The sequence below is a fragment of the Drosophila biarmipes genome, chromosome X (assembly GCF_025231255.1).
Source record: "Drosophila biarmipes strain raj3 chromosome X, RU_DBia_V1.1, whole genome shotgun sequence".
NCBI classification, from domain to species: domain Eukaryota; kingdom Metazoa; phylum Arthropoda; class Insecta; order Diptera; family Drosophilidae; genus Drosophila; species Drosophila biarmipes.
The window spans coordinates 7369480-7657837 of NC_066611.1; the positions used below are offsets into that span (position 1 = coordinate 7369480).

At 37.6% G+C, this 288358-nt stretch overlaps 22 protein-coding genes across 32 annotated transcripts in view; 10 read left to right on the plus strand and 12 right to left on the minus strand.

Moving 5' to 3' along the window:
• Positions 1-660: 660 nt before the first annotated feature.
• LOC108033607 (high affinity cGMP-specific 3',5'-cyclic phosphodiesterase 9A) lies at positions 661-155983 on the minus strand. 2 transcript variants are annotated; one of them, XM_017108008.3, is made up of 11 exons: positions 155162-155983; positions 139813-139881; positions 122141-122171; positions 47452-50041; positions 23772-24097; positions 17165-17316; positions 16992-17099; positions 4491-4617; positions 4133-4428; positions 3042-3480; positions 661-2172 (listed from the first exon to the last, which is right to left on the minus strand). In XM_017108008.3, exons 4-11 carry the CDS (start codon positions 49370-49372, stop codon positions 964-966), a joined length of 4578 nt encoding a protein of 1525 aa, XP_016963497.1. In that variant the 5' UTR covers positions 49373-50041; positions 122141-122171; positions 139813-139881; positions 155162-155983; the 3' UTR covers positions 661-963. The 2 variants fall into 2 exon arrangements, with proteins under 2 accessions (XP_016963497.1, XP_016963589.1); XM_017108100.3 differs by lacking the exons at positions 47452-50041; positions 122141-122171; positions 139813-139881; positions 155162-155983 and adding an exon at positions 24214-24285.
• Positions 10557-12668, plus strand: LOC108033753 (neprilysin-3). Its single transcript, XM_017108370.3, has one exon. It carries the CDS (start codon positions 10596-10598, stop codon positions 12549-12551), a length of 1956 nt encoding a protein of 651 aa, XP_016963859.1. The 5' UTR covers positions 10557-10595; the 3' UTR covers positions 12552-12668.
• LOC127011086 (circumsporozoite protein-like) lies at positions 60414-62242 on the minus strand. Its single transcript, XM_050888319.1, has 2 exons — positions 61806-62242; positions 60414-60789 (listed from the first exon to the last, which is right to left on the minus strand). Exons 1-2 carry the CDS (start codon positions 62240-62242, stop codon positions 60414-60416), a joined length of 813 nt encoding a protein of 270 aa, XP_050744276.1.
• On the plus strand, positions 66800-70915 carry LOC127012513 (circumsporozoite protein-like). Of its 2 annotated transcripts, XM_050890557.1 has the most exons (3): positions 66800-67068; positions 67507-69483; positions 70500-70915. In XM_050890557.1, exons 2-3 carry the CDS (start codon positions 69047-69049, stop codon positions 70873-70875), a joined length of 813 nt encoding a protein of 270 aa, XP_050746514.1. In that variant the 5' UTR covers positions 66800-67068; positions 67507-69046; the 3' UTR covers positions 70876-70915. The 2 variants fall into 2 exon arrangements, with proteins under 2 accessions (XP_050746514.1, XP_050746513.1); XM_050890556.1 differs by having other exon boundaries at positions 66800-69483.
• On the minus strand, positions 98971-101271 carry LOC108033694 (uncharacterized). Its single transcript, XM_017108239.3, has one exon. The coding sequence runs from the start codon at positions 101184-101186 to the stop codon at positions 99033-99035; it is 2154 nt and encodes a 717-aa protein (XP_016963728.1). The 5' UTR covers positions 101187-101271; the 3' UTR covers positions 98971-99032.
• A 1792-nt stretch (positions 155984-157775) lies between the features above and the next one.
• On the minus strand, positions 157776-159036 carry LOC108030065 (uncharacterized). Its single transcript, XM_017102705.3, has one exon. The coding sequence runs from the start codon at positions 158942-158944 to the stop codon at positions 157901-157903; it is 1044 nt and encodes a 347-aa protein (XP_016958194.1). The 5' UTR covers positions 158945-159036; the 3' UTR covers positions 157776-157900.
• Positions 159037-160285: 1249 nt separating this feature from the next.
• LOC108036339 (atypical kinase COQ8B, mitochondrial) lies at positions 160286-162715 on the minus strand. The gene is made up of 2 exons (XM_017112386.3): positions 161109-162715; positions 160286-161057 (listed from the first exon to the last, which is right to left on the minus strand). Exons 1-2 carry the CDS (start codon positions 162545-162547, stop codon positions 160505-160507), a joined length of 1992 nt encoding a protein of 663 aa, XP_016967875.1. The 5' UTR covers positions 162548-162715; the 3' UTR covers positions 160286-160504.
• Positions 162716-163912: 1197 nt separating this feature from the next.
• On the minus strand, positions 163913-167667 carry LOC108036375 (FAD synthase). 3 transcript variants are annotated; one of them, XM_050890555.1, is made up of 3 exons: positions 167499-167667; positions 166528-167157; positions 163913-164710 (listed from the first exon to the last, which is right to left on the minus strand). In XM_050890555.1, the coding sequence occupies exons 2-3, from the start codon at positions 167080-167082 to the stop codon at positions 164405-164407; spliced, it is 861 nt and encodes a 286-aa protein (XP_050746512.1). In that variant the 5' UTR covers positions 167083-167157; positions 167499-167667; the 3' UTR covers positions 163913-164404. The 3 variants fall into 3 exon arrangements, with proteins under 3 accessions (XP_050746512.1, XP_016967975.1, XP_016967966.1); XM_017112486.3 differs by having other exon boundaries at positions 167442-167667; XM_017112477.3 differs by having other exon boundaries at positions 166528-167160; positions 167442-167667.
• Positions 167668-169228: 1561 nt separating this feature from the next.
• LOC108036509 (uncharacterized) lies at positions 169229-172696 on the minus strand. The gene is made up of 2 exons (XM_017112715.3): positions 172318-172696; positions 169229-170729 (listed from the first exon to the last, which is right to left on the minus strand). Exons 1-2 carry the CDS (start codon positions 172484-172486, stop codon positions 169894-169896), a joined length of 1005 nt encoding a protein of 334 aa, XP_016968204.1. The 5' UTR covers positions 172487-172696; the 3' UTR covers positions 169229-169893.
• A 1549-nt stretch (positions 172697-174245) lies between these two features.
• Positions 174246-174989, plus strand: LOC108036447 (probable 39S ribosomal protein L49, mitochondrial). Its single transcript, XM_017112595.3, has 2 exons — positions 174246-174389; positions 174452-174989. The coding sequence occupies exons 1-2, from the start codon at positions 174333-174335 to the stop codon at positions 174932-174934; spliced, it is 540 nt and encodes a 179-aa protein (XP_016968084.1). The 5' UTR covers positions 174246-174332; the 3' UTR covers positions 174935-174989.
• A 453-nt stretch (positions 174990-175442) lies between these two features.
• Positions 175443-177424, minus strand: LOC108036439 (breast cancer metastasis-suppressor 1-like protein-A). The gene is made up of 3 exons (XM_017112581.3): positions 177041-177424; positions 176728-176972; positions 175443-176130 (listed from the first exon to the last, which is right to left on the minus strand). The coding sequence occupies exons 1-3, from the start codon at positions 177228-177230 to the stop codon at positions 175783-175785; spliced, it is 783 nt and encodes a 260-aa protein (XP_016968070.1). The 5' UTR covers positions 177231-177424; the 3' UTR covers positions 175443-175782.
• A 673-nt stretch (positions 177425-178097) lies between these two features.
• LOC108036532 (protein YIPF1) lies at positions 178098-181248 on the plus strand. The gene is made up of 4 exons (XM_017112754.3): positions 178098-178696; positions 179727-179933; positions 179992-180084; positions 180571-181248. The coding sequence occupies exons 1-4, from the start codon at positions 178223-178225 to the stop codon at positions 180865-180867; spliced, it is 1071 nt and encodes a 356-aa protein (XP_016968243.1). The 5' UTR covers positions 178098-178222; the 3' UTR covers positions 180868-181248.
• Positions 181249-189433: 8185 nt separating this feature from the next.
• On the plus strand, positions 189434-220738 carry LOC108033331 (ELAV-like protein 2). 4 transcript variants are annotated; one of them, XM_017107737.3, is made up of 7 exons: positions 189434-189593; positions 190478-191516; positions 211151-212169; positions 212786-212830; positions 212904-213161; positions 213639-213882; positions 215351-220738. In XM_017107737.3, exons 3-7 carry the CDS (start codon positions 211971-211973, stop codon positions 215673-215675), a joined length of 1071 nt encoding a protein of 356 aa, XP_016963226.1. In that variant the 5' UTR covers positions 189434-189593; positions 190478-191516; positions 211151-211970; the 3' UTR covers positions 215676-220738. The 4 variants fall into 4 exon arrangements, with proteins under 4 accessions (XP_016963226.1, XP_050746511.1, XP_043948786.1 ...); XM_050890554.1 differs by having other exon boundaries at positions 211151-212160; XM_044092851.2 differs by having other exon boundaries at positions 189443-189812.
• Positions 220739-221319: 581 nt separating this feature from the next.
• Positions 221320-230038, minus strand: LOC108028792 (calcitonin gene-related peptide type 1 receptor). Its single transcript, XM_017100885.2, has 10 exons — positions 229891-230038; positions 226200-226418; positions 225084-225387; positions 224166-224256; positions 224011-224102; positions 223806-223932; positions 223267-223368; positions 222875-222993; positions 222351-222424; positions 221320-222288 (listed from the first exon to the last, which is right to left on the minus strand). The coding sequence occupies exons 2-10, from the start codon at positions 226405-226407 to the stop codon at positions 221909-221911; spliced, it is 1497 nt and encodes a 498-aa protein (XP_016956374.1). The 5' UTR covers positions 226408-226418; positions 229891-230038; the 3' UTR covers positions 221320-221908.
• A 2570-nt stretch (positions 230039-232608) lies between these two features.
• LOC108029000 (prophage side tail fiber protein homolog StfR) lies at positions 232609-234214 on the plus strand. Its single transcript, XM_017101083.3, has 3 exons — positions 232609-232893; positions 233101-233975; positions 234035-234214. The coding sequence occupies exons 1-3, from the start codon at positions 232611-232613 to the stop codon at positions 234041-234043; spliced, it is 1167 nt and encodes a 388-aa protein (XP_016956572.2). The 5' UTR covers positions 232609-232610; the 3' UTR covers positions 234044-234214.
• A 9431-nt stretch (positions 234215-243645) lies between these two features.
• LOC108027798 (mucin-5AC) lies at positions 243646-245756 on the plus strand. The gene is made up of 3 exons (XM_017099411.3): positions 243646-243882; positions 244019-245322; positions 245389-245756. The coding sequence occupies exons 1-3, from the start codon at positions 243657-243659 to the stop codon at positions 245713-245715; spliced, it is 1857 nt and encodes a 618-aa protein (XP_016954900.1). The 5' UTR covers positions 243646-243656; the 3' UTR covers positions 245716-245756.
• A 697-nt stretch (positions 245757-246453) lies between these two features.
• LOC108027880 (mucin-5AC) lies at positions 246454-249808 on the plus strand. The gene is made up of 3 exons (XM_017099536.3): positions 246454-246688; positions 246759-246917; positions 247226-249808. The coding sequence occupies exons 1-3, from the start codon at positions 246454-246456 to the stop codon at positions 249757-249759; spliced, it is 2928 nt and encodes a 975-aa protein (XP_016955025.2). The 3' UTR covers positions 249760-249808.
• On the minus strand, positions 249751-250395 carry LOC108029915 (uncharacterized). The gene is made up of 2 exons (XM_017102447.3): positions 250296-250395; positions 249751-250236 (listed from the first exon to the last, which is right to left on the minus strand). Exons 1-2 carry the CDS (start codon positions 250314-250316, stop codon positions 249940-249942), a joined length of 318 nt encoding a protein of 105 aa, XP_016957936.1. The 5' UTR covers positions 250317-250395; the 3' UTR covers positions 249751-249939.
• A 763-nt stretch (positions 250396-251158) lies between these two features.
• Positions 251159-251983, minus strand: LOC108030412 (uncharacterized). The gene is made up of 2 exons (XM_017103336.3): positions 251873-251983; positions 251159-251813 (listed from the first exon to the last, which is right to left on the minus strand). The coding sequence occupies exons 1-2, from the start codon at positions 251891-251893 to the stop codon at positions 251274-251276; spliced, it is 561 nt and encodes a 186-aa protein (XP_016958825.1). The 5' UTR covers positions 251894-251983; the 3' UTR covers positions 251159-251273.
• A 462-nt stretch (positions 251984-252445) lies between these two features.
• Positions 252446-254529, minus strand: LOC108027983 (mucin-5AC). The gene is made up of 3 exons (XM_017099647.2): positions 254148-254529; positions 253306-253470; positions 252446-253235 (listed from the first exon to the last, which is right to left on the minus strand). The coding sequence occupies exons 1-3, from the start codon at positions 254527-254529 to the stop codon at positions 252529-252531; spliced, it is 1254 nt and encodes a 417-aa protein (XP_016955136.1). The 3' UTR covers positions 252446-252528.
• An 11971-nt stretch (positions 254530-266500) lies between these two features.
• LOC108030323 (uncharacterized) lies at positions 266501-267092 on the plus strand. Its single transcript, XM_017103217.3, has one exon. It carries the CDS (start codon positions 266616-266618, stop codon positions 266964-266966), a length of 351 nt encoding a protein of 116 aa, XP_016958706.1. The 5' UTR covers positions 266501-266615; the 3' UTR covers positions 266967-267092.
• Positions 267093-274048: 6956 nt separating this feature from the next.
• Positions 274049-288358, plus strand: part of LOC108035169 (uncharacterized) — a 115070-nt gene continuing 100760 nt past the window's right edge. For all 4 annotated transcript variants that reach the window (XM_017110677.3, XM_050885779.1, XM_017110764.3 and 1 more), the window contains exon 1: positions 274049-274610. Coding sequence is in view for 1 of the 4 variants with exons in the window: in XM_017110848.3 (XP_016966337.1) it covers positions 274609-274610 (2 nt within the window). In the remaining 3 variants the exon portion in view is untranslated. The remainder of the gene's footprint in view (positions 274611-288358) is intronic.

Genomic DNA, 288358 nt, shown 5'->3' on the forward strand with positions numbered 1-288358 from the left:
ACATAGACTATGTATTACTGAAAATACTCTTGCCGCAAATAACGTACTACATCATATGCAGTCACTGTTTGGGCGCCATATATAAAAGTGGTTTTTAAAGGGATCTACTAAGATCCCTTTGAAATATAAAAAAAATGAATTTGAATTGAATATTTGTACACAATATGTAGTTATTTCTTGCGTTAGTTCCCTAAATTTCTTCATTTTTAAATATTCCTTTTCTAGCCAAATGTAGATAAGACATCACTTAAATACTTTTGTACACACTCTAGTCCTGAATGCGGCCATGCAATTTTCACATAAATAATTAAACAAGATTTGATTGCATCGGCAGAACAAATAACCAAATATCCACTTGCTTGCCACTTATTTTTGGACCACAAACATAAATGCAATCAATAATAATAATATGTATATATTTGTGTGTGTATGCGCGTGTACATAAATAAAAATACTTAAAAGGTAAACAAGAGACATATATCAAGTAATAAAAAAAAAGAAAAAAACAAGAGAGTAAAATCTGTGGAAACTTAAAGTAGATGGTTAAGAGCTAGGCTTAAATGTAGGCTACCAGGAAAAGGCAAAGAAAAAGTCTGTGAGAGCCAGCTGCTAAAGGAGATGGGGGCGCGGGTCCTTCATAGCAAACCCCTCCCCCTAGAAATACCATCCAGCCCCACCCATTTAGACATTTTCCGGTTCTGGTAATTTGCGCTCGCAGCAATGACAGACGAGGGCGTTCAAGCGCTGGCCAATGGCCGACCACACGGTCATCGACATGGAGGACACCTCGCAGCTGGAGGAGGCGTCTGGCTGTTGCTGCTGCTGCTGATGGTGGTGCAGCTGACGATGCTCCTCGTCGCCCACATCGTCATCCTCCTCCTCCGGCTCCTCCTCCTCGACGTCCCCATAGCTGCCCTTGGCCACTACTGCTGCTGCTGCATCCTCCCTGGTGCTCCCCTGTTGTCAAATCTTTGGGCCCGCCTCTGACGACGATCCGCTGGCCAGGCCGAGCTCCACACTCAAGCTGGGCGGCACTCGCTGGGCGGTGACCTCTAATCCGCCAGCTAATCCTGCGGTGCCAGTGCCTCCTCCTCCTCCTCCTCCTGCTCCCGCACTCTGCAGCGTATTGCTGCTGGGATGGCGACTGCTGTCGTTGGAGGAGTATCGCATCATGCCGGGCACATCCAGGCTGTAGGCGCGATGCCGCTGATGGGCATCATTACCAGTGGTCAGGGTTCCTCCGCCTCCGCCGCCTGCGGTTCCTCCAATCTCACCCTTGCCCTGGCCGATGGTGCAGCACATGCCCGGCTTTGTAGCTGCTCCTCCTCCTCCGGACCCATCCTGATTTTCACCCAGGCCATTGGCATTATTGTTGGCCCTGCCCGAACTGGAATTGGAGCCGGGACACGGGCTGCTCCGTGTGCTGCCAAAGCGCTTGTTGCTCTTATCGAAGCTGAAGCTAAAGTAATCGGAGAACTGGCGCAGTCTCGATTTCCAGGAGCTGCCGCCACCGGTGGAGGGTCCTGCGCCACTGCCGCCACCACCGCCGCCGCCGGCCGAGCCGCCAGGCACTCCAGAGCCACTGGCACTGCTCCGTGTACTGCCATTGCTGGGCAGGATCTGCTCGGTGACCACCAGGGGCGGCGATATATTGCCATTCGATGAGGTGACCAACGGCACCGACGGAATGGCGGCCAGCGGCTTCTTCTCCTGGCCCTCGCCCTCTGAGTCTGCCTCGGTCCTGGCCAGCAGCTCCTTGAGCTGACATCCGCCCGGATGATTGGTATTGGCATTGGTGTCCTGCGGAGCCGCAACCACTGCACCGCCAGCGCCGCTGCTTTCCATGCTGCTTCGGTTGTGCCGGCCGTAGAAAACATTGCTGTCCGAGATCACCTGCGGCAGTCCGTCCGACAGGCGGCGGTTGTTCCCGGCACTGCTGTACTGATCCAGGCTGACCGCCCGGTTGTTGCCGAAGTGACAGCGATTGCTGTGGTAGCCATGGATGTTGCCGTACGAGTTCCGGATCCGCTGGCCGCCGCCGCTGCTGCACAGCTCGCCGATCATCGAGGGGCGCTTCTCGCGCGACGACTTGCGGGAGGTCGAGTGCGAGGACTTGCTCCGGTTGCTGCTGCCCTCCGTGTCCACCTTGAACTTGGACGTCTTCTCGGCCACCTGGTGGGAAAGAAGAAAAAACCAACAGAAAATTAGGATAAAATCAGACTGTTTTCTATAGTTTCTGCCGGGCTCCGCCGCCACGCACAGTATACAAAGTGCGTAAGTAATGAACTTTTAATAAATATCTACTTATAGAGTGTAGTAAAGACTACAAATATGGAATACAATTGAGTAAAATAGTACTTTTAAAATAAAAGTCATTGTATTCTCTAATTAAACAAAGGTCATATTAAAGTTAAAAATAATAAATAATATTATAAATAAAAAAAATATATATACAAAAATTCAATTTGAGAAAAATGGACTACAAGAATAATAATAAAAAAAATTGTGCCTTAAACAAATTAATTCCATTTCCTAATTTAGATGAAGGCCATGTTGAACATTCCAAAAAATAAATAAAATATATAAAATAATAATAATAACAAATTAAACTTGGAGAAAAATGGAACACAATATTAATTCAACAAAATAGTGCCTTAAAATAAAGCTCATTTCATTCCCTAAAGACGGTATTGAAACTTCTAAAAAATAAAAATAAATACAAAATATAGAAATTTAAAAAAAAAACTATAGAAAACTCGATTTTTTTTTATAAAATGTTTTTGCAAATATTAAATATATAAACATGGGCGTTATTTTACCCCACAAAGTACAAAAGTTGTTAACTATATATTTATATATAAATATAAATTAGCTATTTAAGCATGTATTTAGCAATTTAAATATATAATTTTAAAAAGGGAGTTGTACTTTAAGAATATTAAAAATATTTAAAAAATATTTAATATTATACATAGCAAAAAAGTCTATCTGAATAAATTTCTCCCTGAATATACAAAAATGCAAATGGTGCTCCCACTTACATCCACTTCGGTGGCCGTTTCCGAGTCGCCGCTCTCGCTGCCCTCCGGCAGATCGTGCAGCTCCGCCGCCATGCCGCCGGGCTCATCCACGGACGTCCTCGAGGCGGACTTCTGCGAGGGAATGCTGCGACGCGACTTCACACTGATCCCGGAACCGGAACGGGGCATTTGTGGCGAGACGCTTCCGGCGGCATTATTGCCACCACCACCGCCGCCGGATCCGGTGCCGCCTGCTCCGCCGCCACCGCCTCCTCCTCCGCCGCCGGAGCCCTGCGAGTTGCCCTGGGCCTTGTCCAGGCTCAGCTTATCGCTGGCCGCGCCCGGGGTGCTCACCATCGCCGCATTGGAGTCGATGGTGCCGCTGTTGCTGTCCGAGGTCGCCGACGTGTTGCTGTCCGCCACCGATTTGCGCGTTTTTGTCTGGGCATCGTTTAGGCGCCTGAAAGACGGAGAGGAAAATGAATTACTCCATAGGAATCAAAAAAACCCATACTACATTTGAGGAATTTTTATAAAAGTTGTAATAAAAAATACTACATTTCGTACTATTTCGTTGGCTTAACAATAAAAATCCTTTTATACAAAAAATACTGTGTTTTTTACTAATTCATAGTCTTAACAAAAAAAATCCTAAACATGAAGGAGTAAACTTGATATTAATAAAAAAAATTTTAAAGTGGGATACACAAGAAATTTAATACATCACTGGATAAACGATATACAATTCTGGGCGGCTTCAAAAGGGTATTATTTTTTCAGATAAAATAGCTTGATTGTTTTTTTTAAGTGACGGTTAAAGTGTCAGTTTGCTCAGTTCTTATTTTAATGATTAGCCAAATGCCTAGAAGGTAGCTTGAGTTCCTATAAGATCTAGCAATTACATTGACAATTTTAACACCACTTTCCTTAACAGAGACTTTGTTTGTTTAAAAGTTTAACCGGCACTCCAGAAACTGGTCATTAGGAAATACAAATATTGAAAACATTCAGAAATGTATTACTATACGATTTCTTAAGTTCTTTTAAATTAAATCACTGGTAAAATGGAAGGAAATTCTTTCTGTTTTCAAAGATATAAAAGGATAGCGTACCTGTAGTACTCCAGGGCGATGCGCACGGGTATGATGATGAGGTCGGTGAGCTCCGGCACCAGTTCGCCGAGCGCCTCGAAGAGGGGCAGGAGGACGAGGCCGATGAAGCGGACCTGCGAGCCCGGCTTGCTGACCTTGTCCGGGTCCATGAAGGGCGTCACCGGCAAGCCCTCGGACTTCTCGGCGGCACTCTGGGCGAAGAACTCCTGCAGCAGGCGGTCCAGCCAGGGCTCGGCCACGTCCATGGGTCGCGCCTCGTTCGAGATGTCCGCCACCTTGATCAGGATCATGCAGAGCTGCAGGACGAATTCGCAGCGGATTAATCATGCTGCTTGGGCAGAAGGTCCTTCGGTCTTACCAGATTGATGTGCGCACGGTTGCTGTAGTCGAAAACGGGCGTTATCTCCATAAACTGGGTGAGGATCTCATTGTGACGGGCCATGTCCGTGGCCAAGATGCACCGGATGATGCCCTCGCGTATGTTGCTATAAATGAATATGAATAAAAAACACAAATTAATGATTAAGGTTTTTTGGGGTTAGCAAAAAGGGTAAAACAAAAATCGATTTCTCAATGTCAGGTTAACCTTTATCATGGAGTTAGTTTTTTTCCATTAAAATTAGGTTTCTACATTTTTCTGTAAGATAAGTCAGTCAGACTTTAAATAATCTCACAATAAAACCAATTCAACTTCATGTTAACTTTTTCTGTCGGATAACAAACCAGAACCTTAACAAGACATTGAGAAAGCGAGCTAAACTGAAGCAAAATAATTCTTACTAAATAATTCTTATTCTTTTTCTGTAAGATAAGTCAGTCAGACTTTAAATAATCTCTCATTAAAACCAATTTAACTTCATGTTAACATTTTCTGACGGATAACAAACCAGAACCTTAACAAGACATTAGGAAATCGAGCCAAACTGAGGCAAAATAATTCTTACTAATTAAAAATATCGAATTTTCTAATTGTTATTGTGTTTTCAAACCATTTCTATAAAAACTAAGTAACCATTTCTCCCAGAAATTCGGCATTATTCATTGTTTCTTTCAAATGAAATTGTGTAGAAGGCGCTTAAAACGTATTTTGAAATTGCCAAGAATTCAACGAATAATGCAAACTCACTTCCTTAGAGTGCATCTTAATTTGGAGCATTTCTCCCCGGGAATCAAGTTGTAACAATTTCAAAAGTTCTGCCCTTTTGTTTTCGCTGAAAATTGGTTTGCCCGCGGGCGGGCTGGAACTCTTCAGCCGGAGTCGAGATTGCGCTTTCCCTGGCCAAAAACGCGGCTCTCGTGTGGGCGCCGGAAAGTGTTTACGGGGAAAACAAGGCCAATGAAGTGCTTTTCTGTTTTTCACCGGAAAAACAGGCCGGGAGACTGACAAATGCAGCGCGTAAAATATCAAATTGCATTTCGTTTTATTTGAAATCGAGGCACCCAAGAAGACACCGGAGTGTCGGGTGCAGCGAAAGAGAAAAGCGAGGCGAGAGGAAGAGCGCGCTGGAAATTGAATTTTTCATGTCAAGCTGCATTGACGTGGAAACTCCAAACTCCAGGTGGAAAATTCAACGCTGCCTGCCACCTGCCTTCATTTAAACTGCAAATAGAGCAACGCATTTCACCCGACGCCACCGTCTGTCACGACTTTATATACACTATATATATATATTTATTTTTATTATTATTTCCCCATTGGAGGCGACATCAAGCGGATTAATGCAACATTTTGAGGCGGAGGGGAATTCGCCTGAAAGTTGTATGGGAAAATTGGATCTCCATCAATAACTAAACAATTCCTGACATTTTGACGGCTTCAGGTGGTCTTTCTCATTCTCAAAAATGGAAAAATAGACACTGGTAATGGCAAGGCCTTCGCTAAAAAATATAGGTTACCCAGTTAGCAGGAAATGATCAAAAATATATGGTTTTGTGGCAATTATGTTGTCTCCGCTTAAGTTAGGTCACGAATTTTCCAGATTGCTCAAGCACTCCATGGTCGAGTTGCCCATTAACTATTTATAACGCCCTGGTTTGTCCGTAAAAACAAGAATTGGGATTAACAAATAACATAAATTATTAGAGATTTAAAACGACTAAAGGTGCCAAAAGTATGCAATAGTGAATTTAAATCACTTATAGAAGTACTAAAAAGTGTGCAAAATTAGATAAAAGAGTAAGAGTAAATAATGCTTTTATTCTATTTATCCCTTAAATTAACAAAAATTTAAAATCACTTATAAAAGTGCCTGAAAGTATGCAATAGTATATTAGAAACTCCTAAGGGTTCTCATATTTATTCCTAAATATTAAAATATTTTTTACTGCATACTTTTCTGCCGTTTCATAAGTGATTTCAAAGTTTCTCTGCCGTTCCGTTAATGTAAATGAATAAGGGAATGTTATGATTTCCTTAATTTCAAACCATCAGTTAACTTAATAGATGTACGAGACACCTGGCTGCTGCCCTTGTGGCAACAAAATACCTTGAATTTTCCTCAGCCAACACCCATCTTCACCATTACCATTTTCATAATCATCATTATGCAACTTGATATAACCTCGGAACGCACTGCATCCTGTAATGCCTTTCACTTAATTAATATCTGACGCATACAGTATGTGTGTGTGCCCACTTAAATCGGGATTTAATTAATAACAATGAAAATACCTGGAATTTTCAAGCACTCCAGAGCTGCGAACTAGGAGGAAATTGATTTGGGACGGCAAAGGATTTATGATTGCGGCAAGGATTTGGGCTTGAGTTTAGCAAAACAGACAGCTACCGTTAGCCGAATTTCACTCCAATTAATGTGGCAACTGCAGTGATTATCCAGTGCCAGCATTATCCTGCCACAGGGGCGGCCACTCCTTCCTTTCGGCCGCCATGATGATGATGAATTGTGAAATTGTGAAACGGAAAATGGAAAATGGCAAGTGGCAAGTGGAGAGTGGCGCGAGGACTGCCAGATGAGCAAAGTTTTGGGCCGACGAAAAACGGCAACTATTATGCGCTAATTATGACTAAATAATTGCATGAAATGCGCCGAGCGGCAGCCAAAACTCAACTCGAAACTAATTTGCAAAGCGTCGAGTGCCGAATCTGCCGCCAGCAGATCCTTCTTCTTCTCGCACACTATGCACTGGGAAAAAGTTTACAATCTGAATATTTAGGTAGACGTCACATGAGACAGTAATTAAATTAATTAGTTGAAAATATTTACAGGTAAATCGATTAAACATATTATACTTTGATTACACCTTCTAAGTCTTTAAAAAATATTTAAATTTATTTATTTATATTATTAAATCGTTAGAAGAAAATAAGGACTTTAAAATATATTTATTAACATTTTTACAAGGTTAAATTGATTAAACATACACATAAGGCCTTTAAAAAATAATAATTTATATTCCGGTAGTTAAGTATTTTTATAAATGTATTTTAAAGTCCTTGAAATATTTTAGTAACGATTTTTTGTATGATTTAACAAAATACTTATATTTAACAGTTTTTTGAGCTACATAATAATTATATATATTTTTCTGCTGGAAATTAAAAATTATTATAAATATAATTTCAATAACTAAACAATTCTTTTAAAATTAAATAAATTACATATATTTTGTAATTTATAGAGCTATGTTTCAATAGTTTTCAATTTATTTTTTAATAAATAAATTATGTGCAAGTATTATTATTTAGCAATACCCATTCCAATAAATCTTCTTCGTTTGAGAAATAATACAAAAAACTGACAATAATTTTGTGAGTAAAAAAATGTGCAATTCATTCTGATTTTTTTCAGTGCACTATCTACTCTTTGCCTCCGCCGCCTGCCCTCTCTTTCATGATTTATTTTTGGTTCGAGTGAAGCAGCTGGTCTTAAGTTTTCCGCCCCGCCCCCTGTAAACTTCGCCCACATTTTGGCTTCGCACATCCTTCATCAGTTTGTTTGTTGAATTTTAATTGAATTTTTATTTTTTGATTCGATGCCACAAACCGGCGATGGGCGGTCAGAACTTGATCCCTGGGCAAACACACTCCGTGTGCTGATAGTTTACTTACTCAACGGCCATAAACAAATGGGGAAATCTCAATTAGGCGAAAAGGAAAGTCGCAAACGAAATGCAAAAACCCATTTTCCACTCTCGTCCCTTTGCAATTTCTAAATGCATGTTATCCCCTAATTGCAATGGGATTTTGAGACTGGCCAAATAGCAACTAACTAAAGACTGCCTCAAAGGAAAAAGGAGTCAATGCGGGAGCTCGCTTTCTCACCCGGATTTGAGTGAAAGGTGGAGGGAATACTCTACAAAGTATCTGTAAACCTATTACTAGATCAAACTATCAAATGATGATTTTGAAGTACAGGCATTTGATTAAACAATATCTAAAAGTTTTTTAATTATATTTACATCACATCTCCCAAAACATAAGCTTACTAAAGAATTTGAGCTATTTGTGTTCTCAAATTAAACAATTAACTGAAATCAAATTAGTAAAAAATAATGCTTAGTTGTAATTACAAGTGTAAGAAAAAATGTTAATCCTCTTAGTGAAAATAAATTCCCCCTACTTTGCTTAGTTTGTTTAAATTCTTTAATTTCACACAGTTACAATCGAACTGTAATCAATCGAGTAGCTAATCTTCCGTTCTCCCTTTCTCCTTCTCCTTCTCTTTCCTTTTATTTCCTCTTCCCTTTCAGTCTTTTCCGTGCCATTTTATCTCCTTCTCAGGCAGTGTAAACTTGACTCTCAACATTATTAAAATCCCGAGCTTTGCTCAGAGTCGAAACAAAAAGCTGAATTTGTCCCCTCTACACGGAGAGTGTTTACTTTACAAATTTGAGAAGAAAATATTCTAGGAAAATACCATTTTTGGTATGGTTAGATTGTTCTAGCATAAAAAAGTTGCGAGTTTTTATAAAATATTGAGTTGTATTAATTTAAAAACTGAATTAGTTGCTTAGCTACCTCATTTGAATTAAATTTTTCATTAATTCTTGAAAATGGTAACCTTGAAAATGTATCAAGAATAATTTACTCTGAGAAAAGTTGATTATGTGCCAACACAATATTGACCCTTTGAATATATTAGAGTACATATTTTATTAGGTACAACATATTATTGAGATTTTTAGGATTTCATGTAGTTTTTCTCCCAGTGTACCCCAGCTTGTCTTTGTGAGAAGGGCGAATCATTGAAGGTGGCCGGCTAATTTGGTTTTGCATGGCAAAGTGAGTGAACGCGATTGGGGAGAAGGGGGTTCGGATGGCTGGGTGGCTGGGTGGCCGGGGGAAGATGATTAATTGATTACGCGTGGGCTCTGATTTAACGGTAAACGCTAAGCCCAGTGACTTTCGAGAATCGGGGTAAAAGTCGGGGGTAAATCGGGGGACGCCTTATCTCCGGTTTCATCTTAATGATTTGGCCTCGTGACGGGCTCATTTACTACACACGTTTTTCGATTCCATTGAGTGGAAATTAAAGTTTGCTCTGTGCACGCCTCAGATTTTCATTCTATAATCAATCGTTAATGAGCGATTTAAATCGATGAATCTGAGAGAAAGAACCTGTGGAATTCCATCTAAGTGTAATGACTTACAGATTGTTTGAATTTCATCATCCTATCATTTGCTAGAAGACGAAGACTCTAGAAATCGTTAAAGCTCGATATTCTACATTTTACTGAATGTCATTTAAATTAATAATTATTTTTATTTACAAAAAAATTAACTTTTGATTTGGGTTTTAAATATATTAATCAATTTTTTATAGGTTGTATTAACAAAATATATTAAAAGTAATTAAAATTAACAGTTAATTCTGCATTGGTTTTTAAAAATATTACTTTATTTTTTAATAGGTTGTATTAGAAGGAATCTAAGTTTTGAAACAAAATATATTAGAACATTTGAAATCCTTTGCATACATAAGTTAATATTTTTTTATATATATATAAGGCCCGAGGTTCGGAATTTTTGCCAAAGATCTTTAATATATTTTTATCTTCTTGTTTTTTGTGTCTTTCATGAATTATAAGGTTGTCCCATTGAAACAAGGAATCAAAACCCTTGCAAGCCACGTAAATGACACTAATCATATTTCGTAAGATTCAATTAACTATACTATTATATATTATTAACATGTTTGCCCAATTTGTACTCTTTTTCTTGGAAGAAAGCATTTCCTTAGAAACTGTTTAAGTGTTCTATATACTCAATAAGCTGTACAATCGTGGGATTTTGTTTTGGCACAGATTAGATCTCTGGGTTTTTTTGGGATGGTGGGACAACACTTATAGCTCCCCTCGTTGAGCTGGCGTCGGCAGATTCACGTTGAATGTCAGGCGCGGTTATCGGCGGCTTATCAGCAGCCCGGACTTGGCTGCGGATTAGAACTTGGACTTGGGAGAGGTGAGAGCGAGGGATTCAGTAAACAAAAGTCGCTGCGCGAAGATGGAGCTACCTTCCCCGATCACCTGGTTGGCGGCAGCCATCCTGCTGGCCCTTTTCCTGCATGCGCCCGCGGTCGAAGGCCAGGACTGCCAGCTGATCTCGGAGAACGACATGGACGCCGAGGAGGAGCCGTGCGAGAACTTCCACCAGCATGTGTGCGGAAATTGGTATGCCACCAGTCAGCACCGGAATCTGGGTGCCCACGACATGCACTCCAAGTGGGTGGCCAGCCTGAAGCTGCAGCTGATCCGGCATCTGGAGAAGGACGCGGAGACGGAGTCCACCTCCTCCTCGCAGCTGGCCACCTTCTACAGAAGCTGCCTGTCCAGTGGCCAGTCTGTGAGATCCTACACCGACGCCCTGGCCCGCAGTGGTGCCAACTTTCCCGTTCTGGCCAACACCAGTGCACCCTTCGACTGGATTCTGGCCAATGCCGCCCTGCGCACCTATGGGGCTCAGGGTCTGTGGCGCCTGCTGGTCAAGGAGAACTGGCAGCTCGCCGATCAGCGTATCTTCTACATCCTGCCACCCACTTTCGACTTCCTCGGCCAGGGTGACGAGTTGAACGAGTTCCTGTACCAGCGGTATCTCAAGTTATTGCTCCTGGAAATGGGCCTGCGAGTGCGGAGAGCCGCTGGCTTGGCCCAAAAACTGGTGGAGTTCGAGAAGAGCCTGCAGGGCCTGCTGGCCAACGATGTGGACAAGACCTTGGTGCTGAGGAAGCCACAGAGTCTCAGGGAGTTGGAGCTGCAATTTCCGGGTCTGCAGCTGAAGAGATACTTTGAGCACATACTGCAGGGCGTGGACTGGCAGCCGGAGAGCCTGTTGCTAGTGGTGGACCTGGACTATCTGCAGGCCTTGCAGAGATTTCTGGCGCGCAACACCACCGATCCCCTGACCCTGTCCACCTGGCTGCTGCTCCAGCTGCCCAGCCACTTTGAGTTGCGGCTCCACGACGATGACAAGCTGAGCAGCCAGCAGGATCTGTGCCTGGAGAGGTTGAGGAAGCTGATGCCAGGACCTCTGGGTCGCCTGCAAATGCAACTGGTGCTGGGCGAGGGCTATCAGGAGGCCTATGACACCAGTATACAGCAGATAGCCCTGCTGTTCAGGGATCTCAAGCAGCAGTTCGAGCTGCTGCTGAACGAAACGCAGGTGTTCGAGGATGATGTGGCCACCCGGAATCTGGCTCGCGATAAACTGAGGGCCATGCGATTGCTGACGCCCCGTTTGCAGGATGCCATGGGCGGTCCTCCGGCGGGCACGCCCCCCCTGGGCCACAATTTCGATGAGAACCTCATGCAGTTGTCCCTCAACCAGGCCCGACTGGAGTTCCGGCAGGTGTTCGGCGAGCCCGTGACCTCCGTCCCCTCGGATCCCCTGGCCGTGAATGCCTACTATCGCCTCAAGTTGAATCGCATCGAGCTGCCGCTCGGCCTGATGGCCACGCCCCTGGTCCAGCTGCCGCAGTGCAGCGGCAAGGAGGCGGAGGCCAGGGCTAAGCTCTCCTCCGGCCTGGGCTACATCCTCGCGCACGAAATCCAGCACGCCTTCGACTACGATGGCATAAATTACGATGCCAGCGGCCAGTTGGCCAACAACCAATGGCCCGCCCGGGCCATCATCCGATTCGGGCTGAGGGCGCAGTGCTATCTGGGTGACCGGTACAGCAATGCCACGCTGACGGTGAACGATAATATCGCGGACAGTGAGGGCCTGCGCCTGGCCCTGGACACCTACCGGCGGCGCAATGGCACCCAGGACCTGAGGACCTTCTTCGTGGCCTTCGCCCAGAACTGGTGCGGTCTGGCCGGGACGACGGCCGGCCTGGGCCAGCACTCCGGCCACGCCGAGAGGGTCAACAACGTGCTGGGCAACCTGCCGGAGTTTGGGGACACCTTCCAGTGCAAGGCCACCAGCCGGATGAACCCAGCCGACAAGTGCCGCATCTGGTGAGGGAATCCAGCTGTCCACGTATCTATGCATCACTATTTAGCCTAGGTGGCGCTTTAATAAATTATACAATAACCTGATTTAATAAACAAGCTGTTGGAAAATTTTCTAAATTTAAAATGGGCGTTTTTCCTCTTTTTTGGGTTTCTGTTCATTAAAAATAGTATTCTATTTCACTAAGTACCCTTCTTATTGTCAACAACCTTAAAATTATTGAATAACATTAAAAAAAGAATAAATTAAGCAAAAATTCAAAAACAATTTTCTTTAATTACAAATAGTTTGTAGACCAAAAAAAAAACAATAGAAAACTTGGAAAAATATGCATGTATGTATAATCATATAGGCGTTTTGTTTTAGTAAAAATTTGTTTTTTATAAAATATAATAATTGAATTTAACTTTCAATAACTTGTTTAAAATTTGAAATACAATCCTATTTCATTATTTATAATTCTTTTTTTCAATTTTATTAAATATTACTTTAAGTCTAAAGGCATTGGAGCTCTTATTTTAGTATTTATTAATTTTCTTTTAAGCTTTAAACAAAATATTGTAATATTACTTTATCGATAAGACATCAGCACTCTTTTTATTATATATTTATTTATTATTATTTTTCCAGAATCAAAAAATTTTTCTATATAACTTTACATAAAAAAAAACAAATATTAATTTTTTAGCCTTACGTTTCTTTATAGTTTTAATAGTTATTTTAAATGCGCAATAAACATAAAAACAATACAATTTAAAATATTATATCAGCTATTGTTTTTATAAATTCTTTATTTGAAGTTATTAATTCTTGTAATAATAAACAGAAAGTCTGAAATAATACAATTAATTTATTTAGTTTTTATCTCTCTGCTGTTAATTTCTTTTCTATCTTTAAAAATTGTCTTATTGACTTTTCAGCCAGCGTTTTACACTTTCACTCTTTTTTCTAGAAAACCCAAACAAGTGTAGCGCTTTTTTTTGGTGAAATTCTAGTTTGGCCACAATCAAATGAAATCCAGCCTTTTTTATTGCCACGCCCACCGCCCCTGGCTGTAACGCCCTTCATACACACATATATGTTTGCATATACCAGCAATTGGAGAGATTGCCCAACAATATGCAATAAAATGGGGAAAAATCAAAGTATGGCTGTTTCAACACAGCGAGGTTTAAAAAACAGAAAAGAAAATAATGAATAAAGCTAACGAAAAATAGGAGCTATCAATCGAGGATTTGCCAGCTGAAAAGCACTTGAAATCGCATAAAAATATAAGAGATTTGGCGTCAATTAAATAACTATAATTGCATTTTCAAAAATTTCAGAGCAAATAGCATTTAAATTTGGGGTTCAATTAAACCCTTAAATAAATTGTTAGAATTAGGAAACCAATTATAGTTTAAATGGTACATTTAGTTTAACTGGTATTTTGATCCTTTGTTAGAGGTCTGTTCATAAGATTAGCTGATTGTTTTAAATTTATGAGGTGTAAGTAAGCTCAAATTAACATTTTGACTGAAAATTGCAATTCCATAGATAACAGAATTATTTTAAAATATATTTTGAAACTTTTAGAAATGTTCAAGCTAGTTACTTATAAATTGCTTTTTATTTTTTTAAAGAAAAGTAATAGTAATAACAATAATTTTTAATATTAAAATATTTATTTGAAGCTTGAAACTGGCAAATAATAAAAACGATTATATCGCATACCGTTTTCATTCCATTCCAATTCCCAGTTAATTCGCACACGACTCTCGTCATTACCAAGTCAAATGAAATAACCATATTTGCTTATTAAGTCGGATATTGCACGAACAATGCCCAAAATGTATGCGCATGCAATAATCATGCTTAATAATCGCAATGACAACTGTCTTCGAAGCGTTGGCGAGGGCCAGCGTTTTCCCATTTTCCACCAGCCCGCCTTTCCCGCCCAGAGAAGAGGATGATGATGCCTGGCATATTGTGTGCATTTGCCGACAAGTTTTGCCATCAAAAACTCCCAAAAGTATCCAATAGTTTATGCACACAAAGTTGTGAAAGGAAAATGCTGGGCGGGCAAGTGGGTGGGTGGAAAATTTCCGCCATGTGCCATGTTGTCAAGGGCGCGACTTCCCGTTGATTGCGTTTCTTGTGCATAATGATGCTTGTCATCGCGACGATGACGATGATGATGGTGAAGATGCCCCAGCCTCCTACCATTTTCTATTTTCCATTTCCCATTCGCCCATTCCTCACGATTTTCCTCATGATTTTCCTCGGCCCACATCCACGCACATCCGCAAGTCAAAGTCGAGGAAAGCATTTCGCCGGCTAATCCACTTAATTAGTGTTTGTGGAATATTTTCCAATATAAAATGCATGCAATGAATGCAGAAAAAAGCGTACCAAGAATAAATGAAATTGCGAGAAGAGCCGAGAAAAGCGGGGGCGGCGGTGGGTTCGGGAAAACGGGAAAACGGGTAAGCGCTGCTTAAAATGCGAAAAGCCAGTTGCGGGGGGTCAGTTAAGCGCGGAAAAAGCTTCGCTAAGCCATCAAATAGCTTTATTATATAAACGTATAATCTGCGCAAAGCAAACTTCACGCTCTTCCCCAGCGTTTTTCATTAGTTAATCGAAAACAGCTAAGTGGTATTTTATATAATCAGCCCAGCAGTGATAAGGAACCAGGCGAAAAAACGAGATTGATAAACTCGGAAGACTTTAAATGGAATTTAATTGATGAAAATAAATTAAAAATTGTAATTATACATATTCTAAATTTTTTGCAGGCTTAAGGAGTTTTCAAAAATATATATATTTAGCTATTTGATATATTGTTTTTTTGATAGTTGAAATTCTTATAAATTTAAAAATACAGAAACACTTAGTTATTATGCTAAAAACACATCAGAATTTTCTGCACGCGACGCCATCGTAGATTTATTTTAATTACACAATAAATCGTTGGCTCATTCGCCATTGGCCGATGCATTTTTCAATTGCTCTCGATTGGCGAATTTTCTCGAATTAAGTAAAGTTATAAGCGTGCTGAACACTGGGATTATGTCGTGTCCGGGCCAATTACAGCTTAATCTTCATTGCACTGCATTCCCGACTGCATATTGTAAGCAGGAAGCCCAGAAAAACCCAGGGAAAACCATGAAAAGCACAACAACAGCAAGGAAACTCGGTGGCGAACTGCGCTCTGTTTCTGTTTCAACTTTTTTGCTTTTCCGCGATACTTATTTTAATACCCAGGGATTTGGTGTGATGGGGTATATGGGTACTTATAAGTAATTAGGGTTATTTAGGATTTATTTTGATTTCAAATCCAAGATGTAGAAATGGGAAGGCGTCGGTGTTTATCTAAGATTTTTTTTATAGTCCCGGGAAGGTGTTTTTAGAATGTTTATTTAAGTTTTAAGATATTAAAGTAGGAAGGTGTTGCTTAAGTGCTTTCCTAAAAGAAGAAGGGGTTCTTGAAGTGTTCTTTTCTAAGATATAATATATGATCCTGGGAAGGCGTTCCTAAAGTGCTGATTTAAAAATAAGAAGAGGTTCTTGAAATATTCTTTTTTAAGATATAAGATATGATCCTGGGAAGGTGTTTCAGAAGTGGTTATTTAAAAATAGGAAGGGGTTCTTGAATTGTTCTTTTTTAATATATTTAATATATAAGATATAATCCTGGCAAGGTGTTCCAGAAGTGCTTATTTTAAAATAAGAAGGGATTCTTGACATGTTCTTCTTTAATATATAAGATATGATCCTGGGAAGGTGTTTCAGAAGTGGTTATTTAAAAATAAGAATGGGTTCTTGAAATGTTTTTCTAAGGCTTAGGAAACAATGCTGGAAAGGTGTTTCTGAATGCCCATTTAAATATAAGGAGTTCTAAAATGATAATGTAATGTTTAAGATCTTTTCCTGGGAACGAGTTCCTGAAGTGCTTCTTTAAAAGCGAGAAGGGATTCTTTAAGAAGGGGTTCTTTAAATTATCCTGGGCAGGCGTTCCACTCTTACTTTTTTTTTAAGAATCACTAGTTATTTTACCATTAGAGACTTCATAGAGAGGTATCCCCCGGTCCGTGCTTTGCCCTGGGCACCGGAATTCCCCTGTTCTTCGCTCTTTAAATACCAAATCGATGGATTTCGCAGTCGTGCCTTGGCATGGATTTCAGGTTGGGCCAGGACAATGGGCTGGTGATGGTGAGTGGGTGATGGGACTGGGTGCAGGGCTCTGGAGGTCAAGTGGGGTGGCAACGGGCTGTGGACAGTGGGCAGTGGGCGATGCAGCGCACTGCAGCTGGTAGCTGTTAATTACCACGGCAATGGGGCGAGCGTTTAATGCAATGCCATTTGGTACGTGCCGCGCATAAAGTGGATGCTCGGCAATTAATTGACCCAGCGCCACCGCCACCCAGCCAAATCCCCGGCAAATAGGACCTTAAATCGAGGTGAACTCACTTGAAGGTGTCGCGGCTGAAGTTCTTGAATATATTGCACTCGGGATGCTCCAGCAGGCGGAACGCTATCGAACAATGGTGGTTCTCCAGCGGTGAGATGTCATTGTATCTGCAAGTGATTTGTATGTGCAGAGCTTTATATTATTTTCCCGGCTTCCCAAGCGATTTACCCACCTGAGGGCCAGCTCGGTGCGGGCATTGATCTGGTAGATATTGTTGTAGCCAGGGTGGTCGAGGTCGTGGCAGATGCAGGACACCAGCAGGATCAGACACTCCAGGTCGCCCAGGCGGCTCAGCAGATTCGCCTGGCGCGTTATGGCATACATCTGTAAAATATAGATTTATTCGTGGATTAGTTTTTGTTTTTTTAGATATATGTATAATATATTTTCAAATATTTAAATATATACATATATTTATATAATTTTTCCTCTTTAAGTAAAAATAAGTATTTTAAATTTTTATTTCAGAGGCTTTGAAAAAAATATTTCTAAAATAAGAGACACATTTTAAGTTGATTTAACTTACTGATTTATTTAAAAATAAAAATCCCATATAAATAAATTTTTTATCAAACCAACCATAGAGAGTTATAACTAAAATATTTCTAAAATTAGAAAAACCTTTTAAGTATTTAATTTTTTTCCATTTTAATCTTTTAATATTAGGGACATCTTATATTTGTTTTAAGGACATGAAATAGTTGTACAATACCTACTGTTTAAGCCATTGTATTCACTCTTTTTTAATGGCTTTAATCTTCTCCCGTCTGACTAACTGCTTTTTGTTTTCCTTTTGGCTTGACTATTCATCCCCGCAAACATTTCCCATTTTTCTATTCCTCGAAAGGATGCACAGCTTCATCTGGCGCTTGAGCATCATCGGTCTAACCATTTATCTTGATGCGGGCAATTAGTCTTCGCATTTAAACACTTAAACTTATCCGTTGAGGTAGGGCAATTGAGACTTTAAGCTGCCTTGCATTTCCCCCGGGTTAATTTCAGCTATTTTTCAAACTATTCGATTCGATGTGCCGTCTATAAACCTTGTTCCTTCGCGACTCGTCCGCTTTTCTCCTTCTTTGTCCCAACTCAATTTGTCTGCTGCGAAACCTTTGCAATTACCAGTCAAAGGAGCTCCCCCAGCTCAAGTCCCCTTCCTCTTTATGCACTTTATACCTTTTCTACCTTTAACACTTGTTACTTATAGTGCGGGGTATACCATATTTTAAATAAATATCTTAGCAAATAATTATGCTATAAATACTATAATAAATAAATAATTCTGTTAATGAATTCCATGGGAACGCAAAGTTTAATATAGTACTTTTATTTTTTTGGAACGTTTTAAATATAATTTTTAAGTATAAGGTATCTGTTAGTCGCATCCCTGGATCACAGAGGCCTCTTTTTAAGTTATATATACACTTATCATACTAGTTGAATTCTTTAAATTAGTTTAAGGTGGCATGTTGGTCTCGGAAACCAAGATATATGCAAGTTAAGTAATTAAAGAACTAAGTATCTGTTAGTCGCATCACTGGATTACAGAGCCCTCCTTTAAAGTTATGTATGCATTTATCAAACTTTTTGAATTCTTTAAATTAGTTTAAGGTGGCATGTTGGTCTTAAAGACCAAGATATATCCAAATTAAATTACTAACTTTCCCTGATCACTACTAGGTATCTGCTAGTCGCATCCCTTGAAAACAGAGCTGCCTGTCCCGCAAATGAAGATGACTAGGCGGTGCAGACCCTCGAGGAATTTCAACAGCGTTCAATTGAAGCTCTTCGAAGTACAAAAGCAGCGCAAACTTTACTCAGCTCTTTGCACCAAAGTTGCAAGGGGGTGGTTCTGGCAGGGCGGATTCCTAAGAGGTGAGACTTTGGGGTCTCTGGTCGTAAAAGTTGTTGCACAACTTTCGCCGCCATCGCGTTTACTTTGGCATTAAGTGCGAGTGAAAGGGGCGCCTGAATCGGAATTGTGAAAGGGAGAGAGAGAGGTGCATATACTAGATATATATCTATATCTATAGGGGAGGGGGAGGAGGATATGGTGTGAAAACACAGTCTCTGTGGGGGCTGGGGGCTGGGGGCCGCGGAGGGGCGCTATAAATTTATGCAAATGCAAATGCTATTTGCGTTTCGAATTTCGCAAGTTTATCTAAATTCATTGTCAACAAACAGACGCAGACAACTAACCCCTCGAAGCCCAAATACCGAATACCGAACCCCCACACCACCCACTCTCAAGGGTGGGGAGTTGTTTGTGCATTTTCTGCTTGTTGGAAAACTTTTCAGCGGACAAAAATACACCAAGGAAATCAACTGCAGCGTCAGATGAAAAGTGCAGCCAATGGAAATTAGTCAAAGTGTTTGGTCACGCCCCGTTCGGGGAAGTCGGTGGGAAATTCTCGGGGGAAAATGGGCTATGGCAAGGGGGGGCCTTTGCGGGGAGACTTGCGTTCAATAATTTAAATATACGCTCTTGCCGCCTGCCGTAATGCTCAGTTTTTGTTTCGCCTGTTTGTAGGTTGAACGAAAGCCGCTTAACGGCTTGACTGTTATGTCCTGCAAAACGGCTTTCGAGTCCTCGCACACGCACACACATGCCAAATCACACACACCAGCGGAGGCAATTACACGCACTATGTGCACTTACCAGTACCTACAGTTGAAGGGACATAAATAGTACTACTATAAAATTTAAAAAAATTATCAGTTTTCAAAATATAACTCCTCAGCCTCTAAGACATTTGTGAATAATTTTAAAATTTGATATTTAAACGAAATAAAACCAAAATAAATTCCTTAGCCTGCAAAACATTTTTCAAATATTTTTTGAAAAATAAAATTGTTTTGTTGAATTTGAAGTATGAGGAAAGAGGAGCAAATTTTTAAATTGGTTGCTAAAAAAATATTATGTAGTATTTTGAAATGGACAATAAGCAATATTTAAAAAAGTTGGGTAATGAAAATAATTATACATTTTTTTATTATATTAAAATATTATTATTATTAAAAATTTCAAAGCTGATGGTGTGTTGCCTTTCAGATATTTAAATACCAATTTAATGAAAATAAGGTTCTTGTAGTAAACAAATATTTTCTTATTTAGAAGTCAGAGCACTCCTATTTCCCCCACCGCTGCTGTACTGATGGACATGACCCGCCTATGCAAATGGGCGGCCCCATTGAATTGTAAAATACGCAACAACCCATATGGATCGCCGGAAGGCTATAAAAATGGAATGAGTGGTGTGGGGAAATCCCCTGGTTGGAGGTCGAAATTCAAATATTCTGCAATCGACTCATGTGCTATATTTAAAAAGGAATTTTTGCATAGCCAATAACGCCAAAAGATTGTTAGTCCTTGTGGGAATGAAAATATTAGTCGCCGCTTTTCGATTACCCACCATTCATCGATGGTTTTTTGTGAAGGGACAGCCATTATAATCGTATTAAAACTATATACGCTTTTCGCTTTAAAAGTAATATGTGGGTATATAGGAATGCAAATTTAATGGAAAGTTATTGAGAGGAAATTTAAAAAATACTGAGAGGTTGATTTTACTGAAGACTTATTAATATAGCTGAGAGATTCTTTTCCTAAGAACGATTACCTTATTTTATAAAAAAATAATTTAAGTTAGTTATGGAACATGTTTGTGCTTTAGTTTTAAAGGTTATGGCCTAATTAAGAAAACCAGAAAAAATGCTTCTCAATGAATATACTTCAGAAAATGCTGTTTCATTTGTAAAAATGTCTTAAAGTATGCAGCAAAAATGTTAAATTCAAAGGCTTATGGATTACCCAGTAAGGAGCTTTTTGTTGCCTGCTTTTGGGCACATTATAGAAGATTTTAAATACATGGTGCTTTTTGTGGTTCCCAAGTAATTTAAAGAGTGATTGTTAATGAAAACACTTTCTTAAGCCCGAATTGATTGTGGGATCCCTTGGCGAATGTCCTCCGGGCAGTGCAATACCCAGTTACGTGGGCGGAATAGTCGTGAAAATAGTGCACACAGGTGAAGCGCAGGTGAATGGCAATGACGTGGACACCGATGACGAGGACGATGACAATGGGCGCTCCCCTATGTTTTTTTCCGCTGTTTGTATTTGTGTGGCCATGGTTTGGTTTTGTTTTTTGTTTTTTTTGCCTGCCACATAATGCGGTTTATGGCAAACATATTTAACAGCAGCAACGGCAGAAATAATAATGCGATTGTCATAGTTGCGCTTGTGGCAGCAATTTTGCAATGGGGCAACCGTGCGTATACTTGATGCCTCGACTATCTGACTTTCTGCCGTCCTTTTGTCGTACTTTCTCTCGGCCCCGCCCTCCCCTCCGTCGCCCGCCTCGCATATTGTTGACTTCAACTTGCAGCCTGCCATTGTTGCCACGCCCTCCCACTTTCAGCCGCCCTTTACCTGTTAGCCTTTGTTGCCTGGAAAAATAATTTATTAAAGTTTTCGTTTCGTTTTTCTTGTTATTTTTCTCCGTGCTATATGTGTATATGTATCTTTGTCTTAGTTAGTTCTCGAAAGTTGAGCCACAGTGGAACTCGACTAAGTGCAGCTCTTTATGGCAAAGTTTGCCATTGAAATAAGCTGGGAGTGACAATGCATTTTAATTTATTTCAGCTTATACTTATGTGGGCCCGAAGAGAGCTACGAAAAATTGCGAGATACTTTATGCAAATAGAGATGCATCTTGGGGGGATGAGGTAACGAAAGTTGCACATCCTGTGCTGCAATAAATAGTTAATAAATAAAAACGAGAAAATATAAATCTGTAATTCATATTTAATTTGATTTTTAATATATAACTCCTGTCTCTCAAGGTTTAGGGATATGGCTTTACCTTCTGCTACTCTCTGACCCTGTGGCTTATAACCAGAAATAATGGATAGCAGGGTGTATTTGGGGAAAGTAAATGAAAGCAAGTCGCTGCAGAAGATGCAACAACAGCGGGCAACTTTCATTTGCCAAAAATGTAGGTTAAAAAATGTTCCGCTGGCACTTGAGCAGCCAAGTGGGTCGCTGTCCTAAGTGCTGTGGGTGGGTGGTTTTTGGTGGATTCCTCTAGTTTTCCCTAGTTTCTAGTTTCTTTTTTTTTGGACAATGCTGGGTGAGTGACCAGTCAGTAGGTTGCTTTCTCTCCCTCTTTGCCGTGGCTATTTAAAAAAAGGGGCGAAGCAAATTCTTTGTATCTTTCGCTTCTTGGGCGTATCTTGGCAGCTAAAAATAGGTCCTGCTCTAAGCCACACTCGCACACAGCGCCATTCAGACGTGTTTTCCAGTTGTGTGCGAGAGCGTTTTGGGTGGGTGGCCCTTGGCGCTTTGGTTTATTTTTGCATTGCATACAACTGGGCGCCGTTTATTGTGAGCACCCACACAGCCGAACGCCACCGCCACACACACAGCATACGCAGCGCAAGGGGATTCGGATATAGAAATACTTGAGTGCCGCCTTATAGGAACTCCCACACTATACCGATTGCCATTTAGACACATTAACATGCATTTATTATTACTATGTTATATATATATTATATTATATATTTTTGTGTAGCTGCCACGCTCAAGTATTTTATTAATAATATGCGACACGATTTCGCCCCGGGGTGCCATGCTAAACATTAGATCACAACTTGTACGGCCCGAGGAGAGCCCATTAAGGAAAAACTACAGCGTATATCCGATTTCACTTCAAACTATTTGTACTTGCTGGCAGAAAATAAGCACATACGAGCACAAAAGATGGACCGGGCAGCTGCAGGAAATTTAAGACCACTTACGGCGAGGAACTATCATAGTTTTAATAATCAATCAGAAGGCAGAATATGAAAGGGATGTCCTGCAGGCTAAGAGGATATACGAGCCACTGGGAATTCTGGACTTTAATGACTTTAAAAATATTTCCTTTACCTCTCACAGCCCTAAAAAAAACGTACAAAATATATTAAATAGGAAAGCATATTAAATCAATATTACGTAGGCATTCAATAAGATTTAATTCAGCAAGCAAAGTCATTTCATAAATAAAGATAACAATTATATTCTAATGGTAATTTTTTTTTTTGGTAATATTCATTATTGTTATATTCAAAGAAATTTAATTCAGTAAGTAAAGTCAATTTATAAATAAAGATAAAAATTATATTGTTATTGTTATATTGTTATTTTTTGTGATATTTAATAGTGTTAAATTCAAAGAAATAACTAAAGGTTCTGGGATTTTTGGGATATAAAATACGATTAAATTAAAAGGATTTGTAGGGCTTCCTTCTTAATAAAAAAAAAATATATATATAATGGATATGTAGTGGCTAAGGATTGATTTGTAAAATTCACCAATAATAATAATAGTTTTGCAACAAATAAAAAATAGTATACTACTATTATAATAATTAGAATGTATTTTGTTGTTGGTAAATCTACTATAAAATAGTTAAGTTCACCGGTAAAATTGGCAATCCTTTTGGTTTGTTTTACTATTATATTGGTACACTTTACCAAAGGGTTTTTTGTGTCTAAAATTAAAATTTTCGTGGGAGTAACTATTTTATTACATTTTAAAATTGACAATGCCAAGGGTTGTTTTAACTATTATATTCGTAAATTTTAGCAAACATATTTTTATGTAAAATTTAAACAAAATTAACAATTTTGTTAAGAGTAACTGATGGAATATTGAAAACTCCCTGGGTCAGTTTAACTATTATTTTGGTAGCTTCTACCAAAAGGTATATTTTTTTGTGTACAATTAGAAACTCACCATTTGGGCAACGCAGAAGCAGTGCCGAAAGTTGTGGAAGGGCACCTCGTTGTAGTGCTTGTAGACCTCGTAGAGCCACTCGCGCAGCGTGTCCACCGGGATGCTGAACTTCTCGATGAAGCCCAGCTCGACGAACATGGTCTGCATGAGGTGGATGACGTCGGCGTCGCTCCACTCGTAGGAGTCGAAGGCCGGCAGGCGCAGGGCGGCCCTCACCTCCTCCGAGAAGGTTGTATCACAAATTTCCAGGAAGCGGCGCTTCACCTCCTGATGCTTTGGTAGACTGCTTTTACGATGCGGCGGGCCCAGCGGTCGCTTGGAGAGACCTGCGAAGGATGCGGGGATTGGAGATATATTAGCAAGAGGTTAACTAGTTAGGCTACACCAGGGCTGGGGGACTTGCTAACTGATTGAATCTTAAATTATCTTAGCAGCAAATTACCTAAACTGATACTTGAGAAGAACATATTGCCCTGTGTTTACTTTAGTTTAGGTTGTAATTAAATATATGTGACAAGTAAGTATAGGTATAAGTGACCGAAGACTTTAAATATCTAAATATTATATCCTACCACCTCCAAACATTTTTTGGCAGGTTCAGTGTTTAAGTTTATCAAATAAATTACCGAGTTATAGAAAAGTTTAATTTATAAAATTATGTTATATAATACTATTATTATTATTATGTGACATATATATGATTTATAAAGATAATGATTTGACCAGCAATTTTTATTTGGATTTCCTATAATAATGACATTTTTAACATTAAATACAAAAAACAATCTTAAAAACTCGACACACACTATACAACATGAAAATATTCTGGGGTGGTACTACACCAGAAAAGTTTGAATTTATCTATGAACTTAGTTTTAAAAAGATTTATTTATGGTTTACTAAGCCTTTTTACCTTTTTAAATTCCATTATTTTTTATTATTTAAGAAATATAAAACAATGTATATTATTCATTTGTCATATTGCATTTTTATATTAAAATAATTGCATATTTAATTTTTTTTATTAAATTACATAGATATTATTTATTTGTATAATTATTTCAATGACTTTATGGCAATGTATATTTATTTAATATTAAATTACATTTATATATCTAAAACAATGCATATTTAAGCATGGGTACTAGTGCAATTTGTAATAATTTTTGAAAATGTTTAACATTTAACAAGGTTTCTTAAATAATTCATTTTGGATACCAAGTTGGAATATATTGTAATTTCTAATTGTAGGCTATACTTTTAAATATCTACCTGTTGTTTCTCACTAAATCTCCCCCACATCTTTTCTTTCCCCCAGTCGAGTGGAAATCTGTCGAGCTGCTCAATAAATAAATCAGGCAGTCGAAACAGGAAATACAGTCTGACGACTCGGCCCTTGGCAATTTGGATTATTGCAAATAAAGCGGCGGAGAAGCGGTCCAAAACCGACTCCAGATCCGAGTCCAAATCAAAATCAAAATCCACTTGCCGGGCCTGGAATATGAACGGAAATACATTGGCCTGCTCTAAACCGGGGGCACAGCTTCCTTTTCACCTTTTCCCTCTTCTGTGGATATTTTTCCTTCTTTTGGATTCGGTTTGGTTTCGGTTTTTGTTTCTGTTTCTGTTTTTATTTCAGCGCCATAGGCGGGAAATTAAATTTTCAATCGGTGGCACGCTTCAATGGCTGAAAATGAAGCGCCGACCTCTGCCAGATAGTTCACCTTCGCCGGCGGAAGCTGCCACGCCCCTTTCGCCACCCAAGCCACCCAAGCCACCCACCGCCCTGGGGCCAGGTGCGATCCAGGAAAAGTTGAAATGTTTTGCCTCAATTTAGCTTGCAAATGAATCAAAACATTTTATGATTGCGGGCCACCCTTGAGAGGGAAATGAACTAGCCTTCATGTTTTGGCCGCCTAATGAAGTTGGCCAGCAGTTCATTTTTGGTTTCTTTTTTCGGGGGCCCAAAGGAGGTCAAATTCGGATGGATAGTGGTTGTATGGATTAGGTGGCAATGCTATAAAAAGTTTATTTTAAGGGTAATATCATTTTAAATTCTATTTTTTTTTTTGGCGGAAATAATATTACACTTCTTAAAGTTATTAAGTTGTATATAAACAATTTATGTATACCGTAATATGTATTAATAGCGATAAATACATTTTAAATTAGTATTAAATACATTTATTTTCGCTTCAAAACTAATTATTATGTCTTAAGATTAAGATATTTTATGCAAGGATTTTATTTATTTTATATTAAAGAAATGATTGTGTTAGTGCATTTATTTTTGATAAAAAATGGTTTTTATTTTATTATCATAACACCTAAAAATTAGAAAAAGGAGCTGCTACCTTTAAGCTCACCCACAAAACCCACTTTAAACTCCGAAGAAAGGCCGACCTATGGCAACTAGAATTCCTCGGAATTCAGCATGGCGTTGCAGAGCGATTTGGAAATTGCTTCCTTCCCATCGGGCGACAAAAGAAAGTCGCCATCAAAGGACATTCCTCGACGGCCCCTTTCATTTGTCGTATTTCCCATTTCGAGGGCCATCGCATGGACCCCGGGTTATGCATATACACGGATCGCTTTTGGGACAAGGGACCCAGGCTCCTGACTACTTTCGAGTGAATTTTCCAGCTGCTTTCGGGGGCCAGAATTTGCAAAGATCTCATTGTAATGAGAGCTGACTTTTCCGACAGTTTTCCCACACCCACAGCCACACTCATAGCCACACCCACACCCACACCGCTTTTCCTCTATTCGGTTTCACCCACATCACAAGCGGTGCCACTCTTCGAAATTTGATTAAAACGGTTCCCTTTGAAGTGCACATCTACTACCCCGCCACTCACACACAGATACTCACTCACACACACAAAGTAGTGGCTGGGCCACGCCCCCCGCTGACGACCGCCCACATGTGCTGCAAGCCAAACACTTTGCGGGCAACGGTTATAATTAATTTACTGCCACTTACAATTTTTAATTAAGCCGCCATCGCGTTTCTGATATGCTGTACACATACACCAAGTGCACTGGCCGAAAAAGAGTTTACATTTAATTAAAAAAAAAATTTAAATAAAAATACTTCATTTCTGAGTCTTCTCGAATTTTAAAATATTTTTTATGTTTGATATAAAAATGCTGTCAAAATCGGTTAAAAATTTAGATCTATTTAGTTATAAACATAACAAGTTATAAAATAAAAATTCTTTAATAAAGATTTCTACTTTTATTTTAAAATGTATATCATAATTTAATTTTATTTCTTATTTATTATAAAAATTCCGAATTACTTTCCTGTTGAATGATTTCTTTTAATCCTATTAATTTTGATGTGTTTCTCTCTAAAAAAAATTGACAAATTTTAATCAGGTTTCTTTAGAATTAAAAAAAATATAAATTTCTTTCATTTTTAAATTCCAACTTGGGTTAGTAAATGTTTATTAAATTTAAAATTTTGTTTTAAAAATGTAAACTCTTTAAAATTCGTAATATTTATTTTGTTTTCTTGCCAAACTCATTTTTTTTGTTAAATTCTGAGTCTGATAATCTCAAAATGTTTCTATTTTTAAACTTTCGTTCAATATATTTTGTTTAGAATACTCTTAAAAAAGTATATTCCCAAGACTGCAACTTTGAAACACCCTTATTTTCCCAGTGCCCATTTTGTTTGTCCGCCTCTCTATTTGCACACGCTTATTGCCCGCCCACAGAAAGAGAAAGTGGAAGAAAGTGCGGCGGTGGCGAGGAGAAAGCCAGGATCTGCGGAGGGGTAATGAAAGGTTGCTTCGTTATTAACTGACAGATTGATTTACAATGAGGCTGGGGTCAGGAAAATAGATGGATAGTGAAACTCCATCTGCAGCTGCTAATTACTCATGATGAGCGCTTCGGGTGGAAAATTCTGCTGAGGAAAATGCTGCCTTTCGAAAGGGGTACGAAAAAAAGTGGAAAACCAAATAAAAAAACACGGCTGATTTTGAGTGGGCTTAATGGTTGGTTTAAACTGGTAATTTAATCGGCTAATTGAACGTGTGCATTTTCAAGAGCCAATAAACAGCTAATTGGCAAAGATATGCAGTGATGAATTAATGGATGCATCAATTAAAAAATCTGGATTTTCAGGCATTTGATGGCTAAGCAGCTTGCAAAAAAATAACAAATACCGAGAAGAATTAATGACGAGGAAATAAGTGGAGAGAAATGAGTTCGCAAGTGCACTCGTATGTATATTTCCCACATTTCTTTGCTGTTCGAGCAGGAGGTAAAATTAAATTAAAAATTTTTCCCATATCCGGGAGCCCTATTCCCCACCACTCGGCAGGTGACAGGTTGATCGATGAGTTCTGCCAGCACGACTTATCCCAAAATCCTTCACCGGCAAGGAAGTGTCTTTCAATGCAACTTTGATGCATCGGAATATGCAAGTATGAAATTGAAAACATCACTGGGCTCTCCCCCTTATTTCCTCATGCATCATTCCCTCATTTCCTTTCGTTTTTCCGGCTTTTCCGGCGTTTTTCCATCGGCGACACCGTCACAGTTGCATCTGTCATTTGGTGTTTGCCACATTTCACTGATGATTCCTCGATAATTGATGGGAATGTGACAATGAGACAAACAGTAATGCATATGGATAGTTGTGGCCAATTAGCAATCAAGGTAATTGTCCGAAGTGCAGGGTTTTTGCTGTCTCTTAACCTTTATTTTTTTCTGCGGGGGCATTGCAGTTTCGTTTGCCAATTTGCTGGCCGCCACACACACAGTGCACCTGATAAATGAAGTCGATATTTTGTGTCGGCCCGAGTTGGGCAATAAAATTTGCTGCCAAATATTGCAATTGTTGCTGTGGGCGGTCGTCCTCTCGTCCTTTTCGTCCTTTGGAGTGCTCTCAAATTGCGCATACGCCGTGTGGCCGGCAGCTGCACTCCATTTCGCTGGGAGACCACCTCTTGATGGCCATTTATCAGACCAACGCTCCATTTCCACCCCACCCAAGTGACGCACATTCACCTGGCCGAGCCCATAATTCAATTGTTTTTACTTCGCCGCAGCCTTCGGTTTCGAAAAGTTTCTCCTTTAACCACGGAGTTCGGCGTTTACCCATTCCTGCCAAGCGCCAATCGCCAATCGCCAATCGCCAATGGCCAATTGAATTTCATGGCCAACGTTAAGCGAAGCGACAGTTTGAATTATGCTTTGACGCATAATCGATGCCATTTGACAGTGGAGAGATGCCATTTGACAGCGGAGAGATGCCATTTGACAGTGGAGAGCTGTCGGGTGGAGAGATGTCCAGTGTGGAGACCTGGTCCAAAAATAAAAACTGTCATTGGGAAGAAATGGGAAGCCAGCGGGTAGCACTGACAACAAGGAAATGTCCAGGTGAAAATGCATCACATGCATTTGTAATGCACAATGGACGCTGGGTATTTCTGTGAACCTAATAAATATTCAATTTGATGGGGATAAAATTAGATGGAAGTCGGCACACCCATGTGCATGCCAATATAATGCTAGTTTGGCCAAAAGTTTTAGCAAGTTTTCCGGTTTCGTGGCTGCTGAAGTCGATATATCGGACATTTGTCAGGGGATTCATGAATAAAACAAAACGTAGGGATATTTCTAGATACTTTTGATAGCAAAGCAAATCCTTTAACTGGTTCTCAAATGCTTGGAAATTTACATAAATTGAAGTGTTATTTTAAAAAAGTCTTTATAAACATTAAAAATTATTTTTGCAAAAATGAATCTTTTAGAAAGTTTTAAATTAAATTCGTAGACTCTTTATAACTATTAGGCTTGTAACTAACTGTGTAAGTTTATATGAAAAAAAATTTTGGTAATATATTTTTAAAGTTGAAGTAAAGAAATGGCAGGATTTCGACACCAAAAGAGAAAAGTGTTAAGTGTAAAGATTTCATGTTCAGCTTAAATATTTTTTCTATTTGTCATATTTTTTTAAAAACGAAATTTAGCTATTATATAAAAGTTGAAGAAAATAAAATTAGATTTAAATATGGAAATATTTTTTCTAATGATGATACGTATTAAAAGTATACTGAAATATTATGTATTATTATTTGGTATTGGTATTTTAAAATTAAACGTAATAAAGCTGATTGCAGCTTTAAATACAATTTGCTTATACTTATTCTAACCATTTATCTGTTTGTCAGTAGGAGATGCACCAGACTGATTCATTATATAGTTAGCTAAATATTTAGTTAATTTCTAACCCGGTTAAGAGGTGGGAGTTCCCAGTTATGGCCAAAAGATGAACGCCTAGTTAGCCTAGTCCCTTCGCCGAAATTCCGGATGTCAAGTGGTAAATTCAGCTGCCAGAGGGATGCGGGAGCACAAATCAAAGCCGCGGAGGGGTAAAAACAGGCCACGACTTTCGCCGATTGCCATTAATTATGGCAACTGTGTGGGGGATAATTTCACGCCTAGCAGAATGCAATAAAATGTGAGTACTCCCCTTTTCCGTGGCGATACAATAAAAAAAGGGACAAAAAAGGCTGTTGATTATGGCCGCATTATGTGTACAAGCTGTCGTATCAAATGTTCCTTTTTTCCTCAGTTTCTCCATTTTTTCTCTCCTCTGGTTTACTTTTTCCCTGACGTCCCGAGGTCCTGCCAGTGTCCTTTGTCCTTTGGCCTTTGGCTCCCGTTTTCGTGGCGCTGCTTAGCCTAATGACCCCCCCGCCTGCGCTGTCTAATTAATTAATGGATTGTAATTAATTATTTAACACAATGCTCCCGGAGTCGTGCGTACGTGTTGTACAAGCCCCATTTTTATGGGGCACCTCTCCTATCGGGAGGCCCCATTCAATATGCATGTTAAACGCACAACAAATGACAAATTTTGGCCACAATGCGACACGTCGACAATCCACAATCCACGGAGTCCCAAAATGTGGAGGCGTCTCCGGGAAAAAAGGCCACAGGGGGCGGGGCACTGCCAAGAAACAGATTAGGAGGATGCAAATAAGGAGTGGGAGATTAATGACGAGAGTGCCGCCTCCCAGGCGTTTGCCCACATTATGTACTATATACACTCGTGTATATACACTCCCTGGAATTACTGAGCGCGAAATAATTAACCGAAAAGGATCAACTACGAGTGCATTAATTTCGTGAATTAATTTTTCACCAGCCTGCTATCTGTGAGCCCCAGCGCCGAATGATTAAAGCCGCTTTCTTTGGCCATTATTTATTTTGTGGCTCATTTCATTGGCACCTGGTCGGTGGATTTGTGTAATTACTTTGTATGCGTACATATGATTGATTTAAAAAACTATTGGATAATATTCGAAATATTTGTTATATTTCTTTAGATTATTTATTTAATTTAAATTTATATTATAGATCAATGGAACTATTACACAGTTCAGAAGAACTTTTGTAAATATCTGTGAATATTGACATATTAAAAATTATTTAAGGTCTAAAAAAGGTTAAAAAATACTCTCACTGGTGACTTAGGAAAATGATGAATAGCTCTAAAAATGTTTAAATGTTATATAGAAATTAGCAATAAAAAAAATCAAAGATATTGAAAAACTCGTTAAACATTCTAAATTATACTCTTCACTTTAGAGAGCAGGAATTCAAGAAAATTTATTTATTAAACCCAAAAAAAAAACTTAAAGATAATATTAAAATTGTTTAGAAATACTTCTGAAATTATATTTTTTCAATATTTACTTATTTCAATATACTTTCCGATATTTATTTATTTAAACATTTAAAGCTAACATAAGACTTAAAACCCATAAGCTAACTTAAGGGGTTTGAGCACTAGAAATTGAGGCCTTCAGCTCGACTTCATATTCATTTTTCTTGGTATAATAATAATTATAAAATGTATAAATATTTTTCATATTAATTTTTTTTAAATGCTTTTTGAATATACCCTTAATTAATTTTGATAGAATTTTATATTATTATTGGCTTAGTATATTTTATTTAAAACCAGAAAAAAATGATTTAGCAGCTGCGGTAAACGCTGGCCTTCTGCTTAGCGCAGGCACACAAACGTATTGATTTTCCACTAATGGTGATCAATATGTTTGCTCTTGCTGCCACTAAACACTCGAATGAGCAGGGGAAATAAATCAGAGCGCACGCATGACATATGAGTGGGATATCCAGGGGCATAACCGTAGCTTAAAGGCCGTGTTGCAGGCTTAAGGCCAAAGACAAGTTTCAATTAGGGCCTTTGGCAGGGGCGCACGGAAAAAAAGGGGGCTGGGGAGTGGGAAATTGCGAGGGGAATCCATGAAATTGGCAATCGTAGTTGGCTGCTGCTTCGCTTCCCTTTCGCCCTCGTTTCATCTTCACCTGCTGCTGCTGTTTGTCCATCAATTTGGCTCACCTGTCTTACCCGAGCTCATGTTTGTATGTATGGGTGGGCCGCGTCTCTGAGATAATGTGTGTGAGTGAATGGCGGAAATACACTGCAATTTAACCGGCTTGACTTGCTTTCTTCTTATCAAAAAATATATATTTAGCATATTCATATATAAAATATTATAAAAATGTATTTGAAATGTGTATGCTGACAGCTACTAATTTAGAATTGGATTATATATCATTTATAAAATATAATAAATTTAATTAGTTTTGTTTATTTATTTCATACTTTTGAAAGTGTCAGTTAGTTTATTTTAAATGTATTTTTAAATGATATTCAGACAGCAACTTATTTATAAATTAAATATACATCATTTAAAAATGGAAAAATGTATTTAAAGAGATCATTTTATTTTAAATTATATTTTTAATAGTTTTTTTTAATATTTTTTTAAATATGGCAAAATACGTTTTGTATATAAACATTGAAACTACTTCACAATAGGTTGCTAATTTTTAAAAAATTGTTAATAGCCTAAATGTATATATAATTTCAAAAATGGAATAAATAATTTAGAGATTCTTTTTCTTCAATCAATACTTTTAATAAATTACTAATAAATATGCTTGTTTTTTAATTGTAAAGATTTAATTTTTATTTTTTGTTTATAAACCTTTTTGACCTAACAGCTCTTGGTGTTCTATCATATGAAAATAATTCTATTAATATATTTTCCAATCATGATGTAAGGGCTACTACAACCTTAATAAATATATTTTCCAATCATGATGTAAGGGCTACTACAACTTTTAGTTGCAGTATCCCATGAGTGTACTGTTTTCGGCACTCTGTGTTTTCCCCTTTCGAACCGCAAAAAGGTTTTAATGGCCCGACCGCAGCCGAAATGGGCTCGCGGGATGCAGCGAATTGGCCGCGGATTGTCGCATGCAACGCGTCGTATGCGTAATGTGCGCCTCGCAGTGCCGCACGCAACACGCAGATCCATCCGAAATGCAGCTGCAAATACGGCGGAATACTCGTAGAGCGGCTGCCATGGCAATCATGGCCGCTAATACAAGGCGAAAGCAACTTGGGCTGTGCTATAAATAAATACCACAAATATACGAGTACACACCGTGTCCAAATATGGCCTATAAATAGCCCGAGGCCTAGCACCGCCACGGGCAAGGTAAGCCACACCATTGCGAACCCAACTCCGCACTCCGATGATTATGATGATTATGATGATGACGGGGCCCGTTGGCATTTATGGGGATCATCGGATTGGACGACAGTAAACAAACAAAGAAACAAACAAACAACAAACTGGCCAAGCCGGCAGCACCAACATCAGATATTAATTACACGTCAACGGAGGTCAATTAAAAATTTGTGGCCGATTAAATGGGTGACACGGGGCCAGGTCACGACATGGAATGGGTCATGTAATGGCCCGGGATGAAAACAGGACGGCACAGGACAGTGTCCCGGGCCAAGGGGGCCGAGGGTCAGGGCGGCAGGGGAAATTGTAGGCGATTTATTGGGTAATTGGGGACAGGTCAAGCCCGAATGTATTCTAAATGGGGAAGTGGGCGGGTCACGAGATGGGTCGCATTAAACACGGCCCACATAACATGCAATTGGGGCGATAAACGGTCCACAGAGTACTTGTACATAAGTGGAGAAAACCACATACTCGTAAATGTAAGTTTATTTTTAAATTTCTGCCTAATAAAAGGAGGCAATCCAATTTGCTTGCTCCATATATAAATTTATTGAATTTGTTCACGAGCACCAGGCTTTTGAAATCACTTTTAATGTTTATTTAATATTTTAGGTGCTTAAAAGTATGCTAAGATATTCTTTAAACTTAAAGGTTCTATTAAAGCATTCATATGCTTTATTCACAGCATACTTTCAGGCACCTACAGTTTTAAAATATAAGTTATAAATACATTTTTTATAAAAGATTTGAAGAAAATTATTTTATATCAATATAATGCAGTATGGAATATTAAAATTGATGAATTTAGTAACATTTTGGTTATAGGAAAATTGTTGTTTAATAAGATATTGCTATATTTTATATAATGGTTTACCAATCATCAAAAACCGTTGAATATTTGCCTGACTTCTGCTTAAAATAAATCATCTAATTAACCCTAAATTGGGCAGCCAGCTTCTGTTATTACAATCCTTGGCTTAAAAATCATTTTACTCTCTTCTAGTTATTTCCCCGCCCCAGATTTATCGCAGTCTTTGTGCTTTTGCTCGGCATATTTGTGATTTACATTCCATCGATTGAATTCGAACTTTGCGATGTCATTGGCGGCGTGCGCATCCCTCGGATGCCTTGCGAGTTTTCAGGATATCTCGCATGCCTCGGTTTACAGCCGCCGTGCTCTTTGTTTTTGCTTTGTAAATATCCAATTGACTTGTGTAAATTGCTCTTGCCGGGCTAATACATTTTGCATGCCTGTCATTATTTACTTTTCGGCCCGCTCCAAAGGAATCCGGAGCCTTCTCCGCCCTTCGAGCCGGGGAAGGTCCATCAAGTTCATGATGAAGTGCATTATAACTGATTAAATTTGCACGGCGGTTGTCAGGGAATGCTGTATATCCTGATGTACTCTGTATATAAACGGCTAACACTGATTGATATGTGCCCGCACCTTTTGCCCCTGTGTGTGTTTTATACGTTTAGCGAGATCAAACGCTTTGGGCTGATTAAATGAGTTTAGAGAGCAGTCAGCCGACAGGCCTCTGCAGTTTTCCCTCGCGTTTTTCCAAAACCACACACTCACACACACACAGAGGGGTTGACATTTTCCGGTTAGCCTCAGACTTTTCACCAGGCCCTCTCCTTCTTTCTGGCAAATTAATAGCTTTGCGAAAATGAAGTTTCAAATTAAATCCCTCTTTGTGCGAGGAGACATTGTATCTTTGACTCAAAATATTATTGGGTGTTTGAAGTGACTGATATTTGATTTAGAATTTCCTTCCCAATCGATTTAAATTATAAATTAATATTAATTATATTTCACGCATAATAAAGGAATTTTTAATTCCAATATTTATTAGAATTTATTATGTATTAAATGTAATATTTTAATAAATTTGAATAAAATTAAATAGTATTATATATTGTAAATTAAATCAAAACAATATATATGTATATGTAATTCCATGGTTTTGCTTTAAAGTTCAACATATAATTAGGGTTTATTCACAATCTTAGCCTGCGTTTTTCTCAGAATGAACAGGCAGCCTTTTGCGCCCCACTCGAATCGAATTTAATGCAAATAAACGTATTGGGAGCCCCCAAATGGGGCCGGCGACTTGGGTTCGGGTTCGGGTTCGGGTTCGGGATGTGGGGAGCCAGTTTAATTGCTTTAACTGTCAGTAAATGAATTATTGACGCTCTGCTGGGAAGTCGCTTGTGCAGTCAAGTTTTGACAGCTGTCAAAATTTCGTGTTGCGCCATCGGGGCGGGGAAAACAATTGTTTTATTAAATACTTTTTTGCTCGCTCTGCGCTCCCCAAGTCCCTCACTTGTTAGCAATTCTCGCAGCGTGACACAAACGAGGGAAAGCCAAAAAAAAGGAGGAAAAAATTAGAGAGAATTTCTCCCATTACATCCAGGGAATCTGTATATATATCTGCCATAACTCGTGGATATCCTTTTGTGACTCGACTCTCTCTAGTTCTGTTCATCAAAGACAATTTCCTTGTTGATTTTTGCTTATTTGCGCATCTAAATGGATTTTTATCGCAATGTTTTGCAATGTCCTTCCGGCAGCAATCAATACACATAAGGGGGCGTGGTCCTGCCCCTAATTTCGGCTGATTTTCGTATCCGCATTATTATTATTATTATTATATCTCCTGTTCGACTTGGCCCGTAATTTGTATGTGCAAAAGGGCAGATGATTGGTAAATCCTTCGTCAGCAGTTAATAAAAGCAAACTGGAGAAAGGCTGCCAAAGCATCTCGGCCAGGATAGCAGGCAAGGATGAAGTGGCCGGGTTGCTTGTGTCACACAGAAAAGTTGAAGATCCGGCTTAGGTGACTGACTATCTCGTGTCATCGGGATTTGTCATAACAGAAGAGTCAGCTTTGTGCAAGGACTTATTTATTAGCTTTTTAAACTGCTTGTTGATTTTGGTAGTCTACCATTTAATTGGCCTTTAAGCCGTATTTAGGTATTTATAAGCTTCAAAAGGTCTATGCCATAACAAAAATAACCAAAAAAAGCGATCTTTTTCCAAATTTGTGGATTGCTTTAGAATAATAAGCTTAAAAAATATAACGTATATTATCGATAACTTCAATGGATCTACAACCATCTGCCTATTCTAAGAAAACAATTTCGTGATACAAAAGAGTAAATGTAAATTATATAAATTTAAAAATTCTTTAAAGTCTTCAAGAACATGCTTTTTATACTATCTATTTTTCTATACATCTCTAGCTTAGTAATGGTACTCTGTGGGATAATTTATCGATACTCTCGATAGGCTTACAATCGTCAGCTTATTCTAACAAAACAATTTCGCAAACACAAGGATAATATATGTAAAGATACTGAATTGAAAATGACTTCAAGGAGTAGCATAAGTTACTAAGCTATTTTACAACTCATCTCTGGCTTAGCGATGGCACTTTGCAGCATATGTTATCGATAACTTCGATGGGCTTACAATCATCTGCATATTGAGTTGTCGCCTTTCACCTTTGCCACTTTCTCCCCTTTCCACTCGTATATGTGTGTGCGCTTCTGTTTGCGTATGCACAGTAATTGGCAACGTATTGACTTGCCCTCGGGCTGTGTGTGTGAAAGGGGGCGTTGGGACGCTCTGAAGGTGGGGTCGGGGGCGTGGCAGGCTAGCAGTAAATTAAAAAAAATATACATAAGCCACGCACCGAACACTTGAATTTCGTTGGGCTGCTATTGCTTCGCTTGCCCTTCCTGATTTTCAAACGCTTCTGGTGCAGAAATTGGAAGAAAAAAAAAGGGAAAACACAATGCCCCAGAAAACACACGCACACCCAAACACAACACACACACTCCGATACGTGAAAAGCGCCAGTGGCGTAAATACCTGCAAAAAATAAAATTTGATTTCTCATCGTATCGCTTTTTTTTTCTTTCATTTAATTTCTTGTTTTTCTAACTTGACGGGAACAGCTAAACGAATTTTGAACTTCAGTTTTGAGTTTTTATATGGTATATGTATTGCAAAAACAATACAATAAATTTGCAATAATATGTATTAAAGAAATATAAGGTAGGAAGGTATATTAAATTACGAATTATACAAAATATATCAGAATAACAAACCTTTAGTTTTAAAAATTGTATAATCATGAGCTAATTAGTAAAAAAAAATGCTTTTTAAGAAATTTTAAAAATGTTTAATCATCGTTAAGATTTTTAAAAAGAATTAGATATATTTTTAACCAAAAGAAATATCTTTTCACAGAATACTTCGATTTTTTTAGGCAAGCTTTTATTTAGTAAGATGGATATTTCAAAATAAGTTTTGTAAAGGCTAAACGCCCAAGATATTAGGTCATCTAAGATGATAAATATTTAATAACTTTAAAGGTTCTGAAGAATTTTTTTACCTATTAAATTGGATCTTAAGAGTATTTTACTAATTGCCGCTCATCCTTATTTTTCGTATTTCAAAATATTTCTTTGAATCGCTTCATTTATGCATCTGAATTAATCCCATTCAGCCCTTTTCCTTGCTCAACATTCCTCGGTTACCCCCTTCGATTTCCCAGGCTTTTTTGCTCGCCGTCTGAATAATTGGCAAGGACTTTGTTGAACGAGACATCGAACTTTTTCTCCATCGAGGAAAGATGGGTGAAAGGGGGGGCGTCTCTGTATTTACCCAGAGCTTTTAATTAATATACTAAAACGATTTTATTGGCTGCGTTTTTGGAGAGAGGGAGGACTTTCGTCCGCGAAATTTAAATTCAAAACCGTTCGCCGAGCACCTGAAGTCGAGACCACAAACAATTTTTGCCGTTGACATCTTCAAAGTGTCTAACAGGATCTTTTTCGGGGGCGGGAACCAAGGGTTTATTTTTCCGACTTTGGCATCCAGCTGCCTGGCTGACTGGCTGGGGGAAAAAAGAAAAGCGGCAAAGCGGAAAAGCAAACTGGCAATTGGCAGCTGCTGCGAAAAGTTTTCGAGAGCCGGCTGGAAATATGTTAATTTCCAGCCCGGCCAATCCATATTTTGCCCCCACTTTTTACCGATTCATAATCCTTTTTGATTGATATCAATGGACGAGGATGTCCTACCCAGTTTTTCCCCCCCACTTCAGTCAAGGTTGAGCCATACGGCAGACATAGGATGTACATAGGTGACTGGGTGCTTTTAATTATTTACATTCACCTTGGCAACGGAAGCGAATTTCAAGTTTTATTGCGGCTTTGCTGCCTTATTGCTTCTGCTCCGCTTGGCTTTCACTTGTATCTGATTCTTTATTTTATTTTTGCTTTACTTTATTTGGCTTTTTTATTTTGTTTTGTATGTGTTTTGAATTCCATTTCATTTGGAAGAGTGGGGCATCGTCTCGCCATGGCCATGGCCATCGCCGGTTGCCAGGACATTCGCCGGAATGGTAATTAAAATGTGTGGCCGAGATGCCCAGGAAAAGTGTCCCCCGAACACTCAACAATTCCATCCTGATAAATGGAATGCTTTGGGCCACTGAAAGTGGACTGATCTCATGACAGGGCAGGGCAAAAGTGCTGGCAAAGTTTTCAGGAATGGCACTAGCTGGAATTTATTACTGCACCGCAGGGGCGGCTTGTGGGAAAAGCTTCGATGTGTTACTTACATTTATTTAGTGGCAAATGTCATCTGTTTATAATACATATAAAGAAAATTACTTTTCTTTTTTAGTATTAGATTGCAGGTTAAGAATCAGAAATCTAAAACCGAAATTCGGCAACAGTAAGTAGCTGATCAATTAACTCATTACTTTAGTCAATCAATATTAATATATTTTAATATTACTTCTTAAAAAATTCTTTACTGTCATTTAACATATAAAATAAATGCTATTTTATTTGGACATATCAGACTTCATACTTCTAAAACCAAAATTCGAAAATACTTAGTAATCAATGAATTTATCAATTTAATAAATCAATAATAGTACTCTTCAGGCAATTCTTTGCATATAATTTTTTATATTCAATTTAAATACATCTAAAAAATGTTTAAAAAACTTCTAAGCTATTACAAAATAAAAATTCAACAATTAATTGCCTACATTCAAACTGCAAACTACCGATGATAAAAATTAATAAAAATAAACTTTAAATTTCACAATAATCCTTATAAATTCTGTTTTCCCTGCTGATAGATACTCCACCTTTAAAGCTTTTGTATCCCAAGATCCCCACTGTTTACGTTAAGAAACAAAAATGAGAAAACTTTTTATGCTGCTTCATCTTGCTAGCCAGAAGTATCTTTGTATCTGTGGGTGTGTATCTCCCATCCGAACGTGACTACATGTCAAATGTTTTAGTCCAAGCATCCACCAGCACACACACACGTGCATATATAGTTGCATTAAATTGGTATAAAGTAAACAACACGTATAAATTACAACACCAACAACAATACGTCATGTGTGTTTATGAATAAAACAAAAACCCAAGGAAAAAAAAGAAAATAAAGCGAAATGATAATAAATAAAATTTGTTGTATGAGCCATGAGAAATGTGGCAGGTAACAGAAAGAGAAGGGGAGCGAGGGCGAGAAAGAGACGGCACGAGCCACACTCCACATGACACGGCAATAAAAGAGGGAGACGACAGGCGGCGCGGGTGAAAGAGAGGGTCCGAGGTGCGTGCATAACATAAATACTCACTTTACGCATATTACACGGCAGAAATATTAAAAATAACTGACATTTCGGGGGGCTTCCTGGATATGAATACACCCGTGAGTGAAAGCAGGCTCGGGCGGCAAAATCGAACGATTGCAAGGAGACTGGGTCATTAAAAACCTTATCCGAGTGCCTAAAAATCCAAATACTTTTGATCTAAGGAGTGCAAGGTACTCATCGATTTCTGGGATATCCCTGTGTGTATCTTAATGGTATTTTTTCCAAATATTTTTTAATATTATGTACCCTAAAATTTATGAAAAAGCTGACTTTATACCTTTATAGTTTATACAATATTTAAAGAAAAAACTACAGTTCTTTAATATTTTGTTCATGAAACAATAACAAATAAATGATGATTTGGCATAAAAATATGAATCGTTTCTGCTAAATTAAAACATTAATATCTTGGTTTCAAATTTTAAAAAATATTTAGTTCATTTTTCCTGTCTCGTTAGCATGTAAAATAATTCTGATTCTGATTGAATTATTTCAAGATAATATATTTTCCCTGCACACAACCGAGTGCCACAACCATATTCCGATTAAAATACAATGGATAATTCGGCCAGGAGTGGCGAAAGTGCAGGCCAAACCAGCAGGTGCTAGAATTAATTCTCTTTGTGAAATGCCATCTGGAAAATTGACACAATTATTTATCTGGCCAGCTTCGTTGGTCGCACATCCTGCAGCTGCAGTTGTTGGCTCGAGAATTATGTCCTGCTGGGTGTGTCTGTGTGTGAGTTTCCTCTTCCCCTCCCCCCAAACACTCCTTTTGTCCTCCGCTCACCTGACGGCCTTATCTTTTTGGCCTTTGGCCCTGGGCTCTACACCTTGCTTTCGACAGAAACCCTTCAGAAAAAAAGTTGGAAAAGTTTGCTCATTATTCAGGAATAATTCAAGTTAAATGCCTGTTTATCAACAGTCAAACAATGAACAATTTTCCTTTTTTTCGAGGACGCTACCAAGCATTATAACTCGCTCTTTGCCATCACCCCCCCAAAAAAAAGTTGATTTTTGTTTGGCAAGTTTAGAGCTTCAAGCATCTCGCACAAACGCCTTTATATACATAAATTCGTGTGTGTGTGTGTGCTCTAGTTTTTCCTTATTTTTCTCGCCTCCTTGCGGTCGCAGTTGTTGTTGCTTTTCGCTTTTTTCGCAGCCGCCGAATTTCCCACGTTTGCCCTCTTAAGTATGCAACACTTTATTGCTCATTAAAATGATTGCTTAAACACGGATACGCTCACTCGGATATGTGTTTGTGTGTAGCTGTGTGTATGAGCATTTGACACGCCCACACATATGTAGGTCGCAAGAAAAAAAAAACCGAATGGAGTAGACTCAACGATTTCTCTTTTTGATATAGCCCATATAACATTGGTTTCTATTTTGAAATACCACTTCTTTCCTTTAGATCTTCAGGTAGAGAGATAAATGTAATATTCTATTTTGAAATATCCATAAAATATTGATTTACTTTTGAAAAATATAAAAAAATTTTGATTTTAGGAAAGAAATTGAAGGCTTATCTTCAATAAAACTTATCGTATTCCTTCTAAAATATCATTAGATATAATATCTAATAATATCTTGTTTTATATTTTGAAATATCATATCATATCGTATCATATCATCAGATATTTAGATAATATAATATTAGCCTTATATCAAAGACTCACTGACTCATTTCGTAATAAATACTCCCGATTAGCATACGTTTCAATTGCCTTTCAATCCCAAACAGATTAGTCTTATTGGATCGAATCAAGGCAATACCCAAATCGAATTGAAACATGATTGATGGCATTTAAAAAGTCAATGGGCGGGCGAACCCTGGCCTAAGATATGTATATCCCTTGCTCTACTACGATATTGTCTGTCATCAGCTGCCTGATTTACCCACGAACCTGTGGTTCGCCTGGTCTGTCAATCTGTCAGTATTGCCAATATTCGCCTTCGCACTCTCCAGGATGCGTTCTTGTGTGTGAGGCTGTGGTAGGATGAGCGGAAGATGGTATTGGCGAAGGAGCTAATGCTAATGCGCTTAATAGGCAAGTCAGACGAAAATTCCACCACAATTGGTTGTTGGCAGATTCAATTTGGTTCTTTTTCTATAAATTGAATTGACGGCGATCAACGAGGATTTTGAATGAAAGCGGCTGAAAAGTTTGTCATTCGATACTTTACCTTATTTTTAGACCAAAAAAAAACTAGAAATCCTACTACCTATATTTGGGCCCAAAAAATTAGATATTTTGACAATAGTTTAAGTCGGAATAAGGAGTGCCGTACCTCGTTGAACTCGTTGGGAAATTTCCAATCGAAAGGCATTGAAATCTGAAAACTTTATAGTTTGACCAATATTTCCAAAAAAAATGTTATGTTACCCCTTAAAAAATTGAAAACTTTTAAAGAAAATACATTTTTCAAAAAGCGAAGTTCATTGTTAGATTAGGTTGTCAGCTGCTCAAAACAGTCTTTCTTTTATCTGTGCGCCCCATTTTAAAGAAGTTATGATTGAAAACCCACAAAGAACAGTGGTACTTTTGTCAGAAATCCTTATACCTATTTGTTGACCCAAAAATACCAGCTATTTTGCCTATAACTTTGCGAAATTAAGTCGGAATATTGAATGTCATACCTCGCTGAGCTCATAATCGAATTCCCAATCGATTGGCATTCAAATCTTAAAACTTTATTTTTTATCCAATTTTAGCAAAAAATTATGCAAAAATTATGAAAAAATTGGTCAAAAAATACATTTCTGAAAAACTGATGAGGATCGTTAGCCTAGGCTATTAGCTACTCAAAACAGTTGAGCATTTAGCGGACTGAGTTACGATTGAAAAACCGCAAAAATTAGTGATATTTTTGTCAAAAATCCTACTATCTGCAAACTAAGTATTTTGGCAATAATAACTTTCGGTTTAAAAACATGTACCTTAAAAAACAGCTGCAATGGGTTAAAAATTAATTTTTAAAACGTTCACAACATTCCAAGGATCGTGCACAAAAGTTGGCTCCTTGCGTGCACTTTAATTTGGCAATAACTACACCTCACTAGTCGCGCCCCTGCATTTTTCCAGCCCCCCTCAGGACTTTTCAACCCCCTTTCGCCACTTGACGACGAGCGAGTTATTATAATTAATGGGACAAGAAAAGTTTCGGGTACCGCAAAATTTGCTCTAGTCTGGCGCAGAAATTTCAATTAGGCGACGACCTCGCCTCATTAGCATGGAGGATGTATGTAAACGAACATATAGAAAATGCAGTGACACGTGCAGCGGGCCGAAATAGAAATGAATTAATTTCCACCTTTTGTTGGGCAAATATTATCCGCTCGCCGAGACTCGAGTGGATTTCGAGGTCAGAAATGGAAGTGGAGAACCTTCGGCATTCAAAAAACTGACATTTCCAAATGTCAAGTGCAGCCGATGACGATGACGATGGCAATGATGATGATGATGATGATGATGCAGCTCGTCCATCAAGTGACAGGACATCAATCGACCATCTGGCCGAATTTTGATTTGATTTCTGTTCCCAGAGCTCGTATTTGTGATTTCTGATTTCTGACTTCTGAATCGTGACTCCTGAGTCCTGACCCAGCCAGGAGGACCTCGTCGTGTCCTTGGCGAGTCAATCGTTTTGATTCGCCGAACACTTTATCACTTAATGTTCGTTTGTGGCAATTTATTCTTTATACACCAGTTTATCTACACACCGATATGGTTGCACTGGAAAAAAGCAAGGGACCTGGTTGGATTCTGGCAAAATAACCACAATTACACTGCACTAGGCTTTGGAAGATTAACTGAACAAAGTTTTGAATAACTTAAAATTAATGCTCCTATTTGTTCTCTACTTCATTATCATTTAAAAATGATTTTTTGTTTATTAAAAATTTTATCATACAAAATTTAGTTTTCTTAAAATACAAATTTTATAAAATATAACCATAAGATCATAAGTATAACTTATAAAAAAGTATGATCATACATTTTAAATTTATAGATCAAATGGAAGTTTATACAAAGGGAAATATAACTCTTAGTTGTACTAATAAAAAGAATAAATTTTAAAATTTCGTTAATTTACAAGGCCTTATCATTCTCACTTGAATTAAAAAAAATTAAATGTTTTAAAATAATTTAAAATTACTTTATTTAACTGGACGTTCCCTGCACTTATAAAGTAATATTCCTTTCTTTTTAGTTTTATAAGCATTTCCTGGACTTTTTCTCGCAGTGCACTCGTGTCCATCTTAGCCTCTTATGTACGCAAAATCTGTCTGCGGCTTCTCCCCGGCTTTGTGGCTGCGACTGGGGCCCGTCTCTTGTTAAGTGAAACAATTGAATTGTTAACTGAACAATAAAGTATTTTATTATTATTAGATTTTTGCTGCCTGCCCGCCAAGCAATCCCATTGCCATTTGCCTTTTGTCACATCTCGCTTGCGGTCTCTGGGATTTTCCTCTGATTTTTCCGACTCTGTGACTCCCCCTCTCCCCTGCCATTTCCCTTATCCCAAAGACTTAAGTGCCTTTCGAGTCTGATATGGCTGATATGGCTCTTGGCCGTTTGGCTTTTTCGGCGACTGTCTCGAGTAGATTTCCGACATATTTCCCGACTCCTGGTATATGTCATTTGTATTATGTTCGGCGCTTTTCATTCCCGCTCCCCACGCCGCTTTCCCAGGGCTTTCACTTTCTTGGCCGGCCTGCCCTGGTTCCTGGTTCCCCTTTGTTGGCTTTTGATTCAGTATTGCCAAAGCCATTTAGGTTTTTGAATTTATGACCATTTTGCGTTTTGTGGCTCCTTCTCAAATGCTCGGGCAATTTATGATTCTTGGCCTTTTGGCACACCCTCTACTCAGTGTCGTCTCGATGCTTTTGATTTACGATCCGCAAATATGGGAGGCCGCATGGCCGGAAGAGGCGAGGTTGGCAATGTTGGCACCCAAAAATCAAAGTCAGGCCATTTGTCTCGCAGTGACAGTGTTGTGCACGCACGACGCGTAATAAATAGTGTTGGGAATGGCAAAGAAATTAAATGGAACAAGTTTGTTGATGAATATATACGATTGGAGATGTGGGTTTCATGATGAGAAAAATAATCAGCAAAAAAGTGGGTGACGTGGAGTCGTAAAAGCCTCTTAGTTTCTTGACAAGCTTCAGTCTTTAAGTAGTGTTGTAAAATTGTTTAAAATGCACGTAGTATTGTGTAATCCAATGTTTCTTGTTGAGATTGGGTAAAGTTTAGTTTTCGGAATTCTAAAAACAACCCAACCTACTTCATTAACTTAGATTAGTGTTGTAAAATGGTATTCTATGCAAAGTTTTGATAATTACATAAACAATTTCATTTTAGAAATAAATCAAAGGCACAATTTCTTCGAATTATTGTTCTGAGCTGGAAAGATTAAAGAAATACCTCAGGGGTGTGGGTGTAAAATCCTAGCAACCAATTGAACGGAAGGCAATCAACAGGCGTTCGAAAGTGGCACAAACATTGTGGCAGGCCGGCTCCAATTTAATTGAAATGTTTAAAATGCGACAGTGTGGAAAAATGCCAGAAGGCACCACGGCACTCACACACAAATACTCTTTCGGCAGGGAAAACCGTACCTTATAAGTATGCTAAGCGAACTGCAAGGACGAATGGAAAACAGAGGAAAAGCGGCGAAAATACAAAAACAAAGTGCACAAAAAAGCCAAGAAAAACGTGGCGTCGATACAAAGACAACTTTTAATGCCATTCAACAAAGTTGTGATAGTTTTTCTACACTGGAAAATGTGTTTGATAGCCAAAAAATAATGTAAGAAAGGGTTTTTAAATTTTAAAAATAATTAAATGTATAAACCGACATTTTGGTTAAAAAGAATTTGTTATAAATCAATCAATACTAATCAGTATAATTTTTCCATGAAATAATGAAAACTGCTCTACAAAGTCTTTTTTAAATTTTAAAATGGAATATATGCAAAGTATTTTACCCGTACTTTCTTTTCTCAGTGCACAATGAAGTCGCAGCTCTTGTTGGCTTATATTTTGTATAGTCCTTTGCAGGACACATAGTACGTGGTACACATAAAGGGCGGATTGCCGTGAAGGACCACAGGCGTTGGAGCAATCAAGATGCCGAGGAAAGTGCAGAAAGTCAGTTGAAAATTGAAAGTTTTGATGGGCTCGAGGAGTGCCAGTCTCTGTGTCCTTGCCATAATATTTGGGGTATATTTTACTTAGTTTTTTTACACTATATGGCAATCGGCTCTTGTGGCATTTCATATTTCATATTTAGTTAAGAGAAAAATCAATCAAATACTAATCCAGCTGCAGAAATAAGTTATTCATCAACACAACATTTGTTTGCTATGGAGCTTTGCATTCATGCTGGAAAATGGTAAATGGAAATTGTTGAATGCCCCTCTGCCGTGGCATTTAATATTTCACATCGCCAGCCGACCCGCACACACACTTTTCCGCATGGAAAAGCCAATGCCCTGCTAACCCTTCGCAGTCGTGGCATTTGTGCAGCGTTTTGAAATGATTTTTCCATTCCATTGTAGTTGCATTTAAATTTGTCCATTTGATTCCATCCCATTGTTGCAATTGCTCATGCCTCATTTGAGGCGATTACACACAACAAAAAGGGGCGCGGCGAGGGGCGGGGTAGAGTGGGGAAAGCAGAAAGCGGACCGGAAGTGGGTAAAAGTGCGGCCTGGCCTGGGGGCAAAGCACTTGACCATTTGCCATCGCCATTTGTCAGCGCAGGATCCAACCATCAATTATTTCGGTCAAATAAGTGCTGTAATAATAACGCCTCTTCAGCAGTCGAATACCCGGAATTTCATTGAATTAGCCAACAAAACAGCGAACAAGATTAAGTATTTCATTTAAATTTGTAAGGAGGGAAAGCGAAAAAGAAAATACATTTATTCTAAACTGAAAAGGCAGATCCTTAAGGGCCTTTAAATTTAATTCCCTCACAAATGAAAGTTTCCTCAAACCTAAATCTGGTCACTCTGTTTTAATAAGGTGGCAACGCCGTTTGCAAAAATCGAAGCAACTTACGTTAAGGGGTTGTTTCTTCATTTTAAAATTAACAAATTGATGATTGTAATTGTATAGATGACTGTTTTTCAACTTGGCTTTTTAATAATAAACATTTTAAGGTGAGTAATTTGGAGATTAGCCCAACGGTTACAATTCTTTTTAAAAAAGTTATTTCATTCTAAAATAAATGTTTTAAATTCCCAAAAATATACTATTCTTACCTAAAATATTTTTAAATTGTCATAATATATTTAAATTGCATAAGAAATCCCCGGACTTACTATAATTTCTTATGAGTGTGGTCATAGCAAAGATGGAGTTATGCAAAGGATCTACTCACATAGCCAGTTCATGCGCTCCGTGTACTCGACCTTGCGCTTGAGGTCCTTGACGAGGGCGCGGAAGTCGTCGTCGTTGAAGTGGCACTGGATGATCGTGTTGTTCAGCTGCAGGATGCTGTACTCGTTGTTGCCGTTGTTGCCATTATTCCCGTTGTTCCCATTATTCGAGGCGGCCACAATGGCGTCCCGGGCCGCTCCGTTCAGCGTCATGTTCGCCGACTCGATGTCCGTGGCACTGGCCCGCATTTTAATACTACCCCCTATGCCGGCGGCCGTTAGCCCCGCCGACGCCGCCGTGGTGGCCACATCGCCGTCCACATTGCTGCAGGATTTGCTCAGGATAATGGTGGCCCGGTTGGCAATCGAATTGGCAGCCAGAAGGTGCTCGCCGGCGGCGCCGCAACTGCCACGATGGAATGGCAGTGCCTTGCCGCAGTTGTTGTTCTTCAGCGTGATGCAGTGCAGCTGATTCTGGAGGGCAGCCTGGACCGCCGAGCAGTCGCTGGCCCGCCGGCGACGGGGATTGTCGCGGTTATCGCTGCCGTCGGGCAGGGCGGTGGGTTGCAAGTGGGTGGTGGTACCGCTCGAAGTGGCTGGCTGCTCTACAGCTGCTCCGCTTGCCGCCGCTGCAGTGGCTCCGGCCGAATTCGACATATTGTTGTTGTTCTGTATGCTGTTGCAGTTGTTGTTGTTGTTGTGGGTGATCCTCTGCTGCTGCTGCTGCTGCTGCTGCTGTTGCTGCTGCTGCCTGACCACCGTGAGATTGCTGCGGTGATCCTGCTCCTCGTAGAACTGGATGAGCAGCTCCTCGAGCAGATTGATGTTGTTGGAGCAAAAGGACTGCGAGGCGGAGGCGGAGACCGAAACGGAACCGGAAACGGTGGCCGTGCCGCTGATGGTCGAGCTGCTCGACGACTTCCGGCGCACGGTGGCCGTGGTGGTGGTGGTGGTGGTCACGGCAATCGCCGGCGGGGGCTCCTCCTCTGGCTTCTCTTGCCTTTCGGGGTGATCCTCCTGCTGATCCTGCTCCTCCTCTAGCTCCTCCCTCTCCTCTTCCTCCTGATCCTCCTGCTCTGTGTGCTCCCGCTGCTCCTGGTGATCCTCCTCCAGCTCACTGCTGCGACTCCGGCTGCTGACCGCCTCTAAACTAATGCTGCTGCTGCCACAGGCGCAATCCACAATGGCCGCCGTGGCCGCTGCCAGGACAATGGCTCGCTGGTGCTCCTTGCCAGGATCAAAGATCGAGTGCCGCAGCAGGATCTCCTGCAGCTGGCGCCTCTGCCGGCGGGCACTGTAGGGATTCACCAGCCGGAAATCGCCGTAGAACTTGGCCAAACAGCGCACACGCGATGCAATATAGCCGATTTTGCGCAACAATCGCACGTCCGCCTGCTGCAGCTGCAGTTGCAACTGTTGCTGCTGCTGCTGCTGCTGCTGTTGTTGATGCTGCTGCTGTTGCGGTTGCTGCTGCAGCAAGGCCGCATTGCCGCTGCTGCTGGTGGTGGTGCTGCTGCTCGGCGAGGTTCCCTCCTGGACGGTCGTCTGGCAATCGATCTCGATGTACTCACACTCGGCGGACTCCTCGCTCTCCACGGGACTGCTGTCCTCGATGTCGCTGGCGTTGCCGGCGTTGCTGGTGGCAAGTGTTGCTAGTGTGGCTAGTGTTGCTGTTGCCGCCGTGGTCGCCGTGCCGCTGGCTATAACTGTCGTGGTAGTGGTCGTCGCATGGATATCGCTCTCGGTGATGGTGGTCGTTATAATGGTCAGGGTTTCGAGGGTTTCCTCGTCGCTGCTGCTGGTTGTTGCTGCTGCTGCTGCTGCTGTTGCTGCTGCTGCTGCAGTTGCTGCTGTAGTTGTTGCTGCTGCACTGCTGCTGCCGCGTCGACTGCTACTGCTGCTGCAGCCGCTGTCCTGGTACATTTATAAGCAACCCTGGCAAACCCTCTATTTTTCTGATTTTTTCTCAATTTTGGCTGCACTTTTCCCAGCTTTTCCAGGCTTTTCCCAGCTTCTCCCAGCTTTTCCTAGCTCTTCCCCTCTTAATTGTTACGGCCCCCGTTTTTTTTTTATATTTTTCTCCCTATTCGCATTTGATTTGCTGCATAAATTAATTTCAGCTCGGGCTTTTTGGCTGCGCGGGGTGGGTGCAGTTTTTACGTATTTTTACGAGGCTGGCGCCGTTTTTATGACCGCTGCTTCCCTTTTGTTACTTGCAATTTGTTCTCTGATGTTTATGCCACGCCAGCAAAGTTATGCAAATTTTCCGCAGCCCCTCCCGGTGTGCCCTACACCCTAGAATATCGCGTATACGTATATCGCGCATACGCTCCGTATGCCCGCGTACTGACTGAATTCAAATCAATTCAGTGGAAAAGTTGCCGCCACTCGCATTTTTTTTTGGCATGTCAGACGATTTGCTTTCGAGTTCGCTATTTTCTTGCTCCTTTCGCTCGGCTGTCATTTGGTGTTTTACATTTTATTGTGTTTTAATTTGCATTATTCAGCCGTTTGTCCTGCCGCCTCGGGCGCTTCCTCTTCCTCCCCCGGGGCGTCACTTCCGTTTCCGCTGAGCAGGAGCGTTTGGGAGATCTGCAAGGAAAACAATAAGGGTAGCTCTATGAGTCTCCAGTCGGAATTGGGAATTGGGAGGGCCAAGGAAAGTGCTTCCTATGACGCTGCGAAAAACTGGCGAGACACTAAGGTGGTAGGTTCCCAAACATAGGGGTTATGGTATAATTTAATGGGCTTAAAAGGTTTAATTACCCCTGGCTGCCGCACAACACAAAGGGTTTTTAAGACTGAGATTTATGGTATATAACAAAAATTACTTTATTTTTAAATCTAAAACAACTGGGTAAGAAAATAGTTTACTTTTGTAAGACCACAACTAAAAATATAATAAATTACATAAATAACTCTACAGATATAACCATCATAAAGATTTAAAAAATAATAATATTTTAATTTTAAATAAAAAAAATTTACTACCATAAAAAAGTGTTTTAACATTTTTTCCCAATCCATATCTTGCATCAAATTTAACAAAATAATGACATCTGAGTAAATATGTAAAATTTTTAAACTTTTATGCTATAAAATTTATTAAATAAATAATTGATATTTGTACTTTCTTTTTAAATTTTAGAAGATTTTATTTTTAGAAGAGAAAGGTAATAATAATATAATTACTTCTCAATTTATATCTGCCACCAAATTAACCATAACAACTATTATTTGCGCAAAATATGTTTAATTTTAAAGTTTGTAAGATAACTGACCATATTATAATTATATTTTTATTTCCTAAACCTATTTCAGTCACATTTTGATGTTGTCTTTTTTACTTGTTTTATTTATATGAGCCATACTTTTTAGAACATAAAATAGTTAAGCCAAAGTCCTATTACCTCCCATTCGAATTAAGATCACTTTGATTTTAGTGAACACAATTTGGTTCTAAGCAAACAATCTTCTTTCCAGCTTAAGTTTAAAAATTCAAAATAAAATGCACAAAGAACCGAATAGATTTTAATATTCATCAATCCGCTTCAAAGTATCTCTAGTACACCTTGAAAATAAATTCACAAATCAAAGGCAGCTCAAAAGCAATAATGAAAAGGCAATAGAAATGCCTTGTACGTTTTATTATTTTGCACCACAGAAATCCTTCAAAGCTGATTGCTCCAATGAATTTTGCTTAGATAAACGACCTGAGCTGAATTTTTGTGTGTGTTATCTCCGGCAAATTGCAATGATTGAATCAAAAGAAACAAATACCTCAGGTTGTGTGTGCCTTTTAATCCGTGCGCTTGGTCAAGGATCTCGAGTGCTTGAGACTTTCTGACAGCAGAGTTGCTTTAATTAATACAAAATCAATCAGGCTGGCGGCCAAGGAGAAAGCCAGGGTGAAAGCCAGAGAGAAAGTACAAGGACCAACAAATAAACAAATGGATAAATAGAAAAACAGGAGCAGCAGCAGAAGCAGAAGCAGCAGCAGCCGCACAACAATGTAAATATTTTATGAAATATTTTTACTACTTGCTCGGCGCTCTCTACGTTCCGTTTTGTTGTGACAATCGATTGCAGTTTGTGTGTGTGGTGAAGGGGGGCGGTGAAAGGGGGCGGTGAAAGGGGGTGGAGAAAGTGGGTGGCTGGTGCAAGGTGATTTGGGTGGTCACTCGACAATCCCAATAAGCAGACGTGCTCGACCGCAGAGACAAAGGCGTTGCCCACTGGCGGTCAACCTTGCGACCCACTGACGTTGCTGCTTCTGTGGGTGGTCGAGTGGGTGGTTGAGTGGGTGGTTTTGTGGGCGGCCGGGTGGCTGGTGCAGTGGGTAAACAGCGGCAGCAATTGCACAAAGCTACGGCGGGCGGTGACACCACCAACATCAGCGACTCTGGCCGACGTTGACAATGACAGCAAATGTCAAACAGTCTTTTCCACTTGCCCACCCACCCACTTGGGCGCACCACCCACCGCCCCATTAAGTGCTCTGCCTCCTGTTCATCTGTCAATCAGTTTATCTGTCTTTTTTGTTTGGCCGCCAGCAACTCGTGTGCAACTGCCACAATGCGCCGGCGAGACAAAGGGCTGCAACATGGTAATGGTAATGGCCGGGATAGCAGGACCTCGGGCACCAGGACGCCGGGATACTAGGATACCAGGGGATTCCACCACCACCATCGCCGCGAAGCATCCCTCCACTCGACCAGGCTTAAAGGATTCCAAGTGGTCAACGGCGGAGCTTCCAAATCGAGGAGATTCCGCAGTTATCGAATTGTTTTGCCAATTTTTGAAAGATCTTTAAAGCGAGGATCGAAAAGAAATATGATTTTTAATTTTTTAAATAAAATAATCATGTCGGAAAACCAAGCATATACCATTTTAAACCAATTAGATAGACTACTCTAAGCAAAATGAAGTATTTTGAAACAAAAATAAATTCAATAACACCCTGAAAACACTGCCAGCACAACCTTTATTTTTAGAAATCTTAACATTCAAATAATTTTTTAGTTACTACCAATAAATGACAATGAAAAAACACTAAAAATTCAAATACAAATTTAAGGAAAGAATGTGGGAATTAGGTTGGTTTACTTGTTTTTTTTTTTTGCTATTACTTCTGAAACCTAAAGAGATCACTCGATACGCTATTACGATTTATTAATATTAATATTTATTAATATTTTTCGATAGGGGTATTTTTTTCAAAAGATTGATCTTGTAAAAATGTTTTTTTTTTCATGTGATATATATATATATTTTTTTAAAAGCTTGAGCTTTGAGCAGTAAAATTGATTAAAATAATTAAAGTATAAAAATGTTTTCTTCATGAAAAGTTTTAAAACACATAATATTTTCAAAAGTGTCAGAAAAGCGGGTTAAAAACAACAGCCAAAACTGAGATGCTTTTAAAAATTAATGAAATTTCTATTTAAAAGCACAAATTAAGGTTTATTTTATTATATAAATGTTAGTGACTCCCTTACTATTTTTTTTTCTTATTTTGTTTAACCAAAAGACTTGCATACAAAGAAATGTAAATGAATTGAAAAATAATTACATTACTTAAAAAAACAACTTTTTGGTCTTGGAAAATAACTAAGAAAGTATAAAAGAGTTTCTTAACTTACAGATATCATCCCAATAAGAACAGATAACGCACTTATTAACTTTCACACTTTATACTTTAAAGATTAAGGATTAACTTGAAAGAGTCCACCTTATAATGATGATTAATATCTCTAAATAATGTTAAAAAATATTTCCCAGAAACCCCTGCGTTTTAACATTAATTTAACATGTTTTATGCCCCAGCCGCGCTGACCTTATAAATTCTTAGGCCCCATTTTGTATTTTGCATTGCTGAATTGCCTTTAATTTCCACTAGGGCTCCTGCTAGTTTCGCGCCGAAGCCCCCCTAGTTTCCTCGAAAAGGACCTGCGAGCCACAAGCAGATACAAACAGGACCTATACTACGGGTAGGTACCCACCGCACTCCCTGTACACATAAACACATCGAAATGGATTTTTCCAAATTCCGAACGCATTGCGAACAGCTAACGTGGCGTATCCGTTCGTGCGTTTCTGGTATGCTGACGATTCCGGCACGACAGGAAGTGGAAATGGGAAATTTCGGGGTGGTGCTGGGGGTGTGGTTGGCGGAGAATGGTAAGTGGAAAAAGAAAAAGGTGTGCTGTGCTGCTGGTTTTCAAGGGGCCAAGAAAGCGCTTCAAAAAGATTCAACTTTGTTGCATCTAATTATGGGCAATTTGATTAGGGCTCATAAACAAACAAGGCCACACACAGCACATACACTTGGGTGGCAGCGCCCACACCCACCACCCAACACCCCTCACAGACACACTGACACACACACATACAAGTGTCAATATGGAGCCGCAGGTGGCGCAATTGCCGACGCTGTCATGGCTGACAAAACGCAAACGCAAACAGAAACCGCCGCGGCCTTGTCCCAAAAGCCTCGCGAAAAAAACCACCCACCACCCCGCAGAAGAGCGCCCCGAAAAACCCCACCCCCCATGAAGCCAGCCCGAACCCTCCCCGAAAAGTACCCAAAAAGCCAACCGAATCGAAGCGCACCAAGACAGCCACCAACTGTTGAATGGTGGCAACAGTTTCTGGCCACCATATTCGCTGAATTTCATTTATTCGCAGCGACAGCGAGCCAAATAAATTCATTTAAATACGTCAAAACCTTTCAAGCAGCCGTAAGCGGAAAAAGGATTTATTTAGTTAACTTCAGTGACATACGTTTGAAAATAAAGTCATTCTATAGAGAGTTATTTTTTAAAATTGTGTAAAAAGACAATTTATACAACTGCTTAATGCAAATTTATTTAAGCCTAATAAAAAATTGTAAAATATTTTAAGCAACCACCATTATTTATTTTGTTACAAAAATTAATTTTGCACATTTTTCTTTCTTTTACAATTTTTCTTGCGAAATTTCGTGAAAAATAAAATTTCTAAGGTGTGAATGCCAATTGATTGGGAATTTTGTTACGAGTTCAGCAAGGTATAACATTCAATTTTTGACTTAATACTTGTATTGTTTTGCCCAAAAGATTGAAAGTTTTTGGACGCAAAATAAGGATCTCACTTTTTGTCAAAAATTTGGTGTTTTTCCTAATCCATTCTTGACCAAAAATGGTACGAAATCTAGAAAACGCACTATTTTGAACAGCTAAATTGCTAGATAATTAATTGCAATATTTTCAATATTTTCTGGCTGATTCCAAACACTTTAAAAATTCACAATTTTTCAATTATTTTATTATAGCAACGCAATTTTTTTTTAATATTTGAAAGTCAATTGATAGATAATTTTGTTACGAGTTCAGAAAGGTATGACATTCCATTTTTGAACCATTACTTTTCTTGTTTTGGCCAAAAAACTGATAATTTTTGGATGAAAAATAAGGACAATTGTTTGGCTAAAATTTGATTGGTAATATTGTTACTTGAAAAAAAGCTTTTCCCCGGAAAAATACATTCCTATAAGAGTTAATGTTTTTAAAATATTTATTTAAAATGAGAAAACCTCAAAATGACTTGAAAAAACGAGCACAAAAAACAAAAACCAATTGTTTCAACCACTTGTGTATTATTCAACTTTTTATGAACCAATTTTCGTTTCAGCCATTCAATTGATTTTGTTCAATAACAAAGGGAAATAAATCAAGCCAAATATGGCGAGCATCGCGTATTATTTAATTGCAAATGGACAAAATGCAGGCATAAATAACCGAACTAATTTTAATAATTCACAGGCTGCGATGTGCGTGCGGCGGAAAATGAATTTGTTGATGGATTTTTGGGGATTTTCGGGTGAAAAAGAGGGGGCAGTTGTTTGGCCATTGTTGACGTTGACTTATCACAATGGAGCCAGACGTTGGAAAATAAATAAAGTCCAAAATGCGCCGCCGCTGTCGACAAATTGCGAGCACATGTTGTCCCTGTCCCTGTCCCTGGCCATGTCCTGCCTGCTCCCTTAAATGCATCAAAATGTGCAGCCTACTTTTAGGCCTCCAGCCGCTTTTCCGGTGGACCCAGCACCCATGCCTTTCGATCCCCGCAAAAACAATGCCCGGAGAAGGGAAATAAAAAAAGGCTGCTACAACGACAGCGACACACATTTTGCGGTTGATATGAATATCGATTCGACCCGTTAACTGTGCCAGCTTGCCGCCCCCTTTTCTGCCCACGCCCCTGCCGCCGCACCGCCCTACCGCCCCCTTTTCAGCCTGGTATGTAAACTAGAACTTTGTATAAATTTATGTGCACAACAATGTTTATGTTGTTGAATAAACGAGCAGTTTTGCATGCGGCGAACGCCAGGACCACTTGTTTTCCCCTCTCACTGTCAGGATATATGTATGTGTTGAGTGTGTGTGTGTATCTGTGAGAGTGTGAGAGTGTGTGTGTGTGAGAGTGTGTGTGTGTGCGTGTGTGTGTGTGTATCTGTGTAATGGCAGGATGCAACATGAAAATGGCGTGTGGCTAGCAACGTTTTATTTGCTCGTTCTCTGGTACTTTTCCCTGCGCTCCTTTTGACTCCATTTTGCAACACACTCCTTTCCTTTGAATGTGTGTTTGTGTGTGAGGCTTGCACTTTAAATAGAAATATGCCACACACACACACTAGTTTACACACACACTCACACACTTACACACACACTGGCACTTAGGGGCAGTGAAAACATTCAATTTCAGTACGGAAATCGCTTAACAGCCCTAAATAATGGTCAATATCTGGGCCTTTGGCTCACGAAGCGATACCTTCCCCTCCCTGATTTTCCTTTGGTTTATTTCGTCCCCCTTCCCTCAGCAAACCCAATTAGGCTCATTCAACATTTACCATTTGGGAAAAAGAGACTTTTCGCACTGGAGGAACAAACACAATCAGAGATGCTCTGGTATGTAAATTAAAGATGTGCTTGGGGAAACACCTACTTATGGTATTTCTTGCAATATTTTAAATGTATAACTAAAAGAAATAAAATTGTAATTTTATGAAGTTGTAAAATATTTTCTTGCCTAATAAGGAAATCTTGTGAATGAAATCTTATATTTCTATTATGTTGGAAAATAGTTTGAAAAATACTAAATTTTTTATTTATTAAAATAATTAAGTTAATTTTGAAATTGACTAAAAGGCAGTCTTATACAACATTTGGAAATTAAAGACAAAATTCAAACTCTTTCCTTTTTGTGTCATTTCTGTCATTTAAAAATCCTTTATAAAGGCGACTAAAAGTATGCTAAAAAAAAATAGGAACATAGATATTTGGAAAGATTGTAGCATACTTTCAGGTGTCTTTTCGATGGATTTAAAAACTGTCAACTTTTCGGAAATTTCCCTTTAATTAAACCTCTCTAAAAATGACAAAGAAAATTTTACATGTTAAAGTCAAAAATTGGAAAGGTATTTCTTTTGGCATCTCAGCGACGGGGAACAGCAATCTGTTGGCTGGCCAGTGACCAACATCCAGACGCAATGTCTGATCCTTTGATTTAATGGAGCCCTTACACACACACGGAAAAGGGGGGCAGGGAGATATATGGAGCCACATACTTACGAGCGTTCAATCAAACTAAGCGCAAACAAGCCTAGAGACATGAGACAGGACGAAAGGACGAGGGACGACAGGACTACAGGACGAAAGAGCGGAAAACCAAGCCAACGAAGCGTACGAAAATAAACAAAAGCGTGGGAAGTCGGACGGATTTCGAGGGGGTATGAGCGAGCACGGAACACTGCGAGTGAGAGAGATGGCACGAGGTGTTGGGTTATGGCCGCCAGGACACCTCACACACACAAACACACGTGGAGAGAACTTACTTAAGCGAGTGATTTTCAGATTTTCCGCTTGGGCTTATGTGTGTGTGTGTGAGAGTGTCCCCAAGTGCCTTTGTATGCGTGAGGACCCATTGTGATTTTAATTTTCATGGCCCGTAAATAAAACATTGATCATGCCATCAGAAGTTATAATCAAAATGCTGAACAAATAAGTGATGCGAAAGCAATCAGCTTTATCTAAATTGCATTTTTGTTTCAGCTGAAATTAGCACAGTTGCGTTTAAGCTTTTTTGTAGGTATGTTTCTCTCTTTTTAATTTGTTTTTTGTTTACTAAAAAATATTTAAATCAGTTAAGTTGGAATCACTTTTGAGTGCCGGTTTGGGTGTCCAGAAGTATTCAAAAATAAAACAGATTATATTGCCTACTTTTAGGCACCTGAAACTTAAGTACAAAATTGATTTCAAAACCATAACTCGATAGCTTTTGAGAGCGATGCAACTGCCATTTCTAGTTTAGATTCTTGTGCATTTTGCTGTTGTGACACATCTGGGAAAAAGTGCGCATGATTTTTTGCACCGTAGTGATGTTGCTGTTGAATGGCGTCCTGTAGCCTATTTGTTAGGTTTCCTGGTCGTTTGTTTTGTTTTTCCGTGATTGGATTTGCATTTCTGGCTATTTGAGCATAAGAAACTCCATTTTCATAATGTTTGGGTGTAGAGTTATTGTTTATGCTCACTTTTGGGGTTTTCTGTACATTTTCGTTCATTTTGAGCAATTTTTGATAGGATTTGCAGCCACGGAAGTTAGCTGGGTGATTTTCACCACAGTGAGTGCAAGTTGCTGGTGCTTCTTTGCTTCTGGGACAATCTGATGATTTATGGTAGTCACCGCAAGAGACACAGATAAAAGGTCTGTAGCAATATCTTGCAGTATGACCAAACGATTGGCATCTCCGACATTGCACTATGTCTTGTGCTTTTCTGGCTACTTCAAAACGGACGCGTTGGCGACATAGAGATCGTAGTTGGAGTATATCTTTGTTATTTAGATTCTTTTCTACATTAATGAAGAAGAGGTTCATCTGTTCACCGCTCTTGTTGCTTTTTGGGTTATATATTGATAGAACTTTATGCCCCTGTCTGAGTAATTCCTCTTTGATTTTATGATGGAGCTGTGAATGGTGTAATCCTCGCACAACAACTCTGAATGGTTTCTCGTCTTTCAATTGATAGCAATGGAATTCAATTTTCAGGGAACTTAGTTGTCGTACTACAGCCCTGTAGGTGTTTGCGTCTTTGGTGTAGATTCTGTGAGTGGAGCCCACAGAGGATTTGATTTCAACATTTTCAAGATTTGTAACTTCCTCGATAGCGATAAGAAGTTCGTTCACGTTTGTCACGTCCATAAGAACGATTGGTGGTGGTTTTGGACTACCAGTAGAAGCAGATTTTACCGTAGATGAATCAGTTTTACTTTGTACGTTTGCGTTCTTGTTATGTGCATTGCTGTCTTTAGCCTTAGAAGCGGTGTGAGAACGGTAAGCCGCTGCTGCAGCGCTAGTCGATGGTTCGTCCACACTATTGCAGTCCATCTCATCGTCATCAACTGATAGTGTTTCGAACCTGTTTGCTGACACAGGGTCACTGGGTTCTAAATTTCTAATATCGGCACGTTTTCGTTGACTTATTGGTGAGTTCGATGACCCCTTCCTCTTCTGGCTCTGGATTTTTTGCCATCTGGGTGAATCCGGTAGAGGGGGGAAGTCTATAGAAGTGCTTAATGCTTTAGGAGGCATAGGCGTTGAGCACATGCCACTGCATATGCTGGGTGATGATGTAGTGTTGGTATATATTGGACTGTGAGTTGTTGTCAGAGTACTGGTGATACAGGCTGCATTACTGCTTGATACTGCTATACCATATGAGTTAAGCTTGCCGCTAGTGGCCAGATTTTTTGCCAGGGTTAACTCTCCTGGAATCACCTCGTCCATGACGGCTTTTCTCAGAGCTTCGCCCAGAAGCATTGTTTCTCTGGTATTTGCCATTTCTCTCGATTTTATGCAAAGTCGAATGTAAGTCAATCACTGCTTTTATTGCCCCTCTTGTACGGCTGCGCGCAGTGTGAGGGGAACAGCGGTGCCCTAGCGGGCACAAATGCAGTCTTGTCGCACTACACTTATGTTGTTGTTGTTGTCCCACTGCCGACACTGCGCTAGACAGCGTCCGAATTTTTATGATCTGTGCTATTATTAGCACACGAAGAATAGATAACAAAATAATAACGCGTAAGCACGCACTTTGTTTTTTTTTTTTTTTTTTTTTTTTTTTTTTTTTTTTTTTTTTTTTTTTTTTTTTTTTTTTTTTTTTTTTTGATGCCTATAATTACATTTTACAGTGATTTCAAAATCACTACTCTAAAATATTATTAAGCCGTTTTTTACGCATTTTGGAAATTTTAGAATTATATTTTTTAATTTTAGTTTTTGAGAGATTTCCCCCTTTGGAAATGGAAAGCTTAATAATATTTTTTTAAAGGCGTTAAACTTAAGTACATATTTATTTTTGGTATCCCAATATTTATATATTTTAAATTCTTTTCAAAGTGTATAATTATTCAAAATTTAGGTACATAAGCATTCCTTTCTTTGCTATCTAAACAATTATTTATATTAAATTTTTTTTAAATAGATTTTCAATGTATTTTTTTATTTTAAATGTTTGGCTTTCATTTTTTTTTTAATTTTAGGTTATTTTTTATTTTTCCATGTATTTCTGAGTTATATGGTCTAAAAACAAAAATATTATATTTAGCCTAAGGCCCTTATTGATTTTAGTAAACAAAAAATTAATTTATAGTTCTAGTTTTCGCAAAAATTACTCATACGACTCGTATGCAAGTTGGAATTGAATCAAATAAAATCGTTACTTGAAAAGAAAAGTAAAAAACATTTTTTAATTACACCTAGTTTAAAATAAACTGCTGGTCGAAAGTAAACCTTTAAACCTTTTTTCTCAAGAAATATATTTTGGAATGCCTTAAATTTCCATAAAAGTGTCTGACCTGTCTTTAATTTTAGCTTGGAATGCTCTCCAAACAGGCAATGATTTTTCTTTCAGTGCAGCAGCGCTACTCACCCGCAGGGCTTGCAGTGCGTCATGTGCAGATCCCAGTTGAGGTGGAAGTTGAACATGCGCAACTTGGCCACCGCCCGCTGTCGCAGCGAGATGTCCGGCGGTCCTCCAGCTCCAGATCCGGCCGCTCCTCCTCCAGCTCCACCTCCTCCTCCTCCCGCCGAAGTGGATGCCTGTCCGGCACCAGATCCTCCAGATGGTCCCAGGGCCGCGGCGCGCTGGGGATTCGGGTACATCATCACCGTGCCGCTGGGCGCCGAAGTGGCGAACAGACGCCGCGAGGAGCCGCCTCCTCCGCCGGAAACGCCCCCGCCATGATGGTGACTGGGGCGATAGTGCTGGTGCTCCTTCAGGGTGTAGAAGCCGCCCGAGGAACTGCAATGGAAAGCGAGTCAAGGCCTCGTTAGTATCTCCGCTCGGAACGCCCTCAGCCAACCGACATTGAATGGCATTGTCTTGTGAGAACATTGAGAATAAAGAATGCTACTCTATAGTACTTATAAGGGGTGCTAGAGAAATCACTAGAGTTCTGAATACCTACACTTAAAGAGGTGCCCAAAAGAGTGCTGTGGAAAATAGTGCTTTGTCTCTGTGCCTTTGATTCGCCGGACTTCCGGACTCAAATAAATATCGTGGCATACTTTTAGACATCTTTATAAGTGGTTTAAAACTCTGAGAGATTGCGTTGAAATCACTTTAAAATGTTATAGCAAGTGTTAAGAAGTTTGAAGTTAACAAAGTATAGTGTTATTTTTCAATGATTTTTTGGGCTGTAACAAATATTTTTGTATATTTTTAGACACCTAAAAAAATTTTAAGTGATTAAGTGATAAAATTTAACGTTTTGTCTCTTTTTTTTTTTTTTTTTTTTTTTTTTAATTAACATCTTTATTTAATATAATCCAGGAACAGATCTAATTAAAGCCTTTAACCTAAATGTTTTCTTAAGTAAATAATCTCTTAATTATAAATTATAATTAGTTTTCAACTTGGTATATAGGAGTAGATCAAATTACGACTAGTTTCAAGTAAATAATATATTCATATTAGTCTCTTAGGAGCAGCCCAAAATGTCTTCTTTTGAGCCTGCGAACGTTTTGTCTCTGGTAATAAAAAACTACACAAATGGTACTGAAAAGTAGGCAAACATTTATAGAACTATTGAATTTAAAATATAATTGTAGCATACTTTTAGAAACCTATATGAAAACTTTGTCTTTTATTTAAGTTTAATTGTAATCTAGCATATTATAACTTTTTAAAATTGTGCCTGAAATTAGCAAACACTTTTTATAAAAAAAATTAACGAAATATTTATTGTAGCATGCCTTTGGACACCTCGATGAATATTAATATTTTGTTAAGTTTAAATAAAAGGTATTTCAACTTACGACATATTATCGCCGCCGGGATCCCCGACGCAACTGGTGACTGCTCCCATTCCGCCTCCGCGTCGAGGTCGACTCTTCCGCCTGCGTCGTCTGCGGCGCTCCGAGGATGCGGTACGTGTCTGCAGGACATGCTGGCTCAGGGACTTGTTGCAACCGCCGCCACTGCTGGCCAGGCGTCTGCCCGTGGCATTGCTGCCGCCGGTGGCGCCAATTCCTGATCCGCCACCACCGCTGGGCAATCCCTGCACGGCGACCACCAGCTGACCATCGCCAAAGCCACCCGCCGAACTAATCGTATCCGTGGATTGGGGTGTGGCTGCAGTGGCTCCTGTGCCGGCACCACCACCGGCGATTGCCTCGCCACCTGACGGCTGCTGTGACTGTGATTTGGATGTGTTGCGCAAACTGTGATTCACTTTTCGCCACATGCGCTCCATCTTGAACAATCCGCTGGATTTCTTGTGCAATTGCTATGTGGACTTGTTGAAACTGATTGGTGAAATCTCTTTGTTAGCTTATTATAGTTTCCATTACTCTATTCGCTGTGCCGCAACAAATAGTTTACTATTTAATTACTATCGGGGGTCTCTCTTAGTCAATGAGATATACAATCCATCTTGTAGAATCTGCTAGATTTGCAATGGTGGTTCGTTGTTGAATAATTGGTGAGTTGTTTAAAATGATTGTTGAATATCTTTGCTGTCTTATCAAATGTTTGGTATATTTTTAGTAAATTTTTATTTTACCAAAAATTGTATAGTTGTTAAATTATAATCAATTTACTTTTCATAATTTGTCTTCTCAAATCGTTTATAACACTACTTGTTAGTTTGTTAATATTTGTTGTAGGCCCAACATTAATTATCGTTAATGGATTTGTGCGTTTTGTGAATTTTTGCTAAACATATAAATACTTGTACAAATTTGTGATTTTACGTGAAATGATTAGCGTATTTTGTAGGTATTTTGGTTATGCATATATATTAACACTCTCGTTAACTTGGTTTAAGTAAACTTATGGAAGCCGTAGATCTAAGATACTGTCGTTTTGCGTAGCCCACAACATTAATTAAAAGTTAAGCATTCTTAGTTGTTTTTAAAATGTGCGAGTTTTCGTTAGTTGTTTGCCATTCATATGAACTAAGCCTATAGATTTAATATTGATGATTTTGGTAAGCACATTGTTTTAGTTTTTGGAATGTTTTTTACGTTTTAGCAAATGCCGGGAAGGTTTCTGTATTCCTATAACAGCTAGTTGTTAACCTTTTCGTTGTCGAAGTTGTTGATTTTCTGTAGTTATTGTTGTAATGTTAAGTTTATAATTTAGATGTTGTCAAAGGTTTTTCTGGGAGAACTGATTGTATAAAAACTCTTACTTTCTGCACTAATGTTGTAAGTTTTGGTTGTTTTGTTTGTTTCGTTTGTTGTTGGATATCGTTGTCAATTGTTGTTGAAGATTGTTATACTTGGCAGTTGTTGTTAGTTGGTATTTCTGGAGATTGTTCTGTAGATTGTTGTTCTTGTATGTGATTACCTTAAACTTTTGCTATAGTTTTATTTTGTGGGCTGTTGTTGTTCGTTGTGGTTGGTTGTTGTTGCGTGGGTTGTTCCTTTGGGTTGTTTTCTTGGTTGTTCCTTTTCCTAAGGGAAATTCAAGCTAGCTACAAGGGTTGGCCACTTTCCATCGTCTTTTTAGCTTTCTTCCTGTCTTCAGGGGTTTTCTATTCCTCTCAGCTGTTGTTGTTGTTAACTTATTGTTTGTAGGCGGCAGTGTTTAGTTGTTGCTGCGGTAGTTGTTGTTGCTGTTGCTCGATTGGATTTCATCTTGGTTTACCTTGGATTTGGATCTCATACAAACATACACAAAAGGACACTCATTCGATTATACAAAAAAGCTACTCAGCAGGAACTATGCATTGTTGTTGTTGTTATTCGATTGTTGCTGTAGTTGTTGCGGTTGTTGGTTGTTGTTGTTGTCTGCGAATAGCGGAAGTGGAAAACAAAGAGCATGAATTTGAGTGTGGGACTTCACATCTATGCATATGTATGTGTGTGTGTGTGTGCTAGCCTGTTTGAGTTCCTGATTGTGTGTAATTGTGTGGGTGAGTGGCCTGCACTTTTAGGTTAAGCACGCGCTTCACTCATTTCCCCGTTTTTTTTTTATTTGTTTTATTTGTTGCCTAAGCCGCTCTATTTCAGCCCCTCTGTTGCTGTTGTTGTTTTTCACATTGCACTTGTGAATGAATGACGAATTTTTTCCACCGCCTCTCACTCTCTCCTTCTCGTCCTATCTCTCTCTCGCTCATTGGCCGACTCTCTCATTTTCTCTTGCTCATTCAAAAGATTTGCGTTTTTTTTTATCCCCGTTATCAGCACACACTTTATGAACTTTCTGTAACGACACTTTTTCTTCACCTTCAACATTTAATTTTTCGCACACAATTTGTGTAATTTTGCGTTAGTTATTTGCCAAGCAGCGTGGAAAACACACTTATTAGCCACTGCGAATTCCACAACTACAGCGCAGTTGTTGTCTCGTTGTCAGGTTGTTGCTGTAGTTGTTGTTGTTCTCGTTGTTGCTGCCGCTGTTACCGTTAGCGCCTGGCTGGCTGCTGGCACGTTGAGTCAACATCATTTCAGTTCACCCGAAAAAAAGCCGAAAAAAACAGGGACACTGTCTCTCCGCACAGTGGGACCCATTGGGTGATTGTACTTACAAGTGTGAACAAAAAATACATAAAAGGAAATTATATTAGATTTAAAATAAAATGAAAAGAAGTAACATAAATTAAGTTATAATTAGTGTTGATTTAAACTTTTTGTTTTTGGACATTAAAATTAGGATAAGGCTCCAAAAATATAACTACGTTTTATATACATAACGAGATAGGAAAATGACTTTTTAAAGATATTTAAATAAGATATACATATATATTGATGTACAAAAAATGTATTTTTTTATAATTTTGAAACGGAAAAAAAATAATATGCATATAAATTTCCAAAGCTAAAAGGACAAAAACTATCTTATTTTTTAACAAAATCTAAGCCTTTAATGTGAAGAAGCGTTAACAGGGGAAACAAATTATAATAAAATATGTTTTGGTTTAATATTGCCCAAGGTGCCTTTAACAATAATTTTAAATCGGTGTTTATTTTTAGAAAACCAACTAATATCCCACTGTGCAAGCCGGAGAGCCTGAAAGTGGGATGGCGGAAGAGAGAGCGAGAACTGGAGAGAGTGCGCTCTTGCCGCTACAGGATGTGGATGTGGTCGTGCGTGGGCGCAAGGCAAGTTACGGTATCCAGTCCCGTGGCCGTGTCTGTGTGTGTAACCGTGTCCTGTGTATAATACCAACACATTGCGCTGCAGAGGAATCCACACACACACACACACACACACAGAGAGCGCGAGAGCGAAAGAGAGAGCGAGAGGAAGCTGTCTTGCCTGCTTAGCCGTTTTGATACTTTTTGTTGCCTACATTTTGGGGCCAGCGCACAAAAACACACACCCGCATACAGGCGCTCCAAAGCGAAATTTAAATACCGGTTGAAAATGGGAAAACACACACACTGCTTAATTGGCCAACGGTTAACGACTAACGATAAACGATCAATCGGAGTCCCCAGGAATCCACATTTTCTTTATCACACGAGAGCAGAGGCCGCTGCCCGTTTATTGGCAACGCGCACGCACAAATAACGTAGCCACTGTGGCAAAAGCAGCGGCTGTGAAGGCAGCGCCAGCAGCTGAGAGCCGAGGACACGAGGAGCCCGGCCGAAGGCGGACCCACAGCCGAAGCCGAAACGAAGGCTCCACCGCTTGGATTTCAGCTCGTTAAAATGTAAACATTGGAGCCCGGCTGAAGAGAGAGGCGGAGCCGGAGAAAGAGAGCTCTCTCGTTGGCTGGAAGTGCGCAGCAAGGCGACATCTGTTGTGTGTTCCCCAAACGAAGTACTGTTATTTCACTTGCCTTATCGATGAATCGCTTCGCACCACAGCCAATAGAGGGCGCTATGGTGGTAGATGCTGACGATAAAAGCCTTACTTTCCATAAAGATAAAAACAGCTTCGAAAGAGAACTTAATTTAAATTAAATAAGAATTAATTAAACAAAGGGAATTCTTTAGTTATCTTTTTGCTTAATTTATCGATGGTTTTATATACACTACACCGAAAGAGGGCGCTTTATAAGTATTTACTTTATAAAAAAAAAACAACAGATGGCGATTTGGTAGTCTCTACTGAAAAAATAGAAATGAAATTTAGATAAAATCTTCTTCAAATTCAATAGAAATTCAAACTATTTAGCTTCGCGTTCCAAATATATTTAATGTCAATTGATTGGAAAATAAAAAAAGCCAATGAAAACAAAAATTTACTCTTAAAAAATAATCTGATTTAAAGCGCTATGCTTTTGTTTTAAAAAATTAATCAGAAATTTGAATTATATCTGAGACACGTATTAATCTAAAAAATCTATTGCCCAATAATTTTAAATTGATTTTTCTCTAAAATGTACCCACGTGTCGTATAAGTAATATTGCTAAACTAAATTTTCACTGCCATTTTGTCGAATGAATGACAATAATTATTGCAATATTTGCAAAAAAATTTTAGATAGTTAATATCTTGGTTAGCTTTAAATTTCTCTCTCAAATTTACCAAGTAAATTTAATTTGGTCCCGATCCGTAAGTATGTAACTCATACGCAATGTTGGCATTCCTTGAGAACAGAAAACTAAAATCTATTAAAAACAATGCTAAAATTCATTGTAAATTTTAAATTTTTGATGAGTTGCCTTTGATAAGTAGGCAATACTTATACCCTTATCCTAATTTTAATGTCCAAAAACAAAAAGTTTAAATCAACACTAATTATAACTTAATTTATGTTACTTCTTTTCATTTTATTTTAAATCTAATATAATTTCCTTTTATGTATTTTTTGTTCACACTTGTAAGTACAATCACCCAATGGGTCCCACTGTGCGGAGAGACAGTGTCCCTGTTTTTTTCGGCTTTTTTTCGGGTGAACTGAAATGATGTTGACTCAACGTGCCAGCAGCCAGCCAGGCGCTAACGGTAACAGCGGCAGCAACAACGAGAACAACAACAACTACAGCAACAACCTGACAACGAGACAACAACTGCGCTGTAGTTGTGGAATTCGCAGTGGCTAATAAGTGTGTTTTCCACGCTGCTTGGCAAATAACTAACGCAAAATTACACAAATTGTGTGCGAAAAATTAAATGTTGAAGGTGAAGAAAAAGTGTCGTTACAGAAAGTTCATAAAGTGTGTGCTGATAACGGGGATAAAAAAAAACGCAAATCTTTTGAATGAGCAAGAGAAAATGAGAGAGTCGGCCAATGAGCGAGAGAGAGATAGGACGAGAAGGAGAGAGTGAGAGGCGGTGGAAAAAATTCGTCATTCATTCACAAGTGCAATGTGAAAAACAACAACAGCAACAGAGGGGCTGAAATAGAGCGGCTTAGGCAACAAATAAAACAAATAAAAAAAAAACGGGGAAATGAGTGAAGCGCGTGCTTAACCTAAAAGTGCAGGCCACTCACCCACACAATTACACACAATCAGGAACTCAAACAGGCTAGCACACACACACACACATACATATGCATAGATGTGAAGTCCCACACTCAAATTCATGCTCTTTGTTTTCCACTTCCGCTATTCGCAGACAACAACAACAACCAACAACCGCAACAACTACAGCAACAATCGAATAACAACAACAACAATGCATAGTTCCTGCTGAGTAGCTTTTTTGTATAATCGAATGAGTGTCCTTTTGTGTATGTTTGTATGAGATCCAAATCCAAGGTAAACCAAGATGAAATCCAATCGAGCAACAGCAACAACAACTACCGCAGCAACAACTAAACACTGCCGCCTACAAACAATAAGTTAACAACAACAACAGCTGAGAGGAATAGAAAACCCCTGAAGACAGGAAGAAAGCTAAAAAGACGATGGAAAGTGGCCAACCCTTGTAGCTAGCTTGAATTTCCCTTAGGAAAAGGAACAACCAAGAAAACAACCCAAAGGAACAACCCACGCAACAACAACCAACCACAACGAACAACAACAGCCCACAAAATAAAACTATAGCAAAAGTTTAAGGTAATCACATACAAGAACAACAATCTACAGAACAATCTCCAGAAATACCAACTAACAACAACTGCCAAGTATAACAATCTTCAACAACAATTGACAACGATATCCAACAACAAACGAAACAAACAAAACAACCAAAACTTACAACATTAGTGCAGAAAGTAAGAGTTTTTATACAATCAGTTCTCCCAGAAAAACCTTTGACAACATCTAAATTATAAACTTAACATTACAACAATAACTACAGAAAATCAACAACTTCGACAACGAAAAGGTTAACAACTAGCTGTTATAGGAATACAGAAACCTTCCCGGCATTTGCTAAAACGTAAAAAACATTCCAAAAACTAAAACAATGTGCTTACCAAAATCATCAATATTAAATCTATAGGCTTAGTTCATATGAATGGCAAACAACTAACGAAAACTCGCACATTTTAAAAACAACTAAGAATGCTTAACTTTTAATTAATGTTGTGGGCTACGCAAAACGACAGTATCTTAGATCTACGGCTTCCATAAGTTTACTTAAACCAAGTTAACGAGAGTGTTAATATATATGCATAACCAAAATACCTACAAAATACGCTAATCATTTCACGTAAAATCACAAATTTGTACAAGTATTTATATGTTTAGCAAAAATTCACAAAACGCACAAATCCATTAACGATAATTAATGTTGGGCCTACAACAAATATTAACAAACTAACAAGTAGTGTTATAAACGATTTGAGAAGACAAATTATGAAAAGTAAATTGATTATAATTTAACAACTATACAATTTTTGGTAAAATAAAAATTTACTAAAAATATACCAAACATTTGATAAGACAGCAAAGATATTCAACAATCATTTTAAACAACTCACCAATTATTCAACAACGAACCACCATTGCAAATCTAGCAGATTCTACAAGATGGATTGTATATCTCATTGACTAAGAGAGACCCCCGATAGTAATTAAATAGTAAACTATTTGTTGCGGCACAGCGAATAGAGTAATGGAAACTATAATAAGCTAACAAAGAGATTTCACCAATCAGTTTCAACAAGTCCACATAGCAATTGCACAAGAAATCCAGCGGATTGTTCAAGATGGAGCGCATGTGGCGAAAAGTGAATCACAGTTTGCGCAACACATCCAAATCACAGTCACAGCAGCCGTCAGGTGGCGAGGCAATCGCCGGTGGTGGTGCCGGCACAGGAGCCACTGCAGCCACACCCCAATCCACGGATACGATTAGTTCGGCGGGTGGCTTTGGCGATGGTCAGCTGGTGGTCGCCGTGCAGGGATTGCCCAGCGGTGGTGGCGGATCAGGAATTGGCGCCACCGGCGGCAGCAATGCCACGGGCAGACGCCTGGCCAGCAGTGGCGGCGGTTGCAACAAGTCCCTGAGCCAGCATGTCCTGCAGACACGTACCGCATCCTCGGAGCGCCGCAGACGACGCAGGCGGAAGAGTCGACCTCGACGCGGAGGCGGAATGGGAGCAGTCACCAGTTGCGTCGGGGATCCCGGCGGCGATAATATGTCGTAAGTTGAAATACCTTTTATTTAAACTTAACAAAATATTAATATTCATCGAGGTGTCCAAAGGCATGCTACAATAAATATTTCGTTAATTTTTTTTATAAAAAGTGTTTGCTAATTTCAGGCACAATTTTAAAAAGTTATAATATGCTAGATTACAATTAAACTTAAATAAAAGACAAAGTTTTCATATAGGTTTCTAAAAGTATGCTACAATTATATTTTAAATTCAATAGTTCTATAAATGTTTGCCTACTTTTCAGTACCATTTGTGTAGTTTTTTATTACCAGAGACAAAACGTTCGCAGGCTCAAAAGAAGACATTTTGGGCTGCTCCTAAGAGACTAATATGAATATATTATTTACTTGAAACTAGTCGTAATTTGATCTACTCCTATATACCAAGTTGAAAACTAATTATAATTTATAATTAAGAGATTATTTACTTAAGAAAACATTTAGGTTAAAGGCTTTAATTAGATCTGTTCCTGGATTATATTAAATAAAGATGTTAATTAAAAAAAAAAAAAAAAAAAAAAAAAAGAGACAAAACGTTAAATTTTATCACTTAATCACTTAAAATTTTTTTAGGTGTCTAAAAATATACAAAAATATTTGTTACAGCCCAAAAAATCATTGAAAAATAACACTATACTTTGTTAACTTCAAACTTCTTAACACTTGCTATAACATTTTAAAGTGATTTCAACGCAATCTCTCAGAGTTTTAAACCACTTATAAAGATGTCTAAAAGTATGCCACGATATTTATTTGAGTCCGGAAGTCCGGCGAATCAAAGGCACAGAGACAAAGCACTATTTTCCACAGCACTCTTTTGGGCACCTCTTTAAGTGTAGGTATTCAGAACTCTAGTGATTTCTCTAGCACCCCTTATAAGTACTATAGAGTAGCATTCTTTATTCTCAATGTTCTCACAAGACAATGCCATTCAATGTCGGTTGGCTGAGGGCGTTCCGAGCGGAGATACTAACGAGGCCTTGACTCGCTTTCCATTGCAGTTCCTCGGGCGGCTTCTACACCCTGAAGGAGCACCAGCACTATCGCCCCAGTCACCATCATGGCGGGGGCGTTTCCGGCGGAGGAGGCGGCTCCTCGCGGCGTCTGTTCGCCACTTCGGCGCCCAGCGGCACGGTGATGATGTACCCGAATCCCCAGCGCGCCGCGGCCCTGGGACCATCTGGAGGATCTGGTGCCGGACAGGCATCCACTTCGGCGGGAGGAGGAGGAGGTGGAGCTGGAGGAGGAGCGGCCGGATCTGGAGCTGGAGGACCGCCGGACATCTCGCTGCGACAGCGGGCGGTGGCCAAGTTGCGCATGTTCAACTTCCACCTCAACTGGGATCTGCACATGACGCACTGCAAGCCCTGCGGGTGAGTAGCGCTGCTGCACTGAAAGAAAAATCATTGCCTGTTTGGAGAGCATTCCAAGCTAAAATTAAAGACAGGTCAGACACTTTTATGGAAATTTAAGGCATTCCAAAATATATTTCTTGAGAAAAAAGGTTTAAAGGTTTACTTTCGACCAGCAGTTTATTTTAAACTAGGTGTAATTAAAAAATGTTTTTTACTTTTCTTTTCAAGTAACGATTTTATTTGATTCAATTCCAACTTGCATACGAGTCGTATGAGTAATTTTTGCGAAAACTAGAACTATAAATTAATTTTTTGTTTACTAAAATCAATAAGGGCCTTAGGCTAAATATAATATTTTTGTTTTTAGACCATATAACTCAGAAATACATGGAAAAATAAAAAATAACCTAAAATTAAAAAAAAAATGAAAGCCAAACATTTAAAATAAAAAAATACATTGAAAATCTATTTAAAAAAAATTTAATATAAATAATTGTTTAGATAGCAAAGAAAGGAATGCTTATGTACCTAAATTTTGAATAATTATACACTTTGAAAAGAATTTAAAATATATAAATATTGGGATACCAAAAATAAATATGTACTTAAGTTTAACGCCTTTAAAAAAATATTATTAAGCTTTCCATTTCCAAAGGGGGAAATCTCTCAAAAACTAAAATTAAAAAATATAATTCTAAAATTTCCAAAATGCGTAAAAAACGGCTTAATAATATTTTAGAGTAGTGATTTTGAAATCACTGTAAAATGTAATTATAGGCATCAAAAAAAAAAAAAAAAAAAAAAAAAAAAAAAAAAAAAAAAAAAAAAAAAAAAAAAAAAAAAAAAAAAAAACAAAGTGCGTGCTTACGCGTTATTATTTTGTTATCTATTCTTCGTGTGCTAATAATAGCACAGATCATAAAAATTCGGACGCTGTCTAGCGCAGTGTCGGCAGTGGGACAACAACAACAACATAAGTGTAGTGCGACAAGACTGCATTTGTGCCCGCTAGGGCACCGCTGTTCCCCTCACACTGCGCGCAGCCGTACAAGAGGGGCAATAAAAGCAGTGATTGACTTACATTCGACTTTGCATAAAATCGAGAGAAATGGCAAATACCAGAGAAACAATGCTTCTGGGCGAAGCTCTGAGAAAAGCCGTCATGGACGAGGTGATTCCAGGAGAGTTAACCCTGGCAAAAAATCTGGCCACTAGCGGCAAGCTTAACTCATATGGTATAGCAGTATCAAGCAGTAATGCAGCCTGTATCACCAGTACTCTGACAACAACTCACAGTCCAATATATACCAACACTACATCATCACCCAGCATATGCAGTGGCATGTGCTCAACGCCTATGCCTCCTAAAGCATTAAGCACTTCTATAGACTTCCCCCCTCTACCGGATTCACCCAGATGGCAAAAAATCCAGAGCCAGAAGAGGAAGGGGTCATCGAACTCACCAATAAGTCAACGAAAACGTGCCGATATTAGAAATTTAGAACCCAGTGACCCTGTGTCAGCAAACAGGTTCGAAACACTATCAGTTGATGACGATGAGATGGACTGCAATAGTGTGGACGAACCATCGACTAGCGCTGCAGCAGCGGCTTACCGTTCTCACACCGCTTCTAAGGCTAAAGACAGCAATGCACATAACAAGAACGCAAACGTACAAAGTAAAACTGATTCATCTACGGTAAAATCTGCTTCTACTGGTAGTCCAAAACCACCACCAATCGTTCTTATGGACGTGACAAACGTGAACGAACTTCTTATCGCTATCGAGGAAGTTACAAATCTTGAAAATGTTGAAATCAAATCCTCTGTGGGCTCCACTCACAGAATCTACACCAAAGACGCAAACACCTACAGGGCTGTAGTACGACAACTAAGTTCCCTGAAAATTGAATTCCATTGCTATCAATTGAAAGACGAGAAACCATTCAGAGTTGTTGTGCGAGGATTACACCATTCACAGCTCCATCATAAAATCAAAGAGGAATTACTCAGACAGGGGCATAAAGTTCTATCAATATATAACCCAAAAAGCAACAAGAGCGGTGAACAGATGAACCTCTTCTTCATTAATGTAGAAAAGAATCTAAATAACAAAGATATACTCCAACTACGATCTCTATGTCGCCAACGCGTCCGTTTTGAAGTAGCCAGAAAAGCACAAGACATAGTGCAATGTCGGAGATGCCAATCGTTTGGTCATACTGCAAGATATTGCTACAGACCTTTTATCTGTGTCTCTTGCGGTGACTACCATAAATCATCAGATTGTCCCAGAAGCAAAGAAGCACCAGCAACTTGCACTCACTGTGGTGAAAATCACCCAGCTAACTTCCGTGGCTGCAAATCCTATCAAAAATTGCTCAAAATGAACGAAAATGTACAGAAAACCCCAAAAGTGAGCATAAACAATAACTCTACACCCAAACATTATGAAAATGGAGTTTCTTATGCTCAAATAGCCAGAAATGCAAATCCAATCACGGAAAAACAAAACAAACGACCAGGAAACCTAACAAATAGGCTACAGGACGCCATTCAACAGCAACATCACTACGGTGCAAAAAATCATGCGCACTTTTTCCCAGATGTGTCACAACAGCAAAATGCACAAGAATCTAAACTAGAAATGGCAGTTGCATCGCTCTCAAAAGCTATCGAGGGTCTATACGCCATGCAAGCCCAGATGCTGAAGATGCTGGTTGCAATTAACGCGCAACTTACACAATGTCCCAAATAAAAATTCTCACCTGGAACACGCGAGGTGCTGCCGGCAAAATGACGGAAATCGGCCACCTTGCGGAGAGAGAGAATATTGACATTCTCCTTCTCACTGAAACGAAGACATCCAACCTTCAACTATTTGGATATGAAGTCTACACTTCAAATCTACCTGACGGCAGCCACAGGGGTGGAGCTGCAATCCTGGTTAACAAAAAGATCAATCACTTTCCCATCGAGCCAATCGTCCATGCTAAAGTCCAAATCGTGGGTGCCAGAATCCAAACATGTATAGGACAAATATTCATCGGATCAATCTATTGCCCTCCGAACTTCAGCTGGACTCAATCAGAATTTGATGACATATTCGCTAACTTCAACTTCCCAAGATCATTTATCAGCGGAGACTGGAACGCCAAACATCCATGGTGGGGTTCTGCGATCACCTGTCACCGAGGTAACTTACTTGCCGCAAGCGCCATCTCAATTAACGCCAACATCCTGGCGACTGGAGCACCAACATACTATCCAAGCGCAGTAAATCGAAGACCATCCTGTTTAGACTTTGCAATTTATCGCAACATTCCACACGACAAGCTAAGCATCAGAGACAGCTGGGACCTTGAATCGGACCACCTATCTCTCATCACTACATTAAAAACAGAAGCCATACAATGCACTCAACGTAGACAACTTCTTAGCAAACACACAAATGTAGCTGTTTTCAAGGAAGAACTATGTAGATCGATACGCCTTAACATTGAGCTCAACTCTGCTGCTGAGATTGACGACGCTGTAGACCTCTTCACTACCAACGTGACAAATGCGGCGAGGAGTGCAAACGTGTACACTGCAAACAATCATGGCAGAGCCCTCATACGCCACTCGAATAGAATTGACCCAAACATTGCAGAGATTCTAGTCCGTAAGAGAGCACTGAGAAGACGTTATATTCGAACGCACAGTCCTGAGGATAAAGCTCAATGGCATAGATGCGCCAGAGAGCTTCACGTTGCCATGGCTGAATTGAAAAATGCGCAATTCGAACATATGCTGACCAATATGGACTATTCTAATGATTCCATTTTTAATATGTGGTCCTTTACCAAAAAAGTAAAAAGAATGCCACAGAAAGTTACGCCTCTGAAGAACAGCAATGGTAACTGGTGTCGCTCCTTAGAAGAGCAAGTACAAACATTTGCGGAACACCTTGGCGACAGATTCACTGCGTTTAATTTCGCATCCGAGGAGGATATCAACAGAATAAACGAAATACTACAGCGCCCTTTCCAGATGTCACCTCCAATAAGACATATCCGTCTGGAAGAAGTCTCAAACATGATACGTACCCTCAAAAGTCGAAAGGCGCCAGGTCATGACCTAATAAGCAACGCAGTACTTAAAATCCTTCCCAAGAGAGCACTATTACTTATCACATTGATATTCAATGCGATACTTAGAGTGCAATACTTTCCCAAAAAATGGAAGAGTGCTAGAATCAGTATGATTCTAAAGCCAGGGAAACCGGAACAGGATCCATGCTCCTACCGGCCTATCAGCCTCCTGCCCTCTTTATCGAAGGTAATGGAAAGGCTGATAGCTTCCCGACTTATAATACACCTAGAAGACAATGATACTATCCCAATGCACCAATTCGGATTCAGAGCCGGCCACAGTACGATTGAGCAATTGCACCGTGTAGTCAATCACATCCTGAAGGCCTACGACAATAAAGAATACTGCAACGGCATCTTTCTTGACATACAACAGGCATTTGATAGAGTTTGGATCCCGGGACTACTAGCCAAAGTCAAAACAGCGCTGCCAGCCAACCTGTTTGAGCTCATCAGATCGTTTCTCACAAACAGAGATTTTTGCGTCCAGTCCAGAGACGCAATCTCTGCAAATGTTGCCATTACAGCTGGCGTTCCCCAAGGAAGCGTCTTAGGACCGCTACTGTACTCCATCTTTACAGCAGACATCCCCAAGCCAAGCTATGAAGAAATGACCTACGACAACAGCAAAATGCTGCTGGCCAGCTTCGCTGACGACGTCTGCTTTCTCAGCTCCTCGAACAGTGAGACCGAGTCTTCACAAACGCTGCAAACCTACCTCAACGAATTCGAGAAATGGGCCACGGCGAACAATATCAAAATCAACGAAAGCAAATGCGTAAACGTTTGCTTTACGTTACGCCGAAAAACAACTCCGGTGGTCCACATTAATAATGTGGACATAGAGCAAGCGACTAAGGCGAAATACCTAGGCCTCACACTGGACAAACGCCTAACCTTCCGAGAACATATTGCCAGAGTCGTCAAAATGTGCAACCTAAAGCGGAACCAATTATTCTGGATGCTAAACAAGAAAAGCAAATTATCTCTAAGATGCAAGCGGCACATTTATCAACAAATCATCGCACCAACTTGGAGATATGGAATCCAAATTTGGGGAGTGGCGGCTGCGTCCCACCGAAAACGTTTCCAAACCGTCCAGAACAAAACATTAAGACAAATCACTGGCTGTGAGTGGTTCGTTAGCGGCCAAACGCTTCACAATGACCTAAACCTGAGTCTTGTTGAAGACCAAATATCGTTCTTCTCAAGCAGGTACAACGACCGTCTAACTGCCCACCGTAATCGTCTAGCCCGGAGATTACAGGGGGCTATCCCAATTCGCAGGCTCAAAAGAAGACATTTTGGGCTGCTCCTAAGAGACTAATATGAATATATTATTTACTTGAAACTAGTCGTAATTTGATCTACTCCTATATACCAAGTTGAAAACTAATTATAATTTATAATTAAGAGATTATTTACTTAAGAAAACATTTAGGTTAAAGGCTTTAATTAGATCTGTTCCTGGATTATATTAAATAAAGATGTTAATTAAAAAAAAAAAAAAAAAAAAAAAAAAAAAAAAAAAAAAAAAAAAAAAACCATAACTATTCGTATGAATAGAGTCGTTTAAATTTAATTCAATATTTTTTTTGCTACAAGACGTTGCCTTAGACAAAAAGTTAAGCTTTGGAATTTGAATGCTGATGAGGTCTGGGCATTTGTCCTTTGTTCCTTTACTCGGCGCATGGCTAGGGGTGTTGGTTACCTTGGTGCTAGTTCGGAATCATTCATCATTCCCGGACAACATAGTTGTAAATAATGTTACCCACAAGGATTCCTCTCGGCGATTATTATGGCGATAAATCAAAGGCAACCTCCTCTGCCTGCTGCCCACCTTTCTTCCGACTTTCTCTGTTCTCCTTTTCCATTTTCCCTGCTCCTGGCCCTTCTAGTTTGCTCTCTCCACCCATCAGATCCTGTGACAATATTCCTCACCTATGGCCACGCGTTTTGTTTGATTTCGGGGAACGGGGAGGGACCAAAGGCAGTCCATGGATGTGAATATGCAAATTACTCTGGTCCAGCTTTGCGGGCTGGCTGACTGAATGACCAACTGGCCGACTGAATGACTGAAATACTGGGGAACTGACGTAAGGACGATTGCCATTGCCATTAAGCTGGCCAAGTTGATGGCACGCTCAAAGCCCTCTGTGGGCCAATCTATAAATAAGTTTAGCAAACAACAAGAGCGCGTTGGAAAACTTCAATCTACATCCGCCAACGATATGGAAATAAGGGGTCGCCTACGTGTGTGCTTGTGTGTTTGTGGATGGGAAACAAGTGCACAGCAAAAAAGAAAAGAAAACAGTAAATAAAATTTAAAAATTAAAATCTCTATGGTTTTTAAAAGTATGCTACAATTGTAATATTATCATCCTGTTGTAAGTCGCGCTGTTTTCATTGCACACTTTTAGACACTTTTATCTTCAGTTTCGTTTTTTTTTAATATTTTTGTATGGTTTCCCCTTTTTGACAGTGTAATGTCCTGCAGGACGTCAGCCCACGTAATGAGTTTATTTAATTTTTCATTCCTTTTTCTCTCATTTAATTAACAGCTGCAGAACTACAAACAGCCAAAAGTTGGGCCATGCACTGATAATCCTTGCAGCATTTATTATTATACCAGAGCTTTGCAAGGTTTACAATTCTATAAGTAAACATTGACAATTTCGATGCATAGGGAATGATTATAGAATCATTTAATTTAAGGATCCTTTCCTTAACCCAAATTCCTCGCACATTTGCTCCTTCAGTATTGAATGCATTTGTAACTAATTCAAGTAAATCTTCTCGCAAACTTTCAATTAAATAAGAGCAGTATTAATCAAAAGGTCCCTGGGGCGGGGTGAAAAAAGGACACTCTAGGGGGGGAGGGGTGATTGGAGGGTCAAGGGGCAGGGGGGAGGTGCAAGACAGATGGCCGGAGATGACAGGTAAGCAGTTTGCGTTTGTGTGCGGGCACACACGTGTGCAAATAACAATAATCAGGACACGCACACACGCGCGCACTCGGTGTCAACGGACAAAACAAATGATGATAACTGCGAGTCAAATGAAATGTCCACGGAAAGAGGAAAAACAACCAGGAAAAACAACAGCAACAAAAAATGCAAAAAAAAAGAACCAAAATGAGGAAAAAATAAAATAACAGCATTGAGTCGAGCAGCCAGAAAATAAAGACAATATTTGTCAAGCACACTGGCCCTCACACACAAACACATATGCTTTTTACGTGGCCCAAAAGTGTGTGCGACAAACTGCACGAAAAAAATTCAAATTGGCGAAGCCCGGATACGGAAATGGACCCCAAGACAAGCCAGTTCCTAAACCTACGAGCAAACCCGTCGACAATTGAGAAACTGTTTAGTTTAGCAGATAATTGTGCACTGAACAAGAGTGTACAAAATTAAATTTCTTTTAATTTTAAATGTAAATATTTTAATATTACCTACAAAAAATTCATGTTTTTTTTATAATACTTGTTTTAAGAATCCTTAAAAAATGTATTGTAAAGGTGTCCATAAGTATGCAATAAAAAACAAATTGTGTTTTTTGCATAAGTCCATTTTTTTTTTGGATTAATACTAAACTGTTGCATACTTTTTGACTTATTTAAAAGTGATTTTAAAACGTAAGCAATTTTTATGACAGACACTGTAATAATGATAGCTTAAAAAAGTGATATTTATTTTTTTGTATTTATTGTTATATTTATCACTTCATTATATATTTTGTTCAACATATTTTTTCTGAAATTACTTTTTAAATAAACCCAAAAATGGTAAAGGTTTTTTGTTATTCCTAGAGCTGCGAAACGCAATGAATCGAATCGAACAATGGCCAGGAATCGGGGAAAGGGAAGCCCTTAGCTGCGGATGGGGTTAAAAACATATTTGCTAAGGACGCTAGTCGGACGTTGTGACCGCCGAGCAAACAGTCGGCCTAATCAAAAGTCACAAACACAGGCAAACACTCACACAGATACAGATACAGGGAAGGGCAGCTGACACACAGGCGGGCGCACAACGTCTTGGCCAGCAAGCAAGTCAACAAAAAGCAAACTATTTGTTTGCCTACCTACGTGTGTGTGTGTGCTTTTAAGGCACCCTCCCTTGCCCGGCCACCCATTTTCCGCCCAATTTTCCCTGTCAGCCAATTTGACAGTTAGCAGTTACAACATAGTTACAGCCATCCACATACACACACAAGCACGAAGTACACACACAAAGTGCGTGTGTGTAAGTGAAATTGCTGGCAATTTAAATTATTGTTTAGGCCATAATACAAGGCATTGTTATGGGATCGTATCGAATAGCCCATCTAATACACTTGACCCTGCTTCCAGTTTATTACCCACGAAGACAATGGTATTGTTGATATCGGGTTTAAATTGGTAATCGCTCAAAGTCCAATTACGAGTCCCTACAGGTTCACAAATAATCTCTTACCTCTCATCGAGCACATCTTCTTGCAAAGGCATTGGTTTGAATTAGGGTAAACTAGAATGTTTCATTGGTGAGAACACAATAAAGGGATTTCGGTTAATTTAAATTGCACAAGAATGCTTGGAAATCGCCTAGAAAGGCGTCTGAAAGTATGCAACGATTTATGTTGAGTTCAAAGACAACGTTATTATTTACTGCATACTTTTAGACAGCTTCAGAAGTGATTTGTAAATGAAATAGACCTTACTTTATTATATTTATGTAAATTGGCAAAATATATGCCAATTATTTGTTTGCCCTTAAAAAAGTTAATTTCGGAATACTTCTTGGAATGAAACTTGAGCGGGAAAAAGCGGACCAGTCTACAAAAAAGCAAAAAGCAAATATGAAACTTGAAGAGCATTTTTTGATTATGCAACACTGGAACACGCGCAAAAAAACCAAAAATGAATTTCCATTGAAATCGTTCAGGTGTAAGAAAGAACAAATTTGTTATTTTATGTGAGGCCGGCACAGACAAAGGACGACGGAGGAAAAAACGAGCAGGAGCCATGATTCACTCCAAAGATATTGAAATAGAGGAGGCGGTTGAGTAGGCTGGGATGTGGCAATAAATAATATTTTTTTGTATCAATTTGTCAGGCGGAGGAAGTTGCCCCGCGCCACAGAGAAAGCCCCGAAATACAGAGACGCACACACAGACGCTCGCACAGGACACGCAGGACATGGAGGACACATGCAGTTGACAGTTAATGGTCTAATGAAATGTCTTTGGGTTATCGCAGCTGTTTACCTGGCTGACCGAATCAGGACTTTCAGCCACGTTAAGCTTGCAGCTAAGTCCCGAACAATGTCCTTGCCACATGTCCTTTCCCCAGCAGCCCCTGTCCCCCTTTTCGCCCACCATCCCTCCAGCTTATGCAGTTTGTGCATTGCAATTAATTTCCGCGTGCGTGTGTAAGTGCACTGGAACTACGACAAAATATCACCCAACATTTTTTTCATTTTAGAAAAAGTAAGGAAACCTTCATTAATTTTCAATTTTGTGCCTAATAATAATAATAATTTTTTTTTTAATTAAAAATATACATACAAAATCAAATTTTTTGAATGCAAACGTAAATAAATTTTAATTTAAAATCTTTACATTATTTGTTCCAAGAAATCAAATTATATTACACATTTTTGAACTTTACTGTGCTTTGGTAATATTTAAAGATATTTTACTTGTCATAAACACATTTAAATATGGTAGGAAATAGTAAAGCTTTCTTTAAATTTAGAACAACTCAAAATGCTTTTCAAGAATGCTGTGATTTTTCAAAAGTATGAATTAACAGACTGTGACATGGAAAATACAGAACAGTTTAATATTAAAACGAATAATTAATTTTTAAGGGACAACAGATTAGTTTTTGTATCACAAATACGTTATAAAAATTTAGAAAAATATGTATGTATCAAGAATGCTAATAATTAAAAAAAATATTTTTTGACGAATTAGACGGATAATGTTAATAAATTACAAAAAAACTCTGTAAAACTTAAGATGACCCTAAGAGAATTTTTGCTCAGTGTCCTTTTGTGTAAGTTTGGGAAGGGGGGACTCGGAAAAGGACGCGGGGCAGGACTCCAGGACCCACGCACACACATATCCACGTCGGGCACACTCCGCAGGACTATTTACAACTACAGCTACAAGATGTGACAGCAGCAGCTGCAGCGGGGCATGGGGCGTGGGACATGGGAGCATCGGAACTCAAGTTGTGGCACTTGCAGATGATAACCGGCAATTGCGGTGGATAACTGGGATAATCGCACCGCTGTCACGAAACGCCGAGCCAGGAGCAGGACATCCTGCGCCAGATCAATAAGTCCTGGCCTCAAATTTAAGCCCACTCAACGATATTTCCAATTAAAATGCTTTATGTCCCGGTGAAGTTGTGCTTCGTGTTGGCGGCGTTTGTTTAATCTACCCATAAATATGTATAAAATATTATACATTTGATAAGAGAGGGGGGAACAAAATACAAGAAAAAAAAAATGCCAATCGAAAATCAATATCAATATCAATATGCCACAGCCACTTGCAGGCGAAAAATGCAAAAATGTTGAATTGGCGAACGTGGCTCGTATATATGCAAGTCTATTTGCACAATTCACAAAATGGGGAAAGCCAATTAAACTGGCCAAGAGCTGCGACGAAGACAAGAACAAATTTGCATAACTGATTAAAAACTTTCACCCCACTTTCCGCCCCGGCGAAAGGTGAAAGCGGAGTGGAAAAGTCAAAGTGTGAACATAAATCCAATGCCCAACTTTAAGCACTTCGGCAAGGGACCAAACTCAAACTGAAATTCAATTATTAATTTAACTTTTCATTGAATTTTCCTGGCCTTTCCCGGCCCTCCCCACTCACTCTCTCTCCATCAAGCTCTCTCTAGCCATTGTTCAATCTATCAATCTAAGCCCTTAGCAAACTAAAAGGCAGGCTAACTGGCTTATTATTAATTTGCAGCTAAACTTCTCTCTGACTCGATTATAATCTAAGGTCGTGCTGGGGAAATAGCTTGCTCTGAGGTAAATTGTATTGTAAATTGGAGCGTAAATACTTAACGCTTTATCTTTTTTATATTACTTGGGGAGTATTTTCATAAGCCTTGATTTTTTTTTAAAACCTCTATATTTAAGGGGTTCTACAATATAATTATCACCTTGTTTACTTTACAAATCAAATAATTTTGAATAAAAGTTGAAACAATATTTTTTAAAAATTAATTTTAAATTCTTCTTCTGTTATTTATAATTTGGGAATGTTTTTTAAAAGCCTCTATTTGTTTTATAACATGTAATATTTAATGGGTACTACCATAAAAAAATAATACATTTATTTTAAAAAATTGATTATTACTCGATATTTTATGTATTATTTTCTGTTTTTTTAAAGGCTTTTTTTTAAATCTTTAATTTTATTGTTTACTATTTATTATTAATTCTATATTCTATAGACATATTTATTCAGTTTTCCCAATAATTTTTTTTTGTATCACCGATTTATTTTAAATTCAAATACTATCTTATAATATGAAAAATCCATTGTTAATTTTGTTTAAATATGAAAATTCATCCTTAATTTAAATTTATTTCTCACTAACTTATTTTTTATCATCTTGTAAAAAAAAGCAATTTAAAATATTATTTAAAGCTTGTCACATTACATTAAATTGATTTATAAACATGAAAAAATATGTAATAAAAATAATAAAATGATTTTTTACTACTTTGCAACACTGAAAAATCGTTTGATAATGACATTTTAACGTTTAACCTTCAATAACCATTCGCCAAAGGTCCCTTTGGCCATACAGCGACCTCGATCCTTTAGGATTAGAGAAACCCTATCGCCCGATTCGTGCGATTCCCATAATTTTCCATAATTTCCATCGATATTGTCATTGTCGGTGAACTTTGGCGCCTTCGAAGGGCTTTTGAAAAGTCAAAGGCCAAGGGAGAAATTTATGGCGCTTCAGCTTATTAAAAATCAAATTCCCTGGCAGTGATTGAATTGACCGTCGATTGAGAGCTCTGAAGGAAGTCCGGGTGAAATCCTCTTAGCTGGCAACTGGCAACCGGCGGCCAGGCAAAATGCAATAAAATCGATTAATGCCATGAGCATAGCGTTTCGGCTCGGAAATCACAATGTACCGCCCCATCGACCATCGATCCGCCATTCTGCAGCCACCTCGAGTCTGTACTATCTGCCATCCTGCAGGAACACCGTCGTCGCAGGGCAACTTCCTGCCTGTCTTGAGCTTGTGTAATCCAAAACCAAATCCCCGCTAAAAAATGCATTGTTCGCTATTAGCGGAAATAATCGGTGGAGGCACTGGCTGGATTGGATTGGATTGCAGGGCTCGGGTGTGCGTACGTTTATGGCATATTCTATAGATACTTTATACTGCCGCCCCAGGGCTGTGCCCCGCTAAGCTCCTCCGTTTGGCCCCGTTCCCCCCCTCGGCGAAAACCAACTAAAATGGCGGCTTAATTCAAGGTATGGCCAAGAAAGGTCGCCCTACAAATGGCAACATTTAAGCCGAAATTCAGTGATAATTCGCTGGAACTTAGTTTTCAGACCACAGAAAACCACATTCACTGCAAGTGGCCCTAAAAGTTGGCAATTAAACCAGTTTTCGGCATTGCCACAAGCAAATCTGAAGCTTAGGATTGCAGTAAAAAGATAGATCCCTAAAAGTTTAAGGGCGCTCCACTTCAATTTGAGTCAAGTTCAAATGTTTAATATCTAAGCTCTATGAAAGGGCAAGGAAGGCTTACAAGAATAATAACTGAATATTAAGACTGTGAGTATGAACATTATTTTATAAAACTTATTTTTAGATTATTTTATTCTTCCAAAAAATACGAAAATATTTTAAAAAGTATGTTCGGTAAGTCAAGTAAAAAATGATCTAATAAAATCCATAACCCACCAGAAAATACCGAATCTAATAAAAGACTTTATGACCAGCGGCGCCTCGGCAGGATAAACCCTAGCCCATCCTGAGAACTGAAAAGTATCTCTTGGCCGGAACTAAGCTCTGCTCTCGGTATCTCAGTATCTTGGTATCTGAAATCTGTGGTAAATCGATAGAGAGATTAAATGTCTCCATGCCGCCCAAGCACTTGACGGATTCATTGCCCGCTCGTGTCAGCCACTTGTACTTGTCCTTCCACTCGTAGTTGTTCTTGTAGTTGTAGTTGTCCCGTCGCCTACAAGGACTGGGGCGACAGCGAGAGAAAGGGGAACGGAGAGAAAGGGTGACGGAGACAGCGAGGGGATGGGGGAGTCTATGACTCAATCCTGATGTCGACGGCTGTGGCGATGTTTAAACAGAAAGCAGTTAAAAACACTAAGCAATGTGGCCGGAGTGCACTGAGAAAAATGAAGAGGTATTCCCAAAATAATTTAAACGAATTTGAACAGTACTGCTAAGATACTCTTAAAAAATCCCAAAGGAATTTGAACTACATTGCTAAAATATTTGCAAAATTATAGAACAGGAATTTAAAGAACAATCCAAGATATTTCCAAAATAAATTACAAGGATTTTTTAGTAGAAAACTATGGAAAAAAAATGTTTTATTTATTTTACTTTGGTAAATATTAAAAATAAATTCAGTGAGTAAATTCGAGTTTTTACCAATTTAAGTTTTTGTATTTTTAAATGTTGAACTTTTTTTAAATTAGTGTTGAGCCCATTTTTATATTTACTTAGTTGAATATTTTAAAACTTTTTCTTAGAAATTTCCGTTTTTAAGTTAACATTTATATGTTAATAATAAATAGAAAATAATAGTTACTATTTTTTAGTTATAAATTAGTTTCAAATAGCAATGAAACTGTTTTGCTGTTTAAATATAAAAACTCAGTTTATTTAAAAATCGAAAAAGAGATTTCAAAAGATTATATATATTATAAGAATTTAAAAAAAACTAGAGACATTTTGAAAGGACTCAAAAACAAACTCCGCAATTCTATAAAATTTTTTTTAACAAATAAAATTTTGAATAAATATTTTTTTCCAGTACAGAGAGAGAGAGAAAAAAAAAAGCAGGGATAAAATAGGGATCGAGACGGCAAATGGAGGCGGATGAGGAGGCGCATAACGAGGCAGGAGATGAACAGCAGTTGCAGCCATAAAAAGGCAACCCGCCATGTTGTAACAGTTGTAAGCTGACAATGACAACGACAGAGATGGCAGTAGTCGGCCGGAAAGAGACGGCGCCACAAAGTCAGAAAGAGACGGCTGCAAGGAAGGCGACGTAGACGAAGCACGCACAACAGCAACAGCAAGAACAACAAGAGCAGTGAGTGCAAAATGTAATTGAATTTCTGTTGACAGATTTTAACGCACAATATCCTGCAGCGACATTGTCGCAAGAGGCGATGAAAAAAATACGCAGACCAAAAAATAAAAATACAAAAAATATAAGCACGGCGAGTAAGTTACGAAAACCGAAAAAAAATCGCAAGAGCGTGTAAATTACACGGGGAAAAGGCGAAAACATCACAACAGCATGTGCAACGCTCGAAATTCAATATAGCAACTCTATACAATCGATTCGGGTCGACATCCACGCTTTATGCTTTGTTTGCCATCAATAAATACTGCATATTGCCAGATTCTTGTGCTGATTGCCAGTTGCACTACTCATTCAATTATGGATGACAAAAGATCGACAAAGGAATAAAAATAGCTGCGGCCTCGCGGGCTTAACCGTATTAAGTGGTTTTTAGTGGATGCCAATAAATTTATTGGATTCGGTTTGAGCAAAAAAAATTGCACTTTTGTTAAACGCAAAACGTGATAAAAGAGAATATGATTTCAAAGGCATTTTTATTGGCATATTAAGCTATGCAAATTGACTTATCTTATTAAAGGGTTTCGCTATAAAGTCATTTAAGGTTTTCCAATTTTTTATATTTTTCATACATATTGACAGGAATATTTTTTAGTTTAGTTCAGTACATATTAAATTCAATATTTTTATGAATAGCATTTCATAAATAATATGTATGTATGTCTATAATTAAAGCAGATATTTTATTTTCGTTAAAAAAAATACTAAAATATTAAATGTAGTTATGTTAGTATTTTTTTAGCTCTAAAAAGTCAGTGTTTTTGATGTAAAAAAAAAAACTAAAGGTCAGAATGCGGAATGTTATACCTCGCTGACCTAGTTGTTTAATTTCCAATCCATTGCTTTTAAAAACTAAAAAATTTTAATTTTTCACATTTTCTTGCAAAAAATATTTTGCACCCCCTTCCAAAAATGAGAAAAAGGGTCAAAAAATAAATATTCCTTGAAGTGATAGGGATCGTTTGCTTATTTATCAAGGTGCTCAAAACAGTCGTTCTTTTAGATCTACGCCCTTTTTTGGCTAAACTACGAATAAAAAACCAAAAAAAAAAAGGAAGAGATTTTTGACAAAACTTGAATCCTGTTTTTTTTGTACCTAAAAATTGAATTTTAAGTGCTTTAAAGAAACGATTGGTAACACTAATTGTGAAAAATAAAATACATAAACACGCAAGTAAAGTTATAAATAACGAGAAAATCTGCAACATTTACAGCAATTAAAACTTGGGAACTGCATTATTTTAAAATGTTTTCCCTGCCAGCCGTCGTGTAGTTTTAAGACAAAGTTTCGACAACAGCCGCGGATATGTTGGGGATATGGAAAATGACAAAAGTTTCCGCGGTAGGCGGTAGGGATGTTTCTCACTTCCGGCTGCCTCCTCTTCCGCCACCAAAAAAACACACTCGCTAAAAGTTATGCAATTCAATTATGTCCTTTTGATTGTTTTACAGTTTTTCAGTTCGACAAGGAACGAAAAGTAAAATGAAATGAATACTTTGCGTTTTCGCCATCCTCCATTTAACTTGATGAGACTCAAACTCACGCACACCCATACAAGCACACACACTTGTGGGGCGGAAAACGATTTTCCATGTACCAAGCGCTTTTCTCTGGCCCAGCAAACAAGTTTTTATGTTGTCCTGTAATAACAGACATGGAAGCTGCTTGACTGACTGGCTGGCTACCCCGATTGACTGATTGATGAACTAACTATGTGAGCCACAGGCAAATTGCGAAAACACTCTTAATGTGCTTACATGGAAAATCAATTCGCTGCAAGACGTCAAGGACCCAAAAAAAAAAACCAGAAAATATACGAGAAAAGCGAGCCACACCAGCAGCACTAAAAGTTATAGTTCATTCGGGACGAAAAGGATTTTTTTTCAGCAAGCGTTTGCACCAAAAAAAAAATGTTACATTATAAATTTAATCATCATCATTTTAGTAATTTAATTTTATATCATCTTTAAATTTTAATATAATTAAAATAGAAATATATATATTTATAATAATAATAAATATTATTTCAATAGGGCAATGCATTGTAAAAAAAAACTAAGCAGTAAAAAAATGATCAGGATTTGAGCCAACAAAAATACTTCTAAAAAATACATATTTTTAAAAAATTTTTACACAGTTTTATTTTTTGTTTTGAGATTTTGCCAATAATAATTTTCTTTGTTATATTGAATTTATAAGTCCTACTCTTATTGATCCCTATATATTTTTTTATTATATAATTTAAAAACAAGTCTACATTAAATTTGTTTAATCACAAATATTTTTCCCAGTGCATTCCCACATTGAGGTCCTGGAAATTGTGTGGCTCGCTTTAAGGTCGGCATAGAAAAGATGGTGAAAATTCAACGCAGCGGGACGTTTCAATCGATTCGCCTTCAATTTCGCTTTGGTGGGAAAACCGCGCGGGCTGTGGAAAGCTGGCGGGGGGCCGGGGAAAACTCAGCTGGATGCAAACGACAAACCACTTTGATCCAAAGGAGCCGCAAATGTGTGTGCGATGTATGCCATAAATGTGACACCAGCAACAGCGGGCTGTCAGTAAAAATTAACGCATTTGTGCCACATATAGAGATTGAAACTGAAGTGAAATTCCATTCACTTTAATTACACTTCTCTTTTGCTAGCAAAAGCATCAAAATGCATTAAAACCTTGGCAGTTAATCAGTTTGTTTATTCGTTTTGCTTTTTATTTGTTTATTTTTGCCCCTCATTTGCATGCAATAACCAAATTCTCAGCTCATTGCATTACACATTCCAATGATTGCATTGCAATGTGATTTTAAATTTGATTTTTCAATTATGCTAATGGGTAGAAACAAAAACCGAAAAAATATGCCACTTTTTATCAGGTGTATTTTGTATATTGAAGTGCATTTGAATGCTGATTAACAGCGAAACATTGAGATGTGTAATGTAATGGCACGGAATAATTTATTTGAATATAAAATGGTAGCTACAGGGTAATTCGATAGATAGAATTTGATTAATTAGCTTTAGATTAATCAAATGCAGTACAAATTGAAAAAATAAGAAGATAAGAGCTGAAGGTTAATCAAAATGAGCTAGCATTAATTTTTTTGATATATGTTATCAAAATCTAAGCAAAGAAATGAAGGCTAACAAAATTCTACTATAAAATTAAGCAATGCTTCACACTTGAAGAATATGTTAATCAGAACACCCTGAATATATGTAAACAATATTATGGTTTCCACTCCATCTGACTTGGGTCGTGAGTTTCTTGCTTGAAAATTGTATAGATAAAAGCTGGAGAGCCAAAGACGAAAACTTCGCCAAAGGGGGCGACAGTGGAGTCCAAGGCCTTTTCCATCCCCTCAGTGAGCGTGTGTGTGTGTGGCACTTGAGTAAGGTCAGTTTAAGCGTCTGGGGAAATGGTTATCCTTATTGCATACTTTGGCAACAATGTGTGTGTATTATGCGCGGATACGAGGATGCGAGGAGAGTTCTGTATAAAAAGTCGCATATCAGTTGCCTTGGAGGCTCTTGCGATGCTCGCCTTGTTCTCAAAGATAATCCCAAATCATACTTAAATTTGTGTTCTCTTTAAAAGCAACAAAGCACTTTTGGAGGCATTTTTAAAGCCCCGGAAAACTCAGACGAATTCATTGGTATTGACTCCAGAAGTATATGAATTATAAAGAAAATAACATGATTTTGGTGTGTGAACACTGCCAATTCAGTGTATACAGTATATACTAATAATTTGATAGTGTGGACAAACCTCTTCTCTTGATAGTGTGACCAGATATTTTTGTTTGTCAATAATAGGCAATAAAAAATATTTTAGGAAAGTTGAAGTAAATTTAAATTGCTAAGTATTAAGTGAGCTATAATCGCTGAAAACTATTCAAATTGCCTTAAAAAGGCATCATTAAGCTTTGGCTATTGTACAGAAAATTCCGACAGCTTAAATATCCAACAGAGGCAAACAAGAATTGAGCCAGTTTGCAGGCTCTGTTGAATGCCGCAAAACATTCTGTCCCGCCTTTGCCCTTTTTTATGGAGGCAATTAAAATTCGCTTACTTGACGAACATTCGCGGGGGAGAATACATAAATGAAATCAAGTGGAGAATAAAATATGTACGACAAGCGTTTAAATACACATTTTCCTCGGCTCTAATAATAAAGGAATTTTCTGTGCTCTCGAGCTCTTATTAAATTCTGTTCTGTTGTCATTTTGCAACTCTCTGTTTGCTCATGGCGAATATGATACCTTATTTTTCTTCTTATTCGGCAAGGACGGCAAACAAAACATTTCATTTGACAGCAAGTGAATTTGGAAATTTACAAAGATTTTCGGCTTCATTTCCAAATGCACAGAATCCTCCATTGATAATCTTTGGCCTGCGTATTACTTTTGTGAAATTTCTGGCAGATTTTTACCTCTATACAATTCCAATTTCATGTGTGTGTGTTTTCTTGCGTGCTCGTGTGGGTGTAGCATTTATAAGCCACAAAAGAAATAAAAAGGACGAAAGCCCTAAGACCGTTTCAAGTTGCTGAATGTGTGCTTCCTTTTTTTTTTTCCGTTGCTGGTTCACTTTTGTGTATGTCCGTTTGAATTAATATTACAATGTCCTTAAGGTTTATTTGGCTTGATATTCCTTTTTATCTTTATATTTGCTGCTGCCCCGCCTTTTCGCTTGCTGATTCTGATTCTGATGCTGATTCGGATTCCGATTCCGATTCCTTTTCGCTTTTGGCTTTTTGATATTTGTGCTTTCTTGGCTTCTTGGCTCGCATTGTTGTTTTATTCCTTGGCATATTAAAAATTCATACAAATGTAAAACGAAAATCCTCAAGACAATCATAAAAAAAAGAGCAGGCCCGGCAAAGGGTTTCCCTTTTTTTCCCATTTTTTATTTTTGATTTTTTCGCAGTCGCAGTAGGGCTTGCAAATAAAAATGAAATATAATTTCAGCTTGCAAATCCACGTGTTCTTTTTTTTTGTATCTGTGTTTCTGAGAGTGTGCAAGTATCTGACGGATCTAAATCAAAGCTGCTGCCGCAGAAAGCTGCTTAAAAAGCGAAGGCCAAGCCGTGCATTCGCCGGGGCCCAAAAAAGTAGGCAACGATTTTTGCCTGGCGCAACACACACTGCGTATGCGTGATGTTGCCCTGTGCAAAATTATGCTAAAAACCTTCTGCTGAAAACGCAATGGAATGGCTCGTTGGCTTCTGGGACATACAGTCCGTATCGAAGTGCATTTCCGAATGCATAATCTATGACTGCCAGAAAATATTCAACGATTTTACGCAAGGGTCAGTTCATTTCGTTTGAAAAATCGTGTAGGGAAAAAATAAATCGATGGGTATGCAGCGCTTGAGCTTTTTAAAATTAAAGAAAAATGTTTGCCTTTCCCAAAAATTCTATAAAATTATAAATCAAGCGCGAACCCAAATTAATCATCAATGGAAAAAAAATACATGTAAATTGATAAAATAAAAACGGAACCAATAATAAAAAAATTAATGAAAAAAAAAGGTTTCTTGGTCAAAAAATGTTAAAAACTAATTTAAAAGATATATTAATGGAAAGATATATTAGCAACTATTCACCTAATAAAAACGGATTTTTAGATTGAATAATCTCCCTCGATATAATTACTCTTGGTGGTGCAAACACTTTGGGCAATTGTCGGTTTTGCTTGTCGCATGTTATTTTGATGTTAGCCATAACCCATATTTATCTAATCTTGTTCCGCCAGCAATTAAATCGACTCACTTTCAGATAATCGCCATGAAACGCACTGTACTGCCAGCCTGGCGTATGCGTGATTTGGTGAAACGATTTTCGTGCCCACTTGGCGACGAACGTGCCAAGCGTTTGCCTATTGATCTCTGACTTTTCCAGCCCGCCCTCCTCTGGTGTTGTGCTGCTTTTCCTTTTTTCCCTCCGTTCGCTTGAGAGGAGCTCATAAAAATTCTAAAAACAATAAACGTCAATTTCTGCTTGGCAGCTAATTCGAAGGAAGCTGCCTGCGGGCAGCATAAAGTGGCCTTCCACGGGGGAAAATCTGTTCGGTGGAATGGCTTTGGGGGGTCCTTCGGTACGAAGGATAAGCGTCGGATGTTTAACTAGGTTGACACTTCATCCAGCCCCGAGACCTAACGACTCATACTCGTGCTGTTATTTGCCTTCTCCTCGAATCGCACACCGCTTACCTGTAAGAAGAGAAGAAATGGCATTAGATTTAGTTTATATCAAGTGCAAAACTATTTAAGATTTTTTTTCCAAAAATGGTTAAAAAATAGTCCAAGTATCCTTAAAAAACATCATCACCTCGCCAAAGTCCCTTAAAATATTTTTACTATTAATCCGATAATAGAAATTGCTTAGGAAAGTTTTTATTACTTAAAAAAATGTTTTAATAATACTTTAAAGATACGTAAAAATTTAAAACCCTCACCCAAGTCACTCAAAATATTTTAAAAAATAATCCGCTAATTATCATAAATTATTTTCCTCCTCAAAATATTTTCTTTATTTATGTATGCATTTATTTAACAAGTTAAATCTAGACAACACTAAAATTAATAAGTGTATTAATTAATAACATTGATCTTTCTCCTTTTTTATATTTTTTTTTAATTTATATATTCATCTACAAAAAATGGCAAAAAATACATTTAAGCAACCCTGACTTCCACCCATCAAAATAATCCCTTTGCAACCAATACAAAAAAAATCGGATGACAATGAAATCATCTGTCAGTTCGGATTACAGATCGGTAATTACAATCGAATTTGCTTTTTTGCCAGCACCCAATTAAAAATAACAATATGTGTAGGCAGCTATACAAATAAGAATGGGATAAATTAATTTATAGATACAATTACGGCAATTATCGTGGCAGAAAGAAGGCATACGACTGGGTCCATGGAATAAATAAATCAAAAACGTATTGCCAACAATTGAACGTGTGTATCAATTAAGGCGGAAAATAAAATCAATTTATTTATTTATTTAGTGGCCAATCGCATGTAAAATGCATATGAGGCTATGCGCCTGGATTTGTGTGATCCATTTATTATTTATACGCTCCCCATTCGCTTTCCCGGCCATTTTCCCCCACCCATTTCCCACCCCAGCACTTTAATACTGTTTGCAATGCGCCCACACCTAATTAATGCAAGTCCTTGTGCAAGGGAGTGCAGGTTTTCCACAGGCGGTGGGAAGTGTGCGGGGAAAACGGTGGGAAAAGGGGTGAAAAACTGGACAGGCAGACAATTATTGGCGAAGGTAACGAGTATTGAGTGTATTGGCGGGGCGAGGAAACACTACAAGGGCTAGCCAAGGGTTAAGCGGTGAGAAGAGTGGGTAGTAAATTGGATGAAAAATTGATTTGGAGGGGTGGCCAATCTAAAATCGCTTTGTGTCAATAGTAGTTGAAGGATAATTGGAGCACGATTTGAACTAATTTTGCGTTTTGGTAATAGTGAAGCCATTAAACTTGATGACAATCACTACAAATGTTTAGTTATGGTTATTTTTGAAAGTACAAGTTGTATTTGGTCACCTATATTTTGTAGCCACAACTACTGAATTTTGTAAGCCTTAATTTGTATAATTATTCTTACAAATTAAATAAGAAATCTAATTAAAATATTTGTAAAAATAAAATTCAATGTGGGATATTTAAAGATTATAAACTTCAATATAAAGATAAAGTAAAAGTTGGAATATTTTAGACTACTATTTCAATTGATAATAAATTTATTATAATATTTCTGAATAATTAAATTATTTAATTCTAATATTTGTATAAGTTAAATGAAATATTGAGATATTTTTAGAGTTGCCTTACATATTTAATTCAATTCAAAGTGGAATAATTAAAGTTCAAGCGATTGGGAGATTTTAGAAATATATTAAAATTAAAAATATAAGGAATATTTTACTTACTATTTAAAATCATATAAAATATTTCATTATTGCATTTGTAGGTAGCCAATTTATTCCTATGATATTTTAAGAAATGTTAAAGTTAAAATAGAATATTTATAGGTTTTATAAGGTTCAGGCATTGTGAGAATTACAAAATAGTATTTAAATTGAAAAAAAATTAAATTTAAATATTTCTCTATATTTTACTTATTATTCCAAATCCCAGACCGTTTTAGAAAATTATATTTGTAAGATTTCAATTATAACATATCTTGAAAGTTACCTAATACATTTAGTTAAATTACAAAAAATTAAGTGCAGGCATTCCAAATAATTAAAACCTGATTAATTATAATATCTCTGCTTATTTTAATTATTATTGAAACTCACAGATACTTTAAAAATCAATACAACTCAAAAATCAAGTGCCATCTTTGCCTGCGTCTACGAGGAACGAAATCATCAAGTGCTTTTTAGCTAAATCCCCGGCCACGCAATCAAATCAGTTTGTATGTTTTTCCATCCATTTTCGTTGCTCAGCTCAATTAGTTTTCTTAAAGCTTCCAATTTGCACACAATTTTGACTGGCAGCGAAAAGTGGGCGGCGGGGGCGTGGCAGCCTGGTAGGTAGGTGGAAAGCCAGAGCTGCTGTCGTGGCAAGTTGCCAACATCTTGTGCTCGTCTGTACAACATAATTAAGTTTAATTGACAACCGCTGACTGTTTGATTGGCTTCACTTGTTTTTTTTTTGTGTTGTTGTATTCGCTGTTTTTTGCCGTTTCTGATGTTGTTGTTGTTGCCCCTCATTGTTTGTTGTTTTATTTTCATTACTGTTGCTGTTGCTGCCGTACTTCTCCTTGAATGAGCGACTGCCTCCATCTGTGCCACTTGGCCAGGCTCAACAATGATTTTCCACCACCCGCCACACAGCCCCACTCAACTCAACTCGACCAGCCTCATTATATACATAATTTTCGTCCAGCATGTAGAACGTATGTATGTTTATCATCGCATTAAGTACAATATGCAATTGTTGCTGTGGTCACACGGGGCGTATACTTAATGTGCGCCACTGAATGGAAATGATCACTGGAGATGGGAGGATGGGGCAGGGGCGGCGAGGGAAAGGAAAGACAGCACTCAATAAATCATTCGGAATGAGCTCTGCTGCACGTTAATCACACAAACAGCACCGGCACAGCATACAGTCCGTATCAGAACAATAGGGCAGTCGAGAGGATTAAAGTCCGCCATGGAACACTATGCTTTGCAGAGCCCTATTTCACTACACGTGGCAGCACTAAAATGTATTTCTAAGATACTGCAAGCGTCTTGGCAATAATATTAATTAAACATTATTCTCCTTATTATCTGCAGTCCGTACTAGAACAATAGGGCGGCAGTCTACAATGGAATTTTATAATTTGAAGTACCTTATTGCAATCGATAATAGAAAACAAATATATATTTATATTATATATAAATCCTTTTAATTGCATTGTAAAATATTTAAACAATTTTTAAAAACTTCTAGGGCCACAAATATTTCTTAATATTATATAGTTTTTTTTTATTATACTCTTACTGTGAATCAAGAACAATATTTAGAAAATAAATATCAATTGAAGTAAACATTTGATTTCAAAACTAATGTATTATATCAATACTATATATAACTCAAGTTAATTATATTAAGATAAAATACATTTCTTCAAATATTTAATTTTAATAAAATTTTGTATTTTATTTTATAGTTGAAAAAAATATATTTTTTATTTAACAAAAATTTTATTATATTTAAAAAAAAATATAAAAACTATAACTATTAGCAATTACAACTGCGACGTTAAGATGAAGCACCCCTCCGAATATTTGCGATTAATTAAAAGTTTGCCCAAGCATTTTGTATGCCCCGCTCTGCAGTAAAACGAAAACTTTTGCAAGACCTTCGAGTCCTTGTGGTCACAGTTTAAAATTTTATCCGGGCTAAACTTCTGAGCATTTCCCCTGCGAAATCTCGCACTTGTGTTTAATCAATTAAACTGGATAAGCCGGCGAATCGTAATGGAAATCCACTAGATTTGCTGCTCGATATGTGGAAAAGTTCCACCATACCCATTTCCATTTCCTCAAACTCAACCCCAGCCCTTTTTTTATTTTTTTCTTCGCCGCTTTTCCCCGTGGAGCCAACACGATTTCGAAGGCGAGGCCATGTCTTCTGATGAATCAAGCGAACTCGTTGCGCTGACAGACGGAACATTGTTGAGTGTAACAGCGGAGAACAGAGCAGAAAACTTTGAAATGGATTAAATGACAGGAGAGGGGCGGCGACTGTGGCCAAGCCCACAGTTCAATGCACGATTTTCATTTCGCTTGCGGCAGACAAAAGTTTCTCCTTTATCAAAGTTGCGGCTTAGGGGCATCGGGGCGGGCATAATCGGGGTTCTAAGGGGTAGTTATAGCGCACCGAGCGGCTATACATTACCGCTAACGAGAAATATCAACTGTTAAATTGCAGCAAAATGGCACAAAGCTATGAAGGAAATAACTAGATACAACATTAAAGATATCACTTCAACCAAAATAAGCCACCAAAGAGAATCTAAACCTGAATTAGCTATTATTTTTATAAAAAATATTTCATTGCCTACTTTTAGGCTATAAAAAGGTGAAATTTAAATCTTTTATTTGTAACCCAAAAGTAGGCAATAAAAAAGTTAAAATCTAAATCATTTAAGACTCCCCTGCGTACACTAATGAAAGCAAAGAGTCCCAGAGATGATGCTAAAAAATTTCACAATCTTAAACTCTGAAAGTCTTTTCCAGAAGTACCCAATATACCCCACACTTTACGAGCGGGTAATGAGTACATAAAACTTGTCTACAACTTTCGTGTAGATTTTCATTAGCAACGGCAATGGCCAAAAACGAAGCAAATGATATCGAAATGAAAACAGACGGACGGTTGCCAATTGGCGGTTGGATCAACCTGTTGCCACCAAAGTAATCGAAGTTCATTCTTTACTCTTGCCGCGGGTCACGAATAAATTCGGGCATTTAAGGTGCTCACGCGATTTGCCAGGCAATAACAAAAGGAGACGACGTCCGAGACCAAAAAAAATCAACTCAGACCACGGGGCGTATGCGTGTTACAGAAATAAAAATGGCTGCTTCACATACACATCGCACACATAAAGATACAAATACAGATACAGATACAGCCAGAGCCAGAGCCACAGGAACAGATACAGATACAGACACATGGGCACACAAGTGCGTGTGTTTGCCATTGCTTCATTATGACGGCGTCGTTAGGTCTATTAAATTTCCCTTTGTTGCACTCGCCCGACGTCTTTTATATTGTTCTCCATAATTTTAGTTACGTATAAAACAGTCGGTTCGGGTCCTTGAACTTTAGCGAATGGGATTTTAGTGGGGCTTCAGCAGCGACAATTGATCCAAATGGCGGTTATATATAGACCATTAGTTGGTAAGTTTTGTGGAAAGTTTTCCTTAGTTTGGCTAACAAGATGGCACTGAGATAATTAGATATAAATTTAGTGAGAAATAATATAGTAATTTTGGCTCTCTAATAGATTTCTCATTTTAATTTAATTTTTTCAGCAGTTTTTTAATATCACTAAAGCCCTAAAAACATATTTAGCTTGCTGTTTAAAATTCAAATATTAAGCTTAAGTGTTATTTATGTTATTTCTTGAGTGCTCGGACTTTTAAAAATTATTATAGATTTTTTCTTGGTTCTTCAAAAAACTATAATTGTAAATCCTGTTTGTTAACATTTCAGTAAACCTACAAAAAACAATTTTTTCTTTTATTTATTAGTTTGTTTAAAAATAAAATAAGGTAAATATGGGTTAACTACGTTTACATTTTATTTGTGCTTCTTCTTGAGTGCTTAGACTTATTAAAACTTGTATAGGTTTTTTTCTTGACTCTTAATTAATAATGATTGACAAAGTAAAAATAATATTTTTATATCTTCTTGACTGCTCAGACTTTCGAAAATTACCATATAATAAAGGCAGTTAAGGAAAACTATACCTATAAATATAGTTATTTCGCATTCCAGTAAACCCAGGAAGAACCAAAGTTTTCCATTATAAATTAGCCCGAAACGTATGAAATGCAATTTGGGGAGAAAACTGCAGAAAAGTTGGGGCAAACAGAGGCAGGCCACACCGCACGTTCGCAATGCGATTGACAGTGGGAAAACTTTGTGTCCCAGCCACTTTTCCGAAAACATTAGCCGCGGGCAAACCTCCTTCGAGGTGCTGGCCGCACCGGCTAGTGTCCTGCTTGTTGTCCTTTTTGGCCTCTCCTGCTTAACGGCTTATGTGCAAAGTCGCTAAAAACTTGAAAACTTGAAAACTCGCGGCAATGCCATCTAAAATTAATGCGGCATGACCTTTTCAGCAAGCCAAACAAGTTGTGCGAAAACTTTCCTCCTTCCACACGGAGAATGGGAATGCGAATGGGCAGGAGAAAGGCGGAGAAAGTTGCGCTCGAAGAGGGGCAGGAAGGTGAAACAAATGGGGCACCACCTGAACTTCGGCCCATTGATCTGAGGGAAATAGGTAGTCGTGGCCATTTAATGTGCGCATAATTGGCTTGTTGCATATTTTATCGCTTAATTGCCGCACATCGGTCGTGGGGATAGGCCACATCACTCACCACCGCCCACTCGACCAGCCAGCTTCCGCATTACTTGGTCGGTGGTTCCCCTTAATTATGCCGCAGCAGCACTGAGAAAAAATTATAGTGATTGCGTGATAAAAGGCACACTTAAAGAACTTTGAATTTGTAATCCTTGAAAAGATCTTCGGAGATTTTCGTACCTCTAAGATCATTTTTTTGGCCCTTATAAATTTGCAAGGTAGAAAATACATTGGAAAAAATAAATCTTTAAATACAATTACCAAAAAAAAAATACAAATTAAAAAAATATTATTTTATCAATGACAAAATTACACGAGTAATACGAACTTATAACGGAATACCTATTAATCTTAAAAATGTTTGTTTTTATACTTATTCAATATTTTTTTTCAGATTGCTTTCAAATTTTCAGTTTTAAGTTTTAAGAAAATTGCTTGCACTTTCAGCTAAGAAAATATAAGTTTAAACAATTTTTTATCATTTTTGTATTCTTATTTAATACATTTTTAAATACATTTTAAATGTAATTTAATATTCAGCTTATTTAGAATTTATAGAAAAATAATTGCAGTTGTTCAATAACATTCGTTAAAATGAATAATGAATGATTATTAAATAAAAAATGTTGAATGTGCAAAATAATTAAAAATATATTTTTAAAAAATATTTTAATTTGCTGCTAGTTTTTTGATTTGTAAATAATATTTAAAAATATTTCTAAACTTTTTTCAAGCTAAAAAACTATTTTCAAAACATGCTTAAATGTATTTTTTCCAGTGCCATATTTAATCAAAATGCTCGTTCGCCGAGGCTTTGGTCGAGCCAAAGTTGCTCTGCCAGCGGATTAATCGACCTCGAGGTGTGCGCCTTCTAAGCAGTTTCCAACCGAGGGCCCAGCATTTATTTAGCAATTAAATAACTCGTTAAAATGAATGAGCCGCAGGCCAACCTCACATGAACCACAACGAAATGAACTGGAAACAAAACAATAAAAACCGGGATGGTTTGACAAACAAAGTTGAGTAAAAAAGCTCTCTATTGCCTTTACAATCCAAGGGATTTCGAGTTAAAAGCTGGAGTGAAAGCAGTTCTGGTGGTGGCGATGTCTGTTGGAGCAGAGCGGAGCCGGGCTCTCGATGGCGCACGGAGCTGCGGCTCTTCGGGCTGATCGAATCGAGGACAACCTGTTGGGACCCGATTCCAGCTCCTTGTTGACCGCAGAAAAAGCAGGACTTCCTTGTTGGGGCCTCAAATGATTCGTCTGTTTCGCAGGACTCTCCTGCGTTAGTATCTCACGGATACGCGGACGATGGTTATCCAGCGTTTGACGCACACCCGCCAAATGCGTGCGTATCTTCAGCATGAGGCTCATTTCCGTGCGAGTCCTTTGGGCCATCAGCTCGCCGAAATGGTGGGTGGCCAGCAGGGTGAGTGAGTCCACGCCCAAGTAGTGCGCGGCCAGGATGAGCTCTACCAGATGGTAGAGTTCGCCGCCCAACAAACGCTGCTCCCAGGAGCTGAGCTCACCTCCTGAACTCTCAACGATGGGCACTCTTTGCTCACTTGCATTCCCACTGTCGTTTGCATTCGCATTCTCATTTCCATTGCCATTTTGATTTATTTCACTGAAATTTGGCTTCCCACTGGTACGAAATATATTTTCACTTAAACAACTGCCTTCGACTGTTCCCTTCTCTTTGCCGTTCTCGTCCCCGTTGCCACTGTTCTCCCTGAAAATCCCAACAGTTTTGGGAGTAAATACAAAACGATCTTGACTATTGTTCCCAAACACAATGTTTCTAGTATTTTCCCCGCCACTTCCGCAGCTGTTTGCATTTTGCTCACTTCCGCTTTCCTTACGGAGGTCATTTCCGGTTCTAGCTTTCGTCTGAGTGTTCCCAGTGTTTGAGGTTATGTTCCCTGCACTTCTGAAACGCATCCCATTCGCAAAGTTCGCCATTTTGCATATATCATGTAGTATACAGCTTTCGACCATCGCATTTCCAGCATTTCCTTCGGTGTAGTCAGTAGTTTTCTTGTATATTACATTTTCAGCATTCTCGCAGTTTTTGCCACTGTTCTCAGCATCTCCATACCCGCTTTGATTGTAGACTTTAAAAATTCGATTAAATAGTCTCTGCTCGGTCCTTTCGCAACTGCTCTTGGCATTCTCATAGCCATTGCGTATTTCAAAATCGACACTTTCGTAAGCCTCAGTGCTCTCACTGCTCTCAGAACTGTTCTCAGGGGTTTCATCTTCACTACCGCTGTAGGCATCAAACATTTCGCTTATAATCGATTCGGCATTTATATCCATGCTTGCATCGTTTTCTTGAGTGTTCTCAATGATTTCACAACTGTTCTCGGTGTTTTCATTTCCATTTCCGCTTCCGTTTCCGTTTCCTTGTTCCTGGGCAATACTCTGGTCGGCGCAAATGCAACCCTGCTCGCGTCCGGCTGTCAGCAGCGGTTCAACGTTACCATTTCCGTTTCCGCTCTCGCTCTCGCTCAGGCTCTTCTGGTGCATCCACATGACCAGGCGGAGCAGGGTCACCGATCGGATGGCCCGCAGCTCGATGGGCTGCTCCTCCACCTCCAGGTGGCACATCACTTCCGAGTAGCGGTACATCAGGCGACTGGGCACGTTGATCAGCCGATGATCGCTGCACAAGAAGCGCGTCATTTTCATTTCCGGCTGCCACTTGCCGGCCACCAGTTCGATGAGGCCCCTGGCGGACACCACCTCGTCCTCGGGCCGATGGCGCTGCTCCACCTGCGCAACCGGAGGCTGCACCGTGTGCGGTTTTTGATGCGGACTCAGTGCGCTGGCGTTCTGCCAGCGATTGGTGGGCGCCATCGTCAGCGACACGCTGGCCACCTGCGGCGAACTGTGGGCCAATTGGATGCGCCGGAAGGAGGTGCGATTGCCGCGTACCGCCGGCGGTATCGAGCGTCGCACTAGCGAGCGGATCACCGCCTCGGTCTCCTTTTCCGTTTCCGGTCTCCTGCTGTCCGCTGCCACCACCGCTTCCGGCGGCACTTCCCTGACCAAGGCGGTCAGCATCCTGATCGGCAGCGGCAACTTGGAGCGGTACATCGTACCGCGTACATTGGGACGGGCGATGCTCCCCGAGCGCGAGACCCGCGAGAGCGGCCCATGCAGCGCCGTCAGCGAGTGCTTGACGCGCTCCGGAATTCTCGACTTGAAGCTGGTTGACATGGTTTTCGGGTTTTCCGGCTTTTCGGGTATTTTATCTCTTGGCTCAGATTCGGGCTCGATATTGGCTTGTCTGTGTGAGTGTGTGACTATGCTGAACGATTTTCCTTCGGCGGCTCGATCGAGACGAAAGGGATTATACATAAAGTCTGAGTTATCGAAAAATATATCGGTTTTAATTTAAAAAAAAGGTAATTTTTTTTTAAATGTTGTAATATGCTAAATAATAGCACTTAGAATAAAAGTATATTGGAAATGTTTCATGGCGATGTATTCATATTTATAATATAACAATTGATAATAATTAAAATAAAAATATCGAGAAGGTCTCATCTCTATATGTATAAATCGAAATCGTTTTCTTAGCAAGAGAAGAAGTCGATCCACAAATATGAAACTAAAATATAATTATAATGAGAAGCACAATTTTATAATCGATAATTTATTAAAAGTCATATATGAATATGTTTATCGAAAACATTGCTTTTGAAGCAAAAATACAAATAATTTTTGCAATGACGAACAATTCAATTATTAGAGGGTTCTGCAATTTATTATCACTTGCAGTTTCCCAGAAAATAAATTAAACTAGCATGAATATGCAATTAGAAATAATTCACTTAGATGCCATTCGAAAAATTCGCAACTTTAACAAAAATTTTTGGTTTGCCACTGGCAAAATTCCGGCTCGGTTAAAATGTATTTAATCAACAAGCGCATGCAATTAGCTGTTCAAAGTTAAATAATTATGTTTATTGGTTCTCTGCCGAATTTAGTTGGCTTCGGGGCATGAACTTTTATTTTTTGCCAGCAGGCCAGTGCATTAAGGTAATCACTATTGATCGACTAAGCATGGGAATTAAACAGAATTTATATGTGCCTATCGCAAGGCGGCAAAGGCGAGCAAATAGTCAAACGAAATCTCTGAATAAACAATTCTGCCCTTTGGCCATTTGGCTGATTCCTTTGCGGGAGTTTTTGAAAAAGGACGACGTTTGACCCAAATTAAATGCACTTTTAAACAATTTTCCAGCCTTCCCTTGGGTTTTATTTGCTTCGGGTGTGTCTGCGTGTGTGTGTGTGCGAGCACAGGACATTAAAAAGTAATTTAAATTGAATTTCTTGGCGCGCTCCACGGGAACCCGGGGAATGGGTTTCGGAATCGAGGTTGGAATAAAGATGGGCGACATTCCGACGCACAGTGGTGGTGGCAGGCACTGCCTTATTGTAATTAGAGCGATGAGACAATAAATCTCAATACAGGCGAATCCGTCCGTTCGGTTCCGCTTTCCGCTTTCCGTTTTCCGTTTCAATTCCATTTTGTAGCCGGGTGCGTGGATTTAAATTGCAATGACAAAAGGGTAGGGTAAGGAATCAGGGAAGCCAGCCGAGCACCATGGCAATGCATAAATCTAGCTCTGTTCCCTGTATTTCCCGCAAAAATCAAGCAAGGTGTGCCGCGTGCACTGATAAAAAATTTAGCACTCAATGTAAGCTATGAATGCTTTAAATTTACGGTGAACTTTAAATTTATCAATATGTTGCATCCAAAGTTAAGTTGGCTGCGCTTTATAGATATCTTCTGCTTTACCGTATTTTACAATCGATAAGTTTACAGTTAATAAAAAAAATGAATATGCTATTTAAATTCATCAGAATTTAGTTTAAACGATTTTTTATAAAGAAGAATTGGTATATTAAATTTAACAATTAATAGCTTGTTATCAGCTTTTTGTAATATTAAACTTCAAATAATTTTATTTAACAAAAATTTGCTTTGTTGATATTTCTACAATCGAAAAATAAAATTCAATAAAATATCATTACAAATTTTATTTGCTTGGTGATTATTTATAATCAAATTTCAATCTGCATTTTATGCTAAATTATAAACCAGTTCTCACATTTTCCTGCAGTGTATAAAGCACCAACTAAACGATAAAAACTGCGAGGGAAATCGTGGCAAGGGAGGGGAGAAAGTGGAGAAAGCGGCTTCGTCGTCGCAGGAATTAGCTCAAAATTGCAAAACTTAAGCCAAATGCTGGCGAGGAAAAGGAGGAAAAAAGCGAAACGGAACCGGGCTAAAAGGAAAAGCGCAGGGAGGGAAAGCGAGGGGAAAACAACAGAGAGAGAGGGAGCTATGTATGTAGGTGCAAAAGGGAAAATCAAAACCACCAAACCAGACGAAGGAAGGTGGCCCATTCTTTGTTTCATGCCATACCATCTACATAATAGATGGCCCAAGGAAGTAATAGAGGGAGACGGCGAATGCAGAAAGAGACGGCAGGAGGGCCAGGGAGAGAGAGACGGGTAGCAACGGAAACAAGTCAATTTGCATTCCGGCTTAAACGAACAACGCCGGGTTAGTTAATGTTGCAAAAAAGTTCGTATTAAAAGGGGCAAAAAAAGGAAGGGGGAAGAAATCCAAAGCTAGCTGAAGGATTTCGGTTGCATCAGCAATTGCACATTAAACACGAGAACTATATAAAAATAAAAAAACGGCAGGCCAATCATTATCGCTTGTGCTTGTGCTGACCGAACTTATTTTATTGTTTCAAAATTAGTTTAGCCCCCGAACCCGGGCACTAATCAATCAACTTACGAGAAAACTTCGATTAACTTTCGCCTGGACTTTGCTCGCCAGCAATTAACCTTAACTTTGTTAATGAATCGGACAACACAACTTTTAGTTGGGCCAATCGCAATATGAAGTAAAACCAGTGCCTGGCAAAATATTAAACTACAAAGGTCCCTTTTCTCAATGTCAAGTTAAGGTTCGAGTTTGCTATCTGCCAGAGAAAACTAACATGGAGTTAAACTATGTGTTAGCGAACGATCCAGTGTTAAATTTGGTCTCACACACCTGAAAAAGAAAAGTTTTTAACTTTTTGTTGTCAGTCTCTAGTTAAGAATTTTCCATCAGGTAACAACAAATAAACTCAATTACAAAAGTTAACAGGACATTGAGAAATCGGCCCCTCAAAACATTTTAAATTCCAGCAGAAAAAATACCGAAGATTATTATTTAAGAAGTTTATTTAAATAATATGGTAGCTTCTACTAATTATTTAGGAATTTTTCATTTAAATTAATGAACTATGAATTATATTTCGCCCAAGTGACAAGAATATTTGATATCCCGATTAAATGAATGCAATTCAAACTATTATCGTTAAACAAGAGTCAAATATTGCCGTGAAACTATTTTATTTATTGACATACTAATGAAACTCCCTCAGAGCCCTTAGAATAAACTGTGAAACTCATTAAAACGCTGCTAAACAAAATGCCTGCCGAATGGAATAAATAAATATTATTGACTCTGGTTTATTGCTTTCGGTTGTGTAACTGTCAGGCTATTATAAAATTAATTAAATTACACACTCGCCTGAATGCAATGCAAAAAGGCGAGAGAGAAGGCCAGATGCCTGCAGATAGAGATAGCAATGTTTGCAATTATAAAACCATAATTTCCACACGCCAGTGCAAGTGTGTGTTTGGCGATTTTTCGGCCCTGCCCCTGCACTCGAAATGCAATTTAAGCCAACACTTTGACATTCAATTGTACTGCGCGCTAATTGAGCGGCATGCAAATGCATGTCAAACAGCTGGAAACCCAAACGGAATGTATCCACAACAAATAAAAGTTCAATTAACTAAGAGGGGGCAATTATTTGTGCCTAATACGTGGAGAATTTGGCGAATTAATTATGGCCCATTTCGACAGTCGGGCATATTTTTAATATCAATTTATTTGACCATATTTATTTCTCAGTTTATGGGTCGTATTCATTGCAGCTAAAATTATTTAGCCCTTCTTAATTAGAAATACTTATGAGAAACTTAAAGCAATATTAGAACTTGACAAAAATGTCATTTTTTTTATATTTTAACAAGAAAAAAAATTTTAGGAGTTACTTTAAAAAGTATATATAAATAAAAGAAGTTACTTTAAAAAATATATATATATACAATAAGTTACTTTAAAAAAATATATTTAAATATAAGGAGTTCCTTTAAAAAAATGTATAGAAATAAATTATTTAATTCTTTTAATTTTAATTTAATTTTTTTTATTTTATTAAATTTAATTACTTAAAAAGGACTCTTTTATCATCAATGCCATATTAAATAGATTATTATTTTTTTGCTTTTAATTGGTTTTATATTTGAATATATTATTTCTATACTTTTATATTATACAATTTTTTATTTATTATAATAATAATGAAATCACTTCAAATATATTTTTTTAATGATATTCTATATTATATTATTGTTATTATTTTACATTTAAATCCTTTCCTAGCTTTTTACTTCAAAATAATTGGTAATCCTCTGGCTTCTGTCAGCCTCTTTTCAGGACCCCCTTCCATCCGCCTTACAGCCATGAAACCCACTGTACTTGAGGCAAGTTACCCCGTTAAAGGAGTAAACCGTTTCTAAGCTCCCAAAAGGGTTCGGGCCAATCCTTTCGAGCGAATTCCATTGGCCCCAAGGCAAACAACGGCCATGGCTTATAGTGTGAAAACAAAACAACCGAAGGGAAATAAAAAGAAAAGGAAAATCGAGGGAAAAGCGGGCGGGGGAAATATCGTAAAGCGCTAAGGTAAACAAACATTTATAAATAATGAACATTGATTGCTTATTTGAACAAAATGAAGGCGGACATGGATACGGCTACGGTTACGAGTTCACGTCCAAGGATGAATAAGCGGGCGGCAGGCGATGAGCTGCACTCCATAAATGTAATTGTGCCTGTGAATGGGTGTCTAATCATTATGGCCTGGAGAGGGCAAACTCATCAAGGGACTTAATTGATTTGGGTGTGCGAAACTACCAGGAGACATGTACAGCCACGTGTGCAGGAAGGCCAAGTGGAATTTAAGGAAGGTGCCGAAGCCAATGCTTTAAATAGCAGAGTATTTAATATAAAATTTAAATATTGTTCAAAAATATTAAAAAAAAAAAAAAAACTTATGTAGCATTAAGCTGATTTAAAAAGTACTAAATAAATTTCTTTAATTTTAAAAATGGTACAAAATATTTTTCCCTGATTTAATAATTATGAGAATAATAATGCAAAGTAGAAATTTAATTTTGAACTTAAAAATGTAAAATTAAAATTGTACCTTTTTGTTTAATCATTTTACAATTCGGTATAACATGGTTCAAATTTTATATAAATTATTTCAAATTAAAATGAAATACATTTAACATGGACATTTTTAAATTGTTTTTCAAACTAATTTTGTTGAAGTAATTTATATAAAAATCAAAAACCCTTTTCTTCAGAGTTATAAATATATTTTTCAAAAAATACAATTATAATAACATATTTTTTAATCTAAAATTAACATTCTACTTTAAAAGCTATGCACTCTATACCAGTAAAAAATACAATTTCACAATCAAAATATCTCTGTTGTGAAATAACAATAAAAAATGAATAAAAATAAAAATAATAGGTACCTGACCTGTTTGAAAATGTATAAAATATTCACCACATTCGCCCAGCATTGAGGGGGCCTAAGGAGCCATTAGTTCGCTTTCTCCGCCTGGGAGGAAAAGAAAAGAAAGCTGCGAGTGTGTTTGCTCCATTACTCCGTGTCTCCGCTCATTTGGCCTTCATTGAGTTGGGTTTATGGCTTTCAATTTGAGTGTTTCTGGGGCCTCCTCTGTCATGCATACGTCCAAGGTGCTTAATAATTTAGACCAGGAATCCCCCACACACAGACACATGCACACAGCTGCAGCTGCACGTGCATGAGACTGGGGGAAAGCCTTTCTCCTTGCCGCACCCATACAATCAATGCCATTATGCGCGTGTGTGTGCCGTGCGGTGTGCTATGTGCTATGCGAATTTAATGCACTTCTTGATGCAGCTGTGCATAAGAAATCAGATGCAACCTGCGAGACGCCAAATAGTCTTACATTTTCCACATCTCAAATGTAGGTGGAGACATCTCTCGCCTTGGATTTTCCACATTTTCCCGGAGACTTTTCCGCTCATCACATAAACAATGCCACGCCCACAGGACCGCGTGGTGACACGAAGAAAAATGTTTTTAATTTAATTCATAAATTTTTCAGGTCTAAATTATAAAATAAAATAGTTAAATAATTATTAAAAAGTGAGCTCTACTTTTTAAATAAGACCATAAATATTATATTATCATTTTATTTGTAAAAAAAATGTTAAACTTTAACATAAATAAATAAAATTCCTTGCAATATTATTATCTTTGACCATATTAATTTTCCAATTTAATTACACTTCCTTATGGTGTTTTTTCTCTGTGTAAAGGGCCACATTTATGTGGAGTTTCTGGGTCACCAGTTTTTTTTTCTGTGCCCTGAACGCTGACAGCCGGCAAATGCAAATGCGGTTTTAACATTTGCATGACGTTCCGTACGTTATTTACAGAATGGCTAAAATGGCAACATGGCTGCCATTCACAGCTAATGACATTTTAAACAAAGACTTCCGATCTCCCCTGCTCTTTCGCACCCACTAGCCCCGTCCTGCTCTATTTGCTCATCTCGTTGTGCTGCTCGAGTTTTTAGTTTATTTTTTTTTCGTTTCTTCTTTCTTCTGTGGGTTGGAAAATGCTTTCAGCGTAAAATATGAAAATGTTATTAGCATTAAGAAATGCCGGGGAACGAAATGGGATTTTATGGAACAGCAGGGATCGCCACTAAGTACGCAATGCCATTTACCCAGCGCCCATCGCCCATCGCCCATTTTCTATTTCCCATTTTCCACTTGCCATTTAGCATTTTCCATTTGCAAAGGGCCACTCTCTGCCAGCGACACATTTCAAAGTGATAATTGCCTTCGACAGAATCACTTTTGTAGCATACTTTTTAGGGCAAAAAAAAATATACGTACAAATAAAAAAATAGGAAAAAATAAATTGAATAAAGTTTAATTTACTTAAAGGTATCTAAACCATTTGAATATAAAACTCTTAAGATAGACAACTACTTTTTATTACTTTAAAGACTTTTATTTTATAAAGCTTACTTTCTACACAACACCACACAGCTCTGCACAACCCTACCCAACACTACACAACATTACACATCACTTCACAACACTACACCGACTCTCCTTCATTTATGGCTAATTGAAGCAAACATTTTGGCAAGCTCACAATTGAAACACATCGAAAATGGGGGAAAAGAGCCATTGGCAATAAACAGACAATGCCAGCACCTAATCCACAATCGACATAAATTCATCCGAGTGCACAATCCATCTACATGTGCCCTCAGCCCGCCAGAGCCCTCCCTCGGAACCCCGGAACCGGCGTGACCCACCTTAGCCCACCTCTTAACCCGCTTTTGCACCACCACATGCAGTTTGCTCCACATGGAGAGCCAGCGAAGCGAACAACTTGCGCTGTTTTCTCATTATTTATGCGCGACCTTGTTTTGTGCCATTTTTATTATTTTGCTAATTTCGCGCATTATAAAAACAAAAAAAGAAAACCCTACACCAACAACGGCGAAAAAAGAGAGATAAGCATAGCCCAGGCGGCAGCCATGTTGGTTATGGAAGATTTGAGCTCGTTTAAAACCAAATAGAAGTACACACTTAAATCTGGGACTCGTAAAAAAGCATTCAAAAAAGTGTTAACAGGATATTTGCAAATAAAAATAAAACGGTGGAGAATTTAGGCCAACGGAAAAGCCAAGTTATTGGTTTATTGATTGAATCTGAGGTTTCATTAATAATTCTTTGAAATTTTCAAAAAAGTACTCCAATGGTTCCTTTTTTATAAATTAATTTATAAATTTTCAACCAAATAGAAGAATTATTATATATATGTTTTTAATTTCTGAAGAGTATTTTTAAAGGCGACTTAGGCCGTATTCAATCTGCCGCTTTATTATTTTTTCGTCGGTTCTTTTTTGTGGCTTAATTTTTAGAAGGGAAACTTATGGTTTGGTCGTCGTCAGTTGAGGGCTTTTAACCTATTTTCCCATTTTTGCGCAATTTATCAACAAATTAATGTAGGCATGACGCCTTTCTCATACACACACACACACACACACTTCTCATTACGCGAGTGTGTGGTGGCGTGCATGTGTGTGTGTGCGGCGTTGTCAAGATAATTTGCATGTTTCTCCCACAGAGACGAGTCCCCATTTTTGTTTTGTTTTTGATGCATGTAATTAACTTGAAGCGGGTCTTTGCCTTCTACTTATGTAGATCTATGCTGATGCGAGAAGGTGAGGGCAGCTATTCATGCATGTGAATATATATATATATAATATAATGTATACATTATGTGCGAGTGTGGGCGCAGACCTATCATATCCTTGTAAATTCAAAGAAAATGTCCTGGTTGTGGGGTAAAAAGATCGCAAGTGCCAACTTGTCTGGGTTTTCCTCAGCCACGTTTTGTTATTGAGTTCTATAACCTTTCCTAAGAATACATTTACAATCAGTTTTTTTTTAAAAAGATCTGTCTTTTTTAAAATATGTTGTTAATTTTATTTATGGATATAAAAAATATTATAAAAATTAATGAGATTATATATATATATAATTCATAGCTTAATTCCTACAGAACCCTATACAGAACTACCCAACACTATACAGTTCCACTAAGCACTTCACAACACTACACTACTGTCTACTAAAATGGCTTGATTATTTTTTGTATACCGCATTCAAATAAATTACAATATTCTCAGGGAAATCCCTCAGCTGCTCTGAAATGTTTTTTCTTATCCAGCTTCATGGTAATTAAAATATTTTCCAAAGAAAATCCCTTAGCTGCACTGTTAAAAGAATGTTTGCAAAAAAAAAGAACACCCGAACTTTGTAATTAAGTGCTTCGTCGAGCAATTATAGAAAACTATTAAATTATTCACCAAATAAGTTAGTTTTGAAAAAGTTTCGAATTCGAGAGCAGCTGGAAATTAATTTGTACGAGTGGTGGGAAAACGCAAAAGTGAGTTGGCACGGGAAAAGCAAAAAATTATGCTGGGGTGCAATTAAAGCATTTTACGTTCTCCAGCTCATTTGGGAGCCGAACGCACATCCACGCGCCCACTCAATGGAAACTTTCGCCTTTCCATTAGCATCCTTTGCAAATAACTATTTTAGTTGCAAAACCGAAACTTTGTACGCACTCGTGTATATTTGTATGACTGCTCCACACGAAAGTTAACCGCTTTCGCCCACTCGTCCATCACCTGTCCCCATAATGTTTCCCCATGTTTCTGGTACTCTGGTATTTTTGCTTATTGGTTTTGTCATTTATTATCTTTGGCACGAAAATTCACGCTTGACAGGTCCTGCAGTCGCAGTCGCAGTCGCGATGAAAGTTTATGACAATGCCCCCGGCCACGCCCCCGCCCTCGCCACCGCCCACTAGGCGGGCGATGAAGCCCACCTGTCAGGGGGCGTGTCTGCACCTAGCTGGCATCATTCAAACGAGGGGCACTGCGGAAAATGACTAGTGCTCGAAAGGTAGTCAAAGAGCCTCTGGTAACTAGGCAGTGTTGGAAAGTCACATTATAATCAATTACTTAACATGACTCTCCTCTTCCACTCAGCCTTAGAGATTTTCTCTTAGGTTTAATTTCTTGTAGTAAAAATAGTACATTAAAATTGCCTAGTTTTCGAGAAGTAGTCAAAGCAACTTAGAATTTAGTAAGACAGTGTTGGATAATAGTACTCAATTATTAAACACGAAAAAAAACTAAACGTGCGAAATACCACTAAACTCTACAGTTTTGTATAATCTAAAATCATAATATATATTTAGAAATGTTTATCATACACATTTAAAAGCTTTAAATACAAATTTAAATTTACCAGTGTTGATAAAGTGTGTAAAAATAGTAAAAAGTCCCGACTTTATAAACTTTATTTTCCTTTTTTCAAATTATTGGTAGAACAAATTGTAGTAGAATAAAGTTAATGATTTTTCCCATTTTATACATTTTAAAATAACCAATTTTTGTTCACTACAAATCCACCAGTGTTGAAAATGTACAAATACAACGGACTAAGCATTTTTTAAGTTAAAAAACACTACCTTAAATTTAAAATTTTCCGCAATACCCTTTTTTCTCTGTGCCTGAATACGTTTAGTTTAGGTGGCGAATCGAAGTGAGCCGCAAAATAGAAACAAATGCAAAACTTTTGATTGGCAGTTGCCTTTGTTTGCTGGCCGGGAAATTTAGAAACTTTGGCAAGCCGCAACTTTAGACAGGTGCAAAAAAAGAGAGAAGAAAAAAAAAAGGAGAGTCGAACCGCATTGAGGCCTCCCTTATGCCCAAAACACCCTTCCATTTCGGGTTTACAGCCTGGGAAAAGTGACACCACGATGCCATAACATTAAATGCCTAACAAGTTACTCAATTTCAATGGTCAGTGGCTGTGGATGTGGCTGTGGATGATGCCATCCCTGTCTGGGGCACCTTGCAGTGCTCTCTCCCGCTCTAATGGCCGGAAAAGGGCAAGAAAATTTCCATAATTTTATGGGCTTGACAAGCTCCCAGCAACACGGACACTGGGCCGTAAAGTGGAATTTTCAAGAACATCGGAAACCACACGGACCTTCTCGCTGCTCGCTGGCGTTTTAATATTTATGCATAAAAATTTATAGGTGCTAAAGTACGCATCAGTACATACATATGTATATGGATGTGTGGGTTCGGCCAAAAATCCCCATCTCCCCCAAAAAATTCGGATGAGTACTGGTTTTTCGAGCCACCTTCTCCCCCAGCCCAGGGACTCCACCATCCTCCGGCCTTTCCTCCGGTTTGCCATGCCCGCTTTTCACCCATTCCCCTCGATTTTTCCGCCAGCAAAAAAGTAGAACTATCATTGCAGCAGATCGAAAGCTTTTATGTGTCAAGTTAATGAAACCGAAGGAGCAAGTGTCCACCGGGGTGGGTGGAAATGGGGCGGAATGGGGGGCAGGATGGCTGGTTGGCAGAGGGGAGAGATTCCGACAGCTGATTGCATCGGATTCCCTCTTAAGGTGACACTTTATACTGGGCTGCCTTTAATCGGGGATTTAACTTTATGGCCCCGCCTTGGTCTCATTAAATTTTTATGTTTTCTGTGCGCTCTATTCCGGGTTTTAGATTTTAAGGAGGCGGCTATGACGTCTGAACTTTAAATCTCACATCGCTTCGAATTTCGGGATTTCAATTTAACTTTATACCAAATATTTTGAAGATATCTAAGTCAGCCAAACTAGATAGTTTCGTTTGATATTTATTTTGTATTTTTCATATTTAATCCCGCTTAAATTTAATATTTGCTTTGGGCTAAAACAAAAAAAAATGTTGTATCATCAATGCACTTATTTGCATTTAAATGGTCACAAATTTATCAATGCAGGATTTATAAAGATCACTTTGGTGAAAAATCCACATAGAGTTCGTGAAAGGCAAACAAAATGAAAAAGGCTGCTTGCAATTTAAATCGAATTTTGGCATTTCTGGGTCGCCGCAATTGTGTCGTTCGATTGTCGCTGCAAATCGAAATTTTCCCATCCATAAATTGAGCAAAAAAAAAAGGCGAAAGAAAATTTGAAACAAGAAAACTAAGCCGCAGCCTAAACAGAGAAAGGCTAGTGGTTGCCATATCCTCAGGCACATATACACACACACACACAGGCGCGTATGCATTTTCATTTTCATTACACAAATGAAATTTTTATGCTGGTGTGAGTGTGCGAGTGTGAGTGCGAGTGTGAGCGACGTGGAACTGGCGGAAAATCATAACTTGAAATGCGTTAAAATGCATATAAAAAATTTATAGCCTACACTTAGGCGCACATTAAATGACATGCCTGTCAAAGGCTTGTCCAAAAGCAAGGGGTATAAAATTGGCCTCGAAAGGGTGTTACAAGGGGTTTTGGCAGTTGGGCTTACAAGGACCTGCAGTGAGAGAAAAGGGTTTAGCCAACAATAAGGATTCTTTAGAAAATGTTTAATCCACGGACCTATTTCTCACCCGCAGGTTAAACAAACTGAAGGTTTTTTAACTTTTAATCTTATAGTTCATAAGAGAACTAAAGATATAGCACTTTTTTTTAACTTGTGGTTTAAAAAAACTACAAAATATCTACAATATTCAAAATTTTAATTTGATATAGATTAATAATCATTTTAATAGAACTTATATTTTAACTTGTGATTAAGAAATCTACATCTATTGAAAAAAATTATGTTATAAACATTTTACTCGGTCTTTAATTTTAACATGTGTTTAAAACTTTCTATAATATTTGGATGGTACTTTTCATAGTACTTTTCTGTTAACTTGTGGTTCAAAAAAATATACTAAATACCTACAATATTTCAAAAGGTATATTGAGTATAGATGAATAATAAGTTTACTTCATTTATTATAATCTAAGCTGGAAAATGTGTTTTTGTAAAAATTAGTGATTCTAAATTCGGACCTCTTCGATCCCGGTTCTTAAAATAAAAAGAACGTATTGTCACTTCCCCCTACGATTCCTAATACCTAGAATTTCTGGCAGTGTGCTCTGATTATTTAGTGGCCAAGCCCAGCCTGTCTCTGATTGCTCTTGACAGCGCTGACCCCAAAAAAAGAAAGGAAAAATATAAGAGCTGCAAAGAAAAAAAAAGGAATTATGAACCAAAACGTGTGTAATGATGATGTGTATTTTAATGTACAATTTGCGGCCTTTAATAGCACTCGCACACACTCGCACACACACACCCACTGGAACACGCAAAATGTCCCCTATTTCCATGGATTTAAGAACGTAATCACAGCCTTTCATGCCGTGCATTTCATACCTTCCACACACCACATGCTCAACCCAATGCCAAACAATATAAAATGGATGGCAAGCAGACATAATAGATTCAGTTTTTCTGATTAAATCAATTTTGTAAAAAAAAAAGTTTTTATTTGACCTGTCAGCGACAGTCGAGGCAGCGGCAGTAGAGTGTGGAAAAACCATTAAAAATATTATGAAAAAGTTTGAAGAACTCATCGGTTCGCGAATAAAAAGGGGAGCAACCCGGCTCCGTCGTCAAAATGCAAATTATTTGTAATTATTTGCGCTTCGACTAGCTAAAGCGTATGACATTCTGGGAAATTCAGTGCCTTTGTCTGAGGATTTTAACCTTTGACAACGCAAATAAATGGGGAAAATGCCAAAAGAGTTTTTAGGAATTGCCACAGCAGGGCTGATGTGTGTTGTGTGAACAATTCTTTGGAATTTTTAAAACAATTATCTGGGTATCGAAATAGCCTCTAAATGTATATTTTAACAGAAAAATTGCTGGTATATCTGGTTTTCTTTTTGGAGACTTGCTTTAAATATCATAAAAATATGTAAATAACAAATTGATCTCAATACCTTAGCCTCTCAGCTTTCCCTTAAAGAACTGCATTGATTTCCTTGAGTCCTTTTCTTCGAAAAGACCTAGTTCCAGACCTAGATTCCATATACTAAGTGCAATCTAGAGCTGCCGCAGCACTTGACTTGAATTCCTTGTTCTCGTTTTTGTTTGCGCCTGTGTTTGCGCCCCTCGCCTTTGTTAATTTCTGTTGTTTGCCTTTAACCCCAACAAACAAAGGGCCAACCGAGCGGCGAGCAAAACAAAAACCCCAAAAAAAACTGGTGGGGGAATTCGTAAAAATACCACCAAAGCGAGGAATATCAATTGTTAAGGGCAATATATAGATGCATTACTCATACGCAGTGTGGTCACTTGCCTGGTTTTTTATTCTTAATATGTTACTAAAAATTCTGATCGCTGGTTCTGGTGCAGATTTCGATTCCCAATAATGATCTGTCTTTGTTCCAAGCTTCCGAACTCGATGGTCTCGCACACTTTCTGTTTCGCAGCACTCTTCGCTCAGATATTACACATACGCACTGTGGTTTCACCAAAAAATAATTCGCAAAAAAATTGAACAATTTAAATATCCGATATGACAGCGATTTGAACAGCGATTGCCTGACAATATCAGTTAGTATTTCCCATTATCATTTATATTTTTTTTGCATCTCCTTTTTGGCTTGCCGACGCTTTGTTTTGTTTGATTTGGTTTAAGGACCTTAGGTCCGCTCCTTGTAACTATATATATATATGTGTGTGTGTGTGGGTGAGTGTGTAAGTATGTTTGGTGATTCGTATTTGTGTAAGATACTGATATATGTGTGTGAGATGTACGCGCGTGTGTGCGTGTGAATAGTTTTTGTAATCCGCACAAATCCGCTGGTAAATTTGAACTGACTGAGTTCAAAAGCTAAAATGAGTTTGCATACCCCAAAAACGTACTATCCACGGCCCGAGACCGCTTTCCCCAGCCGAAGTGCAAGCCGAACGGCTTTTCCGAGCGGCGAAACGGAAAACCCGAGAGCCTCGGGGTGGGGAAAGTTCGCTCACAGCTGCGGCAAGTGAAAGTGTCCTAAAAGCCGTGGCCGAAAACTGTGCGAAAAGCTTTCGCTTGGCTGGCTGTTGAGCTTGAAGGATTTTCAAAACCTTCACTTTGCTAGGGGACTTTCGAAGCAGTTTTGAAAAATATTTCAAAACCCATAGGTATGTACTTGAAAATATCAAATTGTCACCCAAAGACTACTCAAAAAATACGTTTTTTAAAGCCGGCTCTTGGAGAATCCTTGGCTGTTATACCACATATGTAAGTAGCACAGTTTTGGGGCTTCTTGGGCGCAACATTGAGCAACTTATTTGAAAATAGAAACTGGTAAACTCAAAACATTACGATTTATTTTCGTTTTTTAAAAACACTAAGAATGCTTTTAAAAAAAAAAAATTCAAGCCCTTTTTAGTTTTGGAAAGCAAACAACTAGAAGTTTAGGAAAAAACTCATCTATTCATCAAGTAAAAATATCTTTAGAAAAAATTTCAAAACACTTATATACACGCACACACATATATATTATATCCCTAGATCTAAACCAAAACAAACACAAATCGCAATGGCTGTTCAATTTTCAGAAAAACACTTTTCCAGGTAACTCTGGGCGAGACCAACCGCCTCGAAACCCATTCGAACTGAACAGAACTGAAGTGAAGCAACAACTGACCGAGCCGAGCGTTTTCAAAATCGTGAAAAGCCAGCGTATAACGGTTGTCCAGTCAGCTGAGAGTCCCTCGAAGGGAAAGCTCTCTCTTCCGCCTCGCATCCTGAGCTTTCAAGGCTGAGAATGGCAAAGAGGAAGTGGAATGCACACGAAAAATAAAATACTTGATAAAAAAATCCAAGAAATTAGTCGGAAAAAATATTTTCGGAAAACCTAGAGCTTTTCCCGCTCTCCAGGCGCCTGCGCGACAGAGAGAGCATGAGCCGGAGTGAGAGAGACGGAAGGCGGGGGCGGCGAAGTAGTTGCCTGCTTATGTTTCACACGTTATGCTCCTTATGCTCCTGAGATACCCTCTCAAGGGATGCCACTATCTTTAAGATATTTTTAATTTCCCTAAATAATTATGGTATTTCTTAAAGATTAAGTGAAAGTCATTAAATGGTAAAAATAAAAGGTAGTTAAAGCCAGAGGAATTATAAGGTATTGCATTATTATAGCTACTATATCATTTTTATACAAGTGTTTACATTGCTTACACATTTAAAAGTCTATCTTTCCCTTCTTTTGCACATACTAATTTTAGCCTTAAAATTACAAATAAAGTTTTCAATACCACATAAAAAAAGTAAAATAATAAAATTTGAAATGTTTTTATTATAATAAAACATATGAAAATAAGACATAAATTAAAAGAAAAAGATACGTGATCGTGTAAATAAAATACTTACCTATCTATACCTACTTCTATACTCATATTTTTAATATATATAATTTATATAAGTTAGTATAATCTGCAATAGATAAAAACCGCATGAACTTAATATTCCGATTGAATTTATTTTAAATACTCTTAGCAATCTAAGAATTTTATAATGAATATAACAAATGAACAAATTTAATTAGAAAAAATGTAGTGTTATAAAGCTGTAGACCATATTTTCTCTAGGTTACTATTAGTTTTTAAAATAAATTTGTCAGATAGAAAAAAATTAAGTCAGCGTCATTAGATCTCTATTCAAGGTTTTACCTTTTTTTTGCGAATATAAATGGTTTTTTTAATCAAAAGAATTTTTAAATAAATAATTTAATAATTCTAATAATATTATAAGCTATTAAATAACTTGTAGTGTTTATGTTTGCAATTTATTTTTGGTTGTAATTACTTTTTGTTTATTCATCTATCTACTGCTTTTCATTTCTTGGTTTATGGTTCTTCGAATGGAGGATATGGAAAGGGTATCCCTTGGTTGCCACGAAATGTTATATCCTCTTTGGTTTTTTGTCGGCGTTGTGGTGTGTTGCTGTTGTTGTTGCTGGCGCTCCTGTGGCCATTGTTGCACACCTGTGATTTAGCGAGGACGCCGCCGAGGACGAGGACGAAGACGAGGGCGCTTTCGTGGCTTCTCGCTGCTGGCCGTCCTCGTGTGCCAGCTGATATTTACCTTATTTCCCACTTCCCAGCCAACAGCAACAACAGCAGCAACAACAACAACAGCAGCAGCAGCAGGGAAGAAAATGGAAAATTGAGAAAGGAAAGCTGGAGGAACACTAGACATGGCAACAACAAGGAACGCACTTAGAAATGATAGCCCAGCTTTATGCTAATGTTTGCCATTGCTTTAAGTACTCACTCGGTTGGCGAGTTAGTCACTCAGCCAGTCAGTCAGTCACTCAGTCAGTCATTCAGTCAGTGAGTGAGTCAATCAGCCAGTCATTCAGTCAGTCAGTCAGTTTTCGGCATGCAGATGACAATCCTGTTGGGGTCGGCTTAACTCTCAAATAAAACAGGCTCCATGGGAAATGGCTGGGCCCACACATGTCCAGGTTTTTTTTTTGAGTATCTGTGTATTGTTTTTTTGGTGTGTGTGCCGTGTCCATTTCACCAATTCCACTTGCTGGTTAATAAAGCAACAATATTGGCCTTAGACAAGAATCCTATTGCCTGGCAACATTTGCCATCGAGTTCTGGGTTCCTCTTGAACAAAATCAATTCAGTTTCGGCTTAATTAACTAAAACGTTCGCTGGAAATAGCCAGTTGAAAATACAAAGTCACCGGTGACCAAAGAGGTATTCTATTTGTTTTCCATTTTGTCTTGGCTATATGTAAATGTTCTAAATAACAGCTGTCTTATTTACAATTAATTTCTTTGTAGGTAACAAGGCAGTGATAGTTAGAGTTTGAATAAAAGCATCCAGTTTTTCAGAAAATGTAAATTATAGCAATTATTTAAAATCAATTATTTAAATAATCAAATTTAAACATTTTGTAATTAAATAACTTGAATTTATTTATAAAACGTATATGTTTTACCTTAGAATTATGCAATATATCTTATAAAAATTATAGTTCTGATATTATCTGATTATAATATTTATTTTTAAAAAACCCTTTATTTTTGAAGGATTTAAAAATTATTATTATCTGAATCTTACTTATAAAAAAAATATTTCATAACAGTAATATATATTATTATATATTCCGTTAAGCTATGATTTATAAAATCTACTATTAAGAGTATCTTAAAGAACTACAGCCTACTGATAAAATAAATATTTCCCCACAATATTTTTATTTTGTAAAAATCTATTATCCATTATATTTCAATGCATATATATCTATTATTGTCTGCTCAAAATATATGTTTTATCATAGAATTAAATAATATACATCTTATAAAAAAATGTAGTTCTCATAATATCCTTTAAATTTTGATAAATATAAAATTTAATCCCGATATTATCCATTATATTTCGATGCATATATATCTATTATTATCTGCTCAAAATATATGTTTTATCATAGAATTAAATAATATACATCTTATTCTCTTCTCATAAAATCCTTTAAATTTTGATAAATAAAAAATTAATTATCTTAATCCTACTTAAAAAATAATTATTTCCTCACAGCAATATTTATGTTTTATAAAAATCTAATCCTGATATTATCCATTACATCTCGATAAATAAAAAAGTATTTGACTACCAGTTACACGGCTTTAATTCCTATATTACCTATTATTATCTGCTCAATTGTTTATGGAGCCAACGAACTCGACTCTCGAACACTCTATGAAAGGCGATAATAGTCGAGGCCCATGAAAATGAGTGCTATACGGTAATAAGGCGGCGTCAAGTGCTCCGGCAGCCACATAAGAAAATTGTGATCCCGCCGTAAACTCGGTCTCCGTGTTAATTACATGAACTCAAGCATGACACCATTTTCCTTAGCCCCCTCCCCCCGGATTTCCCATTTTCCAGCCCCCTTTTCGGGGCCTCGTGACAGAAATCGACAGCCATTGCGGGCCCCAACATGCAAATCAAATTATTTTGGCATATAAAATGCTTATTAACAGATTATATGCTCACTCAATATTAACTGACTGACTGGCTCGGCTGAATGGCAGTGGGTGGAAGGGCCTCCTCCCTCGTCTTACGAAGTGGAGGCGGCATTCCCCCTTTGTTTTGGGTCTTGGATTTTAATACCCTTTGATGGTATCGGAGGCGCAATGAGTGCCAAGCACTTTGGCTCGCTTATTTATATTTATACTTATGGCCGATAACAGTCGGCAGTCGACACTTGGCCATCAGCAAGCAGACAATGGTGAGCCATCCGCGGATTTTAATATTTGTCAGTGTCTTTATCTGTATCTGAACGATAGCGGCAATGGGTTGGCACAGCCCTTCGAGTCACCCCGAGGCGATTAAATAATTTACTAAGGGTTTTATAAAATATATATTTACATACTGCTGTCTATTTGCTCAGGGTATTTTCCGGGTAACTCAATTAGACTATTGTGGGTAATGTTAGTACCCCAGAAATATTCCATTAAGTCTTGGTGCTCGATCAAATGCCTTCCATTCACTGCAAGGGATTAAATAATTTAGTACAGGTATTATGAATATTAAATATATTTACTTAAAGTCTCCTTTGTGTATGGTTTTTCCGGGTAACTCAATTGGAATATTTTGAATAATGTTTACTCCCAAAAAATATTCAATCAAATGTTTTTGATTTACGCCAGGCGATTAAGTTATATATAAAAATTAATAATATAAATATATTATTAAATAACCTTTTTAAAATTGCTTTTAAATATTCATTCAAATATTGGAGCTCAGGAAAACTTTTTAGACTCACTCCAAGAGATGGAAAAATTAATAAAAATAAAAATACATATTTCATAAACTTAATTTATTCATAAAAAGCTTGCTTATGAGTGTTTCTGTATATTTTTTAGTGTATTGTAAACAATGTTAGTACCCCAAAAATATAAATTTATAATTTATAATTTAGAGACAACATTAACATTCTGTATATTTTTTTACTGGAGACTCCAGGATTAAGAAAGAATTTACATTGACTATTGAAAGTAAGCATGTTTTGTCCCTCTCTGAATTGTTTTTCCCAGCAATTCCTTCAACTTACTTTGCTGTTTTTCTTTTATCCACGCCTTGCTTTCTATTAAAAAAAGAGTGTTTAGTGTCTGGAAAACTATTTCATTACATTAACGTGAGTCGCCCTCTGTTCAGCTGTATTTTTCAATAGGCTTCTTTGAAATCTGCCTAGGAAAAGGGGATTAAATTAATTTAATTTTCATAAAAAAGGAGGTTCTTTTCTTTATAAAAGTAAAACAGTTGTTTTTTAATCGATTCCTTTGAAATCTGTCGAATAAATGGTTCTTATAAAAAAAAATAAATAAATTGTTTTAATAAAAGAAACACAAAACATATTTACTTAGACATTTTAGACAGCTTTCCCTTATAAAATAAATGAGATGCCTAAGACACTATTTGGCACTTCTGCTTTATTATTTAAGATATTTGGCCAATGTCTAATTTAAATTTGATGGACGGCAGGTCATAAGAATAATAATAATGATAATAATAATAATAAGCAGCTGGCCCCCTCTCCTGCCCTCGCCCTCGCCCTCTCTATGAGGCATTTCATTTGCAGACAGCCACGCAAAACAAACCTAATTACACTTTACTTTCACTTTCTCTGCCAGCAACAGGAGCCAGGAGAAAGTCGAGGTGAAAGTGGGAGGGGGTGGGGGTGGGGGGTGCTGAGGGAGACTTTGGTGAGAAAAACTTCAAAAGCTTCTGGTCAAAGCAAAGTTTGTCCGCCTTGGCATATTTTGCGTAATATAAATTTTGCTGCCGGTTTATGTACAATATTCCTGGCCTTTGGCCAATTTGAAAAGCCAATAAAACCGTTTAAAGCGTTGTCACAGATTCTCCTCCAATTTTCCTCTTGCCTCCTTTCTTTTTTCCCCATTTTTTTGCGCGCGCTCTCTGTGGCAAACAAACAATGGGGAGCATAAAGAAAGGAATCTGAGAGGCGGCATTGACATTTATTGTTCATTTGACAACATAATGAACATTTTTATATGCAAATAATGCTGCTCGCGTGCGAGCGAAAGTGTTATAAAGCGCTTTTCGAGCGCTTATTTGTATGTTTTTATTTAAATAATAAATGGGCAACCGCAGCCGCCTTGTTTCGCCCGAGCCGCTCATAAGTAGGCAATGATTTTTGGCTCGCCGAGCGGCAGGTAACCACCCTGTAACCACCCTGTAGGCGGCCAGTAGCCAGCCGGTAAGCAGGCCACCCCTGAAAACGAGGGCCCGTAATGAGCGTGTCATTTAGCGTAATTTCACTTGATTGTTATGGCATTACAACAATGCCCCGCGTACAATACACACGCACGACAAAAGGCGCCGCCGAGTGTAGAAGTTTATCTCATCATCGCAGGCTCCGCGCTCTTGGAAAATTCACGGAAAATTCGGTAGTCGAGGTGCGGGGGTGCATATGCATAAATTATGAATGGCCGAGGCGTTTTGTTGATTTTGCTCCTCTCTTAGGCATTTTCAATGCCAAAACTCACCTGTTGTATTGGAAAATTTTCACAAGCTCTCCTGCAAAGAGAAAAAGGAATCGCATGTTATTTATATTTATTTATTCAGGAGGGATCTATATTTAAAAAAGGTTTTTGTTTCGTTCCCCCATTCAAATGGCCGTACTCGTATATTTTTCCATGGTCTTTGGCACCAGTTGAAAAACTAATCGAACCGCTAGATTTGTGGAAAAAAAACTAAGGTACTAAAGTATGGCTCTAAATACATTTTTTAATCAGGATTCATATGTTTTTATTGTGAGTAATTTTAAAAATGATTTCCTCTTTTAGTATTTGCTTTGTTTTATTAACTTGCTTGACCCAAATTTTTGGTTGACGCATTTTCTTAATCATATTTTGCCATTGTCATATTTAATTCAGGAAAAAGCATTTCAAGCATGAGTATATTTTATGCACTTTAAGGAAATTATATGTATGTGTTTTAAATAAAATAAAAACATTATATGAATTCTGTAAAAGAAAATATAATTTGTTTTAATAATCATTTGAATGACAAAAATTATATCAATTTTAAAGAAAAATAAATCAAAAAACAAATTGAGTTCAATCAATAAGAAAATATTTTTGATGAATTTTATTATTTCAAGGACTCATTATATTAAATCAAATGCCATATAATATATTGGTATATAGAAGAAGTGAATAAAATTTAAATTACAATATAATGATTATCATTTTAGTATTTCAAGGACTCATTATATCAAATCAAATGCCATATAATATATTGGTATCTAAAAGAAGTGAATAAAATTTAAATTTCAATATAATCTATAACATTTCATTTACATATCTTAGTAAAAGATTTACTCCTCTTCTTTTCCTGTGTACAGTTGACCGAGTTTTGCGCCTAATTCACATTGAAATATGTGAAGGCCTCCATTATGATTGACTAATTTAGTTGAGTGTCTGTCTGCTGGTGCATCTCTGTGCTGAATAATATGGTGTATGCTAGCCAGTTGTTTTGTTTGTTGATTTTTCCAATTCGTTAATTTGCCGCTGCTGTTTCGCATTGTCACCAAATTAATTGGCAGCTCCTGGAGCTGCTCGTGTCCTTCTTGCTGTTCGCCTAAGTGAATATTTCAGACGCACACACACACAGGCACAACCAGGCACACTCTCGCACAATGGCACTCACACACGCTCGTGTCCACCGATAGGCGTACATGTGACCCGTATTAAGCCATCAATGGGATACAAGCAATTTCGTTTAATTAAAACATGCCAATACACACATTGCCGGCCGAATGATTATGGCGACGGGTACTTTCGGGTGATTTTGGCCAAAGAGCCAGCTGCCGGATCGAATAGCACATATAGAATAGAGCAGAATGGACCGGACTGGCTGCAAAGTGCACACACTCAAATTTTATGCACGAACTGCAGCAAATGAAGCGTTCTGACGCTCCCCAGGAAGCGGAAACGGAAACAGGACCTCAAACATCAACTGAAACCGAATCAGAAACAGAAACAGACACAGCAACTGAATCGGAATCAAAGGCAGAAGCGAAAGCAGAGGAGAAATCGACAATGACAGCCCCCTTCCATTGTCATCGCTCTTGGTTTAGGGTTTTCCACAGACCAGTGGGGTTTTTCAGGATTTTGCAAGGTTCGTTCTTTATGTCTCCATGAAATAAGTTCATTTTTTATAGATCCTACTAGTGCTCATATTTTTGCATTCTTACAATTATTACTTTTTTTTATTTTTTAAATGATACATATATTTTTGAAAAATTCTGCACTGCTTGAGAATTTTATGTTTCCATATTCTTTCCACGAAATAAATTCAGTTTTTGTAGATCCCAACAATGCATCTTTTTTTATTCTTACAATCGTTATTTTTTTTAAATTATTAAAACATTTTTTAAAATTATTTATATATTTTTCAAAATTTTGGTTCTGCTTTAGAAAATATTTTCCTCTTCTTTTAAAAACGTTCTACACTGCTTAATTGCATTACAAATATTTGTATATACGTTTGTAACTCTACAATTATTACTTAATTTCATTTATCTAAATATTTTAAAACTTTCAATATTTTTCACTGCTTAACAAACTATTTTGCACTGCCTTTCAAAATATGTTTTCTACTTTAAAAAGGATTGTACACTGCTTTACAACCTTTCTTCTAGATTTTTTAATTTTTTTGTAATTAGTTAAAGAATATTTTTTTGTTACCCGCACAATTAATACATCAAAAAATACCCCACTTCCCGAATAAAATCTCATTTAATAATTCCAAGAGAATCTGTCATCATCTAATTACTAAATTCCACTTTTCATTTCTTTGCCGCCAGTTTCTGGCAGCAAAGGGCTAAATGGGGTTACATTGAAATAAAAGGTAAATGGCAGAGGGCCAAAAACAATTCCAAAGTAAGGCAAAAAAGCTGAAAGAGCCAAAAAAAAAAAAGAGAAGAGAAGAGCGTACTCTGCCATGCCCATTATGACAATTTAATCGACCGGAAATAAAGTTCTTAAGCATCATAAACAAGATTTAATGTGACAAAAAGGCAAATCACAGTGGCAGGCGAACGAAACGCGAAACGCATTTCTGGGAACGGGGGTGGCAAAAATGTCAAATGGTGTTCGCCTCGAGGGCGACAGAAAACCCTCGGTAGAACCCAATTTCGGGGCCCCACTCCATCGCCGGAAAAGGTATCACGAATATCGCGGTCTAGTTACAACTTCAAGCGTTTCCCTTTGGATTATGAAACCGTAAAAAGTCGCCCTAATCTCCATTGACTGGATTCCCTTACACAGGTAGACTCTTACACATTTATAAAGGTACAAATGTATATACGTTTACCTATGCCTGGCTGTGTGAGAATATGTATATTTGGCAAATACTTAACACATTCACCGAACCCCTTGGTTCTTTGTCAAATATATGTAAGTACATCAAATAAAAAGGGCATATCAGTTCGAATTAGCCTGTAATGACATAGCAATTGGGAGGGTAAAATGATTAGGGTTATTGTTGCAATATTATTTGTATATATCTTCTAAAAAGGGTATGCTGAATATTGACTTTTAATTCCAGGATAAAAGAATGCAAAATTATCATTTCGGATTCACTTTTAATACTCATATTTATTTTTTAGCACCAAAAAACATTTAATAAAAAAAAATAAAATTAAAAATGTATAAATACAAAGGTTTGGTGCTTTTAATTCAAAAGCATTGAAAGTTATACCTAAATGTATAATATAAATTATTTAATGGTATCTAACAGAACTAAATAATTTCCGATAACAATATAGATAATATCGATATCCAAATCCATCAATTGCACTCACAATCGTTGTATTCCCAGCTCTAGTAAAATTAAAAATAAGCTTGTACAAACATGATACGGTAATTTTACCAATATAAAATTTGAATAAAATGTTTTATTATTTTTAAATATCCCAGACGTCAGAAATATAAATATTTAAATAATTGTAACCAAGAAAACCGTTTCGATAAGTTCAACATCGAACCGCGAGGTATGGCCAACATCCATTCGATGCTCCATTCCTCGGCCCGAGTTTCCCCAAGTGTTTTGTGGTCGACACCTTTCCGGCTCATCCCAAATATTTGCGCTGGCAGTGTCAATAAAGCGGAGAAGAAAACGGGGGGCAGCAAGGCGAGCACGAGAGCATGGAAGCACGGGAAAACTGCGGAAAATGTGGAAACTGTGGCAAGATGAATGCCTTGGATGGCCGACACGCTGGGGCGTTTGGCAATTAGTGCGTCTCCGCTTCCATTGGAATTTAAACCCGAAATTACACGGCTGACAGCGACTTTTCCCAAGCGAGATATCAACCGGCAATTAATCAACCGGCAATCAAACCGACGACTGCGAAAATTACGCAATGTCTCGTCGCTGCGACAAGTAGCTATCTAAGTAGTGTCATCAATAAAAGTCCCACCCAGTCATGGCACTCCATCAAAAAACAGAAAACACTATCAACTATCAACAGTAGCTGAAAAGCGCGGTGTTCAAACGCTGCGATATCGAAGGCAAAATACGGGGCAGAAATCAGCAAATAAGACATTAGAGCAAGGGAAGAGTGCAGGCTGTCAATCGGCTTATCGCAAATGCAATCAAATCAAATCGAAATTGAGCAAAATATAAAACTTAAGGCGGAGAGGTCTTATCGGCGATAAATCAATCAAATCACATCAAATCGAAGTCAATAGTGGCAAATAATAATTAAGCTCAAGTTGAATTAATGACCTGGGAGAACATAAAGAGCTGGTCCACTTAGTGTTGATATTTAAAGTTGTACTTTTGAATAAATATATAAAAAACAATGTTAAAATTATGATATAAAATTTGGATATATAAATTCTGATATGAAATTCAGGTATACATATAGTTATATATAAACAATATTAAAATTCTTATATAAATAATGCAGAAAAACAATTTCAAAACTCTCATATAAATAATTCTGATATATATAAACAATATTCGAATTCTGATATAAAGTTCTGATATATAATATTCTAATATATAAATGAAAATTCCGATTCCGAAATAATGCATAGCAGCAATTTTAAAATGTTGATATAAATAATTTATAAAGATGTGAACAATTTTAAAATTCTGATGAAAATTCTATTATTTATAAACAATTTTTAAACTGTGATATAAGTAATTCGGATATATATAAAAAATATAAAAATTCTGATAAGCATAAATCTAAGCCTTAAATAAGATATAAACAACATTTTTCTTGTGCGTTTAATTTCTAAAATTTTGATTGACATCGTAATTTAAGAAATAAAAAAATATTATTCTCTTCTATCCTTTTTTAATGTATTAAAATAAGTTAAAATACATCTCAATTCGAATTTAATTTTGTTTAAAATTATTTTATCTTAATAAATAAACTAAATAATATAAATATAATATAACTGAAAAGCTCAGATTTTAAACAATAAATCTTGTGTCACATTTGTAACTCAACCTAAAATGCCTGATTACCTTATAAATATTCGAAAGCTGAGGCAAATCGCACAATCAATGAAATCGCCAGGGATAAACGTGTTACACGTTCTAAAATATATACAATATTTATCAAAGAGCGCTGCAATTAAGTGCTTGGACGTGTGGCAAAGGCAAATACAAATTGCCGGAGCATAATTAGAGATTGTAAATTAAATTGTTGCCAGTGCCGGACAATTAACAAGTCAGTTGACGGATGTTGATTTAGCGCTAAACGTTTGGGGTGTAAAAACACGGACCCAACCCCCATTTTTCTAATCGATGGCAATTAGAAGGGGCTGGCTTAAATCGCTTATTTGCATATGATTGATAGGCATCGAAGGGGGCGTGTGGGGAAAATAAACCCATGGAGCTGAAAAAATGAAGACATTTACATGACAACATTTGTTGCTCGTCACTGTCCCATTTGTCAGTGTGGGGTATCTGTGTGTGTGGGGGTATCTGTGTGTGTGGGAGTATCTGTGTATTTGCATTCGTACCGCTGACAGTGCCTAAGCGGCCATTTTATCATGTCTTCCCTTCAACACACTCACACCCAGCGCCCACATACCACCTCACATATGTGGCAGTTTGATATGACAAATGATTGGTGACACATCGTGTCTTGCCGCCTTTCTCCTCCACCTCCCTTTCCCTTGCTTTCCCCACGCCCTTTTCCCATTTTCCACTTTCCACGCCTAAACAAACATGAAACCAAGGGAGTTGCAGATTTAAACAGGAATCGGATTAGTGGCCAAATGGCAGGGATAAAAAAGTTGAAATGGGTAATACGAAAAGGGAACAAGTTGTTGGACTACCCAGAATTTATTATTACCTTGGAGGCCGTAGAAAAACGAGCATATATTAACATAAAGAAGATTAAAGTCATTAAAGTACTAATTAAAATTTATTATTTTGTTATACGTACTGATTTAATACCAAAGAAATCACGTGAAACTTAAGGTACACCAAACTTTTTAAAGAAGTTATCAAAAGTAATATCATCTAAAAATTTTTAAAATATTTTATGATAAACCTAAGGAAAAATTAAATAAATCGTTTTATAATTTAAAAATTCCCATTCCTTAAAAAAACATTTTCAAAAATTAATATTTCATTTAAATTGGATATTAAAGCAATTTATATTTATATATAAAAGCACTTTATACTTAAATAGTTATATGCTGATCCAATATATTTTAAAAATACTGCCCCTAGTGATAACTATAAACTAGTTTTTAAGCATCACTTTTAACCTCTTTAGTTTTGCCATTTCACGACCTCCAATTAAATTCCTCTTCCTAACCTGAACGAGGATATATTCGATGTCATATCAAGTCTGAAAAAAAGATGCTCAAAGAAAACGCATCTCGCATATAAGTTGAAATTCCTTTAGTTTGTCACATCACTTGCAGCTTTCACCGGAAACTGGGAAACTCGCAAGATGAATGCTAAGGAAACTTTTATTTTTCCATATCCTGGATGGCACAGCCTTTGACATTTTCCCCCTGGCCGTGTGTTTGTTGTCACTTGCCAGGGAAATAATAATAATTGCTGCACCTATGGGTCACCACCGCTTTTATATTCCATTTTTTTCGCCATATGGGTTCCCCTTTCGATGCGATATTGATGGTCAGATACGGGCTGCTTTTGCAACTTTAATGGCGCTTTAATTAGGTTAGCCGGCGGAAATTATTGAATTTTACATGAGTGCATTTTCGATTCAATTAAATGGAGTAGGAAAGGCCAGATACGCGCGACGACAAAAATGAAACCGTGGAGAGCCGCGAAAGATGCAGTAATTGAATTGGACCCAGCATTTAGTGCGAGGACAATGGATTCGCCAGCGGATTCGCCATTAATTGGTCAACTGCGTGGGTCCAATCGAAAAAATTACAGTTTTTAAGGAATTTTTAAAAAAATATTTAAAACAGATTCAACAAATTATTTGCATTAACTTATCGAAACTTGCAAAATAGTAATTGTATGTTGAATCATGTTAAAATTATAGTTATGTTAAATTAAAAAACTAAGTTTTATCTAAGCTTAATTCTTTAGGGATTAAATCTTTTAAAATATTAAACCAAACATTTTTTATTGCCTTTATTAATGCAATGCCTATGGCCAATGATATATGGGTGAAGCCATAAAAATCATGAGGGTTTAAAAATCACTTAAAATGCCATTTTAAGTGTCTAAAAATATGCAATGCATGTAAGATAGATTTTGGACATTCTATAAGTATTCTGTCTACATTTTAGTTAAAATTATTTTATTGCATACTTTTAGACATCGAAAATGAAAATAAAAAGTGATTTAAAAATCATAATGATTTTTATGGCACCTCGAATACATTTTATATAGTTCTAAATACATATTCATCTATTATGACCGCAAAATTCTTTGTCCTAATGGCAAACGTGCATGGACCTCAAAATTAGCAAAACAAACCCAATCTGACAATGGACTTGGCAACGGAAAATTGCATTTTCCGATTTAGGCCTCTGAGCCGAATACACCAAATCACCACATCAACACTGCAACTGGCATCTTACCAAAATGAAACCAAAATCCATCAGCGGGGGATTTTTGTTTTCCCATTTCTTGTTGTTCCAAATCTCTGCCTGCAATGCAAAGTTATAATCTGTTAGGAATTTCACCTGAATCAATGATGAAAAGGCGGGAAAACTCAGCATAATGCTTCCCAGAGAAAGGTAAAAATAAGGAAAAATAATGAAAAATAAATACCTTTAAATCAAATATATAAAGGGTCACCAGGCTTTTTTTAAACTTTCATAAAGGCGCCTTAAAATATGCAATATTGGGCGTCCGAATTCAGAATATACTGTTGCATACTTTTAGAGAGCTTTCTTAGTGATTTTAAGTCCAGAAGGTTCTGAGGCAACACAATTTATTTTATATAATTTAAAAATCACGTTAGATTAAGCAATTTAAAACCAATTATTTTATAGCATCTATCTTGTAATGCATTTATTTTTTCGAAATGGAATACATTGCAGCAGTGCAATGCGATGCCGAGTGGAGTCAACAAGTCAAGTTGCAAGGACCTCCAATTAGAAATAGTTAGCTGCCTGCGCGTGTGTGCAAATGTTTGAGGGTGTGTGTGTGTGTGTAGGGGATTGTGTGAAATTTAGCACGCCACACAAACACATGGAGAGATACCGATTTATGCCTGGCCGTTAGCAAGGAGCCAAAGGAGCAAAAAGGAGCAAGGTGCAACAGTTTCACCTTTGCGCCATATTTATGTTTGGCACCGCACAAACACACACACACACACGCCAGTACACACACACAAACACAGATACACGAAGCGGTGCGGTGCGAAAGAGAGGGGTGGCGCAGGTGCGAAAGGGAGAGGGTAACCTCTGCACGCGGTGACGTTGCTTTTGACCTAGTAAAATGCAACAGCGTTAAAGTCAAAGTGCAATGTTGTTGCTGCCTGTAACAAATGCAATCCCCACCATCGCCACCACCCACTTTCAACCCCCCCGAAACCACCCAAAACCACCCAAAACCGCCCAAACCACCATATTTACACACACACACACACCGTGGTTGGCAATGACAGCAAATGCAGGAGGCAGACAAAGGGAAGCCCCTTTCTCCGTTTGATATGCATAATGTGACCGAGGACTTGCCAAAATCAGGTTGGGGGAAAACGGGAAAACCGGACACTTCAAATTAATAAGAAAATTTAAGATATCACATTACATCATATTATACATTTTTACAACACATAGAGTGAAACTATTAGAAAAACAATACCCTAAAGTCCCTCCATCGTAAAAATATTAAAATTACAAGAAAAAATTGTTATAATTTTATGAAATTTAATTTACGTTTAGTTTAATTTGAATTGCAGTTTATAGAGTATGTCCCCGGTTCTAAATTTTTTTAAACACATAAAATAAATATTTACCTATTTTTTTTTTAATTTTTGAAATAATTAATTGGTATTTAAATATAAAAAATGTTTCCGTTAATTTTCGAATTATTTAAGAATTTGGGAAATATTTTTCCTCAGTTAAAAAACGTTCCCTTTAAATTTTATTTTATTTTGGAAATAAATAAATATTTTTTTTGAAGTTATTAGCCTGTGGTTAAATATTAATTTTCAATTCAAAAAAACATTTCCCGCACTTAGAAAAATTATCTAAGAAATGTAAACATTATATTTAAATTTAAGGAATTTTAGGAACTGAGAACTAACAAATTTACTAGAATATTTAAATTTGTATGATGGTTTTGAAAGTATCTTATTTACCAATTATATACTTTCTTAGAGCTTTCTTTTTGGATTTGTACAAGTGTGTCTAGAGCAACCTCTACAACGCTACATGAATTATTAAACCACGTTTCAAGAAGAATAAAAACGTGTAACTCATGCTCGAGTTTTATGAGCAACCAATTATCTCGTCAACTAATCGAATAAATTATTCAACAGTTGTTGTTCCATGGCAGTGGCAGTAATTTTATTAATTGTTCACCTGCCTATTCCTATCCTGCTACGGATTTTCCTCCAGCCACTTCCGGGTGGAAACCTTTCCTATTTTCCCTATTATTTTCGCAAGTCGCGTGCGGCAAGGCAACCATCTTCAATGTGGCACTAACTAACTAGTTAGACACTAACAGCTGCCATTGTTGTTGCGCCTGGTGGAGCACATGCAAATTTAAAAATGCATTACATGTGAGTGTTTCCACCGCCGAGTGGTGCAGGCCTGTGGGGGCGGGTCACAGGGGGTCAGAGGTCAGATAGTTGCAATATATATCCAGCGAAAGTGAGGAAGGAGCCCGCTCGAAAGACTACAGAAAAAACGCTGTATAAAAAAGGGTAAGAGTGGAGAAAAACAACAAGGCCACTTTCTGTGTGTCTTCATGGGTCAGGCAAATAAAAAGGGTTTCCTCCTGTGTGTGAGTGTGTGAGGAAAAGTGCCGGAAAAGTTAAAGGGGAAGGGGAAGAGGGGAAGTGGGGAAAAAGAGGGCAAAGGGCGGCCGTGGGCAACCCTGACACAATGCAATGAACTTTAAACCCCGCACAAATGTTTGACTTGGCCAAATGTTTACCCATGTCAAAGCCAAACGAAACCAAAACAACAAAATATTATTCATTATGAAAAAATCCGAAAAGGAAAACTACTGCATGTGTGCGAACATCTTTTCCAGGGGCGGAAAAATGTGGAAATCCTGCACAAGACTTCCACATAAACCTGAACTTTGCCAAGAGAATAAAATAAATTGAGGAACAATTTCAAACTAACAACATAATACCAAATGAATAAAACAAATGGAAAAGCGAGTAGACTCCAAATACTACACTTTGAATATTTTATGCTTTCGATCTTATGAGGCTTTTGGTTAAACCTTTTATGTTCTTAGAAATATTTCTGAAATAAAAAAATAAATACAAAATTATTGAAATTATTTTATAAGTGCCTGAAGGTGTTATTTAAAATATATTTCGAGGTATTAAAAAAATATTGTACCACAAAAAAATAAAATTAAGTATGTAAGTAATTTTCTTTTTAAAAAAGAAATCAAATGAATTGAAAGGAAAGGAAAAAAACAATAAACAAATTTATAAATCAGAAGTTTCTGCATAAATTAAAATAATTGTTTATTTAAACTTTAAACTTTTTTTCGCTTAAAATCAGCTTTATTTTGTAGATTTAGATGGGTATTTTGAAAGTCAAGGCAGGAAGGCATTGAAAAAGTCGCTGTCAAAACCACAACAAAGCAAATCTTTGATAACGAAACTCAATTAACACACACATAGGCGCCAAACACACACTTTGACACACTCGCAACACACACAAGGATACCCCCATTGACATGTATTAAAATACCCTTTTGCATGTCCTGTGACAGGCGGCAAAAATTAACCGAAACAAAACTCGGTGCCTTAAACGCGAGTGTGCGACTGCGAGTGTGTGTATCTGTGTGCCCGGGTATCTGTGTGAGTTGGGGGCAGGTGTGAGCGTCGGCAATTAATGCTGTCATTGTTGTTGGCACAATATTTCACCTGCTTTGCGTGCAGTCGCAAAACGGGAATTAACTAGAAAATAAGCCTATCAAAAAACAGTGACCATAAAAACACAACACTTAAACAATAATAGAAGCTATTTTGAATGAGATTTGTTTGATTCGAACAAGATTTCGCCAATTTTTTTGCAAATTTTGGTTAAAATAAAATTTTATTTAGCTGTCAATCCCATTGATATATGTACAATTAAATGACGAGATCAGCAAAGTATGACATTCAAATTGTGGTCCATTCATTTTATTGTTTCGATCGAAATACTGAAATTTTTTGTCAAAAAAAACACACGTTTTTGGCGAAAATTAGATTTTTTTCTTAGTCCATTTTTGATGTAACTTGATCGAAAATAGTCCGAAATGTGAAAAACGCACTGTGTTGGACAACTTTGAAGCTAGACAATTGAACGCAGTCATTTTCTGGCTGATTCTAAAAACCTAAAATTTTTCGCAATTTTTCTCTTTTTTTACTAGGTAACACCATTATTTTTTATGAAAATTCGCCAAAAATACCAATTTTTAGGTGTGAATGCCAACTGATTTGAAATTTTGTTACGAGTTCAACAAGGTATGACATTCTGCTTTTGGACCATTACCTTTTTTGTTTCGGGCAAAATACTGAATTTTTTGGGGCAAAAAATACGTGCCTCATTTTTTGGCAAAAACCCGATTTTTTCCTCTGACCTTTTCCGGCGTAACTTGGTCAAAAATGATCCGAAATCCAAAAGATGCACTGTTATGGACAACTAACAAGATAGGCAATTGAACGCAGTCATTCTCTGCCTGATTTCAGGAACTTAAAAATTTTGCAAATTTTCACTTTTTTTTGCAAGGGGTAGCACCGTTTTTTTTTTGCGAAAATTGCTCAAAAATAAAATTTTTAAGGTGTAAACGCCAATTGGTTGGAAATTTTTCTACGAGCTCCGCAAGGTACGGCCTTCCATTATTGACCCATTACATTTTTTGTTTCGCTCAATATACTGATATTTTTTGGCGGAAAATAAGAAGCATAGTTTTTTTTTAGGAAAATCGAGTTTTCCCTAGACCTTTTTTACCGAAATATAAAAGACGCACTGTTTTGGACAGCTAAAAAGCTAGACAAATGATCGCAGTCTTTAAAACTGAAACGGAATAGAAAATTTAAAAAAGAATTGTGTGATATTAACATTCTTGTGTGATAACCACAATCATCAAAAGCTTATATCCTCAGTACAAAGATGTTGTATAAAAACAAAACAATTGTATTAGATTAGATAAATGAAAAGAATAAGTAATTAAAATATATTTTATTTTAGTTTAAGAACATAGAACTATGTCAAATTAGTGAATCAAAATGAAAGCCACAAGATAAAATCAATTTTTTACGAAACTACACAAATACAAATAAATGGATTATATATACCCATTGCAATTTTTCAATACTTATTTACATAGCAAAGTGAATACAGAAAAATAGTGAGAAAAGAAAATATCCTATCAAAAAGTCCAGTATGATGCTGTCAACGTCTACGTATTCTGCAAAATAACTGAATTTTAATAAATTTTGTGAAATTCCTTTGGTTATTAAATTGACTTATATTTTATATTGGCATTTTTAATATTTACCTTACCGCAATATGAATTCTATGAAGTACCAAAAAATTGTCAAAGATAAATATTCTGCAAAAAATTCGATATAAAGTTTATTAAAACTGCACTGCGTGATATTTATAAAATAAAGCTAAAAGCCAGATTTTCATGAGGGGTCTCAGCATAAGTTATTAAAATGCATTATGTTTACTTATTAAATATGGACCTAGCTACAAAATGAGTACAAGGATATATCGAAAACCAAGTCAAAGGAAGAAATTCTAACAAAAAAGGACCCTCATTGACTTGGGCTTATTAAAATTTTTGGCCAAAACACACATACAGCTAGGTAAGCAAAAGACGAAACATTTTTGGGCCAAAACATTTTTGAGCTCGGTATTCTGGGCTCTGTTTGACTGCATTTCTTCTGCACCACCGCCGGCCCCTTTCACTTTTGCACTACTTCACTTAGCCAGCTTTCTCCGCACACCCACACACACCCGCACACACTCGCCCACACTTAGGCACACTCAAACACAGACGTCGTGCAATATCCTTTTTGCAGCAGTCACAATCAAATGGCCGGATAGAGAGATTGCATCTCTTGTGGCACAGAAATTGCGCATACGCAATGTTGTCACTGGCATTTTCCCGCAAAAGATAGCTATCAGCAGACCATGGTATACATTTATGCCTTTCAATTGTTCCAGATGAGCACACTAACACACACACCACCGCTCACTTGTGCAATAAAATATTTTCGAAATCAACGCCAGCGGGAAAATTCATTCGCGTAGGCGCTTCGAACATCTCGGAAAGGTAAACGAGGCTAAAGCGAGGAAAACAGGAAGCTCAGCAACCTCATGGAAATAGTCGCCCCATAATATTCCCTCTACTTAGAAATGAATACATAATATACATAGCCATAAAAAGCAGTATTCATATCGTTATTCTTAGTTAAATAGTATAATAAAAGCCCTTAAAGTAATTAAACTATAATTTTAATTTTTAGATAATATAAAATGAATCAAGGTTTAAAAATCGTACAAAATGGATAAATACTTTTCTTTATTTAGTCGATATTTAATAGCAATTATTTGTATTATTTAAATGTATTCTGTATTACCTATTTTCAATATTTATTACATTTTTAAATATGTAATCCATTGATTAAATTATTTAAATGTAGATAATTTTATAATTTTATACTACTTAAATTAATGTATTTTATATTGGATTTATCACTATTTATTACATATTTATTTCGTTTACTTTCAATTCTGTTGCCATAAAAAAAATATTTTTTTTAATATTTTTCAAAGTAATATAAAATATTATTAAGCAACATTTTGTAAAATATTTAAAACCCATTAATTATATTGTTTTTTAATTTTTTTTAATTTTATTCGTTATTTTTCTGATTAGATTTTTTTAATATTTATTAGATATTTTTTACCCATTGCTTTGCCTTTAAATCCAATTTGCTTACATCGGAAAGGTAATATACTCGTAGAATATTTTATAAATGTATTCTGTATTACCTATTTTCAATATTTATTACATTTTTAAATATGTAATCCATTGATTAAATTATTTAAATGTAGATAATTTTATAATTTTATACTACTTAAATTAATGTATTTTATATTGGATTTATCACTATTTATTACATATTTATTTCGTTTACTTTCAATTCTGTTGCCATAAAAAAAATATTTTTTTTAATATTTTTCAAAGTAATATAAAATATTATTAAGCAACATTTTGTAAAATATTTAAAACCCATTAATTATATTGTTTTTTAATTTTTTTTAATTTTATTCGTTATTTTTCTGATTAGATTTTTTTAATATTTATTAGATATTTTTTACCCATTGCTTTGCCTTTAAATCCAATTTGCTTACATCGGAAAGGTAATATACTCGTAGAATATTGTATTATTGTATTGCAAAAAAAGCAAACTATATATTTTTTATAAAGAAATAAATAAAAAAAAAGGTTTAAAGGTATTAGAATGTAAATTAAATATTTTAATAAAGCACTTGCCTGCTTTATTGACCTTAGCGTATTTCCCGGTTAATATCATCTGTAATTTGCGGGGCGCATCAAGACAAACCCGAAGGCAGGGGTGTTGGGAAAAAAGGGTGCAAAGGGGGCACCCTAGAGGTGGCTCAAAAACCGAAGCCGAAATGCAAAACGTGACTTTTCCCGCAGCCGTCGACTGAGGCGTTAACTGCCAGACTTGCTGGCTACGGACGGACGGGCTGACTTACGGACGGACAGCCAGTTTTGTAAATTTGTTTGCCTTTCCGCGCGCGGTCTTGGCAATTATTAGAGGGGCAAGTCAACAAGCCGCACACCGCGAAATAACGGGAGGGGCATCCCCATTTCCATACCCATACCCATTTACATCAAAAAAAGAAACCCCTTTTTGATATCAATAAGCCAGAGAACAAAGGAAATCCCCGATGAAAATCAAATATACAAAATATGAAACACTGTTCCGAATTTAGGTTTCTCAAAATACATTTTATAAATTTAACCAAAATAGATCATTTAAATTAATATTATACGATAAAAATACATTTATCTCAATTTCCAATATTAAATACCGAATAATAAATAAAAATAATCATTATATGTAAAACAAAAATTGTAGGTAAATAAATATTTTGCCGTAAAAATTTAATCTGTCATAAATTTTTATAAAATTTTGTATATTAAATAATGTTAAATGTTAGGAGATAACTTTAATAAATATTTTACGACGAAAATTAAATCAAACTTTTGTTTCTATATTTATTATCAAATAAAAACTATAAAACATTTTAAAAATATATGCAAATGTTGAAGATTATTTTAATAGTATTTTAAGACGAAAACTGAATCAATCCTAAATTTCAGTATGCATTATAAAATAATATAATAATAATCAAACTTTAACCAAGTATTTCATTTAATTTAAATAAATATTAAAAATATAAATAATAAAATTAAATACAACAAAGAATTTCTATTTAAGTCTACCACAAATATTTCTGAAAATAAAGATACCTTTCCATCTTTTAAACGAAATCGTTTTTGAATCAAATCACGACCATGCTAATTTCGCGAAAATGGCACTTAAACCTATTTAAACTTTTTGATATGACTATAACAATATTATTTTCGCTTTGATTGGCTCTTTGCGAAAGCGAGAAACTTGTCGTTAAATTATTGACTGCGGTCCAAGGATTCGGATGCGGATGCGGATGGGGATGGGGATCCAGCTGGCGTCCTCCGGTTTCATCTGCAGCCCGAGCTTCATGCATATTTATTTATTTATTTATTTATTGGCTTGTTTGCCTTCGCCGTGCGCTGGCAAATGTATTTGGTTAATTGAAATTGATTTCTTGGTCGCACAGAGGAGCCGACACCTGGACACCAGGAGACTCTCGCGAAAATCAATTTCAGTTTTCAGCCAGCGAAAAGTGTGCGAATTCAATTGCATAATCGCGGCTCTGGGTCGGGGCTTGGCTTGGGGCTTAGAGAGAACTTGAACCAAACCGCAGGCTGACCGAGTTGGAGTGTGGGTGGTGTGCGGATGGGTGGTGCAGGTGGGCGGTACGCGGTGGGTGGTGCTCCGTTCAGGTGGTGGTGCTTTCGAAGTGAGTTAAACCGCAAGAACCGCTGACCTGCTTACTTGAGTGCTGGACACAAAGTGGGGGCCACCGTATTGTTTGTGTGTGCGTGCAACATGCAACACCAGCACCACCCCCACTGCTGCACCAGCCCCACCCCCCCAACCACCCACCGCCCCCCTGTGACGTCAATGAACACGCAACCCCACGCTGACAACAATGCAACAGACACAACCGACAACAGCAACAGCAACAGCAACAGAAATTGCAACACAGCAGCAACAGCAGACAAAGACAGCGACAACAATGGCAAAACTTCGGTGCAATGCTATGACAAATAATTAAATACCGGGTGGAAAATAAAATACGGCAAAAAAAATAAACTCGAGGGGGGAAATAAACTGCGAAAACAATGCAGTTTCGCTTAAAGTTTCCACCCAGCCATCAGCAATTCGACTAAAAAGCGAAACAACAACGCTGCAAATTCATTTTCAATTAATACTGGCCAGCAGCTCAAGGATTTTTAAGAATATTAAAATACTTTGATACAAAGAATATGATTATAAATTTAAATGCAAGCAAAATTCAATTAAATCTAACAAAAAACGTATCTTTAAAAATGTTTTGTTAAAAATGCATCTTTAACAATGTTCCTATAAAAATGTACCCTTAAAAATGTACTTTTAAATGTACACAAAAAATCACAAAATTCAACATTTATTATAAACAAAACTCTACCTAATTGTAACAAACAAAACAACTTTTAAATTTAAAACGTAAATATTTTTTAGATATAATATAAAATGTTCCCGCATCGATCAACCGATTTGCTTAGTACTTCTCCCGAAAAGATGAATGTTGTTTTGTTTTTCGAGCAACTTTTATCTCCACTGTCACATCTCTCATTGTCACAGGTGAGAACTTAATCGGACATATTCAAAGCGAATGCCAAAACGCCCTTGATAAATGGGTGTATTAAGGTGCATTACCACCCGGCACGACCCCGTGTATTTGCTGTTATTGTGGGCGCAACTATGTCAATCGGCGGGATTTACTTACTTAACGTATGCATTAGCCGAACTTAATTAATTACTTTGTCCGCGCGTAATTGCAAAGTCACTTTAGAGGCGGTTGGCTAACCACAAAACTCAATTCAACTGTCGGTCGAAGGCGGTGAGCCAAAATCGAAGTTTTCTTCTGGCGGAAAGTTTCGTTGGAGAACGATTGGTCTTGGCAATGTTCAAGCACTGCTCTTAATTCGATTCAGACTTAGCAAAATCTATTTGCCTTATAAAGTACAGAAAATCATAGTGCTACACTCAAAATTGGTCCATCGAGCCGAATATTTATCGGTCCTTCGAGCCGGATATGTACAATGTAAATGCAAGTGTAACTGGTGGTAATGGTTGTAATGTAAACGGCTGACTCACCTCTAAACGGTTCTCCAAGATAACATCTCTGTGTGCTGGCAAAATTGATAAACCCCGTCAAGGTGATAACTGAAAAAAAGGAAGGCAAACAAGTTGTGTTTGTGTGATTACAATGGGCAACAACAAGTGTATCAACAAATAGGTATCGATTCTATTTGATTAATTGCTACAGACAATCGAAAATGTAAACAATATGTTAACAGCTTGATTATCGCACACGCATTCCGATATGGGGGCTTTTTGGGGGTGGTAATTCAGGTGAGACCTCTATAATTCCCGCGGTAATTAGACCAACAATTCAGTAGTGCAGATAAAACCAAACAAAAGCGTCAGCAAAAAAAAGTACAACAATTTAAAATAAAAACATAAAATGTGGAAGAAAGGGGAAAAAACAAAACCCATTTGCCATTTAGCGAATGCGACGATGCCGGCGTAATTAAAAAATTCTTATCAATTTCAATTGTTAATTGTTGTGGCTTATTCTACACACACAGTAAGTACCGTGTTCAGGTATCTATATCTATTGTACATAAATTTATATGGGGGCACATGGGTACATATGTACAATGCGCATATACTGTGCTTTATGGGGCCGAATGCGGAATATGAGGGACTAGATCGATAAACCCCGAAAAATCCCCTTAATACAGTAAAAACGTGGCAAAGGCGTCTCTTAAAAATAACAGAAATGACAAATCATATAATATTTCGTTAGCCTTCGGTCGGCGGGGTGTATAATATTACATAACCATTGGCAAACTGGATTAAAACCTTCCACAGAATTGCTCTGCCAAAGCAGTATCGCTTTGAAAATTTCTACAGATTCCGGAAGAGGCATTTGAGGACACAAATTGGGATTGGAAATGCCAGCACCCAAAATGCAAATCAAAATCATAACGTTTGTCTCACTTTTTTCCCAGGTAAAGTAGCCCACACATTTCCACAAAGCTCGAACTATGCACTAAAAACAAAACTATGTTTCCTATGCAAAGGAAAATTGTATTAATTTAAAAATTAAATAAAAATTAATACATTAAATAATGTTAAGTATTCCATTGGTAAATTATAATAATTATATAAGAATTAAAAAAAAGTAACATTTTATTATCAAAATTATTTTAAAATTTTTGGGATTGTAATAAAAATGCTATATCGATATCTTCATAATCGACATATCGATTTTATTTATCAACCAAAATATATTTTCATCTTACTAAGTATATTATGTTAAATATAATATGATATCAAGTTATATGATATGAGTAATAAGCAAGACACATTTTAAATTGGTATATGAATATTTTCTTTGGAATCAAAAATTAAACTTAAAAATATGTTATCGATAATTAATTTTTAGATTGCTTTTAATAAGTTTAATAAGTTATCTCTTCGATAAATTCCTTAGGAAAATAGACTCACTCTCCTTTATTGTTAGTGCATAGCCTAAGGAATCACAATTTCTTGATGTTGTTTTTATGTAGCTTCGTTTTTTTCAGTGCACCATATAGTGAGGATTATTAGTAGCCTTGTCTTTGGCCCGACCCCAACACTGAGTCGCCTCCCCGAGGCTAGCAAATTGAGCTGGATGTTTTCACTTGCCATTTCCGGGCTCCAACAACAAACCACAGCCCCCACACACACCGGCACACACTGGCACACTCGCACACTCGCACACTCGTGCACTGGGGGAAAATGAAAATTTAGGAAGGACATGGCATTATTCCGACGAATCCTGTTGTGGCCAACAGAGAGACCATGAGAGGCTCACTCAAATGGCATGCCTATTCGGACTCGTATTCGTTTGCGATAATTACTATCATCATCTGGTTGTTATGGAAGGACTTATCGCATAAAGGGGTGAGAAGGTTGGGCGCATTGTGGTATATTTAATTAATTCAGAGCCAAATGGAGGCGCTCTCGATGGGGGTACTTATGTAAATTGGAGATTACGAGTATGTTTTACCATTCATAAGGTTGTATAAAGGCGGCAAGTGAGTTCTAATATGTGATTCGAAGGAATGGTTTTGTGGTATTATTTTTAAGTACGTTTTAAATCGCGGTTATAGTGTATATTTATTCGAATTTTAAAGATGATAGTTAGGTACATAAAACCCTTTGCCAATTATAATTGAATGGTAGCCAACTTGCTATTACTTTTAGATATTTTTTAAATTGCAGAAAATGTATGCAACTTTTTTTTTTATAATTGATATTTAGGTACAGCAAACCCTTTACCTTTTATAATTAAATGCAACATGGTAACAAATTAAAATAAATATTTAAGTAATACATTGTCGGTTATTATTATAAATTTTAAATATTTAGGTACATAAAACCTTTGTCAATTATAATTTAATGGCAGCTTTATATACTTTTAATATTTTAAGTATTTTTTAAATTGCAGAGAATGTATGCAACTTTTTATTTTATAATTGATATTTAGGTAAAGCAAACCTTTACTTTTTATAATTAAATGAAACATGGCCACAAATTAAAATAAATATTTACCTAATAAATTGTAGTATATTATTATTAATACATTTTAATATTTTTATAATAACTAGCATACATATTAACATCATTAATAAATTGAATTGGCATTTGTTGGCTTACTTGAACAAGAACTTCCTCAAGCTCCCTTGATTTTTTGGCAGCCATCCCACTCTTTTGGCAATGACAATTGGGTTTAAAATGGGTTTGCGGTTTTCATTTTTTATTTTTCGAATTAATGCCAAGGCACTTGTCACAACCCGCTGTGCATGCCAAAGATCCGGAGATCGTATCGGATCGGAATCGGGTATTATACAACTTTGATTCCAGAGCGGCACGCGACTTTGCGCCTGCGCATTTGAATGGCAAAAAGAGCAGAGGAAAAGGCAATTATTTGGGCCATATAATGCCAGTCATGTGGCGACGTCAGTGCGAGTTCGTTTATTTTATTTGTGCCGTATTTCTCAGCCGCTGACAAATTAAGCCAAAATGATAAAGCAAGCGTAGAGGTGTTAGCTTCTTTTTTCGCTCTCAGCCGAATTCCAATTTTTTTTATTGCTAATGATCACAATAAATTCAATGTCCGCATGTGTGATCCAGACTTCTGGGTTTTATTTTTTTACGATTATTTCGCTCGTTTGCTCTCGTTCTTTTTTTTTGGCGACAAAATCGTTTGGTGGCGCTAATTGGTTGGTTAAAGATTCGTTATATTGGGTAACCGATAGACCAGGTATCTCTAAGTTAGCCGACGAATCAATTATCTGGCGGCCCTGTTTGTGAGGGGCAAGCAGTGGTGACGGAGGGAGGCAGAGGTCGAAAAGAAAAATAGAAAAAGAAATACGATCCCCAACATTTGGCCCAAATTGAGTTCTGTTCAAACACCGCTCAAGAACCTGTTATTCAAAAGCTGTTGACAACTTGTTGCCAGCGGGCAAACAGCGCCAACATTTCCCAAGAATGCGAGATCACCTGTTGCCACCTCCCACACACACTATCCACATCCGTATCTCTATCTTCAGCTCCATATCTGTATCTTTTGCTTTTTATTAGGGATATTCCCCGCGCTGCAGCGGCGGCTGCTTTGAAGCCACAAGCAATCCACTCTATCTCGATTTCAACAGTTTGTGACATTCTGCAAATATTTACACCTGCGTTTGGTCAGCCCCGGAATATATTTGTTTTTATTCGCTTATTTTAAAGATAATAAAACGAAATATGACTGTGGTTCGTTGGGATTGTATTTGATAGGTATCAAGTGCCAGAAATTGCTACAAATACTCCATAAATAAGCCATGAGTCATGATAATATCACTTAGTATTTTTTAGTAATTTTTTAAATATCTCTTTTTAACAATTACAATAAGATTGTTTTGTTTTTGGGGTCAAAAAATTGTTTGCAATCTCATAAATATTTAAAGTTATTTTTGGTTGAGCTGGTAATAAAGTTTACCCAAAAATTAATGTTAAAGCTCCTCTTTAAATTCATATTTAAGATTTGTGAGTCATGATAATATCACAAAGTAGTTTTAAGCAATTGTTTAAATATTTAATTTAAACTATTTCAATAAGAATATTTTATTTTTAGGGTCAAACAATTGTCTAAAGTCCCATTAATATTAAAATTAAATACGTTTGGTTGAGCTGGTAATAAAGTTTACCCATAAAATTATTGTTAAAGCTTCTCTCTAAATTTATTATTAAATTTAGCTTATCAGACTTAGTTATATATAAAGATTTGTGAGTCATGATAATATCACATAATATTTTTTAGTAATTTTTTAAATATCTCTTTTAAACAATTACAATAAGATTGTTTTGTTTTTGGGGTCAAACAATTGTCTGCAATCTCATAAATATTCAAATTTATATTTTTGGTTGAGCTGGTAATAAAGTTTACCCATAAAATTAATGTTAAAGCTTCTCTTTAAATTCATATTTAAGATTTGTGAGTCATGATAATATCACAAAGTAGTTTTAAGCAATTGTTTAAATATTTAATTTAAACTATTTCAATAAGAATATTTTATTTTTAGGGTCAAACAATTGTCTAAAGTCCCATTAATATTAAAATTAAATACGTTTGGTTGAGCTGGTTATAAAGTTGAACCATAAAATTAATTGTATAGCTTCTCTATGAATTGATTATCAAATTTAGCTTACTAGATTTTATTATTTTTCAGAACTTTTTATATATTCAAATATCTCTTTACTATACTATTTATGTTTTATATAAGCCCATTAGCAATATTATCTAATTGAAACTGATTAAATTGACACCTTCGTCACCTTCTGCAATCTATTTTAACCATTTATCGCTGGGATTTACTAGATCTTGAAGGTTTTTGGTACGGATCGTACGACGCAGATATACCGAGCTCATATATCTAGTTCAAATTCGATTCGCAAACAGGTCGAGTGATAAAACCTTATCGGCCATGGGGGTCTCTGACACCCGAATAGTATTGCCACAGTGGAGAGGGAAAACGACGTGGGAGGCGGAGGAGTTGGTCTAAATTTGGCTGCGAACTTTTGACAGTCCAGCGAAGCGTTACGTTGATAGTACAATTGTGTTTTGTTTATTTATTTACCATTTTTGGCAGCCAGTTTTCGCTTTTTTTCGGTTTAAGCCAGCTTCTCGGGCACTTTTCTCTTCGATCGCAACGCGCTGCACGTGCAACTTGCACTTGTGGCGACTCTTTCTTCTCTTCGGCTCTTTCTCTGGGGAACTCTCTTTCGATGGGCCTGACCAGCAGACTTGTTTGTTATTCTCGCTCGCGGGCAAAGTCCACCGAGTGATGCCAAAGTTCATCGGCGATTTTAACCTATTCTGCACTTTCTAAACAAAAGAAGAACTCCCCAAGAATGTCATTAGTAAGGAATTTTTCAGTTCAAGAAAGAACAATTAAGACAAAAAATCACTCAAAAATATAGTCACCTTTTTCGAAAATCAAGAAAATACATACTCAAACTACTTAAAAAAAACATTTCCATTATTGGAAAGGGTCAAAAAAAATTATAATATAAGCTTAAATAATTTTCTATGATAGGTGATAATACTGATCTATGCAAAACTCGCTCTCTCTCTCTCTCTATTAAGCAGAGTATATTCTTTATAAAATAAATCTTAACTTAAATTAAAAGTAACAACATATTATTTTAATGATTAAATAACTTTTTCCTATGTTTTGTCTACTCTACAAATAATATTTTCTTAGCTTTTCTTTGTCTTCCACGGGGATTGCTTTCATAGTTCAAGAACGAAAAACTCTTAGTTTTCGCATCTCTCCTCTCACGCTCTCTCTCCCTCTCCCTCTCTTGTTGAACAATTTGTTGAACTCTCCGGCCGTCGGTCTTATCAATTTATTACGTTTTCTGGTTGACTTTTCATACTTTTTGCTGTGCATTTTGTTTTCATTACGTAGAACTGATATGGGACGACCGGGCGTAATCAAGAGTCAAAGCCGCCCACTAGCCACCCGCCCCACCCCCCGCTGGACGACCTTAGAAGGCGGGTAAGTGAACTTTCGTCGGCTTTCTAGCGAAATTAGTGCGACTCTCTGCATTAATTGGACGCAATCAGAGCCGAAACGCTGAATAATGTTAGAAACGTGTAAATATGAGCTCGCCTTATGTAAGTCGCATTTCCAGCGGAGACTGCACCGATCCAGAGCCACGAAAATAGCAACAGACCAAACCGAACCGGTTGGGAAAAAGGAGAAAAAACCGAAAACTATGCGGCAACAGGTCCGCAATGTGGAGCTGGGCGATTGAAAAGCATAAAATACACTGAGAGAAATAGTAAAAAAATGTTACACTACATGTTCAAGCTCTGAATGCAAAGTATGCTGATATGAATTCCATTACTTATCTATAGAACTATATACATATTTTATTTTTCTGAATTTCTTACAGCATAAAAAACGATTTCAGATAGTATGCATTCGAGTGATTCATTTATAGTTTGAACCCACTTCTTTGCTTGTTATTTATGTTTCTTATGTTCTTTGTTATAAAAATTATTATCAAAACTATATGAGTGATGTGCATTTATTTTTTTTTTATTTTTTTAATAAAAATCATGTTTTTTGTAAGGATGAAAATATGAAATATATGAAAAAAATATATTTAAATACTTAAAAGAAATATATACTGTTGTTGGTAAAGATGATATAATACATATTTGTACTAAACATAATCCAAATTTTGTACAAATTCTAAGTTAAAAAATTTAAAAACCCCTTTTTTCTTTTCCAGAAAGTTATAACCGACATTACCCAACATTTAGGACGAGTTTTCTCCAGGTGTGCGAAATACAACATGTGGTTTGCTCCAGTCTCCCGACTGCGCCTCCCAATTCCCCCCCTTAAGGTCGTCTGTAGAACGGAACCCCGGAGACAAGAGTCCGCGCAAAGAAAATAAAAGATGAGGAAAAGCAACGAACACCCATTTCAAAAGCTGGCAGCCAGCAACCGGCACAACAGCTTTGGCATTGCGCTGTGCCAAGGCGAATCGCGATCATCATCGAGCCGGGCTTATGCCAATGGAGCCCGAGTCCGAGTCCGAGCCCGAGCCCGATCCCGAACCCCATCATGACCATCTTTAATATGATCGTCATTACTGCGATTATCATTGTCATTATCAGCATCATCGATGACGCCGGTCGAAGAATGCAACGAGAAACGAGTTTCCCCATCCCCAAGCCAGCAATATATGAGCGCATCGCAATGCGCTCAAGTTCACCAAGATCGGAGGATCGGAGGATGGTGTGGTATGGGATGGTATGGGATGGTATAGGATGGTATGGGATGGTATAGGATGGCATGGGATGGTATGGAGTAGTATGGGGTATGTGGATTGCATGTGATGGGCCATCTGTTGCCTCCTCGCAGGCTAATGCAGTCAATTATGTGGTACATAGGCGGGCAATCAGGTTTAGGTTCGAATCGGCGATACAGCATCGATTTTAAAGAAATTTATAAATTATGGATTTTTTTTAGATACTTAGTATTATTTTAAAAATATTTTGAATATTAATATCAATACATCCATATTTAGTAAATATATATAAACATTTTTAACAAAACTTTATAATATCTCAAAGTATTTGATCGTGTTTCGTGGGTTTTAGTCAAAGCGGATAGTTAAAAAAACTGTAAAAAAAAAGGTTAACAACTTTTATAAAAAATGACCTGTAATTGGTTCTTGTTTTTGTTATTATTTAATAGTAAATTATTTCCTTGGTTAAATATTTTGAAAATGGGAAAGTGATTTTTTAATTAAATACTTCTTCTATGTAGTAAACCTACCATAAAGTGGCAAGTTGTGGGTATTATTTTGTATTTATTTATTTTTTAGCAAGTATTTCATCAATAAAATTACCATTTTTTTGGTCTAAAACCATTTGTGCAACTTTTATATTGCTTAATTTTATCCAATCCTTTTTTTTTTTGTGTATAGGGTGACCGAGTTTACTTCACAAAAGTAACAAATTCACAAGGCGACATAACTCAGCCACAAATTCAATCGAGTTCCCTGATGACTAAGAATATTTATCGTAGAACGCCAACCAGCGGAACTTCAACTCAATCAAACAGATGATTTAGCCTACGTGCCTGTGGCGAATTCTTTAATATTTGCCCAATATTTGGGAGGGCAAAAGAGCGAATCGAGTGCAAGAGAATCGACTGCCTCATTGTTTAAACATTTTTTTGCAGTATAAAAAAAATACAAAAGAAAACAAACAATAACTAAAAAGTATGAATAAGAAAATCTAAAGCGAATTGGCCGAAATATAAACGTTAGAAACCAAATTATTGTTATTAGTTTTACTAAGTAATATTTCGAGAATAATTCCGCGATTTGTTTTGTTTCGGCTTTGTTTGTTTTTCTTCGGTGCGGCTAAATGCAAACAAAACATGGATTTTTATTTACCATTTAACCAGCACGGATCAGCAGATATATTTGTGTACGCAATAGAACCCACACAGCGCCGTACATATGGGCTTTTGTGGGAATTAATCTGTAAAATTGAGACAACATATGGAAAGTGGCCAGGGAAGTCGGAGGTATCTGCCGGATTAATAAGCCAATTTATAACAAATTTAGATATTTAATAATATTTGATCCTAGAAATTATTAAAGCTTTAATATTATTTTAAAAAATATTTGTATACTTAAGAGAATATTTAATATTATCACGGTAATATTTTTGAAAATTTAATTCTTTGTAATTTCTAGATAAAAGTTATCCAAAAAAAATGAACATAATAAAAATAATATTTAAAAGAGTCAAGGTAATATTGTTTTACATTTTATCTTAATAAGTTCTTGGTAAAGTTTATACAAAAAATACAAATTTAATGTACATATTTTCTTAATAATAATTATAAAAAAGAAATTTAAATTATATATAATATTTAAAAATGTAATGGAATATTTAAAAAGCTATTTCAAAGTTGGGAAATTATTTTTATAATTTAAACAAGTTTTATAATATAATATTGTTTTTTTTAAGTTTTTCGATTTCGGAAAAATATTTTTTCAACTTTAAATAAGCTTACAATATTTTTTTCGTGTTTTTTGAAAGTTAATTAATTTTCTTTTAATATAATTTTTGTGTATAAAAATATTCATATCCGTTTTAAATAAATGTATTAATATTAACAAATTGAAGTTCAAAAAAATGTTGAATAAAATGTATATATATTATTTAAGGGGTACTAAAACGTCGCGCTGACAAGCGTTCCACTTTCATAGAACTATTTTCGTATCTCTGGCGCCGGCTATCTGACCACATAAACCAACAACAATAATAATAACAACAGCAGCAACAACGACAGCAACAACAACAACGCCGGCGCAAGGCACTATTAAAAACATAATTTATCAACAATTTACATGCCAAGTCCAAGGCGTTTGTTAAGTGTTATTAAAAAATTACAAGCATCGTCGGCCAACGAGTGCGCAGAGCAGGCCCGTGCGATGGTATCTCATAGTATCATTTAGCCATCTCATGAATATGCAGGCGGAGCGCCGGGGAGCGGGGAAATTGCGGCGATAGTTTTACCAATTTGCCGGCTAATTGCAGGCCGAAGGATCCAGCGGTTTCAATTGCGAGCCCACAATTACACGGTGCACAGTCCCGAGAATTCCACAATCACAACCTCAGGAGCCCGCAATTATCGATGGGCAATTTGCGTCCGATTTCGATTGCGATTGCGATTTCGATTCCGATGCCCAATACGATAGCATTTCCCGGCTTCCCCATTCGAGTGCCAGAATAAATAAACAAAGATCCGGGTGCATGGAAAATTTTCGCTGCTGCGGATAAAAGTGGCCGAGAAGTTTCACTTATCTCCTTCGGAGGCATGGAAAAGTTTCCGAAACAAGGCAATTTTTGATACAAGATTAATAATAATCGTTCGATTCGTGTGCGCAGCATAAATTATGGCTATCAGCACCTTATCGTCTGGTTAGAGTTATTGCACTTTCGGGATTTCTTCGGGAAAAGGGGATTCCAAATGGATTTAAGGCCTGCGAACATTTTCCTAACGATTCAAAAGGTTCCTAACAATTCAAAAGTATCTTAAAGATATTTGTTGTTTGAAATTGTCTTACTTTATTATATTTTTTATTTATTAAAAAAAATTATTGATTGCACATTTTTGTGATAATTGTGATGATAATTTTTTCATTTCATCATTTTTATTTAATATATTTTATTTTCAATATTTAAAATTATTCTATCTTAGAGCTTTTCATATACAGTAACATTTTTTTATAATCAAATTTTATTTTTGATTTGATTTGATTTTTCCTTTTTTATTATTTTTTCCATTTAATAAAAGATACAAAAAAATCTAATTATTGATTTAAATTATTTCTATTTTGAAATGTTTATTTTATTTTTATTTTTCCCAAAATTCAATATTTGTTGTAATTTATTTTATTTTTTTTCTAGGTTTGAAAATATTTTGATGATTTGGTTTTCATATTTTTGAAATTGTCTTTTATATTATAGTTTTTATTTAATAAAAGATTCAAAAAAAATGAATGACTAGAGTTATTTGTATAATGAAATGTTTTTTTTTATTTCAATATTTTATTTAATATCTTATACAATAAAATTTTTTAAAATGCAAATAGTGACGATTTTATTTTTTTTTTCAAAAATAAATAAAAAAAAATTGAAATAAAAAATGTTTTTAGTTTTAAATATTGATGATTTGATATGTAGCTTTTTTAAATTGTTTTTTTTTTATTAAAGTTTGTATGTAATTAACCATTAAAAAAATCAAATGAATGACTTTTGAATTATGAAATGTTTTTTTTTTACTTTAAATTGAAGCTCCTTTATTTTAGTTTTTTATCTAGATTAAAGTTTGTTTTGATTTTGGTATTAAATCAAAAAGCGAATATTTTTATGGTAGTTTTGGTTGCCTAATTTTTAAACAAGTTCGTCTATTCCATCTGATATCTGTAGCATTCTTAAACATTTTGTATAGTTGAAAGAACGCAACTCATCTATTATTCCAAAACTTCAAAGAAACAGGTGCTAAATCCCACGAATATTTGGCCAATGAATCTGCCCAAATTGGGAGTATCTTATCTGCAATCGCATTCCTCGCTGCCACTTGAGGGGCGATCGCTTTTTTTGGTGGGGCAGCGATTCAAGATTTCGTTTTCGAGAACCGAGAACCGAGATTCGAGATCCGAGATAGGTATCTGAAGCATTTGGCACGTGGGTGGCCGGCAAATGCGGAAGCGTCACTTGACGATGGCCAAATATGCGCCTGTAAGAGCGTACACACACGAATCTGAATCTGAATCTGAATCCGTATCTCAATCTCCGGCTGAGTCTGCGGCGAGCATCTGCAGTGCCTCATAATCATTCAAGTGGGTGTCTTCAACATGAATGAAATGGAATTGGTTTTGGAATGGGGATGGGAATCAGAATTGGAGGGGCAGCAGTGCGGCTACGAAAAATCTCGTTCAGTCACTTTGCGAAAAGCACTGAACAGAGCAGCAGCGCCACAGATGTGGATGTATCTTCGCATCGGTAGCTGTATCTGTATCCGCTGTATCTGTATCTGTGTGCCTGCAGAGCAATCGAATCAAGAGACAAACTGGGTAATTGGTTCATTATATAGTAGAAGCCAACGACATCCGCTCGTTAATGTAAATTACACAATAGTTTCGAATCATTTTTTTGTTCGTCTGTGCTTAATTTTTCGATTCATTCCGCTGTAGCTCTTTGGGTGCGATGGGAGTAGGGATGTTTTTTTACAATCGATAAATTGCATGATTTTGATATCGAAAAAATCGATAATTAGAAAGAAGGTAATTAATTATGTTTTAGAGCTGCTGGTAAAGTTAATATATGATTTATTTGTAGTTTCTTTTACTTCAAGAGAGACATATATCATACAATGCATAGATGGCAAAAAAAATTAGAATTGAAAAAGTTTGTTTTTGGTCTTTAACTGATTGGCAAAATAAAAATTATAAAATAAAAACATAGGTTTATGGTCCTTAACTATAAATTACATAACCATTATGATCTGAAATTATACATTCTTATAGGGGAAGTAAATTCTATAGAAACTGAAACAACTAGGCGCCTTAAAAATTCGTTTATAAGGAAGATATATCATAATATAATAAAAACAATAGACAAACGCTAAAGGTTTATTCTTTATAAACCTAATGATCTGAAATTTCTCTTTACTGGAAACCAGAATTTCCTCTCCCTAATTTCCTCGAATCAAATAGACTTGGAAATAAAGGGGGGTTTCGATTTTCTCAGAAACTGAAACCATTAGACCCTTAAAAAATTCCCCTATAAAGAAAACAGATCATAATCAGCAAACAAACAAGAGAAAAGGTTTCTGATACATTCCTATACTGATCTTAAATTTCCTTGGAATAAAACCTTTCCAAATTGGTTTTGAAATAGGAGGAAACTTCCATTTCAGGGGAAAGTGAAACGTTGGGCATTTCAAAATCCGTTTATAACCAAGACACTTAATAATCAGCAAACAAACAAGAGGCCAAGAGGCTTCTAATTTATTTGTCCAATGATCTTAAGTTTCTCTTTACTGGAAACCTGTATATCCTCTTCATAATTTCCTCAAATCAAATAGACATAGAATTTCCTCAGAAACTGAAACCATTAGACGCTTTAAAAATTCCCCTATAAAGAAAATAGATCATAATCAGCAAACAAACAAAAGGAGAAAAGGTTTGTGATACATTCCTAAACTGATCTTAAATTTCCTTGGAATAAAACCTTTCCAAGTTGGTTTTGAAACAGGAGGAAACTTCCATTTCAAGGGAAAGTGAACCCGTTGGGCATCTCAAAATCCGTTAATAGCGAAGACACTTAATAATCAGCAAACAAAAAAGAGGCTCCTAATTTATTTGCCCAATGATCTTAAATGTCCCTTTATTGGAAACCAGAATTTCCTCTCCATAATTTCCTCGAATCAAATAGACATAGAATTTCCTCAGAAACTGAAACCATTAGACGCTTAAAAAATTCCCCTATAAAGAAAATATATCGTAATCAACAAACAAACAAAAGGCGAAAAGGTTTCTGGCACATTCCTATACTGATCTTAAATTTCCTTGGAATAAAACCTTTCCAAGTTGGTTTTGAAACAGGAGGAAACTTCCATTTCAAGGGAAAGTGAACCCGTTGGGCATCTCAAAATCCGTTTATAGCGAAGACACTTAATAATCAGCAAACAAACAAGAGGCCAAGGCTTCTAATTTATTTGCCCAATGATCTTAAATTTCCCTGGACTTGGGGGCCTGGAACCATAATTTCCTCTCCGTAATCCCGGCCGATGTAAACACAGTCTGGAAACTTTCCATTGGTCCGGGGACCGGAGATAACGGCGAAGTGGGGCGCAGAGATGGCAGAGAAGTGGAAATATAAGGGGGATTTTCTTTGTCGAGGCTCCACTGTAGTCTAAATTTATTAAACAATTATTGGACATTTTTTGTGTTGGCTGTGTTTTATTTATTATGCTCTCCCCCACGGCCGGAGAGAGAGGCGGCGATCGCCAAAGAGAGAGAGGCCGCGAGAGCGTGGCAGAGAGAGGCGCTGATAAAGCGGGGGCAACAACAACAGCAAACAAATACAGTGCGAATTATCAGTGGACTGCGTGATATGATTATCAAAAGGTTTCCCATGTTGTTGTTGTCGCCCCGGCTGCTGGCAACGGCATTTCTTCGCATACATACAGACACGCACAGAGGCGCGCACATAGATTAGGGCGTACGTATATATGGACAGACACACGCACATTCCAACACCTGCGAATTCGGAACGGTTTATTCATCCAGTCCGCGCCACACATACATATATAATTAAGACGTTTCCAACGTGCTTGATAGCGCCAAAAAAAACCGAAAACAAATCTCAAATAACTAAAAAAATATTTAAATCATTTATAGTATTAAATGCTATAAATGATTATTCAAGTGCGTAAATCAATAAAATAAATTATTTTAGTGCCAGCTTAACGACATTTAATGATCTTATAAGAAAATGGAACCCCAATATGCAATTCTTATTTATTTGGTTTGTCAACTATAGTTTATAAGAAATCTCGGTGTTATTAGCAATTACAAAAAAAATTTAATTTAAAATAATATTCTTTGTATAATTTATAATCATTAATTAACTAAATTTAAGCAGATTGATTGTATAACTGTTATATTATCCTAAATGTCTTCATTTCACTTTAATATTGTCTTTTAAAAAGGAATACATTTGATTTTTATATTTTAAAGCCAAAATCCAAGAAAATATATAATTTCAACATAGTTTCATATAATAATTTACCATTCACAGGAACTTTCTCAATAAAATCATTTCCTGTGCCTTAAAGTAGGCAATATTTTTGGTTGGGTCCTTTCCTATTTTCTGGTTTCTTCGAGTAGTAAGTCATAGTATTTAAATCACAAGTTAAGTAATGCGCTTCTTAATTTCCTATTATAACCTTTCATTTTTTCAAGTATTTTCTTGTATTTTTTCCCACTTCCAATTCTTTCTTTTCGTCCCACAGCATCGTTCCAACAATGGAATAATGAGACACTTTTAAAGACGCACTAGCGTAGAAACTATTTTTGAGGGGGGGAACTAATTGGTCATTTGCTAAATTGGATAATAAATATATTTTTGATATGAAAAATTAACTTCATAAAAACTTTTTTTTGATTTTAATTTCAATAGAAATTATAATAAATATTCATTTTGAAGAAACTATTTTTAAGAGGGTACTAATAAATATATAGGAATTTATTTTGTAAGTAAATCGGATAATAAAAATTAAATTAGCTATATAACAAGAGTTAAGAGGGTTAGGGTTACTAATAAAAATTTATTCGGGACTTGTGAAACATTAATTTCAATGAAAACTAATATTAATATGAATTTCACAAAAATTTTGTCAAGCTGTTATACAGATCTTTCGGAAATTTCAATATTGTAAAGTTCATAGCGTCAAACTGTGGGGTGGAATTCATATTGTTTTATATGTAATATTATTTTTCTAGTTGTTTTTTGTATTTTCGTATCCTTTTCTTAAACATTTAAGGAATAGTGTGCCCCAGAGGGGGGTTATCAACCCTTTGTGTAATATATGTATGTAAAAATTACAATTTCCACGATGGAAACGCATTCTTTTGATAAGTAGGCATTACCTGCTTAAAAAGAAGTGATAATTCCGGTGCAATTTCCAGCTGTTCATGGAAAGGAGAAACCCCTTTTTCAACTCCCACACTTCTCTTAAATATTAAATAATTAACTATTCCAGCATGGGAACTGATTCACATGAGAAGTAACCGTTACCTGCTTAAAAAGAAGTGGTAATTCCGATGCCTTTCCAGCTGTTCCTTGGAAGGGGTCCGTTGGCCCCTGGAGCCCCCTTCGCGTATTTTATATTAATTAATTACCACTTCCACGATGGAAACGCATTCCTTGGCCTGCGTAGAAGTGACAATTCCGGCACCCTTGCAGCTATTCCTTGGAAGCGGTCCGTTAGCCCCCGCGCTGCGCCACTGCCTCTCGCACACACACACGCACTCCTGGAAGGCGAGCAACTCCCACAGTTCACTTTCATTGATAAACTCGCAGCCGCTCTTCCTCTTCGCCATGCAAATCCAATTGCCCGCTACTTACTTTATTTATTTATTTCCCTCGCTGTGTGTGTGTGTGACATCAATCAGCGTCGCTGCCGCTGCCGCTGCCGATGCCGATGCCGCTGCTGTATTATTTATTCCTCTCCTTTCTGCTGCTCGACAATTGAAGCTAACCAACATTAAACTACAACTTCCTCACCCACACAAGCACAGGCGCACGCACACGCACACGCACACGCACACTGCGCGATCTTGGCATGCACTTCCAACAAAAACAACAAAAATGCGTATTTAAGCAGAACACTTTAAAACGAAATCAATTTGATTGATTGGCTCATTGGACGAGTAGGAACGCTTTATTATCCGATTCAGCGCGATCGCCAGCACTCTATTCACCTTATTATTCAATTAAACAATTGACGCCGGTGGCAGTTGCGATTTGATTGCTTGTTTTCTGTGTTTTTGATTCCGGCGCGGTGCCCAGCCGCTTTTTTCGCTCCGCGCGCACGTCTTTTCGCGTTGCCGATCGGAAAAAAAAAACATCGAAAAAACATGGAAAAGCTACTACACTCGCGCGAAATTCTGCGCTCGACGTAAGCGCACGTAGGCGATCGTAAGGCGACGCAAGCGAACGTGGGCCAGCGTAAGTGGCACTGTTGGAGGTTAGCAGCGCTGTTGCGATGCACCGCTGCCCTCCCCTGCCGCTGCTCTGCCGCTGTTAGGTTTCGCTGCACCCTAACAGCGCTGTTAAGATGCAAGATTTCTGCTCGCGCTCGGCTTGACGTAAGCAAACGTAGGCCAGAGAACGGGAGAATGAAAATTAAAATGAAAATAAGCTTGCCCGCGCTAATATGATACTCGCTCTTCGCCTCTCTTTCGCATGCTCTTTGCTCATTCAGCGAGAGAGCAGATAAAAAATATTTTAAAAAATTAAAAATTTGTATTTTTAACATATTGCCAAAAATAGTTAACTTAAAAAAAAATGAAAAAAATGTTGCACAACAAAGGCACAAAAAACAATTTACTTTTATTTTTACAATTTATTAATTGCTTTTAAAGATAGAAAATAAATATAATATTAAAATTCCAATTCCCATATAGACTTTTTTAAATTTGTTATTAACCATTTAATGTCCTCCATAAATGGGTATTATTTTAAATAAATAAATTAACATGTTTGTTTTTGTATAATTTTAGAATTAAAAATAAAATAAATAGAAAAAAATATCACAGAAAATATCAAATAAAATACCAAAAAATATTAAAAAAAAAGCTTCAAAAAAGCTGAACAATTGAAAGTAGAAATAGAAAATAAATATATTTATAAAAAAAATATTGTATTAAACTTGCAAGGTTCTTAAATACTTTAAAGACACAATTCTTATTTCTTAATTTGTTATTCCTATATATTATATTCCATATTTTCTTATTTAAAGTTGTAACTGATTAAAACTCTATTTTTAACTATTCGAATATGTTTACTATTGTTTTTTGTAATTTTTTCCAATTTACTTAAAAAATAATAGAAAAATACAGATAATGGTTTAAAAAGAGCAAAACATTTTTGATTTATTTGCATTTTATTTAATTAATTTGTTGTTTTATATTTTTTTTTGTTTTTGTTTTCCCACTAAAAATATTTCGTTCTATTTTGTTGAAAAGAAAATGACAGTAAAAATTCAATTAAGTGTAGTTCTGAATGATAATAAATTTTTTGTAAACTTTTATCAATTACTATTTAATTATTTTTATTTTATGGCTAACTATTTTTTTTAAAAGCACTACTTTGTGATTTAATATTTTTGTTGGATATGGAAATTTTAGTTAAGTTAGGTGTGTCAAACTACTATGGTAATATTTAATTCCATACTTTTTAGGGGCCAAAAAAAAGATTTTTAATGAATTTTGCAATATAATTTTTAATTTATTTTTATTTATATATATTATTTTAGCAAAGTTTTCATAATGAAAACTCAAATTTCGTAAATGCAATTTGAAACCGTTTCCTAAATATTTAATTGCATACTTTTCAGTGGCCAAAAAAAAAATGTAAATTCACATGTAAATTTAGCTGAAAACCTGGAATTTCTCTGTACGTACTTGCCAAATTTTGAACTTAAGTTGATGTAAATATTACAATTTATAATAGTAATTTTTAATTGCATACTTTTCAGTTAACTGCTGAAAACCTGGAATTTGGTAATATACTGTGCTAACTATCTGAATGCAGCTTGTACTTACCAAATTTTGATCTTAAAATGATGTAAATATCACAACTTATAATAGTAATTTTCAATTGCATACTTTTCAGTGGCCAGGAAATGTAAATTCAACAATTTAATAACACAATTTATAATAGTAATTTTAATTGCATACTTTTCAGTGGCCAAAAAATGTGAATTCGTCCATTAACTGCTGAAACCTGGAATTTGCTAGTGAACTGCGCACACTACCTGAACTTGGGCGGGTGGAGCAGCATGTGCTGCATCCTGCCGTACCAGGTCTGCTCCACGGGCGGCACGACGACGGGCAGCTGGAGCAGGTCGCCGCGCGCGAAGCGGACGGTGCGGAAGGAGCGGCGCTGCCAGTGGCTGGCCCTCACGATGACGGGGTGCGCCGGGTGCTCCTCCGCGCCCGCAGCCGGGGCCCCGGAGCCCTGGCTGCCCAGGTGGCGGGACACCAGCGACTGGGCCCGCGAGAAGCCCAGCGGGGCCAGGCCGAGCTCCACCTCGCGCACCCGGGACAGCAGGTGGCGCGTGGAGCCCAGGCACTGCTCGTGCGCCGCCGTGATCTCGTCCAGCGCCCGCCTCTTGAACTCCACGTACTCCAGGCGCGACTGGGTGCGGCCCAGGATCTTCCTGTAGGCCTCCTTGAGGTGGCGCCCCATCGCGAAGAGCTCCCGCCAGCTGGCGTACAGATCCCGAGCACAGCGGTAGCGCTGCAGGCACTTGCCCGCCTCCAGCTGCTTGGTCAGGTGGAAGGAGAGCACGCGCTCGTGCTGCTGGCGGCAGGTGACCAGGTCCGCCTGCTGGCGCGAGTACAGCCGGTCCAGGGCCAGGATGCGGCCGTGGCCCAGCTCCGAGCAGCGGAGGAGGGCGTCCAGCTGGCGGCGAATGCGCAGGTGGTTCAGCTGCAGGTCCCTGATGCTCGGCTCCCGGCTGCCGTTCAGGATCAGCCAGCGGGCGTCCTCCGGCTCCAGGCCCACCGCCTGCGCCTCGTCCGCCGGCGGGACGAGCTCGTAGGGATCGACGGCCAGGCGGGCCTGCATCTCGTCCAGGCTGCGGTTCATCGCCCCCATCTCGCGCTTCATCTCCTCCCAGGGAATCTCCTGGACGACCGCCGGCTGCTCCTCGCCCTCCTCCTCCTCCTCCGCCTCCTCGTCCTCCGTGTCCCCGGTGTCCCCGGTGTCCTCCCAGTGGTCCACTTCCGGTCCGCAGTCGCGGTTGAACACCCGGTCCTTCCGCTCCCGCACGGTTTGCACATGTTTCTTCATGTCTGGACTTGCAGGAAATTGTCAAATCTCTTTGGAGAACGTGTTTCCTGGGATATAAACTACAAAAGATGTGATGGATGAGTACTAAGGGTTTTTTGAAAGCCTACTGATGGTTCATAAAAACTTCTGGTACCAAAAAATTGTATTTCTTAACAAAAATGTTTAATGAAAACAATATATATTAATCACAAATATTTTATATACGATTTTGAAATACCATTTTTATTTAGGAAGATTTTTGTTATCATATATAAACCATTATACAACACTATAGTTAATCTGAGAAAAAGGTCACACTAATATTCTAATACAAAAAACCATAATAAATCCAGTGATTTAATAATCTGTTTATAGAGTAAAAAGCTTTTTAATTACAAAACACTTTATTAAAAATTCAAATCAATGAAAAAAATGTTTGTTCCTATTTGGGAAGATCTTATTTTATCATATATAAACCATTTTACAACACTATAATTAATCTGAGAAGATATTCAAGTACAAAAAACCTTAAAAAAGCCAATAATGCTATAATCAATTTTTAATTACAAAACAATTTATTAAAAATGCATACCCATTAAATCATATTTATTCTTATTAGGAAGATTTTTTTTATCATATTTAAACCATTATACAACACTAAAATTAATCTTAGAAAAAGGTCATAAGATATTCAAGTTCAAAAAACCGAAATAAATCCAATGATTTTATATTCAATTTATAGAGTAAAAACAGTTTTAAGTACAAAACAATTTATTGAAAATTCATACACATTAAGTCATATTTATTCTTATTTAGGAATATTTTTTTTATCATATTAACCATTACACAACACTAAAATTTTTCTTAGAAGAAATAAAAAACAATTTACTAAATAACAGGAATAAATCAAAGTAGTTCATATTAAATTAGAAAGAGCAGCTACGTTTTATTAAAAAAAATATAAAACATTAATATTTTAATTAATTCAAATTAAAACCCATTTTTTTCGTATTAAAGGAAAAATATAATCATTAATTTATAAAAAAAACGTTAAATTTTAAAAAAATTCCTTTTCTTAGTAGTTTTAAATTTCTATAAAAACGAAAATAAAAGTTTTGACATAAATTGAGTTTAAAATATAAATTAACATTTAATTTCCAAGAAAGTATGTTTAATGATAAAAAAATTAAATTAAAGAAAATAGAAATATTCCAAATTCTTATATATTTTTATACTTTTTTTTTAAAGTGAAAAAGGTGCCCAAAAATGTATAATTTCCTTGTTGTTTTTTTATCTTTAGATCACATAAGGAAATTCCAAAGCCAGATCCCTTTTCTCCCCTCATCTTCAATATTTAAGAAGTTTTTGTTAATAGATTTATTGTACCATTTTGCAAAAAAAAGATTAAACATAAGTCGGCATCCCTGACTACAGAGCTACGTGTTAAAGTGTTATTCCAGGTGGATACGGATGCCACGGATCCTGTCCAGACAAGGAGTCGCCATCCAGGAACATCTGCAAGCCGCCTTCCAAACTAAGCGCACTTAAGTGTGACCACTGGCACAAGGAGGGCTCCTCCTCCTAGTCCTTGAACTTGCCCAGCACGATGTCCTTGTAGAAGGGCACGCAGTTCATGCGCACGTTGAGCCGCGCGCACAGCAGGAAAATGCCCGAGAGCTTGCGGTGGATGGAGTAGATCTCCTCGGGCGGCGGGCACAGGCGGTGCGCCACCATGGTGGGCACCAGGGCGGCCAGCCGCTCCGTGGTGTTCTGCCTGCCGAAGTCGAAGTCGCCGTCGTAGCGGAAGATCTCGCCCAGTATCATCACGGCGTCCACGTGGGCCTGCTCCATCTGCCTGGTCTCGTAGCCGGTGAGGAAGCCCATCTCGCGGGACATCTCCAGCACGCCCTGGCGGTTGTTCTCGGCGGCGCTCATGATCACCTGCCGGTAGTTGCGGATGAACTCGTGCCGGTAGAAGCGCGTCGAGCCGAAGTCGATCAGCATGAGCCGGCGACTGGGCGCGTCGTACAGGAAGTTGGACCAGTTGGGGTCCGTCTGCATGCACTCGATCTCGAAGAGCTCGCGCAGGCAGAGCTTCAGCACGGAGGCGGCTATGTGGGCGCGGTGCTCGTAGCTGCAAGGGATCGGCTTTAGTACAGGGAAAGGTATCGGTCAATCCGCTCACCTCAAGTCGAAGCACTTGTCCAGGGGCACGCCGGGCACCAGCTCGGTGGTCAGCACACTGGAGGTGGTCAGGTCGCGCACCACGCGCGGCACATAGTACTCCGGATAGGGGGCGATCATCTCGCGGAACTTCTCCGTGTACTCCGCCTCGCGATCGTAGTCCACCTCCCACTGCAGCTCGCGCTTGGCCACGCGCACCACGTTGTCGATGAAGAAGCCCTGCGGAAAGACGTCCCACACCTTGAGCATGCCCACCAGGTTGTCGATGTCGCTCTCGATGCTCTGCGCCACGCCCGGGTACTGGATCTTGATGGCCACCTGCATGCCATCGCTCAGGGTGGCCCGGTGCACCTGGCCAATGGAGGCGGCCGCAAAGGGCTTCTCCTCGAAGCTGCTCAGCCGCTGGCGCCAGTCGGCGCCCAGCTGGGTGTTCATCACCCGCTCCACCTGCCAGTCGGGCATGTAGTCGGCCGCCTGGCGCACGCGCTCGAACGCCTTGGCCAGCTGCGGCGACACCACGCTCGAGTCCTGGATGCTCAGTATCTGGCCGATCTTCAGGGCAGCGCCGCGCACCTTGCACAGCGTGTCCACGATGCGCTCCGCATTGGCGGGACTGAGCAGGGCCTCGCGCATGCTGGTGGAGCCGCCCAGGCCCAGGGCGCCCTTGGTCAGCTCGTTGAGCGTGCCCAGGCCCAGGCCGGCGAAGAGGCCGCCAAAGGAGGCCATGCGGCCGATGCGCGACGAGGGCACCTTGCGCTGCTTGGCCACTTTGCTCAGCTCCGGCACGTCTATGCCCGGCTGCGGCGACCTCTGCCTGACCTCCGTGTCCGGCTCGTCCTGCGCCTTGGCCCCCGCCACAAAGCGCAGCACATTGTTCACATACTCCGTGTCCTGGGTGATGATGCCTGGGTCCACCTGGTCAGCCTTCCCCTTCTGCGACATACTTTGGCTGCTCCTGGTGGCGGCGGTGCGCAGGCTCACGCTGCGATCCTTGTTCCTGCGCGAGAGTATCTCCTCGAACTCCTGCAGCGTGATGGAGGATATGTCCAGGTTGGCCGCGTCCCAGTTGACTGGATTTTGCCCTGTGGCTGCGGGTTTCCTGGCAGCACTGGCGGTTGAAGGAGCTTCCGCGGTGCTGGGCTCCTCGCGGGCACCCTTGATTCTAGTCTCCAGCAGCGAGCAGATGCCCTTGGCCACCACGTAGCCGCGTTCGCCGGTTTCTTGCAGGGATTGCTGCAGTCTCTTCAGCTCCTCGGCGGGGTTTTTGCCGCAGTTCCTGACCAGCTGCGAGGTGTGCGCGGCATTCTCGGCGAGCAGCTCGCGAATGCTCGAGTTGCTCCACAGATGGCGGCCGTGGGCGAGCTGCTCGCGCCCACACGCCTCCACCAGAATGCGCAGTCCCCGCAGCAGCGCCGCCGCTTCTTGGGCGGATCGCGACATCGCCGCCGGGGAAATACTGGTTTGCTGAGCGCTCGCGTGGGTGATTCACTGGCGGCCTCGTCTCGGTGCCTCCGAGTCGCCGGATTACGTAAATAGCGCACGGATCCCGCGGAGAGTGGGCCACAAACGAGCAGCGGCGCAATGTTGTGAAGTGCGGCGAAATCAGCTGCGCAATCAGCTGAGCGAGCGGCGGAGTGCTGCCAGTCTGGAGTTTTTGGCTAGGGTGGTGATGAGCTATGGGCTATTTGAAGCCATTTCTAGCTACTGAACGCTGGTAGTTTACCAATTAATAGCTACTTCTGTCTATTTTTTAGCTGAGCGAGCAGCGGACTGCTGCCACTCTGGAGTTTTTGGCTAGGGTAGTGATGAGCTCACCACGGCTATTTGAGGCCATTTCTAGCTACTGAACGCTGGTAGTTTACTAATTTTTAGCTACTTCTATCTGTTTTATAGCTAACGTCCAGCTGAGTGATGCCAGTCTGGAGTTTTTAGCTGGTGTAGTGATCAGCTTTTGGCTTTTTGAGTTTACCAATTTCTAGCTGCTTTTGTCTGGTTTATAGCTAACCGACCAGCGTAGTGCTGCCATTCTGGACTTTTTGGCTGGGTAAGCACTGCCCGCCTTGGCAATTTCATGCTATTTTCAGCTTTTTTACAAATGACCCAGCTTGGCCATTCTGAAGTTTTTGGCAAGAAGAGAGCTGCTCCCTGGCCATTTCCAGCTTTTTCAGCTGTTTTACAGCTGATTGCGTGCTGCCATTCTGGAGTTTTTATCAATATAAGTGAATTTGGCTTTCAGCTATTTCCAGCTGACAGTACTAATCTCTAGCTATTGAATGCTGTTGTGTGATACTTTATCAAAAACAGTGCTGCCAAATTTAAGTAATTAATAGCCATTTAAAAGCCAACTTAGTGCTGCCAACTAATTTTATGAATGACAGTGCTGGGTTTTTTAAGATTTCAAACTATTTAACGTTTTAATGCTGCTGTGATGAAAGTATCACTAATAAAATTATACTTTTGGCTATTTTGTTAGCAATTTCTAGCTATTAAACAATTGATTGCTGCACTTCTAGATTTTTAATATCTGTCCTTTTCAAGCTGATTCTAGCTACTTAACGCTAAATTAAAGTCGTGCTTAACCTTGTATTAAAAGTAGAGCTGTCTCTTCAGCAATTTCAAATTTTTAGCTTTTTTTTAAATAAATACCTAACTTATTTCTTTTAATTCGTGTTATTGATTCTTATGTAACGTAATCTTAACAAAATTATTAAAAACAAAAATGTTTTTAAATTGTTAAAACAATATATAATTTTTTCTTTATTATTTGAATGGCCTTAAAATTTAAAAAACACAAAGTTATATAAATATGTTTGCTCCAATATATTTCTGTGGTGTATTTAAACTAGTTATTTAAGTTAGTTTATAGTGTATTTTAAATACCTATAAGAACAAAAATTCAGCTATTTCTGAAGGTTAAACAAAAAATGGAAAATAAGTACAAAGAAAGTAAGCCTAAATCTGGTTTTTTCGGCATTTGGATGGGTTTTTTCGTTTCTTTGGCTTTCCAAAACCACTAAAGTAGATCCCAAACGCACCCCCGCACTCGAGCCCACGCCACAAAGACAGTGAGCCCTGCTTGGGTGGTCCGATGACAGAGCCCACGTTTATTCGGCAGCCTAGCTTAGGTCGTAAAAAGTATTATTAGATTAAGTTTGTGTACCGAAAACCAATCATCACACGCGAATATACATATCCCCTATATACAGTTTGTGACTAACTAGAGTTTAAGCTATACAATTGCACTACAGCCGTGCGACAGGCACTGCGATTTGCCCGGGGACCCGAGTCCCAGGCGCCCTACTTCCTGGGCAGGCGGCCAGCACGCTCCAGGGCGGGGTCCTCCAGCTCCCAGGCGGGCCGAAAGCCGCCCGGGTCGCAGGAGCAGGCCGGTTGGGAGCCGGAATCACAGGCGCACTGCGCGTCGGGGCGTCGGAGGTGCGGGTTGGGAATCGTGTTGGAGCGGCTGCCGAGCGAGGTGTAGCCCCGGTCGTACAGGCTGCAGTAGGGCACCGCGTTCAGGTGGATGTAGTGCCAGACGTCGTGGTAGCTCCACTCCAGCAGCGGGTTCAGACGCATCATCGGCGGCCAGTCGTTGTCCGTGGGCTGCGAAGGTAAGAACAATCATGTTTTTAAAAAAGATTTAAATAAGCTTACTTCAACTAAAATGAATTTTTTTTATAATAAAATAAAGTGGAAGAAGGAACACCATGTTTTAAATGCAATTTAAAACTATTTTAACTAAGCTATATTAAAATATAATGGTTTTAGTTGAGAATAAAAAAATTGGAAGGAACATCACCTTTTAAATTAATTTTAAATATTTCAAACTCTTAAAACAAAAATGTAAGGGAAAATAACGTTTAATTTAAATAACTTGAAATCCTTTTAAATGAAAATAAAATTATTTTCGATAACAATTAATAAAGTGGTTATTACTTTTTAAATTTGATTTAAAATATTTGTAATTCATTTAAATTAAAATTAATTTTTTTGTTAAATAATAGGAAAGCGTTTCTCTTCAATAAAATATTCTGATTTTTGTGGGTTACGGAATGGTTGGATTACAAAATTAAAAAAATATTTATAGTATTTTTAAAGCAATAAGAATTTTTTTTTCTTTAGTCTGCTAGATTTTTTTTAATTATTATGCCTAAAACCAAAAATGTAATAAAATATATTCCTCTACAAAAAAATATTTTTTGAGAGCATAAAACCTTTTAAAAATATAATTATTCAAAATATCGTCTTTTCTAGCTAATATTGTATTATGCAAATTTTTAAAAATATTATAATAAATAACTTTATATTACAAACTATAAATCAGGCTAGCCTAATGGAAAAAGTAGTAGTTTTTTATACAGTATTTGATATACCAAGAGATCGTTATATCAACTATAAGGCTTCTTTCAAACTTTTTAATTAAAAAATCTATTGTTTATAGCCAATTTCCCCACGCAAAACTGCATTTCTTGATGACCCACAATAAAGTGATTAACCTTGGGAGGTTCTCAGCAATCAGTTTGTACAAAAACGATTATAAGGCAGAAATGTTGTAATCAAAAATGCGGTTAAATAGTTTTTGTATGAGATAGCTGAGCTGATTTTACGTGCCAGATAGGCCATAGACCACAGACCCTTGAAATTTGGTTATGAGTTCGCCCTTATCTGTGGCTGAGGGACGTCATATGCTAAAACCCATATTGATTTGGAGTGTGAAAAAGGAAATAGTCTGGATTTCCGGAGTGGGTTTATATTAATGCCCGCTACAGGGAGTTTGCTAGAGGTTTTACTATTTCTCACAGCATTTAAAGGGCTGTGGAGGCTATACTAACGTTTATGTGTATGATATAGTCCGGATTTCACCATAGATATTGCGAGTGTGGTTGAGATTACCAGCATATGGGCCTATCCATTATTATATTCAGGATATTGGGAATGCTTTTCCAGAATTTTCTAGATATTTGATTAATTTTATAGAGTATAAATCAACATATTAATTTTAAAGTTCTAACTATCTCTCTATTGTTCTTTTCTATAAGCTTATTTATATAAAAATACTCTGAATATAGTAAACCCGCTCATATAACTGCCTTCTACAGAGAACTTTCCAGATATTTGACTGTTTATCATTGAATATTAATGAATATACACATATATAAGATAAGATAAGGATATTATTAAGCTACTAATTTGGTTTACTATCTATCTATTTGGATATTCGAAATTGACTTCTATTACTGCCTTCCACATAGAGTGTTCTAGATATTTGCCTAGACTTCCTGAATATACATGGATTTGGACACCATATAGTGCCCATTTCACCACAGAACACACGAGAATAATCAGTTTAACCAGCACATGGTCCCTTCTACCACTCGAATCCACCAATTTGGATCTCGGCAAACACTGTGCGTCCTCACCTGCATGGGCGCCAGGTGCTGGCAGTAGGGGTCCGTGTTGCGGCTGCCCACGAAGACGGCCCGGATGCGCGGCATGTCGGCGGACATGTGGGTGAGGGCCTCCTTCAGCGAGCCCTCGTACTGCACCAGCTCCACGCGGTAGTTTCGCACGCAGCGCCCGACGAACTCGTCGATTTCGGCGAACGAGTCCCCGGACTTGATGTACAGCATGGGAATGTCGCCGCTGGAGATGTTCTCCTGGCGCAGGAAGCGCATGAGCAGGTCCAGCAGCACGGTGCAGTCCTTGCCGCCGTTGAAGCAGAAGATCAGCTCCTCGACGCCGTACAACTGCAGCGTGTGGCTGAAGAAGGCGAACGCCTGGCGCTGGCGCTCCTCGACGGCCAGCCGCTGCTGCGGCGTGATCTCCGGATGGCCGGGCGGCAGCACATGGCCCGCATCCTGGCCAGAGTTGGCCGACATGCTGCGCTGCTCCGCAAACAAATGCTTTTTGCTTAATGCCTTCGGCGTTGCTAGGCTGTCCCTCGGTGTTTGGCTGATTTGCCGGCACTGGCTCATGGTGCTCGGGGGGCGGGGCGGCGGCGGCAGGAGGCGTGGCCGGGGGCGGGCCAGCAGAAGCGATGACGTCACCAGCTGCTGAGTGGAAAGCGTTTTAGCAGGCTAACAGTGGCGGAGACTTTCGCCCGCCTGGCTGTGCGTGTGGCCGGGGCTGCTTTATGTAACCAACTTGGGCTGCGCGCGTGGTGAACGCCTCGGCGGCTGAAGTGCAACTGATTTGGCCTATCAGCCAGCCGCAAATTACATCACATTCGTGTGGCAAAAGTAAGCAAAAAATGGGAAAACCTGAGCCAAAACCTCGGCCACACACACACAGACGCAGGCGAACACATGGCGCTCACACACACGCGGGCACTTACGCTGGGCCAGCCGCGCATGTGTTGGTGGTTGCCGCGGCAGCTACTGGCGCACTTAACTATTTTCCGCAGCCACGTCGGGGTAATTATGCCATTTCCCTAATTGTTATTCCGCGCCAGTGGCTTTCCTCGCTTTCCTCGTTTTTTCGCCCTCAAACGCAACAACAACGGCGAACAACAAATGCTCGAAGCTTCGCGGGCTGTCGGAGCGTCAGCTGTGCGCGGGGAGCTATCGATAGCACGGGGTGAGCGCGGCAAAAAGCTGGATGTTCAAAAAAATAGCTAGAAATAACAGGGGTACTCAGCTAATAAAAATCGTTACCTCAACTAAAATAACATAAATATTAAAAAAATATAAATATATTTTATATATAATATATTTTTTTTCCCCCGGTGTGTTATCGATAGCACGGAGTGAGCGCGGCAAATAGCTGGATGTTCAAAAAAATAGCTAGAAATAACAGGGGTACTCAGCTAATAAAAAAAACTCAGCAGATAGGGGAACTCAGCTAATAGAAATATGTTACCCTAACTAAAATAACATAAATATAAAAAAAATATATATATATAAATACATTATGGAGTTCCCGGGAAACTATCGATAGCACGGGGTGGAGCGGCAAATAGCAGGATGTTCAAAAAAATAGCTAAAAATGATAGGGGAACTCAGCTAATAAAAATTGTTACCCCAACTAAAATAACATAAATATTAAAAAAATATATATATATAAATACATGATATAGTTCCCGGGGAGGTATCGATAGAACGGGGCGAGGGTGGCAAATAGCTGGATATTCAAAAAAATAACTAAAAACACTCAGCTAATAAAAATATGTTACAATAAGTAAAATAACATAAATATTTAAAACTATATAAATAAATTTATCATAGTACAAATAATAAGGGAAAATAATATTTATCCATTTAAGAGCTGTTAAGCTTATAAGTATTGAGTGCATACAAAATATAGGTTTTTTAAAAAATATTTCATAATATTCGTGTTTTTCTTTCTGTTGAAAGTATACTTTTAGCACCTAACACTTTATTTTTAAAATCCGTTTTTAAAAAACTAGTAGAAACAAATTATAAGCTGCTAAACTTTTAAAAATCCACAGAAGAAATCAAAATAAGTTATTTGAAAAATATTTGCAAACATTCCTGTTTTTCTTTCTGTTAGAAGAATATTTTTTAGAACCTAATACATTTTTTTAAAACCATTTGTAGAAAACAAGTATTAATACATTTAAGAGCTGCTAAGCCTATAAATATTGAGTGTAGAAATAAATATTAGTGTTTATTCTGTTTGAAGTATATTTTTAGTACCTACTACTTTTTTTTAAAACCATTATAAAAAAAAACAAAAACTAATCAATTTGAGAGCTGCTAAACCTACAAATACCAAGTGTAGAAATCAGGAAAAGTTATTTTATAAAAATTTCCAAATATTATTATTTTCTCTACCTTGGAACTATATTTTTAGTACCTTCTACTTTTCAAAACACTTTTGGATGATTTTTATAAGAAATTAATATGCACTGGTAATAAATAAATTAATATATATATATATATTAGAATAAAAATAATGAAGGTAAAAAACCAATTTTAAATAAAATAACAAAAATCAATAAAAATTAATTTTAGAATATTTTCCAATATTCTAGTTTGTTTCTGTTTTGTTGAAGTTCAATAACTACTTTTTTAAAACCCTTTGTCATTTTTATAAGAAGGTTAAAAAGTATCGTACAAATAAATGTAAATGTAAAAATTAAATTTTCAACCCAAAAAAATGTTAAATTTTTGTATATTATTTATTTTACAAATAACAAATTGGTGTTTGTGTGTTTAACAACAATAAAAAGCGCAGTAAAGTACGCTCTATACTCTATACATTTAATAAATGGGCACTGTCGGCGCTTCTCTGGGTGTGTTTTCTATCAATTCGTCCTTGTTTTTGTGGTTTTTACTCAGAAAATCACAAAAGTGCGATTTACCTGCTTATCAATGTGGTCCTTACAAAGTTTCGAATCAGTTTTAGCGAATAAAGAATAAATCCCATTTACATTCACTTATCTTAGACATAAATAACTATAATCTAAGTGTTTTGCCTAGAAGGTAGAAATATAATGGCCAGCAATTCACCGAGAATATAATTTGAAATGATTCCATAGATTTGAAATGGACAAATAGATTTTTTTATCATATAATTTGGTTTATCTTTTTATAGGCCTAACAGTTTTAGGTCCAGAAAGATTTTTGTCGTTGTTGTGCAAAATTTTTAACGTATTTTTCAAGAAATCCTGGTATTTTCTTCAGGTACCAGCTAATTGTCAGCTGCTTTGAACAGTGTGACCTTGCTTTCAATTGAAGCAAATTTGAATAAATGGTTTTTATCATTGTAGTGCTTATCACTGGACCACTTGTAAGGCAATTGTTTATGGGTAGATCCAACCGCAGTTAAAGATCTACATTATCCAGAATATTGTCGATGAGACCGACGACCTTCTGGCGAAATCGTCGGTTCTGCTTGCCGCTCATTTCCTTGAGGTACGGATGCAGGCTGATCAGAAAGGAGTAGTCGGCGTCCGGTGGCGCGGCAATGCCTCCCGATCCGGCGCCCAATCCTCCGGCTAAAGCTCCCAGGGCTGGCGTGGCCGGCGGTGGCGGTGGTGTGGTCACCTTGTGACTCAGGTGGTGGCTGCTGTTGCCCTTGAACCACTGCGACAGATCCGTCCAGTCCAGGTGGCTGCCCAGGGCGGCGGCGGGCACTGTGACCAGCGACTGATGGTTCACGCTCCTCTCCAGCTGCGGGCTCGTATTCGGATTCGCATTCTGGGCGGGCTGCTCCACTTTTATTGCCTGGAGGCGGAGCGGCAAGCAGGCGGTGGGTTGGTCTGGACTTGGATGAGCAGCCGTTTCCCTATCTCGTCCTGGGTGATGCAGCTCCTCCTCCTCCTCGGAAACCTGCACATCCAGCGGCATTTCGCTGTCGCTCTCTTTGGCCTCCTCGTCGTCCTCCTGCTGACTGGCATCCGCAGGGTAGCTGGGTGCAAGGGATGTGGCGTTGCCCGGTTTTCGGAGCACCATACCCGCAGTGGGACTGCCGGTGGTGGTGGGGGCCAGCGCAGGCAGCTGCTTGTGACAGGATCGCGACTTGGTGTAGGGAATGAGGAACTGCAGGTACTTGGACAGGTAGTATTTGCGCTTGCCGCGGCCCGTTTGTGTGCGCGCCAGCTTCAAGGATCGGAGGAAGCTGCTCCGGATCGTGCGCCACCTCTCGCGGCAGTTGCGCACTGGAAGAGTCAGGGGGAAATGGGTTAGTCGGGTGAACTAATATATTTTGCGGGTACAGCAAAGATATGTAATGTGTATATGATGCAAATTCTAAAATGCAAGCAATGCAAAGGGTGTTCAATATTTTATCAGACGTTTTTAAACCATTTAGGCAGACTTTTTGTGATAAAAATATTCCCTTTTTTTACATTTTCACACGCACGGTATTTATTTCAGGTACCAGCTGAGCAGTGTGACCTTGCTTTCAATTAAAGCAAATTATTTGACGATCGTTTAGAAACAACCCTTTATTTTTAAATCTAAATTTTTTCCTAGCTTTAGATAACATTTAAAATTAAAAAACTTAAACAAATTGTACTAATATGTATTTTTATAAAAAAAAAGAATTTTTAAATATACATAGGTCAGAAATGTAGAGAAAGGTTCAAATAAAGCTTTTTTTAATAATTTCATTTAACCTAATATATATAAATAAAAACAAGTGTTTAAATTGTGACAAATGAATGACAATTCTGTCAAATTTATTAACGTTTAAAAATTAATTTCATAAAAAAAAACAAAATCAATTGTTTTTTTACACAAAAAAATGATAGCACAAGTAGTTGTAATAAAAATAATCAGGTTTAATTTAATAATATTGTTCTAAAATATGAATAAAAGTTAAGCGTTTAAAAAAAAATGATCAGGTTTAGTTTAATAAATAATGAAATATGAATAAAAATTAGGCGTTTAAAAAATACACACAAAATTCAAACATATTCATAATTTGTTGTTTCTCCATTTATTTAGTAAAAAAACGTAGCAAACGTCCGTTAACAGCTATTTATAATTCTGAGTGCATTGCAGCAGTTTAATAAAAAATAAAATATGAATACAAATTATAAGTCAAAATAAATGACCAACATTTAAATTTATAATGTAATGTTTATATTTAGTAGAAAAAAATTCCCTTTACAGCAGTGCAAAAAATAAATAAAAACAGACGCCTAAAGAAATCAGTCAAATTTTAAATGTACGTTAAATGTACGTTTTATTCAATTAAAAAACATGAAAATTCCGTTAAAGGCTAGTTATTTCTCTGAATGCATTTTTGCAGTGGAGCGGCTTAATAAAAAATAAAATATGAATACAAATTAGACATTTAAAGAAGTAACCCAAAGTGCAAACATGTTCAGAATTTACGTTTCTTTTTTCATTCAGTTAAAGGGACGAAAATTCCTATTTATTTCTCCGAGTGTACTTGCGCAGTGCAGCAATTGCTGAGCAAAGGCAAATGACAACTGCAAAGGCAACTGTAAGCCGAACGGCAAACGCAAAGGCAGCAACAAATTGCAAGCAAAAACTGCGCGACACAGTGACACACCTACACAAACAGAGAGAAAAACAAAACAAAAAATCAGCGGAGGAGCAACAACAACATGCACTCGCGACCCATACCAGTGCAGAAAAGCTTGCATCATAGACACACACACACACGCACACGCGCGCACGGCGAAATGAGCACGCAATTGGCGGCGCAGAAGAAGAAGAGCGAGGCGGAAAGTGATTTGTTTTTCAGCCTTTCCCCGCCTTGCCACACCAATTTACCCGAGTCCTTGATCTCATTGGCCACCTGCTGCCAGGCCCGCTGCACCTCCTCCTTCTTGCTGTACCCCGGGTGGGTGTAGTTCCACAGGCAGGGCTGGTTCTCCACGAACTGCACGAACCGCACGTTGAACACGGGATCGTCCTTGCGGGCCATTGTGACCCAGCACATGCCTTCCGTCCCGCTCGCACGCTAACGGCAGGTCACACGCACACGCAGCCTCTGCTCTCCTTTGCTCTCCTCCTCCTCTTCCTCTTCTCCAGGGGCTCAGCCGAGGGGGGCCCGAGTAAGTGGGGGCGCCGAAAAAAGGGGTTCCCAAAAAAGAAAAGAGGGGGAAGCAGCAACAACTGCTCGCAGCGGCCGCGCAACCAAAACTGAGCGTAAAAAATCCCATTGCGCGCAAATTGCAAATTGCAAATAGCAACAAAAGCTGCAGCGCAAACACTTTATGCTGGCACAAAGCAGCAGCAACAACAAGTGGCAATAGATTTCGGGAGGGGGAGTCTAGCGACCAGCCAATACCCTGCACAGGAAAAACGATAGATAGGGTCTACAAAATCGAAAAAAAATAACACATTGTTTCCTTTCCCAAAAGAAGTTCTTCTTAAAAAACATTTTTCAGACTGTAAAAATAATAATCCTAAAAAATTAAGTGACTAATCAGAAGTCACCCCATTTTCTTCATATCAAGGCCAAGTAAACACTAAACAATTAACTTACATTTTTGTACTCTAAAAAAACTATAAACTAATAGATGTTGAATATTTGTATTATATAGATAACTATTTCAATGCTTATTAATTTTAATCCAACAATTTAAATGTGTGATGTGAGGCATTTGCTTTCAGTTTACTTTCTAAATTATTCATACGAACTTGATATTGCAACTACCCCAAAAAACTTATTATTTTTGCATTATATTTATGAATATATAAGTAAATATTTTCGGATAATATTTTTATTGAATAATTTAACTTTCTAAATTTTTATTTTTTAGAGATAAGTGAATCCTTTTCTCTTCAGTAATGTAAATCGAAGAATATTTAAAAAAAAAAAAACTTTTGATCTTAAAAAACTCCCTGATTTCTAAATATATTTTTCGTACGAGTTTTAAAACTGTTTCGATACACAATTACCGACTATTTCGATATACCCCGATGACTCCGCGATTACCGCATATCGAAAAAATCAACGGCGAGCAACAGCTGCAGCAGTGCAATACAAATTGTATAAGCAATGCAATTCAAATGCAGCACTTGCAGCGTCAATGTGTGTGTGCGGGTGTTTCTGCTGTGTGTGTTAGATAAAAAGCTTTGCCAGTGACGTCACATGCTGCATTTGTTGCATGCGATGCAAAATATCATTAGTAGGAAAAGCAAAAAAAGACAAGAGGCATGCATGTAATTTACACTTAAGATATGCATATTTATTTTAAAATATTTATTTTTAAGCTACAAAATTAAATGTTTTTAGCCAAAAACTTTTTTTTTATGGAATGGTTTCACTTTAAAAGAGAGTATTTTAGCATGGAAGCGAAACGTAAAATATGATACTTACTATTGTTTACTATTTTAAAGTAAATTTAAGTTAACATAATCTTTTAAAAAATAATACTTTTCAATGATTTAAATTACATTTAACTAATGAAAACTAGGTTATAAATGTAAACTTTTTTTGGAGCTTAAACTATAGAACATTTTCTATTACATTTTATTCTGTTTCTGCAAATAACATTTTTTTTACTACAAAATAAATTATGTAACCTATTTTAATTTATACAAATTATATACTTAATCTTTTATATAAGGTTCATTTTTTCATTTAATATCCTATTTAAATATTCAAATCCTCTTTAGCTATGGCGGAATTTTCCAAAAAATAATCGATAGTTCCCCGCCAACTTAACAATCGAAACACATATCGATGCACTGGCGCATCTCTAGTTGGCCGGAGCATATGTAACAATTGGGAGTGTTTTTATTTTTAGGCAAAAACTCTCGATATTCCCACGGAAAACATGGCAGCCAGCGGAAAACTGATGCTGAGCAGCGGCCTCTGCCAAAAGCTGAGCCAGGTGAGCAGTGCCTGCCAGCCGTTCCAGTGAACAAACCCCTCAAATCGTTTATTTCCCCACAGCTCACCAGGCGAATTCACATGCAACCGGCACTTCTGTCCAGTTTTCGGTCATCCCGCGAGGTGCAGGAGCTGGACAAGTACCCCGACGTGGAGGTGGTGGCCAATCCGCCCGAGTGGCGCTTCGTGGAGCGTCTGCTGCCGGCGGAAACAGTGCCAAAGCCGGCGGAGAAGCCCAAGTACCCGTCCGGCTGGCGGCCACAGAAGGAGGACGGCTCGGAAACGGGTTACTTCGTGGCCAGGACGAAGAACCACATGGTGCCGGTGTATCTGCACACGCGGTTTCGCGGCCAGCGCCGGATCACGGTGGTGCGTCGCGTCCAGGGCGACATCTGGTCGCTGGAGAAGGACCTGCGTGCGGTGGTGGAGCAGTCGCGGAACGGCAAGCTCTGCGCCACGAGGATCAACGAGATGAGCGGGCAGATCCACTTCCACGGCGACCATGTGGACCTGCTGCGGGACTATCTCAAGGAGAAGGGCTTCTAGGGAGCCCCAAGATGTCATTTCTGTGCCCCAATAAACTCTGTTCTGTTGATTTGAAGGGATTCTTTGCCTTGCCACCAGTCATGGTCACTGAGGATAGGAATAAACAATAAGAAAAACCATAGGATATCCTTTGGAAAACTAGATTTAAGGGAAAGTCGCAGAATTTCCTTTAAAAACATGCATTTTCCGATCGTGTAAAAGAGTTTATAGTGGTTTTTAAAGGACTTGAAAGAAAAACAATATTTGTAGGCTTCTGATGAGACATATTTTTACTGTACATCATAAAGTAGATCTAAATTAAACGTATCTACTATTTTCTAGTGCCTAATAGATCATATAAAGAGCTTTTTCAAGGAAAAGTCCGCTAGTTTTACTCCAAACATAAGAATTTAACAACAATTCCTTGAAATGTTGAGTCTAGCCTATGTTTTTCCCTTATAAGCTATTCAAAGATCAGCATTATATCCGATTTATCTTGTTAAAACTCCTAGTTGCTAGACACGTAGTCTCGATTTCCGTTGACCGCACGTCCACTTGGCTGCAGCTCGCTTTTATTTAGCACTTAATGTTTAGCATAAATTACATACATCGTCTGGATGGGGGGGGGGGGGGGGGGGGCGTTGTGTTCTGAGAGTGTGGTGCGCGCAAGGCCCTACGACTAAAATCTAGAGGAAGGAGGTGAGGAAGGTGGGGGCCGGACTCGGCGAACTTAGCCACGTAAGTATAATAAGTCTGGTTCGGGCTCTGGATCCGGAGCTCTGCTACAACTACGTCTACGGCTGCTGCTTCCTCGGCCGCGGCCGTCAGGTACGCGTCAGGCGGGCGTAGGCAGCTGCCACGCCCCACCGCTATCCGCTGGCCCCGGCCATCGCCGGCAGTCCGGCCAGGCTGACGCCCACGCCCACGCCGGACGTGGGCGTCACTGTGCCGGCGGTGGCCGACGAGGAGGATCGCTTGAGGGCCTTGCGTATGATCGTCCAGTCCTCCATGATGTCCTCCTCGCGCAGCATGTACACCACATAGGGGCCCGTGACGGTGACCGCCTTCTTGCGGCCCGGCCCGCGCACCTTGCTCTGCCGCTTGTCGGTGCCCCAGTCGGCCCACGAGATGTCCACGTTGTGGCGGTCCTCCTCCAGGCGCCGGATGCGGTCCACGAACTCCTCGCGCAGATTGTCCAGCGCCATGTGTTTCTCGCTCTGCAAGGGGAGGCGGTTTTAGTCAGGTTATATATAAGTTTTCTTAGAAATAACGAAAGGCTTGGACCTCTTAAAGCCCTGCAAATGGCCGGAACTTCTATCTTATCATAAAATTTGGATAGTTTGCTACTTTAAATGGCCTAAAAACATACAAAACTGTACTAAGAGAAGGGTTTAAACTAATTTTAAAGGATTAGATATATAAATATTCGTTAGCATTGAGAAATACTACAAAAATCTATCATAAAATTACACAAATATGTAAAAATATAACAAGAAATCATTCTTAAACTGTTTGTAAACTTCCTAATTAACATTAAAGCTTAAGTAAAAGTATACAATCATTAACTAACATGAAAATAGCTAAGATAATCATACTTTCTCTGATATAATAACTAACTAACTAATAGCTCTTTACATAAAAGCTAATCTCCCGCCGAAATCACTAATCTTGCCATGAAATCAGCCATGTTCTGTGTAAACAGGCACTAGGGTTACACCTCTCCCTTATCGCCCGGAAAGCTAATCAGATTCCATCAGCAAAATGGCCAAACTGCCGAGGCCCATTTTTGGCGCCAAAAAGCGCGGTGGGCGTACCTCAAAGTGCTGGACGGCCGCCTGCTCCTCGGACTGGAACTTGTGCTCGATGTTCTGCAGGCGGTACTTGCGCAGCACGTCCGCCACCTCGATGCGCGTGCGATAGACCTTGTCCAGCTCCTTCTGCGGCTGCACAAACTCCTCGGAGCGGCCGGAGCGCACCTCGGCCAGCTGCCGCTCGATGAGATTGATGCGCTCGAAGTAGTACTGCTCCCGCAGCGTGTTGAACTGCCGCTCCAGGCTCACTGCAAGGGAATGGAATAAGAATCGGCTTGGGGAACTGACGAAGGACTGCGGCCCCCTGGGTACCCACTCAAGTCCTCCTGGTGCTCGGCCCGCCTGCGCTCGATCTCGCTGGCATCCAGCTCCGAGGAGTCGTCCGAGTCGCACTCGTTGGCCTCCTCCTCGTCGGAGGTGTCGTGCGCCTGGCTGGAGTTCGAGTGCTCCGATTCTCCGCCAGAAACGTCGCCTTCGCCATCGGACTCGCCGTTCTTCACGGGCATTGTGGCTGCCTTGCTGGCGCTTCTGCAAGCTCTCGGGGATTCTGGTGCGGCGACGGTCTGCAGGTGGCCGCCGGATCGAGCGCAAATCGCTTTTTGTTTACTCCGGAGCGCCAGGGGGTGCGGAAATCGTGGAAAACTTTGTGGAAAAACACAAACTGCGAACTGTAGCAAAAATTAGCGATGTGTAAATGGCTTATCGATAGATTGCGTGCTCTGCTTGGGGCAAGACTATCGAATGCTGTTATGAGTAATATCGAATATGAGCGGGAGCTAGAAAATCCAGCCGATTTTATTTAAGTTTGTATTGCTTAAAAAAAAATTAAAATTAGAAGCCGAATTGCTTGTTCTGTCTGTCAAAAAAAATTTGTATTTCGATTAATTTATTTTATTTACAAATACAAAATTATTTGGTTTTTACCTTTACAATATTGGAGAACTAATGGAATAAAAACTGCAAAATTCTTTCAAATTTACTTATATTGTACTAACACTTATTTATTTTACTAAATTTACAACGACTAAATTCTATGGTTACTAATTTTAAAATAACTAATACTTAAATTGCTACTATTATGAAATAAATTAAATTTGTATTCAGATCAATTTATTTTATTTACTTCACAAAGTCAAAATTATACGATTTTTACATTAATAATTTTAGTTAGTAAAAACACCTTTGAAATAACATTTCTACATTCTTTCTGCTGGAAAATCTTGAAAAAGCGATGACTTTATTCATTTAAACTACAAAATATTATTTAAAATTTAAATGAAGTGTACATAGATTTGCTAGCTAGAACTAGCCAGTGGCGATTATTCCGCCCCACTGCCACCACTAGCTGACGAACGCAGCAGCCAGCTGATGTGTGGCCGCCTATCGATAACCGATAGCCCAACGTTGCCAGCAGATATTTTTGGGGCCAAGTGGTGGAAAATACGTGTAATATTTACAATAAGCGACCCGAAAACATATTAGCGCAGCAGAAAACCAAATGGAGACGCCCACGGCCGACGACCTGTTGCAGTTCCGCGACTACAGCGGCGGCGCCCCGGCCCAGATCAACGTCAACTCGCCGACCCACTCCTCGGGCGGCGGTTCTGGTGGATCCGCTGGTGGCGGCGGTGGCTCCAGCAACAATGCCAACGCACAGCGTCAACGCGGCGATCCGCTGGCGGATCTCATCTACGACATGACCACCTCGGCGCAGGGCCTGTCGGGCGATGGCGGCCAGCAGCCGCAGAACGCCTCGCTGGACGGAGCTGGCGGCGGGGCTGCCGCTGGCGGGGCACGGCTCTCCTTCCTCACCATCGAGTACTACCAGCAGTTCTTCAACGTGGACACCTACATGGTGCTCGAGCGGATCGCCAACTCGATGATCCCCAAGCGGGCCGCCGGCAACTATCTGCGCATGAACATCGGCAAGAATCCGGATCTCTATGGACCCTTCTGGATCACCGTCACCCTGGTTGGTAGTCCAATCCATTTCTTGGGGTTCCTGTAGAGTTTTTGGGTTATTTTTTTTTGAGAAAATCGATTAAGGAGGGCTGTTTTAGTTATATCTTCTGTTTAGCTTGGTCATTTTAAAGATCATAACTACTTTTAAAGGTGTTCTTCTGCGTATCCTAGTAATTTTAGGGATATAAATTACTTTTACAAGTATTTTTAATTACTTTTGATATGACCTCTTGCAGATTTAAAGAGTTTTAATAGAAAACCTAATTTTAAGCAACCTCTTAGTCAGGGAATTTCCATAAGGAGGCAGCTATTAAATAATTTACTACATTTTCTCGGAAACAATTCCTTTTTTTATCCTCTTTCAATGTGTAAGACTTCTTTAAAAGGCCTATTTTAAATTATATTTTGTATAGCCTTTTAATAATCAAATATTTTAAAGAAGAATTTCCGCAGAAACCCCATAATATGGCGGTTTCTAAAAATATAAATCTAGATATTTAAAGAAACTCCTTATTTGTACAGCTTTTTAGTACTTATTAAGTCGAGTTTTATCCATAAAAATTACTTATACTTAGGAAACTATAAGGTTTGAGGTGAGATAACTTACGGATATATTTGTACTCCTTTTTTTTACACTTTTAAAAGTGGGATATAATTTTAGAAGGCAATTATAAAGCAATAGTATAGGAAGAAAAACCTTTAAAAAAAATTATTTAAGCATGAATGCCTTTGTAAATAAGTTTGATTGTAGATTTACTATTTTTTAATGAATTTTTGTTACACCATTTTGGATAAATATTTTAAAAATGTCTAGGAAAATCATGTTTTGATGATATTTTTGAGTGATTTAAGTTTTTTATTTAATATTCCAATGTTATAATCGGTTAGATCTTCTGAGAAAAACAACCACACTATAATACAACATCTAAGCAATTTCATAGACTTGTTAGTCTCGTCTTATTAAGCTCCTTTCTTGATTGCGTGTCCTTTAAAAAGTTAAACCCCATACTAATCGCCTTTTCCCTCCTTTTCCATTTCAGATCTTCTCCATAGCCATCAGTGGCAACATAGCCAGCTACTTGCACCACGCCAGCGACGGCTACCGCTGGCACTACAACTTCCACCTGGTCTCCTATGCGGCCACCTGCATCTTCCTGTACGCCAACATCTTGCCGGCCGTTCTGTGGGCCTTATTTAAGTACAGCCTGAAGCCCGTGGACTCGGCGGACGCCATCGAAACGGATAGCGTAAGCTGGAGTGGTCCTTGCATCCATCCATCTCGCTCACATTCGCGTCTACTTGCAGGCCACCTACACCCCGAGTCTCCTGTCGCTGATGTGCATCTACGGCTACAGCCTGGCCATCTATATACCAGTGTCCATTCTCTGGGTGATCAATGTAAGGAATTGTTTGTTTAAGGGGGAAGTTTAATAGGGGATGGCTTAAATTTGATTGTAAATTGTAGTTTTTGATACCTTTTATGTTAAAATTAAATTTATGAGGAAGGTTTTCAAGATTATCAGTATTATTCAATTAAGATTTTGTAATTGAGATTTAGTTTTTAAATTCATTTTGATTAGTTTGTTTTAGGTTTTATTGTCTACTCAAGGCTATGAAACCATATTTTCACTCTTCCTTTCAGTGAAAGTTATTAGGAAGTTTTTTTTTTTATACTCTTCATAACTACTACTACTACTACTACTTTTTTAAACTTATAAGCATTTTTTAGGACATAATTTGGTTTTTATACCCATAAGTATATATTTTAAAGGATTTTTTAATGTAATGTACCATTTTACAAGGCATACTTTGGTTTTGTATACCTTTGTTAGGGTATATAGCTACCTTAAGCTGAAGATATTAATCATTAACTACCGCCCACAGATCTCCCTGCTGCAGTGGATCCTGGTGATCACCGCCGCCCTGCTCTCGGGCACCGTGTTGATCGCCGTGCTGACGCCCGCCCTGCGCAACTCGCAGTTCTCGCTGTTCCTCATCATCGGCATCCTGAGCGCCCATGTGGTGCTGGCCGCCGGCTTCATGCTCTACTTCTTTCACAATCCCCCCGAGTCGCCGCTGGCTGCAGCTGCTCCGCCAGCAGCTGCGCCTGCTGCTCCGGCTGCCCTGAAAGCCGTGACCCAGGCGGTGCTCAACGCAGTGCCCGGCAACCAGACCCACTAGGAAGCATTCCGCAACAGCCAGTTCGTCATTGTCGCTGACATTTGTTGTACCTTAAGTTCTCCCTAATGCAATATTCGTTAGAGCGCCGGGCTGGGGGTCAGATGCTGCGGATTCAAGCCTCAAGCATCTGACCCTCATTAGCCTGCGTTTCGTGCTTTGTATTGACTTTCTATGATGTTTGGCGACTGTATATTTATATTAAATTAGTGGTAAACCTACATGTAATACCAAAAAAGATACAAAAAATGCTTGAATCGATAGAACCTTTTGCTGGTGTAGTGAAAAATTTAACATTTTTGTCCAAGATTCGCGAAAGACAAAAGAATATGATAATCATGCCATCATTAAAATTGTAAATATAATCCAAAGTACTTAAAATGATTTCTTACTTGGTTGTTAAGGGTTTTTTTAATTTGTTTAATTTTAGTTTCTTATTTTTTACTTTATACTTAACTTGTTCATTACACTCAACTTGTTGTTTAAAGGGTGCCATATCTACTTTTCCCGACGATAGCTTTATTTTCTGGCACCCGCTATCTTATCTGAAATAAATTATACTTTTGCCACCATCATCCATATGGTGAAAGTCCTTTCAGAGCAAGAAATGGCATAGAAAGCATTCCATGGGGATGCTGTGAGTTTGGTTCTGGTTTGTTTTCGGTTTTAGGTTTTCGTGGTAGTTGGGTGGTTTTTTCGCCCGCTTTTTTGGGTGGCTGCACGGGTTTTTGGCCACTCACTGTCGTCGCAGACACAGGCGCCCGTACATATATCTATGTGCCGGGTTATGTGGACAGCACCGGGGACCTCGGGGGCTTTTCATCGTTTTTGCTGCTGTTTTTCATGTTTCGGGCTTGCTTTGAGTTCCATGCGCTTGGCGTGTTTATTCGGGCAATGTGGAAATTATTCGAAGCGGAGGATGCGGCAACAGGGTGCTTCTTCGAGATTGCTGTGAGTATCCCAACATATTTTAACAAATTCGATGTCTTTTATAATATTTATCATATTTTTAACCTTCTTTAGGTTAGCTATATGATCTTAAAAATGTACATAGGATTGTCATGGTATGTATTAGCAATTATATTATTATATTATTTTTTGTAATTCACCCTAATACATGTAAAGAAATGAAGAATTGCAAATATTAATTTTATTTTGTAAATAATATAAGGTTATCCCATACATTTGTTTGGAAAATACAAAGATTTATATGATCTGAAAAATGTAAAAATGATTATTAAATTATTATTATTACTATATAAGTAATATATATTTGTATAGATTTTTTATAGATACTATTATACATGCTTATGACTTTATAGTTATTTGATTTACTAAATTTTTTTCCAGTTTAATAACTTGGGACACCTATTATAAGGTTTGGGATGTATGAGAATACAAAATTGTTTTTATCTAATAATTAAAAAAGTATTATTATGGAGTATATATTGGATCAAAATTTTATTATCAATTTTTTTAATCGTTTCTATTTATTTAAACAAAATGAAAAATATATTTTTCATATCTAACTACTTATGAATTTTTGTTTTTCCAATTTAATGTTTGGTATCTTGAGGCACCCCTTATAAGGTTTGTTAAGTATTCATCTTAAAAATTAAAAGCATTTTTATTGAATATATATTTAGATAAATTATGATTATTTTTTATTTTAACAACTAAAAATTTCACCTGTGAATTTTTCTTTTCCAATTTAATGTTCGGTACTTTGAGGACACCCCTTATAAAGTTAGCTATATATAAAAATAAAAAAAATGGATTTCATCTAGTAAATGTAAAAAGGATTTAAATGCAATACATATTTGGATATATTATTATTTTTTTTTGTTTTGATATTTAATTAAAATTTGACTTGTGTACTTTTGTATTTCCAATTTAATATGTGTTATTTTAAGGACACCCCTTATAGGGTTTGGTATGTAATTCACGTACATAGGACTCTATTACACGTGTATGTGTGGTATTTATGCATGTATGCGGGCGTCGCTTTTTGTGCGAATATGTTTGTGTGCATGTAGTCAGGAGACTTGCACCCACGCACATTTATAGAGGGAAAATTTCTCAATTTCAAATGCAAATATTCGCATAACGCATCGTTAGATTTGACATTTTATTTATTCGTTTTATGCAAGCGAGATGGGTGTACATGGCTCATCTCGCTCACACCCTCACACCTTTTTCCGGATTTTTCCCAGCAAAAACAGAACCCATTTACTGACGGCGACAAATACATAGACAATAGGTGGTGCATAGTTGGGATTTCGGGGCGTATACTTGATGTCAGAAAAAGGCCTTAAACGCGAAGTTTCTGGGGTTAAAATTAATGCATTTTCATGGTAAGGCTAAAAATGAGCCGAAAATTATGTAGTTCACAGTTATATTGTTGGATTAAAATATACAAAAAATATATTTTTTGGTTTAGACGGAAATTATATAAAGAACTGTCGATAAAAATAATATAAAATACTTATTTAATTAAAAAATGGGAAAATAAAAGTAAATATAACTACATTGAGTTCCAAATTTATTATAAAAAATTTAATTTATTTTATAAATTGCTTGATTTAGTTAGAAAATACTTGCACTAATTTACATTATCAAAAACTGTTGTCTCCTGTTGAACTAAAGAAAAGATATAAATGAATTTATTATTATTATTATCAAAGATTTATTATTAAATTCAAATACAAAAAAGTTTTTTTTAGCATTTTTTTTGTTTAAAAGAATATTGTAGAAATATCAAAATAAAATATTATTTTAATAACTTTTCTTTCTTTACTAAAAAAAGTATAGTAAAAATAAATACCTGTTTTTCAATTCAAATATTCGTATAAATTATTAAAAATTTATTCAACAAAGAACACAGTTTAACAACTTGCGTAATTTAGTAAGAAATACTCTACATATTTTACGTCATCAAAAAGTATTACTATATTTTGTTAAATTCAAATTAACATTTTTTTAGTTAACTATAATGAACTATAATTTAAACATTTTCATTTTAAAAGTAAATAAAAACATCGATGAAGGGAAAACTTTGCCAAGAATATTTAAATTGAATATAAAATTTAGGATTTAATTCGTTTTTTGATTAGTGTTTGTTGAATATTTTTAATGAGAATTTCTTTCAGTGGGAAACGAGTTGTTCTGCATAGATTTATCGCAGTGTATGTGTGTCGAAACGCATAAATATCCCGATGCCGCATTATATATGGCCACTGATTCCATCGATTTGTGGTGGCATATAGATTAACTGATTTGCCATTCAGCTGATTAGCATTCAAGTGGGCGGCTGCGGGCGCCGGAAACGGAAGTCACTCGATGGCTGTTAAAAGTTTTTCGCCTCGTTCTCTGTCTTTTATGCCTTTTATTTATCCGCTGGCACTTTTTTTTGGGGGGTAGAAGGAGTGGAATTAGCTGATGTGCAGCGACTGTGTGATTCCTTTTTTGTTGCCTCTTAAAGCAATTACGCCATCCTTTTAGCTCTCCATCCCTTTAACTTTCCTCTTTCTCTTTCTAGGCGGATGTGTGCACTGGAAAAAATGTATCAGGTTTTTTGTATAAAAAAATTATTTCTGTAATCTTTGATGTTTTTAATTTAAATATTTAAAATGTAGTTATCTTTATTTTTAAATACGATGTTTTATATATTATTTTTATATAACTTTTCTGAAGTGCAACACAACTTTATCCTTTCAATTTTCAAATCCCCTTTATTTTCCGCAGTGCACCCTTATGTCAGTTTGAGTGTGTGTGAGTGACTTAACCCCTTTGAGCCGCCCTCGTAATGCATTTGAAGCGTTAAAACGCCACTTGAGTGAGGATGTTTGGTCCCGGCAAGGAACTGCACACCACACAGGGCCTGGGATGCCGGGGGTTAAGGGGCTGGGGGGTCAAAAAGGCGGAGGAGGACGGGGTTAAGGGGTGCCTGCAGAAGTGCATATGCTAATTGGTAAGTGCACGGCTCAACGAGCACCTGTTGAAGTCAGCATCTCCCTTCTTTAGAATTTCACAAGCAGATACGGACTTGAAGGGCTTTGTGTACACACATCCCCCAGCAAAAGTCTTTTAATAAAGATTTCCTATTGTTTCAACCGAAACCTAATTATTAATTTGAGAATATGGTGTCTTATAGAATGAAACTAAATATTTTGCGGCTCTGGAACCTTTTTTTTTAAACTTATAGAAAATAAAAACTTAAAAATTATAGTTTAAATGTTAATGCTAATAAATAATAAAAATGCTGATAATAAATTTAACAAGAGCAACTATTTTTCCACCAATAATTATTAAATAAATAACTAAATATACTCCATTTACCTGTTACTTTAAATTTATTTATATTTTAAATCCCAAAATAATAATAAATATATTTATTTATTTTTTTAAGATAATAATAATGCATAAGATAATATAAAAATAAAATATATGAAAAGCATATTATATATATATATTTATAAAGATTAAGTAAATTCAATAAATATTCCTAATAAATTAAGAGTAACATATTGATGTTAAACAAATGTTATTACAAAGTATTTTATAGTTAAAATTCAAAACAAGACCCTTTATTTTTGTGCAGAACTCTCTGGAGCCAAAGTGATTTCTTTGTGGAATAAGAAGTCCTTTGAATCGTGCACGAATATTGATTTATTTTGTTTGCGTTCGGCTTAAAGGAGCTTAGTGTGCGGCGAGAGCCTTAAAGAGCGGGGGATTGGCTAAATAGTTTATATTTGGGGTCCTTGTTACCGGTTGTTATTGGGTTAATTCTGCAATCCTTTTGCCCATCCTCCCGCTTCGCCCTTCCCCCGGTGCCAACGTGACTGCTCGTTCGTATTTCCATCTATTTCGTGAATATCCTGCGGCCTCACCACCACACACACACACGCAGCTCAGCAGGATGTGCTGTGCCACGCCCCCGGCCGCCCTTCCGCCCTTCCGCCCCCATGCACTCAATTAAGTGAGTGTGTGTGGGTGTGAGTGTGTGGGTGAGGAGTCCTCTGTTGACTTGAGAACTTGGCACAACTTTTGCGTACGAGTTGGTCGACTACGTGACAGAGGTTGCAAGTGCCCCTTGCTGTGCTTTTAAGACGCACCACCCCCACCCCTGCCACTTTTGCTTACCCAAGCAGGCCTTCTATTTACCCAACCGACACACCCCAAAAAATAATAGTTGTTATTATTCCAAGACTCGCAAGTTGTTTGCGCAAATATGCTCTCTATTTAGGGAAAACAATTTTGGAATTTAAAGAAACATCTTCTGGGAATTTTGATTATAAACCAATGTTAAACAAACTGAAAGTTGGAAAGAAAATATTTATTTATATGATTTGGGCAAAGTTTGGAGTGAGTTAGGGTAATATTTTTGAAGAAACTATTTGGGAATCATTTCAAGAGTCATTTTATTTAATTCTATTAAAATTAGAGTTATAAGATCATGATCAAGTCAGTGGGGTCTTGCAATCCCTTTAAATTACATTTTTAGGTGCCAAAAAGTATGCAACAACAATGAATTCATTTAGAAATAAGATTATTCATTGCCCACTGCATACTTTTGGGCACCTGAAACGGTATTTTTTGATATTTTCATAAGAATATAATAATAAAATTTTCTCCAGGTGTTCCTTCTTCCCAAAGCTCTAACTTATTTAAACTTTAAGGCAGTCGTCTTAAAGTCGATGCCCCAACATCCATCTCCAATCTGCAGCTGACCATTTATGGCTTTCTATCTATGTCTATATCTCCGGGTGGGTGTACGTGGGCAAAGTACGGCGGAGGATAGTACAATCTGCCGGCCGGCCGGTCTCTGTGCTTTTCGGGGCGTGTTCGGCGCCCAGTTTGACACAATTTCGAATGCCGCCGCCCATATGCAGAAATTGCTCCATTTTCGCCACGGCGGATAAGTCTACACGACCCCGGGAAAATTCTCCAGCGGGACAGCGCCCCTACGAGAGCTTTTCCGAGCTTTCCTCGGGGGTGGCCCATTGCACATCCTTCGTCCTGTATCCCTAACACACATATACAGTAAATCCCATGTCCCGTCCCCTCTACGTATCCAATTCGGGATTACGCTTAGATAATCACTGGGATTTTCCGAGTACGGGCATGTGGGAGGGTGTGGGGCACATGCTCACATAATTTCATTATTTATTTTAATTAATTGAAATTGTTTAAAAGCCGGCGGCTCCCCGATGACCCTAATGCAGAGTAAGCTCACTAATTGCAATTGACTTCAAGGGAGCCCTCAACTTTAAGTGGAATAGTGCAAGTGGATTGTCTGAGGATGCAAACTATGTTTATATTTTCGGAGCTAAGTACTTGGTAGTTGGGCAATTTAGAAGTTGTTAGCCCCAGTTTTTTTTTATATATTTTTATAAGGGCGGTGCTTAAGTATTATTTTTACACATTTTTATAAGGTCATAAGAATTTCAAAGAGTTCCTGTAACCAACTTAATCATATTCAATGAAAATTGAAATAACTGGGGTTTTAAAATCACTTTTAAATGTTAATGGTGTCTAAAAGTATGCACTAAATAAGTGATAATTCATTTTCAATTTTTTCTTCTAAGAAAAAAATATTGTTGCATAATTTTAGACGCCTACAAAATTTTATATAGAAGTGGGCTTAACTCCTAGTGATTTCTAAAGTTATACTTTAAAATCAAATGTTAGTTTTTGTTTTATTAATTTTTTTTTCATAAAAGTAAGAGTAATAAACCTATGGTAAATAAAATACAATAAAAACAAATTTTTAGAAATATCTAAAAGATGTTTTTAAATGCAATGTTAACCAAATACAATATATAGTTTGTTCTAAAATACAAATAGACTCTTGACTTGAATTTCTGTAGGAAAAATTTGCATTTTTAACTTGATATTTTCCTTTGTGATATTTAACCAAAACCAACATTTTCCTATTTGTCTGTGGTATGTCTCACAATTTATTTCATTTTGCAATTTTCTGCGGTAGGACTGTTGAAATCCAACACATTATGAATTCATTTTTGAATATTAATATTTGATCAGCTATTTTGGCAAATTGAGTCCTCGGATGAACATGAATTGCATTGCAAATATTCGCTCTGTCACCGTCTCTTTCTAAATTCATCTAGCCGTCTCTTTCCACGGCGCCCGTATCCTGAGACAAAGTCTTTCAATTAATTTCAAATGGGAATGCACCGAAGCTCAATGCAAACATTTGCACAATTTCAAATCGCTTTTGCCGCTGCTATTGCTCTGCTTTATTTCCCACCACCCACGGTTTTCCTACCCACCTTCGCTTCCTTATTTTTTGCACACGAAAAAAATTATTTAGGTTGTAAATTTAAAGATAACAAGAAGGAAAATTAAAACACACTTAAATTATGTTTTTGCGAACAGTGGTAGTTCCAAAATATTCTAAACTTAAAAAATAAAAAAAAACACAGTGCTATATATATATAGCAAGAAAAAAATATACAAAAATATACTTGGCAGGAAAAAAAAAACATTGTAAAATAACAATAATTTTTTTAATTTATATCTATTATTTTAAACAAGATGAAAATCTTACAAGATATTTATAAGAAAAATTTTTAATAATATATAGGAAATATTTTGACTAAAATTCTTTATTTTAAATCGTAAAATTTTTTTATTTTAAATCATAAATTTAAAATTGTATATTAAATGTAGTATTAGAAAAATTTTTTATAAGATATTCTTATCAAGTAAAATAAGATTTTATTTTGCCTATAATTTTTCGAATTTCATACTTATTATTTTAAATTATAAAGTATTATATATAAGTATTATAAACTATAAACTATTATTTATAAACTATTGTTATCAAGAAAAATAAGATATAGTTTTGTGACTATAATCTTCAAATATATTATTTAATTTTATATTTAACATTATATAAGTCTGTTATTTTAGAATAAATATCTTATTTTTATTAATTTTATTTCTCTCTGCTCTTAATTTATAGAAATGGAAACCTATTTTGCAGTGTTCTATCCTGTTGTTTTTGAGAGTTGCGAGCAGCTGAAATTACACAGATTACAAGGGATATAGACGACGAGCTGTTGGCACACATTCTGCGAGACCGCCCCGTTGCCACGCCCCCCCACAGTCGAGGAAAATGCATTTTCAAATTATTTCGAAGCCGCGCTGGTGGAGAGAATTTTCCGCTGGCCCGGAGAGTTGGAGCCGAGTGGGAAAATCGGATCGGGGAGGTGGCCGGGATGGTTGGAAAAGCTGTGCCGAAAAGCTCTGCTCCTGTTCGAATTGTAGGTGCGCTGCGTTTTCCGTGAAAAGTCTCCTCGAAATAGGATGCGTTGGCGTCTCTGCCGGCGCCACAGTCGCTGCGGAAAAGCGCCTCTCTCTCTCTCATTTTCCGGGAAAATTCAGTACGAGTCAAGCAGTCTTCGGCGCATCCAGCAAACGCGGTTCTTTTTTAAGCGCGTTTTCGTATTATTCTACTCATATGATTTATCATTTGCGTCGCTATATGATTTCTCCTTGTTTCCGTAGTATGAAAAGCAACTACTACTAAACAAAAAAACACCAAATAAAATCCTACAAAAATATTAGGCAAAGTTCGAGGATTGGCGAGAAGGCAGACGAAGAAGGCGGAGGAGCACCAAACACGACCTGCTAGAGAGCGAAATATTCCTGGGGAATACCGGCCTGCAAGGACCGCCGTCGTCCTTCCCGTCGTCAGTCAGTCAGTACGTCCCCCAGCACTTTTTTGAATCTTTTTGTATATGTGTGTGCGTGAGCGAGTGTCGAGATATAGCTAAGATATCCCAGAAGAATCGGCTCTTACAGATCACTTTCCGTAACTCCTTTTGAGACCTTTGATAAGCTCAAGCTAAGCTAGGATCTGAAGCTCCAGTTTGATCCTAGAAAAGGTATAGAAAAATATAAAGAATGATGATCAAGGAAAAGTGAGTAAAAAATTGTGCACTGTAAAAAAAATTCACACATTATTACACAGCAAAAAAATATTAGATTCTCTACAAATATTTATCAGAGAGGATTTTACATATTTGAAATACTCTTTAAGCTCGAATTTTTTCATTAAAATTTATGAACATTGTAGATAATTTTACAGGAACAATTTGAAAACGAATCTATGAGAAAAGATTTCAAATATTTTAAGTAACATAAAAAGGTATTAATGTAGTTGATGGCCTTTATTGGATTTATTACGAATGTTATTTAGATATTCTAGTTTGACCTTTTCAAGAACCTTGTGTTTTTAAAAATATAATATACATATTATATATATTTTTTCTCTAATTGTAAAAAATGTGTTTGTTATCTAACCATGTTAATATAAATTTTATGTATAATAGTAAAAAGTATTTTATTTGAAAATTATTACATGAGAACTTAGGTTTTTAAAATAAAATAAATTTGTATATTTAAACTCAAAAATAAGGCAACCTACTTTAAACATAGCCTTCCCAAATTTGGTTTAATTTGTATTTTTTCCAGTGCACCTATTTTGTATGTATGTGTGAAAGGGTGTGGCATCGACCTAATTACCTGTGTAATATTTTCGGGTACTTAAAACTTATAAACATCTTTACCTCCCATTTCTTTGCAGCCAATTCAGAGCGTATTAACACAAAAGTCTGCTGGCAGCAATCAACTTTAAGCCAAAATTATTAAAAATCTCAAACGAAATTGTTAAAAAAGAAATTGCATACAACCATCATCACACTTTTCCAATGTTTTAATTTTTGTGTTGTCGACTGATGCAAAGATAAAAGACCAAATTCGTTAAGGAAAAGCAATTCTCCCACGCAAACAAAGTATATTCAAATAAAAAGAAAAAAGTAACTATAAAGTAACTCATTTTTATTCAAACATAAATTTGATTTTGGTAAATGTGCGCTAGCTAGAACCATAAATATATATACATTATATATCTAGTCGGATAACATTTGCATACCTTCGTCGGTGAGTGTCTAGCCAATCAATCTATAGCCTATAGGAACCATATATACCACAAGGTTTTATACTGAATTTATAAAGTTTTGGGTAAGGGCGCAGTGCGCATCGAAAGGCCCCATCAAAGGCAGCAACACCAAACTCAATATAAACCCACAAAAAATACCGTAAGCAAGTGTTTTTTTGTCGCAAATAAATAAATTTACATATTTACACATAAATGAATGAAGTTAAACAGAAGTAATATTAAATAAAGACTTGAATTTCTCAAAGAAATTAATATTTATACAAGAACAAGCGAAGAAGAATAAGAATAACAAGAAAAACGGACTTCCAACGATTTCAAAATACGACGAAATATTTTTAGAGCAAGAACCCTGCAACAAGCTATGATAACAAAAACAATGCAAATCGGTTAACAAAATATTTGCCAAATCTATGAATGAATCAAAAACGAACAAATAAAACGGCATAAACGCAAACTTAATGAGAAATCAAACGTCGAGCTACAAGAATTTATACTAAAAATAAAAACAATGGAGTAAAGAATTTGAGGAGAACCAAACAAGAGGACAAGTGCAAAAAGCGGATTTAGGGGAAAGGCGAGGGAAAAATCGAGATCAACATAGATCAGCTGTAAAGTGATATTTTATAAATACCCAAAATATCAGTTAAGGACAACGACTTATAAGGTGAGTTGGACAATTCATTTTAAAAGCATTCAAAAATAACTAGTAATTTTTTGCGGAGATTTAAGTAAAATAATATGTAAGCCTAGAAGTAGGCAGTAAAATGTGGTATTCGTATAGCAAACGCTATTCCTCTTTTTTGTAACATCATAAAATCACATTAAAATGTAAATACTAAAAATGTTTGAGATTTCAGGAGAATTATAATATCACTGAAATCACTTATCAAGTTGCCTAAAAGTAGGCACCGAAATAACATAATGTTTCGAAAGCGTTGCATACTTTTAGACACCTCTTCGTAGGGTGTCCCTTGCTTTTGTTTATAACAGGCTGTTAAAGAAGTAATCAGCGATTGTTTAATTTACGTTTGCAACAATAGACCAAAAAATAATTGAAATTGTGAAAATTGCGAAATTGGCAATTGCAATTTCCCCCATTTTGCGGCGGTCTGTCTATCGCCATTCCACTCGCTCGCATCGCTGTTTACACTTGAGCTCTTCGACAAGCAATTTGTGCATTAATTGTGTTCGCTGATTGCATTGTTGTTTCATTGATGATGATTGCCCCGCCCCCGCCACTCAATCAATCACTCCCCCCTCCCCCTGCGCCACGCTCCCCACTCGTTGCCATGATTGCATCCACACGGATACGAGCCCAGACGCACACACATATATCCTCGATATCCTGACAGGGAGACAATCACATAATGGCCGGGCCGCCATTTTTCCCACACTCTTTGCCCTCGCAGATTTCATGGCAATTTTATCGATTTTTAAATTGGCACAAATTAATCGAGAAAATCGCATTTGTGCAGTCGGAACTGGCAGTCACATTGCAAAATTGCATATTGAATGTCGCCAACATCGATAAGTCAACCTTTTCGAAATTTGGCGGAATGAAAAAATGAATTTGTTTCTAATTATAAACTTTTTTAAAGGGTACTATGGTTTCAGTTGTATCGCACTGAAGGAAACGTTTCCGAACCCTTAAAATTTTTATGTAGTCCGTTTGTTTGTCCGTCCGGTTGTCCGTCCGCTTGACCGTCCATTTATACGTATTTGTCTGTCTGAATCAGATCACCATATGTTATCCCTAAAAAAATGCAGAATTTTCAAAAAATTATACATTTCAGTATTTGGATTTTTTAATGAAAAAATTTTATGTAAAGGTCTCATTGGAATTACCTGTAAATTTTAATATAAATATATATATTTTTTTTTCGATTTCAGTTTTGAAATTAATCTCTAGTTCCAAAATGTATTCAAAGAAGTAAATAAGAAAAAAGTTTTTTTTTATTTATGGTTTGTCAACCACTGCGTGTCGATCAAATCAGGTGGCTATAGACTGGGACAGCTCGAATTTGATGTATCGCAATTAGGTTCACGCGCTAAATACGCCAGCACCTCAAGATTTTCCAACTCCACGGCTTGCAATCCAAAATGCAGAAGGTACAATTTGGGGCTCAAAGTTTTTAAACTTCACCATTTCTCATCAAGTACTCTACGTCATCAGCGGGCACGTAGGTTACAATCTCAAAGTTATCCACTATTCTAAAGATGACTTTCTGCACATATTCTTCACCGTAAGGTTAAAAGTTACAAAAATACTCTTGAAAATTTTTCAACTTAAAACACAAGCATATAATTTTACTAGTCTGTACGGATGCCTGTGTTAGAATGAGCCTGAAAAGTGAACGGTCTAGGTCAAGGGGGAAACAATAAAGTCACAGCATACTTTTTAGAAAATTTTTGAAAATGTATGATATTTTTGCTACCCCTAGGGGTCGCCAGCTACGTAGAAAATTTTAAGTGCTTATAACTTTTTAATAAATAATACGATTTGAAAATTTTTTGATGGGATTATGGATATTGATAATCAAAACAAGTTTTTATTTAGACTTTTACAAAATCCTTAAAAATATAAGCGCTTTGAATGGGCGTAGCACATTCGAATGACGAACTTGCGACGAGGTATCTATATCTATATCTGAGGTATCTATATCTAAGATGCCAACCCCTAGTCTTTTAAATTCCTTATAAATCTAAATATTTTTATTCATGCAACCCTCCTAAAATCTGTTTTATTTTACTCATTAATTTTTTTGTTTAAATCCATAAAAAAATAATAATTTTAAACCGAAATAATAGTGTATGCAGTTATTTTTTAATAACATTTATCCTAACTTGCATGCAGACACGAAGGAATGGTAAATTTCCCCTACCCTGTGCTCGTAGAAAAATCAATTATTTAAATGCAACTTTGGCTGAAAGTTCACAGTTCGCTGAGAGAGGCGATAGAAGGGGAGATCGAGTTACGTTCGATACTTGCGATGACATTAAATTAAAATAAATTGGGCGTTGTGATGGGCTGGTGGAGCTGGATTATATTACAAACGGCAACTGACAATGCATATATTGTGCATCATCCATATTTTATACGTTGCTCGTGCATATAATTGAAAATGCAGCCTGTTTCCCATTCCCTCGGACTGTCTATGTTTATCATCCTGCAAACGGCATATAGCATATATTATATGTATGGCATATAGAACATGTAAATGCTGGCAGAACTTTGGACGAGTGCCTGCAGTTTTCTTGCCCATCCACCCTCGGCAGCCAGATGGAACTGGCCACGAGCCACCACCAGTGGTTTGGAACCACCACATTCCCCACCGGCGTCATCCATATACCATCCAGCATACCAGCATCATCCCCACCTCCCAAGTTCGGCCACCCACCCAACGGATATCTCTCAGCCGAGTGACTCCAACGGGCCAAATCAGCTTTAAGATAAGTTCCCCAGATTAGTATAGATACTCTTGACGAAATACGCTTAGGAGTCTCTGTTGAGAGTTGCTCAAATGAGATGAAAATCAGATAAACCACTTAGATAGACAGCATAATGGGGCTTTTGATAGGAAACTCTTTAAGTGTTTGGAATATACCAATGCCTAAGGGATTATAAATCTATATTTTGTGAAATAAGTCACTGGTTATTTAAAAGCATTAGTAAAGGTGTCTCAAAGTATGCAGCAATATCTTGCAAAATATGAGGTTAAATATTATTGCATACTTTTCAGGGATAACAGCTTACAAGTAACATAGCTCATTACAAATTTTAAAAACAACGTAAAATATTACATCTAAAATATAAATAAAATACGATTTGTTTTTATAAACTTATAAATATATTTAGGTAGAAAAAAGAAATTAAACGTAATTTAAAGCTGTGAATTTCTTGACTTTTTAATATGATTCTGCCTTAGCATTCTTTGTCATCCAGCTAACTTTTTAGTTTACGGCAACTCCGAGTGTGTGCGTGTAGTTTTCTATACACATCTGCAGCCCAACAGATTTTCTTTCTCGTCAGAAATTGAATTCCCTCTTTCCACTTTGCTGCTGCCATAGTGAAATTGAGAGAAATTCCATTCAGCAACGCTCACTTTTCTTGGGGAAAAATCTTGAGATGAGTTTTCCATTCTCCGTTCTCCATTTTTCTTTTTCCATCTGGTGCGCTCTATTCTCTGGCCATTTTTTCCTTTTGCGGATTCTGTAAATTAAAACGCGTTGCCACGCCCACGCATCCGCATCCGCCGCCCACTCGGTGCTGCACTGAAGTAAAGCGAAATTCTATTACAACTTTTGCGTCGAACAAAACGCGTCCAAGAAAATTAAGGCTTTCAGCGGAAGAAATTCAATTTCCAAAGAGTTATTTTCCTGTTTTCTCTGCCCTGCCCGCCGGAAACCCCTTTTCCCTTTGTGTCTTCCCCCGCATGCTTTTCCCAGTTTCCCTTTGTTTTGCTTTTCTTTGCCATCTTTTTTCTTGGCTCTCTGTTTTCCTGCTTGCGATTTTTCTTCAGCTCCTTTAGGGCTTATTGTTGAGTTCTTTTGTCAATTAAATTTGTATGCAACCCAAATTGCATTCTATTTTTTCCCCGAATCAAATCAAATTGCTTCTCATTAATCGCTCTATGAATGGAGAATTTCCCTGAATGATTGCCTAATTTTCAATACAACGCGTAATTGAGTTGTGTGGCCAACGTGGCGTATGAGCAACGCCCATTGAACGTATTCAATTTTCATGGACCATTTGGCCGGGTCAGAGGTTAAGGGGAAATTAAAGGAAAAAGGAAAACTCCTTGATGGTTGGCCATTTCGGATATTGCATTTTGCCAAATTGGAGGCTTCCCTTTGAAGTTGCGAGCCGGAAACGGCAATCGGCAATCGCAGGCGGAAGCAAAATCAATATGACGCATGCGCTGCGATTTTCCCGCTTTTCCATCGCCAATTTTTTGTTCACCCCAGGTGGGGGGGGAGGTAGGAGGGGGAAACAGCGGGAAATTGCCACGGAAAAGTCGGAGAAAAGCGAAATGCAGCTGCGGTAAGTGGCACAGATTACACACAGCTGGCAAGTGGATGCAGGCGTGTGCGAAAACTTTCCGGAAAATGATTAATTTTCGCGGACATATTGCAGGGGAAAAGGGCTGAAATGAATTTCCGAAGCCTGTTCTCGTGGGAAAATAGTTACTGGCAGGTATAGTTTATACTGTAATAACCTGCTGCGAGCACTGAATTTTATAAAATAAATGATATGGGTATTAAAGAAAGGAAGAACTTAGCATACAAATAACTTAAAGCAAGAAAGAGCTAATAAAATCCATTTAATAACTATCAGTTAATTTTTTAAAAAGAAATATAATGCAATTTAAATGATTTAAATGTGCTATTTAAAAGCCATAATATATTATAAAAACATTAATCTATTGAGAGGAATTTTTCGAGACTGCAAAACCTGCTGAATAACTGAAGCACTTCAGTTCTGTTTTACCCATCCAAAGGATAAGCATACCCAAAACAAAAAATACTCAACTAATCCTCGGTTGACATCAAAAAGGAGGGATTTACACATCACAGAAACGTGAATTCTGCAAATGAAATTGAGAAGTTTCTGCTAAAATCCCCGCCCACAAAAGTAGGCAAGGGATAAAAGTTTATTTGCGAGCCGCTTTTGCTTTTCTTTAATTAATGCAATTGAAGTGCACTTCGGAAAAGCCTGGTTTCCACCACCGATCCACCGTAACCATCACAGCAACCACCGCGAAAAAACACTGTTGTCCAGCAAATACACTCGAACAAATCTTACTATTAGCCTATAATTTATACAATGCTTTAATTTTCAAAAACCTAGAATTGTTCATACAATAGGTTCGAAAATTCTTTAAATTTTCCCAAAAATAGTGTGGACATTTTAATTTAACTCAGCTTCCTTTTGCATCTTGGTTTGCAATTAAGCCTTATTTTTTCCTGTGCATCTGACGGCTAGCTAAAAAGAGGAATGCAGTGAACCACCACCAGAAGGCCGAAAAAGTTGTTAAAAAACAAACCGACCACATGGAAATCCATAAACAAATATTTCAATTGCCGCTAAGCTTCGGCCAGACCCTTTGGGCGATGAGCTCCACTCGAAAAAATACTTATAAGCTTCCAACAAATTTATAGTTACCAAAAAAATGTTTAAGTAAAGTAGAAGAACCTAATAATTTAAAATAGAAAAGAAATAATGAACTACACTCAAAAAATGATATATTCACTACAAAAAAGTGTAGTTAAATTTTTTTAAAAAACTGTGTAGTTGGTAAATAAAGTAAAGTATTATTAAGAAATCTTAGAATACAAATATTATCTTTTTGTATAATTTATAACAGTAATTATTATTCGATTTTTTATAATAAAAACTAGAACATATTTTGTTAGAGTTTTTAACTTTTTTTTTTATTTTTAACATTATTATTATGTATAAATTTATTTGCAAAAACTACATATAAATTTATAATAAAAATTGACTTGAAGATGCCATTAAAATTTTGATTAACTACAAAATTTTATCTAATAAATTTTTTAAACATTTTTTAAATTGGTTTTACATTTAATAGACTAGCAAAAAATGTAATATTTTTTTTACTTTTGATAACTAAAATCTAGTTCAATAGAAAATTTCCTGGAAGAGTTCGATTTTTGTCAGTGTAAAGCTGCTGGATTATCATCGCTCAGGTAGAGCATTTTCTTGGCCGTTGTTTTTGCAAGGCCTTCTGGGGGCATCCAGTGCTCGCAGCCTGACAAACAACGAAAACAGCCAGCGGAATACACAATGGATGTAAAAATTCAAAATTCAAGCACCACTCCAAAGGGCCCCGCGTACGATAATTGAAATGGACAGCATCCGGTTGCACCGAAAGAAAAAAGGGGTGGGCCCGCCTGGGAGGGGTATTTGGGGGTTTTAACCATCAGACGATGTGTATACAGGCGGGACCAGTTTTTTACCTAGCGAAGTGGGTAAAAAACCCAATACCACGCTAATCCCAGCCATGTACCATATAGTACCCACTCTGTATAGCCTGTACTTATCCCTACACTTATTTAGGCAGTCGACAGGCGGCTTGGAGGGGCCTTTTCAGAACAGATGAAGTGCTAAACAATTAATTAGAAAAGTTTTTGCTTTCTTTTTGCAGCGAGCGGGGGCTGTGTAAAAAGCAATTTTAAAGTTGGCAAGCATCAACAAAAACAAAAGCCACCACCCAACAAGGTTTATTTGGTTTGGGTGGCGGGTGAAGGAACTTCCACGTCCCTTTCCACTTTTTCCCGATCTCGGGGGTGGTTGGGAGAACCCAAATTTAAGGTTTACTTAAAGTAACCTCTGGCAAAATAATGCTGCAACAGCAGTTCCATTCCCGTCATAAAAAATGCTTTCAGGCAGATCAAGTTTCATGGCAGAAACGCTAGTTTTATTTATTTTTGGTCGCAGCTGGAGACAAATATTCCTAATGTGGTGGGCAGTTAATGTTTTTAAGGGCTTTCAGAGGCGCACATCTGCGCTATAGCTTCAGCAAAGAGTCTTGAAAAAGATCTTATTTTAATTAAGATTAGAAAATAAAAAAAATTAAAGATTTGTTATATTTAAAAAAAATTATTGTTTTATGTAAGAAAATATCTAAACCATTTTTATAATATACAAAAACAATATAAATTCATTCATATAAATTATAAAACAATATAAATTCATATATTATTAAAAAATCATCCATTAAAAAAAGGGTTCTTTATTTTTTACAATAATATCCTTTTGATACCCACATTAAAAAAAAAAAATATTGATCAAATAAAATGGATTCAAATATCTGACAACTTGAAGTCACCTTTTAAGTTGATAAAAGTGTTATTTTTAAATAAAGTAATAAAGAGGGTCTTAATATTTGGCAAGGACGTTTCTTTTAAGTTGAAATTCTCTTGAAAATTTTTTATTTTGAAAACTATGTAAATACAACTTAAAAAAATTTAAAAAAGCAATTTAAAAGTAAATGCAAATTTTATTATAGTTAGAAACTTACAACTCTTTGTACAACCTTTTTTCCCATTTTCCTTTGAATGTACAAGACAACCGCAATCTTGACTTTTTTTTCATCCTTTTGTCCATGAAAAAATTAAAATTTTGAAAGTTATATTAAAACAACCTTAAAAAAAGTAATGTTTAAAATTGTATTGTATTTAAATACTGATGACTTTTTATAGAACTTTTGTTTTCATCTTCCCTGAACGGCAAAGCCAGCCGCAATTTTCGCAGGGTGACTCGTTATCAGTCTCAATTATGTAAATTAAGCTTTAATTTCTCTTGCTTTTGTTACATCAATGCCGGCCAGCCACTCCTCTCCCTCTCTCTCTCTGTCTCCCATGGCTCTGTCTCTTTCGCTTCGGCATTCCTTTTCTCTTTCTAATCTCACTTTGCTGTTAATGTCTGCCTGGACAATTAAATTCATTTCTTTTCAGCTGATTTTGCTGTTTCCCATCTCAGCATTATTTTTTCTTCGCGAGAACATAGATATGTACTTACTAATACCATTTGTTATGGTATGTGCACACCTACACAGCAACAAACTCACACATACAGGGGCAAAAAAATATCTGTTGCAATTTATGGCAAAAAACGAAAATATTAACAGAAGGGGAGGGGGAGAAACATCAAAAACCATTTTATGTGCTAACGGAATAACAAAGCCAAAGCAAAAGCCGGTCGTTATGCTACACACACACACAGAGTCACAAAAAGGGAGCCACGCACACGTAAGCACGTATATACACATAAAATGCAATGGAGCAGTTTTTTTTTTTGCTTTTTTCTAGTCCTTTTTGCCGCAAATTCAATTTCCGCGCTTTGTGCGCAGGACTTGGCCACCCACAAGCCACCCACCTCCCCACGCCTCCTACACCCACACACACGCAAGCCAGCCAGGAGCACACATACATGCGCAGTGCAGAGCGCGCTCTCTCGCGAACCTCGCATTTCCTGGTGTTGGTTATAAAAAAAGCTGAGTTCATGGATTGCGCAATCTAGGAAAATCAAAACAACGCCCCACAAACACAGCCAAAGGGCCAGTCACACGTATACGCGGCAGGAGAGCGAATAACGGTTGGGAAAGAGAGCGCGTAATGTGGAGAGCATATGAGAGAGAACATTCTTGAAACTGCATGCACTGAGGAAAACCAGATTTCTTGAAAATAACTAATTTCGTAACTTTTTTTTTTAAATCACAATGATTTTCTAATCTAAGCCTAACTAAATACTAAATTTATTTAAATTTAATTTATTAAAACAAATACTTATTCGGTGGTACCAAATAACAAATTACAAAATAGAAAAATAATAACAATTTTTTGTATAGTACGTAACTTGAAATGCTAGTTTTAATTTTTTTAGTTCAAAACTCTTTTAAGGGATTTGTTGATCCTTATATATAGTTGTTTCTAAAAGTTAATAAAACGTTTTTAATTGTTTCTATAAATGTATTATTATCAGATCAACCTCAAAAGCTAATAGAAAAAATTAATTTTTTATAAAATACCTAAAAATTGAGAAACGAATTTTTTGTATATATCCTTTATTTTCTTATAAATTAAAGCTTCTTACAAATGAAATATCCAAATCACTTAGATTTTTCGGACAGTGAGCGAATGGGTGGTAAAGGATGCAGGACCGCATGGCCACCGGCCGGCAATTGTTGTCCGTGTATGTATAGCATTGTGTCAGAGTTCAATATCCTACACAGACACACACGCGAGCTAGAGGGGGAGGACGATAGGCAGAGAGAGAGAGAGAGGGCAAGGCGGTGCAGGGCGAAAGAGACGGGCGAGTGCGAGCGAGAGGCAGTCGGCATGCAGGTGGTGCTCGTACGTGTATTATCCTTCGCCGTCGATGTGGTGGTGCGCTGCTGCGCTTTTCCTGCTCCTTTTATCTCGTTATGGTCAGGTGACAAAGCGGTCCACATACACGGGCACAATGAACATGGCTGACTATATTGACGAATTGCAGTCCTTTTTATGATATATATTTAAATCAGGTTATTCCATTTATTATATGTAATAAAATAATATTAAACATTTTTTTTGTATAAATGTAGTATAAATCAAAGAGATTTCCTAATCATTTATTTTTTATAAAGTTAAATATAAACAAATTTTTAATAATTTTCTTTTTAAGTTCACGTATTATTATTTTCATAAAGCCTTACTAATTTAAAATATCATTTATTTACTTCAAGTCTAATTTTTTCTCACTGCACTCAGTTTTTGGCTGGAGAATTTTCCTCATTAAACTCGTTAGCTGCATTAATTAACCCCAGACTGGCCGTTTGTCCAATTATGAGACGAGCGGTTTTTCGTAACGTCTCATTTGCCGGCCACCCTTATCGTCAGGACAATGGACAGGAATATATATATGGGATATGGCTATGATAGGGAAAACGCCGCACACATGTGGCGGATAATTGCAGCCTGGAGCTGGACACCCAAATTACCAAACTGCCCAAGCCAAAATTTGTATATTTTAGGTATTCCCTGAAAATAGAAACGATATTATATAGTAAAAAGTCAAATAATTAAAATAGATCTACTGAAAAAAATGGTTATGAGTATTGATACTTATAAGTGTCGGTTTTTAGGCTTAATTTGTGAAAAGTACTATTGAAAAACAAAATAGTATTTTAGCTATGTTCTAAATTCGATTTTTCGGACCTAAAAAATCCGTGTTTTGGCTAGTACAATGCAAGTTACGGTCAGAATGAGGAGTGGGTTCCTTCTTGAGCTCATTGTTTAATTTGCAATCCATTGACATTCAAACAAACCAATTTTTGAAAGTTAAAAAAATAACATGTATCTGAATCCCATTTTTCGCCCTAAATATTCAGTTTTTTGGCTGCCAAAATGAAGCTAAACGTCAGATCGCGGAATGTCATACCACGTTGAGCTCGTTTTTTAATTGACAATCCATTGGCATTCAAACATAAAAATGTTTAACTTTTCAGATTTTTCCAGTTATGATGCACTTTCTTAGCAAAAATGCGAAAATTGGTCAAAAAATACATTTTCCTTAAAGTGGTATGTATCGATAGCATATTTAGCAAGCTGCTCAAAACAGTCGGACTTATATCTGTACGCCTTGATTTGGCCAAACTTCAATTGAAAAACCGTATAAAAATAGCATTTTTGACAAAAATCATAATACTGTATTTTTGACATTTTTTCGCCCTAAATATTTAGTTTTTTGGCTGTCGAATTGAAAATAAAAGTCGGAACGAGGAATGTCATATCTTGTTGAGCTCGTAGTTTAATTTCCAATCCATGGGCATTAAACCCTAAATATTTTTGAATTTTGAGATTTTTAAGAAAAAATTTTTTAAAAAAATTCAAAATGTTGTAAAAAATACATTTTTTTAAGTGGTAGGGTTCGTTAGGATTTTTTGCAAGCAAGCTATCTTGCTGAGCTTGTTGTTTAATTGCAATATTTTGGTATTCAAACCTAAGAAAATTTGTAGATTTTGAATTTTTCGACAAAAAAAAAAAGTTGGTCAACCGCTTACAAAAAATCCAAAAATTTGTATACAAAATTTTTTTCCTTAAGTGATGGGGATCGTTAGCAAATGAATTAAGCTGATCAAATCAGTCAATCTTTTATCTATACGCCTTGATTTGGCTAAGCTACGATTAAAAAACCGGAAGAAAAAATCAATTTTTGACCAAAATCTGAATATTGTGCTTTTAACATCAGCATTTTTTTTTTTTTTGGCTGTCAAATTGTTAAGCTCCTTGTTAGCAAATTAAGCAAGCTGATCAAAAGGTCAATCTATAAGCTGCGTGCCTTGAGTTGGCGAAACTACAATTGAAAAACCGGAAAGAAAAAGTATAATTTTAATAGAATTTCTCGGTCAAAAAATCACTGCTTAGGCTGAATGGCAAGCAGTTTAAAGCGGTTCTCAAAGTATTTTGGTATTTTATTTTTGAGGAATTAAGAGTTAATATAATATAACAATATAATGCATTGAAATTTTTGGTTTAATGAATGAAAGTGAAACGTTTTGCTAAGTAAAATAGCAAAAAGCAACGCTTTGTATTTAATCTCGACATAAAATAGCCAAGTTGAAAACATGACACAATGGGGACCTCGAACTACTTTACCTGACTGCAATAAGAATGGGATAATTTCCAATTCCAATCTCGTGTGCAATTGAATGCCGGGTGCAATGAACCCTTCAAACAATGCCGATCATTTGTAGCGAATTCGGGGTGCAAATTAATTTGATGGCAATCGAAAATGCAGCGCCCAGGGGCGTGGCAACCCATACGCCTATTTCCCCTTTTTCCACATCAAAGGAAAAGCCCTCACAAAAGGGGCTAACGAGTGTAGGAACCCAAACAGAATTGAAAAATGCTTTAAGATTTAACAAGTGCTTTTACATTCTAGTTAATTTTAGTTCAATTTTAATTTTATGTACTTTTTTTAATTACCATTTGTTGCCAACAAAATAAATTATATATTTCATTTGCATTTTTATTAGCAATAAAATATATTATTAATATTAAAATTTTCTTGAAAAGTGTTTTTTAAATATCTTCTTTTCTGGGTGCCCCTCTTCCTTGTCAATTATAAATTCTGCAATTTTCTCTGAAGCCGCTGTCTTTGAAACTGAATTCCCCCCAGGGCTTGGAAAAACGTTTTTCCGTGTTCGAATCAAACCCACCCTCTTTGAGGCTTACACACTGGGATTACACGACCATTTTCTCAGTGTCTCGTTGCGTGTGTGTGTGCCAAAACAAAGCTGATTTTCCAAAGGCACGAATGTGCAAAATTCTAGACGTGAAAACCCCTGCGAAATCGCAGTAATGTCAATAAGTCGCCGGAGCCATAAATTGCAGCGAGCCGGGCCGAAAGTTCAAGATCCTGGTGGACGGCAGCTGCAAGGATAATGATGCTCGATCGCATTGGTGGTGGTGCCGGGCCGTGGTGGTTGGCCTCCCCCCTTTCCCGTTTTCCCCGACGAAAGTGTTACATCACTCGGCAAACGGGAAAATGCAAATCGATTGGTTCTGGTCCTGTTTCGGTTTTTTTTTTCTGCACTTTCCTATTGTTCCCGGGAACGGGTTAGCTTTCCCTGCGAAACGGGTTCTTCGGGTTCCGCGGGCGAGCTGTCCAAAAGTTTTACAACATTTTGACACATCCGTGTATACTTTGGAATTGGAAAATGTTTTACGAAAATTAAGACATATGGCCACATATTCATAACGAAGGGTTGACCTGCGTTTCGGGTCGACTTTGCGTTATGTGCACGGAAAAAAGGGGACCTAAGGGGTTTTTTAATAAAAATGATCACCATACTTTAAAAGAATATTTTTACTGATCCAAAATCTGTAGTTTAATTTTTTTTTAAAGCTTATATTAATATAATTTAATGAATTTAATATATACCTACCGAGGAAGTATTTTATTTAAATTAATACATTATTGAAATTTATATTTAAAATATTTTTATTTTATGTTATATACTTCATTTTATTAATATAATTTAATGATAATTTAATATAATTTAATGAATTTAATATATACCTACCGAGGAAGTATTTTATTTAAATTAATACATTATTGAAATTTATATTTAAAATATTTTTATTTTATGTTATATACTTCATTTTATTATTTAAATTTTTATTATATTGCTAATTGTATTTCCAAGATACCATTAAAATGGTTTATATTTTTCATTTTTCTATAGACCTAAGATCATGAATATAATAAATTTGATATTCTAAAAATAATATCATTCAAAATGCTTTTAAATGTAATAATATTTTTTAAATGGTTAATTATATGGTTAACAAAGTAATCTTTTTGTTGGATGAACCTATATTATTGTAATTTTTTTCCCTGTCAAAAATGATAGGTAAAAATACCTCAAGGCCCAGCCACGCCCCAACGCCCTCTTATAATTTCCCCAGCCGAGCTCAGAAACCGTTTATCTCTGGCTTGCAAAAAATAAAAATAACGAGCACGAAAAGTAAAGCAACATCATCATCAACTCCCATCAAATTAAACGAATTGGGTCAAAGGATAAACAGAATTATCTTCAAGAGCCTATGCAAAAAAAGCAAAAAAAAAAACGCAAGCCAAAGGAAATTCAAAGAAAATCAGGAACAGGGCGAAAAAGTACACAGAGTCCTCAAAAAAAAAAAGAGCGAAGCAAACGGTTGCCACTCGAGCGAAAGGCGCCCAGCCAACCACCCACTGCCGGGCCACCCAACCACCCACTCGCCACCCATCCTTTGCAAAAAACCCCCCAAAAATTCCCTTTACTGTTGTCAAGCGAAATGTTGAAATTTCATTATTTATAACACGGAAGCTGTGTGTGTGAGAGGATTTTGCACATGTGCTCGTGCGAGAGCGAGATGCTGCCTGTGTGTGTGTGTGTTAAGGACTCTTTGCCGCTGTGTGCGTGAGGGGCAAGTGTATCTGTGTGTCTGTGTGCGCCTGATTAATATTCCTCGGATGCAAGGTGCTCTCTCTTTTTTTTCCTCCTCACCTCAACCCCCGGAAAAGGCGGCTCTCTTTCCCTTCCCCTCCTTTCTTCTCACTCTCCCCTTATCTTAAAAAATTTAGGAAAAGGGGAGAGGGAAAGAAAAGCCCAGCCAAAGGGGGAGAAAAACTTTTTCGCCGGTCTGAGTCTATTTTTTAGAATTTATCTAGAAAAGTTGTGACCAATTTGGTTTTAAAATGGATGCTAGATCTTATAAAGGTTTATGGATCCTATCCTATATTATTATATAACATATTAATAATACTTTAAAACGATGCTAAATCCTAAACGATTTATAGATTTTTTCCAAAATTTGTTAAAAAATGGATCTGAAATCCCTTAGGTCCTTTTATATTATCATATTAACTTGTATTTTTATTATTATTATAGGTATGTTAACAGGCTTTGTTTGGAACATTTTTTTTTTGTAATAAATGTAGATTTTAAAACGAGTTATAGATCCTCAAAGAAAATTTTCTACATTATTACCGATGGAATTGAAAACCCCTTAGATCCTTTTATATTATTATATATTATTATATATTATTATATATAAATTAATAATCATCGTTCGAAACCATTTTTTTATTTTATTACAAAAACTTTACAATTTGTTGATAAAAATAAGTGTATCTCTTAAATAAAAACCAAAGAAGCAATATAATTTCTTCTTAATTTACTAGGATTGCGAATTTTCGCCAGTTTTAGCTAATCCCTAAAATATTACAAAGCCCAGATATATATGACCATTAAATCCCACACTTTTTCATGTTTTCCTTGAAGCTCAGACAAAAACATTGCTGGAGTTCTCGTAGGGTGAGAGGCCTGTCCCATTATCTCAGCCTGATATAATTTGCATCATTCACATTGAGTCAAGTTCTTGAACCCCTGCTCAGTCCAACAGCTAAAAGTACACTACAAGTATATTTTTGGTAATAAAATAAATTATTAAAAGAATATTAATTAAATATGATTTCTAGAATTTTAAAATAAAATTATAACAAAATATCTAATAATAACAATCCCTTAGCTTTTGTAGGAAATTTAAGAAGAGGATACCTTTATAGAAGACTGTTTAACACTTCTAAAAAACCTGAATATTTTTTAAAACAAATTTAGAATATTTTTTTAATTATTTCTGCCAGAGCTTGTATTTTTTTTGGGTGCAAGGACTCTTGCCCCACCTCGCCTATCCCTTTTCCGCTCTCTCTCTCTCTGCTCGCTGTCTGTGTGTGCGCCCTGCGCTCTCCCAAAAAGGGTGTGTACCGGCAGGACCTTACGGAGAGACAGAGACGGCCAGAGGGAGCGACAGGGATGCCAGGACATGCAGTGGTGGTAGTGGCCTGCGCTCTCTTTCGTTCCGCCGGATCGCTGCGTCTCCCTTGCACCCATCGCGGCTCTTGGGGGCCGGCGACAAGGATGCAAGGTTACAGGGATCGAGGGATACAAGGATACGCGGCCGGCCAGGATACATGTATATGCCACAGATACAGATACGTGTGCGTAGCCAGCGCGCCGAGGCCCAAGTCCTGACGCCGTGTGCCTCCAGTCGATTCAGTCGTACGTGTTCGTTCGTTGCTTTCGTTCGGTTTTGATTCCATTCGGTTGTGTTTCTCGTTCGAGAACATTCATTTATAATTTTTTACTCCTCTGCACCGGTTTTTGTGTTGTATATATACTTCTATATATGTATGTTCAGTTACGAATTTGTTGTGTTCTCGGTTTTTTACCTAAAACTATAAAAACCCAAATGCTAGAAAAGTAGAAAACTAAAAACTAAAAACTAAACAAAGCAATACAAACCGTGCAATTCCCGGGACTCGACTTCGATAATCGTGCAATATATTATAGAACACTTGGGCAAGTCGCCAACTCACAGGCCCCAGTCCCATTTCCCATTTCTTTCGCATTTTTTTCGAGTGTGTGCCTCGAGTGTCTGACTAGAGAACTACGCCAGATTCAGATATAAGATATATAGTTGCATATACTATATAGCCAGGAAATCGTTGGACAAAGGAGCGTGCACAGGGAGATAGACAGAGAGAGAGAGAGAGAGAGAGAAGGCGAGTGAGCGAGTCGACGCGATTGAAAGTTTTTTTGTGCAATCAATATACATCTATTATATAGTCAGTCCCCCCCCTCGAGCGCACTGTATGACAGTGCTACTTCTCGACCGCACCTCGCTCACCGAACTCCTCGATTCCGCCTCGCCGACACAGCACGTAAGTGGTAAATGCCATGATCTAATCAGGTTTGTCAAGCCGTCTATATTTATTCTTGGCCAAAACGCCTGCCAAAATAAATCGATAAGGGGGCGCCATTGAAAATTTCCATGACATCTTCTATTTGTTTTTCCCTCGCTCTCGTTGCGCTGTAAAAATGGCAAGAAGATACTTCTTGGGCGCCTCCGAACAATTTAAAAAAATTTTTAGAATATATCTTTACAGAAAATACCTCAATGATTATAAAAAATAATGCTTATATTATTTGAAAACCTATAAATATTAATTTTGGAAAAGGTTTTAGAACCTTGGGATGGTAATTTAGTCTATGGCATTATTATTTTAATATATATATATAAAATAATATAAATATTTAATACAATTTTTAGAATTTATTTTTGAAAATATTTATAATATTTTTAAAAAAGATTTAAAAACCTTATGATAGAAATTCAATCTATGGCATTATTAAATATTATTATTAATATTGTTAAACAATATTAAATTAAAAGAAATATTATATAACTGAGATAAAAAAAAATATTATATAATTGAGATACAAAAAACATATCATAACATATCATAAAAAATATTACAAGTATTTTAGCACTTTGCATTTATTTTCATGTTGCTGCTTAAATTCTGTAACTGTAACCCATCTGCCTTATAAATATTTCTCTCCAGAACTCCCCCTATTGTGTAGCAGGGACTCGAGGAGTCATATGTGTATCCTGACCCTCCTCAAGGCCCTCGACAAATGCCAACCGACACACATTCGCAAATGAGGTCACAGATATCGGCGCAAAAGTGTCAATTACACGTTTTTTTCGCTTCTCCTTCGTCGTTTTCTTCTCAGGGGGTTAACCAGGTGGGGAGCTGGGGGTTAAGGGGGCTGTTAGCATTATCCAGTGTCACGCCATGCTGTGAAATTAAAGGATGTCCCCGGCTTGAATCCTGCATCCTTGTGGGCGAGGTGCCGCCACTGCACTTCCTTTTGTTCGCGTTGCCCTTTGTGCACTTTTCTTTTCATCTCGGTCCTCGCCTTCGGTGCACTGCAAGAAAAAATAAACAAAGCTCAAAAATATATACCAAACTGAAGCATTTTATTGACACTAATCAAGAGCTTGAAGAAAATGATTTAAAAATATTTATACTGTCCAAAAAAAATTTTTAGAAACTAATCTTAAAAAAATGTCAAATTTTTTAAAATAATTTTAAAATATTTTTGACTTTAAAAAACTGTTTGGTTTTGACGAAAAAACTTTTAAATTGGAAAATAAATAAATAGAAAATAATTTTTATTAATAATAGTATTATTATTTTATTTTATTATTGTGGTAAAGCAGAAATAATAATAACCTCATTTTTAAAGACAGTTTTTTATATAAACATGATTTTGGATAAAAATAAAGGATTCAAAATTTTGTAAATTGAATATAATCTATAGTTGCAATAGGAAAAATCGGTTTGAACACGACAAATTTCGTGGGTTTAAGGTAAATTTTAATCGGGATAAATATTCTTCCCGATCGGTTATTAATAATAAAATTAAATTCATAATATTTTTGCCACATTTTTATTCGTTTAAACTGCCAGGGTATTAAATCTTCGATTTTTTTAATAGATTTTGGTTCATATCCAACACTTTTTCGCTCAGTGCCTGTGGCTTTTAACCCAGTGTCGCACCTTTTGTCGGGTTCAACGAACGCGGAAACAGCTGTTGGGTGCCCAACCTCATTTGCCGTGCCACGATCCTTGCACAGAGCGAAAAAGGCAACCGCACGGGAGTGGGAAATGTGGAAAAGACACGGGCGGAAAACTGGAAAATCCAGGCCTAAGCCCGAAACACAGGCACAGGCGCACGGGGGTTCAATGAACCCGGACGGGACAGGACATTATGGCAGGACATGCGGCCCGTTTGTTTGTTTTTCGCGTCAGGTTTTTACCCTATTTTCAATGCAGTCCTTTCACACACACACTCACACGCACACACAGATGCCAGAGGCCAGGATCTAGGAAGTCCTTTTTTGCTCTTTCAACCCCTAACAAAATTCCAATTGGAACAATAGTATACAAATCAGAAGGATATTTAACTATTCTTATATGAACTGGGAAATGCACTATTTTTAGTTTTGAAAAATTAATATTATTTTATTTTGGGCAATTAGTTATATTATTATTTCTTTTTTTATAAGTATTAAAATTTATGTATATTCTTTAAAGTAATATAAAGTAATATAAAATTGTTTTCTAAAAATGCGGTGGACAATTAGATTATTCACAACATTTAGATTCCCTAAAATAATTCCTTTTGCTTTAAATAAAACAATATTTAAAATAATAAATATATATTTTTTAAATTAAAAAAATGCAGTTCTCTAAAACATTATTTTTTGTAACATAATTGAAAATTTAAGAACTCATCTCAAAAATTTTAATAAACCTTAAGTATATATATTATAATATAAAATATATTATTAAATTTAAAAAAAATTATGAAATCATTTAGATTTTATATTAAATTAAATATTTATTTAAAATATTTGCTTAATGTAATAGAATACTTTGTATCTTATGTAAAATTTTTAAGCTATAATCTTTGATACCAATGCAATTTCCTTACAGTTGAAAAAGTTATGCACGTGTAAGGCATTTGCCCGGCTTGGTAAAAAACACAGAAGTTACCATTTGACACGTATTTTTTTAATGCGATTCGGCTGCCAGTTGCCTTTGTTCCCAGCCGTCGAGGGGGGCGCCCAATGTGCAGGACTAGCATCTCTCGATCCGTATCATATATCAGGACATTACACATGGGATTCCGTTTAGCATCTACCTACGGCGATTTAATTAAATTCCAAGCCATTAGCCGACAAAAAAGTGGGAGAAAAATCGAGTTGCGTCGCTTTGTTGTTTGATAAACAGATTTCGGCGCTGAGTTACCCTTGTCTGCGGATTGAAGTTGGGGGTGGGGTTGGTGGTGCTCTCTGACGGTGCTCACTGTAGTGGTAAAGGTGGTGATTATGGTGACAGTAGTCACTCGATGTCCTTGCCCAGTCGTGTGTGAAACGCGCTTATCTGGCACTTTCCATCGGGCTGCCAAGCATATTGTCAAATTGCAGGGTCCGCGAAAATGAGATGGCCTTTGAAAAGATTTTTCAGCTAAAAAGTGCTAAAGTGCTAGTGTTATTACCCTTGACAAAAGATTGCAAAAGTTAGCAGCTAAATTACCGCATTTTGTGTGTGAAGTCGAGCGAAATCAATGCGGGGCATATGGTCTTTTAAAATATAACAGGGAGATGCCATTAGCTTGAGGAGAAAAGTTCTCAAAATTGTTTTGTTTTAAATTGAGTAAAATTATTAAAAATAAATATATAAAGTGAAATAGCTCTTAGTCAAATCTAAAAATATAAAAACGTCTTAAAAATGATTTAGATATTTAGGATTTTAAGGTATTAAATTTAGAATTTTTTTTACTTTATTAAGAAAGGCAGCCTTTTTTAACTCCAAATTTTACTATTTTTCAGATTGAGTGAAAACGAGCGAGCAATCGAACAGCCATCATTTATCAAGGAAAAGAAGAAGCGAAGAAAGCAGACAAACGAGGCAAATAAAAAAGAAATAGGAGGAGAAGTCAACAAAAACCAAACACCACCAAATAAAACCAACTACTATAAATTTAAAACATAACGAATAATCATATTCAAGAGGATAACGGATAACACAACTAACTATATATATACGATATATGAATGTATATTTGAAAACCAAAGCTAAGTTCCAGTCAAAGAAAGAGAAAACCAAAAAACCAGCGCAAATTTAGTAAAAGTCAAAACCAAATTATTGCTATCTTTTTGCATTTTTGCAATTTTATAAAAAATAACAGAGAAAACGAAAAAGAAAACCAGTAAAAAACCCAAAAAACCACAACTAAAGGTCATAATAAACTTTAACATTCGGAGAAGCAAAAGCGAAAAAAGTAAACACATTTAGCAAAATTTACTCTTTTATCTAAACGAAAACCAAACAAAAAACACAAATCAAAGTAAAACCTAATTCAAGCATAAATAAAATTTTAAACGTTTTAGACAGAGAACGCTCTAAACTTAACTTAAAAAAGCAAATACATTTTTTTCGCGATCGTAGTTGATCTAAAAACCCCCCAAACCACAAAAAAACCAAGTAAGATCGGCGGGAAAAGGCAGTTGTGCAAAGCGCAGTAGCAAAAAAGGAACTCATAAGATAACCCCGAGAAAGGCAGCCCCATAAGTTTTAAGCGAAAACCAACCAACCAAGCAGTGAGATTAGCTACTAACCAAAAAAGGACTAAATCAGGACAGGATCAGGATGACCAACGCCATGGACATAGTGAAGAACGGCAGTGCCAATGGCTCCGTGGACGGCAGCAATGATGAGTCGCGCACCAATTTGATCGTCAACTATCTGCCGCAAACCATGACGCAGGAGGAGATGCGATCGCTCTTCTCCAGCATCGGTGAGCTCGAGAGTTGCAAACTGGTGCGTGATAAAGTCTCAGGTAATTTGGGTAAATATTAACCAATGCTTCTACGACTATTTTCCCCTTTTTTGACCCTTTTTCTGGCTGTCAACGGTGCATCTGCAAAACCGAATTAAAAATGTAAAATATGTAAAAGATTTTTTCTTCTATTTATTAAAAGATTACCGATCTTTTTCCATTTTCCAAAACTATTTTTTTCATATTGCGAGTTTGCTGATGCATCGTCCACTTCCAGCTTTAAATTGTGAATTTTTAAAGTTCATTTTAGTTGTTTTATAAAAATTACACCATTTTAAGCCTAATTAAATGCTTTGATTTCTTATAAAAATCTTATAGCATTAGTGCTTAATTATTATATTTTTAAATGATTGATACCTTTAAGAATGTTTACCATATTTATATGTAAATAAAAATGCATCATATTATATTATATGAGGTGTATTCAAATCTGGTATATCTGGTATTTTATGTTTTATTAAAAAATTGATACCATATAATAATATTATATTAATGCACTAGTTATTATATTGATTTTTTTTTTCAATTTATATCTAGTATTTATTATAATAATACCCTGAATGTGTTGTTCTATCCCTGACTGTATCATTTTCCGAAACTAATATTTTTCTACGCCCACTTTCAGTCTTGCCAGCATCGTTGACCGCTCTCAACCCGGCACTGCAGCAAGGTATGTACCCCGAAATATTGCCAAAAATAAAAGCATTATCATCTGTCTGACATTTATTTCCGATTCGATTCAGGTCAGAGTCTGGGCTATGGCTTTGTTAATTACGTACGGGCCGAGGATGCTGAGAAGGCTGTGAACACCCTGAACGGTCTGCGTTTGCAGAATAAGGTTATTAAAGTATCATACGCCCGTCCAAGCTCAGAATCCATTAAGGGTGCTAATTTATATGTATCGGGTCTTCCGAAAAATCTATCACAACCAGACTTGGAGGGGATGTTTGCTTCGTTCGGCAAAATAATTACATCTCGTATACTCTGTGATAATATTTCTGGTGAGTGTTGGTCTTGGTATGAAATATGATGGTAATGTAAAAAAATGGTTGATATAATGTCATATGAGATAAAACCATATATTATTATTGAAATATAAAATAGTTATTACATGATATGTTGAATATCATATAATATCATAAAATATCATAATATGATATTATATTATATTGTATCATAACCTATATCATATACATCATATGCAATGTTAAAAGATTATGATAAAATAATGGTTGATATAATATCATATGATATTAAACAGTATATGATTATTGAAAATATATAAAAGAATTATTATATGATATGCTAAAGTTATGTTGGTATATGTTGATATAATATTATATCATATCATCTTATATAGTGCTATATCATATTATATCGTTTTATAGCATATTATATATTATCATATCATACCACAGACCTTTCAAATATACATATTCTATATAAGTTCCGCAATAATAACCTAATCTAATTCCTAGGTCTATCGAAGGGCGTCGGTTTTATCCGTTTCGATCAGCGCAACGAAGCCGAGCGGGCCATCCAGGAGCTGAATGGCAAGACCCCGAAGGGCTACGCCGAACCGATCACCGTAAAGTTCGCCAATAATCCCAGCAATAGCGCCAAGGCCCAGATCGCCCCGCCCCTCACCGCCTACTTGACTCCCCAGGCGGCAGCGGCCACCCGACGTTTGGCCGGAGCTCTGCCCTCCGCCGGTCGTATAAGGTTCGTATTATAACCCCAGACATGGGAGATCTTGATAATACTATATAGGGAAAAAATTAAAAATAATAGGACTCAGGATTACTGCTAACAAATATGATTTACGAAAAGAAAACATATTTTTAAAGCAAAAAAATGCCTCATATCATGTTTCATGAGCTATATTTAAATCTAGTATATCTAGTATTTTATGTTAAATCAGAAAAAATTGAATATAATAAATTTAATATTGACAGAACTTTTTGTGGGCATAAATACTGAGTTCTCTTTGTGCCATAGTGTTATTTAGGCTTAAGAATATTTTATAATTAAGCTTGAAAAAATACTAGTGTCCCATTTCTATTTATACACTTTAAGTAACAATTCCTAAGTTAACTTAAAATAGGTTATTATTTTATGTTGGTGCGTACGTATATTTTGCCATTTCGTTGACTAATTAATTTATACTTGTTATCCAAAACATTTCGTTATTCTTTTTTTCTTTCTTTGTCTTTTATCATCATTTTTAGCATTGGAAAGAGTCCCATGTTAGCGATTAACAGGGGTCTGCGAAGGTGAATTTATTGTACTTGTTCATTTTATCTGTGCGAGTTGCTATTTTGTTAATCCATTTATTTGGCTGAAAACATAGAAATATATTCAAATATATATATAAATGTCTAGCAACATTGTTGATACATATATACAACGTTTGTATATATTTATTTAAATACACTTATAATTTATTTTGATTTCCGTACACTAATTTGGCTTCTTGTTTGTTTCGTTTGCATGTGAGAGTTACCTTTGATTCTTAAGTAATGTTAATTATACTGATTTTAACATTCTCGATATAATACCTTGTTATAAAAACTTCACATTTATAATTTTGTTAAAGTCATCTTTATTATATATTTAATTTTAGCATGTTCTATAAAATTCAAGATGTCAAGAGCACAAAACCCTAATATTTAATTGAATTTCAAAAGAAGGGACAAGAAAGGCACATAAGCATTGGTAATACAAAAATACCAAATATGAAAATACTAAAATAATTTCATGTGTGCATGTACCTTAAAAATCTAGAGGTTGGGATATAGGGTTTAGAGAATTTATATTTTTGGAGCCTTTTATTGCTTGTATTAAGAGCACTGGGACTAAATAATAAAAGCTTTTTTCAAAGTTAAAGTAAGGTGTTGGAAGAGAACTCTGAAATTTGTACCTTAGGTACTTTAAGGAAAACATTTTTAACTTTTTTATATTATGGAAATATACAAAATGGATATAAAGTTTTATATGTAAAACTGAGCATGTGTCTTAAAAAATCCTAAACCTCAAAATTGAAAGTACGAAACCTTATAGTTAAGTGTACTATATAGGGGGCCTAGGAGAGTACCTAATATTCATATTGATGTATAGAAATGCACCTTATGCCCTCAACTAATTTAATTTGTTTATCCCACCACCGGCTTGAATCGCAACTGCACTTTAGGTACTCACCGCTGGCTGGCGACCTATTGGCCAACTCAATCTTGCCGGGAAACGCAATGACCGGCTCTGGATGGTGTATATTCGTCTATAACCTGGCCCCGGAGACCGAGGAGAACGTGCTGTGGCAGCTGTTTGGGCCCTTCGGGGCGGTGCAGTCGGTGAAGGTGATCCGGGATCTGCAGACCAGCAAGTGCAAGGGATTCGGATTCGTGACCATGACCAACTACGACGAGGCCGTGGTGGCCATCCAGTCGCTGAACGGATATACCCTGGGCAATCGGGTGCTCCAGGTCAGCTTTAAGACTAACAAGACCAAGACCACTTAGGCGAACCCGCCACTCTGGACTAGACCTCTCCAATACTCCATGATCTGTTTGATTTGACGACACCTAGACTATGGATCGATCTGATCTGATATGATATGATCTAATATGATATGAGACGCTGACAGTGTAGTCGAAATTGCGAAAAAATTAGCGCGAGTTATGATATGTCTATCATTTGATTTGTACGCTAAACGAAATTATTATGATTGTAATTCTAATGAAATCTTAGTGAAAATTGATTTATTTCCATCTCTATAATTTAATTTTATTAACTAAACCAAAAAAAAAAAAAAACAAAAACAAAAAAAAACAAAACAAAGCTTGAATGAGGCAACCAAAAAACACAACACAGAAACTAAGGCAAACTTTAGAAAAAAAGGATGAGCAAGACAACTGTCTATAAATCGACAAATGAGAATTATGAGAAGGTAATAGGGTCAAGGGAAAAACAAAAGAAAAAACGAAAAATAAAAAACATCAAAAATATGAATGAAAATGATCTAAGTCGCAATATATAGTAACTATTTTTTTTTTTTAACTTATGTATATGTAATTCAATTCGATTATATTCAATTAAACAAAGTATTTAAACAAGCTAACCAAATGATTTAATGTCTATTGATTTAAGATTTACCAACATAACTCTCTCAGATTACCTAAGTACTTATTATAATGGATATGCATAAATATATTGTATTGTATTGTATTGTATTTTGTGTTCGTTTCGCAACCTTACCCTACATTACATTACATTACATTAATTCTAGTGCTATTCAGCTCTTATATTTAATTCGATTCGCCATGATTTACACTCGAAGACGAAACGAAAATCGAAGATAGGGCCGCGATATATTCTCCAAACGTAACAACTAAAAACCCCCGGCACCCATACCCACTCACACGTAACCATTATTATATATATGTAACCAGATTTAATTACCTTTTTTTCGTCGTCTAAGATTCGTATTCGTATTCGTCAAGTGCAAACCAAAGTAAATGAAACCAAGAAAACTTATTATATTATATTACATTATATATTATTACGCCTACTTATTATTCCATTTTTATAATTATTATAACTTATTGAATGCAACCAAGCGAAACCAAACAAAACCAAACAAAAAACATTACTACAACTTAAAATATATATTTATTATTAAATAAATGTGTGACTTATTCCAAAAACTATGCAAAAAAAAAAAAAAATGAAAAAAACACAAAAAACTAAAACACAAAAAATTGTTTTCTTTTTTTCCTCAAATATCCACACACACACACCTAAAATAGAGCTGGCAAGAATTGATTAATCTATTGGTAGGATCGATTGTTTTTTCTATGCCAAACATCGATATTTTTCAGTCCCAACTGAAAAAGGGCTACAAACATTCCAAGCCATTTTTTAAAATGAAATTTCGTATTTTTGAAGTATTCGATAATCAGTTTGATATTCTCGATAACACTATCTATTTACTATCGATGCTTTGCCAGCTCTGATCTCTACCCACCTGAAAATTGGCAATATTGCAGGCAAAACGCTTTCACAGTTGAAGTGATCATTGAATAATTGGATCGGATCGAAGGTATATCGAATTATCGCCCGCAAAAATCGGAACTTCAGCCGTGCAAATCGCTCCACACACCTTACCACACCGAACACACAACAACAGCACTCGCATTTATACAAATATATTTAAAATACAAACTATGTTTCAATGCTCTCTAAGGTATAACTAAGTTTTAACTAAGTTTTACGCCTACTATATAAATAGATATCTAACCGAACACGAACTCTATGTACGCGCATCAATATAAATTCGATTTTCCAATCCGATATTCTACTTTTCAAATCCGAGATTATTTAGTAGAGTCCACTAACAATCAATGTGTGTGTCTGTAGTTTAACTGATGGCGAGAAAACCGAGTGGAGATATGAACATTTTTTAACAAGCAAAACTTTTTTTTGTGTATTTAGGGCTTTAGGGTCAGGCCACATCTACATGGCAATCGGCCATGAGGCGGTAAAACACTAAAAAATAATAAATACGAGAAAAAACAAAATAAAACTAACTTTAAACTAGGAAAACCAAGGACAACAAAAAAAGCGAACAACAACTGATGTTAAGAGGAAGTTGCGAAGGCAAATTGAAAACACCAAATTTTTAAATAAATAATATAAATGATGTAAAATTTTTTAAACAAAGATTTATAGTAAAATTTATTAAATATATATATACATACATATATATATATTTGTATTAAGTATGTATAACGACATATACAAAATACACATGGATAAGAGCATAACGAGAAACCACTACGGAATCACGAAATTCCAAGGAATATGAGCAAAGTAAAATGTGAAATACATTAAAAAAATACCTAAAATTACCTAGAGACGAAAAATCAGCAGAAGACCGGAAGTCCTCGAAAGAGAACTGCCGCAAGCAGTTCGCTGCTGTTCGGCACAAGCAGTTCACCGTTGGGACTCTAAACGAGAAAGAGAAAGACAAGATCTTCAAACGAATGCTGATTCGTTTTCCACTTCCCGGCGACTAGTTAACCTACTCAATACTCAATATGGCATATGGAATAATCAAGTAATCAAGTAATATCCGCAAAATAAACGCCGCAACGCAGCTGCGCAGGCGCGTGTGTCATTCACAAAAGCAATATGGAGATGTGGCGCGAGTTGGCTGATTTGGCCCATGCAGACTTACTATATATATATATTTATATATATATATATATCGGATGGAGGGAGGCGAACGGAACGCAGTTGTACAAATCGCAACTCAGCGACTCGGTCACATTCATACATGGCACTTACGCCGCCACTTACAATTTACCCGAATAAAAAAAGAAAAATCGAATAAAAGACCCATATTAACCAAAGCATATTAGTTTAAAGTCAGCTAAATAAAAACCGAAAAACACACGCAGAACTATGCAAATCCACACACCGATCAGTTGACAAAAGTTCTTCGATATTAATTTTAGTAAAAGAAACAAAATACAAAATAAACAACACAGCAGAATGCAAAACTAAAACTGAACCCAACAATGAAAATCATCAACTAAGCATGAAATGCATTTAAAAATTAAATACAACAAATACATATTTATATATATATAGATGTAAATGTCTATTTGTATGGCCAGGATAGCGAAAATATGAAATTATAGCCCCGTTAACAGAATCGAAAACCGAAACAGAGCAACACCAAAACGAAGAATTTGAAGATAGAAACCCGTAAAAGACCCGAAAGCGAAAGTGAAGCGTTTTAGCAACGCCTCCCGAAGCTACACCCGAAAATCAACTTCCAACATTTTTATTGATATACACTAAAATCTAGACACGTAAGACGATTTCATCGATACCAAAATCTAAGCTAAGACGACGATTGCATGCATATTAGCGAATATGAAACTTCAATCTAGTGTTTAAGCATCGAGAAAACGTGCGACAGATTATGCAAAAATCCAGATTTAAGCGAAAAAACAAGCCAAAAGCGTTTAGAAACCAGGAATACAAAAAGATAATGGTCGCCTGAGGCAAATGACACGGTAAGCAGTGCAAGCAGTCAAGGAACTTTTTACAAGCAGTTGGCACAACGGAAATTGCTTTAGATTTAAACAGGAAAACAATGTTGAATTATTTGCAAAATTCAAAGGATTAGTTTAAAAAGGAAAAAAAACAATAAGGAGAAGACAAAAAAATATACGTAGCCGCTTTGTCAGACGGAACGCGCCCAAACCAAACTAATTAACTAAGTAAACACAAATAAATGTAAAACAAGAAAATCGCAAGAATATTTAAATCAATTTTTTGCATAAGAAAATCGATAACCGTTATGCATATATATACATACATATATATGTAAGCCAACTTTATATATATGTGTGTGCGCAAGAACAAAGATCCATGAATCAAAACCAAAAAAAAAAAACCAAAAATCAGAACTCAACTTCAAACTTAATTAATTATTATCCATTTGATTGTGTATGCTAATTATTATTGTCTATAGCGTATCGTACAAATATTAATATACTTTTCGTGCAAATGCAAGGGCAGCACCTATTTATGCATTACCCTGCGATCGTACTTATCCAATTAGTTAACCATATACCGCATACCCATGTACTTACCTTACTTTATAATACGTATGCTTACTTACTCACATTTCGATATTGTATTCGTAGCCCCTGAGTAGAACTATTAACGTTTTTTTGTACACCCTCCAAGTCACACGACCACGACCCAAACACCACCCAGCAGCTAAAAAATGCTCTAACTTAATGTATTGCTTACATATAAGTAATATGTATTAGAGGCCAGCAGGGATCTAAAGAGTGCTCGCAAGAGAACAGCGCGAATTCTTGAGATTCAGAACAATTTGTTCTCGAAAATGTTTCTAATTTAATATCATCGATGTTTCATATATACATTTAAAGGGTTGATAACTAAACAATCACAAAAGTCTAAAATGGAAATACATCTACAGTGATGAATCACTCAACTAATTTTTAATTATCGGACTTTTTTAATGGTACTGATTCAAAGCTCTTTAGGTTCCTGCGTCTCAAGTAAATTTAAATGGATAGGCGCATATTTGTATGTATTTACCATAAATATAGCTAACTTAACACAGACACAGACAGACCACACCCACACCCACTCACACAGTAAAGGAAATGATACCGAGGTGACACAAATTTAGATGCATATTATTATATAACTTATATTGGAAAACCAAAGCGATAAGATGAAAACGTAAATTTTACTATACTCGTACATATAAATTATATGAATGTATGTAAATTATTATTATATTTGTATTTTATTGTATGAATTAGTTTTGTTCTACGCTCTTTTGCTCTTTCATAAACAAAGAAAAAAAACAAAAAACCAAAAACGAAATCCAAACGAAACTCGATTACAAAAACTAAAACCAAACAACAAAAAGCCGGCAAGCAATGGTATACAAAATAAAATAAAAATATGACAAAAGAAAATCGACAAAAAAATAAAATAAAATTGAATGAAAAATTTACCAAAAAAAAAACTACTTGTTTTTATTCTGTGGATATTTGACCAGTTTCAGTTAACTTGATTTATTCACTACGTAATTGTGATTGGTTAAGTGGGATACACATCGTAAATATCTGACATTAACAGCTTCAATACATTACACATATTTTGGTATTTATAAATATCATCATATCATATATATCTTAATGAAATATCTAAAAAAAAAACATTTCTTTTGGTACGCGGGCACGTATGTTTCATTTTGTGCCTCTACTTATATCCTCTCAGGACTTGTATTTGAACATATATCATATCATAAAATATTACATACATTATATATTATTTTTTATTAAAATCGTTTGGGGAACTTTTTGTATTTTTGACACTTGATTCCCGCAATTACTCTGGATATGACATAAATAGTTTTCTTTGTTTCATCTCGGATAGCTGTATGAAACCTAAATATTTATAAGGGAGACCCTCTACGTAACATTTTATACGGCTTATATAAACATTTAATGTTTTAATGTTTTTATCTAGTTTTTTGTAGTAAGTCCGATCTGTGACTTTTTCTATGTGTATGTTTATAATTTTTTTGTTTTTATTTTGGTTAGAATTGTATTTAAATTAATTTTAAATTTGTTTAACTATTTCATGTTAGAATTTTTTTAGTTAAAAGTTAAATCTTTGGGAAAATTTTGAGAAATATATAGAAAATTTGTAAACATATTTTTTCAAACTGGTTTAAATTGTATATTAAAGAAAGCCTACAGGGTAATCTCAGAATTTATCTGATCTGATTTGATTAAAAAATATATTTTTTGAGGTAATAAATGCACTAAATTAAAAACTTATAATAATAATTACAGTTAGCATTTTTAAGCAATATTCAATAATCACTGTCTAATAGTATTCCAAAGGCAAGGGCAATCACATTTTTAGTGATACGACAAAAAAATTTCTATAGTAGAAAAGTTTTAAAAATAATATTACACTCTATTCAATGTCGAAAGCAAAAAAAAACTTGTACTTAATTTAAAAATCCTTTCAATGTAAAATATTTTATATATTCATCAATATTTTTATGGAGGCTTCGAATTTTTTTAAAGAATAAGGAAAAAGCAGCTCTATTTCTGTGCTAGCTGTTCAAAATCTTTGCGCTGCGATGTGGTCAACGTTTCGATCGACCCTCGGGCGGTACGTCTTAAACGCCCAGCTCGCGGCTGGGCGTGGTCGTGGCCATCTGTCCAGTATTACTCCCGGCCGGCGGCGGGGTCACCAGGCTGGGCAGCAGCTTGTTGAGCAGGGTGCGAATGGCGAAGGTGACGTCGTGGTTGGCGAAGCAGAACAGGAAGGAGACCACAAAGCCCTGCAGACTGACGAGGATCACGGAGAGCATTTGGTAGAAGTGATCCAGCTGGGTCCCTGCATCCGGACGGTAGGGCAGCAGGAAGTGCTGCAGACCGAAGAGCGGTACCAGGATGATGGTGGCACGTACCGCCTTCCGGATGGCCAGCGGTGCGGGCTGGGCGGACTGCGGATGCAACTTCCTCACAATCACCCGCAGAACGTTGATCAGAAAGACTGGCGGATACATATAAATGGGTTAAAAACATGGTTGTACTTATGAGGCTTCCATATATTACTGAAACTAGCCAGCAGCGAGAGGGTTATGGGCACTGAGAAGATCCACAGGTACAGACTGTCATTTATCCAGCAGCTACAATAGGTAATAAAATAATTAAATTTATTATTATTACAATTACTTTAAAGTATTTTGGATGTGCTGTTCATGTAATGTATATTGCTTTAAAAAAAAAAAAATAACGTTGGAGTATTGTTGGAGTAGTTTTGGAGTACTGTTGGAGTAATATTGGAATTATGTTGGAATAATATTGGATTAGCATTGGATAATCGTTGCAGTAATGTTGGTGAAATGAAGTTATTTGACGTAACTTATTTTTAAGTAAGGTTAAGCTTGTCTTTATGTAGTGGTGAGGACACAATGAATTTGAAAGTTAAAAAACTGTTTTTAATGCAATGATTTTCAGTTTACCCATAACTTTGTTATGTTCAATGAAGCCTTGTGTAAGTTTCACGAGTGCTAGTTACAATATAACTACTTATTGGATTGCGTAAACCTTAGGCGGTAACCTTCTCAGCGACTCACTGTTTATTGTCCGGGCTGCTGAAATGCCTGGCCAATCCATAGACGATGGCAATGGGAATCGGCGAGAGCCAGCTGATGACCATGAACCAGCGCATCACAATCGTATCCTTCACAAAGACCTGGCAAATAGATGGGGGTGTGGGTTAGTCAGTCGCCGGCCACTTCTGACACCTAAGCTTGACGGAGATGGAAAGCAGCTGGCCAAAGTTGCGATGTGCTCTCAGACAAATTGGTAGGGGAAAACCATTGCCACGTCAGCGGCTGCAGCGAATCACATCTGCCATGCACAGAACTCGCTCATAAAGAATGCAGACTTACACGGCAATTACAGAGATTTGCATGGCAATGGAAGAGGGGAACGAATGACTTGAGGGCAATTTCGGCTGACTTACCACAACGAGCACCAGGTGCAGGTGTAGACCCTCGCAGAACATCCAGAAATAGTTGACCAGCATGAAATAGTGCACCACCAGATGCAAGCCGATGCACCAGAGCTGCAAAGTCCATGGTAAGTTAGTTAGGCAATTGTCAACACAAAGCGAAATAAGTCACGAAAATGGTATATTCATTACAGACTAGAAAATATTATTAAAGTAATACCATAAAAAATATGGATTGGAATACTGTTGTTGTACTACTGTTGAAAATTGTTGGAATGCAACATGAATGGTGTTGAAACACATTATTGGGGTAATGTTGGAGTTATGCATTTTCCAAAAACTATAAAAAACTGAGATGTTCTACACTATTGGAGTAATGTTGGATTGTTGGTGAAAAATTGCTAAAGACCTTTTACTGCTTTTTTCTAGTTGTTGAATTGTTATTGGCGTACTGCTTAATTTTTACAACACTTATTGTAATAATAACCAGATCTATATTTGTAGTGGTGGTGTAGTATATTATTACAACATTTTTTCTCTCTGCAGCTCACCGGATTGTCGGCTATGGTTTCGGGTCGCTCCACCACCAGGCGGTACCACAAAATCCAGGCCACACAGGTGCAGGCCAGCGAGGCGAACAGGTGCACATGGATCCGAATGCGGGTGCAGCGCAGGGATCTGTGAAGGGGATATCCGTACGTCAGTATCAGAATGGAGAACGGAATAGCCCCATGCAGAGCGACGGCAGACACTTACTTGAAGCCCAAGAAGATTATAATCGATATGAGTAGGGCCAGCAGGGAGAGGGCGTAGCCCCTCACGTACAGCTCGTTGACGAACTGGCGAAACTGCAGTGGCAACTTTCTTGATTAATGTCCGTGTTCCCCCCGTGATGTCGCCGGAGCACTTACCTCCAGGTCCTCGTAGTCCACGCAGTTGGTGTAATTGGACCAGGTCTGATTGCTCTCCGGATGACGGAACCAGGAGCCATTTTCCAGGCAGCTATGAATGCGAAATGCTTACGATAATTGTGACTGGCTAAGTGCGAGCACAGGGGGCGTTTCAAACAAAGCGCCCGACAAAGCAAAAGTCACTTAACTTGGCCGAGAAGCAGCTGGTGTGTAAAGTGAGTTTCGCGTTATCATCTCGGTTCGGAAAATATTAAGTTTCGAAGGCTAATAGAGAAACTTGCGAAATTCTTATAAGTTGAAGTGTTATATAACACTGTATGAATCTAGTAAAGTATACTTGTTCAACACTAGTCAGTTAATTTTTGTTGAAAAAACTTATAATATTATTTATTATTTATAAATTGTTTTGCTTTCTGTTGTTATAATTGTTTTTATTCTTATTGTACGAATTATTGCTGAGCTTTGGTAAAATTTTGGAATAATGGAATAAAATATTTTAAATAGATTCAACAATACCTCAATTGTTTTTGTTGGTGAAACGTTGGTGTAATAAAAAAAGTACAAAAGCCTACGTTTTAAAAAACATACTTGGAAATATTTCTTCCTGTTTGGGATATTTTAACAAATTTTGTCCCATGGTGGCTACTTGTTCAGAATATATTTACCCAATTGGACTGGGAATGCTAATGATTATTAAACCCAAATAGATTTGCTGAGGTTGTCGCTCTCATAAGTAAACATTGTATCTAGCGACACACGGAAAACATTGAAGTAGATGTCAAGGCATTTCCGTATTTGTGCTTTGGCGGATATTACGAATTGCGGAATTTATTTGGCCATGCAAGACCATGCACTGAATGAAAATCTATCCTCTTCCCGCAGGCCGTAATATCCAGCCACTTTGCGCATTTAACTCACGTCTTGTGGGCCAGAAATTTTCTGTTGAATCCTTCGACGAAATCGGGACAATATTGACTCAGCACGGTGCCGGCCGGAGTCCTTGGCCAGCAGAGATATCCGTCAAAGTTCAGGGGGCAGAAGAGCCGTGGCTCCGCCCGCTGATTTGTGGCCATCGTGGCACTGACGACGGTGGCCACCAGCTCCTCCTTCTCCGCCTGCTCCGCGTCCACGTTCCGCATGTCAATGGCGCCCTCGTTTAGCGCCGCGTTCTCCAGATACCGCGGCACCGGGCTGAAGTTCTCCGGCAAATCGAAATCGTAGTCTGTGCACGGCAAGAAATGTTATTAGTAGGGGATTACCACATAAAGTATCATGGAGCTTCGTGGAATTAACACTTTATGACTTATTCAGGTAAGACATCTCAATTTTTTAAAAGTATTAAGTAAGTAATAAAGTAAGTAAGTAAGTATTTTTTATTATTTTGTATTTTGCAATATAATTATTTAAGTATGGAAATATGTATTGGAACTAATTGTAGGTTTTTCAAATTCAAAAGTATTTTTATTTATTTATTGAAACATTGTTACGATCTCACAATTACAAAAAAATATTTTTCATAATATTAAAAGATAATAATAATATATACTTTATTTTATACCTATAGTATAATACAGTTTATCTAAAAAGTTTGATTTCAAATGACATTTATTGATTTTTTTCTAAATTACGGATTATAAATTAAAGTAAAGTAAATAAAAATATCAAAGGGATATTAAAAATGCAATTTGCTTTTCAAAAGAATAACATATTGTATTGCTCTAAATTAAATGGAAACTGATGGAAACCAATTTAATTTAATTTGCCTTTCTTTCGGGTCTGAATTTTTTAATTTAAGTAAAGAAGTGACTGGAGAAAAAAAAATTATGAAATAACTACAGAAATCCCAGGCCTAAATACTCCAAAGTAGCTCATTGTATCGATTTAAATGGGTCTTTGTAAATGCACTAAATGTGATCAGCTGGGCTCTAATTGAATTCAACTCGGCTTTCCTTTATGCGCCTGCTGTTTTCCATTATTGGCCCTGTGCACACGGCATGCGGCAAATCACGTATACGCCCGGTGGCAGCCACTCACCTGTTGCTGCCCCCAGCGAAACTGATGGGTCGTCCGTATCGTATGTGACATTCTGGTATCGGTACACGCACTCGGCATACAAATGCTTTAAAAATATGCGCAGATTATCCTGTGTTTGCGTCTGCGATGCCGCTTCCACATTTTCCGACTCTGATTCCGAGGCGGCTGTTCCCATCGTGGGTGCTTCAATGGGGCTGGCTCTTGTCATGGCTCAATGCACTGAAAAATAATGTTGTTAGTTCAAAAAAAATATAATTTATATATTTAAATAACACATATATAAGTGGTTATTTTCAGCCTATGATTTTAGGTAATATATTTAAGTACCGTAAACAATTCGGGTTTCTCAGGGAAAATATAAAAGCGCTTTTAAAATCTCCAAACTTAATAAAAATATTAAATGACAACAGTATTTTAAAAATTACAATTTTATTTTTTGCTGCCATCGAAAAAGAAATGATAACTGAAAAACAATTTTATAATAATAAAATAATCAATATTAAGTATAGAAAAGGGTCCTTAAGTAATGGAAAATAAACGGTTTAACATAAAATTCTAAAAAAAAATTATATGCCATTAAAAAACCATTGTCTTTTGGTCATTTATTTTTTTTTTGCCAAATGGAAGGTTTGTATTACTATAATTTTATTTTATTTATTTATTATTTTTTATATTTATTTTTACTTAATTTAAATATTTATTTCTCTTGACCTTTGTTTTTTTGTAGAAGTATCAGGTTAGTACTTCTACAAATAATGTACAAAATAACATGTGTTTATTTATTTATTATTTATTTATATCTAATTAATTTAAGTATTTATTTCTCGTGATTTTTGGTTACATTTTTTTGGAGAAGTAGCTAGTTTGTATTATTATAAAAAATGTAAATAAATATGATGTAAAACATTATTTATTATTTATTAATATTTACTTAATCTAAGATTTTATTTCTTGCAGTGCTTGGCGATAACGATGGGAATTGGAGACGCTTGTGGCTGTCCATTCGTGTGTGCATTTCTAATTTGGCTGGGCTTCAAAGAGTTGCCTCAGTCGAGTTCATATTCCGCGGGGAGCCTGGTGCCAAAGGAAATGGAATATACATATGGGGAGCAGGCCACAAAGGGTCCCTGGGATGGGATCAATACTGGAGCGATGACAGCCCTCGGGGCGTGTGTGCACCTATTCTCCCATGTTGTAAATCAGTTTATTGTCTAATTAATGGCGACGCTTAACCGTGGCCCTGTTTTCGCAACCGCGGTTGGACGAACTTAATTGCATTTCGTCACAGAGAGACAAAGCAAATGCCACGGGGCAAAAGCTCGAATGAAATGCATGCGATCGATCGAAAAGCAAGAAAATGCCAGGGCACATGTGGCAGGGCACGGGGATGAGCTGCAAACTTCTTGCCTAACTTGGTTATATTTTTAATCAAAACTCATTTCGCTTGATTGAGTTTCCACAGAAGCCTGTCTGGCACAACACACAGGCGGGCGCAGCAAGTGGATTTGCCCGGGCACCCGGACTAAACTTTAATTTGCCGCATTAATTTATTATACAGGAGGCAGGGGACAGTTTCCATGATGGAAATGGCGCCTGGCTAAACATTCTTGCATGTTATTTATTTTTGCAAGTGTCTCGGCCAGGCAATTAGTCCTCAGGTAAGGAGGAAAGGACGTGGCAGCGTTGAGGAAGGGCCTTTGTTGGCCATCAATTCAAATGCCTGTCCTGAAGCACTAATGAGCATTAATTGCATTTACAGTCTCAATGGCCGGCGACCCTTCCTTTGAGTGGAGTCCACTGCAATATTCCCGCTTTATCATCTCCTGCGAGACAAAGTGTAATTGAAATGGCATACAACTATGGCCTTCTCCAGCAGATTCCGGTCGTCATGCCATTCTAGGGCTGGTGATATTAAAAAAGCCGGTTGTCATAACTATATGGGGGCTGTAGTGGTGATAACAACATCTCTGCCATCTCATGCCTCAGGAAAAATAAAAATAAATATTCAAGGAGGAAAAACCTACTGTTAATTATTTTATTTCAGTAAGAACTGCCCCAAGTGATTTAAATCTAAAAATATATTTACCGAAAGGGAATTTTCACTGCTTACAATAATCAACTATAAAGATGAAGAACTGCTTTGAAAGCAATGACTGCTTGAAGGGATTTTGTTTAAATAATAAAGCAATATATTAAAATAAGGAATTTACGCTGGCAAATATATACAAATAATAAGCTTAAAAAAATATATTTTCAGATATTCTACCACAAATGGTTTATATCTAAAAATAAATTTTAAAAAGGGAATTGGCTGTTAATAATCTATTAAAAAGGTGGAAAACTGCTTTTAAAGCAAGAACTGCTTTAAAGGTTTTAATTTCAGTATTTTAATACCTAACAAAAAATATTAAGAAAAGGAAAGTAACGCTACCCGTTATTGAAATAATAAGCTTAAATAAGAGATATTCTCAGCATTAAACCAAATTAACCGAGCTTTCCAAATGCCACATAATTTTATTCTACAAAAAACTACCTATATTTTTTATTATTTGCTGTTAATATGGCTTAAAAAACTACTTTGCCCCTACTACTTTTTCTTCCTTCTTAATATTTTACGACTCCTGAGTTGGCGAAATAAATCTGGAACGCACTGCATGCCAAAGTTTCCCCCAAAAACTAGGGAAGCCCTACCAGAAATACGCTAGCATCTGCAACATTTTTGGCAAATTGTTTTGTTTTGCATAGTTTTGCTGATACTCGGTACTTGGGAGTGAAGAGCGGCCATAAGAAACCCCCTTTCTTTCTCATTTTGAAGCATCCATAAAACACAAATAATTGGAAAACGTTTGCTTGCATAAATTATGCACGAAATTGAAATTTATTGTCAACAACGGGTGGCAAAAGAGCAAGGACTATTTTTCCTCTTGTTTTTGTTTTATTCGGGAAACAGGACCTCCCGCTGCATAAGATACAAATGGCCAATCAATGGGGGTGGGTGACAAGAGCTGGCAGAGGAATAATTATATGTACACATGCTGAATATTGATGATGAATTGTTTTGTCTAGCGGGCCAAAAAAAAAAACGAAATTAATAGAGGCGGAGGTGGAGGAAAGCCGTCAATGCGGTTAATGATGCCAGCGCCATTTGCAGGCCGGAAACGGAAATGCCACGTTGCCCACACGAAAGCGGACATGCGAAATAATGCCATATTATTCGGTCATTCTTGTCGGATCAATTATAATAACAAATTACTTCGGCCACAGCGTCTGGGTCGCCAAATGCAATTACGCACGCCGGACTGGCCACGAATCCTGCGGAATCCGGCGTCCAGAGTCCCGAATCCCCCCGAAGGATCTGCGGGGCACAAAAGTTGCCAACCTTGCGAATTATTGCACTCATTTCCCGCCAATCACACCACGCTACGTTTTTCCTGTGTAGCGCACAAAACTTTTCGCATAAACCAAACACAATTAGAGTGCGGCCAGAAATCGAATTATTTATTTGTACGCCGTACGCAAATATTTAATTCGATTGTTTACTTAATTAGGCCAGTGTAAATTAGGACTCCTGCGGGCCGCTAATTATGCGAGATATTTTGGAAAGCATTTTTTTCTGTGAAATATTTTTCTATAACATGTTCACCTGATATTCGCATAGTTCTTGTAGAAGTGGTGCCAAAAGATCACTTACGCGGTCGACACCCCGGCCAGTTCAGTTCATTGAATTGTTTGCCACTGCCATTCATTGAAAATTTAAACAATTGACTCGCTTACAGTTCACCGCTCGTCACGTACAACAACAAGACACAAAAAGCATTCGAAACACGGACAAAAAATACGCGTTCTGTTATCGGCGGGCCAAAGACGACGCTCCACTCCGCTTTTCGCACCGCTCTGCTCTGCGTTCCGTTGGAAAATGGTGCGGCATCCGGCGAAAATTGCCTGCCGAGGCTGCTGGCCGAGCCCCCACATTTTCCCCCACTTTTCCTGTCCTTGCACACACCAGACACTGGGAAAAATGCCTTGCAAGTCGGTCGAAATTCGGGAAAAAATTATAAGATTAAAAAGGATTATTTTGTAGTAAATAGTTTTAAAGGAAATACCATTATAGTATTTTATATGATTTTTTGCAGTTTTAGAACGTTTCTTTTTCATATTTAAACTGACAAGTTGTAAATAAAATATTACAAAGTAAAAAAAATATTTATTAATTTGATTATTTCTTTTTAGCACAAACAAACAATTAATACCATTTTCTACTGCTATAATCACTTTGGAAATAGTATAAATTATTTATACTATTATATTAAATTATTTCCTTTGAAGAGTAGATTATAAAATTAATTTAGTGAAAATATGTTATTTGAATAATTTCTTGCAAAATAGATTTTATTTCAACACCTTATCTAATAACATTTTAAACTACTTAAATTCAACAATAAGCCGAGCATAATCCATATTAAATATATTTATGTATTTTTTTTGTGTATATTTTTTGCTCAGTGCACTAACACTGCTTTCATAAGCTCAACTTGTCAGCAACAAGTTGTTGGTGAACTGCTTGCTTTGTGTGCCGAGTAAATTGGTTGTTGTGGGCGTATATAACAGTTTTCCCGGTGGGCGTGGCCCACACAGCTGGGACCCACAATTTCTTCAAGATTTCGAGTTTAGTTGGGGGAATTTATTTAACCTAAACAATGCATTAAAACAAGTTTAATTTAAATTATTCCAAGGTCTGGACATGGATATTAAATACAAAGTTTAATATTTTAAAAATATATTATTAAACATAATTTGGCCTGCATTTTTTAAATTGATTTAATGGAAATAATTTACTTTCTGTTAGAATATAAAAACGTATGAAAGAATAGATATATGAGGTAGATCTGGGCACTTTTCAGCAAAGCCACATTTTTACCCCTTGGGATAGCAGGGGTTAATACCCCTTGAATGCAAAGGAACTCGTGTTTGTTTCACTTTGAAACTGCAGTTAAGAGCATTTGATGCGATTGCCAGACAACTTTTTTATTATCCTGGTATAACCTTTAAGATTCAGCTTCATGGAATATTTCGTCTCACTTCAATATTTTTTCACTTCACTGTAAACTTTCGCCCCAAACTTCCATAAAATGTATTCCTGAATTTCTGATGCCGCATTTCTGATGTTGCATAGCCAACGAGTGTAAATTTTGTATGCGTTTCTCTGCTGTTTTTCAGGCAAAATTGGCATCGACTTAGAATTGATAAAAAATTCCTTATAAAATGTAAGAGAATTTCATACAAAATGCATTTTGCAATTAGCATCACTCGGTGTGGTGTGAAAATTCCGGGGCTTTGGCTGGGACAAAACCAAGCCCATGGAGGTGATTTTAAGGAAAACACCTTTTTGCAATATAATTCTCTGCACATGGCCGCAGATATATGTTGGTGCATGTGCCCCTTATCTTCTTGGAGTTTAATTTTATGTATGCCCAGGAAAAAGCACGAGGACCGGCAAAAGTTTACACAAGGGCTTACACTTTTTAATTGATTTTTTATTACGCATTATTTCTTGGTTTCTTGGCTCGAAGTAAGAGTGACTTTACTGCAATTGCCTTGGCTGACTTTATGGAGGACCTTTGGTTTCTCAATTAATTGTTAATTAATTAATTTCTGCTGGGACCTAAGAATTGGTTTTAATATTCTTAATATTTATTATTTTTAACATCATTAGAGGAATATAATAAAATACAAATCTATTTTTTTATATATATTTTATAGTAGTGTTGTGTTGTTAAAATTATATTTATATTAATTTTTTGGAAATAGTTTTGCTTGAAAATAACAAACTTTTTTTGGTTAATCATAATAATTTAAACAATAAGGAAAACTCAAGGAAAATAAAATGTGGAGTCTTTTTATAATGTTATTTTTTTTTAATAAACCTTTCCAGATATTATTAAAATGTTTTCTTTTACTAAAAATTATACATGCGATGGTATAAATAAATTTAGAATAACAGGTAAAGTTCTGCCGCAGTGATCACTATTTCGACTTGCTGTCGGGCCCTATCAACCTTATCCAGTTAACCATGTATTAACCATAATAATATAATATAATAGGGGCAATCTGGCGCCAGGTGAAAGAGTTTAAACCCGGTTAGTTCGAGATTTAAGCAGCGGGGAATACAATGATTTTTTGTTAGGTAATGCCACTTTACTATGGTATAATGCCAGCGCACTTTGGTCGCACGTTCCGGGTCGATAAAGTCCGCAGAGACGGGCTTTAAACAAAAAAAAGAAAGAAAGAAAGACTAGAGAGTGATGTAAAGGCCGCAATCACATGCACGTTCTAGACCCCATTTCGCAGTCGAGTCGCTGACCCATAAAAGCGGGGATCTCCGTGGTCAGAGGCATCAGTTCCATCGGCAACATGTTCCCCTCCGAGCCTCAGTCGCAGTCCAGCTCCTTGGCCCACTTCGGCCTGCTCCTGACCCTTGTCCTGGCTTTTGCGGGGGCTCAAGGGAACTACGACTGGTACAGCGACTATTCGGGCTCCGAGTTGGACTACATTTTCGCCGATGTGAACTACGATGCAGTGTGCCCGCCTGGTGGCTACCCAGTTTGCGCCTCCGATGGTTATAGCTACCATCCATTTTCGAGCAAGTGCCGCCTGGATTCGCAGAACTTGAAGTTGCTGTTCGCCGGCAAGAAGGGTAAGTTTCGACTTTATATACCTAACATTAACATTTTCACTTTTTGAATTTTTTAAAAATAATTTTTCTAATGAAAACCATCAAAATAAATATCATTTTAAAGGTTTACCCATACAATAGAGCATATAATATTTTTTATATTTAAATATTCCAATGAAAATCTTAAAATATTTAAAAAAAATAATTCTTTATTTCTTAAATTTTCAGAACTTATTCAAACTGATGTGAAGTACTGCTCCTCATATCCCGGCCCTTCGTATGGACCCCCTGCTCCTGCCCAGGGTTACTATCCCAGGAGCTCGCCCGCCCAGAGCTATGCCCCCGTTCAGTACTCCTCGTCTTCCGGTCAGAACTCATATGCCTATGCCGCTGCCAGTGGTCCCTATGGCGCCAAGGCTACAGCCGAGGCTCCGGGTCCGTATCCTGTGGCTGCTCCCTCCTACTCCGCCCCCGTTGTCTACGCTCCGCCCCCAGCCAAGTATCCTTCCCGCCCTGCCAAGTACCCCGCCCCATTCTCATCCTACCCCGCCTACGCCGCTGTTCTGAGCTATGCGGGCACCACCAAGGCGCCAACCACCGGATCGACTGCGTCCTCGGCCACCACAGCTGCCAGATCCACCACAAAGGCCAGCAGATATCCAGCATACCCCCAGGACCCAACAACCACGGTGGCAACCACTAAGGCGGCAACAACCACGGCGGCGACAACCACAGTGGCAACTACAAAAGCAGCAACAACCACAGTGGCAACCACCAAGGCGGCAACAACCACAGTGGCAACCACAAAGGCGGCTACAACCACAGTGGCAACCACTAAAGCAGCAACCACTGCAGCTGCAACAACCAAGGCGGCAACCACTGCAGCAGCAACAACGAAGGCGGCAACCACTGCAGCAGCAACAACGAAGGCAGCAACCACTGCAGCAGCAACCACTAAAGCAGCAACCACTGCAGCAGCAACAACGAAGGCAGCAACTACTGCAGCAGCAACTACTGCAACAGCAACTACTAAAGCAGCAACCACTGCAGCAGCAACAACCAAGGCGGCAACCACTGTAGCAGCAACAACAGCCAACCCTAATGTAAGCACCCTAAACCACCAATCCGATCTGTAAACTGTAAAATCTCCTTACCATTTCAGAACCCCTAAGAAAAAGCATCGATCAGCAGCACCACCAATGAACAACACCCTTGAACGCCTAGCAAAACCACCGAGAAACCACCTGAAGATATCATCCAACGAAATATTAATTTTAGCCACAGCAATATGTAGAGTGTTCAATTTAACCAAAATAAAACAATCAGTACAGCATGTAAACAAGTCGAGTCGATCGCATCTGGTGTTCTTTGGTTTTTTGAGGCACTGAGAAAACAATTTTAAAAATTGCAAAGTCTTAAGATTATTGTAAAAAAGAAATCATAAAAGGATATACAATCAAAATAAAAACTTAAATGAATAGAAGTTATTAGGCTATAAACATTTTAAGAACTTTAGTTCCAATCTTTTTTTAAATTTTAAGAAATTACCATTTAAAAAAAAATATGAAAGCTTTTTAATAATCTATTATATTTTAAATTTGTTAAAATTGTTTAATTTAATTTTAAATATGACAAATATTACTCTTTGATGATGTAATGGCGAAATGGCTGAGTAAAAAGGGCCCTAGTGACATGTCACCTATAGGTGATACATTTCTTCTTTTTTCATGTTTTGATGATTTTAAAGTTTAAATAAAATCTAAAAGCTTATAGTTCCTAACACTATAAATATTTCAACTAAAGTACATATTCAAATGTGTGTTTAAATAATATTAAGCGAATTGTATAAATTTTTTTTTTAGTGTTTAATGTTCTTGCTGTGAGAAGTTCGCAGCTCAACCAAAATGTTTAACTTCAGTAAATTCCTTAACATCCCATTACAAAAATGAGTTTAAAGGGATAAGGCTTTGCACAAACACCTCGAAGGGATGTTGTTAGATATTTTCTATATATATACATGGTGTTCAGGTGCTTGGGTGGTGGGGCGTGGGCGGTGTGGGCGGCACTTATCAGCGCCTCTCGCCCCACACACGCGAACAGGTGTTTGCCATTGTTTGCGGGCTGCATAATTTTCGCTGCGGCTTAATAGATTTTTTTAAGCAGTTTTCCGCTTTTGTGTTTGCCCTATCTTTTGACAATAAAACGGCATTAAAAGCGGGTCGGAAATCGGTGGCGGAAGGGTCGAAACAATGGGCCAAAATGAATGTGGGCGGTGCTCAGGGGGCGGGGGTCTCCTATGGCTGGCGGGAAAGCGGAAACGGAAATTAACAAATGCCCCAGGCAGCACTTGGCATGCCAAACAACAGGGACAACCGCCCGGCTAAAATAGCCATTTATATTCAAATTGTCTTAGCTTGGCTCTGATTTTTGTGCCCACGAGCTCACATTTTTTTGACAGTATTTGTATTTTACTTTTTCAGCCTGCGAGGGCGGCCCAAAGTTTAATGGGCAAATCTGTTTAATTAAATGATAAACATTTAATTTGGGGCACCCAGCTTGCCAACACTTTGTTTATTTTTTTGTTTCCGAGATAAAAGATGTAAGATTGGCAAACATTTTTTAAAGGGGTGTTTGCACGAACACTTTAAACACGAGGAAGGCTAATTTGGGGTTAAATGTATTATTTAAAGAGTTAAAAAGGGCATATGCTTTAGGAATAACATTTTTAAACCAGGTTTGAAAATGTATTTCTTATACATTACTAATTTTTTGTATTTATTTTAGAGCTCTAAAATATATCTTTGAACATAAAAAAGTAGGAAAAGCTGACTGAAGCATTTTTTCCCCTCTTAAAAGTTGTAACCAAATTTAGTACATCGATAAAAAAGTGTAGGATAGCTGTTCAGACTAAAGACTTTTATAGTTTATCACACTTACGATGATTACATCTTTGTTTCGATTTTAAGGTGAGAATTTGACTGAAAGATGTTTCTCGGGTAAACGCTAAACTGCTGGCCTTATCGGGTTAACATAAATAATTTTATTGCTGAATTTCGTATACATCAAAGTTGTCGTCTTGCGAAATGATAATTTCGCCCCGCCCCCAATTCATGCAAAAACATTTCACAACTTGCGCATATTTTGTGTAAAATAATTTGTAAAATTTCGTTTATTTGATGTGATTTACCCAGCCAGCAATGTTGTTGTTTTTTTCCCCCCGACAGCTCGGTGTTTTCGCTTTGCTCATTAAAAGTTTTCACCGCGAGTGGAGAGTGCGAAAAGTGCTGAACAGGCGAAAAGATCCGGCACAATTGAATGAACTCTTTCATTTTGTTCGGTTTTTTCTTCTCCAAGCTGGCGCCGTAAAACGCCGAAGTGAGACTTGAGAGACAGCTATCCGTGAAAACTCAGCCACCCCAACCTTTGATGGCCGATAGCAGATGGCAGTGCCAGCATCCTAAGCCAATTATTGACATTCCCTGGCAGCTCGCATAAATCAAAATTTGCACAGAAGCCCACGAAGGGACTGGGGAAAAGGCGGAAAATGAGGAAAACCCGGGAAGCAGATTAAGTTGGAGGAGCTGTTTCGGATCGGCCGTTCTTAAGCGGATTTAAGTGCTGGGAACTCGCCGATTTGGCGGGTCCATCGAAAAGGTTATGCATCAGTTTTAGCTCGTGAATTGATAATAGAATATATAAATTTAAAAATAAATAATCAAATATATTAAAATATTTGGAATATTCTGAATCTTATTTATTGTAAGCCCTTGTGGATTTTGTGCTAAAAGCTTAAACTATACTTTTGAGAAACAAATTTAATTGAAATTTATCTCTAAATTTTACAAGATTTAAAATATTTTTCTATTAATGAAAACTAAAATTATTTCAAGTTTTGAAATGCGGAATTAGTGTTTGTACGAAAATATTTCATTGAATTTTATATTTAAATTTTAACTATATATAAATATAAACAATTACTTAAAAAGACTTTGAAAGCAATTTAGTATTTTACTTGGTATTGTAATCCACACAAATAAGATTTTAAAGATTTATTTTTTTGATATGTATTTTTAACCAGTTTTAAAAACACGTATATTTACTTTAAATTTTAAAATAGTTTTTAAAAAATTATTTTCTTATTTGAATAGAATTGTGTTCACCAAAATCGAGTACAAAGTATTTATTCACTCACTATATATACATATTTCAACCACGATTTTTACCATGAAATAGAAATGTTTTTTTTTTGGGGAACATTCACTTATTTTACAACAGAATAAAACCCACATCAATTAAAAGTCAAAACAATTCTAGTCCAGTAAAATCGAGTACAAAGTATCTGACAGTCGCGTCCCCGAATAAATCACGGCTCTCGTTTTTTAATAAATTTGAAGCGGGACAAGATTTGTGGTGGCTTAGTCGCGGGCAAATATTTTATTTAGATGCCGTGCTGCCACGCCCTGTGCCGCATAAATCAAATACCGTTCCCTTTGATTTTCATCGCTTCTTTTTACAACAAATATTTTTTCTGCCCGCTCTGCTCGAATTGATATTTATGGCCGTGAAATCGGCTTATAACATTGCCCATTCCCCCCGACCAGGGCGCATACGTGGGCTATATATACACAGGCGGGTTGTTTATAATTCAACCGAAAATCGCCACGAAATCAGATCGCACTTAGCGGCCGAGCACAATGTGTTGGTTATTTTTATTGGATTTAATTGCGAGTGCTTGAACTTGGCCAAGTAGTCGCGCGTATAAGGTCTCTGCCGGAAGCCAGGGAGCCTCGGAACATCCACTTGGCCCACGAGTAATCAAATAATGAATGATAAACGGGCCAAGTTTGGATTCCATCAGGCGGTCGGATTTGGGATTGGGGGAATAAACAAGCCACCCATTTGCGGTGAATTTATGGCGCGGGAATCTCGGGCAGCTTTTCCACTCGACTGACAGCTCGCTTCCAATATTCATAGATTTCAATTAATTAGCCACCTGACGATTAATGCGAATTAAGCTTCGTTAATCACGCGTTTTTGCAAATCGATAGCTGTTTGCACAGGTATCCATATCTTATATGCAGCTTATGGCTTTCCGCTCAGCCATATAATTAATATTGTTTGGATTTCACTCATTTAACAATGATTGCCATTTGTACTTGCCACCTTCGAGTAGGGTATTTTCCAAGTTCATTCAACATTAATTGAGTTTATTTTCGTCAACAAGACATCCGTCACTCAAATTTGATTAATTTTAAACTTTTCATTTGAGTATTCCTAGATCAAAACACGAGCCAAAATGAGGATAAGATTAATGAAGCATTAATAATGCCAATGAGTGGTTTACTTTGCCAACAAATTTAGCTTGTTTGCGAAGCAGGGGCCTATTTTGGGCCACTTTTTAATTTCCAGACAATCATTGTTATTATTTACCTTATCCTGAGATGGAAAATAAATTAAACGTTTTGCTGAAATAATATTTCTTTAATATACAAATTACTATTCTAACTAGTTTAGTGTAAACAAAAATAAATAAACTTAAGAAAATAAGTAGGCAAATCTTTTTTTGTTTAACTTTTTACTTTTTTTAACATGTCAAAAATAAATAATAAACAAAAGTTTAATTTTTAAAAAATTAAAAATAAAAATTATGTAATACTCAGTATTTTTTTAAACATTCAGCACTGAACAAACTTTTTTAAATATTTTTTAACTTCAATTATATATTAAGAATTTCTTAAAAATTCCTGTAAAATATCTAGAAAAATTCAGTACCTATTTTTCCGTGTGTTAAATGTTGGCTGTATAATAATAATTTTTTTGTATCCCTTATTATTCCGCCTTATACATTTTTTATCACATTTCGACAGATATTATTTGGGTTTTTCGGCCGTCTGTGGTAGCGGCATTAGCCGCTGGCAAACCATTTTGTTTATTCAGCTCAGCGAATATTGGTTATTAATAGCCAGTGACAGGGAATGCAGTCACCTCCGCACCGCATTAAAATATTTAAATGTCCAGGGCTAATGGACAAAAAGTTTGAAGAGCCCGGTCCCCAGCTCCATCGAATATGTTTGTTTGCAAAATTAATCAAAAGCGCAACTGACAGCTCAGGGAGCGTCGCAGGGAAAATAAATTAAAAATACATAAAGCGCTCAATTACGAAATTTGGTACATTTAATTTGTAAGCAAGGCCAGGACGAGAGACTGGGCCAAAAAACAAAAAAAAAAAAAACGAAAAGCAATAGAAACACACAGTGGCTAAAAGCAGTGTCAGTGGCAATGAAAGCGGAATTCAATTTCCATGAATTTTTTTTTGCCCGCTGCCATTTGCTTGTTTTTTGTTTTTTTATTTTCCGTGTTTTTCTTGCTGGGCTTAATATTTTTTTGCTGCTGGTTTTTCGGTTGTCTACTGTTCCGGGGGCAATATAAAAATTTAATATTCGCCCAGAAGTCGGCAGCAATAAAATGCCCAGCAGAATGTAGTGGCGCAAGTAGCTTCAATGTGGCATCATAAACCATGATCCCAGGAACCCCGGAACTCCCCGAAATTATGTTGTAAAAGTGGCGAAAAACAAGCAAATGGCGACACTTGAGATCCCATTTCCCGGCCATTTTCCTGTACACATTTCCCCCGGCAGAGGAGACAGTCAGACAGACAGACAAACAGTCGCCTCATTAGTGGAGTGGTCAGCTTTAAGACCCGCTCGTGGGGCGGGAAAAAGTGCCAAAAACGCATAGCAGTAGCGGCCATGGAGGGGTGAGTTATAGGGGTGCTATCTGAAATGGCCCGGACCGGGAGAAAAGCATATGCAAACTCGCTTTGGGGGGAAATCGGACATAACTTATTTGCAGGCTTATCGAATGACAGCCCCAAGTGGAATTCAAAGAGGAAATCTTTGTGTGGGCTAGCAGAAGTAACCGTTTATAAAGTGGTGCAGTGCACCTGACCTACATAAAGAGCTTTTATTTAGTGTTTTTTGAGAATTAATTGGAATTTATCTGTATGTCTGAAGATTTTTTTTATTTACTCAGAACTTATTTAGTTTTATTAAAAATTGTGGATGGCATTCCACCTATTGATGAACCTCACTTTGACTTATGCGGATAAGCAACAATTCCTAATATTTATATAGGTGTAGTTTCTTTTTTTGTTTTTTTTTTATCCTGTTAAAAGTTGGCTTTTAAAAGAACAAATATCCTAAACTAAATACTGAAATAAATGCTAAATACTACCCCTATGATCTAAGTTGCAAAAAGTTTTTGGAAACTCTTTAAAAATATCTATGATTGTAAAAATGTATTTATTAAAATACTTTAAAAAAATACTAATTATTTTTCGCTTTCCTTTCTAGGGTTTTATAACACAAAAACATTTTCGATTTTAAAGTAACAAATATGCTGAACTAAATACCGAAATATATACTGAATACTAACCCTATTATCTCAGTTAAAAAAGGTTTTTGAAAATTTTGTAACAATATCTATGATTGTATAAAACTTATTTCTTTGCAACACTTAAAAATATACAAATTAATTTCCTCTTTTCTTTTTAGGGATTTTTTTCCCCAAAATAAAATATATACTGAAATAAATACTAAATACTACTTCTAAAATCTCACTTGCAAGAAGTTTGTGGAAATTCTTAAAAATATCTATGTTTGTAAAACACTTATTTCTTTAAAATACTTTTAAAATATACAACTTGTTTTCTGCTTTTCTTTCTAGGGCTTTTTTATACCCGCAAAATTTTAGTTTTAAAGAAAAAAACAAATATGTTGAACTAAATACTGAATTCTTTTACTACCTAATAAAAATATCTATGATTGTATAAAACTTATATATCTACAGGACTTTAAAAATATCCAAATCCCCTTTTCCTAATTTTCCATTGCTGGTTGCCGCAACGTCTGTGGAAAGCCCCCTTTTTAATTGGCCTGTCTATTGCGGTGTAAAACATTAGTTGAGTGAAACAGCAGTTAGCATTTGGTGGGCCCATGTCGACACTTGTAAGGCCTTTAATGAAGAACCTGTCATCAATGTATTTGCGGTTGGACGCGACTCCTTGTGCCCCCGGCTGTCAGCTGTCATGTACACAAGTGCCCCCCATTTCTCCCGCCATTTGGCGCCCTTTGACCCCTTCGCAGTCACCGCATATTTTTGCCTGAGTTTGTGTGAGCCTCGCAAACATGGCCACCAACTAATGAGCCCTCGTTTAGCAGCTGTAGGAACTCCAACCAACGTCGATCCATCAGGAGGGCACATTTAAATAAAAATCAACAGAGGTGGGAAAATATACGTAAAAAGGGTAAAACAGAAATATTGGCGAAATTCCTTTTTCCCCTGTGTGAGCATTAAATAAATGAGTGGGCTCTTTATTTCAATTATTAATTTAAAAGGAATTGATGTCTTTGGTTATAAATAGAAAATAAAACATTAATATATAAAAACATTTTTAAGTACAAGTAAAAAGTTTATTTATAATAAAAAACTACAATAAATTATTTCCTGATAAAATTTAAACATTATAGAAAGTGTTGCCGATCAGGTATTTTGTCTTCTGCTAACATTCTTATTTTTAATTAGCATGGTGATTGCTTTTGACTTTAGTTAATTCATTTAAATTTAATGTATTTATTTATTGTGTATGTTTTTAATTTATTCAACTCAATTATTTATTTATAAGCGCAGCTAAGCGTAAATAAATAAAAATATAAAGAGCATTTTAAAAAAACCGAAATACCAAATAGAATATTTTAATATTTATTCAAAGTCGTTAATTTCAAGTGTAAAATGAAATATTTTGAGGGGCTAGGGCAACGATGAGTTTGCAAAATCCGAAACTATTAAGCCTGACAGATATTTGCCGGAAAGCACGCCTCACATACGCTCCGAAGCCCGGGTGGTGAGGTGGAAATTGAAATGGAAATGGAAATTGAACTAAAACCCATTGAAGTTCTCGCAATGGTAGCACATAAATCAGCTGCCAGCGCTTCGTGCATAGCTTATTGCACACTTTGAGGCAGCTCCGTATTGCAATTGTTTGCCGCCGCACAATCGCCAGTCATTCCGGGAATTTGTATTGGGTCTTAGCCTTAAGCCAGGCAGTAACAAATAAATACACAGACGCCACAAGGATGCTACGCACTCTGGGCCCCAGCTAATTGAATCAGAAACCGCAGCATGAAATCAGCAAACAAACAAACGGCACGGCCCACGCGGCGGATGCGCAATGCGAAATGGAAAAAGGGTCTAGTTTAGAGCCTTGTCAAAGGATTGCTGACCAGATTGATAAATCCCCAGGCGACATGCCTTTGACATAAAAAAAGTGAGTGTAGCATACATTTATGCGATTCCTGAATAAATCATTTCCTTGCAGTGACGTTCTTTTTTATTTTTGTGGTCCTGCCCCAAAATAAATACGCTCCCAATGTGTGTTCGTGTGTGCTTGTGGGGCATGACAGGATGCCTTCTATTTTTTTATCCGGCTTCCACGACGTATGAGCAATATGTGTCGCGCGTAAAATAAACAATATTCACACAGCGTAAGCCGCACGAATTAAGGAAATTCGGCGAATGACGCGTGCAATTAAATGAGGTTTAATGGTTTCTGTTTACCTCGACGGCGGGGTGCCCCTCGACTTTTTTCTTCAGGGGATCAAAGTTCACAGCTCGTTTTTGGCGCCTCGAATGACGAATGCCAGAACGATCGAATGGCCGAAAAACGCGCCAAAAAACGCGCGGCACTCGAAAACCCGAAAATTGAAGGCCGATTCCGGAATCCGCAGCCGTTGTGCTCGCCACAGCCACCGGTTGGCAAGTGAATAGAAAATTCCTCAGCGAGGCAAGGGAAACCCACGACGAGGATTCAAATGGACAAGCAGTTCGGCCAGGACTGCTTACCGGAAACTGTTATACGGCGGAAGTGCTCGGAAATATATAGTAAATGTATGCATTTATTAAAATGTAAATGCAATACTTATATTATTTTAATTTTTTTAGTACAAATTTTGAAGATTTTTATTTTAACTTTTTTTTAAAGTTTTTTCATTTATGTTAACGTGTTTTTTCTTTTTAAAATAGCTATATTCTTGGTCGCAATACTTAATTTTTAAAATAAATGATTTCATTTCAATTTCAACAATTTTGTCATGTTTATGTTTGCTGGCTCGTTTAATTAACATAGTTTAGTTTGTAAAATGATTTACTAAAAATCTTCAGAGATTACAGAAAGTTTGCAAAACGAATTCTTTTGTATTTTTAGTCAGTTAAAAGCTGAGTAAAGAGTTTTGCAATAGTTTGAAATTTAACTGTTACTTAGCTTTGTCAATAATTCGAGTATTATCTACAGTAAAGAGAAAAAGTGCTATCCAGTCTTTCAACCAAGAACATTTGCTTTGTACTGCTTAGCAGAGCTTTTTGCGTAAGCAGTGCAACTTCGTGGCAAGCAGTTTTTTTGAACTTCGATTGCGTGGTTTTGGTCTTAACATTTTTCTTTGTACTCCGATCCCAGAATATCTAAGCAACCGGGTTGCGACCAGAGAAAGAGAATCCGAGTGGGGGCTGATGGCTTTCGGTTTTTTGCACTTCACTTTGGATTTCTGGCCGCACTTACATTGGAAATGGGGCTCTGGCACGTATAACTCCGATAGACAGTCGCCGTCTGGAGCTCTTATTTGTAGTCATTGTTGTTTCTCCACAGATTTACCTTAGAAAAAAACAAGTCGGTGGTATAAATAGTTGAAGAAGGGTAAGGTGAAGTCATCAGTTTCTCACCAACCTTCGAAATGTGGAGAGTAGTGGCATGTTTAGTCCTGATGGCAGCTTTGACCTTCTCCCAGGGTCATCGAGGAGATTACCCGGGATTTCCACGTCTAAGCAATGGTCCGAGGTTTAACCAACGACCCTGTGGCCCTCGAGTTTGCGGCAAAAGTGGGCTGTGTTATCGCAGTTTTGAGAGCATCTGTGACCTCAACGATTATAATGTAAAGATGATATTCAGTGGCCAAAAAGGTGAGAAATATTTCGGTTTTTAAATGGAAATACTACATTTTTTTACTGTTCCTTTTCGAATTTATTAAGTTATATTTTGATTTTAATTGTTAATTAAATTTTAATTTTATTTGTATGTATATTTTTTCCTTCGTAGAATTCGATTTGGCTGACCCCGTATATTGTCAAGAGGCACCGCCGCAGCCGAAGCTTATAGATGTGGGCTACTATTATAATCACCGAAGTTTGGTGGTGGCTCAACCGCCCCGATCGCTTTACTCATCCTCCCTTCCAAGGCCCAGAATATCCCATGGTCCAGAGTATATTAGAAACTATGACGCAGTTCCACCATCAGATACTTATGATTCAGCGCTAGACTATGAGCTTCCGTATCCGGTATGGTCTTTGAAGAGGCCTCAAGTTCCGCGGAGAAGAAACCGAGTGAGTTATAGGCCTCAATACTGGAACTATCCGGCCAAGCGGCCTGAAGCAACCAGGCGGCCATGTTATCAGAAAACAACAACCACCGCAAAATCTCTTATATCAACTAAGATTCCTACATATTCAACAACAACGACCACAACTGAGCCATCTACAACTACGACTACAACTGAACCTTCAACAACAACAAGCACTGAAGCTTCTACAACAACAACCACAGAAAGAACAACGACAACCGCAAAACCAACAACAACCACTAGTGGGTCAACAACCACAGAACCAACGACAACGACTCAGTCTACAACAACTGAAACCACCACAGGGCCGTCAACGACAACATCCACAGATGCTACTACCACGACAACGAATGATCCCACAACGACAACAAACACAGTATCATCCACAATAACTACAACGGATCCATCAACAACAACGACGACGGATCCGTCCACAACAACGACGACGGATCCGCCCACAACAACTACGACGGATCCGTCCACAACAACTACGGCGGATCCGTCCACAAGTACATCCACAGAACCTTCTACAACGACAACAACAATTCGAACAACAGATCCCACAACGACAACATCGGATCCTGCAACAACTGCAGAATCTGCTAGCATATCATCTACTAACGCTTCCACAACAACGACGGCTGATCCTTCCACAACAACGACAACCGATCCTTCTACAACAAAAACCACAGGTTTTTCGACATCGACAACGACGGCAACCACTTCGGTATCTCCCACCACAACGACAACGGTTCCATCCACGACGACAACGGTGCCATCCACAACAACAACAACAACGTCTTCTACAACGACAACAAATGATCCAACAACAATATCCACTACAAATCCTTCTACAACATCAACGACTACTACAGACTCTTCTACAACGACAACCACTGATCCCACAACGACAACCTCTGATCCTACAACAATATCCACTACAAATCCTTCTACAACATCAACAACAACGACTGCCTCCACAACTTCAACCACTGTCGCATCTGTAAGTATAATAAATATATATATTTTACCAGAGAATACTAATATTTATCAATACCTTTTATGGCAGGCTAAACCCTTGACAGTTGAGGTCAGAAGTGCAGACGAACGGTTGGTAGATTTCGATTTGGAAGCCTTGGCCTTGAACTCCGATACGGAAGAGCCAAACTGCACAGAGATCACCAATGTGCTTATAACCACGGGATCAAGGGTCGTCTTTCAGTTCTCTGGGTGCATTGTGGCGAGGACTTCTACCAGTACCACCACATCTTCGAGCAGCACCACCACAACCCCAACCAGCACCACCGTAACAACAACCACTCAGGAAACACCATCCTATCAATGGTATGGTCAATCCACGGACTATGCCCAATCTCATGTCATATATACCTATTAAAACATTCTTATTTAGAACCCAATAAAGAAAATCAGATACTTTTACAGAAGTAAATATATTAAAATTGTAATTTATTTTAAAGCTACTTAAAAAATGAGATATATAGAAAAGGTAAGATCCGAATAATAAACAAAACAGCTTGATATAATTGTAGAATTCATAAACTGCGGAATACCTAAAATTCCAATGATCGGTATGCTTTTTAAGCCAACGAAACCCGCATCTATTTGTATTCAAAATCAAAATACAATTAAATAGAGTTAGGTTCTAGTTTGATATCAATGGAAACGTGATCTTCGATGGTTGAAAAGAGCCACACGTGAACTGAGCGCCGCCCTTCAACCCGTCGCCGAAGTCAAGTGTAATTTCCCAGCTGTAACATTCTTCAATCTGATTCTGCTGACTCATGTCTTAGCTCATTTCTTTCGGAAGAACTGCAGCTCGCAGACGATTTCACATGACTCAAGGTTGAGCTAAGCCACGGCGATAATGGCGGTAATAATAAATTTCATAATGAACTGCAAGACGGTATGAAAGTGGGAGAAGAGGCGTCTGGCTTGTTCGCCGATTGATACGAGTTATGGCAGCAATATTAAAATAATAATAACTCAAACAGAGTCCCCGACACGTACAGGGGCATTGCAAGTGTATGAGAGCACCGAGTGTTAGGATAGCTCGACGTATAAAAACTGGAATCGATGGGGGTCATGGCATAGTCGTTTTCGAATCGTTCTCAATATGACAGCCATTCTACTGCCACTTGCATTCGCCCTGCTCGCCGCAGCTCGGGCCTGGGATTACGGGGTTCCTTACTACCCAGCACCGCGCTATGCCGAGTATCAGCAGCCATATGACTTGCCGTGTCCGCCGTCGGGTCCCGAGAGTCTGGTCTGTGCCGGGGCTCCCGGTGCCCAGCCATCCACCTTTCCCAGTCCCTGCGAGGTCCAGCGTTTCCGAGCCCTCACGGGCATAAGTGAGTATTGCCCCAGGTTCTATCTAGTGGCTTCTTTACCAAGTCTAACTCTTTCTCTCTCTTTCTGCAGACTGGGAGATCATCCATGAGAACAGGTGCGAAACCTTGGAGGTTTGTCCGGATAACTGCCAGGACCAGTACAGTCCGGTTTGCGGAAAGTACAAGGATACCAGGCGAAACTACAGGAGTGAGTGCGAGCTGCAGCTGGTCAAGTGCCGCACAGGACATCGTGAGTATTGGGCCTTAAATATTTATATTAAAAAAAAAAATATTTACATGCATTGCACTAAAATTTATTTTAAACGTTATTTAATTATATATGCACTTTAATTAATTTATATACGCGCAAATATAAAAGCGCAAGAAGCTTATTTTAAAAGTCACGTCTTAGTCGACAATTTGTTAGCAAATACATACCAACTGTATATAATGTACGTCAGAGTTATAGGTAAACTTTATAATCTTTATATAAATTGAAAATATTTTACCTATAAAACAATATTTAATCAAATTTATTTCATCACATTATTTTTTCAGCTTGGAGAAAGCAGCACGATGGCCCCTGCGAAAGTAGGTATCCAGTCGCCCAGTCACCTCGCGCTCAAAACTACAATCCCTATGCGATCAACCCTTACCAACCGAACTATGGATCTTCCGGATCGTATAACCCTTATGCACCAGTTCCACCCCAAGGACCCTACAGATCCCAAGGACCTTATGGATCTCAAGGACCTTACGGATATCAAAGATCATCTGGACCCTACGGGCCCTACAGTCCATATGGAGCGCAATCTCAGCCTCAAGGCTATCCACAAAGCTCATTCGTATCCCCGAAACCCGCCTACGAGGCACCAGTCTATCACCCGTATGAGATTTCCTGGGAAAACATACCCACTGAGTCCGAGTACGCCATAGCCGCCAAACCCTATACAAATCCGACCTACGAGGAAACGCCAACCGCCTATCCCACCACTACTTCCACCACAAGCAGTTCCACAACAACCACTTCCACAACAAGCACTTCCACCACAACCACTTCCACAACCCCTAAAACAGAGGAAACCACCACAGAGGCCCCAAGTGTTACTTCAAACCCCAGGCAGAATATAAAGGTGAATGCCGTGATTGAAGTGCCAGCCAACACAACCACCCAAAAGCCCTCTACGACGGCTGCCCCAACTGAAGCCCCAACTACACAGACAGAAGAAGCCACGGAGCCCAGTTCCACGGTGTCCAGTGTCACTGCTCCTCCTTTGAAGAAATACGCCACGACGGCTTCTCCACAGCATGCAACAACCACAGCAAGGCCCTCAAAGCCTGCCCTATCCATAAATGCCGTCAAGGAAGTTGAAGTTACCACTGAGCAGCAAACTAGCACAGAATCAAGCACAGCCAAGGCCAAGCCCACCTATAAATCAAGCCCATCCTATCAATCCCGCAACATTTATAAGGCACCTTCAGTCTCTAGTTCCACGGAAGCTCCTCAGGATGAAGACACTACTACGGAGTCTTTGGATAAGCTCATAAAAATAAATGCAGTGGAAGTGACCACCCAGAAGAAACCTGAAGAGACCACAGTGGCGAAGACCAAAGCAGCAAAGACTTACCCATCATATCCCACTTATCCATCCTCAAGTGTCTATAAAACTTACCCAGTCTATGGCACTACGGAAGCTCCTGAGGAAGAAACCACTCAAGAGGCTTTAGATAAGATTCTCAAGTTAAATGCAGTGGAAGTGAGTACTGAGGAGAATCTTGAAGATTCCACTCAGGCGGAGACTACCTCGGAACCTAGCACTACTAAAGCAGCAAAGACTTACCCATCATATCCAACATACCCATCTTCAAGTGTCTATAAAACTTACCCAGTCTACGGATCTTCTGAGGCTCCAAAGGAGGAAGAAACGACTCCAGAGTCTTTAGATTCGATTCTTAAAGTAAATGCAGTGGAAGCTAGTACTGAAGAGCAACCCGAAGACACCACAGATGCGGATACTACCTCAGAACCTAGCACTACTAAAGCAGCAAAGACTTACCCATCATACCCATCTTCAAATGTCTATAAAACTTATCCAGTCTACGGATCTTCTGAGGCTCCAAAGGAGGAAGAAACCACTCCAGAGTCCTTAGATTCGATTCTTAAAGTAAATGCAGTGGAAGCTAGTACTGAAGAGAATCTCGAAGACACCACTGAGGTGGATACTACCTCGGAATCTAGCACTACAAAGGCCTCACCGACTTACCCATCATATCAAACTTATCCATCCTCAAAGGTTTATAAAACTTATCCAGTCTACGGCACTACGGAGGCTCCTAAGGATGAAGACACCACTCCAGAGTCTATAGATAAGGTTCTTAAATTAAATGCAGTGGAAGTTACTGAGGCGGAGACTTCATCGGAACCTAGTACCACTAAAGCGGCACCGACCTACCCATCATATCCAACTTATCCATCCTCAAAGGCTTATAAAACTTACCCAGTCTACGGGTCTTCTGAGGCTCCACAGAAGGAAGAAACGACTCCAGAGTCTTTAGATTCGATTCTTAAAGTAAATGCAGTGGAAGCTAGTACTGAAGAGCAACCCGAAGACACCACAGATGCGGATACTACCTCGGAACCTAGCACTACCAAAGCAGCGAAGACTTACCCATCATATCCAACATACCCATCTTCAAGTGTCTATAAAACATATCCAGTCTACGGCTCTACTGAATCTTCGAAGGATGAAGAATCAGAGGATGACGAAACTACTGGAAGCTCTTTGGATAAGGCCATCAAGATCAACGCAGTTTCGGAGTCCCAAAACGAAACATCGACAGAGCCCAGTCTAAGCTCGACCTCTGCACCTACTGAAGGGCAAGAAGGACTTACAACGGATACACCAAATGTGGCCAATAGCTCGGAGACTGACTCAAGAGATATCCCGGAAATCGTGAAGACCGAAAGTGTCAGTAAGAATGGAACGGTGGTTAATTTGGAGGTGACCTGCAAACGAGAGTCCAAGAAGCTGAAACTGGATACAAGTAGTTCCGACCGTAGCAACATATATTTTATATTCTTAGGCTGCTAAAACAATTTTATAATCCATAACCCATTCACCATTTAATACAATGTAGCTGCTTATGCTAATAGTGTAAATTTTATAATGTATAAAAATTAAATGTATTGTTGTGTTCTAAAAGTGATTGATTTTTATAGTTCGGTTGCGTATTGTATGTATAACTCTCTATGGTCTTCTTTGGGACTCCACCTACCCCTTAATCCATTTTTTGCTTCGTTCTACGAAATCCCGAGTTGCCAAGTACTCCCAGTCTTTCAAGCCGTTCTTCAGCACATCGCAAAAGAACTTAAAGGGCCAAACTAATATCGAATTGAGCATCTCTATTTGTCTATCCATTGCTTTCTCTTCACTTGTAATAATGGGGTCCTCATTAAAATATATGAAATCCGCTTTAGTAACCTCTTCGAGAGTCTTGTTGAGCTTGCCCTTAGGTTCTGGAGCGGCCAATATCCAGTCGCATATTGCCAGTGCATAAAAACAGAGAAGCTGCGGTGGAGTCCAATTAGAGATACAAGTTGCACTTCTCTTCGCCCAGTACTTCTTACCAATTTATTGGAGAACTTCATAGTTAACCTTTAACGTTATGCAGCTCAGTACTTTGTTTTTATAAGTAAGTCGCCTTACTGATTGAAAAATTGAAGCCGACTGGGCCTATCGAACTTGTCCGAGTATATAATTCAGGATTGTCGATAGTCAGAAAAATAATTATTTTCTTGAAATTAATTCAATATTTATCAGTTGCCACCTTTTTTCTTATTCATCCGAAACAATCAAATTATGTATCGCCTTTAAATGCCTTTTACTTTGGTGAAAAACATTTCTACAAGAAATGAAGCTATTGACGCCTAGGTTTTCTTTGGGATTGAAAACCCGGAAATAAATCCTACCCTTATCCCATTTTTCGCGTTTTAAATATTCAGTTTTTTGGCTGCTTTAATAAAAATTAAAGACAAAGTGAAGAGTGTGATATCCCATTGAGCTCGTAGATTAATTTTCATTCTATTGGCGTCGAAACCAAAACAAATTTTTTTCACAAAATAAATGACACCCCTTGAAAAAATGAAAAAAATTAAATGTGTCTTTAAATGATGGGGATCGTTAGCAGAGGTCGCCAGCTGCTCAAAACGGTCTTTTCGCTGTACGCCTTGATTTGGCTAAACTACGATCAAAAAACCACTGAAAAAGGAACATTTTTCGCCAAAACCGAGATCCCAAAAAATCATGATGGAAGGAAATTTTAAAAATTTAAATATTTCTTTAAGTGATGGCGATCGTTAGCAGCTGGTCAGAACAGTCGGTTTTCACTCTACGCCTTGATAAACTACGTTTTAAAAACCGGAAAGAAAAGTCATATTTTTGACTAAAGCCATTTGTGTACAACAAGCTCAGACAACGGCAGCAATAGGCATTTTTATTCGTAATCCATTTACCAGATACGTACGTCAATCTTGCCGTTTGTCTCAGTAGTGTAAATTGTACAAAATATTAAATCGTGATGTTCGAAAGATGTTGGTTTTTATTAGTTAGTAGCTGGCGATTAAAGTTTGGTTGTGCAGTCTGAAGTGGTGCGTCTCGAAGACAGTGATATGGTGTTCCTGGAAGGGCAGAAGGTTCTCAGTAGGGGTTTGAAGACTAAGCCAGGGCTCGAACGGGGTGACGTTCTTGTGGCTCTTGGGGCGACGATAGGCCTTCGGCTCCCTATTCTGGTAGGCATACATTTGGTCTCCATCCTCGTGCTCATCCATTTTCAAATCCAAGTCCTGCCTTTTCTTGAGGATCTTGAGGTTGCGTCGTTCCAAGTCGCTTAGTACTGCTATATTATCCTGCAGCCTTTGTATGTCCTCCTTTATTAGACTGCCGATGAACCTAAACGGCCAAAAGACAATGAAATTGATAACCTCCATTTGTTTTTCCAATGCTTTCACTTCGGCAGACATGATGGGGTCGACAGTTAGGTCGATGGGGTCGTAGTCCGAAAGGTCAAGAGTCCGGTTCAGCTCGCACTTAGGTTCGGGAAGAGCCAGAATCCAGTCGCATATTGCCAATCCATAAAAACAGATTAGCTACGGTGAAGTTCAGTTAGTGACACAAGATACAATTATCTTGGAATAATTCTTCTTACCATTATCTGGGAGAACTTCATTATTTAGTTTTTATTTTAAACACCGATTGTATTTTAAAAGTCAGTCGTCTTACTGATTGAAAAATGGAACTTGTGGTAATTCACTTGTCATGCAGCAAAAGCCTACTTGGATTAAACAGACCAGGGTTTCGTTTAGTCAGAAAACCTTTTTTTTTTTGTTTTAATGAATTCTACACAATTATTTTCTTTTCCACTTTTTTCTATAATTAGACAGAGTAAACAAAATAATTTGTTTAAAACTTAAATATTAACTTATTTTATGTGGAATATTACTGAATGCTTTGGGCAGGGATATATTTTCCAGCACTGGCACATGCAAAACCATTTGCAACACTACTTATGGAAATACCACAGTTTCACCGTACTTTACAACACCATTTGGCTTATATTTGGTATATTTTTATGCGATATCATGCATTATATGTTTGTTTTACTAGTCTAAAAAGAGGGATTTGAGATTTTCTGATGTACGTTCGCTACCAGAATTATCCCTGGCAACGAAAGGCTTGTAAATAACGTGCACAACTGGCTATTTTTTGTATATTTTCTTAGTTTTTATTGTTCATCTTAAACAGCTATATAAATAGTTTTAATAAATATTAAGCAGCTGAATTTGAAGAAGCCGCAATCTTCAATCAAAGAGCCTTCGGCTGGGGAGTTGTCGAGGAAATGAATTGCTGGGTGGTGCCCATAGCCTGGGTTAGGGCCTTCGAATCCTCCGACGTGGTTCCTTGGCTCATCTCAGTGGTGCTGGACATCAGTGTGGTGGAGTAACTCTTGAGGGTGGTGGTGCGCGGAGAAGATGTGATCCTAAATTCCTTTGCGCTGGTGGTCAAAGCTGGTTCGGGTGTGGTGCTAGTGGAGCTGGTGGTACTGGTGGTGCTGCTTTCTCTTGGGGAATAGGGCTCCGTGACACGACCCACTTCTGGCAAGAACATCGAGAGCGAGGAGTCGGTTATCTCGCCGTAATCGTGACCCACATCGGGTATGTTGTACACATTGTAGGCATCCACTGCCCGGGAAACGGAGACCATGGGACTGGCCAGGCTCATCAGCTGCTGGAACTGCATGGGCGAGGGACTTGTGCTGGTCATTTTCGTGGGCCTCATCCTGGGAGTCGTGGTGATCCTGATGGTTGTGCTGGTGGTGGGCATCCTTGGCGTGGTGGTGGCACTCCAAGGAGCCGGAGTGGCCAGCATCAGATATACCTTCTTTGGATTTTTTTCGAACTTCGAGATGGCTGAGGCCTTGGTGGGTCGCTTATTTTTGTTGCGGCGCAGCTTCTTCTTGCGACCGCTTTTTGTGGGAGCTTGGCAAGGACCCTCGTGCAGGACTCGCAGGACTTAAAAATTGTTACCGAATTTTTTAGGTATTTTTTCCTTCATTTTATGGTTTGAATATATTTTACAGACCTTGTTTTGTATGACACTCGCGACGCCGCATCTCGCACTCGTTGGCGAAGGTTTGGGGCAGGGCTCCTCCGATCTCGGCCAGCGCGCACACTGGTCGCTCCACCTGGGTGCACTTCATCGTCTGGCAGGTGGGCAGACATCGCTCCATCTCCGTGGGCTCAAGCTCTGCATGGAAATCACTCAGGGCAATGGTTAAGGATTGGGTTTTCCAAAATGAACACAGAAAATAATAAAATTAAAGTAATAATTTTAAGTACATTTAACATTTTGTAACTAAAATCTTTTTTTTGTAATATGTTAGCAAAATATTAAAAATCGATTAGTAGATTTCAAAAAAAGTTTTTTTTACCCAAATAAAATTATAGCAACAATTTTATTGCTATTTTGTAATAATGGCATTGATTATTATTTCAAAATTAAAAAAGTAGCCTGTTAATTAAAATAATTTCCTTTTATGTTTATGATTACTTTAGCAGTTCTCCCTTTTAAAAAAAAGTTTAAAAAATTTAATAAAAAAATGACTATATAAAAAATACAACTAAAATGAATTTAAATATTAAATATAAAGTATTTTCTATGAAAGAGCTGTGTTTAATATTTCCTAAGAAACGGAATTCTTGTTTAAAAAAAAACTTAATTTTGAATGCTTAGGTATTATGATTAGTATTTCTACCTGACAACTAAAAGCTAAACGTTATCTGCAGTTAAAATTAAATTTTTATAATAAATCCAATAGGGTTTTTAGTAAGTTAAATGTAGTTTAAAATGAAATTGCTTAAGAAATTAAGTAATTTTTGTGTGGTGACTAAGAGATAACTTAATGTGTTTTATTTCGAACTCACCTGTGCCGTACTGGAAGAGCATCTTGATGTTGGCCGCCTCCAGGCGGCAGTTGTTCTCGAAGTAGAAGCTATCGGTTCCGTTGGTGGCGCAGACGGGCACTCCGCCTGGCTGGCAGTTGGGCTGGTAGTCCACGTACTGGATCTGCATGGCGCCCAGGCCCTTGCTGCCCTTCTCGTCGGAGTCCTGACCCAGTCCCGCCTCGCCCAGGATCTTGGCGTACTGGTCACTCGTGTAGTGCGGATCTCCCATGTGCCAGTTGGCGATGGGCGAGTACTTCTGGGCGGCCGCACCGTCGCCCAGGAGTCCGAGAACTTGGAGGAGGATCAAGATCATGGTAATAGCCTTAATGCTGGTGACTGTGCGTCTCTGCTGCGAATGCATCTCGAGTGGTTTGTGCCCTCTGCAGATCGAATCCAGAGCTTTATAGTGCTTCTCGGGCGGTTTATCACCCGAGTTCGTTGCATTTTTCCACTGACACAGCTTTTATCGCTGGTGTCTTGCATATTTTCTTCTGTGAGTGCGATAAGCACCCACCCAAGCAGGTGGTTCTTTACAGCACCATTCATGGGTACTTATCGCTCTTCGCACGGTGGGTCATTCACGTGTCCAGAGGTCATGTACTGGTTAACCACGAAGATTGGGTGAAAACATGGCCCAAGCTATCTGGTGACGAGGCAGAAAGTTAAAGTAACTAATTTCATAGTGTCCAACAAAATGCAGAGACAACACAACAAGTTTTCCCACTCCTCTGCGATTTTCTGTTTTAATTCTTGTAGTTATTATATTTTTATTTAATTTAAATTAAAAAATTGCATATAAGACATGTAAAGTGGTTCGAGTTTTAGGTTTTAGGACGTCTAAGTTGTATACCTTTGGTATTAGGTATTCCTAAAGATGGGAAGCTATAAAGCTTAAAAGCCTTGTATCCTTAAAAAGGACTTAAAGCTTGGAAGGAGCTTTTAAATCTCTTAAAAAAAGTTACTAACAATTTCCAAGCTTAAAGCTAATAAGTTTTTATGTTAGCTATAAAACTTTTAATAAAATAACTTTTTATTTGTGATTTTTAATGCTTGCATTCAGTAAAAGATAATTTAATATGTTTTAGAGGATACATTTTTTTGGGTATTTTGACTTTTAATAATATTATACATATGAATAATACATATTTACTTATGAAATAAATAAAGCATAGGCAAAGAATATAAGCTAGATATTTAAAGTAATTCTGTTCAAACTCTAATAAAAATAAAAGTTTGCTTTCGAATAAATATCTGGATTACACATAAGAATCTCGAATGTATTCCAAACAGAAATTTACATAGGCTTACGTTGACTTAGGTGGACAATAAATATATTTTAAATATACTAACTAACATATTGTGTTGAAAGGTATCTATGAATATTAATATGTATTTACACACTTTTTTTGAAAGCTGTGGTTAAAAATATATTTAAGTTTTTCATTTCCAAAATGTTGCATTATAAAGTTTTGTCTGTAGAGAAGTACTAAAAACCAAAAGATTCACAGTTTTATAAGAGAATCTAATATTATATGCCCTGAACAATAACGAAATAAAATAATGTTATAGATGCCAGTAAAAAAAAATTATTTAAAAATATCTTTGCTTGTAAAATGTCCTTTTGATCGTCTCCTGGGCTCCATTCCATGCGAAGTCCCCGCAAAGTTTCAGATGTGGTGTCCAGTTTTGAGCGTCAACAAACAGCCAACTTATTTTGGGGCAAGTTTATTGCTTTGTCGTTATTGAAAATGAAAGAGCAAGGGCGTCTGTCCGCTCCGCCCCGCCCGCCAGTCCTTCAGTCCTTTAGCCACCCCCTCTTTGAATGTCCTGCAACCGCCCCTTCCTTACTTTCACCCACAGTCAGACACACAAACACACACGAAGAGTAATCTGCATATGCTTATGGGTGCGGACCAGAAGATACAATTTATTAAACTCTCCTTACACACACACAGGCAGCTAAAGATGGGCAGAGCAAACAACAAAAGTTTCCTATTTCCTTTCAGGACGCAGGGTCCTGAGACTTTCAAATGCATTATGTGGTCGAACAATGCAGTGCTGTGGCTCGGAAATATGCCAGAAGGCGGAAGTCAGTGACCGGAAGCCGGAAGAATGGGAGATGCAGTGGAAAAGTGGATCGAATGCATGAAGTCTTCTTTACAAGATCGAAGGGAGACCAAAATAATTAATAGGGAAATTTATAAATACATTTTCAGGTAATAAAACCACCTGCTTTTGGAGGAATAACACACGGAATCGGAGGTATTCAGTTAGAGACTTAATTGTAATTAATTGCTTACTTAAAAATATTTAATCTATTTAGACCATAACGAAATATATTTTAAATGCTTATTTTTAGAGCATAAAGCCATACAAATTTTAAGTTGTTCTACTTAAAAATCGGTGTTCAATTACTTAAGTTATAAACACCAGAAATTTTTAAAACAGAGGTATACAAATTATTTGTGGAGAGTAGTTTTAAAGTATTGGTTTTAATGATTTTTAAGAATTTATTAACGACTTTTTTATAGTTTAATATTATTTGGAATTGCTCAACACTGAAAATTAGTATTTGAAGTCGTTTGCCAATGTCAAGTTATATTTCCAGTGTTGAAAGTTTTCGTTACCCTTTTTTATAGTAGCTAAAAATAAATTACCAACTGTACAGGAAAGAAATTCAAAATGTAATAGAGAATGTGTAATTCGGTGCTGTTTCCCCTTTCACTGTTGATTTTGCCATTCAGTTTGCTTTCTGTTTTGGTCGCGCTCAAAGGGAAGGGGATGTGGGGTCGCAGGGTGGCACAGAAGGGTGTCTGAGTGTTTGAGTGCGGGTGTGGGCCAAACAATAAACAAACAAACAAGCTGCAAAAGTGTCACACATTCATCATACATTGTAATATGCCTGTGGACCGGGCCATAACATCCGGCAGCCATCCTTCTGCCAGACTCGGACAAGTCACTGGTTACTGTCACCGTCACCGTCACCGGTTACTGGGCCCTGGTCACTGCTGGTCAGTGGCCATGGTATTTTTTCCTGCAGATTCTGGTCTCCGGACTCTGGAACTGGGAAATCGAAAGGGCTGTGGGCTGGGAAGGCAAATAGACAAAGACAGGCAATCGCGGGCTGCCAACCAAAGCCGCACAAGGCGAAAAAGCAGATTTTTTTTAACTTATCAGTAGAGCACTGAGAAAAAAGATATCTAACATAAGCGTATAGTTCATAATAAATCATAAAATTATAGTTTAGAACAAATAGTTAAATTTTAATGAATAATATAATAATATATAAATATATATATTATTACTTATATTAAAGATATATAAATAATGTAATAATATATAAAAAGATGTTATATTTTAAATGATTTCCTTCGAGAATATCATATAGCTTTTTTAAAAAATAAAAATAAATATAGAAAATCATCATAATTTTTCCAGAGTTTTTGAATTATTGTTTTATTTTCTTTTTAATACCACAGCTTTCTATGAAAATAAATCTAACATAATTGAGTGCTTCATAAAAACTACATAGAATTAAAGTTTAGGAATAGGAATTAAAGAAATGTGGTTTTTAATATATAAAGTTAGTTATTATCGAATTTTTAACGATTTCCTTCATTAGAAAATACAACTACAAAATTTATAAAAATTTCTTTTTATTATTCAGGTTTTTTTAAATGATTTATCAACATTTTATTTGAGTTTCTAACTATGTACTATTCACTTAGAATTTTCGCTCAGTGCAGTTTGGTGGGCGTAGGGCGGGGGCGTGGCAGCGCGGGGAGGTGCTGCTGCAAAACTATGGAAAAAGTGCAAAAAGGTCAGTAAATTAATGTGCAAAACGGGCGCTGGATAAACTTTGAATGTGTCGTGCGTGTGTGAGCATATGTGGGTGTTTGAGCAGGGCTGAAACCGTACGTGGTTGTGTGTGTGTGTGTGTGTGCTGGAAAAGCTGACGGTGGGCGTGGTTGACCCGCCCCCAGGCTGACCGTGAGAGGAAGGGGAAGGGGAAAGTCGGCGGGGAGTTTGCTTTGAGTTACGGCCTCCGCCGCTCGCAAAAGGCACTCACACAAGTAAACAAACAGGCGAACACAGATACACACACAGATACACACCCACACACTGGCACAGCACTTTCATTTACACAAACAGTATTCAGATTTTAGCAAAGGGTTCTATCGAGGGGCGGGAAAGAAAAACATAATAAATAGAACCGGCAGCCGCATTTATTTTTCAATTTATGCGCCCAGGGATAATGATAAATTCGTTAGCTCTGCCGCATAAATTCACCTCGAGCCGAAGCCGCCCGTCTTAAATTAGATGTTAAATTTTCAACTAATAAATCAATATTTCAATTATTTATACAAATTGGGTATGTTCCTGAGTTTTCCCCCCTATGATGATCGATTACCGCCCGACGCTCGGTGTTGTTTTGGGGTCTGGAACACTGGGTTCTTGCATTGGGGGTTGCTCTCACAATTTCGGGGACTGATTGCTTGGGGTTTTCACTTTTTTTGGAGGGGGCTTATGTGATTATGATTATGATGTGCGGTGGCCTGACAGGGGAATATGCAATCTATGCGAAAGCAAATTACTTTCAAATTAGTTTCCACAGGTGCGGCGAAACGAGTTGGAGTGGTGAGTAGCTCACAGATGAATCCCTCATTCGTGAGTAAATACGGGTGACACGTCTCCGGCTTTTACCACAAAGTTGGTACAAACATAATTCAGTCATTACTGTTTAATGAGTAACAAACTTGTTATTGATATAATATTTAAAATAGTATTTTTTAGAGCATTTTTCGAAAATATGTGATTCACAAAACATACTGACCCCTTGCAAAATATGAAAAAAAATTTAAAAAATTAAATATTTATTTAAATGATGGAGATCGTAAGCAGAGGTCCCCAGAAGTCCTGCCCAAAACAATCGGTCTTTTCGCTGTACGCCTTGATTTGGCTAAACTACGATCAAAAAACCACTAAAAAAGGAGCATTTTTCGCCAAAATCGAGATCCCAAAAAATCCTGATGGACTCCTTGCAAAAAATGTTAAAAAAATTTTTATTTATTTATTTGATGGGAATCGTTAGCAAAGGTCGTCAGCTTCTCAAAACAGTCAGTATTTTCGCTGCACGCCTTGATTTGGCTAAGCAACGGTTGAAAACCCGCGACAAAAAGCAGTACTTACTACCACATTTTGCATCTTATTTTTCGGCCCTTGCTTGGGCTGCGGAAAGTCAAACCTCGCTGAGCTCCTTGTTTAATTTCCAATCTATTGGCTTTCAAGCCTGGAAGTGAAAAAGGAGAAACACAAAGCTCCCCTCCGACGATCTATCAACCAGCTTATGGCGTTACGTGTGTCAAACTGAAGGGAAGAAGCAGCAAGGCGGACGTTTTTGCCATAACTTAAACGGAGGTTCTAATGGCACCCTAATGAAAACTTCATCGTTTTGTCAGATTCTCGAAAACAATTTGCATAAGGACGGGGCACGCAAACAGCCATAAATCATTTAGCACTAAGACCCCTGGCCAGCAGCAGACTGTCCCCGTCCCACTCCACCACATCGCAGTCCTCTGCTGCAGATAGGCCGTCTCTTTCTGGGGCTCGTTGTCTCTCTCTTTCTACGGCTGTCTCGAGGCTGCCGGCTCCATTGTGCTTTTAATTCCAATTTTAATTTCACACCAAAACTTTGGTCCTTGGCTGGAACTCCTTGGACCAGGACTATTCCGCCTTCTGACAGAAGAGTCCCTCGCAACATACCTCCCTCTGCCCCGCCACCCCTCGACTTTTCCCTGGGAAAACCCATGCCTGTTGTTGCAATTTTCTTTTGAAACTTTTCCCTTGTCCATGTCGTGTTGTGTTGTGTCGTTCCGATTGCGGTGAATGATAATGAACGCAACTGGACCATTGTTTGCAGGGGAATTTCATTTCGATGCCCCTGCTACTAAGCATTTATCCCTTGAATTTCCCCAAAAATACCAAAAAGGTCCAATTAAAGACCCCAAGGATGTGGCCAGGTGGTCAAATAAAACCGCTCGCACTCCGCTCGATAATTAAGGACAAAAAACATGTAATGAATCCTTTGCGGCCTCAGTTGATGTTTTCCCGATTTCGACCAGGGAGGTCCAAAATGAAATCAATTCGGCGAACCATTCGAGGTCGAGCTGGGTGAAATGAAACCGTGTTGGTTGCGATTTTATAATAACTGAAAGATTTGCTTGGAGTTCAATGCACCAAACGTTTGCAGTGCACTTTTATTTATCTATCAAAATGATTTTTTGTAATGTGGAGAACCTTTAAGTAGAAATAAAAATCAGAATATATTATGCTTTTAAAGTTTACTTTTATTTTAAAAGAGATAAATGGTTTTGTATCTGATTTTAAAGACTACATATGTTATGTACTTATATTTAATTATTAAATTAACTGGCAATTGAACGATTACGTAAAAAAATAAACAATTAAAGAATAAATAACTTTAAGCACTTACATTTAATTTTAAAGGAAATCTCTGATGCGGATTTTTTTTTAAAGAATTTAAAAATATTTATTAATTATACTTGCATACATCTAATATGCTGAAAATTGCAATACTTACTTATTTCATGTCTCTTTTATTATAAAAATTTTTTTATTTTTAATTGTTTTTATTTTTTATTAGTAGATATAGCACAGCTTCTTTTAAATACCCAGAACTTTTCATTCTGTTTTCTAATTATGCCCAAGTAGCTGGGCTTATCCAATCGAACGCAATGTATTCAATTAACTCGAAATGTAAATAGCTAGCCCTCCCAGCGGAGCTACCGCCGAAGCCGCGCCCTGGCTCGAAATTCAATTTTAAAGTGGTCCTGGGGGCCAGGGGAAGATACGAGATTTTGGGCTCAAAGGGGGCTCTAAACCGATGCCGGAAACGGAATAGGAATCGGAATCGGCGGTCTTAAGTGCGATTAGGCAATTAAATGTGAAACGGAACGCTAGCGTATTTGGTTAGCGCAATTCATTGGCGTTCGTTTTTCCCCTTTTTCCCCGCTTTCCACCGCCCAGTCGCCCTGTCGCCCAGCTGCTCTGTCAACACTTTGTTTGCCATCCTGGCATTATAATAATATATAAATATAATGGCAGTAAATTCTGGCTTGCACACGCACACTGGCACAAAGGGCGGCTCACAGATTCACTGGCAGCCATCTTGGCGTCTGTCTTACAACGGTAACCAAGTCAACTGAGTCCGTGTGCAAGTGTGTGTGTGTGGCGAGCGGAAGTGCGGCATATTTTCCGCTTAAAACGCCACAGTGTGCTCCACATTGTGTGCTTTGCGGGGGGAAGCGCTGGGCCACAGCCACAAAAGAAGGAGTCACAATTTATTCGCATATCTTTTATTATTTTTCTCTTTATTGTCCCGGGCATAAAGCTCATGTGAACCGTCGCACACCTTGGTAAAGCGGCGAGGATTGCACAAGTCGCAGCAATTAAATGCTTTAAATTAATGTTGAACTAAAGTTACGACGGCCAATAACCATATTCGGATACGGTCTGTGGCGCATTTGCGACCAGATTGCGGCATCTTAAGGGGCTCTAATTAATTCAAACTAATATTTGCTGAGCTTTAAAAGGAGAATAAGGTGGAGTGCACAATTTAATGGCGCTAAAATATGTATTTAATGTTTTTAAAGTGCTAAGATATATTACAACTAATTTAATGGTACTGAAATATTTTAAAGATTTTTAATTTATTTATTTTTAATATATTTGAAGAGTTTAAATTAACTCAAACTAATATTTGCTTAGATTTAACAGAAAATATTGTGGAGTGGAGAGTTTTATGGTACTAAAATATATATGTAATATTTTTAAAGTGCTTAAATTTATTAAAGCTATTTTTATGGTTCTAAAATATATTTTTAATATTTTTTAAGTGCTTAAATGTATTCTAACAAATTTTAGGTTAATAAAATATATTTTAAATCTGTTAGGAATACATATTTATTTTATTTACAATAATTCAATATAAAATGTTTTATTATCCATATTAAAAAAAGAATGTTCCTGGCTATTTATACATATTTTACCTAATGAAATAAATTTGCAACTATAAGTTTCCACAGTGAGAAAAATTAAGTAGATTTAAACTAAAATGTACATTAATTCATATGCATTCCTGGTAAATATATATAGTTAATGGGAGGATTAATAAAAATAAAATTTAGTAATTTACAAAAATGATATATTTAATAGGCCAATAGAGTTTAAAACAAGTATTTAACATGCAATTATGGAATAATCGTGTACTAAATATTTCGTATCTAAAAGTTAATTCTGGGAGCATATTGCAGAGTGTGCAATTTCCTGAGCTGCTGCTTTTCCTGCCAACTCCTTGGACAGGGTTTCAGTTGATGTTTCCATTCCTGCCAGAGGATTATATTGGTCCTGTGATTAATAAGTTGGCCAGTTGCCATTTGTATCAAATCGCCGGATGAAGGGGAATTTATAAACAGGCAGCTGCTGCATTCCTGTGTCCGTCGGCCTGTTTCATTTTAAGCCGCCTGCAAGAAGAGTCCTGGAAATGTCCTGCGTCAAAGGAGCTGCAACACCTTTGGGGCCAATTCACCTGCAGCCTTTGCATCGGGCTTCTCGGCAAGGAATTCATCTCGTATTTCGGAATCGGATCCAGGAATCCAGTGAATGCTGACTTCTAATAAGCAAAACGTGCCACAGCCCTCAAAAAATGCCGTACATGAGCACAGGCGAGCGCATATTATGAATTTCTGGAAACTGAAAGCCAGGTACGTTGGCCAATTAGGAATGGGTTAGGCTAGGCGTAGCAACCAGTTCCAAAACAAAAAAGGGCCACATGTACTTGGAAATTAAAACCACATTGCATTAAATCTTCAATTAATATGTATTTTTGCAAAAATAATTTTCACTAATATATTTTATAATTTATTTGCTGAGCCTAGAAAATTAAATTAAATACCACACAAATCAATTGAATTTTAGTCAAACAACTTAAAACTTAAAAAGGTAAATCAAAATACTTTTTGTCCCTTTTAAATAAATAGTAATTTAATTAAATTTTTGAATTTTTCTAGTAAACTCTTAGAAATTGAAACTTGTTTTAAAATTGCGGAAAATATTCATAAACTGCGCAAGCAATCTATTTTGCATAAAAAGCGGCCAATATGTGTAAAATGCAAAATGTAGCACTTTATCTGCTCCTCTGTCCTGTGTTTTCTGAGAAAACTTTTGCGACCGACTAACTTAGTTTGGGCCGAAATGAAATTAATTACGACCCTTGCCGTGACTGTCGATGCAGTTGTTTTGGTGTCCACTTCCTGTTTTTGCCCATGACAGAGTGTTCAATTAGTGCCTTCTGGCGAAACGTTGACCGTGGCTTTCACCCGCTGTGGTCGAAGGACCTCCCTGCATTAGAATTTCTCTGCAAATTTATTTGGTTTGGAAGCCCAATTATGTTGTGTTAAGCAAAATACATTTCGAACTTGCTAGCTATTACAATTTTTTTAATAAGTTAAGAATTGGGAGTATGGAAAGAATTTATTAAAATGATTTAGATATCCAAGAAGATTTTTTTTAATCAGGATATAAATAAAGAAAATATGAATTGCAAAGTTTTTAAAAACAGTTTAATTTTTTAAAAGTTTTTGGTGAATTTTAAAAAGCTTTAATTACAAAAACTACATTTTTCAAATCACTTTTTTTAAGCCTCATTCACCAATTTTTAAATATATTTTTGTTAATATACAGTAGTGAACATAAGTAAATTATCCAAATTTATTCAAAGGCATTTATATTTCTTAGAGCCTTTAGTGACTTTTTAAAGACTAGGAATGCCAAAAACTATATATAATAAAATCATTTTTTAAACCTGATTAACCCATATTTTGAACTCTAATTTTATGAAATATTTTATATAAAGAATGGACAAATTAATAATGTATTAACACACTTCTTTAATATTTTGCAACCCCCTATTTAAATTGGTAGACATTTTACAAAGACAATTCTGAGCTGCATTGCCAACTAAAATGCCTAAATCCAAAGTTATTTATTGCTTAATTGACAACTGAAACTTTGAGTTCTCCAATTATTTGTGCACTTTGAACTAGTATGGCTAGCCGGCAGCCGTTTGGCAGGTTTGCCTCCTATTGATCGGCTTAAAAGGGCTTGAAGGCTGCAACTCGATTTCCCCCTGTGACATTGGAATTTGATCAGCGAGTTAATTATTTGTCTTGTGTCGGTGGACATGACCGCACGACATGGTGCGCTTTGCCATTGTCCTGGTGCCAGTCAAAAGAGCATCCAATTTCCATTGTGCGTTTGCCATTTATGTGCATCACAATGCAGCCAATAATTTGATTAGTGCAGCCGGGAAATTCCGCGAATCTCACATGCGCTGGGAATAGTTTAAAAGAGTGAAAAATCTTGTGAACTCTAAGGGTATTTTTTCTGAAAATGTTCGTTGAACTTTATTACAAATTTTTAATTAATAATAACGATTAGGGATGTTGTTTAAAATAATTTTCCATATTATTTCAGTTTAGTTTTTAATTCAATGATATATCTCTTAGCTAATTCGTTAAATGAGCTGAGGAGCTACTAATAAGGGCAGTCCGAGAAATGATAAAAATAAACAATTTTATTTAGTAAATAAACAATAAAAAAGAACCAAAAGTATGTATAAAATACTAAGAATAGTAAAGTCAAAATTATTATCTAATAAAGTAAGAAATTCACAATGTAATAAATCATTACTAAAGATTCATACTTTAAAAACTGAAGAAAGTTTGAAAATACTAAACATTGTTAATTTAAACTTGCTAAATATAAAAATTAAATACAGTCACAATATACTAAGACCTAAATAGGTAAACTTAGTTATTTATTTATAATTTTAATATTTATAAATTTCACTTTACAGGAATATTTTAATTTTCGAAACCGAAGCAGATCCAACACGAGGTAACATAATACAATGAAATGAAATTAGGCAACGCCTCCTGTCAGAGCCAATCAAGGTGCATATTGTTCGATCAAATGCAATGTAAAAAGAGTGCCACAACTCGTTAATTAACGACAAAAATGTAATTTATGGAACAACATTAAAAACAAGTTTCAAGTATCCATGTGTGAACTAATGTGTGGGCAAAAAAATGCCTGGTAAATTGTGGCACATAATTAGTTGGGGTTTTAATTAAAATGCCAAATGCTGAGAGCAGAAAAAATAATTTCCAAGTGAAATTAAAATCCAAATTTGTCAGCTCATTAATTTCAGCTAAGCCCAAAAAGGGGTGGATATTGATATAAATAATTTGCAGCAACTACTATGCACCAATTGCGGATTGTATATGGGCAAGTGCAAAGTCATGCAGACAGCATAATTAGCAGGTTTTAGGTATTAATTCCCTAAAATCACTTAATGGTATGCCGTAGATGTGTATCAATCGAAAAATACAATGAAAAACAATTAAACTTGCTAATTGGCAATTGCAGGAGGCTTACTAAAATATTCTGACATTTAAAACCATTTTCGTTGTATGTTATTCAACATTTTTTTCAAGAAGGAAACAATTGTTGGTATACAATTATATACAGTATATATACAGTATTTTAAAAATATTATTAATACAAAAATATTATTGATACAAAAATCTTAAGTTTGATAAATATATTTAATTGTAGTTTAAGTAAGTTACTTATAAATAACTGATTAGGAAACTCTAAAAGCTGTATGTATATGTATAATTGATCAATTGGTATTGCTAAATTACTAAAAGATTAAAATAAAAATATAAATTTATAGAAATAGAATTAAAATAAAAAATACCTAATGATTCAGAAACTTTAAAAGGTAGGTTAGACATTAAGAAAATGTATAATTGGTTTTAATGGATATAAATAAAAAACATTAAAATTCACAGAAATAGAATCAAACTAAAAAAAAAGATATAGTGGTTAGATAGTAGTTAAATAGTTGGGTTAAATATTTAAGAAATTAATATTTTGTCAATACCAATTAATATCAAATTAAATAAATAAATATTTAAAATAAGAAGAGAAATAAATATAAGACAAACTTCACAGAAATGTAAATAAATATAAATTGTTAAATTAGACAGCTCTTTTTTTATTTAGCAAATTTCTAGTAAATGACTGGCTTTTTTTAATGCTGAGCCCAGAAACCCTGATATATGTAACAAAAAATTTAATAACTAAACAATTAAAATAAATGCAAAAAAAAAGAAACAAATGTAAATACAAATTGTGAAATTATGCAGATAAAATTACAGAGCTTGTTATTTTATTTCACACATTTCCCGTAAAGCACGCCTTGAGATGTCTGCTCAATGAGGCACAACTACCTCACCCAGCTGCCATTTCAATTACTTGCTTCCTTTTTGATCGGTTTTCCCAAAATTCCAGTGGAAAAGGATGTCCCGCCAGCAGAAGAGCATCAATGTGTATGTGCCGCCGGTCAGCAGTTTTCCGGAGCCCAGTTTGCTGGGCGGCTACGATCTGCAGGATCGCATGGAGCTGCCCAAGCCGGCGGAGGTCCTCGAGGATGTGCCCGAGGACAGGGAGCCGCACTTCCTCTACGTCATCGACAGCCGGGGCAGGCTCTTGGAGCACATCCGGTACTACGGCGACGACTACCGGATGGCCCTGCGGGAGGCCTTCGCAGCGAAGCTGCTCGACCATCCCAGTAGTTCACCTGATTTTGGAATGGCAACCGGAGCCAATCGAGAACTGCAGACCGAGGAACCCAGCCAGTTTCACCAATAAATAATTGAGTGCTGCAATTAAGCCACTTCTCTGCTCAACTGGTTGGGATTGAATTCCCGGCACATTTGGCCACGATTATATTTACGAATTAAATTTACGAATAAATCAGACAATTATCAAATATAATGTTTTAAGCGTTTCACTGCAGGTATGTTACCTTTTTTGTAGCCACATCAAATGATTGGCGTTTTATAGCATTGAAATCAGTTATTCCCCGGCGAGCAAACAAATAAAACGTGAAAACAATGCCATTTTTTCAACCAAGCAACCATACGAAATTGTATTGAAACTTAAAACAAGGGGCTTTGCTTTAGGTCGATTACGGCCATGATTCATTTCGGTTTCGGACTTTTTGTTAAAGCACCATTGGGCACATTGTTTGCCAGGCACGCAGTGCAACTCGTTTCGAGTCATACATATTTGTACAACAGATGAACCACTTCAACGAGCCTTTTCCCCCCTATTTCACTCGCATGAAGGGCCGATAAAAATATTTGTATTTACTTTCTGGTCACAATTTGTGAAAAACGAGTTCGTTTGGATTTTTTGCCCTGCTGCTGAAAGTTGAAAGTTGAAAAATGAAATGTGGAAAACGAATTACATTTGCATTTCCGTATGTGCGGGGCATGCGGATGGGATCTGCATCTGTTTTTGCATCCGCATCTGCAACTGCATCTGCATCTGCAACTGCATCTGCACCTGCCAACGAATCTTTATCTGCATCCGAAGGTATTTGCGTGAGTTACTTCCTTGCATAATGCGGTTTTTATGGCCTGAGGTTTAAATGCGTTGCTGATTCTCACTAGAAGTATGTTAAGCCCGGTTTTTCACAACCGAAAGATAAATGTTGCTGGCAAGTAGATGAGTGAAAATGTACAGAGTGTAGAGTGAAGCTAGTAGGGATAAAGCTTATATCTTCGGTTATTTTATGGAAAAAATTGACTTAAAATTTAAAATATACAATAACACATTTTAATTAATTAATTTGCAAATATTAAGCCCAGAAGATTAATTGAAATGTAAACAAGTGTAATTTAAATTCTTTAAATAATATAATATCTGCATTTAAACTATTTAGTAGGTATTTATAACCTATTATCTGCAGTTATTTGAGGCTAAAAATAGACTTTAAGTATAAACTATACAATAATACACTTTTAATATTCAGTTGCTAATTTAATGTCCAGAAAATTAATTTCAATGTAAGAATGTAGCCTGTTTAATATGAATAAGGCTAGTTTAACATTTTTAAATAATAAAATATATACAATTAAACTATTTACAAGGTAGTTTTTACCCATAATATTGACTTATTTGAAGCAAAAAAAATAAATCAGATAAATTATAATAATGTATTTAAAATTGTTCATTTGCTAATTAAATGCCCAGGTAAGCAATTTAAATGAAAATAAGTGACCCGTAAAATGTGAATAATGTTTATCTGGAGTTTTTTAGTACTAAAATATATATAATTACATTTTTTAACGATTAAATTACGATCTAATTAAAGTGCAGAGCTACTTTTCCCCCTTTTGAGCCATTCTTGACCCCCTTTCTAATGCCGATAATTGAGCTTGCCCGGGTATTACGTATTCGACCCCTTACACCCCGACCTTGCCTCGGCGCAATTTATGACTTTTTGCATTGCTCCCAGCTTGCCCGTTTTAAAAGGGGATCCGCAGGAGGAGGGCCATGTTAAATTTAATGTGTGTCCTCGCCATGGCAACGGGTCAAGAGGGCAGGACATGAGACGGTCACCGGATTGGAACGGCGTCGCCAGCGCCGCACTTAAAGCCTTGCGAATTATTAAAAAAGAGGGAAGAATTTCAGTGCCATGGCAGCCAATTTGGCCGCACGAAAACACCTGAGCTCCCCTGGTGCTAACTCAGTTGAAAGGCATTCAGCTCCCTAATTGGATAGGTTACATGGCATTTTGGGTGTAAATGTGTAGCAGCGGGGCTCTCGATGTTGTCTCGTTTTGAATGACTGCCCAAACTGAATGGCGAATGCAAAATCGCACAAACACAAGTCCATGTCGATTGAGCCGCCCGGCAAAGGAGGCTTCATTAGCCAGGCCAACCACGACACTGGTTTTCATTTCCCTTCGAGCGATGGCGGTGAGAATGCCTCGGCTAAAGGCTTTTCGGCATCAGTAAATTGGATTTAACAAATCATCTATGCACATTCCGTAAGTAAGAGGGTTTCACATTAAAACAGGGCTTAATATCATACGAAATAATATGGTTTCTTTTCTTTTTTTTAATAACACAAAGTACATTTTTTAATTGTGTCTATATTTGGTTTTCAAAAACAAAATAATAGCCAGGGTATAAAAATAAAATATAATTTATTTTTAATTGATCATTTGGTTCATTACATTGAATTTTGATTTTACTTTCATTTCATTTAATATTGTTATGAAATATATCACTAAAAAAAAACAATTAAAATTGTTTTGTTTAATATAATAGCATTTTATTTTATTAAAGCCATTAAATGTATTATATAAAAGTATGTAAAATGTGAAATTTGTGTCCTTTTTTCGCATAAAAAAACTTTAAAAAACTTTGTAATGAACAGTTTTAATATATATTAATATAAAATATATTACTAAAATACAAATTCAATTTAATTGCTTAATAAAATAATATTGAATTTTATTAAAACCATTAAATCAATTGTATAAACATATGTAAGGTGTGAAATTTCCGCCCTTTTTCCCAATTAAAAATCTTCAAAATAAAATACAATTTGTTTATATTCATATTGTTTAGTTCCATTATCTTACATTATTTAATATTTAAATATATTACACAAACACGAATTGGATTTTTTCTTTAATATCATAACAATTAGAACTAATAAATCCATTAAATTAATATATAAAGTATTGTAAAGTATGGAATTTGTGTACTTTTTGCCTTCAGAAAACAGTAAAAATCAGATAAATACGTCTTACCTAATGTTTATTGTATTTTATTAGTATTCCTTAAAAATACTTACTTAAGATATTAATTAAAAAAATATTAAATTGATTCTAAAGCACTCAATTAATTTGTATTTAAACCTATTCTGTCAAAAACAAATGTGAGCTGAAAAGCTGCTACCTTAAAAGGACTGATTTTGGGAAGAATCGGCTGCCATAAAGACTGGCTATCGGGCGGATTCCCCGATTCTCGGATGCTCGTCCTCGGATTCCCCTCCGAGGCAAGAAAGCCAACCACTGGATGTGCTGAATTGGGTGGCCCAATCGCGGGGCTCTTGGCGACTCTCCGCCGGATTTTCGACGCCTTCGCGTCTGGGGCATGCGCTGAATGTGCGCCGGGTGCGAGCGAGATGGGCCCTGAGGAGTGGGGGCGCCAGTGTAATCGGCGTCCTTGGCTGGGGCACAAGGCTCAGGGCTCAAGGCTAACCTGTTGACGGAGTGCATATTGCGCATACGCCCCGTACGGCGCACAGGTCCAACAGGTAAGCCGCTGGCGTAGGCGTTGCACATCCGCGCGGCCCACCAAATTCGCTCGTCCGCCCACCCTGCCGCCCTGCCACCCGCAACCTTGCCGCTGGCATTCGGTCCAAGGCTGCCAAGGCGCCAATAGCAATGATCTGCGTAAATCAAGTTAGCAGAATTACTGCCAGCCACCTTCGCACTGGATGCAATATGCAATTTATAGCGACGCCTCATTCAGCAATGCACTTCATGATGGCTGTTATTGCTGGAACTTACAAGCCAGACAGCCAGAACTAGCAAATAAATTAGTTTAATCAATTTACCTGCGTTTTAGGGGAAGATTAGTACTGCAGTTAGACAGAAGAATAAATTATATCCCTTTTTAAACACTTGATTTATATTTTACAATGAAAAACAGTGTTGAAAAACACTTGGGCAACATTTTGTGGCACCTTTTTTTAGCCTAGTAACATAAATAAATGATTACAATTTCCCTTACCTAGTTATACCTACTTTTTCATATATACTTAAAAACGCCTTATTCAACAAATGTCCGCAATCATAAAGTTTTGAGTTCATAGGCATTAGGAAAAAAAATTAATAAATATTTTAAAAAACTGTTTTTGATAACGAGTTTAATTTCTAATGTTATCACTGAATTTAGATAGAAATACAAGTACGAATTTTGTCCATTACTGTATAAAGGCTGTTTAATTACTATTTTACCATAAATAAAAAGTGTTAGAAAGCACTAAAATACTTGTACCTAGATGCTGGCCTAGCTATCATTTTCTGGTACCTTTTACCTTACTTAGGTACAACAATAATTTTAATATTACTTTTTATAGGTATAGTTTTTTATATTCTAAAGGTATATAGTCCTCTATCGAAGAAGTTTTGATTGTTTTACTCCGTAATGTGCTTTCTTACAAAGGTACTAGAAAAATTACGAGTGCCTCACTCTACTCAGGCATTTATTTTTGCCAAATACCTTGCACCTAACCTCAAAAGTGGTATCTTTTCCAACACTGTAAATAAGTCTTCGATGAAAAAATAAATTATTTATAAAATGACAGACGAAATCATGTTTACAGAAAATGTAATGCTTTATTGGGAATTTTTCTGTTGAAAGACTCTAATCGCTCCCTCCTGCGGGTTCTTGGCCACTGCGCATGGGCGAGGTGCCATGGAGGACCGTTCCCTGAATCGCAGGGACATCCTTCAGCTTCTTGGAGGGATCAGCCAGCTTGGTCGCAGATGGCTGCGAGTGTTTCTTGCGCTTCAGGAGAGAGGACGATGGCTTGGCCCTATCTTTGGGCGGCTGGCGATGGCACAGTCCGCGGCTCGTGGAAGCATGCTCCTGGCGGGGCGACGGATCCACATTCTCCTTCGAGGCCTTGAAGCTCCGGCGCACCACAATCCGCGGCAAAGGATTCGGGCGGCGAGTCTTGGTCACATTCTTGGCCGCCGACCTCCTTTTCTTGTTGGGATCGGGCTGCTTGACTGGCGTTGGCAGCCACTTCTGCTCTCGCCTTTGATTGCGTGCCTTCCTGGAAAGGCGGATGGGCTTACGGGTCTCCACCTTGGGCTTCGAATCGGTGTCGCTGCCTTCGGGATAGCTAGGCATGCGGCAAGGAGGCGACATGCGGGTGACGCGGCTTGTGGAAGCCTGCTCCTGGCTGGACGACTCGTCCTCCGAGCTTCCGCGGCGCACTTTCTGCTCTGGCTTCCTTTTCGGAGCCCTTTTGGTTAGTTTCTTTCGCATTTTTGATATCAACTGACAACTGTCAATGCCCAGCACTGCTATTTATACTGCTTCAGTATCCAGGGTTTCCACCTTAATACTTAAAAAATACCTATAAAGTATTGGAAAATAACAAATATGGTTTAGATTTGATTTTGGTATTATTCAACTAGCAATCTGAAGCAACTGAGAGAGCTAGGCTATTTATTTATTTACTAGAAACATATAAATTTGTGCAAATCGATTGGCCTTATCTTATACCTTTCTCTGCCCTAATCTTAAAACATTTTACATTTTCGCATTACATATACAGGATTTTAAAGCTTTAAAATAATTAAAAAGTCGGAAAGGCTAACTCTAAACAGGCTCCCCCTAACAAGCCGCCCTAGTTTTTAAAACGCATTGCTTTCCAACGACCTATTCTGATATAGTATTCTTGTTCTTAATATTCTTGCTTATTTTTTAAATATTATTATTTATTCAGCATATTTTCTATGTTTTATTAATTGACTTTTTTTTCTGCTAAATAAATGTATTATTATAAAAAAGCAACCCTGGCAAGTGTTTTGAAATGATTAAAAACAAAAATACCACATCAATGGGCTAGTAAGCCATTCTCGATGATTTACAAAAAAAAATGTTATATCCTTTGATAATCTGTAGCGCTTTAAGGATTTAATCAGTATATTTAAACCTTCTTCATCTTAGCTTAAATTGAAATAAAACATCATAACACCCTTCATTTTTCACTATACCCTTTTTCACACTGTCAGCCTGCAATGAACAATAAAAAATCTTAAAACAAAATCAGCAGATGAAGCATTATTGTTATTATACTGCCATAACATAGTCTGTAACCAAGTCCAAGCGATTCCCAATGGAAATTTTCTAATATTTATTATTCAGGAATGACAAAAAAAGATGTAAAAAAAACAATTCAATTTTATAGTTAATAATAATCCTATTTTCAATTTTATTGATCGTTTATTACTTTCTGAATTCGCCTTTTTTTATGATTTTAAAGTAAAGCCGTTTTGGCTGCCTCCAGATATTCCTGTTTTTAGTATAAATTAATGAATTCATTAACCAGTAGTAAAATAAGACTATTTCTTTTAAAGCGTTTATTGTTGCCTATTTTTTTATTTAAAATAGAAAAATTGTTAATCCCTTTTACACCAACAAAGGTAAAAAAAGTCGCATTTAAAACTATTATTTGCTTGGGAAATACAAATTATCTCTAATTAAAAAAACTGATTTAAAACAAAGTTGAATTGAAAAACAATTAATAAATTGAATTTGAGGATCTACATTTAATCTGGCGCACTCACCGAATTTTTGTTGAAATTTGCGATGGTATTTGAAGGAACATCATCGGTTGCAACATCAGGCGAGCACTTCCCCTAATCAGCGATTCAGCGAGCTGAGCTGCCACTTAACTTCCCCTCCAGCGGCAGCAACCCCCGAAAATGAAGCGAGTTCTGGTGGGGCCACTCCACCGTATCATCGTGGCCCTCGCATCCATCGTGTCACCTGGGCGCCACGTAAGCCTGTTGCTGTCGCAGCTGCTGATGTTGCTGCCGTGCTGTTGCTGCTGTTGCTGCTGCTGCTGGTGTTGCTGCTTCGACTGTTGCTGCTGCTGCTGCTGCCGCCGCCGCCGTAGTCGTCGTCATGGTCGTCGTTACAGTTACACACTTTCCACTTGTTGTTCCCGGGGGGTGGAGAGTGGGCGCGCTGGGCGGCGTGGGCGGCCTTCCTCGGGGGGTGGCTTCAGAGCCGAAGTGCCGAGAGCCCGCCGCACGAGGTGGCCTCGTCAGTTGGCCAACTGCGGAGCAACAGATGCTGTTCAACATCCAAGCCCAAAGGTTGTGCGCCTCGCAGCAGCAACAGCAACAGCAACAGGAGCAACAGCAACAGTGGCAACAACAGCAACATCAACAGCTCGACGGCTCGGCACTCACCGCAGCAACTGGCCAACGTGCAACAAGTCACAGGACAATATCAATTTTTTTTCAAAGTGCCAAAAACCCAGTGTGTTTGTGTTTTTTTTTTCGAATTACTATACATTACATGTACAAGAGTATTTTTTTCGAATTTTTTGTGAACCGAACAAGCGAAAGCAATGCAATAGTTATCCGAGCACCCCCATCGAATCACTCGAACTACCTGATTAGCCACGGAAGTACAACAAGTCAGAAGTCGGACACTTACCTGATCTACTCACCACAGAACCCTTAAGTCATACACTCAGAGGACCTGACAAGCAACAGATGCTTTAACAATTGATCAAGTAAACAAAACAAATAATATAAAAAGGGAGGAAAAGCCGCAGATGCCAGGGTGATTTTAAATGCCCAAACCGAGGGAGTAGAAAGCTTAGGCCAAAAAGGTAACCAGAACCCAGGAAACCAAGCTCAGACGAGGCAGCAGCCAGTTAAGAAGACAAAATCAACATGTAAGTAGAGAAAGCACTCTGTGCAATGCCCATAATATATCTAGATTTAGGCCTCTAGTACGTAAACATTTTGCCAAATTTAATTTACTCGATTGGTTTCCTGTTGCGCTATTTGTTTATGTATGTATTTTCAATTGGTCCCCTGCACTTGCAGTTAATTTCTATGGTTTTGGCAATTGCAAATAATAGAAGTTTTGGCCGCAGAGGCAGCTTCAATAATTTGGCATTTGTTTAGCCAATGCATTAAATTAATTACGTTTTTGTGCAAGGCCATATTTGTTTATCAAGCTAATATTTACTATATTTTTAACACTCTACCACCTCCCCTGAAAACACACACAAATATTAAAATACTAAACACAAATAATAAAATAAATAAATGACTTAAAATTCAACACAGCACTACTTGAAAAGGTTAAATAAAAACTAAATCGTTGAGAATCAAAGGCAAATTAAATAAAAATCGAATCTTTATAATTTCCAAGCCCGAAATTCAAGTTAAATAATTTTATCTTAATTGGCTTTGAGAAACCTATAACATGAGGCACAAAATGTTCCGCAAATTCGCATCAGTTATCTTAATAAAGAACTTAAACTGAAATTCAACTCCCCAAGTGGTTTTTACTTCAAAGCCAAAACTGATGTAAACTTTCTAGTCCCAAGGGCTTTTTTGCGAAACATTTCCTCGGAATCGCAAGGATTTTTGTAAAAAATATATAAGTACAGTGAGGCCTCCTGAATATGGAGGCAATCTCTGGGCTGCTGTTTATTTGCCAGTTGAGGAAACTTTCTTACGAATCGGAAGCAACTTAGTAACTCATCGGAAACGGAAACAGTTCTCCGACATTTCGCTTAGATAGTTTTGACTTCTTCACGAAGTTTCAATCCAATTGCCTCACTTCTGTTTGCCATTTGTTGGTTCCTCCGTTCGAATTGCTGTCACCTTTGACCAGGTAAGTACATTTCAAATTGCATTTAAATGTGGGACTTCCATGAACTGTCATAACCATTGACACAGGCTAGCCAGCTTTTTTGTAAAAATTAAATGAAATATTAAAGCTTTAAAATGAAGGCTGTATGGAGGGAAGCTTTATAAATCAGAGTACTTTCAATTGTATATAAAAATCCATCAGAAACTGCCTTTTATTGTGTATAAAAAATTCTAGGTCATTCAATAGAATTTTCATTTTAATACCATTACAAAAATTCTGTATTCTGTATATTACATCAGACAGTTTCCATTGGTAATGAAAAAATGCACTGACTTTTATTTTGTATTTAAAATGAATTCTGGATGAAAATTTAAAACCATTAAACATAACAAAAAAGGATGCTTTTAAGTCTGGAATATATTTTCTAATACATCTTTAAATTATATTAAATATCTTAAAAGTATTACAAAATTCTGAAGGCAAAAACATTATATTTAATTATACTATACACTGAATTTAAAGTATAATTTTGCTGAAACGCAATTAACTGATTGGTTTCCGAAAATAAATCAACTGATTGGATGGTATACGTCTAGTTATTTTGACGAGCTCTCCTACTGACGAGCAAATTTCTGATTTTCCGTGGGCTTATGACCATTGTGTTAACTTTTTGCCTCCTGCTTTTAGGCTGGACCAATTGTTGAAAACTTTGGGGGGTCCTTTCGGCCCCAACACCACCATTACCCGAGGAAAACCACCTCGGCGGGGCATTGTTCCTGCCCCCAAAGAAATGAGCATTTATTTATAGAACCTGTTTACACAGACACACGCCCCGCAATGATTGAATCGACTTTCTCTGTGTGTGTTAGTGGGTGTGTGTGGGGGTGTGCGAGTGTGTGTGGAAGCCGAGTGCCAAGGTGGGCACACATGGGTTAATGGTTGGGGGTATTTGTTCGACAATCATTTGTAAAATCAGGGACATTAGGCTCCTTGATGCCTGACTGCCGCTGCTTAAAGCACTGATAAAAAATATTTTATAGGTTTATTACAATAATTAATTGTAAAAAGTTCGAAATAAAAAAGAACCATTTTTTCAACAACTTATTAAAATATAATAAATAATATTTATTGGCACTAGAATGTATATTAATATTATACTTATTATTTTATTAGAACCCTAATTTTTTCTTTGTTGAGCTATATATATATATATAATATATTCGCTTTAGTAAAAGCTTCTTATAAGGGCATGTATTTAATTATTCTTATAATCAAATTTATTTAAATTGCAGTAAAACATTGCTCCTTAGAAAGTTCTCATAAAATATCATAGAAAAATTAAGACATGGGTTATCTAGGTATGTGATTAAAATATATTTCTCCAAAGATTCGGGATATTTTTCCCAGTGCAGCCACTCCTCGCTGTGCCTCCTCTCCTGCGCTCATTAGTAGCACATTTACAGAGTACGTGATTTAGCTGCAAATGTGCAAAGGACCGTCGGTCCAACTGGCTGACTGACTGACTCGCCCCGGCATAATGATAACTGTTGCTTGCTCTTGTTATAGTCCCCGATTCCCCCCTATATGGCATATCCTTTATCCCATATCCCATATACCATTTCCCATCCGGACTCCCAGCATCCGTGTGTGCTTCGGGGAATTCGGTCACATTTGCATGGGCGATGCAGTTGGAGGGAATGTGAAAATGGGGAGAGCGCAAAGGGAAAGCGGGAAAAACGGAAGTGGCTGCGATCCAACTCCACGGGGGGCGACAATTTTCCATACACATTCACCACATCCAGTAGTAATCATACTTCGTAAATGGGCATGTGCTTACTGTGAAGCTTTCCTGATTTTGGAACCATTATTTAAAGATTTGTTTTGTTGGGAAATAAAAAAAATCACAAAAATAACTCACTGCCTATACTTATTAAAACATAGATTAACAAATTGAATGGTGGAGATAAATATTTGCATATTGAATTCCATTTTCTTGATTGATTTTTCAATGAAAAACAAAATATTTAAAATCCATAATTCAATTTACAAATATTTCAACAAGGCAGAAAATGTTTATTAATAATATTTTCAAGAACTTCTCAGCTTGTTAAGTATAATGGCTTTATGTTTAATGATTTTAAATTCAAATATGAAGTAAATAGAAAGCGAAAATATGATGGATTTTTAAGAAATGATCAACTCAAACACAGTTTAAACACTCAGAAGTACCAATTGAAAAGGTAGTACCATTACACAACAATATTTTTTGCTACGTTCTCCGCACCCCGTACCCTTTCTGACACCAACGAAGATGGTGCCTTGCCCATTGCTGCCCAAAACACACACTCCCTGCGCATTGTACTCCGAGTGACAGTATCTTTGGGTCTCCATTCAGGCGAGGGCATTCCTTTGCCGCCAGTTAACTGCCATTGATAAGTGGCAGGGCACTTTTGCAAGAATGGCTTAAACACACACAGACAAACTGATCAATGGCTGTCACATTTCCGGTACATGGCGGAGTTTCCGGTACAGAAAGTAGATTTACACAGTCCCTTCCTTCCGCTCGCCACACACACGCACACACACAGGCAAGGGCTCCTGCAAAAAGGAAAATAATAATAAAAAAACGCACCCACCGAGTTACGCTTATGGTTCAATGAAAATTTTCACTCAATTACGCTTTAAGACTTAATTCTCCAAATTGAAGCAAATGTCGTTAGCGGAAGTGGGCCAGTCAGTCAGCTAGCCCACACGCACACACACAGCCAGGCGCACACAGCCACACGCTCACACCTCCACACACACACACACACACGAGCTAAACAAACATATCCTTTATCACGGCTTCCTCTCACTCGCTTTCCCCGCCTTCTCCGCTTTCTCTGCGCGTCTGTGTGCCTGCCTCCGTCTAAGTTCCACCATGTAGTTGTGTGTGTTTTGGAGTATTTTGTGCCATGCAATGTTGTGGTTTTCGTTTGTCCACAGGAGCGCCAACAATCGCTTTCTGGTTAATAGTGCTCACTGCCAGCAGGCCCGGCAAAAAATGGCAGAAACTAATTATGGTTAATTGCGCAGCTTTGACAGTCAAATGGGTTGCGAAACCACCATTTTGCGGTCTCCAAATGATATGCGCACACATATCGCTTTCGCTTGCGCCACTACATCGATCCTAATCAAATGTTGGCGTCTCATAAATCACCTCTTGATTGCTTTTCCGGTTTTGTCAATAAATTGGATTAAACACACACGACTAACAGGGGGTTTTTGATGACAATGCGAACGGAACTGAATGTAGGTACAGAATTTGGTTCCTTAATTAATAACTATTATATTTAGGGATTTTCTGAATATATATAAGATCAGATGTAGATATTATGGCCATAAAATATATTTCCCATTTAGTTTCTAACAATTTAATTGAGATTTATAGTTTATTGCCTTTTTAAAAAGGTGTTCCGAAGTATGCAATGATTTTTCTTATAATAAAATTTCAGTAAGCAAAGTCACTTGGAATTTTGAGAGTTTACCATTGAGTATTTTTTAATATAAATATAAGTTCGGATGAAGATTTATAGGTTTTAACGACTTTTTGAAAAAGTGCCCTGAAGTAGGCAATGATTTTTGTTAAAGCCTTTTCCTGTTCTCACAGTCACTTGTAAGCTTTGATTACTGCAAATATTAAATTTAATTATCCAAATGAACTAGCTAATCTATAAAATATATAGTTATTAAAATCGTAACAAAAATACATGTTTTGGTATCTTATTTTTCACTTTAAATGAATTTTGTAAATTTGAGAAAAATGTGACCCTTTAAATTTGATCAAATTGGTGGTGCAAAATGGTCAAAAAAGTGGGCAACTGATCTCAATTCCTTAAGTGTTTATTGGTTTTCTCTAATCTCTTTGATTTTAAAGCCCCTTTAGCTTATGTAAGGGCTGGGCCAGGACCACATTTGGCCACAACTGACAGACCTGGGCCCAACAATTCCCATTAAAGCAGCACACACAGAAGTGCATAATAGATTCGCTCACACAGACAAATGCAGCACGCAGCACTAACAAGTTATTATTGCCATGGGGGAGCAGGACTCGCACTCACACAACCGCAGTCGCAGGACAAGGCCAAAGTCCAGTGGCCACACAATGGTTTCCTTTTCGATTTGCAAATGGTCGGGGAGATTGGAGGGCATTCGCGAGGGGATGGGCAGGGGCAGGGCCCATTGAGAGGTTTGTAAGGAAGTTATGATCGGGACTTAGATTAGTGCCAGTGGAAGCCCAGGACCATGGCAACGTAATCCCCGGCAACAGCAGGATGAGCCTCAATGTAAGCCCCGAAACACATTAGCTGAAACACAACACTCTGGCAGGCTCTCAAAGCATTTTAAAGATTAAATCCAAGCCAATGTTTGATTCAAAAGAGATTTAATCAATCCAAAGGGATTCAATTTAAATGCATTTTCAGGGAACTTGTATTTCATATTACCTACTGAAACAGTAACTTGGATACCATGTTGCAATAAATTAAAAAGGTGCCCAGAACTATGCAGCGATAAAAAATGGTACCTTAAAGTATGCAATGATTTTTTAAAAGTCACCTTAACTCTGGAAACCTCAAGAATGATTTCATGACTATTTTTTTTTTTTTTTTTTATTTAATTAACATCTTTATTTAATATAATCCAGGAACAGATCTAATTAAAGCCTTTAACCTAAATGTTTTCTTAAGTAAATAATCTCTTAATTATAAATTATAATTAGTTTTCAACTTGGTATATAGGAGTAGATCAAATTACGACTAGTTTCAAGTAAATAATATATTCATATTAGTCTCTTAGGAGCAGCCCAAAATGTCTTCTTTTGAGCCTGCGAATTGGGATAGCCCCCTGTAATCTCCGGGCTAGACGATTACGGTGGGCAGTTAGACGGTCGTTGTACCTGCTTGAGAAGAACGATATTTGGTCTTCAACAAGACTCAGGTTTAGGTCATTGTGAAGCGTTTGGCCGCTAACGAACCACTCACAGCCAGTGATTTGTCTTAATGTTTTGTTCTGGACGGTTTGGAAACGTTTTCGGTGGGACGCAGCCGCCACTCCTCATGACTATTGAAATTGTAATTTTTGTAAGCAACACAATACTTCTAAGCAATTGCTTGTTTAAAATATTTCGCTGCCTACTTGTAGACACCGAAAGTATTGCCTCTGATTCCCTAGAGATATCATGCCATTTGAATCCATTGACTACCTGACTTTGATTTGGAAACTGATTGACATCTACCGTTTGCTGTCTTGGTAATTTCATTTGCATTTCCCCTGGAGAACTCGAATCCTTTTCACGCGCTGCCCAAAAACTCAAAAACCCAAAGTCTCCCCGTAATGTTCGCGGTCCTTGCTGGTATAAATAAATAAATGAGGCAGCATCCCATCAATCCACCCTATTGCCAGCATGGTAAACATCCTCGGCATCGTCGAAACATGCTAAAGGATGCACTCAAGCGTCACAATCCTATCGATTGGATGCTCAAAATAAACAACCAGGGAGACTCGACTGCACGTTGTAGTGGGTTAAACTCGCAAATGGGAGCAGCCAATGGAGTACAGATTTTTCCAACGAAGATCGGTTAATGACTTCATTAGCTTTTAGTAGGACATGAAGTTATTATGTTTAAAATCCCCAGTGGAGCTACAAAAGTAAATACTTGGTAAAATAAGAAGAAAAAACGCGAATTCTTTAGGAATTCCGCATTTGAATGCGTTCTAGTTAATTCCTTTTTTAATATTTTACTATTTTCGGTATCTCACTTAGACCGATTTATGGTCTCTGAAATAATTTAAAAATTGCCCACACCCACCTTACTATCGAAGAAACGAAGCAAATAAAGTGTGGCTTCCGCGGAAATGTTGTGCTCCTTTAATACACATTAATTTTCGCCTGTGCCCGCTTTGCTTTGACATCGAGACACTTTGGTGGCTGAATCATTCGTCCATAAATTGCTGCCCGCTTGGCGGAGCCTGTGGAATGCAAACCACAGTGGATTTAACGAGGCTCTATGACTCAAAGGCCGCGGCCTAAGGCATTTCGCAGGTGACGATGGTGTCCCCTGCGCCTCGCCCGGAGGAGCCAAGGAAGCACGGTGAAACCACACGAAATGCCACCCCCAAAAGCCGCCCAGAGGCCGGCCCGCCCCCGAAACCAAACCCACAAGCTAGCCGGTCACAAAAGGTGTATTCAAGTGTGTGGCATAGAATTGTGAGGCTGAATGCATGTCAAGAATTGTAAAAGCTTTGGCCCACGTCGCACCTGCCACGCCCCCCAGGAGCCGCAGACCGCCCACCAGCCCTGTAATGGGCGGCCCGGGGCCCAAGGTCGCCATCATCAATGGCAGCTTAATAATAGCAATGCCAGCGATGACAAGACCAACGCCAAGGCTAATTACATATGAAATCCCAGCCTGACAGCTGCAAAGTAAAATCGCGCAATACGTGTTGTTAACTTTCATTCGGCCCAAGGACTTTTCCCCCTCAGCCACTGCAAATGGAAAATCCTTTTGAATTTAACCAATAGCGGTCAAGGATGTGAGCTATTGACAGCTTCCCTCGACAACTCAATCAATCAACTTTCAAAGAAATATAATTAAATTAAAATAAAAATATTTGCATGAATTTAAATTCCATTGAATATGTCGATGGAGATGAAATGTCTAATTGAAATTCAAAGGATTATAAAAACCACGCAAAAATCGTTATGGCTTACATTTACAGTGCCTAAGAGTATGCAGTAAATAAGGGACAGTCGGGTCTCCAATATATTTATTGTAATTGCGAGTTGAAAAATATTGTTGCATACTTTTAGATACATAAAAATGTTATTGACAAGAGATTTCAAACCTCTAGTGGTTTCAGTCAGTATTTTGTTTATAAAAATGTGATATATTTGTTAGTTTTAACTTAGGATAATAAAAATATTAGCACAGCTAAAAAAATTAGTAAATAACTGCTGGAAGTTCCTGAAAATATGCTGCAAAATACTTGTAAATTGCTAAGTACTATTTTTCCTGTTAAGTTTTTATTACAAACATGTAATGACAAGCCAACAAAATTTGCAATTAATGCCTTATGCACGGAACTGATGAAAAATAGTTGCGGAGCATCAGGAATTTGCGGTGGCAGGGGTATTTAATCCCTGAGCAAAAAGCTGGTCGTGTTAAGAATGCATTCCTCTGGCCAGAAGCTAATTATAATATTTCCCTGGCGCAAATTCTCCGATAATCCTCGGGTGGCACAACAACCTCCGTCCCGTGGGAGGTGGCAGCTTGTGCACCCGTTCATGGTGTTGCAATTTTCCGAGGGGGGGTTTACTCCCGTCACCAAAGGCATTGGGTAAACAAAAATACTAATGGCCAGCTTTCGTGTATGGGCTTGTTTCGGTTGCGATGTTAATTTAGATGCTGTGTGTGGCACTTGAGATAATTACAAAATGGAGACGCAACAGCTGCGACATCGCAGGAGCAGCAGGGTCACTTGTCAAACAGTAAAACATCTCATTTAATGTGTGCGAAGTCGAGTGGTCGGGTCCTGGGCAAAGGCAACCAGCACCTGTCCACATTTCAATGGGCTGGCTGTGGCCCGAGTTCAGGGCTCCCCACCGCAACATATGTGGAAAAGCAGCTTATGGGCACCCAAAGGAGTCGGCTGTGTATGTTACTTACTTACCATTATGCCATTATTTATGTTGCACCACGGCAGCCAGCAGAAAACAATTGAATTTCCAAAGCCCTTTGGTATATGTATATCACTGGATGTGGGGCAAATAGTAACTTAGGTTTAGGTTCTAGTAGGAATTTGTAACATTTCTTTTACTCCAACATTGAATAAAACACAATTTGCAATTTTGTTAAATTGGTAATCATTTTTTTGGTATTAAAAAAATATTTTTAAAGCAACTAAACCAATTTTTTAAATTTATTTGAATGCTTTGCTCGCTTTTTCTCTATCAGAAAGCCGACTAACATTACTGATTTTCAAATATTAATGTTTGACTTAGCTTTTTCATGCCAAAAAAGTATTTCTCCATTGAACTCGTGTATTTCAAGTTCACAGTTTTCTCCCAAATTCAATTCAACAAACAAAGCAAGTTTGAGAGAATTCCCTGGAAGTGCCAAAGTAAACGTAACCAAGGTGACCAAAACAGCGTGCCAAATTCCCAGTAAATTAAATTCGCAGGAAGATGGCCAACTCAAATGGCAAATGCAAGGCGGCATCAATCAGCCTTGTCAAAGGACCCCGACGGGGGGTTGGCAAAGGACGAAATCAGGACCTCATGTGAGATCTGCCTGTCTATTATGCATTTATACCGCCCGTAGCTTTCCCCGGGCAGCTAGCAAATTTACAATTCACGTTGTTTGCTATTTATATTTAAAAATATTTCGGTAATTTCGGCATTTTTCGAACGCGCGGTATTTAAAATATGCAGCTAACGAGCATGCGATGGCCCGAAAAATCGGCGTTTCATATTTTATTTTTCCTCTTTTAATATAAATCCCCGGCATGTTTGGTGGGTCAGACCACTCGGTGGTCTTTCCTCTGGGCCAGAATGCCGCAAAAGCAAAATGCCAATCCATGGCAACGGCGCGGCCGACTTTGCGACAAAATATTTTGATTTAAATATTTTTGCGAGCATATTTTTTCAGTCGTTGACGTTGTTTGGTATTGGCCGGCCAGCGCGGTTATTTTTCTCACTTTCCAATACCCTTGCAGGGGGTATTTTCATGTTCGCCAGCGGTTTGTAAGGAAGGAGTATAAACATCATAACATTGATTTATGTCAGCACATTTGAGCAGGATATTCATGTGCATTCAGGGCTGGCACTCGCTTTCGCTTGATCGCACTCATGTCGCATTCGTTTGAAATCATATTCATATGTAAACTGCCTTTCGCCTGATCGCACTCTTGACAAATTTGTTTTCGGCTCTGAGAGCTCAAATGGTTTCTAATTAATATGTCGGACTTTAGGCCCGACATCCAAGTAGCCTTAGTATTTCGGCATTTAAAGAGGAAGGCTGCTGCCCCCTCAAAGAGTCGCTCTGCAAATTCCGGGGAACTGCAAATAAATAAAAAAAAACATACGAGAAGTGCAGTCCACTTTGTGCCAAATTGTTTGCCAATCGCTTTTGTGGGCTGTGTACTATACGCATATATGGTATATACCAATTTCATTCATGTCATATCCTGGCGCCTGTGGCAAACATGCATGCGAAATTGATGGATCAGTTTCAGTTTCAGTTGCTGTTTCAGGTCGCCGGCATGGGTGTGTGCTATGTGCGGCAGCATTTGTTGTCACTGGCTGCTCTTTTCTGGCCTCCACTCCACCGACGTGACCGCTCCGAGTGGCTTCTGTTCTGATATTTGCATAACGTTGCCATGCCCGGGCAGAAATTGTGACAGCCATATGAAGCGGTGTCAGGGGTCGTGGGTTACAGGACCCGGGGTCAGCAGGGATAGAGCCGGCGATAACGGGAAATAAAGTGGCCCCCGGATCTGTTTGCTGGCCCGCTCCGGACCACGGACCACGGACCACGGGAAGTGGCCGTTGGATATGCAATAAACCGTATTGTAAATACACCAGATAATACGCTGCAAATTGCGCAAATGTATGCAAAAGTTTTGCCGGAAGTATCAAAGCATGTGGCTCCGCAAAATGTGTAATTAATCTAACCTAACCTGTGATTATATGCAAATTGTCGGGAAAAATTAGTGGGAAATTTTTAATATGCCGCTATAATGCAGTTTTAGCTCGTCGGAATAACAGAGGGGCCCAGAAATCACAAAAAGTTTTGAAATCACATTTAACTGTGCCTGAAAGTATGCTTTAAAAATAGCATTTTTCTTAATAACCCAAGGATACTGTTTCATACTTTTAGGCACCTTTAAAAGTGATGATTAGTTTCTATATCACCCATATGAAAGGGGCCCAAAAATGACAACAAATTTTAAAAGCACCTTAAAATGCACCTAAAAGTATGATTTAGGATATAACAGTTTTCTTACAAAATAAATACATCGCTCTTAAATAACTCATAGTTGCTTTTGCATATTTTAAGCACCTTTTAAAGTGATTATAAGTTCCCATAACATTTATTAGAAAGATATACAATTTTTATTTTTAAAAAATATAAATAAAAAGCTTTTTAAAAGTTAGGAAGTACCTTTTACACACAACAGTTTCGAACCAATTTGGAAATCAATGTCACCCACATTACCTGGCGCACATTTAAAATGCCCTCGATAACAAGTTGCTGTTTGCAACTGTTTATTTGCGTAGATTGGCGATGTGTCAAGTGATTCTCACATTACTTAATGTTCCACCTCGAGGACCTTTTTTGTGGCGTGTTCGTGTGGGTGACAGGAAATGGCAGGGCGAATTATGTGCTGTGGCTTGGTGTGCGTGACGCCAAAAGCGATTATTTGCTTTGACGAAAGTGTTGCATACTTTCCAGCGGAATGCCATTGGCCTTTGTGGCGCACACTTTTTTTCCCCCAACTTAATTATGAAACATTCAGCTTGTTTTAGATTGTTGCCACCGCTTTGTTTGGCTTTGAACAATGTTTTTCCTTGCGGCCGCTCTGCTGGAAAAAAAACAAGTTTTGTTTGCTAATTAAAAAGGTCAACACACAAATGACTGGCTCCAGGAATGGGGGCGAAAAGTACGAGGTGAGCGGCAAATTAAGCTCACACAAATTGCGTCACTTTAACGGGTCCACAGTGGTTACCTGGTGGGTCTTGCCAAAATGGGCATGGGGCTACCCAGTGATTGATCGGGGGTCGACCCACCCCCAACCGTCTCCCACCCGCTGATTCAATTCGCCTCAACTCATGTTGAAAATCGCGTCAACGCAAAAGCAGTACCAACACCACTCCCCAGGACTTCCAGGAAAAAAGAAACGAGAAAAACAGGAAGAGGGCGCCCAAGAGTGGTCCAAAATGCGAGGCTGTCAGTAAAGTACCCAGAAATCCAACCACCACCCACGGCACCACTCCCCTGACCCTGGTTGTTAACATGTTTCACTGCGGGCCACTGAAGGTGGGTCAGCACACAGCAAGAAACAATGGCAACATCTGTTTTTACATACAAAAAAGTTATACGAGTTGCCGGATTTCAAAGGGGATTTTTTTCTGCAGTGAAAAATTAACATTGTCTATGAGACTTCAGGACAACAATTTTCTTGCATACTTTTATACACCATCAAGCAAAGCGAGTGGTAATGTAAAGAGATAGTTGTCAGCATTTTTAACATTAAGAAGATAAGTGTATTTAAATTAAAAAATCCCCTCTGGAGTTGTATAAAAGTGTGCATTGCAAATTTGTAGCTATCTGAGGGATTTCGAACATTAAAAAATATTCTTGCATACTTTTAGACACTTTAAAGCACCAGGGAAAGTTATATTTAATTTTATATAGGTAAATGTGATACAAAATGATGCATTTTATGACCAGTTGCTGTGCTGGACCTCTCCTTTTTTGGGTTTTTTCCTCTCTGGATCCACCCGTTGCCCTCGGCTGTTCCGCGTGTGGGTTGTCATACGAAAGGCAAATTTTAATGCCAACATTGACAGGTAAGCGGCATATGTGTGTGTGCGAGTGCCTCTGTGTGTCGGTGGGGCAGGCAACCGAGCGTATAAGCCAGGCGAAGAGGAGGCGATAAAAAAGGACCACGGGATGGTATGCTATGGGGTGACAGGACCTCCCACGCATGACACTGTATCCAGGCACTCAGACGTCGCACAGCTTTAGAGCCAATTGTGCCAGCTGTGTGTGTGTGTGTGTGTGTGTGTTGGTGTGTATCTGTGTGCACGCCCGACGTCCTGTTCATCCTGCCCGTGTGTCTCTGTATATGTATATGTCATTATTGGCAGCTTAGGCGGCACACAAGCACACACAGCCTGGGCGAAAAACAAATCGAAAAAATATTAACAACTTATTCCTTTTGATTTTTTATTGGGCCATGGGCTGTTGCCACGCTTATTCGGCTAGAATTCGCATGTGTGTGCGAATGTCGGCTTATCTGTGTGGCATTTAAAGGCTCTCAGTTTCGGTCTTTTTACTTTTTTGATCTGCCTCGAAATGGCCAGTGGAGCAGAGACACGTTATCCGGTCAGCTCCATTAGAAACTGACTGGAAGCGTCTTTTTCAGGGGCTTAGGGAGCAAAGTATATTTGTCACTCAGGGGCAAGCATTGGCAATACAATTGAAAGCGATACACAGTGGCAGAGAAATCGTTGGACGGAGGCGTTTAAGTTTCAAAAACCACCACAGTAATTGTCATAATCGAATTTAACGAGGTATTTTTAGTTAATTAATATAGTGAAAGAAGTCTTATTTAATATTTATATTTATATTTTATATAGTTTATATTTATATTATTTATAGTTTCTCATTCCGATTTTTTAATTTTCTAAAACTAAGCCTGCATTATTTATTAAATTAAAAATGTAGCAAATATTTTTAATAAATATAAACACATTAAAAATTCTTAGAAAGTATTTTACATGCTGAGAAAGCTTTATAATTATTGTTCTTATACCAAAGTACAAGAAAACATGAAATCCATTGGTGTCTCGAGTTGGGCGCCATTTAAATGGAACCCGCTCAAGCTTAGTTTCGGTTTCGTCATCCCATATCCTGGCACCGCCTTCAAAAGAAGTCTCGATCCTTTCGTCCTGCCCCATCATGCATACATATGCGCTCATTTCACGCCTCGTGTTAATGGCTTCATACACACAAGCACTTATGAGGCAGGGTGCCAAATAACGAGGGGAAA

Bases quoted from the DNA above. Each gene is read 5' to 3' on its own strand.
- LOC108033753 (XM_017108370.3), top strand. From the start codon at position 10,596: ATGGAGCTACCTTCCCCGATCACCTGGTTGGCGGCAGCCATCCTGCTG.
- LOC108033607 (XM_017108008.3), bottom strand. From the start codon at position 49,372: ATGTACCAGGACAGCGGCTGCAGCAGCAGTAGCAGTCGACGCGGCAGC. The intron at 17,317-23,771 runs GTGAGTTTCTAA...TATATTTTACAG, and splicing joins GCTTCTGCGTTGCCCAAATG to ATGTATGCCATAACGCGCCA. The intron at 3,481-4,132 runs GTACGCTATCCT...TCCGTCTTTCAG, and splicing joins ATCGCCCTGGAGTACTACAG to GCGCCTAAACGATGCCCAGA.
- LOC127011086 (XM_050888319.1), bottom strand. From the start codon at position 62,242: ATGGAGCGCATGTGGCGAAAAGTGAATCACAGTTTGCGCAACACATCC. The intron at 60,790-61,805 runs GTAAGTTGAAAT...TTTCCATTGCAG, and splicing joins CCCGGCGGCGATAATATGTC to TTCCTCGGGCGGCTTCTACA.
- LOC127012513 (XM_050890556.1), top strand. From the start codon at position 69,047: ATGGAGCGCATGTGGCGAAAAGTGAATCACAGTTTGCGCAACACATCC. The intron at 69,484-70,499 runs GTAAGTTGAAAT...TTTCCATTGCAG, and splicing joins CCCGGCGGCGATAATATGTC to TTCCTCGGGCGGCTTCTACA.
- LOC108033694 (XM_017108239.3), bottom strand. From the start codon at position 101,186: ATGTCAACCAGCTTCAAGTCGAGAATTCCGGAGCGCGTCAAGCACTCG.
- LOC108030065 (XM_017102705.3), bottom strand. From the start codon at position 158,944: ATGAAGAAACATGTGCAAACCGTGCGGGAGCGGAAGGACCGGGTGTTC.
- LOC108036339 (XM_017112386.3), bottom strand. From the start codon at position 162,547: ATGTCGCGATCCGCCCAAGAAGCGGCGGCGCTGCTGCGGGGACTGCGC. The intron at 161,058-161,108 runs GTGAGCGGATTG...GATCCCTTGCAG, and splicing joins GACAAGTGCTTCGACTTGAG to CTACGAGCACCGCGCCCACA.
- LOC108036375 (XM_017112477.3), bottom strand. The intron at 164,711-166,527 runs GTGAGGACGCAC...TTACCTTCGCAG, and splicing joins AGCACCTGGCGCCCATGCAG to CCCACGGACAACGACTGGCC.
- LOC108036509 (XM_017112715.3), bottom strand. From the start codon at position 172,486: ATGTGCTGGGTCACAATGGCCCGCAAGGACGATCCCGTGTTCAACGTG. The intron at 170,730-172,317 runs GTAAATTGGTGT...TGACTCTTCCAG, and splicing joins CAATGAGATCAAGGACTCGG to TGCGCAACTGCCGCGAGAGG.
- LOC108036447 (XM_017112595.3), top strand. From the start codon at position 174,333: ATGGCAGCCAGCGGAAAACTGATGCTGAGCAGCGGCCTCTGCCAAAAG. The intron at 174,390-174,451 runs GTGAGCAGTGCC...ATTTCCCCACAG, and splicing joins TCTGCCAAAAGCTGAGCCAG to CTCACCAGGCGAATTCACAT.
- LOC108036439 (XM_017112581.3), bottom strand. From the start codon at position 177,230: ATGCCCGTGAAGAACGGCGAGTCCGATGGCGAAGGCGACGTTTCTGGC. The intron at 176,973-177,040 runs GTGGGTACCCAG...ATTCCCTTGCAG, and splicing joins CGAGCACCAGGAGGACTTGA to TGAGCCTGGAGCGGCAGTTC. The intron at 176,131-176,727 runs GTACGCCCACCG...CTCCCCTTGCAG, and splicing joins CGGCCGTCCAGCACTTTGAG to AGCGAGAAACACATGGCGCT.
- LOC108036532 (XM_017112754.3), top strand. From the start codon at position 178,223: ATGGAGACGCCCACGGCCGACGACCTGTTGCAGTTCCGCGACTACAGC. The intron at 179,934-179,991 runs GTAAGCTGGAGT...GTCTACTTGCAG, and splicing joins ACGCCATCGAAACGGATAGC to GCCACCTACACCCCGAGTCT. The intron at 180,085-180,570 runs GTAAGGAATTGT...TACCGCCCACAG, and splicing joins CCATTCTCTGGGTGATCAAT to ATCTCCCTGCTGCAGTGGAT.
- LOC108033331 (XM_017107737.3), top strand. From the start codon at position 211,971: ATGACCAACGCCATGGACATAGTGAAGAACGGCAGTGCCAATGGCTCC. The intron at 212,831-212,903 runs GTATGTACCCCG...GATTCGATTCAG, and splicing joins CAACCCGGCACTGCAGCAAG to GTCAGAGTCTGGGCTATGGC. The intron at 213,162-213,638 runs GTGAGTGTTGGT...TCTAATTCCTAG, and splicing joins ACTCTGTGATAATATTTCTG to GTCTATCGAAGGGCGTCGGT.
- LOC108028792 (XM_017100885.2), bottom strand. From the start codon at position 226,407: ATGACAAGAGCCAGCCCCATTGAAGCACCCACGATGGGAACAGCCGCC. The intron at 225,388-226,199 runs GTGAGTGGCTGC...TGCCGTGCACAG, and splicing joins TTCGCTGGGGGCAGCAACAG to ACTACGATTTCGATTTGCCG. The intron at 222,994-223,266 runs GTAAGTCAGCCG...TCTATTTGCCAG, and splicing joins TGCACCTGGTGCTCGTTGTG to GTCTTTGTGAAGGATACGAT.
- LOC108029000 (XM_017101083.3), top strand. From the start codon at position 232,611: ATGTTCCCCTCCGAGCCTCAGTCGCAGTCCAGCTCCTTGGCCCACTTC. The intron at 232,894-233,100 runs GTAAGTTTCGAC...TTAAATTTTCAG, and splicing joins GCTGTTCGCCGGCAAGAAGG to AACTTATTCAAACTGATGTG.
- LOC108027798 (XM_017099411.3), top strand. From the start codon at position 243,657: ATGTGGAGAGTAGTGGCATGTTTAGTCCTGATGGCAGCTTTGACCTTC. The intron at 243,883-244,018 runs GTGAGAAATATT...TTTCCTTCGTAG, and splicing joins GATATTCAGTGGCCAAAAAG to AATTCGATTTGGCTGACCCC. The intron at 245,323-245,388 runs GTAAGTATAATA...CTTTTATGGCAG, and splicing joins CTTCAACCACTGTCGCATCT to GCTAAACCCTTGACAGTTGA.
- LOC108027880 (XM_017099536.3), top strand. From the start codon at position 246,454: ATGACAGCCATTCTACTGCCACTTGCATTCGCCCTGCTCGCCGCAGCT. The intron at 246,689-246,758 runs GTGAGTATTGCC...CTCTTTCTGCAG, and splicing joins CCGAGCCCTCACGGGCATAA to ACTGGGAGATCATCCATGAG. The intron at 246,918-247,225 runs GTGAGTATTGGG...TTATTTTTTCAG, and splicing joins CAAGTGCCGCACAGGACATC to CTTGGAGAAAGCAGCACGAT.
- LOC108029915 (XM_017102447.3), bottom strand. From the start codon at position 250,316: ATGAAGTTCTCCAATAAATTG. The intron at 250,237-250,295 runs GTAAGAAGTACT...ACTCCACCGCAG, and splicing joins TGAAGTTCTCCAATAAATTG to CTTCTCTGTTTTTATGCACT.
- LOC108030412 (XM_017103336.3), bottom strand. From the start codon at position 251,893: ATGAAGTTCTCCCAGATAATG. The intron at 251,814-251,872 runs GTAAGAAGAATT...ACTTCACCGTAG, and splicing joins TGAAGTTCTCCCAGATAATG to CTAATCTGTTTTTATGGATT.
- LOC108027983 (XM_017099647.2), bottom strand. From the start codon at position 254,529: ATGCATTCGCAGCAGAGACGCACAGTCACCAGCATTAAGGCTATTACC. The intron at 253,471-254,147 runs GTGAGTTCGAAA...ATTTCCATGCAG, and splicing joins GCTCTTCCAGTACGGCACAG to AGCTTGAGCCCACGGAGATG. The intron at 253,236-253,305 runs GTCTGTAAAATA...ACAATTTTTAAG, and splicing joins CGAGTGTCATACAAAACAAG to TCCTGCGAGTCCTGCACGAG.
- LOC108030323 (XM_017103217.3), top strand. From the start codon at position 266,616: ATGTCCCGCCAGCAGAAGAGCATCAATGTGTATGTGCCGCCGGTCAGC.